At 47.1% G+C, this 257,095-nt stretch overlaps 9 protein-coding genes and 1 long non-coding RNA gene across 23 annotated transcripts; 7 read left to right on the top strand and 3 right to left on the bottom strand.

Moving 5' to 3' along the window:
• The first annotated feature begins 19,161 nt into the window (after positions 1–19,161).
• On the top strand, positions 19,162–21,563 carry LOC308575504 (mucosal pentraxin-like). The gene is made up of 2 exons (XM_081174263.1): positions 19,162–19,458; positions 20,546–21,563. Exons 1-2 carry the CDS (start codon positions 19,269–19,271, stop codon positions 21,148–21,150), a joined length of 795 nt encoding a protein of 264 aa, XP_081030389.1. The 5' UTR covers positions 19,162–19,268; the 3' UTR covers positions 21,151–21,563.
• A 6,042-nt stretch (positions 21,564–27,605) lies between these two features.
• LOC308575506 (C-reactive protein-like) lies at positions 27,606–31,810 on the top strand. Its single transcript, XM_081174265.1, has 2 exons — positions 27,606–27,821; positions 30,705–31,810. Exons 1-2 carry the CDS (start codon positions 27,758–27,760, stop codon positions 31,388–31,390), a joined length of 750 nt encoding a protein of 249 aa, XP_081030391.1. The 5' UTR covers positions 27,606–27,757; the 3' UTR covers positions 31,391–31,810.
• A 1,031-nt stretch (positions 31,811–32,841) lies between these two features.
• On the bottom strand, positions 32,842–36,836 carry LOC308575512 (mucosal pentraxin-like). The gene is made up of 2 exons (XM_081174273.1): positions 36,510–36,836; positions 32,842–34,378 (listed from the first exon to the last, which is right to left on the bottom strand). Exons 1-2 carry the CDS (start codon positions 36,571–36,573, stop codon positions 33,762–33,764), a joined length of 681 nt encoding a protein of 226 aa, XP_081030399.1. The 5' UTR covers positions 36,574–36,836; the 3' UTR covers positions 32,842–33,761.
• A 1,108-nt stretch (positions 36,837–37,944) lies between these two features.
• Positions 37,945–49,764, bottom strand: LOC308575580 (uncharacterized protein). Its single transcript, XM_081174331.1, has 4 exons — positions 49,568–49,764; positions 46,050–46,669; positions 40,627–40,810; positions 37,945–38,807 (listed from the first exon to the last, which is right to left on the bottom strand). The coding sequence occupies exons 1-4, from the start codon at positions 49,629–49,631 to the stop codon at positions 38,176–38,178; spliced, it is 1,500 nt and encodes a 499-aa protein (XP_081030457.1). The 5' UTR covers positions 49,632–49,764; the 3' UTR covers positions 37,945–38,175.
• Positions 41,691–63,833, top strand: DUSP23 (dual specificity phosphatase 23). 6 transcript variants are annotated; one of them, XM_081174283.1, is made up of 5 exons: positions 53,211–53,305; positions 57,726–57,816; positions 60,449–60,511; positions 61,223–61,497; positions 63,057–63,833. In XM_081174283.1, the coding sequence occupies exons 4-5, from the start codon at positions 61,228–61,230 to the stop codon at positions 63,240–63,242; spliced, it is 456 nt and encodes a 151-aa protein (XP_081030409.1). In that variant the 5' UTR covers positions 53,211–53,305; positions 57,726–57,816; positions 60,449–60,511; positions 61,223–61,227; the 3' UTR covers positions 63,243–63,833. The 6 variants fall into 6 exon arrangements, with proteins under 6 accessions (XP_081030410.1, XP_081030407.1, XP_081030408.1 ...); XM_081174284.1 differs by lacking the exons at positions 53,211–53,305; positions 57,726–57,816 and adding an exon at positions 41,691–41,763; XM_081174282.1 differs by lacking the exon at positions 57,726–57,816 and having other exon boundaries at positions 53,202–53,305.
• Positions 63,834–67,909: 4,076 nt separating this feature from the next.
• IGSF9 (immunoglobulin superfamily member 9) lies at positions 67,910–136,833 on the top strand. 5 transcript variants are annotated; one of them, XM_081174025.1, is made up of 21 exons: positions 67,910–68,539; positions 82,228–82,600; positions 86,065–86,259; positions 109,271–109,423; positions 112,938–113,089; positions 116,831–116,948; positions 118,189–118,330; positions 119,152–119,297; positions 120,057–120,199; positions 120,292–120,432; positions 120,579–120,695; positions 121,474–121,624; positions 122,444–122,567; positions 123,414–123,589; positions 123,688–123,938; positions 124,764–124,848; positions 125,144–125,314; positions 129,150–129,240; positions 130,915–132,372; positions 135,045–135,190; positions 136,306–136,833. In XM_081174025.1, exons 2-21 carry the CDS (start codon positions 82,543–82,545, stop codon positions 136,539–136,541), a joined length of 4,254 nt encoding a protein of 1,417 aa, XP_081030151.1. In that variant the 5' UTR covers positions 67,910–68,539; positions 82,228–82,542; the 3' UTR covers positions 136,542–136,833. The 5 variants fall into 5 exon arrangements, with proteins under 5 accessions (XP_081030151.1, XP_081030152.1, XP_081030149.1 ...); XM_081174026.1 differs by lacking the exon at positions 67,910–68,539 and adding an exon at positions 74,763–75,301 and having other exon boundaries at positions 86,068–86,259; XM_081174023.1 differs by lacking the exon at positions 67,910–68,539 and adding an exon at positions 74,763–75,301.
• Positions 87,154–104,835, bottom strand: LOC308575538. Its single transcript, XR_014002869.1, has 3 exons — positions 104,261–104,835; positions 103,180–103,249; positions 87,154–87,441 (listed from the first exon to the last, which is right to left on the bottom strand). It is a non-coding gene; the product is annotated as an uncharacterized lncRNA (long non-coding RNA).
• Positions 136,834–142,975: 6,142 nt separating the features above from the next.
• Positions 142,976–171,977, top strand: TAGLN2 (transgelin 2). The gene is made up of 5 exons (XM_081174274.1): positions 142,976–143,123; positions 165,617–165,856; positions 167,235–167,409; positions 168,681–168,783; positions 170,573–171,977. Exons 2-5 carry the CDS (start codon positions 165,677–165,679, stop codon positions 170,712–170,714), a joined length of 600 nt encoding a protein of 199 aa, XP_081030400.1. The 5' UTR covers positions 142,976–143,123; positions 165,617–165,676; the 3' UTR covers positions 170,715–171,977.
• A 10,078-nt stretch (positions 171,978–182,055) lies between these two features.
• CFAP45 (cilia and flagella associated protein 45) lies at positions 182,056–204,005 on the top strand. The gene is made up of 12 exons (XM_081174126.1): positions 182,056–182,160; positions 183,472–183,603; positions 185,188–185,321; positions 186,420–186,564; positions 188,568–188,738; positions 190,181–190,359; positions 197,721–197,850; positions 199,176–199,322; positions 199,593–199,706; positions 200,566–200,759; positions 202,087–202,311; positions 203,822–204,005. Exons 1-12 carry the CDS (start codon positions 182,158–182,160, stop codon positions 203,889–203,891), a joined length of 1,644 nt encoding a protein of 547 aa, XP_081030252.1. The 5' UTR covers positions 182,056–182,157; the 3' UTR covers positions 203,892–204,005.
• A 21,472-nt stretch (positions 204,006–225,477) lies between these two features.
• On the top strand, positions 225,478–247,378 carry LOC308575463 (V-set and immunoglobulin domain-containing protein 8-like). Of its 5 annotated transcripts, XM_081174165.1 has the most exons (8): positions 225,478–225,557; positions 229,060–229,299; positions 239,443–239,621; positions 240,783–240,984; positions 242,542–242,706; positions 243,089–243,211; positions 244,292–244,520; positions 246,884–247,378. In XM_081174165.1, exons 2-8 carry the CDS (start codon positions 229,251–229,253, stop codon positions 247,362–247,364), a joined length of 1,428 nt encoding a protein of 475 aa, XP_081030291.1. In that variant the 5' UTR covers positions 225,478–225,557; positions 229,060–229,250; the 3' UTR covers positions 247,365–247,378. The 5 variants fall into 5 exon arrangements, with proteins under 5 accessions (XP_081030291.1, XP_081030294.1, XP_081030292.1 ...); XM_081174168.1 differs by lacking the exon at positions 229,060–229,299 and having other exon boundaries at positions 225,529–225,557; XM_081174166.1 differs by lacking the exons at positions 225,478–225,557; positions 229,060–229,299 and adding an exon at positions 231,715–234,208.
• The last annotated feature ends 9,717 nt before the right edge of the window (positions 247,379–257,095 follow it).

The raw sequence follows: 257,095 nt of genomic DNA, 5'->3' as shown, positions 1-257,095 counted from the left end.
AAATCAAAACCCAAATATCAAGATTGCTCTGAATCTCCTGACTCTACCACCCCATCCCTTCCATGTGTCCAAATAATAATATTTACAAACTGCATATCAATACTTGTCCAAATTTTTGTCCTTCCAAACTTTCCATTACTTTTGCAAGTGTAATTAAAATCCTGCTAATACGATGGTCTCATAAATAAACCATAAACTTTTCCCATTCTTTTCTTTTTTTTAAGTTCTTGTCTTCTTGATTTGTGAGCTTCCCAGTTAATTTTGCCATTTCGGCATAGTCCATCAACTTGGTTTGCCATTCTTCTTTAGCCGGGGTCATTCCTTCCATCCATCTCTGGGCTAGCACCATTCTGTTTTCAGACAATGTGCCAATATATCGCTCAGCTCCAGTGCTGGCCCATCAGTTGAAGACCGGTGCTCTAGAGTGAATTCAACCGCCAAATAATAGGCAAATGAGGGAGAGATGAGGGAAGTGGCTTTGGGTAAGAAACCTGCCTAATAATAATAATAATAATTTATTATTTGTACCCCGCCCATCTGGCTGGGTTTCCCCAGCCACTCTAGGCGGCTTCCAACAAAGATTAAAAATACATTAAAATGCCACACATTAAAAACTTCCCTAAACAGGGCTGCCTTCAGATGTTTTCTAAATGTCAGGTAGTTATTTATCTCTTTGACATCTGATGGGAGGGCGTTCCACAGGGTGGGCGCCACTACCGAGAAGGCCCTCTGCCTGGTTCCCTGTAGCAGTTTTCCATAATGTCAAGTTAGGAAGGTTCCATAGAAGAAATATAGTTAGAGCAACAATGCAATCTGTTGCACAGGATCCAGCCATTCTGCAACCTGGTGGCCCCCAGCTCCCATCCTCCTTGGCCATATTGTAGGAAAACAGGGCCATGGTTCTTTGTGCTAGGAGTCTTCAAAGTTGACTCTCTCTCTCTCTTTGTTAGGGGTGGGCAGAAGTAAAAAGATAAGGAGAACCCGGCTGCGTCCCATCCAACCCATCTTCCAGTTCTCTTGCCTCTCCCTCTCGGACAGCCAGGTAGAATGGCTGCAAGTGGCTGTGTTTCGGGGAGGGGAAAAAGCATCGTGACTTTTGGCCTCCTCCAAGTCAGCCCATCAGAAGGGCCTATGATAGAGTTTTGCTTGCTGGTCCCAGTTTCCTCCCCCACCACCACCACCTTGGAGAGAAACTGTGATGGCCTGGGAATCTGATTCAGAGGCTGAACCGGAGGAATCCCAGCCTGCACCGGAGTCCCCACCTCCAGGGCCGGCTGAGCCGGGGCAAGGCCTTGAGTCTGAAGCGCCTGCACCTGTGCCGGATCCTCAGGAGCAGGCACCAGGTGATTCCACTCTGGCTCCAAAGGTGATTGAGGGCCCATTGCCTACAGGTGCACCTCTCCCAGCCCTGTCAGGTGAGGGTGAGCCTCCCCCTGGGTCCAGTAACCCTCCAGCCTCTCCTGAGCTGCAGAGGCTGAGGGCAGAGAGGCGGAGGGAACTGGGTTCTCTCAGGAGGAGTGCTCGCCTTAAGGCCAGGAGAGGCAGGTCACCTGTGGGCCGGGACCGCCCCTGGCCTCAGAGAAGATAAAGACCAGTCAGCCCGGTCCCAGGTTGCGGGAGCAACGTCTTTGGAAACCTGTTTCTGCCAGCACCCAGACCTGTTCTTCCAGAGTTCCCGACCTTGCCCGGCTCCTCGCTTTGGACCCCGCTTCACCCTTGGTCGACAGTCTCCAGACCCTCGACCCAGGACCGGACTCTGACCATGCCTCATGGTAACCTCCTCCCGGGACCAGCACAGAAACTCTGTGACTGTTCTGCCTGAGAATATGAATTTGCCTCACACCACATTGGACCATCTCATCTTAAGACACAGATTGCCTCTTCTTCCACAGGAGAATAAAGCCCTGGCTTCCTTCTCTCCTGGCGTCTCTCCCAGAATGCCTCTTGGGACCATCATTCTTCTTCCATCTCCGGGGATCGGTGCCAGCGCTGTGGGCAGAGAGAGGCTGCATGGAGGCAGCAAAAAACGGATCCTTCTTCCCTCCTTCTCCTCCCGCCTCCCCCATGAAGATGCAGTATGTTTTGCTGGAGAGATTCCGGCTGAAATGTGACTCCCCCCCCCCAACCTGCCAACGGGCCATTTGACTCAAGGCACGATAGGAGGGCACCCTGGGGCCTATTTCTGTTTACTAGCGGGTAGCAGAATTGCTCGCTCCATTAAGGCTGGCAGTAGGACTGCAAGGCAGGCAGACTCTCTTCCTGCTCCCAGGCCTTGGGACAGAAGATGTTCACCCAAATTTGTTGTGATGCTTGGACTGGAACTGCCTCACAGAGTCGAGGGGAGACACATCAGCGCAGCGTTGGAGCACTTGTCCCCAGTTCAATTTACAGCCTCTCTACAGCAACAGCAAACTCAATTTATGGAAGTTTTTCTCTGCCTCTCTCATAATACCATGCCCTCCAGCCGTGCTTTCTTTATTTAAAAAATGTTTAGGGGTACTCTCATTTTGACTAAAGAAAACCACCATTTTATAGTTCAAATCAGGAAAAATAAATACAGTAAATGGACAAAAGTACAAAGAACTAGCATTACCTCATGATGATGTAAAATAGTTAGTAATTTTCCTACTCATATTAAAATACTGCCCCTCAGTGAGGCGAGACTTTCATCAGTAAAACACCACACATACACATTCCACACTGCTTCACACATTAAACGCTCGCTTCTGTCCAAGACTCAGGAAACACTGGGAATGGAAATAAAGCTGCCATCAGAGGTGGTAACAATGAAACTGACCAATCACCGCGCTAGATTCCAACTCCTACTTCACACATTAAATGCTCGCTTCCTCCTGAGACTCAGGAAATGAGGCCACCATCAGGGGTAGCAACTGAACTGACGATTCACCGTGCTAGAGAAGAAACTAAAATAAAATTTAAAAAATAGTTTCTTCTCCCATTAGATTCACAAAATGTTTAGGGGTATGCGTACCCCTGTGTTACCCCAGAAAAAAAAGCTCTGCCTTCCAATATCTCGAGTCCCAAAACCAGGACCCATGACTGTACTCTGTGTGAGTCGTGTGACCCGCATGGAGTCCAAAATATGCACTTGGGGGGGGGATATGTGACGTTGTGGCCCCGAAAAAGTGCTTTCTTTGGGGGAAGCACTTTTGGGGGCAAGATCTTGGTGCAGAATCACACCAGATCAGAGCACCCAAAATGACTGCCGAGTTCTCACTCGAGAAAATGAGATGTCCTGTTTTATTCTGAGACGCTTCTGTGGTGTTTAATAGTAGAACTCAGAGCCATCCAACTGGGTTGGAAGCTCAAAGATTCTGCGCAGGCAAAATGAGAGCAGGATTCTCTGCCACAGGACATAGCGATGGTTACCGGCTTGGATAGCTTTAAAAGAGGGCATGGCAAACCCATGGAGGATGCGACTATCAATGGCTGCTAGCTGGGACTCACAAGGAGAGCTGCTGTTGTGTCCAGTTCCTGCTTGTGGTTTTCCCACTAAGGCATCTGCTTGACCAGACCACCACAGGGGCGAAGGTCTCTTCCCCCCTCCCTTAAAATATTTGAGGGAAACCCCTCCCCCAATGTTGATGAGCTTTGCCATTCAAATGGTGTTCATGTGCCACGTCTTGTGATCAATTGTGTCCACCTGTCCCCGCCGCCATATTTTATTCAAGTTGGGATCCCAGTTGTTCACTCTGGGAACATGATGCTCTATTAGGTGAGCCTCTGGCCTGACCCAGCCACTGGGCTCTTCTGATCACCTGACAACACACTCATGATTTTAAAGGTAAAGGTAAAGGGACCCCTGACCATTAGGTCCAGTCGTGACCGACTCTGGGGTTGCAGCGCTCATCTCGCTTTATTGGCCGAGGGAGCCGGCGTACAGCTTCCGGGTCATGTGGCCAGCATGACTAAGTCGCTTCTGGCGAACCAGAGCAGCGCACGGAAACGCCGTTTACCTTCCCGCTGGAGCAGTACCTATTTATCTACTTGCATGTTGACGTGCTTTTGAACTGCTAGGTTGGCAGGAGCAGGGACCGAGCAACGGGAGCTCACCCTGTTGAGGGGATTCAAACCACCAACCTTCTGATCAGCAAGTCCTAGGCTCTGTGGTTTAACCCACAGCGCCACCCGCGTCCCTTACTCATGATTTTACTCTTGTGCAATTTACACAAGGAGGGTGGTGCACCGGGGTGGTTCTTGCTTCCAACACAAGCCTGATCCCACACACCCAGTCGCTCAGCCGACCATCCCATGGCACAGTCTTCGGGCCAACCTTTCAAATTTTCAAACTTGTGCCGCAGTTCTAATGTACAGAAAGCAATAGGAGGAGTGGATCCTTTCCTCAGGGCCAAGACTCTCCCCCCTCCCCCCTCCCGGTCCCAAGTACCCTCTCGCCCCATGTGGCTTCTTCCCTGGCACAACAGTGCACTTAGTGAACCATTATTTGATCAGAGCTCTCAGCACATCACCTTTTAAACATGCACACATACACAACTGCTGTCCTCCTAAACCAAGGATTGATTTGCCCATCTGCAGAACATTTTACAAGGCTGCATATTAATCCCGCCGCACGCTCTCTAACCGGAATGCAAGCTCTAAAACATCCTGTACCCTTTGCTCCTTACATGCTTTCATTAACTATTGTTCATTGGGACTTAAATACACATCAAATTAAATGCACTTATCAAAACCGGGGGCAGTGGAACATGCTCTTCCCGAATGCCGGCATTCTTGGATTCAGACTGCCCTCTGCTGGCTGGGATGAGCGCTGCGGAACATATACCGAGATAGAGATAGGCTGACGTCTCCAGTCTTGCAGGGTGGGCATTTATTTACAGTGGTACCTCGGTTTAAGAACAGTCCTGTTTAAGTACGATTCGGTTTACAAACTCCGCAAAACCGGAAATAGTGTCCCGGTTTGCAAACTTTACCTCGGTCTAAGAACAGAAGCTGAACAGTGGAAGGGCACCGGTGGCGAGAGGCCTCATTAGGGAAAGCGCACCTCGGTTTAAGAACGGTTTCGGTTTAAGAACGGACTTCTGGAACTGATTAAGTTTGTAAACCGAGGTACCACTGTACTAGGATTCCGGATGCCCTGATATGTCTAAAATGGGCCAACCAAAACCAAAGGGCCAACACCAGAGTTGTTGAGCTTTTTTTAGGATTGAAGTTGTTGTTGAGGTTTTTTTTACATCAGGAAATAAGATGCCACAGGCCAGATTAAACCAACCAGTGGGCCGGATTAGGCCCCCAAAACAGACTTTGGACATGCCTGGCTTAGAAGGGAAAAGGCCAAAAGAGAAAAAAAAGAGGCTGTAAAGATGAAGACTCCCATCAGCCCCACCCAGAATGGACAGTGGACAGGAATGGAGTCCAGCTGGATCAGGCCAAAGGCCCCCGCTAGTCATAGTGGCCAACCACTTGTGTCTGCCTATGTGTGGCATCATCTACACTCAACACCTGTGCCGTCTCCAACTACCTGCGCACATGGGTGCAAAAAAGGGTACACGGCCCTGATTCACACTGAATGACAGTGGCTGCCCAGGGTTTCAGGCAGAGGTCTTTATGAGCCCTACCTAGTGTCAGGGATTGGCTAGAGGAGGAATGGTGGAGACTGCTCCCCAGCCTGACCCTTCCAGAGAAGGAGAAGAAGACAGTTCAGAATTACAGCAGAAGTTTGAGGGAGGTCACAGCTCAGAGGCAGATGAGGGGGAAAGCTGGGAAATAATGGGAGAGGAGGAGGAGGAGGAGGAGGGTGACAGATGATGCACTCAGTGTCTTTAGAAAGCATTCCCTTCCCCCAGAACCCAGAGAGCATTGAAAGTAGGAGAGCAAAGAGCTCAAAGGCAGAGGGCACCCATAGCGATGACGCATGAGGCAGTGGGAGAGACAGAGGGGGTGGACACTCACTCAGGACAGCACCATTATTCCAAGAGGCTGTGTTCCCAATCCTCTTTCTGTGAATATTGAATAAAAAGCAAATGGTAAGGACTTTTCCTTGTCTTGTCCATTCCTGGCAACCTGCCATGGGGGTTGGTTCCTCTGCCACCTGACACCTAGAGATGTTGGGGGTTGAACCGGGGACCTCCTGCTTGGCCGCTGGTTAGTGGATTCTTTTATTCCAAGGCTAATATGGAGTAACTCTCCATCTCTGAGTTCTCCCTGACAACTTCTCAAAGCGACTCTCCAAGACCTTGTGAAAAGCAGGGTCTTCCGCAGTCCAGTTTACCTGAGATTCCGAGGAACATAGCACAGGAACATTGAGAAACATGGAATCGTAGAGTTGGAAGGGATCCTGAGGGTCATCTAGCCCAACCTCCTGCAATGCAGGAATCTCAGTTGGAGCATCCATGGCAGACGGCCTTCCAACCTCCGCTTTAAAGCCTGCAATGAAGAAGAGTCCACCACCATCTGAGATAGTCCATTCCACAGCTGAACAATTCTTGCCACCAGAACCTTCTTCCTGATGCTTAGTCATAATCTCCTTTCTTGTAACAAAGCCATTGGCTTGGGTCCTGGCTTCTGGAGCAGGAGAAAACCATCTTGCTCCATCTTCCATGTGACAGCCCTTTAGATATTTGAAGGTGGCTTTCATATTGCTCTTCTCCGTCTCCTCTTTACTTGGCTAAACATACCCAATTCCCTCAACCGCTCCCCACAAGGCTTGGTTTCCAGACCCTTGATCATCCTGGTCACCCCCCCCCCCCCCTCTGCATATATTCCAGCTTGTCAATATGCTTCTTAAATTGTGATGCTCAGAACTGCGCACAGTACTCCAGGCGGGATCTAACAAAAGGCAGAACAGCATGGTTTTCATGTTTGTGAGAATCAATTCTAGAGATGTAACATGTTCAGAAATGGCCCAGGGGGGATGTTTATCACCATTTACTTCACACACACACACACACATATTGGAAACCTTTGGGAAAGATTGCAATACAGGCAATACTTACCTCCTTATCAAACTAACATTTAGTTTGCTGCTTTTAGAGCATACAGTGGTACCTTGGGTTAAGAACTTAATTCGTTCTGGAGGTCCGTTCTTAACCTGAAACTGTTCTTAACCTGAGGTACCACTTTAGCTAATGGGGCCTCCCACTGCCGTGTGATTTTTGTTCTCATCCTGAGGTAAAGTTCTTACCTTACCTTAGCGTAGTCTGTAACCTGAAGCATCTGTAACCCGAGGTACCACTGTAAAAGGCATCCCTTATAACTTAACATTATTATTATTATTATTATTATTATTATTATTATTATTATTATTATTTATACCCCACCCCCGGCCAAAACCGGGCTCAGAGCGGCTAACATCAAATGTATAATGTATACTGTATAACACATTAAAATAAACACACATTTGGCCATGGAGCTCACTGGGTGATCTTGGGTCAGTCACCAGCTCTCAGCCCAACCTGTCTCGCAGGATTTTTGTAGAGAGCCATATTCCTTAGAGGATAAAAATGTAATAATAAAAACTAAATAAGACCTGTGAGGGCTTTTTTCCCCCCAGCCGGAACTCACTGGAACTCAGTTCTGGCACCTCTCAGGTGGGCGCCATTGCCGGTATAAGAGAACAAGGGAGGTGTTCATGGTGAGTTCCAGCACCTCAGTTTTTCGGAAAATAGCACTGAGGCCTACTCTGTTTTGGAGAGCTTTCTCCCAGGCATAATGTGTCAGCTTTTGGGGAGAGAGGGGACAAGGTCAGCCACAAAGAGGAGCCAAGTGAGAAGGGCAGCAGGTTGAGGATACTTGATTCTAGTATCTCCAAACTAGAACTCAGGTCCATCATCACAAGAAAGCAACAGATTGTGGCATGGGTGAAATGGAATTTGCCACAATCATAGGTATCCTGAGAATTACTGTTGTTTGATGCATTTTCTGCTCAAAGCAGCCTCCACCCAATTTGGAAATGTTAAGTTGTGGTTAAGGAATAGGGGGAAAGCATGTTTCTTGGAGACTCTGCATACCGAATGGAGAATGTGCACATTGCCTGCAGAATGCACAGAATTGTATTTTTATGTTGTGAGCTTCCCTGTGGTCTTTGGCTGAAGGCTGGTATACAAATAAGGGTGGTAATAAATTAAATTAAATTAAATTAAATTTAAAAAATAAAATAATAAAATACAAAGGGGTGGTAATAAATAAATAAATAAATAAATAAATAAATAAATAAATAAATAAATAAAATGCACATTTCTCAAGACCTGTTGTGGATCATGCATAATAGCTGGGGAGTGTACAGAATCAGAATTCAGCCAAGAGATGCACAGTCCTCAAAGCTTGCTGGGGATTAGGCATACTGACTGGGAAATGTGCACAATTCCCCTCTTTGTATTGTGCACATTAACCACTCCTGATTGGTCACTGTAGGAAAGTGGAAGGCAGACTAGCTGGACCTTAGATCTGAACTAGGCAGGCTCTCTTCCTGCACTTATGGGCTCACATTAAAGGTTCCAATGGGTTCCTCTGACCAAGGATCTCATCCTTCGATGGCTTGCGTTTCATTTGGACAAAGTAGCTGTGCAAAAACAGTACCTGTCAGAAGTTTGCTTAACTGGATCACAACCCTCTCTATCTTACTTCCCCCCCCCCTCCTGGACTTGAAAGCAAGAACAGACTTTAAGGAACAGAGCCAACACTTTGTTCTCAATGCTCACATCATTATCTCTGAGGTTGAGCATTCCCTTATCAAGAATGAGAACTTGGGTTGCAAACAATTTCTTCTGTCGCCACCCAATTATATTCCCTTTTAGACATTCATTGAGTTGCTGTGGCTGGGTAGCTCAGTCAGTAGACCACAATACTCTTAGTGTAGTGGGTTCGAGTTCCACGTGGGACAGAAAGACTCCTGCAGGGGGTTGGACTTGAAGACCCTTGTGGTCCCTTCACACTCTATAATTCTATTATTTTCTCCCCATCACTTCTTGGCTTTATGCAAAAATCATAACAGGTAGCATTTTGGGAGACTCCAAAAGTGTTTCCCATGTACAACTATTATTTAAGGTAGGTCAGTTTTATCCCCATATTATAGATAAAGAACTGAGGTTGGAAGGAGCAGGAGTGAGAAAATTCAAAGAGAAGGAAGCTCATACCAAGTTCTTCATCAAGCTGCCTAAGTCATTCAAAATGACCCTGGCTCTAATCCAGGACTGGGGAATCTGTGACCCTTTAACTGTTGTGGGACTTCATCTCCCATCATTCCCAGCCGATCATGGCAAATTGTGATGGGTGATGGAGTCCAACAATGCCTGGAGGGTCACAGATTCCCCATCCCTGATTGAACTCTCCTAACTGCTGTCAGGCTTCAGGGAATCACACACACACACACACCCCGTGACAGTAGATAAGCAGGACAAAGGAAAAGGAGTCTTCTTACCAGTTAGAAACTTTAATAATTACAGTGAGAGAACAAAGAACCCATCTCCCAGAATGGCGGTGCTCCCAATTAAGGATTCCACCCACTTACGTCCCTATTGATCTACGTCACTTCTACGTCTTGTAATCTGAGCTTGTTCCCTCTGTTTTGTGTGCTTTCTGCTCTGCCACTTTCTGAGCATTTCTTGACCTTGGGGAGAGCAGAGGAATGCTTTCCAGAGACTGTGAATCTGTTAACCCTCTCTCTCCCACAGTTTCTTCGACTAGCTGTTCCCCATTCAGCATTTCCCAGCTTCTGCCTTCTGAACTATGTCCCTCTGCAAACCACTGTTCCAAATCCTGCTCCTGGGAAGATTCAGGATCTGGAGAGCAGAAGTGGGGGGGGGGCTCCCACAATTCCTCCTCTGTGCAGTCCTCCTCAGCACAGTCCCTGAAAACTGCCTTTGCACTCTCGACAATATGACAGAGATCCTTGCAATCAGTCGACTTCCTAGCCTTTCAAAGGTTGTGGAAATGTTTTCTGGCCAGTGTGAGTTGCTGGCATCATCCTTCTGCAGGGCTCCCCTCTCTTCCCCCAGGCTTCCGAGAAGTGAAAGCGTGGAAACGTATGGAATGGGGGCACCTGCCACACTGAGCAGATGCACGTTGATCCATGCGCGCACGTGAACAGCAAGGTGCAGTGCGGCGCATGGCCTCCCGCTTCCCATATTGCGACAGCTGAGAGGTATTTTGACAAGTTGATAATGCGATGTTCCAGTGCGTCCCTTGCATGACAGTGAGGCAGATGGCGGAGGAATGAAGCAAGGTGGGCTAGCCTCTGCAGCACTAAGGACAGCTCCTAGTGACCCACTGGCTGCAATAAAGGCTCAAGCTCAGGGCTATGCGCTGGTCACAAGACTCAGTTTGAACTTCCCTGTCTATGTGTTGGCTCTCTATGGCTTGGTGGGTGACAAGCTCAGCAACTAGGAAGATCTTTTGTTCCTTAATCATCATCATTCGAGTAGGACTCTCCCAATATACACATGTCAGAATGCCATTTTGCCCAATAAACACATTTGTGCAAAGCCGTTTCTCCTAAAATAATGCCATTTGTGGATGTTATTTTTTGCTAATGTCTGCATTCATATGCGCACTGTGTTCCTGAGGGAAGTGAGCTTAACATCTCTGGGAAGCTGAGTGATGGGGCTGTCAACATGTTAACTGCTGTCAGAATGGCCCAGCTCCCCTGCTTAGGCAGCAAGCCTCTCTCAGCTTGCATATTCAGGCTCGGAGAGAGAGAAGGCTGACCTCTCCTCTGCAGCGGACGAGAGAAGTTGGGTATCTCAAAGGAACATGCTGTGGCAGGAAAGACTGACATGACAGAAGCATACCTCCGTTTCCATCTGTGAAATGCTCCAGAAAGGATGGGCAGACTCAGCCCAGGATCTGAAGGCGGCCCCTCGGCCCTCTCTGTCTGGCCCTTGGGCGTCTCCATAGGCCACACCCCTTTTCTGCCACTAATTGTTACCCTCTGCGTTTTTGCTGGAATGTGTCCTCTGATAATACCTCTTGCTTGCCTGGGCGGAAGACATGAGAGAGAGAGAGGGAGAGGAAGAGAGAAAAAAAATTATCAGTAAAAAATTTACATTCATTAGCTGTGACACCTGCATTGCAGAGGGTTGAACTAAATGACCCTGTGGGGACCCTTCCAGCTGCACAGTTAATTTCCCCCCCCCCCAAAAAAATTATTGATTAAAGAAAATTTAATACGGTCTCTGCAAAACAAATAAATAAAGCATTGAATTTATAGCCTCATTTTACATAATCTCAAAGCATTAATGGTCCATATAGGCTGTCCACAGACATGTTTGTGAAATTGGTGGGAGAAATTTGCTATCTTACATATTAAAAGAATGGGGGGCGGGTTTCATCAAAGGTGTGTCTCTCTTTATAACACCTTTGGTAACCCTTCTAAGCCCAGTTACTCGCTCTGAAATAGTCAGGTCCCGGATATTGTTGAACCGTGCTTCGAGGTTGTACCTCAGCTATACTCCAGCTGTACATTTCTATGATTCACTTTCATCTCTGTCCCAGCCCACTTGTGGCCCCTGGAATGTTTCCCTGTAGGAAATGCGGCCCTCCGGCTGAAAAGGGCCCTCCTGACTGGCAGGTGAAGATGAGAGAATACTTGGAACTTGCGAAAATGACTGGGAGAACAAGAGGAAACTCAAACCAGAAAGTGTGTGAAGGACGGATAACATTTAAAGAATATCTAAAACAACATTGTGAAAATGCAAATCTCCTGACAGGTCTAGAAGGAACCTTGAATATTAATGAAAACTATAAATGTAGAAAAAAATTCTGGATATGTAACAGATATAACAAGAAATGTGTAACGGTTAAAAATATGTAGAAAGCACAATGAAGTGAATCAGAAGTCAAAAGTGTGTGTGATGTTAGACGATGTGTTGTTAGTTATGTTTAGTTGTCATTGAGATATTGTCTTTGTTTGTGTTGTTATATGTAAATTGTTTTGCAATAAAGTTAATAAAGAAAAAAGAAAAAGGCCTCCTCCTGCATTGATGATGTTGCTATATGTGTTATAGCTCTTTATCCTTAGTAATAATTTAAAAAACTCCTTCAAAATAAAGCTTGCCCAACTCTGGTCCAGATTACTTTGGAATCGTATTCTTTAAAGGAGGAATTGAGGTGGCCGCAGCGGGGAGTGAGTACCGCTCAGCCGTTTATCTCGGCAAATGAAGAGAAAGAGGAGAAGGGGGAGAGAAGATTCACTCTCTCGCTGAGGAGGGAAGATAAACGTCATGTCACAGGCTGAGCCGGCGGAGGATTATGGCCAATATCCCCCATGTGTCACTTCCTCTTCCCGGGGACTGAAGCTGCGTTTAATGACAGTTAACTGAAAAGGGCAGGCGACGAGGAAGCCCGAACTGGTGGATGACATGCCTTCCTCTTTTAATAACTTGTCAGCTGCCCTGTCGGCCGTGAAATAGCAAATGGTTATGAGATGTGCCAGCAATCAAACCGGGGAGCAGGGAGAGGAGGAGAAACTTCGGCAACAGAGAATCGGTGGGTTGGTGGGTGGCTGGTAGGGACAGAATTGTCAAAGCCAGGGAAGAGATTTGGCTGCACTGGATTTATTTCTCTATCCGCCTCATTGTTGCCATCCCATAATCACCAGGAACAGACAAATCAGTCAATTCCGGTTTCTCCCCAGCGACATTTACACAATAGATTTAAAGCACTGTGAAGACACTTTAAAAACCGCCATGGCTTCCCCACCCCCACCCCCCAAAAAAAGAATTCTGGGAAGTGTAGTTCGTTGAGGATGCTGAGAGTCATTACGAGGTCACTATTGCCCTCCCAGCACTTGGAATTGTAACTCGGGGGGGGGGGCAATAGGGGTCTCCCCTCGGCACTATTGACAAACTATAGCTCCCAGAATCCTTTGGGGAAAGCCATGAGTGTTATAAGTACAGTGGTACCTCAGGTTACAGACGCTTCAGGTTACAGACTCTGCTAACCCAGAAATAGTACCTCAGGTTAAGAACTTTGCTTCAGGATGAGAACAGAAATCGGGTGGCGGCGGCACGGCGGCAGCGGGAGGCCCCATTAGATAAAGTGGTGCTTCAGGTTAAGAACAGTTTCAGGTTAAGAACGGACCTCCGGAACACGGACCTCCGGAACGAATTAAGTTCTTAAGCTGAGGTACCACTGTAGTGTGCTGCTTTAAATGTCTGGTGTAAATGTGGTCCCGGTTTCTTATTTTGCCAATCTTCAGCTCGGTTCTCCACATTTCCAGATCAGCTTGACCCATAATAATAACAATCCATTATGAAAATTCAGCATTTTGGTGCTAATTTCTTCACATACGTGCAATTCTGTATGAAATTTTTCCTCATGCACACATTTTTCTGAGAGCAGCCTTCCTTAATATTGCTGCACGCTGTCCCAATCTCTGAGCGGTGTGAGATTCCAGGCTTTCCAGGCACTTGCTGAGGGTTCATTTGGAAATGAGGTTGTGGTATCTTTAGGATATATGGTGTTTTTACACATATATACAACCTGAGCCTACGATGGAGGGGCTCACAGCATTCAGCCCCCCAAGCAGTTCTCGCTTCTGCCATAGCCACAGCCCTGGATTCAAACAGGCACCAGCCATGGCACCCACTCTCTGCAGCTTGCTGACTTTCACAGCCTGCAACCATCCCCCCCCCCAGGCCACATCATCCCCAACTGCAGTCCTAACCCCCCCCCCTCTGCTTTGTTTCTGCTAACTATCTCAGAGCTCGGGGAGGTGCCCCACACCTCTGCTGCGTGAGTCTTGCATTTGTTAATGAGCTTCCCGTTGTTCTCCTTTAATGGCCCATCTCCCAGGCGATCGCCTAAGGAAGCTGGCCTGACTTATATCTTAATCCTTGCTGGATCCAGGGGTTCAGGAGGCTTGATTAAACCTTTACTAGATCCAGGATTTTAGGGGAGTCTCGCACCCCTCAACTTATAACAATATAATGACATGATCCAGAATGCTCACTTTCTGGTATTCCCTTACTTGCCTGGACAGAGAGGGTGTGTGTGTGTGTGTGTGTGTGTGTGTGTGTGTGTACCTCTGAATTATGTGCAGCTTGGATGCAGCACAGCGTACAAAAGCAAGACTCAGGTATGTTACTCCGCCCACTTTTTACCTCTGGCCACACACCCCACCAGCACATGGCCCCCAACTAGTTGCCCTTGCAGGAGGGTGCCTCTATCCTGGCTGAGAAAAGGCTTCTCTGCCCCTGCACTCTAATGGAAATGAACCTTCTCCGTTTTCCATGGGGTGGCAATGAACACTTCTCAGCCTATTCTTCCCCAGCTGATCTTTCTGCTGTGTTTACGATGGCCACGTAATTTGCAATTCATCTCCCAGAGAGGGTCTCGCGATGATGCAAGCCCTGCTCTTCTCTAACAAGCTCATGAGCTACTTGGAAAACGCAGCCACACAACCCGAGGGCATTTCTCCCCACAGCGGAGACCCTCACCCCCCATGCAAGCACATTCTACCAGTGAGCCCCATCCCTTCGCCAAGGGAACTCTCATTACAGCTCTCCAATCCATCCCCTCCTGTCACCGAGGCGATTAAAGCTCCCCAAGAGAGCATTGATGGGCAATGGGAGCCATACGCTCCCCCCCTGCTTCCAAATTACAGAGGAAAGTTAATAACTTTGGAGACGTTCCCCAGGCTATTAGTGGGGGAGGGGGGGTCAGAGGAAATGTAGAGCCTTAAATCAAGCAGCAGAGGGCTCTAAACAGCCCTCATTTATTCCGATTAGGAGGATGGCATCCCAGGCCTCGTCTGGAAGATGCACGCGTGCAGAGGGGCTTGGGGCGAAAATTGCTGTTGTTCTCTGGAAAAGGAAAGAGGAGTACAGTGGTACCTAAGTACTTAATTTGTTCCGGAGGTCCGTTCTTAACCTGAAACTGTTCTTAACCTGAAGCACCACTTTAGCTAATGGGGCTTCCCGCTGCAGCCGCGCTGCCAGAGCACGATTTCTGTTCTCATCCTGAAGCAAAGTTCTTAACCTGAGGTAATATTTCTGGGTTAGCAGAGTATGTAACCTGAAGCGTATGTAACCTGAAGCGTATGTAACCCGAGGTACCACTGTAATGAGAGGAGTTGAAACTGTGCATGAGCTCTGGCCAACTCATAGGTAGGCCAGGCCCCATCTGCACTGTACTTTTAAAACAGTATCAGAACACTTTAAACAGTCATGGCTCAGCCAATTGTTGCTCTGTGGGGGGAAATAGGCGCCTCCTCTTTGCACCAGGGCCGGCGCATCCATGAGGCAGACTGAGGCACCTGCCTCAGGCGGCAGAATCCAAAGGCCGCTTCCACAGGCGTACTCCCTGGGCACACACCCTGTCGTCAGAGAAGCAAGGAGAAGTGGCAGCTTCCAGTGAGGTCTCACACAAGAGCCCCACAAAATCACGTGGAGGCCTGCAGAGGCCTTGCACAATTGCACCAGAACCCAAGTGAGCCCAGTAAGCGAAGCTTAAATGGGGGGATGGGGAGCAGGGGGCAGGCAGCACTTATGCAGGTCAGCTACTTCCCATTTTGCCTCGAAACAGGGCCACCTCTGCCCTGCACCCTTAACAAACTACAACTCCCAGGATTCTTTCAGGGAAGCCATGATTGTTCAAAGTGGAACAATCATATACATATACAGTCGTACCTTGGTTGCTGAACGCCTTGGAACTCGTATGTTTCGAAACACAGAAGCGAGTTTTCCGGTTTTTGAACGATTTCCAGAAGCTGAACATCCAGCATGGCTTCCGCGGCTTCTGATTGGTTGTAGGATGCTCCTGCAGCCAATTGGAATCCATGTCTTGGTTTTCAAAAGTTCCGGAAGTTGAATGGATTCCCGGAATGCATTCTGTTCGAGAACCAAAGTACGACTGTAGTGCAGATGGGTCCCAGGGTGAGCTGCAGCCTTATTTAAAGCTCAGCCCATGATAACTGGTACAGAAGCAACAACCCAAACTTGCTCTAGTTTCAGATGGGTTTGCCTTTCAATGTGAACTGGGACAAATTCCACCCCACACCCTTCCATCCCTGGTCACAAGAAGGTGATAGTGTTTCTGTTTCCATCTGTGAAATGCTGGAGCAAATTCATTTAGCCATCTCATCCCCTTTGAGGAGGTGGAGAAATCTGAGATGGTCAGCTTTCTGGATCATCCCTTCCTCTTTTTGGCCGTGATGTGGGTGAATCACACACACCACCACTACCCCAAGACAGCAGGCAGGCTGCCTCAGCACAGCAGTGGTGTGTGTGACCCTGCAGCTCTTGCAAGAAAGAAGGAAGGCAAGCTGAATTCTGTGGTGTCCCATCCCCCCCCCCCGCCGCCGCCAACACACACACAAAACATCTCTGTGTCTGAGCAAAAATAGCTTCCTTGAACAGCTGGAGACATCCAAGAACATCAGATCAGCCCTTCTCGGTGGCCAGAACCCTGGGAAGTCCACAAATAGGACTGGATACAACAGCAACTCTCTCCACTTGTGATTCGCAGAGACTGGTATTCAAAGGCACATCTCTGCCTCTGACAGCGGAGTTAGAGCTTCCCTATCATGGCTAGTGGCCACTGATAACCTGAATCCATCACCTTCTAAAGCCATCTCATTGCCACGACAACATTGTTTCCTGACGATGCTCTCAGCTCTGTTGTTCTGTTGGGCCAGGGATGGGGGACCTCAGATGCAGGAGCTAAATACAGCCCTGTCAGGAGCGGGAGTCAGGAGCTGGTCAGCAATAAAACCAAAACAGTGCAGGCCTAGTGATCACAGCAGCCCTTCCCCGTAGGCCTTGCCCCAATGAGGCTGTTGCGAGGGTGGAAGGTCTCTGCCTTCCCACTGCTCTCTAAGGCTGCTCCTTCCCCACATCCTTCTCAAGCAACCTGAGAATTCTTCGCCTGGTCTATATCTGCTCCGCTTTCTTCATACCTCTATGGCAGACATGTTCAACCGGTCAACCACGATCAATCAGTAGATCCCTGGGTGCTCCTTGTAGATCACGGTCGATCGTGGGACCCTGTTGGGAATCTGAATACGTGCAGCTACTCACACAGAGTCAATTAAGGTTTGGCAGACAGCCAAAAGGTCATGTGAAGGAGTAAGTCTGCCTGGTGATACAGAGGCATGGAGACAGCTCCCTGCTTGGTCAAGCTCTCTCAAGGGAGTGATAAATGGCCTACTAACTGTTAGTTCAGTGGTTCAGTGTGTCAGTGTAGGAGTTGGAGGTTGAGAGAGTTGTGAGTCGTGTCAGAGAGAGCAAGTCAAAGATCCATGTTCTGTTCCTGTAAATAGTCCACTGTATATAATAAACACCTAACCACAAGTTCCTGGTTCCTGCTTCATCCATCCTGTCTGCAGCCAAGTTGCCAATTGCTTTTGTGAACTCTGCGTTTACTCTGCTAGGTCTGGCTATGGTCCTGCAACTAGTCAGGAAGTTGCGAAACACCAATAGGTTTTGCCAATAGACCCTTATCATTCATGGGGTTAAAATCACGGGGGAATGAATGTTTCTGACCCCCCTACCCCCTCTCTCTGTTCCTCCTTAAAGTGGTCGTGCATTTGGCATTTGTTGATGTCAGTTGTGGCATTTCGCCCAAAAAAGTTCAACAACTCTGATCAGTCCTCCCCCAAAAAAACCTCAACCACTCTGGCTCCTCCTCCCTCTAATGTCAATGGGTAGTCTGCTCCCTCTGACCACTCATCTTTGTCCCACCACCAACTCCCCAGCTCTGAGCCTTCTCCCCTTGGGTGTTCCCTAGCTGGTGCCTCCCGCTGGTTCTCTGTGCCCAGCCAGCCCATGACAGCATCGCTCTCTGGCTCTCTTGGGTGTTTCTGCCTGGCTGGACTTTGTCCTTGAACTCTTAGAACGCCACTTGCTGATCTGGAGGGAAAAATCTTTAGCCTATTGTACACAAAAAACCCCCACAAAATTTGCAATTGTTTCTCTGCCCACTTTTGCCTCGCCCATCAAGGACTTGCAGATTCCGAAAGGGGGGGGCAGAAAAGAAGGGATCCCCTGGGATGAAAAACATCTCCCAGCCCTTTGTGGCCCTGAAACAGTAGCTGCTGCCCTCAGCTCTCGAGTTCAGTTGGGCCTTTCAGGGCCCTAGCATGGTGGTTGTGGAACTAACTCTGTGCAGAGGATAAAGTGGCTGCCTTTTCCTTATTAACTTAATTCCTCACTTAATTTCTCCCTTTTCTACTTTACCTTGACAAGGTTCCCCAAAGCCAATTGCTGGGAGGGAGCAAGTTACAATCAAGGAGACCCATTAAAACATCCAATTAAAACCACTAATCAAAAGCCAATCAAAGCCAGGGAGAACAGGTTGATAGCATCAGCAATTAGCCAGCCCCTGCAAAAGCTTTGCAAAATTAATATCACCAGCCTCCTAAAAGCCTGGAAAGAGAAACAGCTTGGTGTGCTTCTGTGGGCTAGGTTTACTATAGCTAAGGGGACACTTCGCTCCCACTAGATCATAGACTGGGGTGTTTTCAAACTATCATAGAACTGTAGAGTGGGAAGGCAGACCCTCCAAGTGCCCCTATTTTCCAGGGACAGTCCTGGATTTACAGAAGCCGTCCTGGTTTCTTATTTGAGCCCGGAATGTCCCACTTTTCCTTAGGACATCCCTATCTTCACTGGAGAAATGTTGGAAGGTATGGAGTTATCCGACTTCTGAGCCAAGAACTATACAACCTTTAGAAGACATCTAAAGGCAGCCCTGTATGGGGAAGGTTTTTTTTTAATGTTTAAAGCTTTATTTTGTTTCTATATATGTTGGAAGCCACCCAGAGTGACTGGGGCAATTCAGTCAGATGGGTGGTGGAAGAAGAAGAAGAGGCCATCCCTATTTTCATAATGTTGGAGGGTATATACCATATTGGCCCAAATATTGGGTGGGGTGTAAATAATAAGATTGTTGTTGTTGTTGAATAGATCATCCCTATTATCATAGGAGGAATGCAACCTGGATATCCCAGTTGGTTAGAGTGTGGTGCTGATGATGCCAAGGTTGTAGGTTCGATCCCTGTATGGGCAGTTGCATATGCCTGCATTGCAGGGGGTTGGACTACTAGATGATCCCCAGGGTCCCTTCCAACTCTACAATTCAATGGTTTTATGAAACGTTGGAGGGTTATGCTAGATGGGTCACCTTTGGCCTGATCCAGCAGCTGAGCTCTTTCTTACCTCCTTAAGGAGTCAAGCAGCCGCCTGCCTCTCTTCTGCAGCTTCTGGAAGCTGAGAAGGGGTTGCTCAACTGCAGACTCAGCCTTTGGCGGGCTGTTTTCTTCCGCCTGTCTCAGTGCAGGGATAAATTTAGACATGGCCCTCAAAGTTTCTGTGATTTGCAGACGGTCACTGATGATTGCAGAGGCTGCAGCTTCTCCCTCCCGCGATCAGGTTCCGCTTGCACTTTTTCTAAAATCCCATTTTTGGATAGCCCTGAAGATGGACTCCCGCTGGGTCTGTCTCCTCATCCTTGCAGGTTTGTCAGAGGCTGCTGCCCAGGAAGGTTAGTAGCTTATTCAGCTTATCCTTTGTGGTCATCTTATGACATCTCCTTCTGACAATTAAAATTATGATGAAGATAGGCTTGTAGCCAACGTTAGTCCTACTCAGAGTAGACCCACTGAAATTAATGGACCAAAGCTAGTCATGTCCATGAATGGCTTTACTTTGAGTATGATGATGATGATGATGATGATGATAGTAGTAGTAGTAATGAAACCATTGCAATTGTGGCCATTTTCATGAATAATATTGTGATACTAATTATTATAATTGTGACAGCTTTATTATGTCTGTTTTTAAAATTTGCTTTTTATTGGTATTTTTCATATCCATTATATATATATTTGGTAAGTGGTATATAAATCTTGTTAAGCAAATGCCATGAATCAATGGGGGGAAGCGGCAGATACACACAATATGACTACAACAGACTCCAAAAACTGCTCAGATTTTTTGTTTATCTGTTCAGCTGAGAAAGGATTACCTGGTAAGGTTTTGGGCTCTCCTTCGTTGGAGGTGGGGTGATCACCTTTCAAGGGTTCTTTAGCTGTGGTTTCTGCATTGTAGGATGTTGAACTAGATCACCCTCAGGGTCCCTTCCAATTCTATGATTCTATGTTTGTTTGTGCCACATATCGGCCTGAACGCTTCACCTTAAATCACAGCTCATCAGGAGCCACAACTGGATTTGTAATCATGTGTGGAGAACCTGGTAAAATCTACGGAGGTCTTCTAGGTAGTGGGACCCTCCCTGTGGAACGCCCTCCCATCGGATGTCAAGCAGATAAACAACTATATGACATTCAGAAGACTTCTGAAGGCAGCCCTGTTTAGGGGAAATGTTTGATGTTTTACTGTGTTTTTATATTCTGTGGGAAGCTGCCTAGAGTGGCTGGGGCAAATCAGTCAGATGGATGGCATTATTATTATTATTATTATTATTATTATTATTATTATTTTACTTCCTTCATGCATTGGAACCCACCCCTTTCAATGATGCTGCTGGGGAAAGCTCAGGAGCCTTGTCAGAGAGGAAATGGTCCCAACCTTTCTTCCCTGTGTCTCTCTCTTTCCTTGTCTCCTCACAGATCTAACCAGAAAAGTCTTTCTCTTCCGCACGGAGCCTAGTGAGGCCTACATCATCCTCAAGCCTCTGCCCAAGGAGCCGTTGCAGAACCTCACCGTCTGCCTGAGGTCCTACACGGACTTGACTCGGCCCTATGGCCTCTTTTCCTACGCCACTGAGTCTGAGGACAACGAAATCCTGATCTTCAAGCCCAAGCGGGGAGAATACCGGGTGTACATCGGTGGAGAGTACCTGTCCTTCAAAGTCCCAGAGGACACCCTAGACTGGGAGCATGTCTGTTTTGGGTGGGAATCGGCCACCGGTATCGCCGAGTTCTGGATGAACGGCAAGCCTTGGCCACGCAAAGGCTTGAAGAAAGGCTACGTGGTTGGCTCCGGGGCCTTCATCCTGTTGGGCCAAGAGCAAGACCGCTTTGGGGGCACCTATGACTCCTACAACTCCTTCTCTGGAGAACTGACGGATGTCTACATGTGGGATTTCCTCCTGTCTCCTCACAAGATGCGGTCGGCCTACCAGGATCTGCAGCTGCCCCGATGCGCTCTGGGCTGGAAGAACCTGCACTATGAAATCAAGGGAGACGTGGTGGTGAAGGGCAGGCTGAGGTAAAGGAAATGAAGGAAATCCAGCCTCCCAAGCAGAGTAATCGGCCTTTTCTGTCCCAAATTCTAACTCACCTGGCCACCGAGCTGTTGCGTGGCACACTGAGCATTTTGGAAAACAAAAACAAAAAACAAGCTGTGAACTTCCCCCTCACCCACTTGGTTTATTGCAGCTTCCCCCTCCTGGTCACCTGGAAACACATCTCGCTCGCCAAAGGCGACCAGGCAAGCGTGTGTTTACAAATCTGCTCTCGGTGCCATCCACACGATGATTTGCCGGATGACGTTTTGTCGCTGAGGTGTTCTGCTGCCGCTTTGCTGGGTCTGTTCTGGATTTGGTGTGGTTCTAACTGAAATGTAATGTTCTCTCCCACCTCCTTTCCGAGACGTTTTCGTTTAATAAACCAATATAAAATGAGATTCCTTGTCTGGGTAGGGTCTCCTGAACAAACAAAAACGTATTTTTTTTAGCAGACATCGAAAACAGTGCAACCGAGGTGCCTGCCTGATATGGCATGGAGTGTTCCAGGGAAGTTTATTTATTTAAAATGTTTGTGGATTGCCATAAAATTAAATAAAATAATCCTAAAAGGCAGAAACACTATATAGACGGTGCCGCAAGAAAATTCTAATTGAAGAGGAGGGCTTTGCAAACCAATAAGACCTTAGAGTCAATTCAGAGGCCGGCAATGATTGGTCATTACGTGTTTGGGCAGCTAGGGACCTATAGCCCTCCAGGTTTTGCTGGACTTTAACTCCCATCAGCCCCAGCCAGCAGGACTAATGGTCAGAGGTGATGGGAGTTGAAGACCAGCAACATTTGGGAAGACTACAGGTGCCCCACCACTCTGATGCATTTTAAGCAGAAGGTCATTCCAAATGTGTGTTTGCCAGATACAGCTAGACTAACTCCCCCAAATCTAAAAACTAGCACTGAGACCTGAGTTGCATGAAAGGTAAGCCTGATGGGAGAAATAATTTCAGTTTGATTCGAACACAAATCTTTCCAATTTGCAATTTGTGAACCAGTATGCAAACAGAAACAGAGCTCTCCTTCAAGATTTACACTTCTCCATCAATTTCAATGTCGCAAATCCTCACAGTCAAAAATTGTGTGCCATAAATGTGTCCGTTGAGTAAAAATAATGTACAAACTTGTGCTATGTTGGGAGAAACTTCTTACAAAAACACACGTGTTAATTGCTGATGCAGAAATGGAGTGAAGGTAACCTAAAATGGGGGGAAAGGAGGAGAGAACCTATACAGTGGTACCTCAGGTTAAGAACTTAATTCGTTCCGGAGGTCCATTCTTAACCTGAAACTGTTCTTAACCTGAGGTACCACTTTAGCTAATGGGGCCTCCTGCTGCCACAACACTGCCAGTGCGTGATTTCTGTTCTCATCCTGAGGTAAAGTTCTTAACCCGAGGTACTATTTCTGGGTTAGCGAAGTCTGTAACCTGAAGCATCTGTACCTGAGGTACCACTTGTCAGTTTTGGCTGACTCCAATTTAGCAGCTCACCACTGCCATCCTCTGGTCAAAGGAGGGGAGTGCAAAGAGAGAAATTCCCTTAGCAGAAAGTGCTCAGAAGGGATCTTGTCTGTCCTCTGCATGAGAATTTCTCACTTGCCTGAACAAGAAGACGATTCTGCTGCTTTCTAAGATAGGCAGTGACCATTCCTGGGATCCTTTGAGGGAGCAGCCGTGGCAGTTACAGTGGTGGTAGTAGTGGTGGTGGTGGTGGTAGTAGTAGTAGTAGTAGTAGTAGTAGTAGTAATAATAATAATAATAATAATAATAATAATAATAATAATAATAAATAAATAAATAAATAAATAAATAAATAAATAATTTATTTGCCACTCTGGGCAGCTTTCAACATATATAAAAACATAATAAAACATTAAACATTAAAAAGCCTTCAGGCTGCCTTCAGATGTCTTCTAAAGGTTATAGAGTTACTTATCTCCTTGACAGTAATGTGCCCACCTTCAGTTTCTGCAGCTTGTTGGCTTATATTAGGGATGTATGTTCTGTATTATTTTACAAATACTACTACAGCTACAAGTTTGTCATGGCCTTTGGCTAGAACAATAAACTTATGACCTATGAATAGAAAAAGTTCCAGCAGCCAGCAGGAGGCCAGCTGAGCCAGGAGAGATTGGGGGGGGGGACCCCTCCGCCCAACCCTACACACACACACACACACACACACACAATCTAGCACAAAGGGGGTCCTTGGCCACTTGGTAGCGTCAGTCTAATATGGACAGGCAGCCTAACTTTCTGTGATGTGTGTACGAGACAACATATGGGACTACAATTCTGTTGGCTGCTACTGGTTAAATTTTCCCTCAGACAAGATGGTTGTGTCAGCTGGTTGACCCCAAAAAACCTTAGAGGTGAATGTCCTCTTTGTTTGGGTCACAGAAAGCAAATAAGGTCATGGCGTTCAATATATCACAAATCGTTCCAATGTGTGTTGTCAGCAGCAGCACTGAGATGTCTTTGGGCCAAGTTTGGGGCTTCTTAGTGTAGAGAAAAGGCAAACGAAAGACAGTGCAGAACAATGGAAACATGTAGAAGTTTATAAAATTATGCCTGGCATGGAGAAAGCGGGCCGTATGCCCTTGTCTCCACGTTCAGAGGTAGTGTGCGTCTTGTGGGAACTGGACTCTAGTTCCCATCTGTAGCGTACACAGAAGACAGTCCTGAGTCATTTGACCCTTGAATCATAGAATTGTAGAGTTGGGAGGGACCCCCAGAGGCCATCTAGTCCAACCCTCTGCAATGCAGGAATCTCAAATGAAGCATCCATGACAGATGGCCACCCAACCTCTGCTTAGAAACCTCCAAGGAAGGAGAGTCCACCACCTCTCGAGGGAGACCGTTCCACTGTCAAACAGCTCTTACTGTCAGAAAGTTATTCCTGATACAGGGCATAGCTTGCCAGAGGGGCCATGGCCCCCTATGCAGATTTCTATGGGAGGGCGCAAAGCAGGTGCCCCCATGCCAGTGCCTCCAGCGTGGCATGGGGCACCTCCTTTGTGCCTGCTGAGTGCTGCATCAGCTGGCCGGGCTCCCCCTGTGTGGCCACTCAGGGAGAGGGCAGTGTGAGGATGTGGCAAGCACTTGCCCTTTGATCCCAGACTTGTGCGTCCAAAGGCAAGCAGAGCAATACAGTTGGCACCAGCTTGGCTGTGGGAGTTGCCGAAAGGAGGTGTAGAAGGTGCCTCCAACCATCTTAGGGACTCCAGATTTGTGTAGGATTTGCTCCTTAGCCTTTTATTCTCCTGATTGTGGAGATAGTAGCGATTTTAGGATCAGTTTTCCTTCTCCTTCCACCTTTCCAGGTTGCTGAGCCCCATCTGCCCCTCGCTTTCCGAGCACAATTCAAAATGTTGGTGCTGACCTTTAAAGCCCTAAATGGCCCAGTATACATGAAGGAGCGTCTCCAGCCCTTTTGTTCAGCTGGGGGGTGATGATTCATCTCCGAGGGCCTTCTAGCGATTCCATCACTGCAAAAAGTGAGGTTATAAGGAACCAGGAAGAGGGCCTTCTCGGTGGTGGCGCCCACCCTGTGGAACGCCTCCCCATTAGATGTCAAGGAAATAAACAACTATGTATCTGACTTAGAAGACATCTGAAGGCAGCCCTGCATAGGGAAGTTTTTTAATGTTTGATGTTTTATTATTTTTTTATATACAGTGGTACCTCAGGTTAAGTACTTAATTTGTTCCGGAGGTCCGTTCTTAACCTGAAACTGTTCTTAACCTGAAGCACCACTTTAGCTAATGGGGCCTCCCGCTGCCACTGCGCCGCCGGAGCACGATTTCTGTTCTCATCCTGAAGCAAAGTTCTTAACCTGAAGCAAGCACTATTTCTGGGTTAGCGGAGTCTGTAACCTGAAGTGTATGTAACCTGAGGTACCACTGTATGTTGGAAGCTGCCCAGAGAGGCTGGGGCAACCCACTCCAAAGGACAGGGTATAAAATAACAACAACAACAACAACAACAACAACAACAACAACAACAACAACAACAACAACACTTCTACAGCAAATGCAGAAACCACCTTCTTGACTGTTGGACCCACTATTTGCCTCGTCCGCTCAATCTGCTAGAGCCTGTCTTCACATGCATGGGAAGTCCCTAACTCACACATTGTCTCCCTTCACCTGGTTTAGCTGGCCAGTCTAGGCCGTTTCACGGGATGTAGCCACTGTCGCATGCTGACAGCTTCTAGGAGCCACAGGTGAGAGATGAGTGCAGGGTGGAAAATTCCTGTGCACCTTAATTTTATTTATTGAACAAAATTGATATGCCACTTAAACAAAGGACTTCTAAGTGGCTTACAAAAGATTCTTCTTTCATGAAGGCAAGCCAACAAACTCAAAGGTCCCACTATTATAAGCCCTGCAATTCTGCCGCTTCTAAAGGTGAGCCTTCTTCAGCTAATAGCTTGGCACCCGTGAGATTCGTCATTTTCCTGGCCTTTGGGACGCTTGCGTTGTCCCTGGCAGGGAACGTTCTGTCATCTCAGCCCCGCATAGGTCACTCTGATCTCGGCTTGACCCTCGCAGATAACAGGCAAGGGTTGAACCCCTCCCAGTGGAAGCTGCGAAGTCTCCTCATTGCTCCACAACCACAAGACAAAACATCAGCAAAATGTAATTACTCAAAATTGTAAAGAAAAGAAAAGAAATGTCAAGTTGCTGCTGACAGCTTTTAAAATCAGCAGCTCCTTCCAATCTCTTAAACAGGCTGCCCCACTGCAAATGCCTCTTTCTTTCTTTCTTTCTTTCTTTCTTTCTTTCTTTCTTTCTCTCCTTCCTTTTTTGGGTGTGTTTTGTTGTGGCAATGGAGAGCTCTCTGTAATACGTAAATGTGTGTATTGGCAGGATGGGTGACAAGGCCCTCGCAGTGATCCAGACCCTCCAAGTGTCCCTATTTTCCAGGGATAGTCCTGGATTTACAAAAGCCATCCCGGTTTCTGATTTCATCCCGGAATGTCCCGCTTTTCCTTAGGATGAAGCCTTAGTTTAGGGAGGGATTCATTTGCCCGCTTGCCCAGGACCGAGGAGAGGACAAAAGCACCAAGGAAGCAACTTCCTCTTCAGAGAAAAGAGTTTACTGAGATCTGCGCAGAGGCTGCCAGTGGAATCACTTCCAAAGACTGGCTGCAATACATGGCATTTGGCAGGCATTCTTATACTGAAGGTACACCTTTCCCTTCACCAATCACCAATTGCCAACCAAGCATTTTACCTTAAGGGGATAATCACATTAAGCAAGTTCCTCACCTATCTCCTTGTCTTATTTGGTAAGCCTTTTCCTTGTGCCTACGTGGCTTCTCCTATTATCTACTTGACCAGTGTCACAAGCCAAACCTGTTTAAGCAATCTATATTGGAATCTATATTATGACAGGGCTAAACCCTCCCTTCCTTCAAGGACAGCCCTCTTTTCATTGGTGAAATGTTGAGGGTATGGAGCTATTCGACCCCCGAGCCAGGGAAATAAGTAACTATGCGCCCTTTAGAGGAAACATGAAGGCAGCCCTGCATAGGGAAGTTTTTAAAATATTTAATGATTTATTATGTTTTTGGATATGTTGGAAGCTGCCCAGAGTGGCTGGGGCAGCCCAGTCAGTTGGGTGGGGTATTATTATTATTATTATTATTATTATTATTATTATTATTATTATTATTATTTTATAGGACACCCCTATTTTCATCACAGAAATGTTGGAGGGTATGTGATCCAATCTAGGGTTGCCAGACATATCCGGAATGCTGCATCCTGAAGCAAAATGTATGACAGTGGCAGTGTCGTTTTTGCCATTCCCCCAATTTTTCTTTGTGATATTGCCAAAAAAGCTCAACAACTTTGGGAAGAAGAAGAAGAGCTGTTCCGCCTGGCCTTTGGTTTGGACTCAGTCTGATCCTTATGTTTCCCTCCCCTTATGGTCTTGATTTATTGGCTACTTTTAAAATGAGGTTGCTTTTTAAATTGCATTTTAACCTGTATTTTAAATTGTTTTGTTTTTGTTTTGTTTTTTCCCCCTATTATGTTTTCACCATGATTTTATTGGTGTTAGCCGCCCCGAGCCTGGCTCTGGCCGGGGAGGGCGGGGTAATAAATAAAATTTTATTATTATTATTATTATTATTATTATTATTATTATTAGTTCAACAACTTTTGTGTCCGGATATTCACTTTTTGAAATATGGCAACCCTAGGGATCCTTTGTGTGAAAATCAGACTGTGACCAATCATGATCCATAAAATGTGGGGGTCTATGCGTTCCTTGCCTAGCAAAATGATCTGGAGAGGTTCTTGGCACTCAGGGTTTGAAAGAGGCAGGTTCATTCTGGAAGGAATGGAAATTTAACCAACAGGCAGATAAGACCAGGGGAGGCGAATGGAAAGCATTTGTTGATTTTTAATCTCTGTCCTGAGAGTGGAGGTGCCCGCCCCTTCCAGCCCAGGGATAAGATCCAGAGAGGACTTCACAGCCAGGGCTTGGTTTCCTCCAGGACAGGCTGAGCAGATCCAGGCAGGTCCAGGATTCATTTCAACCACCTGCCAAGTTTATTCTGCAGACAGACGGCATGGGGTTCCTTCATATCTTCCTCCTCATCCTGGCCGGAGTATTGGGGTCTCTTGCCCAGGAAGGTGGGTGCTCTGATCAGATGCAACGAGTTATGTGGGTGTTGCTGTGTGCATGGACTGACTGGCCGCATTGTGAGGGCAGACATGGAGGTATCCCTGTTTCTGGTTGGGTTTGAATTAGAGCCAAAGGGAAGGGCTGTAGCTGAGTGGGTAGAGGAACTGCTTTGCATGAAGTCCCAGGTTCAAATCCCGGCATCTCCAGGTGGCTCTGGGAAGGACCCCTCTGTCTGAAACCTCTAAACAGCCGCTGCCAGTCAGTGTGGACAATACTGTTCCTAAACATAGCCCTGTTTAGGGATGGTTTTAATATTTGATGCTGTACTGTTTTTAACACTTGATTGGGAGCCGCCCAGAGTGGCTGGGGAAACTCAGCCAGATGGGCGGGGTATAAATAATAAATAAATTATTATTATTATTATTATTATTATTATTATTATTAGCCCTTTATTAAGAACAATGAGGACTGGAAGCTTACTTTATATTTAGGGAAAGGAGCACACGTTCTTTGTGTACAGCAGTTTCCCAGGCTCAATTCCCAGCATCTCCAGGTAGGACTGGGAAGGTCGCTTGCATGAAAGGTCCTGCACTGCAGGGGGTTGGACTAGATGACCCTTAGGGTCCCTTCCTACTCTACAATTCTATGACTCTGTAACACTACAGCGCTCCTGTCAGGAGACTGTACAGTGATACCTCGGGTTAAGGACTTAATTCGTTCCAGAGGTCCGTTCTTAACCTGAAATGGTTCTTAACCTGAGACACCACTTTAGCTAATGGGGCCTCCTGCTGCCGCTGCGCCGCTGGAGCGCGATTTCCATTCTTATCCTGGGGCAAAGTTCTTAACCTGAAGCAACCACTTCCTGGTTAGCGGAGTTTGTAACCCGAAGCGTCTGTAACCCGAGGTACCACTGTACTGAGCTAGCTGGACCTGTGGTCGGATCTGCATATCAGCTTCCTATGTGTGAAACGTGGAAAGGCAGGAATGGTGTCAAATACAACTCTCAAATGTCAGATCGACAGCAAAAAAAACAACAACCCCAAATTCTCAAATTGCATGTCAGAATTTCCATTCCCTCCCACTCTGGGCTTAAACAACAGAGTGTCGTTGGCTAGTAATGCCTGATTACTTACAGAGTCTGTGTGGCTGAACACACAACCCAGAATTAAGCGCTGCGGAGCCCTGTTGATTTGAACAAGAGACGTAACCACAGGCTTAAATACAGGAATAAAAGGGATCAACGAAATGCAAAAAGCTGCCTCGGAGCAGATCAGTCTGTTCCTCCAGCCAAACCAATATTGTCTCCACTCTGGGACCTTATGCTTGTGCAGCACACCGTGCGCTTAAAGCTGAGCTGTGCCCCGCCCCCTTGCCCCCGCCATATTTTAAAGCGAATAGGATGGAATCTTGGGACGCAGGTGGCGCTGTGGGTTAAACCACAGAGCCTAGGACTTGCAGATCAGAAGGTTGGCAGTTCGAATCCCCGCAACAGGGTGAGCTCCCGTTGCTCGGTCCCTGCTCCTGCCAACCTAGCAGTTCGAAAGCAACTCAAAGTGCAAGTAGATAAATAGGAACCGCTCCGGCAGGAAGGTAAACGGCGTTTCCGTGTGCTGCTCTGGTTCACCAGAAGCGGCTTAGTCATGCTGGCCACGTGACCCGGAAGCTGTACGCCGGCTCCCTCGGCCAATAAAGCGAGATGAGCGCCGCAACCCCAGAGTCGGTCACGACTGGACCTAATGGTCAGGGGTCCCTTTACCTTTAGGATGGAATCTGCTATAATCACACATGCATGCGCTATCTGAATCGGCCGCCAGGCAGCGCATGAACACCAAAGAACTGTTGCAGGTCCGTCTTATGGCACGGAGCTGCCATCTAGAAAAAGGGATAAGAGAATAGTTGGCAAATAGTGGGGGGCGGAGGGGGGGCTTGAGTGATTGAGGTGAGGGGATGGGGCAAGTGGAAGAGTTGCAAGCATGTTTTGCCCCCTCCCCCAGTAAACCCGAAGAAGCGCTAATCAGTCTTTCAGATGGCTGTAAGAGCATCTTCCTCAAAGACTAAGGGGGATCCATTAGGAACAAGATGCGGCCTTCCATGCTTATATTTCTGGCCCTTAGTACTCTCCCCAGGCCATGTGCCACAGCAACCTGCTTCACATCCTCCTTCCTCCTTGAGTGCTTTTGCCTGTCTGGGATTGGAAATAATAATAATAATAATAATAATAATAATAATAATAATAATAATTATTATTATTATTATTATTATTATTATTTATTTATTTATATCCCACCCATCTGGCTGAGTTTCCCCAGCCACTCTGGGTGGCACCCAACAGAATACAGTGGTACCTCAGGCTACAGACACTTCAGGTTACAGACGCTTCAGGTTACAGACTCCGCTAACCCAGAAATAGTACCTCGGGTTAAGAACTTTGCTTCAGGATGGGAACAGAAATCGTGCTCCGGTGGTGTGGCAGCAGCGGGAGGCCCCATTAGCTAAAGTGGTGCTTCAGGTTAAGAACAGTTTCAGGTTAAGAATGGACCTCTGGAACGAATTTAGTTCTTAACCTGAGGTACCACTGTATTAAAAACACAGTAAAACATCAAACATTAAAAACTTCCCTAACAGCCTTCAGATGTCTTCTAAAAGTCAGATAGTTGTTTGTTTCCTTGACATCTGATCGGAGGGCGTTCCACAAGGCGGGTGCCACAACCGAGAAGGCCCTCTGCCTGGTTCCCTGTAACCTCACTTCTCGCAGTGAGGGAACCGCCAGAAGGCCCTCGGCACTGGACCTCAGTGTCTGGGTTGAATGTTGGGGGTGGAGACGCTCCTTCAGGTATAGATGACTCTTGGGGGATTCCCTTTGCAACTCTACACTTCTTATGGTTCCGCAGATCTCCAGAGGAAGGTCTTCCTTTTCCCGCAACCAACCAACACAGCTCACGTGGTCGTGAAAGCCAGGCTGGAGCGGCCTTTGAGCAGCTTCACGGTTTGCATGAGGCTCTACACGGACCTCGCTCGGGCCCAGACCCTGTTCTCTTACGCCACCGAGGCCGAGCCCAACGACATCGCCGTCGACCGACTGAGCCACTCCCAGTACAGGCTGTACATTGGGGGTGATGCGGTAAAGCTGAACATCGCAGAGAGGGCGGCCCCACTGCCGGCGTGGGAGCACATCTGCCTGGCTTGGGACTCTGCCAGCGGGGTGGTGCAGTTTTGGCTGGATGGCAACCCTCTGCCCCGGAAGGCGGTGAAGCCAGGCTATGCCGTTGCCCCCCAGGCCTCCATCATCCTGGGGCAAGACCAGGATGCCATGGGGAGCGGCTTCGACTTGATGCAGTCCTTTGTAGGCGAGATCACCGACGTCTACATGTGGGAGCGGGTCTTGAGCCCCCAGGAAATGTGTCGCATGGGGGACAAGCGCATCCCAGCCAACTCCGTGATCAACTGGGGGTCCTTGGCTTACAAGATCAAGGGCAAGGTCTTTCTCATGCACACCCTCTTGCCGGTTAGCAGAGCGGCTTGCGGGTGCCCTTTGCAAGCCTTGCCCTGCTGCTGGAGAAGGGTGGCGGCACTCTGAGAGTCTCTTGCTGGCTCAGCAAGGAACTGCTCTGTTGAGCTCAACGCTTTCCAGCCTATTAAGATTTCTGTGAGATTTGTGGGGAAGGGGTGGCCCTCTGGATTTTGCTCAACTACAACTCCCAACAACGATGGGAGCTCTAGTTTCTGCAGCCTCTGGGTGGTCCAAAGGTTCCCCTCCCCCACCTGCCCTATGCTAATCTTCTTCCGATGAAGGAGGATGGATCTGTCAGTTTGGGTTACTCTCCATTTTTTACAGTCTTCCGTTCTCTACATTTCTGCTTCGGTTTGCAATTGCAATTTTTTTCTTAGTACTTGTGAAAGTTCGTCAGCATCTGAGGGTGAATATGGGTGCTTTGTACGCAGTTTTGTCTGATATACACACTTCTGCAAAATGGTTTCCCGAAAGTAATGCCTTCTTGCAAGTTACTGTAACTTTCTGTGTATAAGGCTAGGTTTTTTTAATTAAAAAATTATGTTCAGAATTGTGGGTCATCTTATACACGGATACAATCCGTTTTTCTCAATTTGGAGTCCTCCAAACTAGGGGGCATCATATACATGGGGGCGTGTTATACATGGGAAAATACTGCATTTTCATGAATCAATGCAGGCATCAGCTGAGCATATGTATTTTTGCACACATTACTTTGCTAGAAGTTCAACTTTCTTGTCTTGTCATGCCTTGTCTTGTCATGACATGGCATAACCTGTTGTGAAATAATCAGGCCTGTCATGAGACCAGCACATGATATTATGCAATTGTCTGAAAGTAACTTTTTTTTGTTTTGTTTTTTGTTTGTTTCGAAGCACATTCTGTAAGTAAAGCCTTTGAAACATATTTTGAGACTGGAAATTTTTTATTTCAAGAAGAGTCTGGTTTTATTCATCCATTTTGCTTCCAAATGTGCACCATTCATAACCACAATACACGAGACCATTGACAAAGGATCCCATAAATTTCCAGATTTCTGGAGAAATATCATCTCCCTTCCAGAGGTTATTCCCTTCCTTGCCTTATTTTCGAGAATGTGGGGTGGAGAACAGGGTTAAAACTGCCATTCTGCCATGAAGCTCACCATGTGACCTCAGGCCAACCACTCAGAGCCTGGCCTACCTCACAGAGTTGTTGTGGGGGATGGCCATATTCAGAGACCAAAGAAAAAGTGCGCCTCACACCTGCCCTGTTGCCTGTCTACAGAGCTGAGGGCACCTTCAAGAAAAACAATGGAGCATTGGCAGCTGTAATTTCTTTGTGGGAATGTTCAGGGAGGTGGGAGAGGATATATTGTTTATTAATATCCTTCCTAACTCGCGCTAGCAAGTTCCTTTATTTAGCAGAGTTTATATTCCCCGTTAAACACACAGCAGATTGCTGGTTGCAGGCTTGTTTAAGCCTCTCAATATTAGGTTCCTGGTAAGTCCCCTTAAAAGAATAAGCACACCACAATCTTGTGTAAAGTATGTCAAAGAAGTTTACTCACCATCAGTTCACAGTTGGATCCCTGAAGGCAGACTTAGTTACAAAGTATATGCATGTGGATCTACTCCATCTTGGGGGGGGGGGAGTAATCCCAGTGACTGCAGACTGGCAGTCCCTGCAGCTCACAAGATGAAAGCAAGATGGAGAAGAGAGGCGAAGAAGAGAGTGTGCTGCATGCCTTGCCCTTGTGTTACCTGGGCAGGTAAGGTCATGCCCACCTCTAGTCACATGCAAAAGGAAGTATGTCCCAGTCAGGAGGAAGTTTTCAACTAATTGGACCAAACATTCCCTCGCATGTCCACTCTAGGAAAACAAGGAATGTTGTACTTGACTGCTACTTATGTATCACATCTCACATTCTTTCCCCTACATCTTATTTATGAGGCGCCCAGCATGCTCAGGAGAAGTCCAGGGGCTGCAAAATCTCCACAATCTCCACAAAAGTGGTAATATAAGAGGTGCGAACCTCTTGTCAATTCTTCTTTCTCCAGAAAAGATTGCATCTGATTTTTATTACCTTTTTCTGTTTCAGTCAAGTTTCTTTTAGAAACGCCCCCAGCTGCCAATTGTTATGCAATCTTTCCCAGGAAAAGACCTCCCCAAAATCTCCTTCCACACCCTTCTTGTCCCAGGAGGATACTTCAGATGGAGTTTGAAATTTAGTTTGGTTTGTATTACCCTAACTGCACTTCACAGAACAATTCAGGAACCAAGAAGCAGGTATCATTTGAAATTCACATTTCATTGAATTTTGCAACACCCCCCCAAAAAAAAAAATTTCTGCAGCAAGCTTCAGAGATCGACACAGGAATCGCTAAGTAAAGAAAAGTCACACACAGAGAGAGACCTTTTCTTAGACCAGCATTTTGGATTTCAGGTAACCCCTGCCTCAGTAGGCCACGGGGTTAACAATAACATAACCCTTGATTTCATAATCGACTGTTTTCCAGTCAAACACGTAGTCGCCAGGAACGTCTTGGTTGAGGAAAGCAAGCTCCAGTTCCGGGTTGGTGAGGACCCGGTCCCACATTCTCACATCCTGGAGCTCCCCCACAAAGCAATCGTTTATGTCAAAGCCACCCCCCATCGTGTCTTGCTCTTGACCGAGCACGATCGACGGCTCCCCACTTATGGAGTACCCTTTCCTCAGGCCCTTGCGGGGCATGCGCTTCGAATTCACCCACAACTCTGCTAAACCAGTGGCAGAATCCCAAGTCGCACACAAGATCTCCCTGCCGAGCGATTTTTTTTCTGGATCCATGAAGGTCACCGCTTCATTCCCTACTGCAAATCCGTACACGTTGTTTTTTTCTTTGAGGAGGATGATCTCGTTGAAACTTCCCCGGGTGGCATAAGAGAAGAAGGTGTGTGGGCGGTTGAGGTCTGTGAAATGGGCCAGGCAGAGGGTGAAGCTGGTCAAGGGCCGCTTTGAGGCGGCCTTCAGAACTACGTGGGCAGAGTTTGATGCCTGTGGAAAAACGAGCTGCTTCCCAGCGAGGCCCAAACCTGAGGTGAGAGGAGGAGAATGAAGGGTGCCACATGTTAAATATAATTGTTTAATTGCACACTGAAATGGAGAATGCCTGTATGTATGTATGTTGCTAAGGGTTTCATGTTGAAAAATTCCTTTGAAGCATACAGTCGTATCTCGGAGGTCGAACAGAATTCCGTTCCAGAACTCCGTTCGACTTCCAAAATGTTTGAAAAACAAAGTCCAGCTTCTGATTGGAAGTCGCGGAAGCCCCGTCAAACGTTCAGCTTCCAAAATAATGTTAAAAAACCAGAACACTCACTTCCGGTTTTCGATCATGCGGGAGCTGAAATGTTCGACTCCCAAGGCGTTCAGGAGCTGAGGTACAACTGTACTGAAGCTCTCTCTGAGTGCTAACTTGTTGATAATTAACGTGTGTGTGTGTGTGTGTGTGTGTGTAAATTTTTATAATATGCAGAGTAGCTTACAGCTAGGAAGCTAAATAACTATTCTGAGTGATTGAAAACTTCTTTGTAAAGACAGTGCCCAGACTCTTTATATTCAAAAAGAACTTTCCTGCCATAAACATATAGCTGAGAAGAATATATTTACAATCTAGCCCCTGCACATGTTTATCCTTATTAACATTTAGGGATCTTCCTCTGTCTGTTTCACTTCAGATAGATCACACCAGCACACACACTACCCACAGCATTATCCTGAGTAGCGTCTGTCAGAGAGAGAGAGAAATAGAAAAACGGTTAAAAATGACAGTTACAGGCATAACAGTCACAACAGAATAGAATGCCTCTCTCATGTGACTCACAGTCAGCCAATCACATGAAAACCTCTGCCAGATTAAAAAAGCCCATATTAAAAAGACACAGTAACCTAACATAAGTAAACATTCCCATTTTAGGAAATTAAACCATTATCCTTCACATGAGTGTTTAACCTTAGATTAAAGTGTTCAATTGCAAATTTGCCATTTTGAAAGGAAGCCGCCTTTGCCTTTTGATCCCTGGTACAGTGAAAGAAGGATGTTATAAAAGGTCTTCCCCGGAGCTGCCTGGCCTTCGGCTGGATGCAGGCTATGGAAGAGGCAAAGCACTGATCATAATTAAGTTACATATTTAAGAAGAAGAACCTATGCTTGGATATACATGTGCCTTATACAACTTTCTAGAATGTGTTGTTGATAGTTTTGTGCCTGTTTTTGGAGAAGTTCTGCTTAGTAAAGCTTTGAATCTTAATTATGAGCCTGAGCAGTTTTTATTCCGAAAGGAGTCAGCTTTTATGCATCCAATTGCTTCATGCTGTGCAATATTAATATCTGCAATAATCCCAAACAGAGAGAGAAAAATGTCACAACTTTCTTGTCAAAACTTTCTGCCTTCCTTCGCATCAAAGGCAGCATGAGATACTCGCCTCTCTCTGCATCTCACCTGTTCTTGAGGCTGCCTTCCCTAAGAGTCCCCCCAAAACTGGCCGCCACCACCACCAGCCATGGCTCCTTTGCAGAAGTCTTCATCTCCTTTCCTTGTCTTCATCTCGGTGAGGAAGGTAGCTCCAAGCAGGGGCAGAGAAAGGGGGTGCAGTGGGTCACACACACCCCAGTGTCACCACTGAGGGGTGTGACAAAACGCCAGGCAGCACTCACCGTGGGGCCTGGGAGAGACGCAGTGGCTTGGGTTTGCACAGGCTCCACAATGCCCTAATGGTCCCCCTGCTGCCTCCCCCCTCCAGCTGAACAGCTGAGTGGGAGAGGAGGCAGGCAGACTCCAGAGGCCCTGCGGTGTGCCCTGCCCCTATGGGTGGCTTCCCCCCCCCCCGGATGCGCCCCCAGGCGCCTGAGCAGCTTCCTTCGCCCCTGGCCCCAAGACAGTTGAAGCAACAGAATTTTGCAGTGGAAGCATCAACTGCCACTGATTTCTTCCTTTTTTAAAAAAAACACAACTTCCTTTTCTAGATTCAACCCACCCCTTTAAATAAACAAAGAATGAAGATTTTGTGTCAGAAATCTAAAATCATTAAAAAGTGGGGGGGGGGGCTTTTATATGTGCAAGACTGTGCTACAGAAGTCACCCACCCACTTCTACACACACACACACACACACACACACACACACACACACACACAACAATGCCGCTGAGGTTGTCACCCACCTTGCCGGCCAAAAGACCCCAAGACCCTCACGAGGACAAGAAGGGAGAGGAAGGCCTTCTCCATCTTGCCTGACTGCAGAACGAAGAGAGGCGAGAGGGTGTCAAGATAACAGGCTCTTCAAGAGATCAGTTCTCAACTGAGAGCTTCAAACTCTGTCCCAAATATGCGCTTGAGGGGCATGAAGGGAAATGTTTTGGGAAACGCTCTTGGGGAAGGATTACCTCAGAACTGGCAACCAGTGTTTCCTTGCTTTCAATTTTTCACAAAGGAGTCCAAAGGGGGAAGTTTTTCACAAAGGAGTTCAAAAGCAAGAACATTTTCAGAAAGGCATTGATTTCAAACTTGAGACGACATGGTTTGTGTTTCTTATTTATGCCAGCAAGTCAGCTTCCTGAATAAAACCTTTGATGACGCATGAATCGCTACAGAGAGAATTTAGGTGTGTTATATATACCATGATGTATACTTGTAATTGCTTTATGCAAACGAGGAGACCGTACTCCTTTTCACTTGGTTTTTGTTTGCGGTGAAAGAGCAGATGAAATGTGTTTCTTGAAAATCAACAAAATACACTTTAAAAGAAAGGTGTGGTTGATTTAACATCCTTTTCTTGGGGGGGGGGAGGATGGGACGACAACCCTGCAGGCCCAGTTTTACAGTCTTTAGATTACTGTCCAAATATTTGTGAACAGATGGCAGGTGGTTTATGGTAGAGGTGTGTGGCCATTCTGTGCTGGGGCCAAATAAGATGAGTTGAGTTGTTGTTTCCCTTCCCCAAATCAAACTACAAGGGCAATGAAATGCCCCCAGTTTAATCAGCACCCCCACCATCACAGCCTCATGTCTCTAGAGATGGGTAAATCTGCCGGTGTATTGATTTCTCATATTTTCTCCTTTTTCCAATCTTAACTTCAGTTCTTCAAATGCTCATTTGCATTAATATTATTATTATTATGAAAAAGGTTTATCACCCAAATGTATCAGCATTTTAGTGCAAATTTCTCCTAATAGACACACTTTTCTAGGCAATTTTGCCTAATATGCACAATTTTGCAAAAATAATTTTCCCTAATAGAAATAATGCATTTTGTAAGCTGATTTTCACTAATATACACATTTGTATGTACACTTCACCCCAGTATCTGCATATGTTGGCTGTACACATGACATGACATGGCATTGCAAGATTCAGAGCAGTGTAGATTTTGGAGGATGGCTGTGTGACAGTTCATGCATTGTTTTGGAAAGTGTGAATCAGGTAAAATCAGCTTTAAAAGCAATTCCCTCCCCCCACCCCAGCCTCAGACTTTGGAAGAAACAAACTCAAGTCTCCCCACTGTTGTTGAAGGAAGACGCTGCTGAAGAATACAACAGACGTAAGAGTTAATCTTTTATTGGAGGAAGAGATGGAAACGACAGCTTGTGGGTTTCACAGAACTCCTCATTCCAGCAGAAAGAACTGAAATCAGTGCATCTAACAGTGTCTATTGCCATGCGAAAGTATAGATCTTTTAAGGACAACCACCACAATCCTAACTTTAAGCCCTGTTGGAGGCTTCAATCAAAGAAGCATAGAATCGTAGAGTTGGAAGGAACCCTAAGGATCATTTAGTCCACCCCCTTGTAATGTGTTTTTTTTAAAGACTCTCTGTCTGTTTGCAAAGCCTACTCAGCTCTACAGTTGGAAAACAGGTAGGGCTTAAGAACAGTGTAGCCTCTCATGACATAATTTAACGATCTCCAGTTAATTATTGGGTTGGAAGGAACATGGTTGTCCCAGACAAGGCACATTTCGTCCCCAGAGAGCACCCGGTCCCACATGTACACATCTGTGAGCTCCCCTACAAAGGACTGGTTGATATCAAAGCCACCCCCAAAGGAATCCTGATCTTGCCCCAGGACAATCGATGCCTCTGGACTTATAACATGACCTTTCATCATACCGTTTCGGGGAAAAGGTTGCCCATCAAGCCAGAACTCCACTAATCCTGTGTCTGATTCCCAACTCATACAGATCTGCTCCCAGCTAGGTTCTGAAACCAGCTTTTCTGGGAAGAAGAAAATCACATCTGCAGTCCCCACATAAAGGCTGTACTCGTTGGTTTTGGATTTGAAGACCACAATCTCATTGTCACTCGTCTTGGTTGCGTAAGAGAATAGGGTGTGAGCCCGGGTCATGTCCGTGTAGGATCTCAGGCAGATGGTGAAGCTGGTCAAAGGCTGCTGTGAGGTGGCCTTCAAAACCACGTGGCTGGTGTCTGATGATTCAGGGAATATGAAGACCTTCCTTTCAAGATCTGGGGGGTGGAGGAAGAGAACAGTTTAAAAGGAGCAGACATTTTTTTCCAAGGATCAGTATGGCACCACGACGGTGCCATTATTTATGTTAGGCTCTGTTTCTCCGTGTGCCTCATCTGAAGGAAGTCTGGATGTTGGCCACATCGTCTATCCAGTTCAGCATCATGTACTTGCAGTGGCCAACCAATGAAAAGCTCACACGCATGTCATGAGCTCAACGACACTCTCCGTACTTGTGATTCCCAACAACTGGCATTCAAAGGCAGGCTACCTCCTATTATTTATTAATTTATTTATTTATACATACCCTGCCCATCTGGCTGGGCTTCCCCAGCCACTCTGGGCAGCTTCCAACAAAATATTAAAATACAGTAATCCAGTGGAGATAGGACAAAGCCATCATGGTTTGGAACCATTGATAGCTGTCAAGGGTTCAGGGAATCCTATCTCTCTCACAGTGGGATGCCAAGAAGCAGAAAAACCAGAAGAGTTCTTACCGGGTAGTTTATTCAACATTCACAGAGAGAGACGAAAAGATGCGATCTCTCTTAGATAATGATGTTGCTCCAAGTAAAGTCCCACCTCCTCAGTCCCTCCTATTCTACGTCACTCCTGCGCCAGCTTATCTGTGCTTTCTGCCTCTGAGCTTTCTGTTCTACTACCCTCAAGGCACACCTGGTTCTGGGAGAGGGGGGATCGGGAATGCTTTCAAGAGACACTGAGTCTGTTAGCTGTCTCTCCCAATATTTCCCAGCTCCTCTCCTCTGCAGTCTCTGAACTATGACCTTCTGCAAACCACCATTCTAAATCTATACCTTCCTCCTCTTCTCGGTTCCCACCATTCCTCCTCAGGCTGTCTCCTGACAATAGCCATTCTCCATGAGTTCATCTACTTCACTTTTAAAGCCCTCCTGGAAACCCAGCCAGATGGGTGGGGTATAAATAATAAAACTGTTGCTGCTGCTGCTGCTGCTGCTGGAAGTCATCATTACTTCTCGTGGGAGCAAACTCCATAGTTTAATTAGGTTTATGATGACTTTTTTCGGTCATAAGAAGAAATAAAACAGTTAGTAGGTGGTGATTTTCTATTCTGGTGTGAATATCTCCAGTCGAGAGAATATCATAGAAAAGGGAGACAAACTGATTCCAATTACGAGACAGCACAAGTTTTGAAAACATCTATACAGTGGTACCTCGGGTTAAGAACTTAATTTGTTCTAGAGGTCTGTTCTTAACCTGAAACTGTTCTTAACCTGAAGCACCACTTTAGCTATTGGGGCCTCCCGCTGTCACTGCGCCGCCTCTGCACAACTTCTGTTCTCATCCTGAAGCAAAGTTCTTAACCCGAGGTAATATTTCTGGGTTAGCGGAGTCTGTAACCTGAAGCGTATGTAACCCGAGGTACCACTGTATTTCAAATTGTAGAAAGTATTGCCTGGAACGATTCCCTGCAAATTCCATCCGCTTCTGTCAAAAGAGGGGGGGAGTGATAGTTGCTTTTATATTCCCAGTAAAAGATTATGGGGAACACAACCTGAATCACAGATGGAAGCAGAACAGAACACAGAACAACTCAAAAACAGAAAAGCTTTCTTAAAAAAGGGACGGTGGAAAGGGTGGAAAGAAGGAGTTGGAACTGTGAAAAGCTGCACTCCTTGCTGCAATATTTTGTTTTCAGATGTCATGCCTAATAGCCCTTGATAGACCCATCCTACTCCATGAATTTGTCTTATCTCCTCTAAAGCTACTTTCACGAATGTGCCCCATCCTTCCAGCTCACACCCCTGGGTTGCTTTTACAGCTCAACGCGGCACCCACCTTCCTGGGCAAGAGATCCCAGCAGGACAGCAAGGATGAGGAGAAAGGGATGGAAGATCTCCATGCTGCTGGCTGCACGGTGGGAGGGGCCTGGAGGGAGGATGAAATGGATCTCCGAAATGGTCAGATCTGCCTTGGAGACTTCCTTCTTCCTTCCTGGTTGAAGCTGGTCACCGATTTGGAGCTACTGGAGAGTCTCTCTGGTATTTATAGGTGCACAGCGAGGGATTTGCAGGGGGATAATCCATGAAATAGATGGAAATATTTTTGCCATCCCAAATGTGGTATCAGTTGTCAGCTGGTTTTTTAAAAAGCAAAACCCTGCCAGTATGAAAACGATCCCTCTTAGCCCACACAGACGTCAGGAGGCTTTCCAGACAACCTTGTGGGATACAGAATTTACAGGTAGAAATGTGTTTTCTGTAAAATTCAAAATGTCTTTCTCACTGGAGAAATCACACTGAATGAAATAATGTATCTGAACTCTCAGAGTTTTGTGATTCAGTTCTTTGCTTGAAAAATGGGGGGGGGGACACTTTCCGCTTTTTAATGGCTACAAGGATGCATTTTTTATCATCAATGTGGTGTGATTGTTTGTGAATCTGTTTGTTGAATTGTTATATTATTCCCATATGTTGTGAGCTATTTGGCACAAAATGTTGAAATTTGTTTTCTTCAGCTTTTTACAGGTTTTGAGCCTTGAACCTGCCACCTTCTACAGCCTTCAGCTTGGGGTGTCCTTCGGACCTGTCGTGTGCATCTTGGTGAATCCTGGTCAATGGGTCTGGGTGAACATATTGGCTTCGCCTACCCAAGGTGCTCTGAGCAAGGAGGGAGAATTTTCCCATCGTTCTTGGCTGGTGAGCCATGGAACACAGCTTTTCATATGCCCAGGGGATTGAGGGATACTTCCCTCTTAGATGTTAGTTCAAACCCACCATAGTTACACGGTTAGGTGGGGGTTTTGGCAAATCTTCTATGTTTAATATGAGCACAAATGATATGTTTAATAGGACCATCACCACTTGTCTCTCGTGTCTCCTTCCAGGGTGTTTGTTGGCAACCTCCTTGGGACTCCATCTTCTTGGCTGTTGAGTTCTAGCTGGCACCTGTTCTTAAGAAGCACATGTAAAGAAGGTAGGTTGCCTATTATCCCATTCTGGTAAATGTTGCTTCTCAGGTGGCTTTTTATGCCTGCCAAGGCTGCTGAAAAGATTAGAGGCAAGTTTATTAAAGTGTATTTCCTATCCTAGGGATAATCTTACAGAACAATCAAGATTAGTGCCCCCTTAATCCACAGAGCCTAGGACTTGCTGATCAGAAGGTGGGCGGTTTGAATCCCCGCGACGGGGTGAGCTCCTGTTGCTCGGTCCCTGCTCCTGCCAACCTAGCAGTTTGAAAGCAGTTAAAAATGCAAGTAGATAAATAGGTACTGCTCCGCCGGGAAGGTAAACAGTGTTTCCATGCGCTGCTCTGGTTCGCCAGAAGCGGTTTAGTCATGCTGGCCACATGACCCGGAAGCTGTACGCCAGCTCCCTTGGCCAATAAAGTGAGATGAGCACCGCAACCCCAGAGTTGGTCACGACTGGACCTAATGCTCAGGGGTCCCTTTACCTTTACCTTTAATCCACAAGAGCACCTCTGGCATTTACTTCTATGCTTTTATATTGATGTTCTGCCCTTTGGAAGCTAGGGCAGGGGTGGGAAGTCTCAGGCCAGATGTGGCCCCCAGGCTGGCCCTTGGATTCTCCCCAGGCAAGTTTCTTAGTCTTCACCAGACCTTTGCTTGGTTTAACACCTTCCTTCTGAGCAAACCAGGTGGCTTTGCCTCTCTGGAAAACCTGAAATGTTCAGGAAGCTTCCAACACTGTGGGAGGCTCCCTACATTCACCCTCCAACTTAGCGAAGGGACAGAAATCCAATTCTGTTCACATTTAAGAACAAACATAATTAATTTCCGCTTTCCTAAACTATATGTGAACCCAAACCCAGACATCCTTTGAAATTTGTACTCTGAATTTTGCAATGCAGTTATCCTGCCACGTCCTGTGTGGCATGTACTAAGGTGGGGGGGGGGCTTTGCTGAACTACGGCTCCCATCATGCCTAGCCATTGGCCATACTTGCTAGGGATAATGGAAATTGTAGTTCAGAACCAAGTGAAAGGCCAAAGTTTCCCCACACCTGCTCTAGGGTAAAGTCTGCATGTAAATGCATTTATTAGTTAAAAATAAATAAATACAGGAATGTGTTATGTTAGGGGAAATTTCATTGCAAAAATACGTCATTCTTTGAGAAACAGAGATATCTGGTGCAGTTCTGCTTCATTTGATACTTTTGTGTGAATTATTTTAATCTTCTCACCATGCTTATCCTGGTCTCCCACCTGACTAGAATATATCCGTGATATATAATGATACCTCTTGCTTATCAGTGTGGAGGTGTTGGGGAGGGGCAAATCTGTCCATTTCCATTTCCCATCATTTATATAAGATTTTGGGTAACATACAATGTTCTGCACAGCATTTCTTTCCAAATATAATGCATTTTTGTATGTTATTTACTAATATACACATGTTTATGCCCACTCCTATCCAAGGAGTGTGCATTCTTGTACACATTACTTGGCCGTAGAATGGCACTGCAAAATTCAGAAACTGTGTTTCAGTTTACGTATTGCTTTGGAAAGCGCTGCATACATTGTTTTTGCCTTTAAAGGTGAATGAAATCAAATTTCTTCCACCATTCCTAGACTAAATTATCAGTTGTAGGTTGTTTGGTCTCCAGTTGTGTTGAAAACAAAACTCCATGTAAGGTTACCAGACATCCCCATTTCCTGGGGACAGTCCCCGGATTTACAAATCAGTCCCCATACAAAATCCATTGAAGTTGAAAAGTGTCCCCGGATTCATTGAAAAAAATCTGGTAACCTTACATTAAAGGACAAAAGCAGAGAGGAGGGAGTTCAAGTCCTCTCCTGATCTCAGAGCCATGATTTGGCGACGGGGAAACATGAGGTCTGAACAAGATTCCACGTTGTCAGAGCTCTCCTTGGCCAAAACAACGTCCCTTATTGGAAACAAAGGGTGCCTGTTACCTGAAACAAAGATGTGTTTCTTCTGTTTAAAGCCCTCTGAAAAACTGCTGAACGTCTGGAAATTTCCCCAGTGGCCACCACCTGAGCAGGGAGCTTGACTTATCACACTGTGCATTGTCTTCTTTGCTACTTCTTTGCTACTTCAAAAAAAAAAGGTCATCTGTAGGCTTAGCATGAGACGCGGAATATTCTGGAACAGGAGTGAAGCACTCTGAGGGTTGGTGGTCTGTTGCAAAGGGCTGAATCCCCATCCCTTTCAATTCTCTAGCAACGAGAGACATATACAGGAGGGCTGCAAAAACCACCCAAGTAGAGATGTGTACTAATCGGGTCTCGCCTGGGGAGAAAACAGTTCCAGACTTTAATGGAGTCTGTGTGGAGAGGAAGACTTTTGATTTCTGGTCTGTTTGGAGTTGCAATATGTTTTAAAGTAGCTGAACCTATGCTTGGACAAGCATTTAAATTATGCAACCACTTGGATGTCTCTTTATTGTTTTAAGTCTGTTTGAAGAAAGTTCGAGTAAAACTTTCGAATTATATTGATGGGTCTGGACCATTTTTATTCCGAGAGTTTTTATTCATCCTACTGCTTCAAGCTGCGCAATATTAATATCTGCAATACGCTCTGCACCCCCCTTGAGTGTCTTTGCTTGGCCAGAATGAGTCCTTGAAGTGTGATGATGTCTTTTACTTGCTTGGATGCCAAACAGGACGGCTTGTGAGTGTGTACAGAAAAACTAACCTACTGTCAATGTTGGCCTGGGAGGAGCCAGAAAAGTTCCCCACCACTGCTCTACTTAATTGTTTTCATTGTTAAACTGCTCTTACTGTCAAAATGTTCTGGCTGTGAAGTTCCCATTTGATACAGATCTATAAATTACTAAATATCCCCACCGAAGTAAAAGCAATTTTATGCATCTGTGGAAACAGTTACCGTATTTTTCGCTCTATAAGACGCACCAGACCATAAGACGCACCTAGTTTTTGGAGGAGGAAAACAAGAAGAAAAAAATTCTGAATCCCAGAAGCCAGAACAGCAAGAGGGATCGCTGTGCAGTGAAAGCAATGATCCCTCTTGCTGTTCTGGCTTCTGGGATAGCTGTACAGCCTGCATTCGCTCCATAAGACGCACACACATTTCTCCTTACTTTTTAGGAGGGAAAAGGTGTGTCTTATAGAGCGAAAAATACGGTATTTTATTTCCTTTCTCCAGTCCAGAAGGTAGCTGCACTGCTACCGCTGCTAATGGTGCAGCTGAGGCCAGCCCTGAGAAAACATTGGGAGATTTCTCCTACCCTTGGAGAAATTTTGTGAAAGCCCCCCCCCCCAAAAGCCCAAAGTGATCTGCTTCCGAAATAGGATGGAGGGTGCCAAGAGGCCATTTTGCACACAACTCTACTTCCCCATCTCCAAATTTTGGGAGAAGCAAAACAAAGACTTTCCTCCCAAAACCTGCCTGGACCATTCTGGTGTGGGATGTAACATAAGCAGTAAAGTACAACACTTCCTGTTTGCCCAGAGTGGACACACAGGGGGGTGTTACTCCAGCCAGGAAGACTTCCTGTCACACCTGGTCAGGAGCTTCTTCCCCCTGCGTGTGACCAGGTAGATGGGCGTGACCCTGGGAAACCCCATAAAAAGGGCTGGTCATTCTTTCTCTTTTGCTGTTCTTCTGCTGATACTGTTGTATTTTGCTGTCCGCTGGCACCTCAAATCCTCATGTGGAATGAACCCACATTCTTTTCTGTAACTCTAAGCTAAAGCCTGACTTCAGGGATCCAGCTGTGAACTGAATGCAAGTAAACTTCTTATAACTTATAAAGAAGGCTATTGTGTCTTTATTCTCTTTAGGAGGGATAAAGGGGACTTCCCAGGAACAAAACCCAATCTGGACAAAGCCAGATTGGATTGCTTAAGGAAAGGGATTCAAATGAATCTACCAACTAGATTCCTGATATATATTGGGGAATGCATTCTGCTGCTGCTGACTCACAAGCATGAGTGAGGAAGGATACTATTAAATCAATATACCCTCTCCTAGTATCCACAGCATTCCCACATCTGGTTGGACATCTGTCCCATTCTCTCCTCAGCAATACAAACATTTTTTAAAAAAGGAAAAGGAAATAAGATGCAATCTTTTTTTATTAGAAGGGCAATGGTATACAAGAAGTTGCATGTATGATTTCCCGGAACTTGTTCACAGGCTGAAAGAGTTGAGATCAACACCGTCACCACTGAAACACCCTGAAGAAAATCTGGATAATTTTAAGACAGCTCTATTTCTTTTTAGGCAAGGGCTTCATTTACGGCAGCTCCCTAGTTCAGTAGATGGTCATCAGGGAAGGTTTAACTACGACATACCCCTTAATTTGATAGCTCAGGGATCTCCAGTTCAAAATATATTTTGAAAGGGTGCCGCCATTGCGGACGAGAAGCACCTCATCTGGGGTCAGCACCCGGTCCCACATGTACACATCCGTGAGCTCTCCTAAAAAGGACTGGTTGATATCAAAGCCACCTCCAACAGAATCCTGATCTTGCGCCAGGAGAAGGGATCCCTTTGTGCCTATAGAGTAACCCTTCTTCATGCCCATTCGGGGGAGAGGCTGCCCGTCCAACCAGAACTCCACCAACCCCGTGGCAGACTCCCAGCTCATACAGATGTGCTCCCACTGAGGTCCAGAGGTCATTCTTTCTGGAACGCTGAAGGTCACCGATGTGCCACCCACATAAAAGTCGTATTGGTTGGGTTTGACCTTGAAGATCAGGAGCTCATTATCGCTTTTCTGTGTGGCGTAAGAGAAGAGGCCGTAGGCGCGGTTCAGCAATGTGTAGCTTCTCAGGCAGACGGTGACGCTGGTCAAAGGATCCTGGAACGAGGCATTCAAAACCACAGCAGCTGTGTTTGAACTCGCTGGGAATATGAATACCTTCGTTTGAAGGTCTGGAGGCAGGAAAAGAAGAGAGTAAGGGGTTTTTTTCCTCACACCTATAACTACATGCAGGTGTTACTTGAACGTTGTCTGAGAGATTGCTTTAATATCCTGTAGCCCACTGACTTTTGGTCCAACCCTAGAGACCTCCTGTTGTTGTTGTTGTTGTTGTTGTTGTTGTTGTTGTTGTTGTTGTTGTTGTTGTTGTTACAGACCCTCTCAGTGTCCCTATTTTCCAAGAACAGTCCTGGATTTACAGAAGCCATCCCGGTTTCTGATTTGATCCTGGAATGTCCCACTTTTCCACCAGTATTTTTCACCAGTATTGGAGTAAGATTAAGTCCAGTTGGCTTGTGTATGGACCTTGGGGAAGGGCACCATCTTGTCCTTTGCCTGAGGCAGCAAAATGTATTGAGCTGACCCTGTCTCATGTCCCACCCTGCAGCTTAGAAGCAGTTTTGGTGAGGGTGCATGTGACATTAAACCCTCTTTAGGAGTGAGACATTGCAGAGGGCACCATTTTCTGGCTCGCCTCAGGTGGCAAAATGCCTTGGTCGGTCCTGCTTCTCCACCTTTATCAACAAAGGGATAGAAAATCATGCCCTCTGTAGAAGACAGGTCTCACACTGGGCTGAACACTGGGCTGGGTGGGATCTCCACCGTTTTTAATTATAAGCTCAGAAAACCAACAGTCTTAGCCAACAGCTGAACTGTGATTCTGGCAGAATCACATGCAAAAGTTGTTTTGTGCTGGTATTGTTAAGGAATCACTTCGTTCATAAAACACCAATATGCCATTGTTAAGATAATCCACGGCAGGCTTCCTCAACCTCGGCCCTCCAGATGTTTTTGGCCTACAACTCCCATAATCCTTAGCTAGCAGGGCCAGTGGTCAGCAATGATGGGAATTGTAGTCTCAAAACATCTCGAGGGCCGAGGTTGAGGAAGCATGAGCCATGGGCAAAAGTCAGAAGAAAATCATTAATATACAATAAATTTGATGACAATACTTTTTTAAAAAAAGCAGCAGGATTAAATGGCATAAGCACATAAGATGCTATTTCGGGCCAGTGGGCCCACAAGTATCTTGTCCTCACATTTGCCAACTAGGTATCTAAGGGAAGCACACAAGAAGAACCTGAGGTGCAACAACAACAACAAACAAACAAACAAACAAGTAAACAAATACAAGAATGCATAGTTAAATATTTGAACCACAGCAGACAGTAAGGGTTTGAAAAAAATCTCAAGTAATTTGCCCAGAGGAACAAGAACATGTGTGCAAGGTGCAAGACCTTCATTTGCTCTGAAGAACCAATCTCTACTATTTTTTATTTTCCTTTACTAGATTTTATTTTATTATTTTTCTTTACTAAATCTTTGTTTCATTACTACTTAAAAATGAGCACCAGCACTTCGCATTGTTCTTAGCAATGAGTCAACGGACACTCCTGTTCTTTAAACAAAGGCAATCCAAGTTCACAACCCGCAGCCTATTCAAAATAGTAATCTCACAGCTGTGTTTGTTTTCACCACACCGGGAAACCCCAGCTCTTCCCCATCCAAATCTTCTCCTTCCTCCAAGTGCCTCTGAGTCACAAACAGCAGCACAGTGGCTATTTTCGAGTCTTGACTCGGTGGCCTCATGGTCTCCTCTCTAAAAAAAAAACCCTTTCACTCTAGATTTATGGTCAGGGGCAGTTCTTTAGATGGCAACGTGTGTTATTCCACTTCCTTCAAATGTGTTCAATAATCAGCCCTGCTGCATCCTGGACCACTCCTGCTCATTCATAGGATCACAGAACTGGAGAGTTGGAAGGGACTCTGAGGGTCAGGAATCTCAACGCTCCCCATCCAATTTGAAACCAATACAGACCCTGCTTAGCTTTGCAAATGCTGTTGGCATCCATCTGTCTCAAGCAGAAGTCGGCAAAGTTTTTGTGGCTTAGGCTGGTTCACAATCCTGCAGACGCCGCAGTGGGCTGGACTGCACACACACGCACACATGCACAAACACTATTTCTGGCGCAGCTTCCCATTGGGTGCAGGAGCTTCCTACAGCCAATGGGAAGCCGGCCAGCATCGCAGAAGGCGGTCCCTGCTCTGCTCCACACCGCGCCAGTTTAGTGCGGCGCACGGGAACTGACCGAGCAGGTAGCGGGGGTCCGTGGGCCAGTTAAACGACCCCCATGGGCTGCTTGTGGCCCATGGGCCATAGGTTGCCGACCCCTGGTCTTGAGAGACAATGGAGTATGCCTCCGGTGGGGGAAGTCAAACTGCTGCGTTAGCTGCACCAAAGTGAGGGGGGCAAGCCTAGGCAGTGTGCATGGAGGTCCTGGGCTGCCCAGATGACAAGACCCCCCCCCCTCAGCCTCACCAATATGGTCCAAGGGAAAGCAGAGCAATACACTTGGCACCAGCTTGGCAGCAGGAGTGGCTGGAAGAAGGCATACAAGGTGCCATCCAACCACCTAAGGGACTCCACTCTGGATATTATTATTATTATTATTATTATTATTATTATTATTAATAATAATAATAATAATACCCCGCCCATCTGGCTGGGTTTCCCCAGCCACTCTGGACGGCTTCCACCAAATATTAAAATACAATAATCTATTAAACATTAAAAGCCTCAAAAGAGGATATGCTTTTCTTCTCCCAAAGACATCCCACAAGGCAGTAGAGGTTTAGGATCAGTGTTTTCCTTGTCCTACATGGGCTCCCTTCCCAGGTTCCAGAGCCCTATCTGTCCCTCCAATGCGCTAGCAGTTCTATCGCTGCAATTGGAGCCCTCCAGGATTTCCCCCCCAGTCCTGCCCTGGTGGTTCCACAGCAGACGATCCAGCTGTTTAGCTCTGGTGCAGAGCTACAGGCATTTCAACTGTACAGCTCAACACGGCACTCACCTTCCTCTGCCAGAGACCCTAAAAGGCAGGCCAGGATGACGAGAGAGGAGTGAAGGATCTCCATTCTGGCTGGACACAGAACAAACTGGTCAAAGCGGCCCCAGAATCTGCTTTTGATTTCTGTTGGGAACTTCTGTTCTCAGCAAAGTCAATCTGCAATTGTGAAATTTTGCAGACTTTCTCGGCATTTATCTCTGAACTGAGTTCCGTGTTGCTTACTTCCTAGGGAGTTCCCCAACATATTGACAAAACTGTTCCTCTCCCCCCACTTTCAAAACTACCTCAACTAGCACTGGCTTCTCTTTTTAACTCCTTACAGCTCAAAACCATTCCTCACAAACCTTGGATTCCAAGAGCCTTTTTGGACAGTTTTCTTAGCCAGGTTTTGTGGAACGGTAAGGGCCATAGCTCAGGGGCAAGGCAACTTCCCTGGTGGACTTCAGGGTTTGTTTCTTAGTTTGTTTTCTGAGATCCAAAAGCCTTTTTCCAGCTTAGGAAATTCATTTACGCCTGAACACCACACCTAAAGAGACCTTTTTCGCATCAGATCTCTGTTGTGGACTTCCTTTAAACTCTTTGTGTGGTCCTTTTGTCTTAGAGGTGGAGATCTCCTTGGCAGGAGGATGACAAGAGACTTCGCTTTATCTCTTTTTCTCCCCACTTAGTCTTCTCTTGCAATTTAGCTTAGAGTTTAGAGTAAACTTAGAGTAAGCTACTAACATGAGTTTGACCAAACTGCGGGAGGCAGTGGAAGACAGCAGTGCCTGGCGTGCTCTGGTCCATGGGGTCACGAAGAGTCGGACACAACTAAACGACTAAACAACAACAACAAGCATTGTTGGGATATACAGTACTCACTCAGCCACTAACCTTGGGCAGTCACCATTATCTTTGCCTAACCTCCCTCACAGGGTTGTTGTGTGGATGAAATGGGGAGGAGAACCATGTACACCACCTTGATATCCTTGGAAGATAACGGTGGTATATAAATGTAATAAATAAATAATCAATAAATCTGCAGATCTTGCATTTTTAGGCACCAAATGTTTAATTTAAAAAAACGACCTTTCGCCTGCGACAGAGAGTCTGTTTGGTTTCTTCCTAACTCATGGTTCTACAAACACTTTCGAGACAATTTTGGAGAGGGAGGATATGCTCTGAGGAGCCTCTCACGCCCCCTTCCTTAACCAGTGTTTCCCAACCTTTTTTGGGCAAAGGCACACTTGTTTGATGAAAAAAATCTCGAGGCACACCACCATTACAGCCCCATGACGTCAGCGCGCAGCGTCACGCCGGGAGGGACGCACGAAAGTGTAAGTTTCAATTTTTTTCCCTCCCCCTTGCCGGGGAACCTCCAAGCTTTGGGGGTGGGGGAGGAGGAGGCAGCAAAGCGAGGCAGGAAGGAGAGCGCGGCTTGGCTGGGTGAGCTTTGGCAGGGGCAGGGAATGAGAGCCGCGAGGCGGGTGCTGCGGGCGGAGGCACTGCCCGCCGAGCTCGCAGGCAGCCAGGCAGGCAGACGGCGAGAGCCCCGCGCTGGGCGGCCTCTCCTCGCCGCCGCCGCCCCGCCTCTCGCCGCCCGACTCGCCCGCCTCCCTCCAGGCAACATCTCGCGGCACACCAGGCAACATCTCGCGGCACACTAGTGTGCCGCGGAACAGTGGTTGGGAAACACTGCCTTAAGCGATTTTGGAAGACGAGAGTCCAGCAACATCTAAACACCTGATCTCAACTACAGAATACCTATTTGCTTGTACCCAGCAAGCCATTCTTTGCTCGGCCCACACCTGCCTCTGACTTTGACCCCCAGGGGCACGTGCCCCCCATGGACCCCAGAAGGGCACACAAACTGGGGGAGGGGTTAAAGAGCTCCCCGCTTAATAGGCTCCGTGACCCAACCGTCTCTTGGGCATTCTGATCCTGGCGTGAAGGCCGCTTCCTGCAAGGCTCTTTCCACCTGGCCTAGGGGTGGGGCCCACACTCACCAGCCCTACTGAAGAGGCTCCTCATGAGGCCAGAGGAAGATCGCCCAGTTAATGTTTTATTGATTTAATATGCTGTAAACCACTTTGAGTTTTTTATTAAAAATATAAAGCGGTATAGAAATTTAAAAATACAAAAATACATACATTATTACATTAAGGACTCTTTCACACTTCAGTTTGTCCCGCCGCTTCCCCACCCCTCCAAACCTGCTCGGATATATCCCACATTTCCTCCTAGTGTTGTCTACACTGATTGGCAGCAGCTCTCCAGGATTGCAGGAAGGGGGTCCTTCCCACCTGGGACCTTCTGCATGCAAAGCAGGTGTTCTGCTGTGTGAGACAAAGTGACCGTTCCCCACGTGGGCATAGGCAGGATTGGGGGGGGGGCTTCATGTTAGGAGAGGCAGAACCTCAGTTAGTTAAGTATTTTTATTGATTTACTTGCTGGTGGGGCAGCTGACTCCCTGCCTCCCCCCCCCCATCTACGCCCAAGGTTCCTGCCAGCGGAGACCAGGCTCAGAAGACAGATGCAGGAAACACTCCCCTTGGCTCGGCAGGGCTGTGAGCTCCTCTCCAGTCCCAGCAAGTCCCAATATGAACCAATGTATTGACTGAGCCACTATTCCCCCACCCTGCTTGGATAACTACGGGGACTGAGCCCGGGACTTTCTTTTATATATATATATAATATTTTTTATTAATTTTTAGCATACAAAAAATTTAAAGACATACCACACAAATTATTATACATATGTCCTTGTTTGGACTTCCTTCAGCATCTCTGATAGCCTTCCGTCTTGATTATTTCTCCTGCAATTCTTAACTTAATATTGCCTTTACATTTTCTAACAAATCATTTCTCCCTTTCCATTTTTACAATATTTCTTAAATTACTCCTCACAGAACTTCTTGTAGTCCTACAAATGTAATCTGATCATCACAAATACTTTTCAGATACTCAGTAAATTTAGTCCAGTCTTCGGTAAACCTCTGGTCCCGCGGGTCTCGGATCCTTCCTGTTAGCTTGTCTAATTCTGCGTAGTCCAGAGCCCGGGACTTTCTGCAGGCCAAGCAGGGGCTCTGCCCCTGAGCCTTGGGCTGGCAGACAGAGCTACTTCGTTCCCCCACGGCTGCCCCCTTCTTGTCTGCGCCAGGACCGCCGAGAGACTGAGCACCCCGAGGGGCCAGAGGATGATGGTCTTCGCCATGGGGCGGGGCAGCAGCAGATCTCCCTTGAGGGATCCCCGGGGCACCAGATCGTCCGCCTCCCCTTTTCCTCCCTACGGGCCAGCTTCTGGAATCAGCTCCGCACAGCGACTCAGCAACTTCTCAGGAGGAAAAAACACGCGGGTGGGTGCGTGCAGCAAAACACGCAGAGGGAAGTGGCAAACAGGGCGCACCATAACAAACACCTGCGTAAAAGCAGGCAGGGCGCACTCTCCGGCTCCCGGGGATTGTTAATTAATCCTGACCCACTACGATCACCATGTGGGTCCACAGGAAGCAAGAATGGAGACCTCCCGACGCGGATTGGGAGTCCCACCCTGAACAGCTCCTTCTGCCCGGCTTGGTTCTTGCTGCAAGAGTTGGGAATTTGGAGAGGCTCCCTTGCACTCTTCTGCTCTCCAAAGGACGGGCATTTGCAGAGGTTCCCTTTCCGCTTGCACTGGGCGGGCAGGAAGTGCGCCCCTTGGCATCGGTATGACTTCCAAGCCGGCTCCTTTCTCCTGTTTTGCAACCCTGCTTTTCGTTTCAGGTACTGCGCGGGAAATCGGGTACCCAAAACAATGTCAGAAAAGGGGGGAAAGCGGCAGCAGATCAGGGGGCCTTGATTCCAGGGGCGCGCTGCCCATCCACATGCACGGATGCCGAGCCGTAGATGCCCCAAAGCTGGCAGCCACCCAGGAACTACTTTTAACCCAAACATGCATTTGGAGACCCGCTTCTTAAATTTCCCCCATCTATTTGCAGGGTGAGAGTGTTCCTCCTGCGACCCACCTTAGATCAGGTCCGCTTGCCCCGACCCACCAGTTGAAGACTTTACAGGATACTGGTGGGACCGGCTGTGTGATAGAACACCTGCTTGGCATGTAGAAGGTCCCAAGTTCACTGCCTGGCATCTTGCGGTAGCGCTGAGAATGTCCCCGCTTGAAATCCCTGGGAGCTGCTGCCAGCCAGTGTCGACAATACTGAACGAGATGGACCAATGATTTGACTCACTATAGGACTATATGGGGGGGAGGCGTTTGAGGGCAGCCTCAATGTCGTCCTGGGACAAGATTTCTTTGCCAAGGGTTATTTTTAGGCTGTCTAGCAAAGGGGGGCGAGGACTGACAAGCAGTCAGCTTGTATATGAAGTACGTGGTTTTAAATCTGCCCTAAGAGTGTTTTCTGTACATTTAAAAAGAGTAATGAGAAAACTGTATTGTTTGGAGGAGCATTTGGATATCTTACCTGCCCTTCCCCAAAGATTCCTGCACTGAGAGATGGTAGACTAGTCCTAAGTTCCTAAGTTTGTTGACAAACAAGGTTTTACGTATTTTATTCCTCTATTAAATTGTATACTGCCCGTCATCTGAAAATCACAGGGCAGTTCACAACATAGAAAATACAAAGCGAGAATGCAGACTAGAACAAAAACAAACCAAGAAACCACCCCACTCCCTTCCAAATCTACAGTTTTATGATTCTGGCTTGCAGCAATATAAAAATACAGTACAAGATTAAGATCAGCAGCAAGCAATAATGTTTGTGTCTCATGCACTCTGTCAAAGGGGCAAGTCCTGGGATGGGGAACCTCAGGCCCAGAGGCAAATGTGGCCCTTCAGGCCTCTCTGCCTGGCCCTCAGGACTTTCCCCATCCTCCAGAGCCACACCCCTTACTGGCCACACCCCCTTCAGTGCTTTTGCCAGGGTGGAGATAGATGCATGTGGAAACAGACACACCAGTAATGTTCTGCCCGCTTTAGCCTCTGGCTACACATATTTCTGGCATGTGGCCCCCAACAGGTTTCCCAGAATGGAGTGTGGCACCCGAGATTCAAACAGGCTCCCTACCCCTATCTACTGCTAGCTTCTGAAGGCTTTCAAAGAGGGGGAAATTAGACAAAAGAGAGAATCTTATCCATCTTGGCTGTGAGTCCTGGAATACCTTCTCCCTGCCTTGTGAGCCTTTTCCACCTGGCCTGGGAGGGCAGGGCCCTGACTGACTCCAACTACAAAAGTTGAGGCTGCTGAACAGAGCCTTGGCCTGAACTATTGTTTAGGGGGTTTTGTTGCAGGTGGGGTGGTTGTTGCTGATATTATTTTTTTGTATCTTTATTTTAGAGCTCATTATGTTGAAGTTTTTCTGTTTGGTTGTATACTTCTTGATGTTTTACTTATTGTTGTTGTTGTTGTTGATGATGATGATAATTATTATTATTATTATTATTATTATTATTATTATTATTATTATTATTATTTCATTATTATTCCTCACCCATCTGGCTGTGTTTCCCCAACCACTCTGGGCAGCTTACAGTATATATAAAACATAATAACAGCATCAAACATTAAAAACTTCCAGATACAAGGCTACCTTCAGATGTCTTCTAAAAGTTGAATACTTCTTGTATCTCCTTGACATCTGAAGGGAGGGCATTCCACAAAGAGTTTGTGACTACTTTTGTTATGTTGTACTTACGTATTCTTTCCATGGTGTAAGCTGCCTTACATAAAATTATGTATATATGTGTATCCTATAAAATGCTTTCGGGAAGAGGTTTGGGGATGACTGTCCCATGGAGGGATGCCAGAAAATATGAAGCAAATAATAATTACTATTTTCCATTTGTACTTCATTGAAAGAAGCCCACCTCTTAATATTGTGCTTGGATGGTATGTGACTTCCCAAAGGATGAACAGAGATATATAGAAGGCCTATGCTTGGGTGGGATGGTTTTGTTTTGTTTATTTTTTAATTATGTATTTTGTGTTGTTTATATTGCATGTTTATGTTGTGAACTGCCATTAGATCTATGGGAGAAGGACAGCATACAAATTTAATAAATAATAATAATGTTGGAAATGCACTACTTGGAAGCTGGCTTGGAGAGATGCAAGGGTCCTCAGATATGTAGTGTTGATGGGTGGAGGGGAGGAGGCAGGTCTCCTGGGGCTCAGGTTGTTGTTGTTATTATTGTATTTATTGATTAAATCTATATACCACCCTTCATCCGTAGACCTCAGGGTGGTTTACAGAATAAGAGTACAAGGCGAAATTCACAAAAGACGTAATATGAACAAGAAAAAGAACAAAACAAATACCTCTCACAGGCACATTTAAAAGAGCATAAGATGTTAATAATCCAAAGGCCTGCCTAAAGTGGAATGTTTTTGCCTGGCACCTAAAGGTGTATAATGAAGGCGCCAGGCGAGCCTCCCTGGGGAGAGCATCCCACAAACGGGGAGCCACTGCAGAGAAGGCCCGTTTTCGTGTTGCCACCTTCCGGACCTCCTGCGAGTGGGGCGCATGAAGAAGGGCCTCAGAGGATGATTGCAGAGTCTGCATAGGTTCATATGGAGAGAGGCGGTCCTTGAGACTTTATAGGTCACAACCAGCACTTTGAATTGAAACTACGTAATTGGCAGTCAGGCCAGGATCGGTGTACTATGCTCAAATCGTCTTGGCCCAGTGAGCACCTAAACTCGCCTTCACCACTAACCCTTTATTTTTATTTTTTTTTATAAATATTTTATTAAGTTTCCACAATAGACAAGCATACATAGACAAAGAAAATCACAAAAAACAATACAATACAAAAAAGAATACAAACATTAAACACATCAAGAAAAAAGAAAAAAGATAAAAACACATATGATAACAAAAAAACAAAAATTCCCTCTTTCTTAATTTCTCATTTTCAATTAGCTTATTTTCCCGACTTCCTCACGTCTCCCGTTCTTGTATCCCTTTTTTAAAAAATTAATTCAGCAAATTCATATCCTATTAATTTATCTGTAGTTAGTCCAATCTTACATTTTACTTTGTTGCTAAAGCCCCTGCTATTCATTTCAATGTCCTTAACATTCATAAATTTTACAGTGTTTCTGTAAATAAATTTTAAATTTCTTCCAATCTTCCTCCACCGTCTCCTCTCCCTGGTCTCGGATTCTGCCAGTCATTTCCGCCATCTCCATGTAGTCCATTAGTTGCATCTGCCAGTCTTCCAAGGTGGGTAGATCTTGTGTCTTCCAATGCTTTGCGATGAGAATTCTTGCTGCTGCTGTAGCATACATAAAAAAAGTTCTATCCTTCTTTAACACCGATTGGTCTACTATGCCCAGGAGGAAGGCCTCTGGTTTCTTCGGGAAAGTATATTTAAATACCTTTTTCAGTTCATTATATATCATTTCCCAGAAGGCCTTGATCCTTGGGCACGTCCACCAAAGGTGAAAGAATGTACCTTCAATCTCTTTGCATTTCCAACATTTGTTATCGGGCAAATGGTATATTTTTGCAAGCTTGACTGGGGTCATGTACCACCTATACATCATTTTCATTATATTTTCTCTTAAGGCATTACATGCCGTAAACTTAATCCCGGTGGTCCACAACTTCTCCCAGTCAGCAAACATGATATTATGACCTATGTCTTGTGCCACCACTAACCCTTTAACTACTAGGGAAATTTATCTTTCCTTGGCTTCAGAAGGTGGGGGCAGAGAGAAGTGCTGTGCTGTTGGATCAGGCTGGAGGGAGCCTGTATAGTCCAGCATCCTATGTTCACAATGGCCAACCAGAGGTCTAGTTGAGAAGCTCACAAGCAAGATTTCGGCTTCTCCTGTACAGAGCAATGGTGGCCACAAGAGGCTGCTGTAACACCAAAGGTTGCATTTTGGAGGGCATTATAAACTGCATCTGCAAACCTAGGCATGCTTACCTGGGAGTAAGCCCCACTGAACTCAGTGCATAGCTGTCAACCTTCCCCTTTTTTGCGGGAAATTCCCTTATTCCGGCACCATTTTCTGCTGCTTCCCACTGCTATCCTGGATTGTTAGATATAGACTGTAGACTGTCCCCTTATTTTCGAGGCTGCTGATCCCTTATTTTCAAATCTGAAAGTTGACAGCTATGACTCAGTGAACCTGTACATCTGCAGCCCTAAATATATTTATCCTTATTTCTTCCTTAGCGCAGTCCCCACCAGATCCTGCACAGCTCCGAAACGGATGCCACCAGGGATTGAAGCAGATTTTCTGCCAACATTTCTCCGGGGAAACTAGGGACGTCCTTTTCTATTATTATTATTATTATTATTATTATTATTATTATTATTATTATTATTATATTCCACCCATCTGAGTGGGTTGCCCCAGCCACTCTGAGCAGCTTCCAGCATATATAAAACATAATAAAACATTAAACATTTAAAAAAACTTCCCTATGCAGGGCTGCCTTCAGATGTCTTCTAAAGGTTTTATAGTTACTTATCTCCTGGGCTATGGGGTTACATAACTCCATACCCTCCAACATTTCTTTGATGAAAATAGGAAAGTTCCTAAGGGAAAGCAGGACATTCTGGCATCAAATCAGAAACCGGGACGGCTTCTGCAAATCCGGGACTGTCCCTGGAAAATAGGGACATCTGGAGGGCCTGCGAAGGCCCCTTCCCCTGGGAGGCCACCCAGGGAATATCTGCTTGGGCTGAGGGCCAACAAAGATGGCGGCACCCTGGGCCATTGGCTTCTGCTTTGCAAAGCTTCAGGTCTGGGTAGTTCCACCGGCAGAGAGATTACATGATCCCACCCGGAGAGCCTCCCTGCAGGTTTTCTCATTGACTCCGGTGACCTCAGAGGAGATAATCCCCCCTGCTTTTGTTATCTGTGGGAAGAGGCGCTGAGTCATCGCTCTTAAGCGCCAAGGGTGGGCCGCCGCCAGAGATTCCCATCATGCCTCTGTGCTTGACGGGCCTTGGAAGCTTGTCAGGAGCTCCTTGGTGAATCCTAGAACTGTAGAGTTGGGAAGGGCACAAGGGGCATCTAGTCCAAACCCCCGCCTCCCCCAAAAATGCAGGAATCTCAGCTCAAGAATCCCTGACAGGTGGCCAAGCCAATCTGCTCTCCCCCTCAGAAAGGTCTTCCTAAGTTTTGGTCACAATCTCCTTTCTTGTTATAGTTGATTGGACTAAGGGAATATTGTTTTTAAATAATGTTGATGATAACAACAACAATAATAACAACAACTTATTGTTTAAATCAGTGTTTCCCAAACGTTTTTGGGCAACGGCACACCTGTTTACCGGAAAAAAATCTCGCGGCACACCACCATTAAAGCCCCGCCCCGTGACGTCAGCGCGCAGCGTCACGCCGGGAGGGACGCACAAAAGTGAAAGTTTTTTCCCTCCCCCTTGCCGGGGTGGGAGGAGGCAGCAGAGCGAGGGACTGAGGGACGGCGGCAGCTGAGGCGGCGGCGGCTGTTGTGGTGGTGGCGGCGATAGCGGGCGGAGGAGGGGGCGGCGGCGGGAGTTGCTGCTGCTGCTGTTGCTGCTGCTGCCCGGACATGCCGGCCTCCTCCTCCTCCGCTGTCTCGCGCTCCTCCCTTTTGCGCGCGCTGCCCCGCCGCTCGGCACCACCACCGCGGAGCCGCCCCCGGCTCGACGCGGATCCTCGCCGCCGCCGCCTCTCGCCGCCCGACTCGCCCGCCTCCCTCCCACGGCACACCAGCCGATGTCTCACGGCACACTAGTGTGCCGCGGAACACCGGTTGGGAAACACTGGTTTAAATAATAATAATTTATTATTTATACCCTGCCCATCTGGCTGGGTTTCCTCAACCACTCTGGGCAGCTTCCAACCGAATATTAAAAACACAATACAGCACTAAACATTAACATAGCGGGCAGATGAAGAATCGGAAGTCCTTTAATTTCTGAATTTTACTTTCTATCATTCTCTTTTAACCTCTTTTCTACCCTCTCTTTTCTCTCTCTGTTTCTTTCTCTCTTCCTCCCCCACCCCTTTTTTATTGTAACTAGATAAAAGTATTGGTTTGGTTTTTTAAAAGGGGAAATATATTACGTTATCTTTTTCTCTATAAACCATAATTAATTATTATTATTATTTTTAAAAAGAATCTCCTTTTTTGTCCTTTGACAAGAACAAGCCGACTCTTCTGAGAAGGTTTAGAGACTCCAATCTGCAATGCTGTTTTGACCCTTTATGCAGGGGTGGAGTTGTTTTGGGGGCTTGAGGGCCACATTTCCTTCTGAGCAACCTTCTAGGGGCCACATGCCAATGGCCAGCGGGGCTAGAGGCAAAAGCAGGTGGAACAACTGATGTGAATATTATCTCTTTCTGGTAGCTTAGTTGGCAGTGCGGGAAGAACCAAGTCCTGATGGCTAATAGCCATTGAGAGCTTTATCCATCATGAATTGCTCTAATACTTTGCTCCATATAATCTTATGCCAGTTAGTCTTTATGTTAGGACACCTCCACTATTCCCCAGAAGAGATTCAAGCATATTTGAGAACTTTAAAATGGTGCAATTAAAGCTCCCTCTGGTGCAAGATATCAACTTATCTTTTTAAAATAAGGAAAGTAAAGAAAGTGATGGAGGAAGGCACCCAAAATCTTGAGTTAACCATCAACTGACAAAACGGTGTCTGTCCTCCCTGTGAACACATCAGGGCCAGTGCTTAGTAAAGCGTGGACATTGTATAACCTCCACACAAGCGTTCTACCAGCAAATCTGGATGAATGCTCAATAAACAGGTCAGCAGGAAGAGCGCAGGGTCTCCACAGTGCCACAAGACTGTTGTTTTTCCTCTGCAATAGGTTGCTGGAGTAAATTCGTCAGCACCGCCGAGAGGATCTAATTAAAACAAAAATCTCTTGTGTTTACTTCTTTCTCTTGCAGCGCTCCAGTTTTCTTTTGCCTCCTCTGCAAAAGGGGCTTCTCCTCACAACAATAACCCATGAGGTAAGTGAGGTGCAAAACGAGCAAATAACAGAATATTACTTGTTCATCCCAGCAATTTGCCCGTGGCCGGTCCTACCATTAGACAGAGGTAGGCAGTGACCTTGGTGGAAATTCTGCATCTGATCCCGGTCTACGCTGACATGTGGCCCTCAGAAGATTGCCCAGACAAGAGTGTGGCCCTGCCGAAACGAGGATGTGCAGACAGTAGCGCTTTCCTCTGTGTGTCTTCCAGCAGCTGGTACACAGAGAAAGGCTGCCTCTCTATGTGAATGTTTGCTTAATACCTTTTTGTTCCCTTTCCTGTGTTGTTCACTTTTAATACCTGCAAAGACAACAGCCGGAGCTCTCTCCGGCACCTCCCCACCCTTTTTCTGTTAGCACAGCGATCATCCTGTGTTTTGTTTTCTTTTCCAAATCGGGCAGCGGATTTCCACACACAAACCAGCTTTGGTTCTAAGAACGCTTAATCCCAACCCAATACCTTTGGCTGCGTTGAGGGCTAGGCGGTGGCGGCTCTGTTCCCAGAATCCTCCGGGGCTGCACTCAGGGCAGCTCCAGCCAGACCGCACCGAGGCGAAGTTTTCCGCAGAGGGTGGCACTGGGGAACCGCGCCCAATTTTCAGGCAGCCTTTTGAGAACACGGCAGGGAGAAGGGAGTTGCCTTTTGGTGAACTACCTCCGCTTTGGTTTTTCTCTCCCTCTCGCTCACAGGGTCCATGGCGTCCGACAAGCCACCCAATTTCTCCTGGGTAGCGCCAGGCCAGCTGGCGGGGCTGGCCATGCCCCGCCTGCCTGCACACTACCGGTACATGCATGAACATGGCATCCGACATCTGGTGTCACTCACGGAGCGCAGCCCGCCGTACCACGACACCTGCCCCGGCATCCAGCTCCACCGCCTGCGTATCACCGACTTCTGCCCGCCTTCGCCTGAGCAAATCCAGCACTTCCTGCAGATTGTGGACGATGCCAACGCCAAGGGGGAGGTCAGTTTTCATGCCGCCGTATCAAGGCAATTTCTCTAGCTAGTCTAGTGTTGTCTATGCCGGGGGTGGAGAACTGGACTTTGAGCAGTGGGCTGGATTCTTATCTCCTTGAGTTTCTTTTTCAACCTTAAGTCTCCACATTTCCACATCAGTTTGCGATTTTAAAAAACAATCCCCATGAAAATTTCAGTGTGAATTTATGAGCAACTTTGTCAAATACAACGTGTTTGCGTATGTTATTTTTAGTGTACAGTGGTACCTTGGGTTAAGTACTTAATTTGCTCTGGAGGTCCCTTCTTAAGCTGAAACTGTTCTTAACCTGAAGCACCACTTTAGCTAATGGGGCCTCCTGCTGCTGCCACGCCGCCACCGCACGATTTCTGTTCTCATCCTGAAACAAAGTTCTTAACCTGAGGTAATATTTCTGGGTTAGCAGAGTATGTAACCTGAAGCGTATGTAACCTGAAGCGTATGTAACCCGAGGTACCACTGTACTGTAATGTGCCATTTTTATACTTTCGTTTGTGCGTCTGTGTATTTGTACACATTGCTTGACTGGAAAACTACCTTGTAAAATTTGGAGAGGTACGGATTTTGATGGGTGGCTGTTTCCCCCCCATTTGCACATTGTTTCAGAAAGCGTGGAATAGGTCGGTTCAAGAAGCAGCTCAGCAGCTTCACTAGCTTCACTGCAAGTGGGTCGCTGTGGGAGGGTGGGGAGGTGGCAGAGATTCAGCCTGGTGCAAAAGCACCAGCAGAGCCAATCCAGCACCTCACCTCTCCCTTGCGGTAAGCAACAGCAACCCACCCAATGGAAACCCCACCTGGCAAACCGCTTCTGATGTCTTCCTATTCAAGTGCATTTCCCTGATGCGTCCCTAATTTGCAAAAAACCAACCAAAAACACCCCACATTTTTTTTACAAGCAGATTTCTTGCAAGAGAGACCTTAAAATTAATGGCACTGATTTGCAAGGCCCCATCCATACCTGAAGTTTAAATCACTATTATACCACTATAACAATCATGGCTAAGCATCCTTGGAATTACAGTTTTTTAAAGGATTCTGAGAGTTGTTAGGATACTCCTATTCCCTTCACAGAGCTGCAATTGCCAGAGTGATTTAACAATTCCCATTCCTAGGAAACCCTCCCTCAATTGGCTGGTAGTTAGAAAGATGAGAGGTGAGGGTTGAGCCTACAGTGATGTGATCTAGAAGCAAGAGAGAGGCAGAGCAATGCTTGATTTCTCTTTGAATCCAAGGCTGTGGCTATGAAGGAAATGCCAGTCTTGGGGTGTGAAGGCAGGCTCAGGTTGTATATACATGTAAATAAACCATATATCATAAATACACCACAGTCTCTGCTGTGCCTCATTCCAAAGGAAACACAAACCTTGGGTAAGTGCCTGGAACTCCTGGGATCTCGCACCACTCAGGGGTCAGGGTAGCATGCGACAGTAGAGTGCAGACGTGCCAGGAGCTCTTCAATTTCACAAATGTTAATTTCCTCACGGGCCAGAGGGGCCCTTTCACGCCGTGGCTTTCCCTCTCTTCACCAGGCTGTGGCAGTGCATTGCATGCTGGGATTTGGCAGAACCGGAACCATGTTGGCCTGTTACCTCGCCAAGACCCAGAAGATCACTGGTGTCGACGCCATCCACGAGATCCGCAAGCTGCGGCCAGGCTCCATCGAGACCCATGACCAGGAGAAGGCCGTTGTCCAGTTCCACCACCGTATCAAATAACCAGAGGAAGAGATGAGGAGGGGCACTAGGAACTCCTCTGCTGCTGAGTTGACTCCATGGGGGATTTTAACTTTACTGTAACCCCTGTTGCTGGCGGAGGATTATCTGGCTGCCAAATGGGGATTGTTGGTTGGTTGGTTTTCTTGTTTGAAGCAGGTGTAAGCAGTCTGCATCCCTCCAGTGTTGCTGAACTACAACTCCCATCACCCCTGGCTGTTGGCCCTGCTTGCCAAGGCTTATGGGAGTTGTAGTTCAGTGACATCTGGAGGGCCAATGTTTCCCTGCACATGCTTTAAAGGGATGCTTTGGATTCTTTAGTGGGGGCTTCTGGTTGGGGTACAAACTGATTTTTTTGTGGGAGTTTCAGATACTCAGGGAACAGAACCCCATTGCAAGGGTTGGCAGCAAGCAATGAGTTTTCCCTTTCACCCTGGAAGAAACAGCCAGCATGGGCAGTCAGGAGACATTTTACAAACTGGCTGTGCATTTAAGGAGTGTCATGGGGTGCTCTTTTCTGTCGCAAGCCAGCAGATTCTCCTGTCCTGACACTTCACTGCCCAGAAATAAAGGCGATCAAAGGTGACAACTGTACATATTCACTTTCAGTTCATTTTATTCTGTATTATTTATTCTTACATTCGCACCCCAGTGCTTCCTCTGAGGAGTTGTACACGGTTCCCCCCTTCTCCATTTTATCCCCACAGCAACCCTGTGAGGTAGGCCAGTTGAGAGATGGTGACTGGCCCAACGTCACCTGGTGAGCTTCACGGCTGAGTGGGAATTTGAAACCTGATCTCCCAGGTCCTAGTCTAGCACTCTGACCATTTCACCACAGGGCTAGGGAAGCATTTTTTCAGCTCAAGGGCCTTCTGGGGGCCACATGCCAGCAGGGGTGGAGAGGTGATTAAATGGAGGAGGGGGTTGTCACTTTAGTCTATAAAAAGTTCTAAAACAAATAATATAATCAATTGAATAAGAGTATTATTATTGTTTAACTGGGATGCGGGTGGCGCTGTGGGTAAAACCTCAGCGCCTAGGACTTGCCGATCACATGGTCGGCGGTTCCAATCCCCGCGGCGGGGTGCGCTCCCGTCATTCGGTCCCAGCGCCTGCCAACCTAGCAGTTCGAAAGCACCCCCAGGTGCAAGTAGATAAATAGGGACCGCTTACCAGCGGGAAGGTAAATGGCATTCCGTGTGCTGCGCTGGTTCGCCAGATGCAGCTTGTCACGCTGGCCACGTGACCCAGAAGTGTCTGCGGACAGCGCTGGCTCCTGGCCTCTAGAGTGAGATGAGCGCACAACCCTAGAGTTTGTCAAGACTGGCCCGTATGGGCAGGGGTACCTTTACCTATTATTATTATTGTTGTTGTTGTTGTTGTTGTTGTTGTTGTTGTTGTTGTTGTTATTATATAGCAATGAATAGAACCCAGTTAGCGTTTGTAAAATTCAGGGATACTAAAAACCAGTAGTCATGTGTGCCTCCATCCAGGGCACACCTTTGCATTTCATTTACAATAAGGAAAATCATATGACTGTTTAGCATCCTGTATCTCTAAAGGGAAAATAGCATACAAAGCAAAGTTACTCCACCCTGAAGTGCTTTGGCTAGAAGCTACCAGAAGGGGGAGCTTGTGTGTCGCCTTTTCTCTTTAGACAAAACATCGTCCCTAATTGGAACCTGTTTATTATTATTTTTAATAACTCCTGATTACTCTACCCATCTGCTTCACACATTCCTTACATAGGTGGGTGGAGGATAGGAGGAGGGGACACGGGAGAGGAAGGTTGGAGGGGCGGGTCAGGCTATCAAGGCCTACAAGTCACACTGGCTATATTCTCCCTCCATTTGCTGGGAATCACAAGTGAGGAAAGTTGCCCTCAGGTTCTGCTTGCGGGCTTCCAAAATCCAAAATTGATCACGTTGGGTGATGCAGGACAAAGATTGTACTTTGCACGGCGCATAGTTAGCAACTGTGGAACTCTCCTGCAGGAGGCAGCAATGGTCAGCAATGTGGATGTCTTTAAAAGAGGTTTAGGCAAATTCACGAGGAGGGATGAGCGTGGTCTAAACCACAGAGCCTAGGGCTTGCCGATCAGAAGGTCGGCGGCTCGAATCCCCGCGACAGGGTGAGCTCCCATTTCTCGGTCCCTGCTTCTGCCAACCTAGCAGTTCAAAAGCACGTCAAAGTGCAATTAGATAAATAGGTACCACTCTGGCAGGAAGGTAAACGGCGTTTCCGTGCGTTGCTCTGGTTCACCAGAAGCGGCTTAGTCATGCTGGCCACGTGACCCAGAAGCTGTACGCCGGCTCCCTCGGCCAATAAAGCGAGATGAGTATTGCAACCCCAAAGTCAGTCACAACTGGACCTAATGGTCAGGGGTCCCTTTACCTTTACCTTTAGGCAAATTCACAGAGAAGGCAGCTATCAATGGCCACAATGACTTGGGAAGGCAGCCTGTGGGGAGGAATAGCTCTGGGCCATTTCTCCTCTTCCTGCTGCAGCTTTCTTCCAGAACATTCTCTCTCAGGTTTTCTGTCCTTTTAAACCCACAGGGGGGGGGGGAGGCTGGGCTGAAATTTCAGATCCCATTCCAGAAAGCTCACGCTGTGAAGCAAGGAGCTCTTCTCTCGCAGAAAACTTTGTAGAACTCCCTCTGAGATGGTTACGCAACTGCTCCCGTGTTTTATAAGAGGTGCACCAGGCTGGCTTTTAACTTGGATTGCGGGGGAGGGGGGACGCATGGGCACGGGAAAGTGATCCCGTGGGAATTTTTAAGACATGCCGCCTGAGCGCTTCATGTTCGTTCTCAGCACGATAGCAGGACACAAACAGTTGAGGGCGTAATATGCCCAATGAGGCTGTGAAGCTGGAGCCTCTGGCACTGATTGGCTGAGCTCCTCTTATGTCACAGAAGGACAGAGCAGGCCTAAGTGTGTCTGGAGGCTATTGGCCCCACAGCTCTATTCCAAGAGAGGGGCGGTGACAGAGAAGGGCCTGGAGCATTAATGCAGGGAGCATTAGCAAATTCAGGGCTTTTTTCCAGCCGAAACTCAGTTCCGGCAGCTCTCAGATGGGCCACCGTTGGCATTATAAGGGGACAAGTCCATCGTGAGTTCTAGCACCTCTTTTTCTAGAAAAAAATAGCACCGAGCAAACTTGAGAATAACCATGGGAGGAGAAAGAAGAAATAGCAATAGGGAGGGATCTGAGAGCATAAAGAGAAGGAGACAGTGCAGAGGAACATAGAAGGGCCAAAATGGGGACTGAGTTTCTGAGGCTTGTGGAGTCCAGTCCTCCTTCCCCACAATATTCCAATTTGCCTCTTTCCTGAAATTTCATTTTTTTGCTTTTAAAAGTGTCCAGTCCTTTTTAAAAAATGCAACAAAACAAAAAGGGTGCAGGCTGTTTGTATTAGGTTGCTCACTAACTTCATTTTTTTTTTTTTTACTTCATAAAATTAATATACCGCTTCATTATTCAAAACCTCGGCGCAGTTTGATTTTTTTTACTGTGTTTGATGTTTTAATTGGTTGGAAGCTGCCCAGAGTGGCTGGGGCAACCCAGTCAGATGGGTGGCATCTTATTATTATTATTAATATTATTATTATTATTTATTAACTTGCCCCCATCTTCCGGTATTCCAGCCTTTGAGGACAAATTCACAGAGCTAACTGACAAGACCTAAGCCTTTACCTGTAAATGATTCCTGAACCTATTAAGCTACCTATTACGGTATATCTGTTTGCTTCCCCTGCCTCCATAGGCTCACTCAATGAACAATTTCCAGCTATAGACATCTCAGGGGAGGTTGGGAAAACCGGGGTTGACTGGTTTCAAATACCTAGTCAATTTGTGGGGCTTTCAAGAACTCAGGAAACTGCCTTATACTAAGGCAGACCAGTGGTCCATATAGCTCAGCATTTCCTACTCGGACTGGCAGCAGTGGCTCTCCAAGGTACCAGGCAGGAGTCTTCTCCACCCAGAGATGCCGGTGATTCATGTGAGGACCTTCTTGACGCAAGGGAGATTCTCATGAGACGAAGACCAGGTTTATCTAAAGTTGACAAGCTTTATCTAAAGTTGGGTGCCATTTTGAATCAACATGGCAGACTGGGCCTTCCGCACTGCCCTGATTTTACCCACTGCTTTCAGAACTGCAATAGTTTTCTTTTGCTGGGCATGAGGCTGCTAGTTTTTTAATTAAAAAAATACTTCTTAAACAAGTAAAGAAGAAACTAAATGAATATAAGATAACTGTGGGACTTTCAGGAGGGTTTCTCCAAATGATCTGGCTGGCTTTACAAATGGTTTCAGCAGCAACTGAGAATACCAGCAAGTCTGGAATCAGGTTCCTCTAACCACAGATGGTATCCCAGCGTGACTTGGCTAAAGTGCTGCTCCACCTGCGCTGCCCCAGGGTCTCGGGCGTTGGGCTCGCTGGCTTGTCAAAGCGATCAACCAGCTGTCATCACTGTACACCTCTCGCTTTCAGTGAGCTAACGCAAACAGACAGGTAACTCTTGCCCACTAAAGAAACCTTCACAGAACTGGAAAGCTTTGCGTTGCCTCCTTTTCCCTTCTCTCCTGCCTCGCCTCGAGGCCCTGGGGGCCAGTTTTGCAAAAGTAGGCAAGTGTCTTTGAGACCTGAGTTCCAATTCCGGAAGCCATGGGAGCGGGAGGCGGCCTTGTGAATTCTGTGCCAACAAAAATAACTGTTGGGGGTCCACACGGTTGCCCACTCTACAGATAGTGGTGACAGTTGCAGATTTGGGAGCTAAGGTAAAGTTCTGTTCAGCTGTTAAACTCACCTGATGCCCCACAAGTAAATCATTACCTCGCAGCCTAATCACTTGCAGGGTTGTTGTGTACTGAAGCGGCTTGGAGGAAAGGGAATCTTTGCATGCATAGAGGTTAAGTATGAACCAGAGCAAAACTCTGGGGCCCGTTTTGAGTGCTAGGTAGGGTTGCCAACCGTGATTTCTACATTACTGGTTCCTGGATCGTACTGGGGCCATAGAAGCCATACTGGGCAAAGCCCGGATGCAATCTCATAGGACAAGGGCAGAGACAGAATGGAAACTGAAGACTCAGGAGAGAAGCAGGGCAGGTATGGGATGAGGGTGGAGCTTGATAGCTGGGGGGGGGGGGGAGCCAGAAAAGAATTTTGCAGAAGGAAGGTGGAGTTGGAGTGGAACTTGATGACTATGGGGTAGAGCCAAAATGGAGTAGGATGAAACAGGGTTTGTGCCAGGATTGGAGCCTGATGTGTTATGAGAGCCACCTACGAGGATGAGGTAGGCCATAGGTGGAACATAATCATTTTTGGAAGTTTTCACACTCCCAAACTACTTATCTCACAAAACATGGTTTATTTATGTATACAGTGTTTATATACATGCAGAGATAAAGGTAAACAAAAAATGAGGTGCCAGTGTCATGATTAAAATTCATCTTGTACTTTTAAACATTTTTTTTTAGTAAGTTGGCAGCCATAATCAGCAGAAGGACTGACACCAACTTGTCTATTTGGCAATCTAGTAAGTTAATGTTTACTGGAGACATTTATGCTAATAATATAGTCATAGTATAATGCTAAAACTGCCGTGGGTGCCGGCACAAAATGGCTGCCATGGGGAGCAAAAAAAGAGAGAGAAGAGATGCCAGTATTCTGCACTAGTGAGTCCTGTCACAAACAAATCATATACAGTGGTACCTCGGGTTACATACGCATCAGGTTACAGACTCTGCTAACCTAGAAATAGTGCTTCAGGTTAAGAACTTTGCTTCAGGATGAGAACAGAAATCGTGCTCCGGCAGTGCGGCAGCAGCAGGAGGCCCCATTAGCTAAAGTGGTACCTCAGGTTAAGAACAGTTTCAGGTTAAGTACGGACTTCCGGAACGAATTAAGTACTTAACCCAAGGTACCACTGTATTTACATGCACACACATAAGCTCCATACTGTAATGCATTTTTGTTCTTTCTTACTAGCATATGCATTCATGTACACCTTTCCTTAGCCCTGTTTATGCATTTCTGTGTACATTACTTGCCTGGAGAACTGAGTCGCAAAATCTGGAGAATTGCAAATTTCGAAGGATGGCTGTTTTTCGGTTCATTTATTGTTTCAGGACGTGTCTTTAAATGCGAACTGGATTGAATTACTTCCCCATCCCTATTTGGGGGCAGAGCCAAGGCAAAAAAAAAGCCAGCAGGTTTACGGGCAGAGAGCCTGTCAGAACCCGGCAGACGGTGACCATCTGATTTGCTATGTTTTCAGAGGCTAATTACCGGCTACCTGCCATTTTGACAGCTCAGGCTTATAAAAAATGCCTGCTCTAGGAGCAACACACAGAAGGACCCAGAGAGAGAAAGAGACTTATTGCAAATGGGGCCGCTGTGGGGAGAGGAAGAGAGGCCTGCTCCACTCCGAACCACAAGATTCTTCTGCCAAACTGCAAGGGATTGATTGAGGCTGTTGTGGGAGATACATGAAAGCAGCTTAGCTGCAATATTATTTACTCTTAAACTCCTCTTACCTTTAGCCGTGTCCTCAGCAAGCTCACAGCTAAGAGGGTGCCTGGCAGAGGCTGCGTGACGTAGGCTTTTCCGCCCACTGCCAAAAGTTGGAGGGGCGCTGACTGCCCAAAGGCTGGCCTTGAAACAGGGTCACTGTGGTTCTGTGGTTTATATTATCAAAGGGCTTTGATAATATAGCCCCCTAGATCTCAGTCCAGTAATGAACCTGAGGGTATAAAAACACAGTGCTTACGCTGAGACCCACTGATTTGAAAGGGAACCTACAGCAAAGAAACACTGCAGCCTTGGTCTGATTTTCTTGTTATTTAAATGTATTTATTTTTATTTATTTAACAAAATCCAGTGTGTTTTTCTGGGGGTACTTAAGGGTGCGCAGTATGGCATCTTTCCCCCCACCCCCCAAAAATGTTAAAAGTGACACTAACTGTAACTTTATATTGAGTACTACCACCTTTTTTCTTTAAAAAACAAGCACTGACAAAATCTATATAGCGCTGGATCATAAGAGGAGCTCGATAAGTGGTTTGCAAAAATGCAAAAGGTTAAAATTATCAATAAAAAGCAGTTAAAGACAGGCGTTTAAAAACAGTTAAAATATTATTAAAATCATCAGAAGCTAGAAAGAGATGATGGTGTTGATATTTCTATGCCGCACATCTAACTGGGTTGCACCTACGTTTCTGAACAGGCTTGCCTTAACAAAAATGTACTCCGATAAGAGTACAGTGATTGTTCCTGCCTTCTGTCACTAGGCAGGGAGTTCCAAAGTGTAGATGCTGATTGATTTCTTACAAGCGCAGAAGGGGTATTATGGGGCCTCTGTAACAGGGCCAGTTCTGCCGATCAAAGCTGTCAAGTGGGTACATACGGGGCAAAGCAATCCCGCAAGTAAACTGATCCCAGGCTGTGACAGGCTTTATATGCTAATAGTAACTCCTTGAACTTGGCCTGGTAGCAAATCGCAAGCAGTACAGATCAGGGAGCAGGGACGTTATATGCCTAATGAGCACAGCAGTTCATCCCCGGTAGGTCTTACCTCATAAATCAGTTGCTGAGCCCCTGCCTCCCCACAGCCATTGAAGTCCCCTCCTCTCCAGGGCTCTTCCCAAGCAATCAGAGACTGCGCCTGTGTGAAGCCTGTCACTGCTCTGCCCCTTTCAGCCCTCTTCTGGTTCTGGAAGACAGGAGGGAGGGGTGCTTGTCATAGCAGGAGGCGAAGACACCCTCCTGACGTATCTTTGCCTCTTGGCCTCCCTCCTCCCTGGCTTCTGTTTTTGCCTTTGATTCTGGTCTTCTTTCTGCCAGAGACTCCCCTGTCACTAAGCTCTGTTACCACTTCAGCTTCTGACACCTCTTCCTCTCCTCTCTATAACCACGAATCATTGTCCCACCACCCCTCCCCAGGCTCTGAGCCTCTTCCCTTGGTGGCTCCCCAGGTGGTTCCTCCTACCTTTCCTCTGTATCCAACTAGTCCCATTATATCCCATTAGTTATGTCTTACCTCCATGGCCTGAGGCAGGGTGCCACTTGAATTCCAGTTGCTGGTGAACCCCAGTGGGGTTGTCCCCGTACCCTACTTGTGGGCTCCCCAAGAGGCATCTGGTTGGACAGGGGAGGACACAGGATGCTGGACTAGGACTAGGTAGTCACCCAGCAGAGCTCGCCTGGGCAGAATGGCTTCCCTGTTCAGCCATGAAGCTTGTTGGGTTCCCATAAACCAGTAACATTCTCTGTCTCTCTGGACTAGATTGGTAAAGGAAAAGCATTTTAGATGTGTTGTATGTGCTATACAGGACGCGGGTGGCGCAGTGGGTTAAACCACAGAGCCTAGGACTTGCTGATCAGAAGGTTGGCGGTTCGAATCCCTGCAATGGGGTGAACTCCCGTTGCTCAGTCCCTGCTCCTGCCAACCTAGCCGTTCGAAAGCACATGAAAGTGCAAGTAGATAAATAGGTACCGCTCCAGCGGGAAGGTAAATGGTGTTTCCATGCGCTGCTCTGGTTCACCAGAAGCGGCTTAGTCATGCTGGCCACATGACCCAGAAGCTGTACGCCGGCTCCCTCGGCCAATAAAGCGAGATGAGCGCTGCAACCCCAGAGTCGGCCACAACTGGACCTAATGGTCAGGGGTCCCATTACCTTTATATGCTATACAACACTGTGACACCAGATGGCACTGTGGAACCCTGTCTTGCCCCACCGGATTTCCCTGTACTGTATGAGTTTACAACGCGTTTAACTGAATTGCTTATTTGAGGTGCCTGGATCCAGCCTTCCTCTCTCTTTCTGCCAGCCCCTCCTCCCTTGCAGCATTGTTGTTGTCATGAGGACGAAGCCGCTAATCCTTGGAGGAAAGGCAGAGTAAAGCTATACAGTAGTACAAAAATATGGCTAAATATACACCGATATTCATGGTTATAAGAGAGGTAGAGCATCTGCGTCGCATGTAGAATGTCACTGGTTTAGTCCCCTGCACCTATCAATGGGACTGGAAAAGGCCCTGTCTGAAATCCTGGAGAGCCACTCCCGGTCTTTGTAGACCAGGGGTTTCCAAACTGTAGCCTGCAGACCACCAGGAGTTTGGGAATTTAATGGAGCTGGCCCATGGCATGTCTGTGGGTTTGTGGCTAAAAGCAGGAAATGGCATGTGCCTCCTGTTGAATTTTAATTGTATGCTTATTGCTTATTTCATTTCCTATATTGCATTCTATTGTATCACAATTTGAATTCATAGAATCATAGAACTGCAGAGTTGGAAGGGATCCTGGGGGTCATCTAGTCCAACCCCCTGCAACGCAGGAACCTTTTGCCCAATGTGGGGCTCAAACCCACGACCCTGAGATGAAGAGTCTCATGCTTCTGCTGACTGAGCTATCCCTATGCAATTTGAATCCTATACAATAAAATACAGTATATAACAAATAAAAGAAGCCCCAGCACAACACAGCACACTGCAATTCTTTGCGGAGGATTTTGGTGGATCACTCAGTTATTATTATTTTTGCTTTCTGCACAGAAAGCAAATAATGATAATATTTGAGTGATCCACCAAAATCCTCAGCAACTTTCAAGTGACCCTACAGGTGTGTAAAAAAAATAAAGGTTGGGAACCTCTGGTGTTCAATGATATTGAGAGAGATGCACCCTGGTCTGATTTGGTAAAATGCAGATTCCTAGAGCAGCTCCTGCTTGGGAAGGCTTAGAGGGGCTGGGTGAATGGAATTTGAGCCTTGTTCCAACGCATTCCTTGGCCGGGAAATATATTTTAAAACTGACAAAATAAAGGGGAGGGGGAGGCCTGGATGGATTTGAGCCCAGACAGGTATTTCCAGCTCAGCCGCCGCAGCGAGAGATCAGATGTCTCCTTGCGCCCAGACCAGGATTAGATTAACGGGAACTTCAAACAATATCTCTTGTTTCAGCCCCTCTGAGGTAGTGATTAGAGAGAGGAAAATAATCCCTCCGTCACACACCTGCTGCCTTGCCTGGCTCTGATGTGCGTGCAGTCAGAGTAGTGTGTGCTTTGTGCCCAGGGGGGACATGGAGAATGGAAGGGGAGTTTGGGTTTGAGTGGCAATTTAGAAGCCGCAGCGAGAGACTGGGCTCCCCACTGCGGCGTGTTGAGTCACATTTGATCATGCACCTGTGCATCTCAGAGCCTGTCCAAAAAGCATCGGGAAAGTAGAATGTGTCTTGGATTTACTTGGAGGGGCTCCTGCTCTTCTGAACTCACTGGAAGTCTCCGTAATGCCCTTTTTATTGTGCATTCATGATTATTTGTGCTCATGACGTTATCAGGGCAGTTTCACTATTTGCGTCTGCAAATGTTTCATGGGGGGCATGCTTCTCCATTTCCACTCAGTGCATGCCTTGCAACTCCCTGCTGAAATCCTGTAACATTTCATACCACAACTGTTCAGGTTTAAGTTTTTATTATGCTGTGCCCCTCCGGACGGCAATAACAGAGAAGCACTGCTGAGCAGCTAATAACATGGAATGATGAGTGGACAGTCCAGTCGAAATCCGCCACCAATACGCTATTATCGTGTCAATGGCAGGTTGCAGAATACACATGAATGCAGAATGAAAAGGACACCTGGAGGGTTTGGGATTGGACTTTGCATAGCCAAAGTTCATTCAGGGAGTTCATTCATTTTAAAACATTTATACACTGCTCAGTAAAAATCTTTAAGTGGTGTTCAAAAAATGAAACATTCAAACTTCTGTTGTCTATATGCTCCGGTAGGTAGCTTCTAGGTTAGATTACTGCAATGCATTATGTGTGCGACTGCCTTTAAAGGTGACTTGGTGCAGAATTCAGTGGCCAAGTTGCTGACAGCCCACTGGTTTTCAGGTCCAATTCAAAGTGCTGGTTTGACCTATAAAGCCTTAAATGGCTCAGGACCCTAATACCTCATGGTCTGCCTCTCCCCATCTGAAACGACCTGGACCCTGTAATCATCATCTGACTCCAGGCAAAAATATTTCTTTTTCACCAGGTCTTTGGCTCTTAATTACCCATGGATAGAATGTTTTAATCCTTCCTTTGAAAAAAATAGGATTTTATTCATTTTTCCTTTTCAATGTATGTGTTTCTTTGTTTGTGTGTCATGTTGAGTTACCTTGGTTAAAAAGCAACCACTAAATGTAATAAATATATAATAAAACAGAATGGAGAGACAATATAAAAACCAGTAAAACAGCATTATTAAAATAGATTTAGAAAGACAGCCAAAGACACCCTTTGGCTCTGAGGGTGGGGGGCAATCATTTGTAAAATGGGGAGGGAAGAGAGATCACCATCGTTTGCAACCTGCTCATCAGCCCATTCCACTAGGAGGCACTCCGCATCCCCCACGGGGGATGAACTACATCTCCCACAAGCCTTTGCAAACGAAACGGACATTGATGGCTATAAATCCACACATAGCCTCGCCCGCCCCCTCTTTTAAAAGCTCTCAAGTCCTGCCTTTCCGCTTTTCTGATTAGTGAGTTTGGAAGGCGCAAGAGGCGTTTCTGGGCGCGGGATTGGCTGTTCCTGTGGCAACAAAGCGGCTTGGGGAAGGGAGGGGGCCAGGGGACCCGCCCCTCCATTGTGCTGCGAGTTTTTCTTGCCAAAAGCTTGACTGGGGGAGTTAAAGAGAAGCGAGTTGAGATCGGAGCGCTTATATCTCAGCGCAGGCGGATTGCGCGCGCGCCTTTTTTTGCGCTTGAGGGGAATCCGGTGTCTTGCAAGGCGGGTGGAGGGATGCGAGAACACTGAAAGGGGGAAATACTTAAAATTTTGATCGCAGGAAAAAAGAGGGTATTCCGAAAATTAAAGGGGCGCGCGCACATCCCCTCTCCAAGCGCCGATCCTGCGCGCAATGTTTGCGCCCAAGCGGTGAGAGCTGCCTGGGAGCGCCGCGGCTTGCTGGCTGGGGACTTGTTGATGGAGCCGGCTGCCGCAGCTCAGAGGCTGGCCGGGACGGAAAAGCCCTTCCTGGGAGGGGGCACAGCAAAGCGGCGCCAGTGCGCAGGTAAAAAAAACAAACCCTCTGTGCATCGGAGACAGGAGGGCTATGGGGTCCCTCGCCTTGAGCCCGGATCTAATAATAATGCGTGCGCTTTTCCCCTAGTCTCGAGGGGCTGCGGAATTGGTAGGAGCTGAAGCTTTTGTGGCGAATGAGCCCCCAACTGTTCAGGAGAGAGTTTCGGGGTTTGGTGGGTCGGCGATCCTCCTCTTGCTTCCCCCTCCCAACTCCAGCGGGGCCGGGCAGGGGGCTGGGGAGGCGGATCCGGGAGAGCCAGGACGCCTGGGTTGTCTCCCCAGAGGGAGGGGAGTCTGGAACAGCAGTTGGGACCTGCACCTCTGACGCCGCCGCGCGCATAGGGGGAGAAGTCTGCCCATCCACAGAATCGCGGTTTTCCATGTCCAGCTTTGAAGCGAGAGGGAAGAGAAGTCTAGTGGTTTGCGGTGGAGAGTCGGAAACAGCCTCTGCTCAGAGGAGACGCTTGTCGCTAGGAAGTAAGAGCCTCCTCTTCCATCTCCGGGAGAAGAACTGGGTGGTCTTGGAGAGTCGAGAGTCTGTTCTAGAGCAGGGGGGAGGAATCCGTTTCAGCCCAAGGGCCACATTCCCTTCGAGACACTCTTCCCTGGGCTACATGCATATATGTGATCGGCCTCCAAGTGGGCAGGAACAGTGAATGCACGGTTTCCTTTTGTGCAGAAGGTTTGGAGTTCAGGGGCAAATTCCACCCAGGTGGCAACAGAGCAGAACCGGGATGAGATGTTGCCCTGGGAGAGTCTCAAGGGTCAGACAGGTCTGGAGGGACATATTTGGCCCCTGGGTTTGATACTCACCATCTCTGGCCTTGAAGGATTCTCAGGGTGCCTGGGTTCCCCTCCCAGCTCTAAGAGGTGGGGGTTGAGCAGGCAGGACTCCTGGGTTTTTCACACTCAGGAAGAGGGCAGTGTGGAAGTCTTGGGTCTTTCAGCTGGAAACTCCTGGGGTGGGGGATCAAAGTGTGCAGAGCCAAATATGGAGGTTTTCTAACTTGTGAGACTGTGACCGACTGCAGGTTCCAGGCTTCAACATAAAGACTGTTCGTTTCAACAACACCCCCTCCCCTTTGTTTAAAATATCCAGCCTGGTGGACAGTTTTTGGAGTGCTTTGAAAGCTTTGGAAGTGAATCCGAAAGGTGGCGCCTGGCTGTGGATTCAAATTAATACAAAATATCCCAAGGCGCTTTATTGCGTTTACACTGGGTCATCGTGAGCATATATCCCAGATGCAGCACTGGCTGTTCGTTCCATCGCTTCCCCCAGAAATTTATTGGGGGTGGAAATGGAAGCTGATCTCCCTTTGCGATTGGGGGCTCAGGCTGGAGGAAGGCTGTACGAACAATTCAGCAAGAGAGGGGGATTTGGCAAATGGGAGCCTGGCCCACATAATATCACAATCGATACCAGTTATCATCCGTAATAACAATTTTAGCGCTTTTCCTCACGCAAAAGCACAGTGTCCTTCCTCTCCCTGTCTGTTTTCCTTACGGAGCTGAGAGGAGTTCTTATTTTACTTTGAAAAGTGGAAATCTATTCATTAGAAAGCATCAAGGCTGCAGGTGTGTTTGGTTGCTTGGCAGTGGTGCCCAGAGGAAGCAGAGCACGGTGGTGATATTTTGTATAGAGGGGTCTTCCAAAGTGGAGGTGTGATGGGTTAGATTTTCTCACCTGGAATTGGGGTGCAATCTGTAGGAGATTTTGCTACTCTTGGTTTGCTATTCTCATAAATAACGGGAGCCAGAAACTTTTCCCTAGAAGACAGAGTAACTGAGCAACTCTAATTTTGTCATAAGTGTATTAGCAGGCTCCTCTTTCCAGAAAATTGCTTCTTCCTCTCTCTAATTCCCCTGCTTTTAAATGTAGGTTGGCCATTTGTCAGAACAGAATCCTGAACTAGATGGGCCTTTTGGCCTGATCCAGCCACCATGCATAAAAGCTTTCTGAGATTGCCTTTCCATGCATCCCTGTCCAGTCCTGATTATTTGCTAGAGGAGGGGGGAAATTGCACTGTGTTCCTTTTTGTGTTCATTTAAAACATTTGTACCCCAGCTTCCCTTAAAGTCAAAGTAGCTAACGAAACAATATAAAATGCACTCCAAAAAAAAATCAGCCGAAAGCTCTGGAGCGGGCGAGCGGCTTTCAGCACACCAGGGTGGTGAACTGCAGCTCTTTCTAATAGCGAACTCTGTGGTGGGCGGCAGGATAGTAACCAAAGCAGTGTCACCAAGAAACAAGATGGAGGAACAGCAGGATAAGGGAGAAACTAGGGTTGCCATATTTCAAACAGAAAAGTTGTTGAGCTCTTCTTTTTTTGCCAAAGTTGTTGGGCTAGATCGCTGAAAATATGCCATTTTTGAAAGAAAGGAAAAAAACCTGCAAAAAGGGCACCTCCAACATGGGCTGCCATACGCTCGGATTTTCCCTGACATTGGCCCGATTTCCGCCCAGATATGTCCGGGAAAATCCAGGTGTATGGCAGCCCAGGAGAAACCAAAATTTTGTAGACCAGCACCGACAACAAAATCAGGGTGTGGAGAATAAGGGGTAGAACTCCTACCCCCAACCAGTCCAGTCTTTGTGGGAGTGGTTGTTATGGCTGCATGGTTAGGTTGCTTAATTAATTGGCTTTAAAAAAATTGCTCAGCTGTAATAATGCCCTCAGTTAGTTGGACAGCCAATTATTATTTTTGCATGCTGGTGTGGTTGGAGTGACAGTCAAGGATGAGAATAGCTTGTCGTCACTGAGGCAGAAATCGTACTCAACTTTGGCCAAAAAGCTGCAGAAACTTCACCACACACAGTGAAGCCTATCTTTAATATCCTGAATGTCTGGAGAGGCATTGGCCTGTCAGGTAGTTAAGAGTCTCTAAGGGGGACCTAAGTTCTGATCCTCCAATTGGCCATGAAGCTTATGTGGTGACCCTGGGCTATTCACTTTGTCCCAGCTTGTCCTACCCTACAGGGGTATTGTGAAGATGAAGTGTGGTACCTTGAACTCTGCTGCTTGAGTTTTGCTTGAAGGTTTCCCACAGGCATCTAGGTGACCACTATGAGAACAAAATGCTGGACTAGATGAGCCATTGGCCTGATCCAGAAGGCTCTTCTCATGTTCATTGGAGGAAATGTTAAATATTTTTAAAAGAAATATACTTACTAAAACTGCAGACAGCAGGAACCATCTTAGAAGACGTATTCTTTCCTGTTTGAGAGCAAGAATACCAGATGCCTCTTTTAAGACCTGCTGCAACATAGGTGCACATTGTTTTTAGAAAATGTATGCCTCCCCCAACCCAAGATGGATTTTTCTTGTATAAAAGTGTGTGCAGGTTCGGTAAATTGACAGACTCGAAAGTGAAATTGCACGAACAGTAGCCTCGCATGTCTTCTGTGGTGCAGTCATGTACAGGCTCTTGCCTCGAGGCGCTTACAGTCTAAACTTCATCAGTGTGGTGAGAAGGAATGTGCAGGAGAAAAGAGGAATTCTGCAACCTGTGTAAATCATGAAAATTGGCACACATCCCATTAGTTCGCATAAATTCATTTCTGCTTCAGTAATCATGGGGAACGGCAGTGAGCTACAGGCACAGAAGTGCCAACCCTGGTCATTGATCGTCTGCTTAGAAAGCGAGAAACAAAACAAATTGATGCCTCGATAACTTTATGTGTATATATTTCACACGGCCTCTTTTAAAGACCACAAAGGCAGTGCCCTTGTATCCTGGTGCCCTGCTTTAGGCAGAGTAGAAAGAGAATCGTCACCCCTACCTGAGAATTTACAATGTATTGCCTACATACTTTGAAGCCAATTTTCAGCCCATGAGAACTAGAAACTTGCTTTTGTTTTAAAGAGAGTGGGGCAGGGTGCACTAAGATTTGCAGGATGGTGAACTGGGTGGAATCATGTTGTAAACTCTTCCAAAGGTGAATATAGACACACTTGATGAGGAACTGTAACCTTTCTGGGATGCTAGGATAAAGACCCTAACTCCCTAATATTGAGCAAGGATTGGCAAGCTTTTGGTGTGGGTTAAAGGGAAGAGGAGCTGAGCTTTGCTATACAGCACCTGTTCTGCCTGCGAAACTAGTCCTCAGTAGCAGCAAGGGACCATGCTGCCTGTGTAACAGCTGAATGCCAGGGCAAAGAGCGGATATCCCAAAGCATAATTTTGGTTTGTCTGTATTTAATAATGCGTGTTTATATTCCACTTTTCCAGTTCAGTTCCTCTATGATGTGTGTTCAGCCAGTGTTTGAAATTTGCCAGGTGCATTTTGGGACGGGGTGGCGCTGTGGGTTAAACCACAGAGCCTAGGACTTGCTGATCAGAAGATCAGCGGTTTGAATCCCCGTGACTGGGTGAGCTCTCATTGCTCGGTCCCTGCTCCTGCCAACCTAGCAGTTCGAAAGCACCTCAAAGTGCAAGTAGATAAATAGGTACCACTCCGGCGGGAAGGTAAACAGCGTTTCCGTGCGCTGCTCTGGTTTGCCAGAAGTGGCGTAGTCATGCTGGCCACATGACCCGGAAGCTGCGCTAATACCCCATCCTGTAGAATTCTATCTGTTATATTTTATTTGCACAATCAGGATGAATTTCAGGAACCAAAGATTCATACTGGAAAATAGGACTTTTGAGCTGCCTGGCCAAAAAACGGGCAACTAGGCATTTTGGTGAATAAAACCCTGGTTTAAGGAGCCATTTGGCACCTAGCTTATATATCTGAGTTTTCAACACAGTGTGCAGCCATGAACACAGCTTAAGAAAACATTCAGTTCACACGAAAAGGGCAGGGCATAGCGTATGGCCAGTGAGGGGTGTGGCCTGGGGGTCCCAAGGGCTGAGCAGAGAGGCCTGGAGGGCCACATTTGGCTTTTGAGGTTGCTCTACCCTGATATAGGAAAAGGCACCTCTTGTTTTGCCCCCACAACATGAGGGAAGCCATGGCTGTTAAAGTGATATAATAGAGCTTTAAACGTGTTGGTGTGAATGCGGCCTAGTTTTCTGGAACTGTCCCAGCCATGGCATTCTTAAACCCAACCACCAACAAAAATAAACCGATCTCCAAGACACTTTGTGCAGCAAAATAAATATCTTTTTTTTTGGGGGGGGGGGAATTCTGCCTCCTTTGTGAGCTGGCATTTGTACACTTCCAGGGCCCCATTCTTCAAATTTAACCTGAATTGGCCTGCATGCCTTCAGTTTCGAGCCAATGCTTTTTAAAATAAAAATCAAATCATAGCCTTCCCCAGAGCCCATCCATCAGCGAGTTTTGCACAGATCGTATCAGAAAGCGCGAAGTGGGCCAAACAACTCTTGAGCCTGTGTGAGCCGGAGTCTGCCTGGAGTTACTTGCTGGCCAAGACGTGTGTGTTTTTAATTTAGAAGAGTTGTGAAGATTTGAAATGACAAGAGGAGGAGAGAGAATATTAGGGAGAGCGGGGAATGAAAGGGATGCCCATCCCCCCCCCCCTTTTCCCAGGGTGTTTTAAATGCAGAAATGGATATGGGTGGACTTCGGACAGAATCTATAAAATTCTGTCTGCTGGGAAGGTGGAAAGCAGGGGTTCCTTATGAACAAGGTTGGGGAAGGCAAATTACCTCTAGACCTCACTCCCCCCCCCCCTAAAGGCAGAAGAGAGAGATGAGGCTAAGGAGATGGAGAGAGGAAAGGTAATGAGGGCTGAGGAGGGGAAGGAGGCAGAATAGGAGATTTTTGCAGAGTTCAGAGTTGAATCTGTCAGTCCATCAGCTTTCTTGCTTCTGTAAAAGGGAACAGGAAACTCTTTCTATGCCCAAGGACCATGTTACCTTCTGGGCAACCTTCAAAAGTCCCTGCGACTGGTGAGCAGGGAAATTACCTGTGAATTTTACCTTTGCACACAGTAGGCTAGTTTCTATATACAGTGACACACCCTTCTGTATTCCCCTTTACAATCTAAGGTATTTCAAGGGCTCGGGGAACGAGAGTCATTCATTTTTAAAAATAATAATAATTATTAAATTTTCTGTTTTACAATTTCAAATGCTCATATTGCATCCTTAAGATATCAATGCCTTCCCTTCTTCTCTTTCCATGGTTCATTTTACAGTTCTTAAATCCCTGCATATTTTGCAAAAACTATACCAGTCAGTATTCCATTATTGCATCCATCCAAACTTATTTACACTGTCAAATTTATCTTAATGCTGCCAGCGTTTTCAGCTGTACACAATTATTTACCATATATTCAATAAATGTTTTCCAGTCTTCTTTAACATTCTATACGTTAAGTCTGCAAGTTGTGCATATTCTGTCAACTTAAGTTGCCATTCTTTGGTTGGGACATTGCTCGTTTTCCATTTTGGGGCTAACAAAACACGGGCCGCAGTAGAGACAGGCTTGTTCTCTGTTGCTGGTATTGGAGCCCATGAACTGGAATTGCAGAAGAGTAGATTTTGGTTAGGCATAATATCTGGTCCGTAAGAGCAGATTCACAAGAACGAGTAAGAACAAGATTGAGGAGCCTGTGGCCCTCCAGATGTGGTTGGGAGACCCTCATTTTTTGATTTCCAGGTATCTCTTGAAGACATTTATTATTTTTATGTTTCTTCCACTCCTTATTTTAATCCCCACAGTGACCCTGTGAGGTAGGTTAGGCTGAGAGGCCATGACTGGCCCAAGGTGAGTTTCACGGCCGAGTGGGGATTTGATGGAATAAAATGAAACCCCTTTTATTTTATTTTTTATCAGCCAGTCACAACTTTTTGTACCACTTTGTGGCATTTTATATGCTATTGTATGTATCGATGTGCACTGCAGTACTGTATTGCATGAATACCTCAGCTAAATAACCTTTTATTATGTATGGATAAACGAAGATAAATCTGAATTAATTTCCCCTTTCTGGATCTTTTGTCCCACAGGGTTTGGTCTATGCTGAGGTGCAGATTTCGACAGAAAGCTCTGAAGTCTTGAGACTTCCTCGCTAGAGTGGCAGAAACCGGTGCTGCTCCAAAGGGCATTGTGGGGATGAGAAACGGCGTACGGGCTGCAAGGCTCCATCACCAGGTTCCCCAGGGATCGTCCGATGGTGTCTCCTGAGCTGCAAGGGGCAGCCTGACCCTCTGTTCTCCCACCTCCTTCCTCAAACGTGTAGCTGGTCAGCTTGCCGGCTCGGTGTTTCGGCAAGTGGGCGGTTTTGGCGGTGCTGCAAGGTGTCTGGTGGGGGCATCTGTGCTATGAATTGGCGTTTATGGATGGTCCGCCTTGCCCTGGTCTGCAGCAGCTTCGCTGAAGGTGGGCAAAGGTTTTTCGTTCGTCTCTCTTTTGGAGGACGATGCTGACAGTGCACTTAGTCTTTCCAGTAGGGTATGAAGGGCCGCTGACCCTAGGGAAATGTCATGGGGGGGGGGGCTGCAGCTGGTGGTGGGCGGAGCCAAAGCCCAAAGTGGGCGGAGCCAGTGACTGAAGACTGTATTGCCCAGAGGCAATTGCACCTCTGGCCCACGGCCCTCTAGATCTCTCTGTCTGGCCCTTGGAAATCTCTCCAGGCTGCTTTTATCCCCTAGGCCTGAGGTTCCCCATTCCTTAAATAAATCTTTTGGGGGGGTTGTTTTGTTTTGGTGTTTTTTGTTTATTTCCTTGGAGACCACCAAAAATACATTATGAAAACATGTTCCCTTACTTGCACCACAACTTACAACAGTATAAGGTATATAAAACCTTCTTTTTAAGTGAGGTGCAAGTTAATATAGCCCTATGGAACCGGTCTTTGTAAGCCTAGGGACTAGAAACTTGGTTTTCATTATTCGTTTCATTATTCGGAGTCATAGCACACAGACATCTTTGAATCATCCATTGTTTGCTTATAATGGGAACTTTAGGAGCCGAAAGAATTGGCAACCAGGCTGCATTTGTCAGTTTGAAGGAGTCTACGAATGTAACTTTCTTGCAGACTCAAGTCTACATAGCCAGCCAAGTGTGTGGCACTCCTGTTTTCCCTGGGATTTCTGTAACTTAACTTTCCGCCTGTTGATTTCCCTCTGCTCAATTAAGAAGCTGCCTTTTTGCTTCCGGATGCCTTTCCGTGCGGCAGTAATTCACAAATTAGTGTGGCCAACTTGCTTCCCAGCCCCGTGATAGGTTGGCTTTTAGCAGGTGAAGCTTTACTGCATTTGCGTGCTGAGAAAAAATACACCGTATTTCTGCCTGTCCTGCTGCTATTTGGAAAGGCACAGGAACGCTATTAGGGAGGGGGAAAGTGGCACTTTTGATCTGGGGTGTGGCTCAAGAGTGCCACTTTTTTGGCAATAGAGCATGTTGAGTGAATGAGGGAAAGCGCAAAGAGCATAGCATTAGGGGCTGCAGTTGGAGCCCATCATGCAGAAAATCCAGCATTGCCTGCAAGTTGAAGGGACCAGAAAGACCACAACATCCCTGCTTAGTGGGACTGTGACCTCCAGTACAGTTTATACAGTGGTACCGTATTTTTCGCCCCATAGGACACACCGGCCCATAGGACGCATCAAGTTTTTTGGGGGGAAATAAAGGGGGAAAAAATTATTTCCCCCCCAGGCGCTTGTGGGGCAGGCAGCGGGGAGAAGCGCTCTTCTCCCCCCCGCCCTCCTGGAGATCAGGTCCGGGGACAGCAGGGAGACGCGCTTCGTCTCCCTGCTGTCCCCGGAGTGGTGGGGCAGGCAGCGGGGAGAAGCGCTCTTCTCCCCCCCGCCCTCCTGGAGATCAGGTCCGGGGACAGCAGGGAGACGCGCTTCGTCTCCCTGCTGTCCCCGGAGTGGTGGGGCAGGCAGCGGGGAGAAGCGCTCTTCTCCCCGCCGTCAGCCTCCAAACCACTTCGGGAGACAGCGGGATGGCGGCGTTCCGCCTCCCTCTGTCCCCCGACCTTGTGGGGCTGGCGCTGGGGCTCTCCTGAAGCCTGGAGAGCGAGAGGGGTCGGTGCGCACCAACCCCTCTCGCTCTCCAGGCTTCAGTGAAAGCCTGCATTCGCCCCATAAGACGCACCCACATTTCCCCTTCATTTTTGGAGGGGAAAAGGTGCGTCTTATAGGGCGAAAAATACGGTACTTGGGTTACATACGCTTCTGGTTAAAGACTCCGCTAACCCAGAAATAGTGCTTCAGGTTAAGAACTTTGCTTCAGGATGAGAACAGAAATCGTGCTCTGGTGGCGTGGCAGCAGCAGGAGGCCCCATTAGCTAAAGTGGTGCTTCAGGTTAAGAACAGTTTCAGGTTAAGTATGGACCTCCGGAACGAATTAAGTACTTAACCCGAGGTACCACTGTATAAGCCTTGACTAAAGATGTCACCAATGAAGGCAGGGTTGCAGATGCAACACAGTCCAAACAAGGCAAGTTCAAGTGTGGAGAATCAGTCTTGGTCCCACCGTGAGCCAGAACCAAAACCAGGCAGAAGTCCTTAATCTCAGGCAAATTATAGCACAAAAATTAGAATCCAGAGCTGAGAGCCAGAGACTTTTCTTGTTCACAGCAACTAGATGACTCGAGGGAGGTCTTAAACCACAGAACTTTAGAATTTGAAGGAACCTAATCCAACCCCTCAACTAAAGCATCCATGACAGATGGCCATCCAACCTCTGCTTAAAAACTTCCAAGGAAGGAGAGTCCACAGCCTACCAAGGGAGTTGGTTGAACAGCTCTTCCTGTCAGAAAGTTCTTCCCGATGCTTAGTCAGAATCTCCTTTCTTGTCATTTGAATCCATTGGATCAAGTCCTACCCTTCAGAGCAGGAGAAAATAAGTGTGCTCCATCTTCCATGCGACAGCCCTTTAGAGATTTGATGATAGCTGTTATATCTTCTCTCAGTCTCTCCCTCAACCGTTCCTCATAGGGTTGGTTTCCATATTCTTGCCTCCTAAACCATACTCTAACCACAGCTGCTAGCTGTGATGGAGTAGTGGGGATTGCTTACTCACAGATAAGCCTCTTACTCACAAGTAGACCAATGACTGTCAGTCTGTGGGTGCATAGTGTGCTGTCACACTTTTGCCTGGACTTAGACCTGTTGCTCTTGAGGACTGGGGGGGCTGCCCCATCTCTTCCTCCTCCTCATGACAGTTCCAGGTATCAAGCCAGAGGGCCCCTCAAGGGGGATCTTCAGCATTGGATTCAGGGGTCCCCGCTTGTTGCTTGAGGTCCTCGGCCTTGGGGGTGTCAGGGCTAGGTGGGACAATATTCTTTCAAAACTGCACAATGCGTGAGAGGCGGTTTGGTGTTCTTGTTCAGTTCTTTTTCACGCTGCTTCAGCCTCACCTACATTGAACATGTAAGCATTTAATTGAATACTAGAATTGGACTCCCGGCCCCATCCAAACAGAGGAAAGGTGCAAAGAGCTTCTCTTTAACCAAGTGTGGTGTTGGCTGATATAGGTGATTTCTCCCCTATTGGGGAGGCAGAGGGATCCTGGGTGTCATTGTGTGTTCCTGCCTCTCTTTTTTCCTTTTCGATGTGGCAGCCATTTTGTGTGTGCGAAACCCCTTATGGCAGCCATTTTGTGGCAGCAGTTACTCAAAAATCCAGGTGTGGGCCCCCAAAGGGATGCCGGCCTCTGGACTAGAACTTTTAAAAATTTGGGAAGCCTTTTTTTCAAGGCTGCACGGAAAGCCTTTGTTTGCCTTTTTTGTAAACCACTTTAAGGGTTCCCCCCCCCTACAATCAAGTGGTGTATAAATTCCATGGAATAAATAGAAAAAATAAAATAAAATGTGCTTTTGACTTTACCACCAGCAGGTACCCGTGAAGCAGAGCCCCGTGCTGTGATTGGCCGGACGGGAGAGAGCGCCATTTTGGGCTGCGACCTACTGAAGCCAGACGAAGCGACTCCCCCCCTCTATGTTATTGAGTGGGTGCGTTTTGGCTTCCTCCTCCCCATCTTTATCAAATTCGGCCTCTATTCCCCACGTGTGGATCCGGAGTACGTAGGTGAGTCAGCTTCGCTGCCTACCCTTCCTTTTATTATTATTGATTATTAACTTTATATGCCACTTACATGACAAAATGGCTTATACGGGGTTTACAAGTGAAAAAATCAATTATACAATTTGTACATTAATTGAAATATGAATTTATTTATTGCATTTTCTGCCAAGGTGCCCAAGTTTAAAATACTAAAAGAAATCATATGGAATGTAACATTGTGTATTCTTTAATATACGTTAAAATAATTTCTACAAAGCATTGAAAACACCTACAATGAAAATATGCAATAAAAAAGCCAGATTAAAAGTGTAAAAATTAAAACAGTTAAAAACGATTACATCTGTAGCTTCAAGTTCAGAGGAATGCTTGCCTAAACAGGTGGGTCTCCAAGGGTTGGCAGCCTGCCAGTACTACTGATGGGGCCTCTCATCTTTCAGTAGGGTGGGCATTCCACAGCACTGGTACCACCAGTTTAAAAGCCTGCTTCCATATTATCACAATCTGATAATAACCAGGCCATGGCAGAACTAACTAGGTTCTGTTTCCTCCCCCTCCTCTCCAAAAAAGGAATAAAGTAGGGATGCAGAACTTCTGGTTCTCCAGATGTTGCTGAACTACAGCTCCCATCATCCCTGATCTCTGGCCATGCTGGATGTGGCTGATGGGAGTTGGAGTCCAACAACATCTGCAGGGCCACAGACTCCCTACTCACAATGTACTGGACTTTTAAAAAAATCATTATTATTTATTAATTTATGACTTTGTTTTCACGTACGTCAGAGTTTGTCCTGAAGAGCTTTAGTAGGGTTTTATATTTTGATTGATAGAAGAAGCCAAAGGGGAACAGAAGGAGGCAGGACCAGTCAGGGGATCAAATCTAGACACTTGTTGGTTTTTCATCTTGTTTTTGTGCACATCAAACCAAATTGTGACACACTCTCAGCCAGAGCTGCAAACTTGAACAAATAAGAAATGTGATCTGGTTAAAACAAAACAAAACAACCCATACATTTTTGTTAACTAATAAAATATTTTGTCAAATGCTTAATAAAAAGGTAAAGGACCCCTGGGTGGTTAAGTCCAGTCAAAGGCGACTATGGGGTGCGGCACTTTTCTTGCTTCAGGCCGAGGGAGCGGGCGCTTGTCCGCAATGCTCACGCTCCCATTGGTCCAGGTGGGAATTACCTGTAAGAAAATGAGGACATAAGGAGAGGCTGGCCAGTGGCCTATCTAATCCAGCACCCTGCTCTCACAATGACCAGCTTAGAGGCCTTTGGGGAAACCAAAAGCAGGAACTGCTGAATGCAGCAGCTACTCTCCCAACCTGTTGTTTCCAGCATGGAGGGAGGACAAGCCATTGTAGCCAGTAGTCATTCCTCCCCACCACCCCCATGCTGTTGTTTAATCCTGCTTTAAAGACGTCCAGGTTGGTGGCTGTCACAGCCTCCACTGGAAGCAAAAACCTGTAGTTTTACTATGTGCCGTGTGAAGAAGTTCTGTCTTTTGTCTGTCCTGGAATCTTGCAACATTCAGCTTCATCGGATGTTCCCAGTGTTAGAGGAAAGTTTTTCACCCTTTCTTTCCTATCAACTTCTTCCGCACCATGCATAATTCGGTGGCGTGGAGCTAGTATGCGTCTAACGCAAGGTACTCAGGAGGGACGCTTGGCTGGCCACGCAGAGTGACAGGTGGGGTTCCCTTGTCATGAGTTACCCACCCTACACTGTCTGATTTGATCAGAGACGGCGTGCAGATCCAACCAGCCCCCATCACCCTGGGCTGCAGAGAGGTCTGTGCTACTGAGCCTGCAGTGGGGCGGGCAGGAATGCTGGCTCCCCAAGGGAAAGGGGCTTTGCATGCATCAATGGGTGCCTGCTGAAGCAAGGCAGGAAATGCCCCAAGCACAGTCTGCCCACCACCCACCCCTTTATTGACGGGCTGGTGGTGGTGGTGGTGGTGGTGAGTTGGGGGATGAGGAGATGAAGGGCTGGGCACACTTTTGCTTCGCACCCCCTGGGCTTGGGAGCAGGCACCGCTTCAATCCCTGTGTGCGAGAGAGACAGAGAAACTAGGAAGAGCTATTCGTATTGAAAATGCTTGCAATTTCTGTGATTTGTTTCAGTGCATTTGCTTGGGTCTTTTTGGGTAAGGCATTGGCCTGGACAAATGGTTTTTGGGGGGGACATTAGGTGTTTGTTCTGGAGTATATACTGGCTGAGGAACAAACTAGGCATGATGAGGCATTTAAAGATACAGAATTGCCCCCCCCGGGGGGGGGGGGAGAGAGAGAGAGAAAAGAAAAGAAAAGAAAAGAAAGTTGCCGGACTACAAGTCCCATCATCTCCAGACTACTGGCTAGGGCTTATGGGAGTTGGGATGCCTTACAAAAAAACAAAAAACAACTCAACAATTTTCTAAATAAAAAGTCAACAATTTGTTTGAAATATGGCAGCCCTAGAGTGAGGGGCCTAGCAGGCTATGGAGTCTTGCAGAACAGATATAACGTAACTACAGGTAGCCTAATGTGTTTATAATCATTTAATTGTATTACAACTTACTGAGCTGTACTACTTAACTGTACAATAACGCTGGACATATTTTCATTGCACCTGCGAGTAAGAGAACTAGAGGCTTACTTTTTAATCGAAAACAAGAATATTCAGGGAAGGAGCCTGGACTATCCTGAAGGGGGCCAGATGGGAAGGAATTGTATTTCATCTATCACAGCTTTCCCCAACCTGGTGCCCTTTTGAGCTACAACTCCCATAAGCCCTGACCTGTTGTAATCCAAAACCTCTGGAGGGCACCAGGTTCGGAAAGGTTACCTGTCACTTTCACATGAAAGAGCAGCCCAAGAATTAAGCCTGGTGATTAGTTCACTGTTTAAAGCACTCTTATACCTCTTTTAAGAGTCATGGCCACTCTCAAAGAATCCTGGGAACTGTAGTTTGTTGCAGAACTATAAATCCCATCACCCTTAACAAACATGAAACATTTGGGCTGTCCCTCAGGAGAGACTGGAAATGGTGATGCAGCTGGGCTAGTGAGGGACCCTCTTCAGTTCCTGAGGTCCTCAGTCCAGGGCCTGGCCTGACCTTACTGACCACTGCCACCATGCCTGGCACAACAGCTCAGCTGCAGAACGCCTGCTTTGCATTCAGAAGGTCCCAGGTTCAATCCTCGGCCTCTCCACTTAAAAAAGGAGATGAGAAGTCTTTCCTCTGTCAGAGAGCCATTAAGACAGGTGTAGGGAACCTCTGGGCCTTCAGATCTTCTCATGGAATCATAGAATTGTAGAGTTGGAAGGGACATCTAGTCCAACCCTCTGCAATGCAGGAATCTTTTGCCCAATGTGAGACTCGAACCCACTACCCTGAGATCAAGAGTCTCATGCTCTGTCTTGCTGAACTGCAGCTCCCATCAGCCATGGCAAGCATGGCCTATGGCCAGGGGTGATGGGAGTCACAGTTGAGTAACATCTGGATCATCACAGGTTCCGTGCACTAGCCAAACAGACGCAACTGTTTGTTTTATTTAAGGTACGGTACTTGTACCCTGCCATTTGTGGCAAAGCCCTCCCAAGGCAACTTACAAAAGACTAGCCTGACCTTCTATCAAAGCAGCTTCCGAACTCCCCCTAACCCCACAGGCGGCGATTATATGAGCAACCGGTGCCCTGTGATGCTCCCGCGAGGGGCTGCAGAGCAAGAGGATGCGAGCAAGGAGACGGAAGGAGCGGCTCTGTTGATGGGCTGGGAAAGAGAAGGGGCTGGGGCCTGGGCCTGCACAAAGGCCCTTTTCTTGGTGGGGGCACAAAGGTCAGATGGATGCTGCTTGCAGGCCCCTTTGTTTCTTTCTAATCTCCTAATCCTGCCTCGAAGCCTTGGCTGCTTGGCAGCTCCTGCTGGGTGGGGAAGCGGGGATGGAGGGAGAGATGGAGCAGGGGGTTGGGGGTCTCTCTGGGAATGGTGGGTGGGGATGGTGTGTTTGTGCGCTTGTTTGTACACATGCATGCATTCTGACTACCCATAAGCATCTCTGCCCAACCACACCAGTGTTGTTTTGGGAGCTTTCCTACCTAGACAGATCTTCTGTTAAGGCGCACAGAGGTTTTTGGAAGGAGACCTTTGGTTTGCGTGTTTGGCCTTTCCTGTGAGGTGGCAAGTGGCACCACAGAGCAACGTAGAAAGTACACAGGCAGCTGCTTTAGGTAGAATCAGTCATCCTGTCTCACAATCTAGCTTAGCATTTTTGGTCTGGCAACAGCTCTCGTCTCTGTCTGGAGATGTCAGGGATTGAACCTGGTACTTCCTGTATGGCATGGCTCTCCTTTTAAAAATAACAACTCCAGTCCTTATGGATCTGAATCAAGGGCTGATTTTTGTTAACCAGACTATTGGTCTATCTCGCTCAGTTTTGTCTACACTGACATGGCTGCAGCCCTCGGGTCTCTTTCAACCTTGAACCTGGAATCTTTTATGCACAAAGCATGAGCTCTACCACTGATTGGTGGCCCTTCCCTGATGTGTGTCGTCTGCACAATGTGAGCTGTGCACTGTGATTTGCACACAGAAGGTGCCAAGTGCAATCTCTGGAGAGAATGTCTTTCCCACCACCCTGCTATGTGATCCTTTTAAATGAAGGTTCCAGGGATTGAACCTGTGAACTTCTGCATGGAAAGCAATGTGCTCTAAGACTGCACTGTGGCCCTTCGGATCTCAGCTGCTATGTTCATACTGAAGCAGCTTTTGTGCACCACCTGCTTCCTTCCAAAGGCTCTGAAAAGCTCTGCTTTCAAAAGAGCAAGGTGCTAGTCTTCAAGATACTTTTAAAAATGAATTAAAAACCCACTGTATCTTGCAGGCTTCATTATTTGTCCAGCCAAAATAAGCCTTGATATTAGTCAGTGTGTGTGTGTGTGTGTGTGTGTGTGTGTGTGTGTGTGTGGAATAGCAACTATGGATTTACTGAACTGTGTTTGTGTATTATCTGAACAATGCTACTTCTTGGGACTCTAAGCGTCACCCTGCTTCAGTCCAAAACTGGGGAAAAAAACCTATTGCTTTAAGTTTCTAGTCCTCAATTTACTTTGAAAAACTCATATATATATTTTGGTATGCTGTGGGCTAACAACCCCCATCCCCCCGCTTAAGCATAGTTTTTTTAGTTGATAGGTTCCAAAGGGTCATTGGAGCACAGGGCCTGGGTAATTGTGTGTGTGTGTGTGCAAAAGTGTGTTCTGCCTTTTGCATGCTGTAATGTTCAGCCTCCGTGCTGGTGGGTCATTCCAAGGTTGTTCTCTGGGAGGGGATTTTCAGCCTAGCTATTAATTGGCGGCACTGGGGATTTGGAGATGGGGCTGCAGCAGCAGCAGCCGTGGCGTAGGAGGGGGATGTTCTCCTATTGGGTATTTAAAGTGGGCCACTGGCAGATTCCCCTGGGAAGCCCGTCAGCCTTAATAAAAGTGGCTGCGTGGGCCACAGGATCTCCTGCTCTTTAATTAGAAGAAGGGAGCGATGTCTCGTGCTGGCTGGCTGGGTGTTATAATTATTACATATCAATAAGGTTTCTTACCTCACCTTCACCGTAAGGTGTCAAAGTAGGTGACAACAATAATATACAAGAAAAACAAGTAAGATGGAACAGAATGGTGTAAATTCAGCAGAAGAGCTGGGTCCCTAAAAACAAAATCCCTTTAACTGTCAAAGGCCGGGGGGAGAAGTGCGTCTTCAGCATAGATGCTGGATGCTCTTCGGTTAGGAGGGAGTTCCGCAATTTAGGGGCTGCCACAGAAGAAGCCCATATTATCATAGAATCATACAGTTGGAAGGAACCCTGAGAATCATCTTGCCCAACCGCATGCAATTGAGTTGCTTATGGGGATCGAACCTGCGACCTTGGTGTTATCAGCACCACACTCTCTAACCAGCTGAGCTATCCAGCCTCTAATCCTCTCCAGGCCCTCCATCCCCTGCACTTCTGAAGGTGGCAGATCTTCCAGCTCCAAAGGCCTTCTGGGGGTTCCCTCACTGTAAGATGGGAAGCTACAGGAAACCAGGCAGAGGGTCTTCTCGGCAGTGGCGCCTGCCCTGTGGAACCCCCTCCTATCAGATGTCGAGGAGATAAACGATTATATGACTTCCTGTAGACACCTGAAAACAGCCCTGTTAGAGAAGTTTTTAACGGTTGATTTTTCATTGCGCTTTTAACACTTTGTTGGGAGCTGCCCAGAGTGGCTGAGGCAACCCAGTCAGGTGGGCAGCATATAAATAACAATGTTGTTGTTGTTGTTGTTGTGATGGATGGATGGATGGATGGATGGATGGATTAACACAAGTGGTGGCTGGTGCCTATTGAGGCAGGCAGGGCTGGAGCCCCACAGTAGTTGGAGCCAGAGCCAATGGCAAGCAGAGCCAACTGGTCCTAGTTTTCCCCCTTACGGAGTCCTGTAGTGGCAACCCTGAGACTGAGGAGGAAGAAGCTGGCAGGCAGTGCCAAGCCCTGGACCTCGATGCAAAGGCAGGCAGGTGGACACTGCCTAGGAGCACAATGAGGTCAATGGGGCAGATTCCCATATGGGAACTAATGGACCTATCCACTGATCAACATGTGATTTAGCACTTTTGAACACCAATAAGTGAGCACCTTGGATTGCATATGTAAAGACTCCTGGTGGGGAGTGAAGTGAGGAGAATTCTTGTGTGTTCCTGTCATTCTTGTCCCCCAAAATACCTTCATTATCAACATCATAAAATTATTACTTATACCCCACCCATCTGACTGGAGACTGATAGGGATAAGGCTGCCAGTGGCTACTAGCCACAAGGGCTGTGTTCTACTCCAGTGTTGGAGACAGTATGTCCCTGAATGCCAGTTGCTGGGAATCGAAAAAAAGGAGTTTGTTCTTAGGTTCCATTTGTGGGCTTCCCAGAGACATATTATTGGCCACTAAGAACAGGATGCCGGACTAGACGGGTCACTGGCCTGAGGCAGCAGGGCTGCTTTCACACCCTTAACCTCTTTCCACCATTCCAAGATGGCCTTGTGGGCCTGGCACAGCTATAGCATCCATCGGAATCTCCATGCCTTCCTTTCTGCAATGCCAGGGGGTTCGTAAAGCCCTGCTCTATTGGTCAAAAGACACGTAAAACTGTTGACATGCAGACATGCCCGCACCCAACTTGAGAAATGCTGCTTTAATTCTCCAGAGCAGGGAGGCCAACCAAGCCCTGGCACCTCACGTGGGATCGGGGTAGCCAACCTGTCGCCCTCCTGATGTTGCCCTGCAACTCCCAGCATTGGCCAGTGCCGGCTGTGGCCAATGGGAGTAGGGAAGCCAAAAGCATCTCGGAGGGTTCACCCTGTGTGTGGAGTGGGCGGGGGGATCCTTCAATCTCTCCCAAACGCCCTTCTTCCAAAAGCTGGCAGGGCCTGTGGTGTGGGAAGCTCAGGGGGCGGGATGGTGTTCTGGACGGTTCCCATGGCAGCGGGCTGTCCGTCTTCAGCACTCCCTCGTGGTTTGGGGTGGGTGGGTGGGCTTGGAGGTGAAGGAGAGGCCCACGGCTGGGGCCTGCGAGAGTGAAAGAGGTGGGTGGGTCTGCTGAGTGGAACAGCAGCCCCTTTATCTCTCTCTCTCTCTCTGTTTTCTTTTTCCTTTTGAACTGTCAAGGTCAGCCGAAAGGATTTCAAACTGTGTTGCCATGGTTCCCAGGTGGCCCTTTGCAAAAGCCTGAGGAGTCTGTTGGCAAGAGAGGCCTTAGGAGGCCTTGAGCCAGCATTGAACATGAGTGGCTGCCGCATTTTATAAAAAGTTTATTATTGTTTATAAGTGTGCATGTGGGGTGTGTGTGTGTGTGTATCTCATATACATTCACAGAGGGAAAGAGCCCTCATAAAATATCAATGTGGTGTACAGCAGTGTTGAAAGAAAGCAATCATTAAAACAGTGGTGAAGTGAGATGAAGAATGTGGATAATTTTTCCTCTGCCCTCTCTCATAACACTAGAACTTGCAGTGGCCACAGTAAAGTTGATTGGTAACAAATGCAGAACGCCGGGGGGGGGGGGGGAGAGAGAGAGAGACAGTTCCATAAGTTTAACTTACGGAACTCTAGGCCGCAAGATGGGGTGATGGCTGCTGGCTTAGATGGCTTTATAAGTCGAATAGGCAAATGGCAGGAGGAGTTGGAGATGGTGGTGGGCTCTCCTTCATTGGAGGTTTTTAAAAAGAAGTTTCTTGAGCTGTGATTCCTGCATTGCAGGCGGTTGGACCAGATGACCCTTGTGGGTCCCTTCCAACTCCACAAAACTCCCAGTCTCCTAGGGCAGACATGTCCAACCGGTCGACAGTGATCTCCCCAGGGTGATCCTGGTAGATTGTGGGTGATTGTGGTCGATCATGGGGTGAAATAAAGTGGGCAAGGAATGTCTCGCCGCCCCCTGTCCCCTGGCGCTAGGTCCCTCCACTGCCGCAGCAGCAGCAAGGGAAGCTTGGCCAGGCAGCAATTGCAAGTAAGCGTGACGCGTGCGAGCGGCAGCGTAAGACAGGCTGGTGATCAATGTTTGGCATCCCCCCCCCCAAAAAAAAACTTAAGAACCCTGCCCCCCCAACAAAGCTCAACAACTATGGGCAACCCTTTACAAGAAAAGCTCAACAACTCTGGTCAATCTCCCCCCCGCTTCCACCCACTCACCCACCCCACTCACACTCCTCCTCCTTCCAATGACAATGGGTAGATCACTGCCAGTTTTTTTTTACCTCTTGGGAGTTGGACGTGCTTATCCTAGGGGATACCCTGGACTGGATTCAAGTAAATAGCTGTGCTAGTGGGAGGAGTCACAATGAGTCGAGCTAACGCAATGAGGGCTTCCCACCCTCTTGTGCCATCCCCCAATTTGGCTCTGGGGGTGGTAGAAGAACCCCCAGAACGGAGTGGTTGAGGGGAGAGAAGATCATTCTGCCTGGCAAGCAGAAATCTTTGTTTCCTTAGCTCAGCGTTGAGTTCCACTCTCTGATTTCCATTCCAGGAATGTGTTTGCTATTGCTTGGGCACTTGACTTGGGATTGGCCCTACCCCAGATTGTAAAACTCATTTAATAAGTTCATTTGAAGGGCAGGAAATTAGCTTCGGTTGGGATGGGCTGCAATTCTGAACACAGCAAACTGTTCACAAGCTCACATCCTGGTTTGGAACAGCCAACCCCCCCACCCCAGTGGCAGACACTCGCAGTGGTAGAATAGTCTGTTGTCATTCTGAACCACAGGTGTGAGGAATCTCACTCCCCTGGTTAAAAGACGTCCCTGCAGGTAGAAAACGAGCATAGCAAGGAGCAGGCAAGGCTAGAATATTGGGAATATTTGTGAACATCAGTTGCCTACCTGTAGTGAGAAGCAGTACAGCCCACTCTGTTGCCTTTGACTCCAAGTTGATTCAATCCAGGGTGTAATTCACCCTGACTGGAATGCAAGAGCATAAGAAAAGGAGCCCTGCTGGATCAGGCCAAGGACCTATCTTGTCTAGCATCTTTTCTTCAAAGCGCCCAAACTAGATGTCTGTGGGAAGCCCACATGCAAGACCTGAGTGCAGTGGCATGCTGCCTCCAACAGTGGAAGGAGAACATAGCCACTGTGGCTAAAGGCCTCGTCCTCCATGAATTTGTCTAAAGCTTTCCGAGTTGGTGACTGTCAATGCATCTTGCGAGTTTGCTAAGTGCCATGTGAAGAAGTACCTCCTGTTGTCTGTCCTGAATCTTCCAGCTTCATACAGGCCTTTTCCACAGTCCTAGGAGCACCGTTTAACATAGACACATGCACACACATGCAAATAGCGCAGTCAAGGTTACTCCTGGTCTGCATTTCTTTCACACTGTGTTTATTTTCAGAGAGCAAATGGAGAGCTTTTGAAAACCAGACTTTCTCTCTGTTTACTTTCTTCCTGTTGGAGGTTGTAATTATGGGTGGGGTTGGGTCCATGGTCTTCTTTTTACGGGTGGTAATATTGACAGTCGTGGCTTTATGGCAGTGAGGCTGGCCAGCCTATTTGTTTATGCCATGTGAAGCAACCTAGAGATCTCTTGACTCCATCCCCCACCCTCTTCCCTGCAGGCTCCAGGTTTTGGGAGAGTCTTGGGTAAGGGGCTCCCAGCGGGTGCACCTGGCTGCTGACATTAGAGACAGCCAAGGCATTGGCCATGCAAAGATCTGAGCTTCTCTCTGCCTTTTCTCAGACTGCTTTATTGAGAACTTCAGTCTGCCCCTGCTGCTCAGTAGGGACAATGGAAAAATTTGATTCAGTTCTCATCGAAAGGCATACTTAACCTACTTCGCAGTTCCCAAAACTATTGTGAACCAAAACATAGCCATCCTTTTGATATTCCCTTCTCTGAACTTTGCAATGCAATTCTCCAGCCAAGTAACAGGTGGGAAAATGCATACGCTAGGGTGAACTGTCTGGGAAAATGCATATGTTAGTAAAAATGGCATGCAAAGGTGCATTATATAAGAGGAAGCAGCTTAGCAAAAATGTGCACATTAATATACACAAAGTTGTGCATATGAGGAGACAGCCACACTATAAATGCTGCTGGATTTTCATGAGGACTTAAAAACAATCACAAACTGGTGTGTAAATGTGAAAACAGAACTTAGGATGAAAAATAAAAGCTAGAGAGGGACTGCTATTGACAGGTTTGCCCATCCAAATATCACTAAATTTGTCCATGGCAAGTCTACGTTTGTACACAACTTGTTCATGTGATGCCAGATTCTACATATCTTTTATCCATTTGTTAAAAGGAGCCCCATTTTTGTTCTTCCAGTTCATCAATACCAGTCTCTTTGCTATAGTTAAGGGCATGGGGATTCCCTTCATATTGTTCCTTTGTTAGGTGTATAATTCAGAAGGATATTTTCCTCTGCAAATTTAAGATTTCCCCCCATACAGTTGTGTTGATCCCTCTACTAAAAATTTGCCCATATAGGACATTGTAAGAACATATGTTTTTAAGATGCATTGTCCCTATTACGTCTCCAGCAGCTAGATGTCTTAGATAGCCCTTTCAGAAACATGCATAAAGGTAAAGGGACCCCTGACCATTAGGTCCAGTCGTGACCGACTCTGGGGTTGCGGCACTCATCTCGCTTTATTGGCCGAGGGAGCTGGCGTACAGCTTCCAGGTCATGTGGCCAGCATGACTAAGCTGCTTCTGGCAAACCAGAGCAGCACATGGAAATGCCGTTTACCTTCCTGCTGGAGCGGTACCTATTTATCTACTTGCACTTTCACGTGCTTTCAAACTGCTAGTTTGGCAGGAGCAGGGACTGAGCAATGGGAGCTCACCCCGTCGCAGGGATTCAAACCGCCGACCTTCTGATCGGCAAGTCCTAGGCTCTGTGGTTTAACCCAGAGCGCCACCCACGTCGCTCATAAACATGCATAATGCTTGTTAAAAGAAAAGGAAAGATGCAGAGATACGAAGCCACCTTTACACTGAGGCAAATCATTCATCCATAGAGGGTAGCAGCTCTCCAAATTCTTAAGGAGAGAAGGATCTTCCCCAACCCTGCCGACTTACTAACTGGAGTTTCAGTCTGGGTCCTTCTGCATGCAGAGCGTGTGTTCAACCCCTGAACTTTATTGCCTTCCCTCAAAGGGGATGGGAGTTCTCAATGCTATACCAAACCCACCACATTCAAATCATCATTCCCAAGAACAGTTCAACATGCTTTCTAGCTGGAACTGAAATAAACTTGGGGGTTGACTTCTTCATTGTCAGAACTGACTTCTTAATTGGGCAGTATTTAATCTCCTTAAAAGCAAGAAAACCTAGGCAACTGTCTTAATACCAAGGTCAGAATATTTGTCCGTCTAGCTCATTACTGTCTGCTTTGACTGACAGCAGTTCTCCAGGGCCTCTGGCAGCAACATGTCTTTCCCATCACAGCAATGGGAACAGCAATGACCTGTGAACGTCAGTTGAGCAGGTAAAGATGCTATTGAGCCAAAAAGTGGTTTGCAGCTTCTTATAACATTCGTGTAATTTGGAGATGATTCAGGGTGTTGAATGAGGCCTTGGGACATGGGTGCTCCTCCAGACAACCTGGTTTGCTTGCACAAAGCTTATGCTGTGGTTAGGCTATATCCTGCCTTTATTGAGCATTCACTCTGATCTGTTTGCAGGGAGGTTATATGCCAATGAGCATTATCCTGCATTCACCCATATGTCTTCCAGTTAGTTGTTAGTCATCCTACACTTTTCACTGCATTTCCCCATCACTTTCCAAAGTGCAGAAAGTCAGCACTGGTTGTCAATTTGCTGGTGGGTGAAGTTCGGGGTTATTGTGTTAATTTTCAAAGCCTTAAAACAACTTGGCCCCAAAATGCCTGATTCCTTATGGACCGACCATCTCCGTTGCCGAGGTCTTTGGATGGGGTACTTTTTGTGGTCCAACACACCCCTGAATTTCAGGTGTTATTTACCAGGGGATGAGCCTTTAGTGTGGCAGACACCCATCCCCACCCCCTGTGGAAAACCTTGGCAGTAGTGGTTCAGCAGGAATCATCCTTGTTTGCTTTTAGATATCTTAGGCAGAACCTGAGATCCTTTGCCAACCAGCATTGCTCTCTTAATTATTTTTACTGCGCTTTTCTGTTCTGTTCTGTACTGTATTGTGATATTTGATATCTACATAAATGCAAGTAAATAAAAAAGTCAGTTTCTTTGTTGAAAGTGGATTTGTTGCACCAAGGCAACAGAAGGCTTCGATCCACTTTAATTGCACAAAGCTACATTTCTCAGTGTGCACTCAAATCCTTTCCACAAAATGCTGGCAGTCTAGAGGCACCTGAACTCTGGACTTGGCTGTGATGGGGTCAGAGCTGTCCTGATCTGAGCTCAGCGACGCTGTGTGGTATGAATGTGGAGCTGATGGGAGAAGCTTGCTTTGCAGTCTGAGGCCTGAGCTGAACCTCTTGTGGGTGGTTACTGTGACAAATATCTGCCTGTCTCTTTCCCCTTTTCTTCCTCCTTCTCTTTCTTCCTTTTTTCCGGGTCACCGGCTTTTAAGAGAGGCTTCTCAGCCCGACTGTCTGGCCATCCTTTTGATCCCCTCCTTGTTTAACAGCCACTTGTGGGAATCTGACTAGTTTGTCTGAGCCAAGGAGCTTGCTGGAATGTGCTATACATTCTTCTGCTGAGGCAGTTTAGCTGATTCTTTTCTTCGTTTGATTGGTATTATTTGTTTGTTTGTTCTCCTGTCCCAAGTTCGAAATGAAGGCGTGGGTGCATTGCTTGGAGAGGGGTGTGTGTGTCCCCCTTGAGCCAATGTTGACCCTAGAGACTCCTGTGTTCAAAGCACTTTTTGTTGGGATCAACTGATTCCTCCCCTGTCTTTTCCGGACAGGGAAATCTTCTCTTTTGATGCCGTGTCACTGCAAAAATCAGCTGATCAGTGGGGCACCTAGGCATTTAGTTGTAGCGACTGAAACCCAGGTTTAAGATGGCATTTAGCTCCTAGCTTTTCTATCTCAGTTTCTAAAACTGTTTAAAAGGTGCTCCTTCAACACCTCCCTACAAGGTGATGGTCAACCGCATCCCTGTCAACATGGATTGTTGGAGTATACAAAATCTGGTACAGGTAACTTTGATCTTACACTTATTTAGCATACGTGTTCACAGCTTTACACGTTGCCAGAAAATAATATAAAAATAAATAAATGAAATTGTGCACACTGCGGGGGGGGGCATGAAAATGGTACGTGTGGAGGAAAATTGGGCAGGATTGGTGGGGGAAACATCTTGCAATCTTTGTGAGCAGAAGTGGTGATTGGAGAGCATGGTCAGAGGAGGCCACAGAGGCTTGTGGAAAGGTTTGGGGAGACAATGGAGGGTTTTGGAGTGCAGAGGAGGTGGTTTAGATTTCATAACAGCCCCCAAACGCAAGGCATCGTCGTCCTCAGCTGCTGAGAAACTGAAGAGGATGAGTTTGGTTCCCACGCTGGAAGAGGTTAGCAGTTCCAGACTGCTTGGGGGATGGCTTGTCTGCATGTGCTGTGGCGCGCAAGTTCGTCCAGAATGAGTCCAACATCTGTGCTATTGGTTTGCACGAGGAGATTTGCGGGGCTATGGCAGCAAGCGTACCACTGACTGCAAAGATGACCAGTCAGGTGTGGGGTAAGGCTTTGGTGAAGATGGAGAAGGCACTAAACTTGTGACTGGAAGGATACTGACCAGAAACGTGTTCCTGTGGATGGCAGCAGCTTGCACCAAAAGCCCCTATGACCACTTCAGACCTTCCACCACAAATGGGGACCAACCTACCAAGAAATTTAAAGCTGCCCCAGGTTGGCTTAACAGCTTTAAGATCCGCTTCCACCTGAAGAATGTCTGATGAGCAGGGGAGGCTGTATCTGCAAACAAAGAGGCTGTAAAAAATGCATGACTAAAGTGGCTGTTGGACGACGAAGTATAGCTTCCAGAGCAAGTCTACATTGCAGGTGAGGCTTTTCTGGAGAAAATATCCAAACAGACTTACATTGCCGGAGCTGAAAAGCCAAGCCCTTGGCTTCAATGACGCAAAGGTTTAAGTGACTGTGCTGCTCTGTAGCATTGCGGCTGGACACTTAATAAAGCCTGGCTTGTTGTACAGGTCCCAATACACCTGTGCCCTAAAAGGCAAGAAAAAGAATCTGCTGGGTGACTTCTTCATAATATCCGGAATGGTTCTACAACTACTTCATTCCAGAGGTGAGGCGTGACCTTGAGGAGAAACAGCTGCAGTTGGTTTTTCAGGTTTTTCATTGGTTTTTCAAAAAATTTTATAAAAAAAAAAAAAGTTTTATAAAAATTTTATAAAAAAAAAAAAAAGAAACAGCTGCAGTTGGCTTCTGCGCACAATGTCCAACCTCCATGTAAGATGCAAGTTACCTGTACTGCGTATGGAAATGGGCATAGCCCTACGAGTCAGGAAAATAGGAAGCTGCCTTATACCAAGTCAGACCCTTGTTCCATCTGGCGCAGTGCTCTCTGCACTGACAGGCAGCAGCTTTCCAGGGATACTGCCAGGGATTGAACCCTGGGACCTTCCGTACACAAAGCAGGAGCCATGCCACTGCGTGGGTATCTGAACTGGATTTGAATTGATTTTATGTATGCGCTGTTGTCGTTTTAAACTGTTTTGGCATGCATATAATTGTTTTGTTTTATATACGCAATTGTTTTATATTTTTTTACTATATTGTTATTGTAAATTGTTTCAGGATGCCTCATGGGAAATGATTCATAAATGAAATATGATGATGATAGTGTTAAAAATAAATAAATAGCCACTGCTGGAATAGGAGAGCTTTTAGCTGGGCACTCTTCCAGCTCTACAATTCTATGATTCTAACTGACTACAGTGAAAAATATAGGCCCATAGACTCCGCTATTCAGTGGAAGTGTTTCCTGCCCCCTGCGCCTGCAGGTTTGGGTGCAACCTGCAAATGCCAAATATTTCCCCAGCTACTCAGTTAGGCACAGTGATTAGTTGATTTGAGAAATGCTCCCATGGCCCCACCATTGCTGAAGAGCACCTGTTACCTTGCAGGTGCAGTCTTTCCCAAAACTTCTCCCCAACCACTCATTTCTCTGCCCCCCACCCCTAAGCACTACCCTTCTTCCCAGCGCCTTCCACACCTCCTGTGCAACCCGGCAGTGGCTAAACATAGTGGGGTGGAGGGCAGGCCATTCTACCTTTGTATGCCTTTTGAAAGGGCCGTTGCTAAGCAATGGGAGGTTGCCGGTTGCTAAGGCCACTTGATGGGTTTTCGTTAACTGCCAAAGACCCTCTGGTGATTGAAGGGAGGGGAGGGGAGGGGAGCTGGGCAAGGCAGGCAGCCTGGCTGGCTGGCTGGCTTCAGAGAGAGGGGCGGAGGGGGCCGGGACTGCGCCCTCCTAATTAAACTCCATCAACTAGGCTTAATCTATTGTTCCAAAGGCATCTTTGTTCAGAGGGGAGAAGGCCATTCCCTTGGGTGGAGTAGGATCTGGATCTGGGAATCCAAGCAGTGAGAACCTAAAGGAAGTCCTCCTGGATCAGGCCAACATCCCGTTCTCACAGGGGATAGGCAAAAACCTATGGGAAGCCTGGAAGCAAGACACTTCCTCGGGCATCCTTCCACCTAGGTCTTCCCCATTTCCAGGCATTGGGAAGCTTGGAGCAGCTGCCTTTTAACTAATGCCTTAACCTGTGCAAAGTCAACCATGTGGAAACTGGTATTGCTTCCAGGAAGGAATTAAAAAATAAGGATTTCCATTCTGGATCAGAGCTGAGATCCATCAGCAGTTAGTCAGCCAGTCTCTGTCCCAACCACCACCACCCATTTTGGTGTTTTCTACACTTTGAACACTTGGGTGCCCTGTTTTTTTCTGAATTGGAATTGAGACACACTACACTCTAGGAGAGAGTCAGGCCCAGCATCTTCTCACAGTCCCCTTGGACAGATCCTGGTACCCCAGAAGTGCCCACCTAGCTCTGATGCCTGCCTCCGGTCTCCTGTAGAAGAGTTAGAGCCCCTCCAGATTGTGTATTCATAACAATTTGTGCTCGTTGTGGTATATGCAATCCCACTTTCAGTGTTGCTTGCGCCTGCAAAATCTCTGAGGCAGAGATACGGCTTTGTTTCCAATTTGCAAGCCCTGTAACTTCCTGCTAAAATCCTGCAATGCAAATGTTCTGGGTTTGTTGGGGAAGCGTTACCGAACAACTTAGAAGGCAGAATGATGTCCAGTACAAAACTCATCTATGGAAAAATCTACCAGCCTGGAAGGGCCCTTAGGCTAAGGTTACCAGATGTCCCCAGATTTACAAATCAGTCCCCATACAAAATCCATTGAAGTTGAAAAGTGTCCCCGGATTCATTGAAAAAAAATCTGGTAACCTTACCTTAGGCTCTAGCCATTGCCATAACGGCTGCCATTTTGTTTTTACCTGTATGTCGTGCAGGTCTGGAGCACTGTGGGAAAAGAAGGTGGCAGCTGCCAATTAGGACTGCTGTTTCTTCACGCACGTACATACACAATGCCCTGAATTGGAATGGTGTCGAAAATCAGGGGGGCTGTGATTGGCCTGGTATGCTTTAATAAGAGGACATGGGATGATGTCCTTGGAATGATTTCTTTCAGCATTTGGGTGTTCATCTGTTGTAGACCCTTTACATCCAGGTTATCAAGTCTGTGGCAGGGGGTCAGGCTGGCCAACTCTTGGGGGCTCCTAGGGGCATAGTGCATGATGCCTGCACTGTCATTGTGTGTGTTGGGTCTGTGCCAAATGCCTGCAGGGTTGCTGAGCCGATTACAGGTCTGATAATAGCCCTGGGGCAGGATTAGGCCGGTTGTGGTCACTGCTTCCTTAAGTTTCTTATCCTCCCCGCTCCATCGTCAAAAACAAGCTATGCCCGGTTCTTAGCCAGGAAACCCCTCTTGCCCTGTCCCTTGTGGCTGTACCACTTACTGGTGGAATAGGGAGGTCAAATTGCAATTCCTACGAAGTTCCCAAATGCCCAGTCATGTTCCATCATCTACTTTAGACTGTCTCCTTAGCCAACTTTCCCCTGCAAAGTTTGTCATCCAGAACCACTGCTGATATACAAGGGTGGCCTGGTGAGCTACTACTGCCAAACCCATTTGGGGGAACAGCAGGGGTGATTTTCTCCTCATTACTCATATCTGCAAGTTTCTGATTAGTTTAGATTTGAAAGCATCTCTGTCTCTTTTTCAGGCCAAGCGGCTTACAATGATCCAAAGCACAACAACAGTCTGCAGCTGCTTTTCTTTTTCCTAATCCTGAAAATAAGTCAACGTATATTAAATATTACTGGGGGGGGGGGGGTAGGTCTTTATAAAACCACAAATTGCAGAAGGCCATGACAGAAAAAATATAAGAAGCCAAAGATTTAAAACATGTTTTAAAAATTGTTGACGGTTCCCTCAAAGGCTCTGCCTTCCACTCTTTTCTAAAGGCCTACCTTTTATCCCTCCTTGAGGTCTGCTTTTTCTTTCTTTCTGGCCTTTGACTCCAGAGCCCTTAATCCTGTACTTGACAGTAACTACCTAAACTATGTGGTTTTTTTCTCCCTCAGCTCCAGCAATCATTTTTCAGGGTGTCTCAGAGTAGGCACCCCTCTGAGTAGAATAAGGCCCCCCAAAGGCATTAGACTGGATCGCTTACCGCAATTTGAAGCTAGTGAAGTAATACACTTTACCTTCTAAAGGCTGCAATGTAAAACTAACCTTCCACCCCCCCCAATAATTTGTGCGTCTCCCTAAGTTTACTTTGTATCTTGAATAGTACAGTCCTTGGGGTAGGGACCCGTCTCTTTTGTTAATGCCATTCTACAAGGTGCCATGGATGTGATGAAATTATGATTATGGTAATTGCATTATTATCTAAACTAATTTATTGCAGCTGCTGATTAAGTGCATCGAAAGGCAGATTTTGTTTTTCATGTTCAGGAATAGCAAGCACTAGGACAATATTTACCTTCATATCTGCTTTTGCTTTATTGTATTAAAAATAAAACACTGGGGTTTGTTTGTTTGTTTGTTTGTTTGTTGCCTTTTTTCTCGGGGGGGGGTGTTGTAAAAGGAACAAGTTCCTAGCCGCTGAGGTACAGGGAGATGCTGAGATCTCAGAAGTGAGATGTGTTACTGATAGGGTTGCTACCTTTGGTCAGGAAAAATAAAGAACAGGTTGGGAGGGGGGAGAATTGGGGGGCTGGAAATTTCTTTATTCACCATCACCTTTTCAAGGAAGGACTTTTGGGGGCAAATGCCCTCACATTTTAGCTGCTACGCTGCACTCTGATTTCTTTTCCTTCCAATCAGGGTTTGTATGTGTGCAGAATTAAAAATTAGCATCACTGGTTCAGAACAAGCATCAAACTAAAAGCCCAGTGGCTCTTGACTCTCTGCTGATCAGCATCCCCCTCACTGTTCCACAGGCCTCCCTGTGGCCAGCCCTGCAGTGGAAGGCATTGGCTGTATCCATTGTTAGTCCTACACAGTACAGACCCATTGAAAACAATGGACATGCCTAATTTAGGTCCATTAATTTCTGTGGCTCTAATCTAAGTATAATTTAGTTGGTCGCAACGCATTGTTGCAAAAACAAACTCTCTGGGTGAGTGGCTTTGATATGTTTTGCTTTGCATTGGCTTCTCTGCCCTCTCCCGATTTCAGTACGTTAATTGATTTTTTTTCTTAATTGAAGGCCAGTTTCCTAGTGGCAAAATTAGCTCTTTAAAACTTACTCTGTCTCATTGTAAATCAGTATGGTTGGAACCATCCAGTTCCAGCTGGTCTTGGCTGCAATGGGCACTGAACTGGCCGCATAGATATTCCCACCATTCCTCCAAGGAGCTCAAGGCACAGTGCATGGTTCTCCCTCCCCTGTATTATCTGCACAACAACCCTGTGGGGTAGGTTAGGCTGAGAGCTTAATGGCCGAGTGGAGATTTCAACCCTAGTCTCCCAGGTCCTAGTCCAACTCTCTAACCACTCCACCACACTGCCTCATAGGTGATCTGCTGCTCTAGCACCCCTGACGTGTGCCCCTCCAATTTCTTCCTGAAAACTTCTAATAACGGGGAGTTCACCTGTTTCAATGCCTAGCATCTCATAGCATCAGGAAGTTTTCCTCTGAGCAGACAACACATTCAGTTGCATCCAACTAAGTCTACTCAGAGCTGACTCTTTGAAATTAATGAGCCTATGTCCATTCTTTTGCAATGGATCTACTTGGACTAACGTTGGATGCAACCCGTTGAAATTAATAAGCCTAAATTAGTTGTCCTTTAATTCCAATGGATCTGTTCTGAGGATGACTGATGTTTCGTACAGCCTATCATTGCCTCTTTGAGGCTCGAAGGAGGGAAGCAGTTTGGAGGAGACGGGGCAGCGGCATGGAAAAAAAGAGACCCACTTGGTTTCTCCTTAAGGACAAAGCCCTTTTGAAGTGTGGGGGTGGGGGGAAGAGTCTGTGGGGCACATATCCAACCCCCTCCCCTCAGCATGGCACTCTCGCTGGCCTCCTTTTTCCAGCTCTCCATCCCTCCTGCCCGTTGGGGGGGGGGGAGACACTGTGTAACACTTAATGTCTGTTGAATTGACCCCTGACCCAGCGTCGCTGCCCGGGCCTGGACTCCAGCTTTTGTTTTCCATGGCGGTTCCCACAAAAGCAAACGGTTCCTTCCCAGCGTCATGGTCCCAGCTGGGCAGGGAGAGAGAGAGGGGAAGGGGGAATCAGCAAGGGTGGTCTTCTCAGGACTCCCTGAGAGAGCGGGAAGTAGGCTCTCAAGCCCGTGCTGGCCCAAGACATTTTGCTGCCTGAGGAAAGGATGTGAAGGGCCACATGCGGAAGCTGACTGGACCGGTTGCTGGATCGGCCTAGTCATAGTCCAGCATTCTGTCTTCAGAGAGGCCAACCAGATGACTATAGGAAGCCCCACAAGCAGGACCTGGGTTCAAGAGCCCACTTGCGATTCCTACCAACTGTGGTATTCAGGGGCCTACAGACTTCCAACAGTGGAGGGAGAACATAGCCACTGTGGCTTGTAGCCATTGTCAGCCCAGCAACTTTTACCTTTCTGAATTTGTCTAATCCTATAAGAAAATAAGGGGACGCGGGTGGCACTGTGGGTTAAACCACAGAGCCTAGGGCTTGCCGATCAGAAGGTTGGCTGTTTGAATCCCCGCGACGGGGTGAGCTCCCGTTGCTCAGTCCCTGCTCCTGCCAACCTAGCAGTTCGAAAGCACGTCAAAGTGCAAGTAGATAAATAGGTGCCGCTCCAGTGGGAAGGTAAACGGCGTTTCCATGCGCTGCTCTGGTTTGCCAGAAGCAGCTTAGTCATGCTGGCCACATGACCCGGAAGCTGTACGCCAGCTCCCTCGGCCAATAAAGAGAGATGAGCGCCGCAACCCCAGAGTCGTCCACGACTGGACCTAATGGTCAGGGGTCCCCTTTACCCTTTATTAGAAAATAAGAATAGCTCAATGTGGCCCATCTAGTCCAGTATACAATTCTCTGCACTTGTGATTCCCAGCAACTGGTATTCCCACTGCACTCCCTCCCTGGAAGCTGTAACTGGGGGGGGGGTGTTTCCTCAGGAAAACAGCATGGATAAAAGAGGTTAGCGTCACCGCTGGCTACTCCCCATGGCTGCTTTTGACTTGTGTCTGCGAGTGGATGTCAAAAGCACATTTAAAGTAACTTAGAAGCAGGGAACGGATTCAGAACGTTGGTGCATCTAACTCAGTGTCTCCTACTCTGGCAGCAGCTCTGCGGGATTTCAGGCAGCTTTTCCCAGCCTTACCAGGGAACCCATGCATGAGGCAAATGCTCAACCACTGAGCTATGGTGGTTCTTCTAAAATAAAGTAGGGTTCCAGTCCTCATGGTTGTAAATAAAGGACTGCTTTAGGTAGGAACGTAAGGCAGTATGTACTGAAACAATACAAGGCAGCAGAGTCGGGTCATTGGTCTATCTAGTTCAGTATTGTCAACACTGACTGGTAGCAGCCTCTACAGGTTTTCAGACAGTGAGTCTCACTCTGTCTTGCCTAGAGATGCCAAGAATCAAACCTGGGACCTTCTACATGCAAAGCAGATGCTCTTAGCTGCAGCTCTTTTATCTTAGGAAGTTGCCTTATACAGTCCATTGGTCCATCTAGTTCAATATTGTCTATACTGATTGGCAGTGGCTCTCCATGGTTTCATACAAGGAGTCTTTCCCAGCCCTGCCTAAAGATGTCAGGGATTGAACGTGGGACCTTCTAAATGCAAAACAAACCCAAAGTTGTTGTTGTGGGTTTAAAAAGAAACAAACCCTTCCATATTTTTACGTGCTTCTGAATTGCTCTTGTTGCAGCCAGTGGGTATGCTGCCACATCTGCTTTATTTCTATTTGGTGAGCACTCTGTTCCTTTACCGGTTCTTGGGACTTCCAAATGCAAGTTGGACCTTTAACAAAACCTTTCAGCACGAAGTGCTCCTGTTCAGAGTTCAAGGCAGAGAGCCCATGCCCTTTTCCAGGACACTCCATTCCCCCTCCATAGTCATTCAGCATTCTGCACCTGCTGAGCATGCCCAGTCCTCAGTGGCCTGTACTTTGGGGTTGAGGGGGTTCCCCCACTTAGTCCCCCCAAATTTTTTTTTATACTCCTGCCACCTCCCTTTTTGGGGATGCTTGTTGATGCTTCCTTCTTGTTTTTGCACAATGCCATTTTTGTCTCCATGCAATATTCTGATCATGAGTTCTCAACTATTTTATTTCATCAATTTACTGCAATTCCCCCTTTTACCAATAGGATACCTGGGCAGGACATAAGACAAGTGTATTGGTTCCATTTCAGGGAAAGAAAATTTGGTGGCCTGGGTTGAAGTGTTAGAATCATTTACAGTGGTACCTCGGGTTACAGACGCTTCAGGTTACAGACACTTCAGGTTACAGACTCTGCTAACCCATAAATAGTACCTCGGGTTAAGAACTTTGCTTCAGGATGAGAACAGAAATCACGCTGCGGCCCCATTAGCTAAAGTGGTACCTCAGGTTAAGAACAGTTTGAGGTTAAGAACGGACCTCCTGAACGAATTAAGTTCTTAACCCGAGGTATCACTGTACAGTGGACACTCGGGTTGCGAACGTGATCCATGCAGGAGGTGCGTTTGCAAGCCGCAGTGCTGTGTTTGCACACCCGTGTGCGCGCGTCGCGATTTGGTGCTTCTGCGCATGCAAAAAGCACTGAAACTCGGAAATAGGCCGTTCCGGTACTTCCGGGTTCAGCATGGTGCACAACCCAAAAACGTGCAACCTGAAGCGCTGTAACCCAAGGTATGACTGTAATCATAGGGTTAGAAAGTACCCCCAAGGGTCATCCAGTTTGACCCCCTGCAATGCAGGAATCACAGCTTCCTGTGATGGTGTTGTTGCTTCTGTAACCCCCTGCATGTGCTTCTGTGCTTTCATTTATGCGATGCAGGTCGTGTGCGGATCCAAGAGGGCGCCTCTCTCTGGATTGAGCAGCTGCGTGCTGAGGACCAGGGCTGGTACGAGTGCCGGGTGCTCTTTCTCGACCGACCCAACAGTGACGACGAGTTCCAAAATGGCACCTGGATCCACCTCACTGTCAATTGTATGCTCTGGGTGTTTATTTTTTTAATTTACTTTGTTGTTGTTGTTGTTTAATCATTTTTTCGATACAAACATCAACTGCAAAAGACACATACATCAAAAACCTTAATAACAATAACAACACAATTTGACAATTCAGATTTGAATACACTGATATACCTATGACTACACCTTTTGCTTCTAATATAGCACGGTTGTTTTTTTGCTTCTAATATAGCAAAACACATCCTTTTTTTTTTTGACCCCTTGAAATCTCCCACGTTTCTGGAATATAATTTAGAATTCAATTTAGTTCCCCTAAGTAACAATTTCTTTTTATTACTCTTGCTATAAATATCCTCACCTCGCACCAAAATGATCTTATCAACGGGCAGTTAATCAACATATATACTAAGTTCGCATTTTTGCTCCCACATCTCCAGCTTTTTTAATTTACTTCAGGGTTGGTCAATGAGGTTCCTTCTACATATTTGGGACTACAACTCCCATCAGCCCCAACCAATGGCTATAGAATCAAGGAATCAAAGAATCGCAGAGTTGGAAGGGACCCAAACAGTCATTTAATCCAACCCCCTCCCAGCAATGGTGGGTGTTGGATTCAACAAGATCTGAAGGGCTCCACATTAGATTGATTGATTGATTTCAATTTCTATCTTTTCTCTTTCCATAGAGCAAAAACTTTTTTTGTTTTTTTTTTAAGGATTCAGGAACCTGGGATAAAAGAGGCTTATACAGTTATTAACGGTGCATGATGGAGGAAAAGAACGATATTTCCCCCCTTGCTTATAACAGCAATTGAGGTGACATAGGGATGGGCAACTCTGGCAGTTTTGGTTTCTCTTTGTTTATCATTTTTCCAACCTTAAACTCAGGTCTCCATATTTCCACATCAGTGTGCAATTTATTTTATTTATTTTTTTGAAAAAGTCTTCATGAAAATTAATCAGTGACTAGTGTGGATTTCTCCTAATGTGCACACCTTTGCAGAGAAATTTCCCATACTATGAAGCATTTTTGTATATTGCTGTCACTAATATACACATTTTTATGCATGCTTTACCTCAGAATGTGCTTTTTCCCAAACATTTCTTGGCTGGAGAACTGCTTTGCAAGCTCAGGAAACTGCCAATTTCAAAGGATGTTTGCATTTTGTTTGGAAATGCACTGAAGTGTGGAATGGGGAACCCTGTGGCACAACAGATATGGCTGGACTCTCATCTGCCCCAGCCAGTGTGGATGGTGGAAATTGGGTACCCCTTGGTACAGGAGCCTGTCCACTTGTATTTTTTAAAGCAGTATGCACAATGATATAAGGAGGGTTGCATACCGTGCATTTAAAGCACTCCAATGCCGGTTTAACAGTCATGGCTTCCTCCAAAGAATCCTGGGAACTGTAGTTTGTTAAGGGTGCTGAGAGCTGTTAGGGGACCCTTCCCATCAGCCTTAACAGACTACACTTCCCAGGATGCATGGTGTGGATGTGACCTAAATGTCCTCGTTTGGGCCTATCCCTTATCCTTCGCATCCTGGTTTTCTCGGCATCAGACCCCCTTTTGTCTCCCATCTGCTTAGCTCTTCTTCCAGACCCTCATCCCAGTCTGTAATCCTGCCCTCTCCCAGCTTCTGTCTCCCCAGCTACTCATCCCTGCTCTGCTGCCTAATCAATTGCTATTATCCTTGAACAGATGACCAGCCCCTACTTGCAGCTGAGACATTAAAAAGGGAGGGGGTGGGCATTTGTTAAGGGGATAAGACCTGGGGTACCAGGGGAGGATAGGCATGGGGGAGGAATTTGATTCATCTGACATTTAAAGGCAAAGCTATATAATTTGCACTTCCAGAACCAATATGCAAACAGAAATGCATTTTCGAATTTGCAATTTTCCAGGGTGGTTTGCCAGCCACGTAACGTGTACAAATGTGCATTAAAAAGTGCATAAATATGCATATAATCTTGAAAATAAAATTCAAAAATATATTACATTTGGGGAAATTGCTTGCAAGAATGTGTATGTTAGGCAAAATTCCACACAAAAGTGCATATATTGGGAGAATTTTGCACGAAAATGCTGATTAATTTTCACAAAGATTTATAAAACATCCCTCTTCTCCCAGGTCTTTGGCCAATTAAACAATTTATTGCATTTTAAATTGTTGGGGCTGGTAGAGGTATTGTTTTGTTTGTCATTACGTTACATATTTTTGTGTTTTTATATTATAAACTGCCCTGTAATCCTTGGCTGGAGGACATCCTTAGAATCGTAGAGTTGGAAGGGAGATCACAAGAGTCATCTAGTCCAGGCCCCTGCAATGCGGGATTCTTTTGCACTATGTGGGGCTCGAACCCACAACTCTGAAATTAAGAGCCTCATGCTGTAGCAGCTGAGCTATCCCCAATTCACACTTACCCAAATTCTAAAATGCAGGTTTCCAACCAAGCAATGTGCACCAAAATGCAATATTAGGTGAGAGTTCTTTGCAAAAAAAATCTGTGTGTTAGACAAAATTGTGTAAAAAAGAAAAGTGTATATTAGGAGAAAATCACACTAGAATGCTGATAAAATGTCTCTTTAAAAAAATCTCAAACTGTTGTGGAAATGTGGAGAACTGAAATTATGACCGGAAAAGTGAGAAACAGAGAAACCAGAATTGACTTGTTTTGCCCATCCCTAAGTGAGGATATATATTTCTTTTTAAAATGTGCTAGCAAGTGTTTTTTTATACCAAAATCTGCACCTTTTAAACATATTTTGACATTTGATCTTTCATCCAGAGAGGTCAAAGTGGTGTACATGGTTCTTTCATTTAATCCGCACAACAGTAGGTTGCTAGGAGTCACAGGTGGGGCAAGTGCTGTTGTACTCAGGTGCTGCTTGTGGGGATCTGATAGGCCAGAGGTTTTCAACCTTTTTGGGTCCACAGCTCCCTTGACCAACTACATTCCTTCTGCAGCACCCCTGTGGGGCTCAGGAGCCCAGTTACATCACCCTTTGCCTGCAGAGCCAACAGCCCCTCACCTCATTTCAAACACCCTCCCTTGTGGAGTGTTCCCTCAACCTCCTCTTCTCCCCTCTCCTTGAGAGTTTCTGGGCTGCCGCCCCTGGTCTCTGAACTGCTCCCCCTGCCCCAAAGAGAGGCGCCTCCTCCCACTGCCCCACAGGGGCCTGAGAAGTACCCCCTGGCCAGCCCCAAAGGTACCATTCCCCTGGGGAACTTGTAGCCAGGACTGCTGCAACAAACAGCCGTGCAAGCCAATGGGAGGCAGAGATGCGAGAGGGCATCAGGGGAAGGGAGGGAAGGAAAGAGGGACGGGGGGCAGTGTTGCCCTGACCATCATTCAGGGTGCCACAGCACACTGGTTGAAAACCACTGCCATCGGCATTTGGTCAGCTACAGTGAGAACAGGATGCTGGACTAGATAGGCCTCCAGCCTGATCTAGCCAGGACTCATCTGGTGTTCTCATAATAACATTTCTGATGATTCGGGTGCTCTTCTCATAAGGTCTGTCTTGCAGTTCCCCCCACCTTCCAGGAGACCCCGCCAGCTTTCATAGAAGTGCAAGACCAAAAGTCTCTCACGCTGACCTGCTCTGCAGCGGGAAACCCCCAGCCAGTCGTCACTTGGAAGAGAGACAACCAAGCCATAGAAAGTGGAGACAAGGTTCAGGTAAGGCGTGTGCATGTAGCCCAGGAACCAAGGGTCTAGACCAGGCATCCCCAACCTTCGGCCCTTCAGATGTTTTGGACTACAGTTCCCATCATCCCTGACCACTGGTCCCTTTAGCTAGAGATCATGGGAGTTTTAGGCCAAAACATCTGGATGGCCGCAGGTTGGGGGGGGTGCCTGGTCTAGACTACAATTCCCACAACCCCCAGCCTGGTTGAACCATTGGTTAGCGATGATGTAAGTTGTAAGCCAACAACTGGAGACCCAAAGTTGAAGAACTCTGGTCAAGAAAAGGAGTGGGGTGCCTGTGGTCCCTCCAAAAGTTGTTGGCCTGGAAGAGTCCCAGCTGGCATGGCCCAATGGTCAGGGAGAATGAGAGTGACCATCAAACAACATCTGGAGGACCATAAGTCTCCAACCCCTAGTGTAGAAATGCTTGTAGACACAATCATCTTACAAGCTGGGAGCCTGGCCTTTGAACTGGGAATTGTGTGATTGTTTTATTTTTAAAGGGGGCATGAGTATGTTTCTAGACCTCATGGTAATCAAGCATATTCTGGAAGTGCCCCATTCCTGACTCCTGTTTTAAATGACTTTCAATTCTCTCTTTCCTTCCCTGTTTGCCTGGAACATACTTTTAGATGCCCTGCATAGTGCCTTCTCCCTTCCTTCACACCTGGCTCTTCAGGTGTTGTTGGGCTTCCACTCCCATCATCCTAAGCCATTTTAGCCAATACTCTGCTTTAAAACCCTCCTCAAAATGTGCAGATTACAAATCTCAAATGAGAATATGCTGTTTTCATTTTCGTTTTATGGTTGTTTAATAGTGTATTCATTCTCAGTTAGCCGCCTTGGAAATGCCATTGACATTGAAGGGCAGGATATAACATGTCAGCAATAAATGAATGCGTTCACATTTATTGGATTTGGTGAGATTTCCCCCTGCTCCATATGCACAAAATTAAAAAGGTGTTTAAATAAATGCATTTTCAGAATACCTCCAGTGTTTTCTGGTCTTACAGAGAGCTGAAAATGGTGGCAGATTCTCTCCCCTACATGAGCAGTTTCTGTGGTTCACAACTTAGGGTTTTAACAAATCCAGGTATTTAAGAGAACATTTTTGTCAGGAGCCAGAGTCAGGAGTAGGTCAACAATTTTTAAAAAACACCGGTGTCAGTGATGTTAACACTTTATTCCAGAAACCCAGCACAGGCCTGGTGAGCACAGCAACTCTTCCCAGCAGTGCTTGAACCAATGAGGGCGTTTCAGGGACTGAAGTCCCCCACCTTCCCACTTCTCTCCAGGGACCCGCCCTCTTCATTTCTCTGTGCATTCTGGGAGACCAGGAGGAAGGGGAGCTGGTTGCAGGAGGGGGAGATTCCCTGGCTTCTTCAGCAGCCTGCCTCTGCTCTGCTTCTTGACCTCCCCTCTGCTTCTGCCTCTGAATCAGGACTGCCCTCTGCCGCAGCCTCTTCCTGCTCACTAAACCCTGTTGCCTCTTCAGTTGCTGACACCTTCTCCTCCCAGTCTGCTCCCTCTGACCACTCAGCATTGTCCCACCACCCCCTGGCTCTGAGCCTTCTTACCCGGGAGGTTCCTGTGGGGGCTCCCCAGCTAGTACCTCCCGCCATTCCTCTGCATCCAGCCAGTCCATGACAATTACAGGGGTACCTTGGTTTACAACCATAATCCGTTCTGGAGGTCCATTTGTAACCCAAAACAGGTTGTAACTCAAGGCGCGCTTTCGTCAATGGGGCCTCCCCAAAAAAAAATTGTTCATAATCCCCCCCAAAGGGTTCTAATCCAAGTTTGCAAATTGGGACACACACTTCTGGGTTTGACGTGTTTGTAATCCAAAACATATGGTTTGCAAACCAAGGTACCACTGTACTAGTATACGTGTTACTGCCATCCATAAAGCATCCTCCTCTGTGAGTCCCATGTGTCTCCTGAAACCCAGCATCTCCCTTACATCAGGGGTGCCTGGTGAAGCTTTCAGAGCCTGCCTCTAGAGCAGGTGTGAAGAACCTTTGAACTGCAACTCCCATCATCTCTGGGTCTTGGCCTGCTGGGACTGATGGCAACTGTAGGTCAGCAACACCCGGAGGGAGCAAGCTTCCCCACGCTTGTGCTAGAGGTTCTTTTTCATCATGGGACACCTTTGCTATTATATTTCTTTGCTTACTTAGTTTATGGTCCACCACTGGTGTAATTAACACCCAAGTTTATTCCCCTGCCTTTGTTTGCTCCTTCTCATTGAGGAAGTGCAGGCCAGTTAAACCTGTTTGCCAACCCCCTTTAATCTGTCCCCTCCTGAAAATGGTTGAGCTACCCCACCCCAGCTTTTACTGCCTAGGAATGGGAAGCTGTTTCATGTGATTTGTTTAGGGGCAACTAGTGAGCCTTTTTGGCTGGTTGAGGACTTCCCTGTAGTACTGTTTATTCTGAAGAGGAATTTCATGCCTTCCCCACCCAGAGAAATAAAAAACCAATAATTAGTTTCAGAAACCCTAAGAGATGGATTTCCTAGTGGGCGCATAGGCACTGAATTAATTGTCAAGCTCATTTTAGGACCGTTCTCTAACAAACATACCTAAGGTCTGGCTGACCCCTGCTGGCCACTCAAAGGAAACAAGCATTTGTCTTGCTCTCTTCAAGAAAGCCTTGCAGTGTGGTATGCTACTGTTTGGAGTGCTAGCGAGCCCTGACCTTTTCCAATATATCCCAGTGGTTTTTGGGGGGTGGGGTGGGAAAGCCCACTTAGACTAACCCATGCCCCCCACTGACATGCAGCCCTGGAGGATTAGCCAAATGGGAATTGGACCTTCATGCAAAAGAGAAGACATTTTGCACCCCTGTGTAAAACCCGTATTTCAGGTGAGAACGCTGAGGCCAAGGGGATGGTGTTTTTTCCTAGAGTCACACTGTGAACTCAAGTGAGATCTGAACAAGCTCACATACTTAGTCCTTGCTGTTCTTAAGTTAATAAGAGGGATGGGGAGAAATTTGATTTGTTCTCAATGAAAGACATACCTGCTTTAAGTCACACTTTCTGAAGCACAGCCGTCCTTTGAATTTTGCCCTTATTAACTTTAGCAATCCAGTTCTCCAGCCAAGTATTGTGTAAAAAAACAATACTTATACTTGAGTAAAGTATGTGTGGAAATTCATATATCTGTGAAGATAACATACAAAACTGCATTATATTGAGGAAATATAAATGTTAGGGAAAATAAGCTTTGCAAAACGTGTATATTAGGTAAAATTGTGTATATGAATGCGTATGCCGAAGACATCGCTCTTTATCTTGGCCTTTGAGACCTACGGTATATATTTTCAGGGCATACCCTATTTCTGTGAGTGCAGTTTGCTTTAAACTGTTTTCAGTATTGAAGTTAAAATTGCTGTAACCTGCTGTGGGTATGAAATCAAATTAATAATGATGGTGATATATTTAGAGAAATTCATGCTGAAATGGTGATGAATTTTTATGAGGACTTTCTTAAAAAATCATGAACTATACTGGAAATCTAGAGAACTGAAGACTGGAAAACAGAGAGAAGACATTTGCCCATCCCTAGTTGAGGGAATTGACAGAAACTGTCTCCAGCTCATTGAGGAATTGATTTTCCTGGTCTTCTTGACCACCTCGTTGGCCGTACAATTTCTTGGTGAGGAGATGCTGGAGGGGTTTTTTCTTGCTTGCTCCAAGCCTTTCCTAAATGATGTGCTTCCCACCAGGTGAAGAATGGGAGCCTTGTCTTTGCTGGTGTGGAGCGGGCCAGCGCCGGGGCCTACACCTGCCATGCCACCAGTGAAGAGGGCGCCATCACCCACACAACCCGCCTGCTGGTGCAAGGTAAACAGGAGAAGGGGCAGCATCTTTCCCAAACTGGGTTAAGCAGCATTTTAACACAGGATGCTGTTGTACAAGCTTATCTGTCCATAGAGCCCATGGGGGGTGGGGGGTGGAACCTCAGTCCTGGGAGCCAAATGCGGCCCTCCGGAGACTCTTCCCAAGCTCCTCCCATTCCCAGGCCACACCCCTGGCAGGTCCCCCTCTGCAGCCTCCTCCAGTGATCTTTACCTGGCTAGAGTGTATGCATGGTACTTGCTTGCCAGGATGGAGATGGGGTGTATGCCTGGCCTCTGGAAGGTTACTCATAAGTGAATGGAAAAATGATTTCCCACCCCTGACCTAGCCCAAAATTGTCCTGCTCTCGCTGGCAGCAACTCCCTAGCGTGCCATGCAGAAAAAGAATTTTTCCCATCACCTTCAACTGTATCCTTTAAATTGGAGGTGCCAGGGATGAAACCTGAAACCTTCTCTGCATGTGCACAGTCCTGCACTCTGCCAATGAGCTGGGTTCTCCCTCCCTGGAGCACAGGAAGTTTGTGGCTTGCCAAAATTTGCTGCACTAGCCCAGGACTGCTGTCTCCCCACCCCTCCACATTTTAAAGATTCTGGCAGAAGCCTTTCCCACAACCCTGCTATCTGATCCTTCATTTAACTGGATATGCCAGGGATTGAACCAAAAACTTTGCGTGTGCTAAACATGTGCTTTACGATCACTCCCCCAGTTTACCATCCAGACTTCCTGGCGGGTACAAGTGCACAGCTATGGGAGTCAAGCATGTCTCTGATTTCCAAAGGGAATCTTGGCATAACTTCGGAGTCAATAGTTCCACATTTTATAATTGGCAGGGTTTGGGGGAGAAGAGTGCCTTTCTGTCCTTAGATCTGGGGAAACTCAGACTCGGGGAGAGGGGCTCAATGTGGCTCCCTTGGCCTCTCTTTCTGGCCCTTGGCACTTTCTCCAGCCACATTCCCTCACCAGCCTTGGATGTTTTTGAATGTTTGGGATGTGTCCTTGAACCACTGGTGTGTGGTTTTTGTGTGTGTGTTTGGTGTAGAAACTAGCCTACTGTACAAAGGCAAAATGTAAATTTGATTACCTCTCCATGCTTACCTCTGGTGGTACCCACAACTGGCATGTGTCTCCCCCCGCCGCCCCCCCAGCAAGGTTTTGCAGAAGGAAATGGAAAAGGTTCCTTGCCCCTGCCTTAGCTACTCATTCCAGGCACTTTCTTCCTCCCAGGGCCTCCGGTAATTGTGGTGCCCCCACAGAACGTCACTGTCAACATCACCCAAGATGCCTTCTTGGCCTGCCAAGCCGAGGCCTACCCTGCCAACCTCACGTATAGCTGGTTCCAGGGGGACACAAATGTTTTTCACCTCAGGTAGGAAACTCCAGATGTGAGTGTTTTGCGTGAGCGGGCATCAGAATGGCTCTCTGGGCTCTTCCACAAATGATGGTCTATTCTTTCCTTTATTTATGTAATATTTCCCTCCCCAAGGGTGCTCCAGGCAGCAAAGTGAAAGGGAGCACAACATAGGGCTTAAATTAAAGCTTGTCCTCTTTGGGAGCAAGTAGAGATGAACGCCACCCCGGGAGACAGAGTGGTCTTGCGTTGCAAGTTATGTTTGTTATATGATGGATAAAATGCTGGTTTTGTTTGAAAATCCCTAATTATTTGTTTGACAGTTGGCAGTACGCCTAGTTATTTCACAAGGATGTTTCATCAGTTACTTCAGAGAACTGGTACAAAAAAAAGCATTGTTTATGGCAATTTGTGAGAAACTCACTCATCATTTATGCACCTAAAAAGAACAAGCAGAACCCAGAAGACTAGGCAGCAGCATGGTGGAAAGTTTCATTACATGTGAATCGACATTTTCAGACTCATTTATATTCTCTCAATGTGAATTTGTTTGGAGAAATATGTAATAATTGCTGCAGTTACATTTGTTTGTACACTTGATTAGAATTGGTCTTCTTCTTTGAACTCAGATAGTATGTATTTGGCTCCATTCTCTCTCATTCATAGATATAGATATAGATAAAGATAATAGTTAATAGATATAGAAATATCCTTATCTATATATAAGATACATAGAACTCCCAGTTGCCCATGTTAGCCAGGCAAGTGCTTAAATACAATGCTGTTGCACTTTTTTTGTTCCTGCTCTCTTCAAGTTCTCTTTCCTTCCCCTCCTTCAGCCATCTCCAGTCCCGGATTCGCGTCTTGGTGGACGGGAGCCTCTTGGTACAGAAAACTGTCCCAGAGGATTCAGGACAATATACCTGTGTTCCTAGCAATGGGCTAAGGAGACCACCTTCTGCCTCAGCGTTTCTCACAGTTCTGTGTAAGCATGGCACCTTCCCATCATTCCAGACCTCCAACTGGTAGAAACAGTCTAAGGGTGGTGGAAAAAGACAGTATGAAGACAGGCACCTTTGGTGCTCAACCTGCTGGGTGGGGCTCAGACAGGGATGGGGCAGAAATGCAATTCTGATGGCATTTAAAGGCAAACCTACTGACCTTGCACTTTCTGAAACAATATGTGGATTGAAGTGCAGCCATCCTTCAAAATCTGCACTCCCTCAAATTTTGCAGCGCGGTTCTCCAGCCAAGTAATGCGTATAGAAATGCATGTTAAGTGTGCATAAATGCATACATTGGTGAAATCAACATACAAGCATGCATTATATTTGGGGAAATTGCTTTGGTGAAAGTGTGTGTGAAAGGCAAAAGTGCATATGTCAGGGGGGAAATGTGCACTAAAATTTTGACGATTTAAAAAATAATAATCATGCTCTGATATGGAAATGTGGAGAACCGATCATAAGATCGGAAAAATGAGAAACCGAAAGAAACCAGAATTGTCAGCTCCGCCTGCCCCTCGGCTCGGATCAGCCTCCATAGAAAGAATCGTCTTGCAGCATTATCCACATCCTGTTATTTTGCAGGGCTGCTGGTGCAAGGTGCAGGTTGCTGTCCTAGTGGGACATCCCAGCAGTTGATTGGAGAGGCAACCCAGCCTTGGCTGTGCCCCATCTCTCCTCTAGCTTTCCCCCACTAGCCATCCCACCGTCTGAAGCCATGTCCTCCCTGCCTTTTGCAGATCCAGCACAAGTCATCGACATGCCCCCTGAGACTCTCCTGCCAATAGGGATGCAAGGCACCATCAGGTGCCCCAACAAGGCCAATCCTCCACTGCTCTTCATCAACTGGACCAAAGACGGGCAGCCGCTGGAGTTAGGCAAGGTACTTGGCAGAAGCGTCCATCACACCTTCTTGGGCTCATAGGTCTTTTGGGATAACTCTCTTCTGAACAGAACTCTCTCTCCCTCTCCTAGCTCCCAGGTTGGTCCACGACTCCCGATGGTGCCATTGTCATTGCCACAAGCAACGACAATGCCGTGGGTGTTTACACCTGCACCCCATACAACAGCTACGGCAGTGCTGGCTCCTCGGCACCTACGCGCGTCCTCCTGAAGGTGAGTAGAAAGACGGCTGTGTGTGTGTGTGTTAGAGCATAAGAAGAGATTTGACTGCTGGGTCATCAAGTCAAGCGTCCTGTGTTCACTGTGGCCGACCCTTGCCTGTTTCGGATGTCAAATGTGTGTTGTGTTTTACGGCCTAGGACCCTCCCGTGTTCAGCCTGCGCCCCAAGGAGGAGTATTTTCAGGAGGTGGGGCGGGAACTACTCATCCCCTGCGCTGCCAGAGGTGACCCCCTACCCATCATCTCTTGGACAAAGGTGAGGCAGCTCTCTGCATAAACAAGGTAGATCCTAGTTAGGCTGTCCAGCAGGTGGTGGCTGCTGCCCATTGGGACCGGCCAGGTGTGAGGCCAGTAGGAGGCAGAGCCAGAGCCAGTGAGAGGCGGAGACAACTTTATTCTAGTTTTGTCCCCATCCTCCTCCCCCTCCTCCTCTCTGCTGAGGTAACACTGAGACTGAAGGAGCCGACAGGCAGGCTGAGAGGCTTCCCTGTTAAGTCTGGCTGGTTTACTCAGAGCTCCACCTTTTAGCTAGGCTCAAATTCCTTCTCAGTTTATACCAGGGGTAGGCAACCTAAGGCCTGGGGGCCGGGTGCAGCCCAATTGCCTTCTCAATCCGGCCCGTGGGCGGTCCAGGAATCAGAGTGTTTTTACATGAGTTAGAATGTGTCCTTTTGTTTAAAATGCATCTCTGGGTTATTTGTGGGGCATAGGAATTTGTTCATTCCCCCCCCCCCCAAATAGTTTGGCCCACCACATGGTCTGGGGAATGGTGGATCGGCCCCCTGCTGAAAAAGGTTGCTGACCCCTGGTTTATACCTACTAATATGTAGAATCATAGAGTTGTAAGGGGACCCAAAGGATCTTCTAGTCCAATCCCTTGCAATATATTTGAGAACTTGAAGGAAATTTAAAAGTAACTGGCAACATTTCAATTTAAACTGGCTTCAGCCATAGTATAGTTAGCAGGGCCCCTATTTCCCCTGGGGTCTTGAAGAGCTTGCTAACATCTCTCTGGTGTCCTGTCCCCACCACAGATGGGCAGCAAGGGCTTAGCCAGTGCCCAGGTAGACAAGAACAACAGCTTGGTCCTGCGCCCACTGACCAAGGAGCAGCATGGCTTATGGGAATGCGCCGCCAACAACGGTGTGGCCCGCATCAGCACTGCAACCACTGTCTACGTACTGGGTGAGTACTTCATTCAGAGCACAACAGAATTAAGCAAACTGTACAGAAATGCATTGAAGAACTATTTTGAGTGAAAAGGGATGCGTGCTGCAACTTTCATGGGAGGGCAGTGTGTATGCATACACATATTGGCCTGGTTTGCCTGCTGGCACTAAGGTTTGTATGGCTTAACCATGGTTTCTTTGACCAGCAGCTTAACCGTGGTTTGTTCCAACAAACAATGGTCATAACCCATAGTTTGTTTTTCCCTTACAAACCTTGGCTTGTTCTAACTATGGTTTGCTCGGCAAGCATCTGGAGCAGGGTGGGAAAACTGCCATAACTCTGTGGTAGATCACAAGCCAATCCTCAGTTAAATTTGTGGCAGATTGGGTAGCAGGCAATGAGTAAAGATGTCTGCTCAAGACCTTTGAGAGCTTCGGCCACTCGGAGCAGCTAGTACTCGGCAAGATGTAGTGTAATCGGCAGCTTCCTTTACTGGAGGGACTATAACTTAGTAGTAGAGCATGTAGAAGAGTCCAGATTCAATCCTGGACATCTCCAGTTAAAAAGGGATTGGGTCAGAAGTGATAGGAAAAACTCTTCCCCACCTGCTAGAACAGACACTACCAGGCTTGATGGATGGAGTACCATAAGGAAGCTTTCCATGCACTTGGTTTAATCCTCAAAAACAAATGTTGGAGGGGCTGGGGGGGGCACTAGTTGATAAAACTGCTGCTGCTGCTGTGGGTTTTACCACCCACAAACCCCCGTTGAGCCTTATCCTAATCCTGTCAAGCTAATTCAGTTCTGCTTTTCGTTCCCTCTCGTGAACTCTAGGCACCAGCCCCCACACAGTGGCCAACGTCTCGGTGCTGCCTCTCCAACAGGCTGTCAACATCACCTGGGAGCCAGGCTTTGACGGAGGCTACTTCCAGAGGTTCAGCATCTGGTATACGCCGCTGTGAGTCCTCGGTTAGGATTTTGGAATGGAGGCTGTGGGCGCTAGGCCCCAAATGGCTGCTGTGCCCAAAAGTGCTGGGGGGGGGGGGAGAGAGAGGATGGGGGCAAGGATGCCCCCTCTCCATCAGCTGCTTTCTCAGTGGGGGGAAAGGCACCTATATCAATCACACTTCCTCACAAATATATGCTCTTTCCACCTCCTCTCTGTTCAGAGCCGAAAGGAGGGCATCTTGTCCTGGCACCCAAAGAAATGTGAGCAAGTTTAGTTTGTTTATGTTCAGCGTAGGAGAGGCTAAGCCAGTGCAGGAACAGGAACAGCAAACTGCCTCTCATATACTATGTAGTTTTTCAGGGAATTTTTACTGAAACCTTCCATGGTTACCATAGGAGGTCATTCCAGGCACACTGACAGTATTGGACAGTGATCCCTGTTCAAATGTCTTTTGCGTACCAAAGACTTTTAAACAAAAACAAGCCTTTTAAGTTACATTTATGATGTGGAATTAATATAGTTGTTATAGCTCCACGAAACATTTATTTACTCTCTTCCAACAGATCAGTTTTGTCAATGCCATGATGGTTGTCTCAATTGCTGCTTTCCCATTTTCTTTTATTGCAATGGGTTTCTAGGTTGCTTTTGCTTTTATACATTGCCCAGACAACTCTTGTAATCTATTGGGTGCCTGATAAACTGGGTGAATAGATTAATTAAATATAAACATTACTGGAATGCTTCTTCCAGGAGCTCACAAGTTCCTTCTGCTCGAAACCACAGGGGCTTTTCTGTCTCTGGTTTGGATTCTTCTCAATGACTGCAGCCTCTCCTCCATTTCCGTGCCCCACACAGGTTGAAACGCTTCAATCGCCCTCACCATGACTGGGTTTCACTGCCTGTGCCTGTTGGGGCCTCCCACATCCTGGTGGAGAATCTGCAGCCAGATACCGGCTACCAGTTCAGCGTTTTGGCCCAGAACAAGCTGGGTAGCGGTCCCTTCAGTGAGATCGTCACCACCGTGCCACTAGGTGAGAGGCACAGGACTCTTTTCCTTCTGATCAGCGATTCCCTTAAAGGAACAATGCACAGTTTCAACACCCGTTCTCTTTCTTCTCCTCCTTCTCAGGTTTCCCAACAAACACCATGCCGCCCAACCCCTCATCTACGACCTCACAGATTTTTCTATCCCCACCTCAATCCCTGATGGCCAACGAGACCACGCGGGGTGTCCTCCTCCTGTGGGAGCCCCCATTCCAATTCTCTGTGGCTCTAACAGGCTACACCCTGGAGCTGCGACAAGACCAGGGGGGCTGGGAGGTTCTCGACGGATCCATTTCCAGCTCTGAGACTCAGCTCCTGGTGCCTGGGCTAATCAAGGTGGGTTCAGAAGGGTGTCAGAAATACAGTTTTGAAAGGTTAGTGCATGGATGCAGCGGGTGGCGCTGTGGGTTGAACCACAGAGTCTAGGACCTGCTGATCAGAAGGTTGGCGGTTCGAATCCCTGGAACAGGGTGATCTCCCGTTGCTCGGTCCCTGCTCCTGCCAACCCAGCAGTTTGAAAGCACGTCAAAGTGCAAGTAGATAAATAGGTACCGCTCCAGCGGGAAGGCAAACAGTGTTTCCATGTGCTGCTCTGTTTCGCCAGAAGCGGTTTAGTCATGCTGGCCACATGACTTGGAAGCTGTAGGCCAGCTCCCTTTGCCAATAAAGCGAGATGAGCACCACAACCCCAGAGTCGTCCGCGACTGGACCTAATGGTCAGGGGTCCCTTTACCTTTAAGCAAACTAAGGCTCGGGGGCCGGATCCAGCCCAATGGCCTTCTAAATCCGGCCCGCAGACGGTCCGGGAATCTGCGTGTTTTTACATGAGTAGAATGTGTCCTTTTGTTTAAAATGCATCTCTGGGCTATTTGTGGGGCCTGCCTGGTGTTTTTACATGCGTAGAACGTGTGCTGCTTGAAAGTGTGTCAAAATACCAAAAGTTGGGATCAGGTTGGGCGGGATTTCCATTGACTTCAGGGCACTGCATAGCTCCCTGCCTTTCCTTGGGACTGTCAAAAAGTGGAACTATTTAAGCAAATTGAAGCCCCTTCGGATGCTGTTAAGTGGGAGAAGGGTTTACAGTATGACCACAGTGACCATAAGAGGGTTTTCACAGTGTGCCCCTGCTTTCTCTCCTACCCACCCCCTGCCACATTGTAGGACGCCTTCTATGAGTTCCGCCTGGTGGCCTTTGCTGGCAGCTACATCAGTGACCCCAGCAACACGGTCAATGTCTCCACAATAGGTAAGGGCCAGAAAGGGGGCAGCAAAACCTGCAGCAGCCTCAGGATTAGCTCACTTTGCGGGAGGCCACTGGAGCTGTTCAAAGCTCCTTTAAAATGTCACTCTTATTAATAGAAGGGATGAGTGAATCTCTCGGTTTCTCATTTTCCCAGCATTTCCATGTCAATTTGCAATTAAAAAAGAAAAGTGCTTATGTTCTGATGCAACAGGGCTCCTACAGTGATTCTTCCTCCATGTCGAGGTTTCTTCCTACCCTTGCCGTTGTGATAGTGTGACATTCCCCGTCTTCCCACCAGGCATGGAGGTGTATCCCTCCCGCACCCAGCTCCCTGAGCTCCTGCCCCAGCCAGTGTTGGCAGGAGTGATTGGCGGGGTCTGCTTTCTCAGCACGGCTGTCATCTTCAGCACAATGGCGGCTTGCATCATGAACCAGAGGCGAGCTGCCCGTCTCCGCAAACGCAGGCAAGGTAAGGAGCTGTTGCGCAGAAAGTTTTGAGCAGACATGTTCTCCTCTTGCCCCAGAGGGCAAGACCAGACCTAATAACAGAGATAAGGAACTTCCAGCCTGCAAGCCACACTTGGTCTGCCGCACCATTTGCAGCAAGTTACATCCGCCCATTTTGCACCTGATGTCAGAGGAACAATTGGGAGCTTAAAGTGAGCTTTGATCATTTCTGTGCTGGTCCCATTGAAACCACTTCTCCCACCCAGTGCTGCTCCTTGAACCTTTGAAAACCTGTTTTCTGAAGTTTTAAAGGGCAATGTGGGGCTGTTTGCAAAAGCTCCACACTGCGCTTTGAAGTCCTGATAATCGGGGCTTCAAAGCACATCTGCTGTCATAGCAATGCTAAGTGATTGGCAGGTCAGCTGCATCTCTGCAGGGGTGGGGAGGTAAGGATTGGGCCCACTGGCCAGAAAAGATTCCCCACCCCTGAGCTTGTGGGTAGAAATTGCAGGGCACAGATTTTAACTGGACATTACAATAAAACTCGATGGTGGGCCAGGCTGCCTCAGGTGGTGGCAGCAGGCCAAGCAGCCATTTGTCAGGGATGCTGTCATTGCATCCTGCTCTGCAGATTCTGCAGTGAGCTGGACAAGGTTGGTCTACACAACCTCCACTGTCCCAACTCCATAGGCTGCATTCAACTAAGTTCTACTCAAAGTAGACCACTGAAATGAACAGGCCTAAGTTAGTCATGGCCATTAGCTTCATGGGTCTACTCTGAGTAGGACTAGCATTGAATACCACCCGATGATTTTGTGAGGCAAACAGTCAAGACCCTGTGGTTGCAGAAAATGGTGTCTGGTGCAGAATCCAGCCTTCTGAGGATCCCACCATTGCATTTATAGGATACACTTTTAATATGCAGAATAAGAAAGTGTGCACAGATTCGCACAATCCATTCAGGCAACAGCATCTGGCTTAATTTTTTTTAAGAGCTGCTATGTTTTGGTACATTTGAGTTTGCTTCTAGCAGTTTTCATTGTGGATACCCTGGTTTGCTATCTACCAGGAATTTTCTTTTTTAAAAAAATATTATTTATTTAAAGTGTGGCATAAAATAATATCTCTTCGTTTATTTATTTTAAAGCCTGGAAAGCAACTCATAGGATAGAGGTTGCCACCCTTTTTTTTAACTTTGTGGGCACATTTGGATTTTTGAGTGCATGCCCTTCCATTCACTTCTCTCCCCCTTCCCCAGATTGGCACCCCCTTGAGAGACAGAAAAATTGAAGGCACATTCAGGCAGGTTGTGCTTTTCCAAATAAAAGTGCATAGAGCTGAAGTAGCAAGTGGGGCAGAGCACCACTTTTCCAACTTCCTTCTGCAGCTGTCTGCAATTTTTCCCAGATCAGCTCCCAAAACAGAAAGAGACAAAGCATACTTTTCAAAGTGGGGGGAACCCTAGCACCCTCATCACTTCATGACCAAGGTTGTCAGTGAGCAGGAGGGGTTCAGAAGCTGTGGAGGCAGCTGGGAAAGACCTCAAGGGCACCACTGCACCCATGGGTGCCATGTTGGCAGCCCTTGTTACAAGACGTAGCAGCAAAAGCAGACTAAGCAAGATCCCAAACAGAATCAATTCAAGCTCTCCTTTCTGTCCCACCTGACAGCAGTTGCTGAGGTCCTCCTTCAGCTTCTTTTTTCATTACCTTGGAGATGGAATTCACCTGATCTAGCTTTTAAACATTTATTTATCAAAATATTTTTTTTCTTCTCTCCCAACTTTTTATGTTTGCACATGGGACCCCCAAAGCAGTTAGCAATCATTAGCAATATGGGGTTTTTTTATATAAAAATACACACAACCAATAAGAAAAAAAAATACAATGGATTTATTTATTTTTAAGCTGCAAATGGAAACAACAACAGCAATGGTCCACCAAAAGCTTACTATATGCTAAGAGTCATATCCCAGGTCAAAAGTGCATGAGGGGAACTTGAAGCTAACACCTGAAGGCAGAGAGGTGGCCAGAAGGACCTCCAGGGGCAAAAAGTTCCAAAGCCGGGGTGCCACCACCAAAAAGGCCCCGTCTTGTGTGCTCAGTTGCTGCAGCTTAGAGGGTGATAAGATATTCTACAGGGCCACCACTGAGGACCTGTGCATAGGTAGCTTTCCATGGGAGGTGATAGCCTGCATCCAAAAACCTTTTGAGGCACAGCTGAGCAATCTCTGTCCCTTCCAACTGTACTCCAACTCCCATCAGCCCCAGCCAGCACTGCCAATTGTCAGGGATCATGGGAGTTGTAGTCTACAACGTCTGGAGGGCCATAGGTTCCCACCATCAGACTGCAAAGGCCAAACACAGCATTTCTAATTGGGCTTGGACACAAACTGGTTGCCGATGAGAAAGGCACAAGATTGGAGTGAAGTGATCGAAGGAAGCAGGCCCAGGTCTGAGCTACACCAGTTGCATTCTGCACCTCCCCAAATCAGCTGGAAGCGTCCTGGAAGTTCCCAAGTGGGACGTGGCTGCAAAAGCACTCCCCAGTTGTTCGCCCCCAGTGTCTGATATTTGTCATCTTCTTACCTCCAAACATGGAGGGTCCATGTACACTTCACATCTGAAAGCCATCGAAAGACCTCTTCCTCTTCCATGAATGAATCTAAAATTCTTTCTTCAAAGTTTTCTGCCTCAGGGCAATGAGTTGCGGAGGTTAATTCCGCTTTTCATACAGACACACTTTGTCATTGAATAATATCCAGAACCTGCCGCCAGCCAGTTTTCACTGTGCTGCCCTTAGGAGTTCTGAGACAAGGTGGTGCGTTTTTCTCAGCCTGTTGCATGAGTCCACTTACTTATTTCTCTCCACATGGGCCTGTCCCAGAGGTGAGGAACCTTCTTCAGCCTGATGGCTCCAATCCATTCCGGACAACCAACCACCACATGCTGGGGGGTGGGGCGGCAGGGACACCATCAGATGCAAAAAATGGACAAAGCCACAAATGTCAATTTTACCTTTGGGCAGAAGGCTAGTTTCTACATGTGCTTGCTTGCTCCTCTCTCCTCTGTCCAGACTTTATCGGGGTAAAGGACACACTCCAGCCAGACAAAAACTCAAGGAAGCAAGGTGAATGCAGGGGCAGAGAGGCTGCAGGAGAGTTTGCAAGATGGTCTACATTTCTGTTCTAACCTTTTAGCTAGGACATAATACCCTGGCCAGGGTGGGGGCAAAATTTGCCACCAAGGTCACTTAAATTCTAAAAGAGGAGGTAGATTCTCCGCTCTATTCTCTATTAAGCAAATTGCCTTCGTTGGCTTTCTTTCCTAGGTAATTCAGTCTGCTGTTTTTCCAAGGGGGACAGTGGGGAGAGGAGTAACACACGCAACATCTAAACCCACTCCTGGCCACATTAAATCCCTTCTCAGTACCTGAGGGGGGGTGCCACACATACACACACCCTTTCAGTCTTTGCATCCTTAAAGACTAGAAACTTGGTGTCTTAAGTAATAGCTGGGATCCTCAAGAGGGTTGAATTCTATGCCCGATGCTGATGTCTGTGACCACAGAAGATGTGCAGTTCTCCCCTCTCACAATTTGTGCCGCTGCATGACTAGAGTTGCTTGCAAGCTGCAAGGGACTGCATTTTTTAAAAAAGGAGGAGGAGGAAAAAGAAAATCCTGCTTGTTTTCTGAGCTGGAGAGGGAGGTGGTCCTTGGAACCAAAGCTGGAAGGGAGTGGGGGTCAGGGCAAGTTTGAGGCTGACACGGGCATGTGTGTGCATGCATCTGTCTGTTGGCCGTGACGTGGCAGTCGTCCCGTCCCCTTTCATTGTCACTTCTTTTTTGTTTTTTGAGTTGCTCTCCGTGTGATTTCCCCTTTATGTTCTCGTGACCTTCCAGATCCACCAACCGTCTTCTCCCCCAACAAGAAGCTTCTGCCTTCACAGTAAGTCACGCCATCGCATGACATCACTTCCTGTTCCCACTCATGCCAATCCTGCAGCTCCTTCCCCTGTTGCTTCTGCTCAGCCCGCCCTGTGTTTTGCAGGCCACAGCCAGGGGGAGAGGGATGAAGCTTCTAGTGGGGTGGGAAAGGGAAATGCTGCAGCAGGGCTCCGCAGGACGGCAAAAACAGAGTCCCACAACAGGCAAGGCTTATAGCTCAGCGGTGGAGCCATCTGCCTTGCAGGTACAAAGTCCCAGGTTCAATCCCTGACATCTCCAGGTAGGGCTGGGAGAAACTCTCCATCTGAAAACCTGGAGAGCCACTACCAGTCCATGTAGACAAGAGTGATTCTGATGGCCAATATTCTGACTCAACATAAAGCAGCTTTCAACATGAGGCAAGCCGGACGTGAATGCCATAGCCCTCTCCCACTGTTGTTTCCAGTGACTGGTATTCAGGTTGAAACAGAACTGATAACAAACCAATCAAAATAATAAAAACAAATAATTAAGAGTCCACTTGCATCAGTTAAATTTTTTGTCCATATTCCAAAGACACCAGATGAGCTGCAGTATGTCTGATCATTAGTATTATCTAGTCCCGGCACTGTAATCTGAACTGTGAAAGCGCATGCTGCAGCTGCCTTTGGTGGGAATCTTCTTAACCACAATCCTAGTCATATACACACTGTGTGTATGTTCTGTGAATCCCAACACTCACAAATGCAAAAGCACAGAAGTTCTGTGACCTTCAAAGCCGAATCCTGTGGCCTGTAGGAACTGGATAAGTACGCATTTTGCAAAATTCTGTCATTAAAAAAAAATCTGCATGATTTGGACTTATTTGCTGGTCATAGCGAGGTTGCTGTGCAAAGCACAAAATGGCAGTCTGGGTTCCAAAATTTTGCCAGGCATTTCCCCACACACAGAATTAGCAATGCTACGGACTTGAAACCCGTCTTAAAAATAATAATAATTGAGAACACCGATTCTCAGTAAGCTGAATGTTGCACCTGGTACCACATGAGCATAGGCCTAAATGCTTTTTTGGCTTATAGAATCATCTGCAGCACTAGCATTTTGTCCATGTCTGATGCCAAGTGTAGAGTCCCTCACTCACCCCATGAGTTATCACCAGAGGTTTCTCAAGCTCCCTTTCAAATTCTGTCCAATTGCCATATTTGGGATCAAGAAAGACATTTTTATCCAGGTGAAATTGATGAAAGGCCCTTAGAAGTTTGTATGTTCACATGCATTTGGGGAGCTGGTATAAACAATCACTTATTGAAATACACTTTCTGCTTTTTTTATTTTTAAAAAAGTCATACCTGCCTTGTCAGGGAGAAGTTATAGAGCCTCATCTTCCTTTAGCATGCTAGTTTTCTCAGTGCAGCTACAAAAAGCGGTACAGCGGACCACATGGTGATCCTGAGTTTGTGTTTTGGCTCTCACCTTGAGCACCTTTTTGGCCACAAGTCCTGTTGCTTGCCGCAGCGTGCCTTCCACCTTGCGCAGCTCGATCTCTGCAAGGCTGGCCGTCCTCCCTCTTGGGCAGGGTGGTGTCTGTTCTTGACAGCTTTTAGGGAATCCTGGGGCTGGGGTTGGTGGGAAACTGGGCCTAATCTCTTGCCATCTGACCAATATAAATATATTTTGGGGCTTCTCCCCACTCCAGAAATTCTACAGGCACTGCTAGCCCAGACAGCGTTGTGAAGATGAAATTCCAGGCCTCCCCGTATCAGAGCCTTCGCCGCTCCCTGCTGTGGGGGGAGAAAGCCAGCACCAGCTTAGGCCTCAACATCACCAGCGGCAATGCGAGGAACAACTCCAGATACGCCCTCTACGAGAGCCACATTGGGGAGCCGCTACCCCTGGAGCGCATCTGCCGCGGGCCCGACGGCCGCTTTGTGGTGCAGAGCGAAGCGCCGCCTCGTGAACGCTTGGCGGCCATGCTGGAACGCTATTCCCTGTCCCTGGCTTCTTCAGAAAGCAGCCTGGGGCAGCTGGAGCCTTACCTACAGGTCTACTCCCCCCCTAGGCCTGAAGAGCCTGTCTGGCAGAAAAGCGTCCCCCTGAGGCCCAAGAGCGCCAGCCGGTCCCGCCGTGAAGCCAAGGCCTCCGGCTACCGCCAGGGACGCTACTTTGACTACAGCAGCAGCAGCCCAACGGAGGAGGCCGAGCCCTTGTGCATTGTCAACATCAGCCCAGTGGCGACCATGCCGTATGGGGCTACCAAGCAGCGCGCCCAGACCACCACCCAGAGCCCCGAGGGGCACGTGGACGGGCCCGCCACTGCCGCCTCCTCGTCTTCCTCGCCACCCCCTTCCTCGCCAACCTGCTGTAAGCCCCCGATCAGCCAAGCCCATGCAAATACCTCAGCCCAAAGTGGGATTCTGCAGTACTTGAGTCTCCCCTTTTTCAAGGAGATGAATGTGGATGGTGACTGGCCTCCAGAGGAAGAGGAGGAGGAAGAAGAAGAGGAAGCGGAGCAACCTTCCAAACCAGCCCTCCATGAGGCTCTGGGCAGCACTGAACTCACTGGGTTGGGGGATGAGGACAAAACCGTGTGTCCAGCCTACATGGACACGCAAGCCAATCTAGACCCTGCTCAGGTACAGGCCTTGGCCAAATCTCTCCTCAGGCTCCCTCACGCCAACACGGGCCCAGCTAAGGCTGCCTTTCCCGGGACCTCGGTTTCCCCAAGTTACCTCAGTTCCTTTTCGGAAACGCCCTCACCCAAGGAACCAGGGCCTTGGTTGGAGGTGCTGTCGCCCCCTCAGCCCCCCATGGACAGCAGGCAGGCAGAGCTTGCCTACACAGCCATCGCCTCAGAGCCTCACTGGCTTGACGCAGCGGAGGAGCTCCCAGAGTCTTTGCCCCCTGAGAGACACAAGTCGCCTGTCGCCGTTGCCCTGGCAGGGCCACTCGCCGAGAAACTGCCGAGGGGCAGTCTGACCAGCCAGAGCAGCGGCCGAGGCAGCGTGTCCTTCCTGAGACCTCCCTCACTGGCGCCGTCGCTGGCGGGTAGCTACCTCAGTTCCCCCTTTGCAGAAATGACCGGCTGGCAAAGCAGCTCCGCGGGAGAAGAATGCAGACTCAAAAAGGACCCTTCGGTGGTTGCCATCAGTAAAAGGTGAGACAAGAGGGCAGGCAAGGGAGCGGAGGTGAACTAGGCCTGCAGTTTTCCCGGGAGGCTCTGGTGGGTTGGAAGAGTGCTTGGGGGCCTCAAGTAAGCACCTCGCAAAGGATGAGCCAGGGTGAAACACGTCTAGCAAATAAAAAGTTTCTAGCTGTTATGACTGTGCATTGAGACCTGGAAGCACAGAGACAATGCCAGATGAAGTTACAAAAGTGAGGAATAAACGGGATTTCAAGAGGTTATAACCAGTAAAACTAATGCAATAAACCCCACGTGAGAATGCAGTCGTGGTAGGAATTTTCCCTTCCTTTCCACACTTAGAGCCCTCTCAGGGTCTTAATTCTGCAACCCTAAGCGGACACAGAGACTGTAGAAGAAATCAAAACAGGAGCCCAATGCAAACAAAATTCTGTCGCCAGTGAAAAAAGCTACTGTAAGGAAAGGTTGCTGCTAACTGGTAGGGCATCTGCTTTGCATGCAGAAGGCTCCAGATTCAATCCCTGGTTTCTGCAGGTAGAGCTGGGGACCAGCTCCTGTCTCCAACCCCAGAGTGCTGCTGCCAATCAGTGTAGACAATACTGAGCTAGATGGACTGCTGGTCTGACTTGGTAAAGGGCAGCTTCCTATCTTCTTAGGCTCTCCAACTTCAGCAGGCAAGCAGAACAGGATGTGAGGAGGCAGGACACACACCTGCCATACTCTCAGCGTCCACAGGATGGAGCCTCCCTTCTGAACATCCTTTCCATGTTAATTTTGTTATTCTTAAAGCTTCCAAAGTCTTCACCAGATTATGCATTCTTTTAAATTTAACTTTTCGAAATTGAGCCCAAGCATTTGAAACCTGGAGGTTGGTCAGGGTGCAAGACTTCTCCACGCAGGGACACATTGTACCACCCAAAGGTCCTTTGCAATACAGGAGGGCGGAGGGACCATGCCTTGGTGGTGGAGCATCTATACTCTGCAGGCAGAAGGCCCCAAGTTCAATCCCTGCTGTATCTGATTACAGAGGTTCAAGGAGCAGCAGGTAAGGGGAGAAACAGCCAGTCAGAGTAAACAATACTGGGTTACAGGAGCAAAGAATCTGAGCTTGACCGAGACACCTTCCTGTATTCTAAGGGAGAACATAGCTCAGTGGTGGAGCACCTGCTTGGCATGCAGAAGGCAACAGGTTAAAAAAATCAGCAGATCAGAGTCTTTCCCATCACCTGTGCCTGAGACCCTGGAGAGCAGCTGCCATTCCAGGGCCATCTGGAGATTAGACTCACCTGGTGTTACAGGATGGGGAACCTGTTTCAGTCCAAGAGTCGCATTTCCTTCTAAGCACCTGGGTTTTCTACATACCTGGGTTGGGTGAAGCCAGAGGGGAAGGGGAACGGAGCAACAGGTGTAGAATTTACATTTGTAGCCAGTTTCTTTTTGATTACCTTTCTGCACATGCTTGCACGCTCGTCTTTGCCCTGCATCCAAACCAGCAAGAGGCATTATTGGAGTTCAAGGACAACCCTTCCAGGCAAAAGCACCCAAGGAGGATGCAAAGCAGAGCCGGTGAAGGAAGCGGCATGGGGAGAGTTCTGAGGGCCAGATGGAGAGGCCTGGAGGGCCACATTTTGCACCAAGGCCTGGGGTTCCCCAACCCTGTGCCTGCTCTCCTGTCATAATGGGGGCTGCTCTGTGCACTGTCTGAGTCCACCTGTATTCCATGGATCTTTGCAATATATAAGCCTACCCCCATATCTCTGCCATTCTGTCCGTGAAGTGGGGTGGGAGGAGATGCTCCTTTAAACAGACACTGGTAAACTGTGGAAGCAGAAAAAGATCCAACAAACTAGAACAGCAAGACGTGAAATAGGAGCAACAGCATTAATCATTAAAATAAATACGTCAAAATGGATATATTGAATGTCACACGTGAAATATGAATCATTTAAGAGTAAATCTGGAAACCATGGAAGTGGCAGATGGTAAGTCGATGAATAAAATGATTTATGGTCTATGTTAAAATCTGTAAAGGTTTTTTTTTGGGGGGGGGGAATCAATAAATAAAATGTAAAAGAAAAAAAAGACCCAAACAGGAGTGGAGGGGGATCGATTTGGAAGCATTGCTTATGGATACTTTTAACTTGTCCTATTGGTAAGCTGTATGTTTACGTAAATGTTTGTGTATGTTAAATGAACTGTTAATTGTTGATTACTTCTTATTAGTGTTACGTTGCAGTAATGTTACATGTCTTACAATGTATTGTGACTGTACTGCTACTATTTTTGCGTGCACTGCTTGGAGTGCAGATTTACTTGCAGAAAACACAATATATGAGTGAATTTATAGAATGGGGCAGGCACTGCCCTACCGACCTCACTCTGCCCTCCACCATCTGCCTGCCTCTTTTTTACTTTTAGCAGTCTGTCCAGTGGCTGTCACTGCCATCCTCAGTGTTCTTTATAGAATTCAACAGACAAGAAGGGTAGGATGGAACTAGACTTGAGCTGGTTCTGCCTGCCATTGGCTCTGTCTTCTTCCTATTGGGCTCCCTGCTTTCCACCCCACCAGTCAGCACTGCAAACAGCCTGGTGGAGAGGATCTCACGCTCTCTGTCTTAGCCTTTTCGGCCTCCATGTTTCCTCACACACACACACCCCGTATCTAACTCCCCTTTTATCGCTTCCAGGAGGAACACATCTGTGGACGAGAACTATGAATGGGACTCTGAGTTCGCCCTGGAGTCTGACCTGCTGGATGCACTGCAGCTTTATAGGAGTGGGAACCCCAAAAGGCCGGTCTCCACCATCGCGGCACAGGAGTTGGAGAAGCAGAGTAAGCATTGGGGGGGAGTTGTGGGGAAGGAGGCCACCGATGAGCAGAAGCAGATATATATAGAGATATACATGCGCACAACGTTAAGTAGATGCGTGCAGAACAGGCGTGCAGAACGGCAGAACAGGCTTTTGAATTTAGCTCATCTTGGTTCAGAATTTTAATGTGGGGCAGGTTGTAATGGGCTGGAATCTTAATATCAGCCTCCCTCTGCCGCCACAGACACCAAGCCATAGGAAAGGTGTCCTTGTTTCATGGTGGCTCATCGGAGCCCACAGGAAGGCTTATGCTAAGTATGCAGAGGTGTACAACATGCATTACCAGGCCTCCTCAGCACCCCAACCTTCATTAAAGCACAGCCAGGTTACTAGCTCTCATAGTGTCCAGAAGGAGAGATTTATGTCCAGAGCGAGTGATTTGTGGACAGCTGCCCCATGTGGCAAACCACTGAACTGCAGGTGGCAGCTTCTCTGTGATGTTCCTTTGGCTCTGGACTGACCATTGGATCCTCTTGGACGGGAAAGGAGTATTATCCACACACCATACATTTAAAGCACACATCTTCCCCAATAGAATCCTGTCCACTGGGGGGGGGGGTTTCAGCATGGTGGAAATTGCAGCTCAGTGAGGGGTAAACTACAATTCCCAGAATTCTTTGTAGGAAGCCAGGTGCTTTACATATTGTCAGCAAAGACTGGCCCCATCTTTGCAGGGTTTCAGGGGGTGGGCATTCCCAGCCCTACCTGGAGATCCTTCTGCATGCAAAGCCGGCGCTCTGCCACTGAGCTACAGCCCTTCTCCATTAACAGAGTAGGAACATAGGAAGCTGCCTTCTGCTGAGTCAAACCCATCTAGCTCAGCACTGGCAACACTAACTGGCAGAACCTGTCCAAAATCTCAGCCCAGGGTGGGAGGTCTTACCTGGAGATGTCATGGATTGAACCAGAGGCCTTCTGCACACACAGATCCTCTACGACTCAGCATCTGTGTTGGTGACTTGGGGTGTGCTTACATTGCTTAAGGTTCATTCCCCTGCCATATATCCGTCCCGCTTGGAGAGAGCTTGTTCTTGCCTTGCACCCTCTGACCACTCTCCCACCCCCTCCTTTCCACAGGCTCAAAGACCTCCAGCGAAAGCAGCGGCTCGCCCTCAAACTCCCAGTCAGTGGGTGCCTTAGATGGGTCCAGCTCCCCGGTGCCCTTGCCCAGCCCTGAGGAGCGCTGTGCCGCCCTGCGCGAAGAATTTCTGGCTTACCGCCGGCGCCGGGAGGCCACTCAGCAACGCCGCCAGAAGCTGGGCTCTGGCCGGAAGCCGGGGGACGAGCGGTTCGAGCAGGCCACCTTGTTGTGAGGGGCCCCCAACAGCCTAAGCTGGCCATGTTGCCCCCCCAACGTACATGCCGTGAGGGGGACGGTGTCTCCATTTTGACCATGCTCCTGTCAAGACAGTGCCCTCTAGAGCTAACCAAGGGAACTGCGTCCTGCGCGGAACAGCTACTGGCTCCAAAGACATGAAGGGGAAGCCTTGAGGCTGACATAGGGAGGGGAGGACTCTGGACCTTCGTAACCCTGCTGGGAGACGATATATTAAAACTACTGGTGTTTTGATTTATGCTGGGGTGGGGTGGGGTGGAATTTGGGGGGTGTGCTGTTTTGTAAAACGGGACTTTGAAAAGAAAAAACGAAATTGAACTGAGTCTGGTGTCGTGTCAGTTGTAGAAACTGGAACTGCGAAAAATGCTAGGGCATAAGATAAGCTTGATGAACCACATGGAGACAGTTTGAGCCGAGGCAGGGGAAAATGGTGACTCAAGAGTTTATGGGCACCTTCAGAAAAGGCCCAAAGTGATGGGGGGCTTTTTAGCTTAGAGAAGAAGATCCCTGACCGATCAGGTCAAAGGTCCCATATCCTGTTCTCTCAGAGGCCAGCCATATGACTATGGGAAGCCTGAAAGCAGGGCCCTGAGCAGAACAGCAACACTTTCCCTACGTTAACGTGGAGAAGAGGGAAGAGCTGCCTTTGCCATCCCGGTGCCCTCTGGACATTTGGGCTACAGCTCCCATTGGTCCCAGAAAGGTAGAATAGAGGTTTATAAAATTTTGAGGCATGTGGGGCGGGGTGTTACCTGTTATCGATTCGACTGGCAGCAGGTTCAGGGCAGACACCTCCCCACACAGACCCATGCAATTAGCACTTAGTCCAAGGGATAGTTAAGCTGTGGAACTCGCTGCCACATTGTATTGTCACTGGTTTGGTTGGCTTTTTAAAAGCATTCTACAAGTTGAAAGGTGCCCTGCCAACGCAGGCAAAATCCGTGCCTCGAGTTACAGGTCATCAGCCTCATTGCTCCTTCTGTTTCCAGTGCCGAGAGGCGAGTGTCGAACCGTTATGTAGCCAAGACTGCACCATCCAAGCACAGGAGGGTAACCTTAAAGGAGCCCCAAGGTTGGCAGAAGTACAAGAAAAATAGGGGGGGGGATCCCCAAGGAGGTTGGGCTGGAAGTCACCAAAAATAGCCCAACGAGGACTGAGGCTGCTCAATTGCCATGGAATGCTGTTATGGGAAGGAATGGAAAACCAGGATGTAGAGGAAGAATGGAATGGAATAGCTTGAAAAAAAGGCATGGCTGCCTGCCTGGACCAATAAACTGCAACACTTCATGCTGCAACAATTCGTTGCGAGACCCAGAAGCCCTCTCCCTCCCCCCCACTCCATTACACTGCATGTGAGGGTGCCCAATTTAAGCTGGAGAGAAAAAAAAAATTCCTCGACAATTCAATATGTGTATTGCAAGAGCCTGTAAAACAAATAGCCACAGAAAGGGATGTCCACCATGTTGTTCTTATCTCTCCATTGCCCCATATCTGCTTTAACCTTGGATAGGACAGGAGCCGTCAATGTTCCCTATGCAAAGCAGCAGCAGGATGACCCGTCCTCTAAGGAGAGGCTGCCTGGTCTCTGCACAACTCACAGCTCCTTTCATTCAGAGAGGGACACCTAGAATAGCAAAGTGCATGGAAGTGCAACAGGTAGGCCAGGTCGTTCTGAACCTTAGGTGTTCTAAAGGGGAAACTTTATTGACGTCAGCAGCATTGCATTCAAGCAGCAGTTCAATACTTTGTTCATCAGGGTCAATTTGGGCGGCGTGTTGGGAGGAACCAGGGCTTTAAAATAACCTCAAAGGGAGATCCCAGTGGTACTCAGTTGTCCAAAAACCACGAAAAAAAGAAACCTGGAGCTAGTCCTGCGCATTACCGTCTAGAAGCGCCTCTGTAGCCTAACCTTACCATAATAGCCTTTGGGCAAACGGATCCGGATGCATGCTCACTGACCAGGTCTTCAGGAAGCGACTTTGAATGTTGACGCCTGTCTCCAAAGCAGAGAACTGTGATGCGCTGCCTAGGGTCGAGTTACATCCGGTTTCGCGAAGCTACTTGGAGTGTTGAACAAGCAAGGAAGAAAAGCAAGAAACAAAAAAAACCACTAGGAGGTCTTTCAGAAGAATGAACTAGTTGGGCAGTCCAGATCGCTTCGGAGATTGCTCATGGGCTGGATGCAACACACACAACACGCCCCAAGCACAGAGTGCCAAAAGGGCCGTCCTTCCTGGTGGGCCCTACCCCAATCAGATCCCGCATCCCAGTTCCCTGCAATTACAGTTGTTGAGCTTCTGTTCAGAGTGGCTTCCCCACAGACCATCCAGGGTTAAAAAGGAGGTTGATGACCCTGCGCTGAAAAAATCCTCCCGAGCTTCCCTTTTTCCCAAATTTGGCCTTTCTCTTGCAAGTCACATGGCCCCAAGGGGCTGAATTCTAGGGAAGAGTCCCTGCAGGAACGCAGTTGGAGGGAAGGGCAGCAGCAGGCACAGTAATGCAAGCAGGAAGGAGCAGGGAGACAGACGATTGCGTGCGCAGGGCGGCGTTCTGCTTAAACAAGTGAGCAAGCCGGCGAATTATTCTAAGGCAGCTAGGGATGGGCAAATCTCTCCCATTCTGGTTTCCTTTCCATTTCTTCTTACATTGTTCATTCCAGCCCTCCACGTTTCTACATCAGTTTGCAAATTCTTTTTTAAGTCCCCATGAAAATTTGTCAGCATTGTGAGAATCTCTAAAATGCACATTTTGCGTGCAGTATACACATTTTAGCAAGCGATCCTTGTGCATTCACTCTTTTTTTGCACATTTCAACTAGTACATGCATTTTTGCACCCATTACTTGGTTGGAAAACAGCACTGCAGAATTCAGAGAAGTGTGACTTTCGAAGGATGACCGTGTTTCAGTTTGCATGTTGTTTCAGGAAGCGGATAGTGGGTAGATTTGCCTTTAAACTCAAACAGAATCAAATCTCTCTCCTATCCCAACTTCTAGGCAGCCTGCTTTTTGGGGGCATTCAGCCTGATTTGCTTGTGGGAGGTCAGACAACAGCTGCATTAAGTCATCATCACCCCGCACTTTGTCACTATCCTTATTGCAAAAAGTCTGATTTCAAGAGGGAACATGGTTTGTTGTGCAAGAGTGCAAAAGGATTTTTAATTGTGCAACCTGAATTTGCTGGTATGGTTGAATTTCATGTGAAAATGGTGACAGCCTAGAAAGCCCCTAGCACTAGTGTTGCTGCCCAGTAAGGGAAACCTTAAGTTGATAAATCATATTGCAATTGATTGCTCAGATCTGCATTAGTTAGCATCACCTTAGGCAATGTGGCACCCTGCAGATGTTATTACAGTGAAAGCTCGGGTTGCAAACGTAATCCATGCGGGATGCACGTTTGCAACCCGCAGCGTTCACAACCCACGTCTGCGCACGCACGGTATGTATGACTGTAGACTCCAACTCCCATCAGCCCTATGCAGGACAGCCAATCATTTTGTTTTGTTTCCAGTCAGTTCACAGAATATTGCAGCCCTGTTGAACACCATTTATTTGTTTGTTTGTTGCATTTATATCCCAACACTTTCTCCAAGGAGCTGAAGATAGTGTACATGAGATCCTCGTTTAATCCCTGCAACAGCCCCGTGAGGTTGGTTAAGTTGAGAGAGAAGTTCACCCCGTGAGCTTCACAGCCCAATGGGGATTTGAACCCTGGTCTCTTGGGTCCTAGCCTGACACTCTAACCACTACACCACGCTGGCTCTGTTCCTCAACTGTTCTGTTAACTGTTCTTTCATACTGTAATAACCAGCAGCTTGCCTGGGCCAGATGCGAACAACAAGGCAACTTTGTCCAGGCTCTGAGAGGTTCCCCAAATTACTTCTATCAAGGTAGGATTTAAAAAACACTGCGAACATAGGAAGGAGCATAGCTCAGTGGCAGAGAATCCGCTTTAGATGTGGAAGGTCCTAGGTCAATCCCTGGCATCTCCAGGTAGGACTGGGAAGGCGCTGCTGCCAGTCAGTGTGCATAATGGACCAATGTTCTGACTCCAGTATACGGCTCCTTTGTTCACCTTCTGTTGGGGTTTAGGCTCTAGCTCAGGGATAGGGAACCTGCGGCCCTCCCAATGTTGTTGGATTTGAACTCCCATCCTCCCTCCCCACTCGCCGTGCTGGCTGAGGCTGATGGGCATTGGAGTCCAGCAATATCTGGAGGGCATCAGGTTCCGTAGCTATCTGGGAGCTGCAGAAGGACCGTGGTGGAAAGCCGACAAACCTGGGAGTCCTCAGTTCAACTCTCACCTCTGCCTCCGACTCGCTAAACAGCCACAGGCAAGTCGCTTTCTTCCAGCTTCCCACTGCCATTGTATGGGCAGGGAGAGCTTGCAGGTGCATTTAACCTTTCTAATCCCCCCCCCCCATCATGCACGCACCACCCTCCTGTTAAAAAGCAACAACAGACTACTTTCCCTTGACTACAAAAACAGCTTTTGTTTTCCAAAATGGGAATGCACAACCCAAGATTCAGAAATTCCCTTACTGAGAAATGCTGGGTTCTAAAGCTGGTTGACTACCTATAGATAATTTGAACCTGCCTTATGCTCAGTCGCATTGCTGGTCCATAAAGCCCAGACTGGTAACAGGAGGCCTCAGGCAGGGAAAGCGTTTTCCCACCATCTGCTAGCTACCTGATCCTTCTAACCAGGCTGGGACATTCTGCATGCCAAGCACCTGCTTTGCCACAGAGCCACGACTTGCCCTTCCTTGGAGGGCAACGGGGGGGGGGGGCGTAGCCCAGGATAAGAACCCAGGGTTTTTAATTGTTTTAAATAGGTTTTTCATAGAATCATCGAATTGTAGTTACCCCAACCCTCTTGAAATGCAGGAAATCTTTTGCCCCATGTGGGGCTTGAACCCACAACCCCGAGATTAAGAGTCTCATGCTCTATCAACTAAGCAGCTATCCCGTACATCTGCTTTGAGTGCAGAAGGCCCCAAGTTCAATCCCCAAGGGCATCTCTAGTTATAGCGGGGGAAAGAACCCTGCCTGAAACTTGGAGAGGTGCTGCCAGTCAGTGCTGGCAATGGTAAGTTAGATGGACCAAGGGTTGGAGTCTGCATAAGGCCGTTTCCCATATTTCTACAAATATGTCCCCACTTCCCCCCTGATGTCTGAGACCTCTTGCCACCAAAGGGGGGGGGGATAGACCAAGAAGCCATTCCTTCTCAGCACCCCAACCATCTCTTTGGAGACTTGGGGGGGGGGCGTCTGTCTGTGCAGCCTTGAGGACTAGCAACGTGATGTTTTGTTTAAATGAGCTGGCGTGTGCATTTCAGGATGCCAAATTCTGCAAGTGCCGAGAAGGGATGGGGGAACAAGCATGTCCCTGCCCATAGCAGCAACTGCACACACACACACACACACACACACACACACACACACACACACACTTTTCTCTCTCCCCTTCATCCAGCCAAGCAATATTAAGAGTTCAAGGATCCATTCCCAGATAGGCAAATGCACAAGGTGTGAAACAAGGGCCAGTGAGGAGTGCGGTCTGGGGGGAGTTCCCAGGGCCAGTTGGGACAGATAAAAAACCCAATCTAGCCTCGTTATCTAATTCGGGGCCCTAGTAGCTTTCACCCAAAAGTAAGTACCGACTGAGCGCAATAAAGTTCGCTAAGTGCGCTTACTTGAGAGTAAGCGCCACTGAAATTAAGCTATATATAGGAGCTAGTCCTCATGGAACTGATTCTGGTTAAGTTCCAGTAGCCTGAACTTGCGCAGCCGGGAAAAGGCCCCACTTCATGGCATTTGCTCAGGAGTAAGCATGCATGGGAACGCAACCGTCCAGAGACAGGGCTGGCTGCCTCCGCAAATTTTCCTTGGATCGGAATCAGCTCCATTGAACGCACCCGAGAACTTGTCTAGGATCCAGCCCTGCCGCTGCAAAACCCCACCCGCATTCACCGCAGCCTACTCGCGAGCAAGCACGCGTGTGCGAGGTGCAGATCTCAGGAAGTCCACGGGGTATGTAATGAGCGTGTGATTCTGTGCGTGGTGCACGTTTACTCGGGAATAAGCCCCGTTTGGACTTCGGGTTGTTATTTTCACTCCGGACTTAAGGCGGGCTTGCAACGGGGAGGGGAGCACGCTGCAAGCAGAACACCACTTACTCGCGAATAAACCGGCAGCCTCCCCGGGACTGTCCCACCGCGAGCGAATTACTTGCAAGCAAGTCTTCCCAAACTGCAATCAAGTAGCGCTTCACTCCCCAAAGCGGGGGTCCTTAGGGCGCCAGTGGATCCCCCTCGAGGCTTGCTCCCGAGGAAACCCTTTGCCCGGCTCCCAGTGGCCGCCCTGCGCCTTTAAGACCTCTCCCCGTCTTCCCCCCTCCGCTTTCCCTCCGCCGGGGGTGGCACCGCCTCCCCGCCCCTCATTAGCGCTGACATCAGCCTTAAAAGTCCCAGCTTTGGGCGTGGAGGCGCAACGCAAGACGCGGCTTGATCGACCCGGTGTCTCGCTCGCAACAGCGCCTGCGACGCCCCGGTGGGAAGGTAAGGAGACGCTGCGGCGGAGAGGGGCCGGGGCTCAGCCTTAATAAGCTGCGCTCGCTCCGTCGGGGAGCTGTGGTCCGAGCCGCCGCGCTCTGCACATGTGCTGGTGAACTCTTTTCTCTCTCTCAGCGTGGTCTGTTCCGTGCCTGAGTTTCCAAGAGAGGCCTCGGTCCTGGTTTAAGAGGACAGAGCCAGAGGACTGGAGGGGGATATATGCTATGCGGTGCAGATAATTGTGGTTCATAAACCGCGACACCCAAATAGTTCCCACCCCAGTTTAAGGCGTGGGACGGGTCAGGGGTGGGTGCTTTGGGAGAAGCAAAAAAAAAGGGGGGGAATTGGAGCCCCCTTTTCGTGTGGGGAGAAAGAGGGTTGATGTCGAGCTATTTTCCCTAATTATGTGCGGTCTTTTCAAATCGATCGCCACCCTTTCTGCTACAGGGGAGGTCTGGTCTGAAAGTAAAGAGTCTGGGTGCGTTTTCCGAAGTTTTAGAGTAAACGGCGCTCCGGTTTAAGGGGATCCTGTGTAAACGATGTATTTTTTCCCCTCCCCGCCCAGGCGCCCTGTTCTGTTTGGGGAACGGCCAAAGCTCCGTGGCTGAATATTTGCTTTGCTTTCAGAAAGTTCTATTTCCCCGATAAGAGTGACTCCTGCCTCTAGTCCTAGAGCGCTGCTGCCAGTCAGTGTAGACAATATTGAGCTAGATGGACAGCATCTAAGGCATCTTTCAAGGCCCTTTGATTTGCCTTGCCCTGCATCTAAACGCCGGCCTGTGCGAACATGTGAACATGTGCGTTGCGGGATGATGTCACCTCCGCTAGGCTCCTTTGCTTCATCAACCGGATTATAGGTATTCACTGCCATAACACCAGAAACTAGGTGGCTGTGACCCTTAGTCTACTTGCTTGAAAGTGATGTCATAGAATTGTAGAGTTGGAAGGAACCCCGTGGGTCATCTAGTCCAGCCCCCCTGCAATGCAAATATTTTGCCCAAAGCAGTACTCGAACCCAGAACCCTGAGATTGAGAGCCTCGTGCTCTACCGACTGAACTACTACAGCTGTATGCATCTTTCCCTTACTCCTACACACGTGTGTGTGTGTGTGTGTGTGTACACTTGACAAAATTTAATCCAAAGGAAATATGTTTAGGACAAGAGCGTTTATCCAGACTAAGCTACACTTAAATCCTAGGCACACTTAAACTGCAGCCTTAACTCTTCTTTCCTGGGAGCAAGCCCATTTGAGTTCAGTGGGACTTAACTTGTGAGTAGGCATGGCTGGGATCGGTGCCTGCCACTGAAAGCAACAGGGCTTGCTACTGACTGTATTAAGGACTGTGTGTACAATTTTATTTTGGAGTTTTAACTTGTTGGATAAAGTTTCTCCTGAGCGTACTTTCACCCCTCTTTGGCGCTTCTTTGCAACTGCCGCCCCCCCCCCCCGCCAGCCCAATTTGCTACATCTCCCTTCCAATTTTGGGTATCTCTCTCTACTGGGTTTTTCAGTGGGGCCTGCCTCACCCCGCGCCAAAATCTGTTATCAATGGGATAGAGCAGGCGGAGGGGGAATGTGGTTTCCTAACTCTGTGCAACTGCTTTTGAGTAATGAGGTCTGAATGAGTAATTGTCTCTATTTATGCAGGGGAAAAAGGAGGAGGGGGGGGAGAGAGGAATTTGAACCGCATCACTGAGCAGACCCCTCTCCTGGAAATGAGACAATTTGGCAATGTATCCTTGCAGACTGTCTTTTGCTTCTTTCAACTGAGGCACGTCCTCGACTGATCTCTGACGGAGGTCGGAATGTAGGGATGACGAAACTGGTGTGGCCGGGGGGGGGGGGGCAGAGAAGTTTTCTTCTGAGCCCGCTTCCAGTCTACGCAAGAAGGGACTGAGTTGCCCTGATGATGACTCCTTAAGGAATGATTTCAGCTGCCCCAGGGCTGTGGTCACAAAACGGAAGTCTAGTTACTTTTCTAGTGGGAGATAACAAGGTGGGCAGAAAGGCATGTGTGGGTTCCGTTGTTACCTTGTGGAACTCCTTGCCACAGGAGGAAGCGGCGGCAGTGGTAGCTGCTCAGTTATGGCATTGGTATAGCACTGTGGCTGAGGATGAGCTTGAGATCAGGGGACCTTGCCTTTTCAAAACTCTCTCTCTCTCTTTGTCTCATGCTCACTAGGTGGTTTTAGGTGTGCCTCATGTCCACATACTGAGATGATATTTGCCTAGGCCACAAGGCACTTGTAAGGGTTTCAGTTTTATACAGGAGAGTGAAGTATCTTTCATACGATTTAAGCCCAGCCTTGTCCATGAATATTGTTTTCATGGGTTTTGACCCACGATAGAGCCTCCATAGCAAGGCCCAGTGTATCCTGGATTTCTAGGTACTGGCATAGGCCCTAACTCATGTGCTTCTCATATCATGGGGAGGCTGTGCCCCTCTGGAAGTTGTTTAATTCCAACTCTCATCAGCCCCAGCTAGCAGGACCAATGGTCAGGGCTAAGAGGAACCACAGAGTCCAGTAATGGTTACATGTTGGCTACTGTCATGGATGCTTTAGGTGAGATTCCTGCATTGCAGGGGGTTGGACTAGATGACCCTAGGGGTCCCTCCCAACTCTGTGATTCTGTGACCCTCCCAAATACAGGGTAAGCAGGATGGGGGTGTAGCCCAAAGGTGGCTCTCCTGTTTTGCATGCGGATGACCCCAGTTTTAAATTCTGACATGTCCTTTTCACAGATCAGCAGCAGATAATAAGGGAGAAGAAGTCGTTTGGCCCTGTGGCCTTGGAGAGTGACTGCTGTGTAGCCAGCAGTGAGTTAGGTGGAACCTTGATCTGATTAACAACATTTCAAAAAGTGTTCAGGGCTTGCCTCTGCCTTAAAAACTTGCAAGGCCCTTGGCACACTTTCAGATGTTGAAAGGCAAAAGTAATGTGTGGATGCAGCAGACCTGTGTAGAACTCCCCCGGTATATTTTCATTTGGGAACAGCTACAGCTCTGTGTCTCACCTGGGAAGCAAACCTGGTTTTGTTTCTGTAATGTGGATACTGCTGACAACCTGATAAGACAGGTCAGAATTGCTTTGGGTGCTGCAAGAGAGTTATAAAATTCCAGATGCATATTGAATGTTCTAGGTGCCCTGACTTTTGTAGTCTTTGATATGCTGACATTGAGGCTGAAGTGGGCTCCTTGTTTTGTGCAGCCCAAATAAGGAACTGGAGTTGGCACACCCCTGCACCCCAAAATAAGCTCTGGGCTAACTTATACCATAAACCTCCATGACCTGGAAGCTGCCTGCTTTCAGCTACACCCCCATTGTCTCCCAAAGCTATGCAAGCAATTGGCACACATATAGAGCTGGTAATTGATGCTGCATTGTTTGAAATGGGTGTGGAACACCCTGATAATAAGGGATAGGACCCGTTTTAATTTTAAGCAAAAGGAAACCGCCCTCTTTCTTGCCTGCCTTCTCTCCTCCAGTACACACACAGCTTCCTTTGTTAGACTTGGGTCAATTCTGCAATGGGAGCCTTGGGCCCAGGAAGTCCTAAACCAGGGGTGGGGAGCCTTGGGCCAAGGGGCCAATGGTGGCCCTTGAAGCCTCTCTATCCAGCCCTTGACATTCACCCCTGGCCATGCCCCTCACAAGGATATTTTTGCTGGCTGGAATGTGCCTGATGATGCTTCTTTCTTCAAGGCTGGGTTGCGGCTTTCCTTCAGGTGTTTTCCTTCAGGTTCTGGAGCCTGAGCTTCATCTAAAATCACTTGCAGTCATGCAGATCAAGGCTGGCTTTGGGTCTGAAGAGGCCTTTGGCAAAGCGTCTCAGGTAGGCAGAGGGCTCTTTCCTAGGTGGGCTTCCCTGTTATGGGTCTTGGTGGCTGGCAGTGAGCTTGGATACCCACAATGCCCTGCTAGGGAGCAGTGCTATTCCCAGGGCATTGTGGGGAATCTTGAAATGGCAGGTGACACTCAAGCCCAGCTGTCCAGTGATCCGTACAGGTGACCATGAGGATGGAAACGGATGATTGACACAGCTGGGTGCGTGTGTGATTTATTAACTTGCCTTTTAACATGGGTGCGTATGTCTGTGTCTTGCACATTGGCCTATGTTGCTGTGGTTAGCAGTTGCCTGGTTGAGGTTTGTGTTTTGGGGGGCGGGTGTTGAACACAGCTTAAATAAGCACAGCCCTTGACAGGGTAAGTTGCTGCTGTTGTTGATGGCATAAATCAAGCGGGAAATCTCAGCCTGGGCTGTACCACCTGCAGCCGCATTGCAGCCTTCACACATGGTGGCAGCACTTCCTGTGTGGTGGAGAGGCTGTGTGGCTGAACTTTATCTCTGGTGTTAGATTTCTACATAGCAGGCAACTCTCCGTTTACATGGGGGCTGATTTCCAAGGAAGTGCATGTTTTTAATGAAATCACATATATTGGGAACACTATTGGAAAAGCCTGCAAACACCCTCTAAACCTCTGGAAACCCTCAAAAAACAATTTAAAAACAAAAAATCTACCAAACCCCACCACGGTCGCTCCCTCCAAGTCCCCTTGCTCAAACTCCCAACTCTCCACAGGACTCAAAGGTTGGTGCAAAGGCTTCTGGGATTGCAAGGTGCAATTTTTGCCATTTCATGCTATTTTTAAGGCCGTTTTTGCCCCCTTTTGTGCCATTTCTTGGTTTCTCAGTGATATGTGCATGTGCTTGTCTGTACACAGGGACTACTTCTCCCTAACACCATCACCTGCGGAATGATGGGGCAGTGAAGCATTTAATACTGCCGCCATACTGCCTGGTATACCAGAGCCAGCAAATGTGGGGGGGGGCATGCATGTGGTGGGTGGGCAACAGGTGTGAGCTTTACTTTGCCTGCATTCCAGGTGCATGAAAATTGGAGGCTTGAGGTTTCCTTGCCTCTGCCTTGGAATGTACAACCTGAGCCTCTGCTTATCGCTTCTGGAGAGTGAGGAAGGGAATTAGCTAACTTGATTGCTACTTCCTGGAATTGGTGGAGTGGCTGAGTCCACCTCCAGAAATGGAGACGGGAGGGGTGGCTGAGAGCAGGCCTTGCGAGGCCTTGTTGTGAAATGGCAGAGGCCTGAACTCCTGGATCCCATGTTTATTAGGCACCTCTCCTTATTACCTTCAATGCAAATGGGGAAGCTCCCTTTCCCATGTCACTAGCAGGTCAGCATTTTTTTTTAATTCTACTAAATTAAAATATGACTAGAGCTTGATTAAAATAATTAAAGTTGGCTGCAGCAGAGGAAGCCAGGAGCCGCAAGCTCTGCGTGTGTTACCTGTCCTCTTTCCAGGATCAGCGGTTTGGTTTGGTTTGTTTTGGAAAAAGGTGTGGCTGAGACACAAATCCTGGCTTTCTTTTCTTAAATAAACGTTTAACTGACTTTGCTGCCTTGGGGGGGGGGGTGTAGGTCCTAGAGAATCTCAATTCCACCCCACCCCCACCCCCGTCCGCACTCCATTATTGTTGCCAAGGTGGGGTTTTAATCTGGTGCCTTTTAGATTTTAACAGCGACCAAACAGGTGGAAATGACCTCTGCAGAGCCCTTACTCGAGGTGTTGGCAAGTGGAACAAATTCCCTGCCTCCTAGGCACACGTGTGTGCAAAGTATGGGCAAAGTAAACTTTTCTAAACCCAGGCAGTGCTCCTGAGCATGTGCAAAGAACTGGGTTGCTTCCAGGTGACCTGTTTGCTGAGCATTCCTTCTGATTTGTTTGCGCAAATTTTGTGGGGAGGTTAGTAAATATCGGCTATATATTGAGCATTCATTATGGTTTGTCTTGGCGAGATTTCAATTGTGTCAATTTGCTCGTTCGTGTCCCATTTTCCAGTGCGTTTCCCTGTCTCCTTTATTGAAAAAAAGCCTGTTGTTTTTAAAAGTTGGGTTAAGCAGTTTTGTTGTGCCAAATCAATTACTTGCCACAACCTGAATTTGCTGGTGTGTGATTTGAACCTCGCCTGAAAATAGAGACAGTCTGGAAGCACCCTGGATCTCTAGTGTGAAGAACATGCTTGCACATCTACCCAGCACATGCTCCGGACGATTTTGTGCATACTGAACTTGGGGGGCTTGCAGCGACTCAAGACAGACCTGCAGATGGCTGTGCTGCTATGGGGTTTGAATTTTGAGTTGCTGCTAAGAGGCGTCTGTCACAAAATAGTTGGCGATGGTGGCGGGGAGGGGGAGCATGAAATAGCGCAGGTTAAAAGAGAGAGCTGCTTCTGACAGCCTTGTGCTTTTACCACGGGGTGCAAGCTGTGTCCTGCTGGTCCTGACTGTGGAGAACTCACAGTATTGATTGTACAGACATGCACACACAACAGCCAGCATCCTCGTTACCAGGAAAAACATATACAAGATACCACATTTTTTGCTCTATAGGACGCACTTTTTCCCCTCCAAAAATTAAGGGGAAATGTGTGTGCGTCCTGTGGAGCAAGTGCAGGCTCCTTGGCTTCAGCGATAGCAACGCGAAGCCTCCAAAGCGCAGAGGGAGCGCTCCCTCCGCGCTCTGGAGGCTTCGCGTTGCTTTCGCTGAAGCCTGGAGAGCAAGAGGGGTCGGTGCGCACCAGCCCCTCTCACTCTCTAGGCTTCAGGGATAGCCGCCTGAAGCCTTCGGAGCGCAGCATGAGTTCCCACTGCGCTCCGCAGGCTTCGGGTTCCTTTCGCTGAAGCCTGAAGAGCAAGACTCTCCTGGCTTCAGCAGAGAGGGAGAGCTGAGCAGCCCCCCCTCAGCCAAGCTGGAGGAGAAATGGAAGGGGCTCTATTTTTCCTGCCGCTTTGCTGAAGGGGCGCTGAGCAGAGAGGGGGAGAATTTTTTTTCTGGTTCTCCCCCTCTAAAACAAGGTGCGTCCTATAGAGCGAAAAATACGGTACTTGTACCACTCTCTCTCATTTCAGAAACCGCTTGGAAAGTACCTGAACATTTTACCCCATGACTTCCTTTCTAGGAGGGTTAAGGACGATTTGTAAAAAAAGAAAACGAAAGCTTGAAATCTACAGCACCAGTGGAAGCCTTCCGTGTGTCGCAGATCCCCGATCAAGGGGATCGCAAGGCTGGATTTGCATGATGATCCCAGGTGGATCAAACTAAGGAGCATTCTTGGTAGCTATCTCATCAATAGCTAATCTGTGTCCCCTCTGGATAGATGTTCCTCCACTACAACTCCCATCAACCCATTTAGCAATTAGCTTACCTATCTGAGTTTCTGACACTGCAACCCTGACTGCTGCCCATGATGGCTAGAATTGGAGTTCAACATCTGGGGGGTGGGGGCAGGTTAAGATGCCCCTGATTAGACCTGTCGGCAGCTGAGCCTCTGTATTCAGGAGCAGTCTACCCCTGAATGCCAGGGAGCAGCTGCAGGGGAAAGCCACTGCTTTCTTGCTGCCCTGCTTGTGAACTTCCCACAGACACCTGGCTGGTTGCCTGAGGCCTGGCAGGGGTCGTTGGGGGGGGTGGCACGAAGACGCTGGCGGAACAGGCCTGTATGAGTCTGGCTGAGCCTGTCTGTGGCCTCTTCCACCCAAATTAGGCCTTATGGGACCAAGAGTGCAAGGAAAAGTTTGTATAAATATGAGGAAAGTGTTTGGTTTTTTTCACACACACACACCCGGGACCCCATAAGCTGCAGCTCCTGCCTTTGGCCATCTTCCACTGCCCTCCCTGCTTTTGCAGAGAAAAAAAATGTGCCTTTTTTTGGCAAGGGCTACTGTGGCTTCAGAAAAAAGCTGTACTGGAAGAGGAGGCAAGAGATGGGATGAGCTGGGGTGTTGGCTGCGGTGCTTAATCACGCTTTTGAGAACTGCCACTTCCCTCGCCTCTTGCACATAAAAGGGAAAAGTAGCTGTTACTTGGAATGCGGGCGAAAAGAGATCTTCTTACTCCTCCGGCATCTGGGGCTAGGCCAGGTTCATGAAGGGGGAAAAGAAAGAGAAGGAAACACAGGCTAATAAAATGTTCAAATACCCCTGACTCCCTAGGCTATCTCCTCTCTTCATCCTTCGGGAAGCTTGCGCTGTTAAGCGGCAATGGAGGAATGAAACACAATCCTGCACCTTAAAAAATAATAATTGCAGAATTTTATTTATCATTCTTATATGTGCTGGAAGCTGCCCAGAGTGGCTGGGGTGTAAAAATAATAATTAATGCAGTTACACCATGCCTTTTTCTACAAGGACCTCAAGGTGGCATACATCATTCTTCCCCTTCCTCAGTGAAATTGGTCCAAGGTCACCCAGTGAGTTTCATGGCAGCTTGGGAATTCGAACCCTAGTCTCCCAGGTCCTAGTCTGGCGCTCTAACCACTACACCACCCTGGCTCTGTGATTCTCCAATGTGCCCTTGCCTGACGACTCCCCATGGGTTTTCTCCACCCTGCATTCCTTAGAATGCCTAGGCGCCATTTATTTTGTTCCAGTGAGATTTGCTATTATTTTAATTCTTCATTTCATTTCTATACTGCTTTATATGTTAAAGAAATAAAATCACAAAAGTGGAGACGTCAGTCACCAGCCTGGTATCCAGAGATCTCTACATGGTCGCAGATTAGACCTGTACCAGTAGCAAAATGCACCTGGCTAATTTCTGACACTGCTTCCGAGGGCCGCATGACAGTCGTGAGCAGGGCCAGAGGCAAAAGCAGGTGGGACGCTGAATGCAGATTTTACATTTCCTCAGTAGGCCTCTTCTGAGCCTTTCACACACGTTTGTGTCTCTTTCCTCAGCTCAAGCCAGCAAGAGGCATTGTCAGAGTTCAGGGACAGATTTCCAACCAGGCCCAAAACTTTGAGGAATGTATTTAGGTGGGGCAGGGAGGGGTCTGTCCTGGGGAAACCCCATGTGAGCTGGGGAGAGCCTCAGGGGCCAGATGGAGAGGCATGGAGGGCCACATAGGGCCCTCGGGCCCTCGGCTCCCCACCCCTGCCTTAGCCTCTCAGGTGGCGTAACCAGGGGCAACCATGGCCTCTACATCCTTTTAAGGACCCATGAAATGGGTTTTGTGTCAGCAGCCTTGCAGGATGTTTGAGAGCCTTTGAGTACGTAATGAGGCGTGGGCGTGGCTGGAAGAAGATGCTCTCTTCTTACCTCGGTGAGAAAAACCCAAACTGGCAGAGTCGGGAACGTGAGACAGTGTGCCAGGAGACATTTGTGGATGGAAAAGGAATGTGCAGATTAAAATTAAGGCTGTCATTCTCAGAAACCTGTCTGCTGCGTTGGTGTGATAAATTGTGCTGGCTTTAGGAACATGGGGATCTGCCTGGCACTGAGTCAGGCCAAGGACTGACATTGCCCACACGGACTGGCATCGTCTCTTCAGGGTCTCCTGCAGGACGTCTTTCCCAACCCAAAGTGGAGATGCCAAGGATTGAACCCAAGGCCTTCTGCAAGCAAAGGCAGATGTTCCGACGCTGAACCCTTCCTCCTGGGTAACCCAGAGGATGGGTAAAATAACTTTTTCCACTCTCTGCTCTAAACACATGCCAAGCTTCTTCTGGTTTTATAAGATATTTTAATTCAGAGAAAGTCTCTCCCATCAGATGTTTAACTGTCCTGGCTGGGAAGTATCCATATTGGAAAGGAAAAGTTATTATAGACTTCCATCAAATCCTCTTTTTCTTTCAGAAGCCTGTTATTCAGTGACTTCAGTTTAAAAGTGGGACGTTTGTTTTGAAAGCACATCATGGCAGGATTGGCCGGCATCACCTGCCTTAGTTAGAGTTCCTTTGCGGTGTCTCTACTCTGTCAGTTAAACTGGCCCCAGTTTTTCACCCATTTTACAGCTGAGAAAACAGAGGCTGGCAAATGCCTTGTCAAAGGGTTCACACCTTTTGGGTACAGGCACACTCAGAAGTCAACAGTTGCCTAATATAGGACTCTGTAAGCTGGACCTGACCAGAGCACAACAGGAAATCTCCCCCACCTTGCTGTTCACAGGGCTGTGTTTACCTTAAAAATAAGCTGCTTTTCAGTGTAACTTGAAGCCCTTAGGGTGGCTATATATTAACCAAAGGTGTTTTTTTTAACCCCTCGCCAGTTCATTGGTTAAAAACCTGGACTAGTGTCACCACAAAGAATCCCGCCACAGTTGTGAGTCTCAGTTGGGAGCCTTAAATGACTCTTGCACTTATTTCCCTGTTGCCACAATCTCCCTTACCTGGCACAATCCGCCCACAAAACCCACCTCCTTTCCCTTCAGAGCTGGCGCTGCCAGATAATAAGGAACAATCTGTGAGACTAGGAGGCCCCTGGCATCATCCAGATTTAGCATGTCCAGGCTTGCTTGGTGTCTGTCGGGCTGACGGGTAAAGGACGGCTTAGTGTGGTCAGCAAATTCCAAGCAAGGCTGAAGGCCCGTTGCTTGGTGTTGCTAGCCTGTGCTTGGTGCTCAGAAGGTTCCAGGTTCAAGTCCCAACATCTTGGAGTGGGCTGAGAAAGAAGGAATAAACAGCTGGGGCGGAGACTGGCTGTTGGCTTCAAAACCTGAAATGGAGTGGTGATTTGCCAGGGTGTTTACAGTGGGCTCTTTCACCTGGAAGAGGCGCTGCCTGCATGATGCATCCATCCCTGCCTCTCTCATGTGTCACCGTATCAGGGCAGGGAAAGCTGGGGTTGCAATATTATACTACAGTTGCAGGGGGGGGGCAGCTTGTGGCTGCTGCAGGACACCCCATCTGGAGCCAGAGCAGGAACAAACCTTTCCTTCCTCAGCTGCTTCTGGGGTATATATATATATATATATATATATATATATATATATATATATATATATATATATATCTTGGACTGTTCCTCTGAAATGGAGCAGGCTTGAACCAAACTGTAGCTTTACTGGCTTGGAACATCTATTTGAAAAGGAAGGAAGGCCTTGCAGCAACCTATTTACGAGCCATAATGACAGGCAGAGATCGGAGGCTGGGAGAGTTTTATAGGCAGCCGCAATTGAGACTGAATGGTGGATCTACATAAGTGTAACTGCCCAATAAAACGTCAGCAGCTGCAGCCTTTGTGCTTCATCCAGATGCCCCAAAGGATTTGAGGAGGAGGTTCTCTCTCTCTCTCTCTCTCTCTCTCTCTCTCTCTCTCTCTCTCGTAATAGACTCTTCTTGGCTGACCTACCCTGGATTAGACTTTTCAACATCTAAATCCATGCATTTGAACATGAACCTGGCAGGGGATTCTGATAGCTTGCTTTTTTCTACTTATATTCCATGTTTCCTCCAAGGAGCTCAAGTTGGTCCAGCACACCGTTCTCCCCTCACAACAACCCTGCGAGGTAGCTTAGGCTGAGAGACCGTGAGGGGCACAAAGTCACCCAGCGAGTTTCCGGGTCATGTAGGGATTTGAAACCTAGACCTGCCTGGTCCTTGTTTGGCGCTCTAAGCACTAGACTAGCTCTTTAACTATTACCAGCATACAGTTAACCCCCTGTATTTCAGAAAATGAGAGGTGTGTTCCAAATGAGCCAGTGCAGGACAGTGTGGCCTGGCAGGAGAGTGGGGGGGGGGGGTAAAGAGGCGGGTAGTCTGGAGAAAGTCCCAAGAGATAGAGAGATACCTGGGGGCTGCATTTGGCCCCTAGAATCAAGATCACCCGCCCTCTGCTCTAGAGCAAAACTCTTCCCCTTGGCTCACTGTTGTTGGTATCCATCTGTCTCAAGAGACAATGGAGTGTGCCTCTAGGGGTGAAGTCAAACCGCTGGAGAATCGCGGCACCTGCTGTGGCTGCAGAGACTGGTAACTTGTAACGGCTGCCTCCTGCATTGTTTTTGCTGCCTTGGCAGCACCAAAGTGACCTTTCCAGGCGCAAGGCTGGGCAGTGTCGTGGGCTGGCATCTACAGAGGTTGGCTGGTGGGGTGGAAGGCAGGAGGGAGACCAAGGATAGGAGAATCCAGAGCCAATGACAGACAGAGGCAGCTCCTGATTGGTTGTAAGATAGAAGGCAGACCAGTTGGTGGGTCAGCACATTGTTTGCCCTTGTGGACCAGCCTCCATGGGGCAGCTGCCTTCATGGCTTGCAGGCTGCCTGCAGAAGCAAACAGTAGCTTTATAGCAGGTTTGTGGATGAGTCCCTGAAAGTACTGGCGCATGCAACTCCTTGCACAGCCTGGTTGGTCACTCAAGTGGTCCAGATATCTACAGCGTTTCTCTAGCACCATCATCTCATTAACAAAGAACAGGAATAAATTAAAACCAGTGCTTTTTTTTCTTTAAAAAATGTTTGTTATGGCTGAAGAAAATCACTTTATAGTTCAAATTGAGAAAAATAAATACAGTAAATGGACAAAAGGCCGCCATCATGGGTATGCGTTCCCCTGCATCCCCTCAGAAAAAAGCACTGACTAAAACCTTTAAAGTACTGTACAGTGGTACCTCGGGTTAAGAACTTAATCCGTTCTGGAGGTCCGTTCTTAACCTGAAACTGTTCTTAACCTGAAGCACTACTTTAGCTAATGGGGCCTCCTGCTGCCGCCGCACTGCCAGAGCACGATTTCTGTTCTCATCCTGAAGCAAAGTTCTTAACCTGAAGCACTATTTCTGGGTTAGCGAAGTCTGTAACCTGAAGCGTATGTAACCAGAAGCGTATGTAACCTGAGGTACCACTGTATGGTGATGTTAAACCAGCAATAGAAAGTGGTAGCAATTTTTTATTTTAAGCCTGGGCAACTAAAGCATTTTCACCTTTTGCAAAAGCGCTGGAGCACAGGCCGTGAAATGTGACCTTCCAAGGGCTAGACAGAGTGGCCTGGGGGGCTGCATTGGACCCCCGGCCTGAGGTTCCCCACCTCTGAATTAGGCACCTAGGCTTTTTTAAAAAAATAAAAATCTACAATTCCGTGGGGAACCTCTGGCCCTACACATGTTGCTGAACTACAATTCCCATTGGCCATGCTCACTAGGGCTGATGGGAGTTATAGTACAGCAGCATTTGGGAGCCACAGGTTCTGCACTCCTGAGCTATGGGCAGTATAATGGCTAGAGCAACACAGCCTGCTTGGCATACAGACCTGTCCCCAGGTGACCCCCCCCCCTTTCCTCCTTTCCCCTTCTTAATGGCTGGGATGGGGAAAGGGTTTCCTGTTTCTTTCCTAAACGTTGTTCTTGCTAGCACACTTGATCTGGCTCCAGAGTGGTCTCTGCTGGAGGTTAACTGCAGGAAAAGCCTTGAGAGTCCCCTCTCCCTCCCCGCAAAGCCTTGCCGGTTCTAGGAATTGTCCCTATCTGAAACCTCCTTTGCTTCCTGATTGCTAACTTGGCCCTGTGCCTGCCTCTTCTAGGGTGGCTTCCGCTCTGAAATCCGGTGGGGCCTCTCTGCGCTCTCTAGATGATTGAGTCTGATCTTTGAGCATTCTGGCACTCTTTTTCCTCCGCTGCATGACCCCGCATTGCCCTCTGCTTGGCAAATGGTTGCTGCAAAAGGGCAGGCAAACCTGGCACTTGGTAAAGGTAAAGGGACCCCTGACCATTAGGTCCAGTCGCAGACAACTCTGGGGTTGCAGCACTCATCTCGCTTTATTGGCCGAGGGAGCTTCCAGGAAGCTGTACCTGGAAGTTGTACCTGGAAGTACAGCTTCCAGGTCATGTGGCCAGCATGACTAAGCCGCTTCTGGCGAACCAGAGCAGCGCACGGAAATGCCGTTTACCTTCCCGCCGGAGCGATACCTATTTATCTACTTGAACTTTTGTGCTTTCGAACTGCTAGGCTGGCAGGAGCAGGGACCGAGCAATGGGAGCTCACCCCGTTGTGGGGATTCGAACCGCTGACCTTCTGATCGGCAAGCCCTAGGCTCTGTGGTGTAACCCACAGCGCCACCCGGACCCTTTTTTCCTGATCGCTTGGGGTGAACGGAAATTGCCTGCAGGTGATGATCAGATGGGGAGCTCTCTCTCTCTCTCTCTCTCTCTCTCTCTCTCTCTCTCTCTCTCTCTCTCTCTCTTGCACAGCTTTGTTTCCCTTGCCTTCTAGGCTGGGAACTTCTTCAGTGGAAAGCCTCCATGGGCTGCCTTAATAGAAGCACCAAACAGACACACATCACATGCCCTGAACACAGATGCACACCAAGGACTGAGATGAGCTTTAGACAATGTATGCCGGGTAATGAAAGTTGAGCTGGGCTGCAGCGTACATGGAATCTTTCTGTGAAGAGGGCCTTGGACCAGTGTGCATTTCTTAACTGCCTCTTGCACACTCCAACATTATGCATCTACTCTTTTTGGCAATGCAAATTGCAGGCGTAGGCTGGGGGGGGGGGCTACAGGGCTGCAGTGGAGGGCAAAGGGTTAAGCCCCCTTCTAATGGGCTCGCAGGGTCCAATTGCCTATTGAAACCCCTTTAAGTAGGCAGCAAGCAGCATTTAACCTAGTGAATTTTGGTTAGAGGGTAGACTTGTTGCAACGATGCACAGAGATGCTGTTGTTTGTGGTAGGATCTGCATTAGTTGGATAGAAAAAAGGTTTCTAGTACTAGTCTGGAGAAGAACAGGGCAGCCATGCTTATTCTCTCATAGTTAAGGATAACCTCTGATTTTGAGGTCCAGGATAGAAGTTGGAGGAGGAGGAGGTTGTAAAAAGAAAAAAGGATGCAACCTGAGCGTATCAGTCTAAACCACGACAGGTCAGCTGAAGTTAAAGATTTGAGGACAGCCTGGGAGTCTTTAACTCTGTCTAACACCATGCAAAGCCCTCTTCTGCAAGCTGAGTTGCACCCCTCTATCCTCTCCATTCCAGGGACTGCATGGTGTGAAGGGTGGGCAACAAATCGAAGAATAATCCAGACTCTGTCCACAACACCTGTGATTTGCCGCTTTCTCCCTCCCTCTTGACTTCAACATAAAGCCTTATTTGGCTATGGACCACCTCTCTCTATATGTGCCTCTTCTGAAGGAGGTTCACAGGGTGGCAACACGAGAACGGGCCTTTTCTGTGGTGGCTCCCTGTTTGTGGAATTCTCTCCCCAGGGAAGCTTCCCTGGCACCTTCACTACGTATCCTTTAGGAGCCAGGCAAAAAGGTTTCTATATAACCTTTGGCTGCTGAACATTCTATGGCGGGGTGCCCAAACTTTTTTCAAAAAAGGCCAGATTTAATGAAGTGAACATGCGTGAGGGCCGACCAAAGTTGTTGAGCTTTTTTACAATTTTACCCTAAAGTCCTTGAGCTTTTTTTAGGGTTTTATTCCAGGACATATACTGCCACGGAGGACAGATTAAATCGTGGGCCGGATTAGGTCCCTGAAACGGACTTTGGACGTGCCTGTTCTGTGGCCTTTAAAATGTTGGAAGGGGGTTTATTGGTTTGTTCTTGTTTTTATTTTATTATGTGTTTTGTGTTCTCATTTTAGAATTTTTATGTTGTGAGCCGCCCTGTTATCTTCGGATGAAGGGCGGTGTGTTGTGATGACACACTTTGCGGGCCCAGTCACCTAATGTGGTGGGCATAATGTTGGGCAAAATGAATTTGAACACCTGAATTCAGATTTGATCTGAACAAAGCAGTGTGTACTTATTTAATTGGTTTGAACAGACTTCAAGGGGTTGTTGATGAGGCCCCAGTGTGCCTGATTGTAGCACTAGTGAAAAGGCTCAAAGAATAAACGGAGAGGTTTATTCTCTATCCCTGAATCTTTAAGTGCAGTCCACCAACACACACATCTAATATGGGATGACAAGAATACCGGTCTACCTTGCAAGGGTGTTGTACCTGTCCCACTTTGATCCTTCACGTCATACCTAACTCTCAGTGCATCTATCCATGGTGCAAAACCCTGATGGATTATGGGTAAATTCTAGCAGAGTCTTAATTCCAGGAATGGGGGAGCCTCAGCCCGGGGGCCAAAGGTGGCCTGTGTAGCTGGCCCTCAGGACTCCTCCCAAACTTCACACCTCACCAGCCCTGCTTTGCACCTCTTTTGAGTGTTTCTGCCTGGCTGGAATATGTCTTTGCAAGCTGATAATGCCTCTTCCTTTTCAGAAGAAAGGATAGAGAGGGCTGTGTGAATGTATTCAGAATCTGGCCTGTCGTGCAAAGGCAAATTATATATTTTTCTCTGCCCTTTGCTTTTGCCTCTGAGAAAATGAGAGAATCCAGTGATTTAAGATGTTGCCCATAACTCAACCTCTCCCTGTTTTCCTTTCCCTTTTTTACAAAAAACAACCCTCCTGTTTATATAACTGTTTTTAAAAGTAGAAATCAGTTCAGGTCTCAGACTTCCCCAACAAGCGTTCAAAAGTGGGGGAGTGAGGTGGGGGAGAGCTGTTTTATTTCCTAGAAGACTTTGGGGGGCCATTAGAAGGTGCCAGAAACAGAGATTCACATCAGTATGGAAAGCCTGGCTTCAGTCTTGAGTAGAGGAGGAATCTGTGACCTTTCGGTTTAATCCTGTTTCATAACTCTCCCCCCCTTTTTTCTGAATTGATGGGTCCCTGAACGCTGCCTCCTGGTGGAGTTTGGGGGCTCGAGGCAAATTTGCTTAAAACTTCCTTAATATTATTGTGCTTCTGGAAGCAAGTCTGGCTGAGTGTGTTGAGGCTTCCTCCTACGTAAGTATGCATAGAATTGCAGCCTGCTCTGTGTTTTTTTCATTGTGGAACCGCATTGTTGGAAGGGCACCCCCAAAGGTCCTCTAGTCCAACCCCCTGCAGTGCAGGAGTCACAACTAAAGAATCCCTGACAGACAGCCACCCGACCTCTATTTAAAACTCTCCACTGTCTCCAACTCCCACCACTTCAGGCTTTCTGTGAAACGGGTTTGGGGGAACCGTATTTTGTTGCAGTAGCCTATAGCCATTAGCTTCACCTGGCTTCACCTGCCTGCTGTTCCATGAGAGTCTTACCTCTTTGCAGAGTAGACTAGGACTGTAGACTCAGGCTCCTGTCCACTCTCCATTTACTGCATTCCTAGTGCTGAGGTGTTAATCCCGCCTTCACACAACCGTTATCTGAAATGCATGTGTACTCTGTGTAAAATGCTACTTTTTAAGATGCTGTTTTTCAAACCATCTTCCCTCCAGTTCGAGTCCTTAAGCCATTTCTAGTTCAACTCTAGCTCAGGTGTGGACACCTCTGCATATAGGGGTAAATGCGCCCCAGTGCTTGCTGGTGTGGACACGAGCAGAAGCGAATCTGACACTGCTGAAGCTATGCTGATCTGAACAGCTTGGGCTGGGGAGGGGAAGCCCTGTGAAACACACTAAGAAAACAGCTTCACAGCACTCTTAAGGCAGTGATGTGAACATGCCCATGGATCCCACCCCACAGAAATCAAGAGGAATCTGCACACAGGGAACACATGCTTCTCGATTCTCCAATCCGGCAAGCAAGAGGCCCTATCACAGTTCCAAAGACAAAGCACTCAAAGGCTGCATTACATGGGGGTTGGAATAGATAGACCCTTCGTGCACCCTTCCAACCCGACAATTCTGAGAGGCCTGGCTTTGGGAGCAGGTCTGTCTGGGTCAGATAGAGAAGCCCTGGAGATCATGTCCCATCCTTGGGCCTGAGGCAGACCATGGCAAGCAGGATGGCCTGACTTGGTGTTCAGACTGCCTCCAATACAAAAACATGTATGCATTGTAGAGGGTTGGGCTAGATGACCCTGTCCAACTCCACAATTCTGAGCATCTCAGAACCACAGTAGCAAAGTGGTTTGAGTTGGGGGTTGGAGCTTGATCCCTTCCTCACAGGGCTGTTGCAAGGATGAAATGCAACGGGGTGATAGCATGGGATTATCCATATACAGTGGTACCTCGGGTTACATACGCTTCAGGTTACAGACTCTGCTAACCCAGAAATAGTGCTTCAGGTTAAGAACTTTGCTTCAGGATGAGAAATCGTGCTCCGGTGGCGCTGCAGCAGCAGGAGGCCCCATTAGCTAAAGTGGCGCTTCAGGTTAATAAAAGGTTCAGGTTAAGTACGGACCTCCAGAACGAATTAAGTACTTAACCAGAGGTACCACTGTGCAGCGGTACCTTGGTTTTCGAATGTCTCAGAAGTTGAACCTTTTGGTTTTCAAATGCCAAAAACCCAGAAGTAAATCCTTTTGTTTTTGAAGGCTCCTCAGAAGTTGAACGGCTTCCACTGAGTGTTTCTCAATTTTCTCAATTAAATTTGCAGACTGCCCTTTGCACCTCCGTTTTCGAACGTTTCGGAAGTCTAACGGTCTTTTGGAACGGATTATGTTCAAAAACCGAGGTGCCACTTCTATATGCTCTTATTTTGAGGGAGGATGCTTTTTTAAAAATAAAAAAAATCAGCACTGAGAGTGACCTTGCCACTCCTTTTTTAAAAATGAGGGTTTGGGGGGAGGCACACTGCACATGCTCAGAGGCCTGAGGTTCCACGTGTTTAAAAACTTGGCAGCCCCAAAGATGTACTGTCAGCCCAGTGTGGTTTGAGAAGGCCCCAGGCCTGAGGCCAGCTTGTGGCTGGCTCCAAATTTCAGGCCTCCTGCGGAGCAGCTGGGGGGGGGGACCTTCTCTTCCTTTCTCTCCTCCCCCACCCCAGTTTCCCAGACTGTGGCGGGTGGGGGCCACGGAGGCTCTGGAGAGAGCAAGAGACAATGGCTGGCAGTGTTGTCTGGAGAGCGTCGGACAATGGGCTACGGTGGGTGGGTTCTGTAAGCTTTTGAGAATTGCTGGGGGATTTGAGGCAGGGAGGCCTGTGAGAATCTGCTGGAGTGTAAAACTGGCTCCTTGGCAGAACAGCCGTTCCCATTTTCAGGGCGCTGTTCCTGGATGGAGGCTTCTGTTCTGACTACCACCTCCCCAGTCGGTCTTAGGTTTTCCTGCAAAATGAAGCTTCTGGCCCGGAGTTCTTTTCAAAGTGTCCTTGCTCTTTCCTGAATCGAGAGTTGCAGGCTCAGTTACCATATACTCAAAAAGGCCTGCACTCGCTCTCTCTTTTTAAAAAAATTGTTGGGATAGCTGACTGCAGAATGAACGAGAATCCGCCGCCTCTCAAGGGAGTCCGTTCCACAGTCAAGCAGCTCTTACTTTCAGAAAGTTCTTGCTGATATTTCCCGTACAGTGATACCTCTAGATGCGAATGGGATCCGTTCCAAAGCCCCGTTCGCATCCTGAAGTGAACGCAACCCGCCTCTGCGGGTCGCGATTCGCCGCTTCTGTGCATGCGCGTGATGTCATTTTGAGCATCTGCGCATGCACGAGTGGCGAAACCTGGAAGTAATGCATTCTGTTACTTCTGGGTCGCCGTGGAGCGCAACCCAAAAATGCTTATCCCGAAGCTACTTCAACCCGAGGTATGACTATAATTGGAATCTCCTTTCTTGTAACCTGAATCGTTGGTTTGGGTCCTCCCCTCTGGAGCAGCAGAAAACAAGCTTGCTCCCATCATCCGTGTGGCAGCACTTCAGATCACTTGAATATGGGGAAGAAGATGCTGTAGCTCAGGGACAGAGTGTTTGCTTTGCATGCAGAAGGTTCTGGGTTCGATCCCCACTGCTAGTCACTGCAGACCATAATACACTAGGATTGACCAATAGCTTGACTCTCTCTCAGACCGTTTCCCTTGTTCCTAGTTTGGATAGTGCATGTAAAAAAACGGTGAGACATGGGAATTTGTGACCCAATAGGAGGCAGGGGGAGTTGCAGGTTGGGGTTTTGGTGTGTGTTTTCTTTTAATATGTTCTCTCCGATCACTTGAAAGCAACTTCTGATCACCCCAGGCGAGTTGTCTGTTTACAAGCCTGATCTAACCACTCAGGCCTTGCCCTTGCTTTGCATCTTGGCACAGATCCTGCCCTGCAGGCAAAGGCAAACTGGGGTGTGCCTGGCCTCTGAGCAAGCAGAGATTCCCCACCTACTTGTAAAACAGCATCCCTTGAAAGGGAACTCTTCCCTCCGAAGCCCCAGGAGAAGGGATTTAATTGCCCCCGCCCCCACACAACTGCCATTCTCCCCCTCCTCTTGCAAAACAATATAGCCTTTGGGCTGGGTGCTGTAATGGTTTATAAAGGGTCTGTGTGTGCTCTCCAGGGATTTATTGAGGTATGCAGTAGCTGGCATTGCTAATCCGCAATGGTGGGCCATAGAGTATCTGCCATGCATATCAAAAGTCCCAGGTTCAGCTGGGAGAGACTCATGTCTGAAATCCTGGAGAGCTGCTGCCAATCAGTGTGGACAATACTGAACTAGATGAACCAATGATCTGGCTTGGCATCGGTGTTCAAAATTTGCCAGGCACATTTTGCACCAGGCTATCGACCAAGTGAAGATGCCTGGGTGCCAGGGTGGTGCCTGACGTCTCCACCATCTGGAGGTGCATGCCTGAGGATCCTTGGATCGGGACTGTTTTCACACACTAACAGCACATCCTGTAGAATTCTACCAGTTATACTTCTATCTGCACAATCAGAATGAATGTTGGGAACCAAAATGCTTCGCCTGAGCAGTCGCCATTAAGAAAAAGAGGTCGGATTAGGCCAATTTATATGTGGACTGGTCCTGGATCAATGGACTCTTATTCTTTAAGTTATCTTAACCTAGGCTCATGGCTGTCATCTGAACTAGCCAGATGTTTAACTGAGAAACCCATCATTTGAAAAAGAAGACTTTAGAAAAACGGCAACTAGACATTCCGCTTTGGCAACCGCAACCTTTGTCCAAGGAGCCTAACACTGCTTGGTTTAAAATAGACTCCTGTGTTCCTATTTAAAGCCGGCCTTTATTTAAAGCCATGAGGACTAGAATCTTTAGCTCAGCCGTAGAGTGCCTGCTTTGCATGCATAAGGTTCCATCTCTGGCGTCCACAGGTAGGGCTAAGGACATCCTCTGTCTGAAATCCTGGGAGGCTGCTGCAAATCTCAGTGGGCATTTCTGAACTCAATAGGCCCAGGGTTATAAGGCAGGTTCCTTTGCCCTTCCTATGGAAACGCTTCTCCGTTCTGCAGTTACTTGGGTCATCCGCCGCCTCCTTCCTTCCTGCCGGTGCCAGTTTGCTTGCTGAGCTTCCTGTTTTGAGCATGATGGCTCTGTGCTCTGCCTGCACAGTCGCAATGCTTCTGAATGCTCCTTGCTGGAAACCGCAAGAGGCGAGAGAGGGCTCTTGGGCTCAGAGGTCCTGCTTTTGGGTCCGTCCGTCCCCCCGTCCCCCGGGCATCTGGTGGGCCACTGCGAGAACAGGATGCTGGACTCGATGGGCCACATGTCTGATCCAGCAGGCAGCTCTTTGTGTCATTATGTTTTGTGGGTGGTTTTCATGGTCTGGCATACTTAAAAGCTTTTCTAGCAACCCAGCTACCTATGGTTGTCAGGGCTGTTGCAGTCTTCTGTCCCACGCCTGCAATCCCTTGTAAAGCCACATTCTTCTTGTGTGTTTTTTTTTTTTTAAAAACCAACCTACCTGATTTGCCTTACCAGAATGATAAGAGTCAACCAGGGTGGTAGAAGACTTAGCTGGCTTGTGTCAGTGTTAAAAAACTCTGCTGGAACAGGAGCTGCGCTAGGATGCATTTGGGAAGGGCCACCACTCTTTTGTCTCCACCTAACCATATCTTGGCCAAGGAACATGGCCTGAAAATTCCCGTGTAGTTTGCTAAAGGCTCATCGCCGCCTGCCCTGCTTGTTCTGCAGCAGCCCATCCTACTTGCTCCTCAGCTGGTGCAGCGTGTTCCTGGGAAGGGCGATTTCTAAAAACCACCTATAATGGGTAATTAGCACAGGCCGTACACCACAGAGTGTGTCCAGGGTTCATTGCAGGCAAGCATTTACATGCAAGCGTTCTGGAAGTGAAAAGCAGCACACACACACACACACACACTCCAATTTATTGCGTGGGGCTGCAGCTCAGATACAGATATGAGATCACGGTCTTCTCCAACTGAAAGCAGGTCCTTGGCTGAGACATTAGAGGGTTAATGCCAGTTTCATAAGAGAAAGATTCTCCCCTGACTTCTTGTCTGTTGGGTTTATATTATTTCAGAAATAATAATATTATTTTTCTGGTTATGATAGGATTATATTGCCTTGACGTTTAATAAAATAGTTTTGATTTTTTTCTTTTTTCTTTTTAAAGAAACAATTTTTATTTCGAGCTTTCACTTTTGTCTTTATAATTTTTTTCTAAAAACCTCTTAAAGTCTAGAAAAATAATGAGTACTATAAGTTGTACCGTGGTGTTAATCTTACTCAGAGTAAACCCACTGAAATTAATCAACGTGACCAACCTGGGCTCATTAATTTCAGTGGGTCTACTCTTAAGTAGAACTTAGCTGTCTGCCAAAAAAAGCACTTCAAACAAACCGAGCTATTTGTAAGAACATTCAGCATATGCATTTCTCTGTAACGTTAAAATTCCCACAAAAAAGGAGGTGGCAACATGGAACCCGTGGTATTTTGGGGAGTTCAAATTTTGCATGTGCTCCTGAGGTTTCCTGGAGAGCCAGGCTGATGTTCCTCCCTCGTGTTCCCTTCTAGCACTACAGATCTGTGATTCTATCATTCTCTTTCTTTAGGTCTGTGTGTCTTTGCTCTATCTAGCCTTCCGAGGTACACAAAACCCCCACACAGCCGCCATGGCAAACAGAGGCCCCGCTTACGGACTCAGCAGGGAGGTTCAGAACAAGATCGACAAGCAGTATGACGACGAACTGGAGCAGATTTTAATCCAGTGGATCGTTGCCCAGTGTGGGCCGGAAGTCGGGCAGCCCCAGCCAGGCAAGAAGAACTTCCAAGAGTGGCTGAAAGATGGAACGGTAAGGAGTTCGGTGTGGCTTCGTTCAGCCTAGAAGGTTTGGGGTCCCTCTGTCGTTACAAAAAGGCAATCTAAGTCGTGCAGTGCCTTTAAGGAGTGGGTACAGGTATTCATTAGTGTGAGCTCCCGTGGGCTAGATCAGGCAAGCTTCAGGTTTGCCTGATCTATTCCATTTCGTACAAAAACAACCAAGGTCTACTAACTGCAGCCTAGTGCTGCCGCTCAGAGCAGTGTTCGAAATTCACCAGGCGCATTTTGCATCTAACTATTGGCCACTTGCGGCCAAGTGGTGCCAGGATGGCATCTGACGGCTCCACCATCTGGAGATGCATGCCTGGGGATCCTTGGATCTTGACTGTTTTCATGACACTCGCAACACCTCCTTTTATATTTTATCTGCACACAATCGGAAGGAATTTCAGGAACCAAAAGGTCGTATTGAAAAATACAACTTCCGAGCTTCCTGGCCCCAAAACGACAGCTGAACATTTCGTTTTGGCATCAGTAACCCTGGTTTAAGGAACCATTTGGTGCCTAGCTTATTTATCCGAGTTTCTAACACTGACTCAGAGTGCTAGACCTTTGAAGCCCTAAACAGCCTCGGCCCAGTATACCTGAAGGAGTGTCTCCACCCTCATTGTTCAGCCCAAACACTGAGGTCCAGCTCCGGGGGCCTTCTGGTGGTTCCCTCACTGCGAGAAGTGAGGTTACAGGGAACCAGGCAGAGGGCCTTCTCGGTGGTGGCGCCTGCCCTGTAGAATGCCCTCCCATCAGATGTCAAGGAAATAAACTACGATCTGACTTTTAGAAGACATCTGAAGGCAGCCCTGTTTAGGGAAGTTTTAAATGTTTGATGTTTTTTTTTATAAGATATTTATTAAGATTTTCAAAATATTACAAAATAAAAAAAGAAAAATACAAAATAAAAATAATTAAAAACAACTCAATCTTTCCATTACTTATTTTTCATTAGCTTGTTTCCCGGACCTCCTCACGCCTCCCTTTTTTGTATTCCAATTCAGTTTGTTGGTTCAGCAAATCCTTCCCTTCTTTGTTTATCCTAATCTTTAATCTTAAAATATTGTAACATTAAATCTTTACCTATTCGTAATCCATTTTTCATATTCCCTTATAGTATTGCAGCTAAAAACCACTTAGTTTCTATCCAACATCATTCTAACATTCATTAATTAAATGTTTGATGTTTGATCGTGTTTCTAATATTCTGTTGGGAGCTGCCCAGAGTGGCTGGGGAAACCCAGCCAGATGGGCAGGGTATAAATAAATTATTATTATTATTATTATTATTATTATTATTATTATTATTATTATTATTATTATTACAACAGACTCCATTTTTTCCCCTGGCCCCTGACTAGGTGTTATGCCACCTCATCAACAGCCTTTGCCCCAAGGGGCAGAAGCTGGTGGCAAAGATCCAGAGTTCTAGTATGGCTTTCAAGCAGATGGAGCAGATTTCTCAGTTCCTGCGTGCAGCTGAGCAGTATGGCATCCAGGCCACAGACATATTCCAGACGGTGGACCTCTGGGAAGGTACAAAGTATTTGCGGCGGAGGGCGGGGAGAAGGAAGGAGGGCAGAGGGAGCATCTCTGAGGGGAAACCACGTGTGATCTAAGGCAGGTGTGGGGAGCCCATAGGCCCCCTCACCTGGCTCCCAGCCTCCCCAAGCCTAGCCTTGCCCAACTCCTCCCCGACTGCAGTTAGGGTTGAAGGCTGTCCCTCAAAGCCTGCCTGCTATGGGGCGGCAGTCTTCCAAAAGAGCACATCAGGGCTCTGCAGTGTTAATGTTCCCTCCCTCAGCTGCAGTCTCCAGAAAAGTCTCCCCATTCCCTCTTGGCAATTAGGGATGGAAAGGAAAAGAAACCTAGATTGCTTTTTTCAGCAAGTAAAGGGCAGGCATGAAGTCGCCTCACCACTTTGACTTGGGGCTGGCATTCTGCTTGGAAATGACATTTCTGATTTGAGCGGGTATCTGGATCACTGAATTCTCCATTTCTAAAGGGTCGAGGGCAGAAAAACAGGAGCGAGGCCAAGGAAGTGTCTCTTTTGGCACAACTTTTTAAAACAATGCAGATCTCAGCCAAATCGGTCCACTTTACAAAATAAGCTCCTGGCCGTTTGGAGAAGTTAAGATCAGAGCTTCCATTTTTGCCTAACCTGCAGTGTGGGATGAGGGTGGATTCTTAATGGCCTGTATAGTTGTTTGGTAGAGTGCTTTTACTTAGTAAAATGTCTATCTCACCTTTCCTCCAAGGAGCTCAAGGTTGTGTAGATTGCCCCCCCTCCATTTTATCCTCACAATAACCCTGTGAGGTAGGCTGTGAGACTAAGAGGTCTCCCAGTGAACTTCTTTGTTAAATGGAGATTTGAACCCAGATCTACCTAGTCCAAAATTCTAACCACTACACTACACTGCCTCTTGCTTTACCCAGGATTAATTCCCAGCCATCTCCAATTAAAAGGGTCTTGGGTAGAAAGTAATGTGATAAAACTCCCCCTGCCCTAGAGAGCTGCTGCCAGTCTGTGCTGAGCAGACTGCCCTGGACTCGGTGGTTTCACCCTTTTTGCAAAGCAGCTTTTTGTGTAACTGTTGCTGCTTCCTGGTGATGGTGAGCCGAAACAGGAAAAAAATATGGGGAAACGATGCAAGATCACCTTGCCTAACTTGTAAAAGGGAGTGGCCTTTTGCAGTCCTTGGCTTCAGCACTTTGGGGTCTCTGCCAGACTGTAAAAGAGCACAGTGCTCCGGCTTGATCTAGTGGTGCATATATTTGATCGACTTCTGAATTCTTCCAATCCACAGCTAAACACATGGCCAGCGTGCAGAGAACCTTGATGAACCTGGGAGGCTTGGCGGTCTCTAAAGGAGACGGCCTCTTCGTTGGGGACCCCAACTGGTTTCCTAAGTAAGTGCTGTGGCAAGAGGGGGTGTGGGTGTGGGTGTGGGTGTGGACTAACTCCATATTGGGCTCAAATTTGTAAGGTATGGAATAAGGGAATAAAATCACTGTTCACTGTAGGGTTCTTCTGTAGCCATTTCAATCCCAGTAGTAGTTGCATTATATTGCTTCCAAAAAGCACTCTGTAACATTCCAGTGGTACCTTGGTTGTCAAAGTTAATCCATTCCGGGAGTCCGTTTGACTCCCGAAATGGTTCGAAAACCAAGGCATGGCCTCCGATTGGCTGCAGGAGCTTCCTGCACTCAATCAGAAGCCGTATCTGACGTTCAGCTTCCGAAAAACGTTCACAAACCAGAACACTCACTTCCAGGTTTGGGAGCCAATTTGTTTGGGAGCCAAGCTGTTCGACAACCAAGGTACCAGTGTATTCAGACATCACTGGGACAACCTTGTTGGGTAAGCCAGTATTATCCCCAATTAGCTACTGTGGTAAGAGGAAGGTTGAGTGACAATGGCAGGAGATGAGAGGCTGCTGCTGCGCATTAAAAACATTTTAAAACTTCCCAATACATAGCTGCATAACATCATTTATCCATTGCGCTTCAGCTGGTGGCTCGGAGTCTGCTGCTGCACAGGTGATGAACTTGTGGTCCTCGTCTAGACCACAGCGTATCTGGCCCTGTGCCTTCCAGATTTAACTCCTAGTTTCCAGCCTCTGTGGCAAATGATTGGGTATGATGGGATTTGTAGTCCCCAACATGCAGAGAGCACCACATTGGCCATCCCTGCTCTGGATATTGATGGACTCAGCCAGCATGGCCAGTGGTAGGGGATGCTGGGAGGTACAGACCAGAAACATCGGGGGGGGGGGCGGTCTGGCAGGTCAGATTTTCCCCCTCCCCAGGCACACACTGCAATGCTGGATCACAACCGAACTTGGAGGACAGGGGATTACAGGGGTGTGTTTTAACTATTATCAATTTTCATATGCTATTGAATAACCATAAAACACCTGATAGCCAAGAATGAAATTGCTCCATAATGAAAGTCTCAGGCAAACCACTATTTTACAAGAAAATTAGGTCCTATGATACAGCCTTTTGTCTTCCTTGAGGACCTAGTGAGGAGAGGAATGTAGACATTACTGTAATATGGCATTTTCAGTTTCCGTAAGCTTGGCTTACAGAAAAATTACAAATAAACAATTCAGGGTAAAAGCAGCATAAAAAAAAAGTTGGAATGGACTTTCCAAATGGTCATAAAACTGTGTTAAGTTTCTTCAGTGGAAAGCTTTGGAGAAAAGCATGTTTTTGAAATCTGCTGCCCAAAAAATTGTTGCTGGAAGAAAGCCCACTGGGGTTCAGTCCTCAGGATCTGCAGGGAGGGAGAGTTGAGAGAGACTCCTGTATCCAACTCCAGAGAGACTAATGGTCTGATTCAGCGTAAAGCAGGTTCATATGTGATCCAGTGGTGCTTTAGCTATCTAGATCCTCTAAGCCACGGTTTCCCAAACTTGGGTTTCCTACTGTTTCTGGACTACAATTCCCATCAATCCATGAACACTTGTCCTACTAACTAGGAATGATGGGAGTTGTAGTCCCAAAGCGGCTGGAGACCCAAATTTGGGAAACCCTGTTCTAAGCTGAATGAAGACAAGCAATACGAATGGACCGAGTTATAATCTTTTAGAATATCCTTTTTAAAACAAACCTCCTAGGCTATGTCCTCTGCAATGATGTGTGTGCTTGTTTCTACCCCTCACTTCCTGCCTTCCCCCTTCCCCCCCCCCGACAGGAAGTCCCAGGAGAACCGCCGTGCCTTCCCGGAGGACAAGCTCAAGGAAGGGCAGAGCGTCATCGGGCTGCAGATGGGCACCAACCGGGGAGCCTCACAAGCGGGGATGACGGGCTACGGCATGCCACGCCAGATCCTTTGAGCCGGGCTGCCCCACCAAGCGATGGCTGCTTGCTTCCCAACACCTAATATCCCCAAGAATATCTCTCTCTCTGTCTCTCTCCAAATTGTGCTACCACGAGAAGCCTTAAAGGCAGACCAGGAGGAGATGGGCCTTCTGGTGCCCACTTTCCCCCTGTGCCAGCCCTGGTCGGTAACCACCTCTCTTTTTTACTGCCCCCCTTTTTTACCCATATTTTTCCTCTTAAGCACACACGACTGGAGTGAGTACACTTTATTTCCTTCTCCCTGCCTACTCTTGATCTCATTTCTCAAGAGCGCTTTAACCCCCACTGGGGGGGGGTCCTCCATACAACACTCCCCCCCCCAAATATAATGCTGGGGCCAACCAACCACTCATCTGAAGAATACAGGGACCAAAAAAAAAAAGGTGTGTGTCTCCTTTTTCTCCCCACCACCCTTCATAATGCCAATGTGGTTTTACTAGTGGCCAAATGCCCTTTCTACTGCAACATTTTATTATTATTATTATTATTATTGAACTCACTATTCACATTCCAGAATCTGGCCCCTTAAACCCTGCTTTCCTTTTACACTTATCTGGACCAAAACAAAAGTAAATAAATGCCCGTTTCTTTTTTGGACACTGTTTTTGGCAGTCTTAACTCAGCAACTTGCCAGCAAAGCAGTCCTGGATAATATCTAGAATCTCAGCACTCTGCACTGCAATGTCTTCTTTTTGGGGGGCGCGTGTGTGAGGGGAGCAGGGCAGCTAACCTCTTCCTGTGGTGTCTACCTGGCAACACTCACACCCACAGGGTAGGAGGATCTCTTTGGCTGGCACAACCTCCAGAGATCACAAGGTGATCCTTCCTGGTGCTGGGTTCAGATTCTCTACAACTACATTCCTGGGTAGCTGTTTCATTTGGGGTGCTTTTAAGGGGGCAAAGGGGGGATTTTTAACTTTTCAGCCAGTCTCTCCCCACCCTGGAAATCCTCTGATTTTTGTCTTGCAGTGGAAAACCTCATTCTCTGCTGCTAATTCCTACCCATTTGGGTTCTCCTGCTTGCCTGCCAGGCTTTGTTTCTTTATTTTTTTTTTACTTCGGGTGGGGGGGGCCTGGTCACAGCTGTCTTGCCATTCCAAATTTGCCTCTTCTCCAGGGCAAGAAGGCACAGGGCTGAGTCTGAACTCTTAAAACTGTGTGGCATACTTAACTGTGGAATGTACTCTGCCTCAAGATCACTGATAAGGAATAAACATTGCTCAGTCCTTTGTTTATAACCCCTGTGTATTTCTTATCTGGGTTGGGATGGGTGGAAAAGGGCTGGGCGTTTTGTTTTGTTTCTTGAGGGGGTAGAGCTTTTTAGCAAGCACAACTGGATCAGGAAGACCCAGCTGCCACAAAGCCTCTCTACCTGCACTGCAGCCCGACAGCTGTTTGCCGGGGCTTTGAAGCGCCACACACACTTCTCTGCAAGCCCCAATGACCCCATGATGTGCTAGGTCTTGCAAAAGAGCTGCACATGGACCTTTGCAGCTGTCCATTTCCAGGTTCTGCTGATGGGCCACTGAAAACTTGTTTTGTAGCCCAGCCGTGTCTCCACCTTCCCCACACCTAAGTTCTTGTACACAGGTGAGCAGGTGGCTGCTTGACCAAAGCAGTCTCAGGGGTCAAAATGGGGATGCCTAGGAGGACTGATTAGGCTTGTGGGGCCACAGGCTCCCCACAGCTGCTTTTGTCCATCTCTAGGGACTTTTGTCCTGTTCCCCACCTGGTTATAAAACGGGAGCAGAACATGAAAAGCGCTGCAGGGAAGATCTTCAGGTTCAAAGACATGATGTGGTTTTGGAGGGGCTGTGGTACCAGGTTGGACAATGCCATTGATTTTTAAACTAGGCTGTGTAGAAAAGAAGTATTCATAGTCTGCACCTCCCCACTCCTGCCCACCCCCAGCGGATCTTGAGAAATTCTGCCCGAGTGGACTCAAGCAGCAGCCAGGGCAGGATTCCAGCTTCTGGGCTGTTCCAAGAAACTCTGTCCTCCTCAAGCAGGAACCAGAGGTTAATTTCTGTTAGCATAACTCCGGCCGCTGTTTCCTTGGCAACAGAGATCTTTTGTTGTCAAGCGGGCTCTCCTCTCTGCCAAAAGTCCAAGGAGAAATCGCTGCTTGTTTCATGCCAAACTTTTTGCCCACAGGGCAAACCTTTTCCACCCAAGTGTGTCTTTATCATGGAAACTTGCCTGCCCCACCAAAGAGGGTTCTGGGTAATGTTCTGAGGTGCACACCTCTGGTTCTCGTGAAGCCCAAACTGGGACCGTTTTGCCAGTCATCCAGGGAGTGTACACCGCAAGGGCGCACAGAGGTTTCCTACATTACGTGGGAATCCTGTTTCTTCCCAAGGAAGCTTATCTGCCACTTATTAGCCTTATCGTTGAGAAAGCGACGCCTAGGGTGCCTCGCTAAAGTTAGAAGCGGGACCTGCCGCAGCGTTGCGAGGTGTAGCCTTCCTGTTTACTGTCTGAGTCAGCCATGCGTTTCTCCATAACAGCCCACGCCGACTCCTTCCTAATTTTCCATTCTCCCCACCCAAAAGCCAGCCAGCATTTTGTTGCCTCCACGGTGTATACTCAGCCCTCGTTAAATGCAGGTAACATTAAGTTCAGGTAACAAGTCAACAGCTTTTGTCCCAGACACAGGAGCCAACTCCTAAACTGAGGTCTATTTGCCACCTGCCCAATAAAATATTTGAGGGCAGCAGGGGATCCCCAAAGTCGATCGGCATTGCTATTCAAATGGTGTGCTTCGAGGGTGGGGCTTACCTGTCCCCCGTCCCCCATATTTTATTCAAGTTGGCACCCCTGGTCCCTGAAGATCAGGTTGAAAATGCCTTTTTTGTGGGAGTTCACACAATGTAAGTCTACTTTTGAGTATAACTTGCTTGGATGCAACCGAGAGTGGTTTTAGCAGTCAGTCTCTCTTACCAGGGAATTCTGGGAATTGTAGCTTGGTGCTGAGAATAGGGGGTCTCCTAACCTCACTCGGCGCCTTTACAAACCACAGTTCCCAGGCTTCTTTGCGGAGAAGCCATGACTAAGTGACACGATACTGCTTTAAATGCAAGGTGCTTATCCGGCCAAAAAATTGGCTGCCACTATGTCTTCTCTGGGACGCGGGTGGCGCTGTGGGTTAAACCACAGAGCCTAGGACTTGCTGATCAGAAGGTCGGCGGTTTGAATCCCCATGTCGGAGTGAGCTCCCATTGCTCAGTCCCTGCTCCTGCCAACCTAGCAGTTTGAAAGCACGTCAAAGTGCAAGTAGATACATAGGTACCACTCCAGCGGGAAGGTAAACGGCGTTTCCGTGCACTGCTCTGGTTCGCCGGAAGCGGCTTAGTCATGCTGGCCACATGACCCAGAAGCTGTACGCCGGCTCCCTCGGCCAATAAAGCGAGATGAGCGCCGCAACCCCAGTGTCAGCCACGACTGGATCTAATGGTTAGGGGTCCCTTTACCTTTACCTTTATGCCTTCTCTACATGAAATGGGGGGGCACCACCTTGTCCTTTGCCAAATTGTTTAGAGCCAGTCCTGAAGGGGAGAAAAAGAAATAACTGTTTTGAGGGGGGTGGAAGCAGCTCCTAGCAATTCCAAGTGGAGCGTTACGCTTACGCCCACCTGACACTTGTGCTACTTCCACGTTGTCGTGTGTGTGTGTGTGTGTCCCCGAAGGGTGTGTCGGTATTTGCTCTTAGTCTGTGTATATGTGTGTGTGTGTCAGCTGGGCTGGGCCTCTGTACTTGCAGCGAGACCCATGCTCCCTATGTTTAAATGTGGGGCGTACACCCTTATTTCTGTCGTCTTCCATGCATTCCAAAGAGACTGTTGCATCCTGGGCCCTAGTCCTCAGCCAAAGTTTCAGCTGTTGAACCAATGGCACAGTCAGGTAATTTTTAGGCTTGGGGACTGGAGGTGGAGGAAAAATTCGAGTCCGTCTGCATTTAAAGAGCCAATGGCACATGGTGTGGTGGTTAGTGTGTCAGACAAGGACACGGGAGACAAGGGTTCAAATCCCCACTGGGCCATGAAACACTGGGCCAGTGCCCTCTCAGCCTAACCTAACTCTCAGGGTTTTTGAGGAGGGGAAGAACAACGTACATCACCTTATGTTCCTCGGATAAAAAGGTGGAATATAAATGCCATTAAGAAGAAATAATAATAATTAATAATAATAATAACAAACTTAATTAATTAATGTGTTCCAAAACAATAAGCGAACCAAAGCACAGCTATGCTTCAAAATTTGCACTTTTCTGAATTTTGCAATGCAGTTCTCCAAGAGCTGTGCACAAAAATGTATCTGCTGTGTTAAGTTGTGCATATAAATACAAAGATAAATGAAAACAATGGGCAAAATACATTCAGTTAGGCAAAATTGCATACATTAAGCCTGAAACTTACATGGGAGTTACATTCCAGTGATTGATCCTAAAGCCAAAACTGCATATAAGTCAAAACATTTATGGTATATACCAAGCATGTAAAGCTGAATGTGCACAAGTTTAATGCACATGTAAATTGTGGGATTGCTGTATATGCATATTAGGAGAAATTATTATAATTCCGTTTATTACCCTCTCTTCACCAGCAGGTCCCAGGGCAGGTTATAGCAATTCAAGTATTAAAACCAGATAAAATAAAGTTGCAGTCACAGGAATAGGGTGGGTCCTGGAAATTAACACCGAGGGCCATATTTCCTTCTGGGCCACATTCCAGTGGCAGGCAGGGCCAGAGGCAAAAGTGGGCAAAAGAAAACGAATTAAATTTTACAAGCGAACTTGAAAGCCTTGTTATTGCCTCATCCGCTTGCTGGAGCAAAGGCGAGGTCTGTCATTTCTTCTGCTGCCCTGGCACATGACGTCATTGTTCCTGCCCTGGGGCAGGGGAGTGCTGTACTCATACTCCTCTTCCGTTGCCCCAAGGTGTTGGGTAGCTGAAGAAAAACCTTTCGCATAATCTGATACTTCTAGCTCATGGTTAGAGAACATCTGGGCCTCTAGATCAGGGTTTCCCAAACTCAGGTCTCCAGCTGTTTTAGGACTACAACTCCCATCATCCCTGGCTAGCAGGACAAGTGGTCAGGGATAATGGGAATTGTAGTCCCCCCCCAAAAAAAAAAATATCAACAGCTGGTTTGGGAAACCCTACTCTAGATGTTGCTGGATCAGTGGCGTAGCGGGGGTGCAGGGGGGCCCGGCCGCACCAGGCGCAACATCTGGGGAGGGCGCACTCGCACTCGCAGCTCTCTGCCCCCTGCTAAAATCCACAGGTTAGGGAGCGCAAATTACTTGCCTTGCCCCGGGTGTTGACAACCCACGCTACGCCACTGTGCTGGATTTCTTCTGCCTCCTATCAGCCCCAGCCAGCATGCCAAATGGTCAGTGGGGATGATAGGAGTTGTAGTCCAACAACTATAACTGAAGGGTCACACATCCCTTGTTCCTAACCTAGGAGTACAGGAGTTGTAATGTGCCAGGTGTATCTATTTTGACTGACTTGATCTCTCCAGGGTGTCATGCAGGAAAAGGTTCTTTCATACAACCTGCTTCCTGATCCTTTTAACTGGAGATGCCAGGGATTGAAGCTGGAACCTTCCGCTCTCCCACTGAGCTGTAGTCTCTGCCCAGCTTCTCATTCCTGCAGCGCTTGGCACCGAAGGCAGTTGTTAAGAGTTTGTGGGTGCTTTGACTCTCCTGAATTCCCGGGTCTGGTGAGTGTTGGAGTTAAATCAGTCCTTGGAGTATTGGAATAGGGCTGCCAAACGCTGGATTTAGCAAAGTGCTGAAATACAGGCCAGACCAGTTCTTCTTTGATCAGGAAATCATCTGGGAGAAGACCATTAAAAGAGGAGAAAAGCCATTAAGGAGGTATAGGCTGTGCCAAACAGCAAGCAGGTGGCGCCCCTCCTTCCACTGAGAGATAGTTAGCAAAGAAAAATCAGTTTTGAGTTTAGGATTGCAATGGGGATGATATGACCTGGGGGGAAAGAGGTTGCAGTTTGTTAAATGCGGCAAGCTGGCGAGGGGGCGTCAGAGCACAATGTGGGCTGACAGTTGGAATCAGAGTCTGCAGGTATGGGATAAACGGAACCCTCTTGGAGCGTAATGCTGGGAGCCCATCCATCGTAAGCTGAGGTTGTACATAAGCCTAAAGAAATCATATGTCATAATGACACCACAGTCTCCGCTGTGCCTCAATGTCCAAAGATAAATACAAGCCCTGGATAAGTGCCTGGAACTTCCTGGAATCTCACAATCTGCTTTTGGGGTGTAAGCTGCCTTACACTGAGTCCGACTGCCGTTCTTCCGTCTTGCTCTGTACTGCTTGTACACCAGGTTTGCTCAAACCTGTTGACCCCAATTCAAATTCTTAGGAATGCAAATGAAATATGAATATATCATCAACATTTGATCCATTATTAGGAAGCATAAAATATATATATAAAAATAAGGAAGGATTACAAGTGAAAATAATTATATCATGCAGAGGTTCTGCAGTGGCAAGGGAGGTGCACTCTGTACATGCCCATGCTCTTTATTTTTGAGGATCATAGTTCCAAATAAAAATTTTCACACTATACCTCATAAATCTATTTTCCACCCCTAGGCCCTTTTTGACCCCCAGGTTTTTATTCAGCCCCACCCCCAGTCCCACTGACACCAGGGGGTTGATATAAACCACTTCCTCCATTCAGCCGGGGACCATCTAATTCAGTACTGTCTACACAGGCTGGCAGTGGCTCTCCAGGCTGAGGCTTTTTTCCAGCCCTATTTAGGGACGTTGCTAGGGATTGAGCCCGGAACCTTCTGCATACAAAGCAGATGCTTTGTTGTTGAGCCAAAGGAAGGGTGAGAGTACCACTGAGCATGTGGGGTGAGCTTTTTCCTCACCTCACCCCACACTCCTGGCATTCAGTGAGGGCGGGGGGGGGCAGTGTTGTCATCCTGCCGGAGGATGTTGCTTTAGCCTCTGTGTTTTCCCCTCTCTCTGTCAAGTACATCAAAGGAAACGCTCGTTAGCTTAATGGAGAATCCAGCAGCCCAGTGGCTCGAGGCCAAGATGGCTGTCACACACCACCAGAAAAGGAGATTGGCAGGGGAGCCAGTGCAGAGCCTCTAAATGAGTCACTTCCCGCCATTTGTATAGTGGAAAATCACAAGGCGGCGGGGAGGGGGGGATATCATGGGGGGTGGGATGAGAAAGGGGGGCTGCTTTGCTGAGAAAATGCTGCATTGCTGGAAAAGTGTGAGAAATTGGACATGCTGGCTAAAATTCACTTGCTTGTGGCATTCTCCGGGCAAGTGGAAGGAAGGGGGAATATGAGGTGAACTTTTTAGAAATTGCCCAGTCAGAACCTCAGAGCATTTTCTTCCCAGTTTCTCACTAGGCTAGAACCCAGTCTGGATTTCTTAGAAGTCTTGATTTAACCCAAGTTTTGTTTTGTTTTTAGAAGAGAGGTTATGAAAAGTTTTGTTGGTTTTTTTGGGTGGGGAAACCCAAGGGCCACATTCCTTTCTGAGTGATCTTCTGGGAGCCACATGGTAGGCGGGGCCAGAGGCTAAAATGGGTGGAGCAATGGATGCAGATTTTATACTTGTGCATAGACAAATTTCTACAGACACTCAAGCACCCCTCTCTACCATCCAACTTAGCAAGCACAACACATTAATCAGCATTCAAGTCCACATTCAGGACAGGCAAAAAAAATTAAGGTGCAAAACAGGGCTGAAGGGGCGGTCTGGGGAGAGTTTTGAGGGCCAAAATTGGACTGGAGGTTCCATATTCGGCCCCCAGGCCTGAGGTTCCCTACCTCTGGTTTGTATGTCTTAACTGTACTGCAATCTCATACTTCCTCAAGTGGCAGGAGGTTCCAGTGGCAAGATACAGAGCAGTTTCCTTTGAAAGGAGAGTCTGTCCACTGGTTCCTTGTGATTTGGTTTCTTCTTGCAAAACCTGCCTCTTTGTTTTAGGCCTGCTGACCAGTTCAAAGGGTGTGCTTGTTCACACAGCTGATCACCTGTGTTTGGAGCATTTGACTGGCAGCTCCTTCTTATCCCTGTTGACCTGGCAACTTTCCCTTTTCTGTTCCAGTGCCAAAAGAACGCCCTTCAGCCCAGAAAGAAAACAAGAAGCTGAGCTTTCAGCCACCCTTGAAGCAGGCAATTGAGCTGGGCTTGGCTTGCTGTCCCAAGCAGCTGTAAAATATCTGGCAAAACTGTGACAAGTTGACATGAAAGTTGTTTTTCCACTTCTTATTTGGGATCTCCATTGCGGATATGAAAGAGCAAATTTAACCCACCCAAGTGTTCAGTTGCTAAAGCAGCCTAAATCCTGGTGCCCTCCGGATGTTCAGGACTAAAACTCCCATCAGCCCCAGCCAGCATGATGGGAGTTGTAGTCTGAAACGGTTAGTGAAGGCTGTGCCAACGAGAAAGAACTGGCACTTCACCTTTCTAGATAACTCCCTCTGATGCAATGACGTGTCCCTCTTAAGGCTAGGACTGCAAAAGGATTGCAACGACTTGGTGACAAAAAGCAGTCTGCACATGTTCTATGATGCTCTTTTGTCTTGTGGGTGCATGCTCCCACAGACTGAGCCTTGGAACTCTGGACAAAGATTCTAGGGTTCAAGTTAATCCACCCCCCCAAAAAAAACCCCACCCCCTGCATGACTTTTATTCTCTCTCATCCCCCACCCCCAAGGAGGAAATGGTTTCCTTGGTGGGGAGGAATTTGCCGCGGATGCCTCCTTCAGCTCCTGGGGAACGGCAGCTGTGAGCCACTGCTGTGAGAACCCAAGAGGAATGTGGCAGGCAGCTGTGCCAGACAAGGCTGCTATGGTTTCATAATCTCTCAACTATCCTTTGCGCTCAGTTGTGTTGTTGCCGTAGCTAGAGAGTTGCACCCCCCCCCCCCACTTCTGATTTCTTTTCTAACCGCTCCTTGCAGCTTCACAATGGAGAGGCCTGACCCTAGGAGGGCGGGAAGCAGGGAAGCGGGTGATGGCATAACTGATTTGTTTGGCAGGGCTCCCAAAAACAGTGTTCAGTAGTAGCAGGCCAGGGGGGCTACCTCTGTCTAGCTTTTGTGGCGGATTCGGCCGGCCGCCTCTCCCTCTCCTGGCTAGCTGGGCACTGTGCCACGTGCATAGCAATGGTCAGGACTGTGGCAAGAACAAGCTGGGCTGTACGTTTTTAAAAAAATGATGTAAAAAATAAACTTTCTGTGACCTCATTGAACTCTCAATTGAAGTCGCTTAAGAAACAAATAGCCCTGCTTTCTTTTTCAGCTTTCAGGCCTACCCTGCAGTTTTCTAACCAGTTCGGTGTTGCTGTTCTCGTCGTTCCGATTCCATTTCAGCTGCCAGGGTTTGCCAACCCGCCACCCATGGGCGCCAGGGGGCTCTCCAGCTACCCACACTGCCTTCAGAAACTGCTGAACATGTCAGGAAAGGGTCCAGACTGTTGCAGTGGGGATGGAGGATATTACCATTGCTCCTCACCCCCCAGCAGCTGTTCACCAAACCCTCATCCAGCAGTTTCATGCATTCCAACTTCCTGGCAATGGACACGCTAAGGAAAACTTAGTAAGGCTACCTCGGTGATTTGACAGCGCTAGTCTACATGGTGAGCGGGGGGTTGGAATATTTTGACAGGTAGAGGAAGAGTTTGACCAAACTGCGGGAGGCAGTGGAAGACAGAAGTGCCTGGCGTGCTCTGGTCCATGGGGTCACGAAGAGTCGGACATGACTAAACGACTAAACAACAACAGAGGAAGAATAATATCCTTCATACACAAACCTTTTCCCCTCCCCAAAAGTTTTCAGTATGTGCTCTTCATTAAAAAGTACTGCACAGTGGTACCTCGGGTTAAGCACTTAATTCGTTCCAGAGGTCTGTTCTTAACCTGAAACTGTTCTTAACCTGAAGCACCACTTTAGCTAATGGGGCCTCCTGCTGCTGCCGCGCCGCCGGAGCACGATTTCTGTTCTCATCCTGAAGCAAAGTGCTTAACCTGAAGCACTATTTCTGGGTTAGCGGAGTCTGTAACCTGAAGCGTATGTAACCTGAGGTACCACTGTACTGCAAAGATATTTGTGTCAGGTTGTGGTGTCCATGTGCCACCTTGTGGCCACTGCATATGGGAGCAGGAGAATAATAATTGGTATAGCGTTTTTAGAGTTCGAAAGCCCGTCACATGCATTGACTAGTTATCCTGTAAGGTAGGGAAACCTTTTTGGGGCTGGGGGCCATGTTACCCTGGTGGAAAGCTGTCAGAGGCCACATTCCGTATGTGAATGAGGCCACACGCACAGACTGAAAACACAGAGACTTAGCGTAGCCTGCATACACACCATGCATTTAAAGCACTACCACCCCAGCAAGAATAAGGGGAAACGTAATTTACCCCTCAAACAGACTGTATTATTAATGGATTACTATTTTAATTTTCTGTTATTTTATTTTATTTATTGAATTTATAAACCACCCTGTACCCGGTATTATTAGCACAATAAGTAAGCATTCGGCATTGTCAGTGTATTTTTATTATTTCATATTTCATATTTATTTCCTGTATAGGTATAGACAGTGTTTTTTTTCTGGGGGGTACACAGGGGTACGCATACCCCTAAACATTTTGTGAATCTAAGTTTGGCCTCATTGAGAGGCAGTATTTCAATGTGAGTAGGAAAATGAGAGTACCCCTAAACATTTTTTTTTAGAAAAGTACTGAGTATTGTTATAGATATCATGCCTTCCCAAAGGCTCTGCACAACACACAAGGCCCACTACATATGGCATGGGCATCTCTAACTGGCCTCTAGGCGTCGCTGGTCTCCCATCACATCTGGCAAATGGCCTTGCTGGCTTGGGGCTGATGGGAATTGGAGTCCCGCAATTCCCTTCCTACTCCACAGCATATTTCTGCTGACTCTTCTTTAGGAAAAGCCGAAGCTCAAGCACACCACCGGCAGGTAGCGTCCGCAAGCGCCACCTCCGCAATGCCTTAGGGCCTGGGCCCGCTTTGCAGGCAGAAGGTCCCGGGTTCAAATCCCCGATGGGGCAGCTCCGGGCAGGACAGGGAATGTGAGCCTGCAGAGCAGCTGCCAGTCCGTGCGGACAATGCTGAGCTAAGTGATGGGTCTGATTCAGGGGTAAGTTGTTTTCCTGCGTTCCTCGTGAAGTAGGTACATTGCATTAAGTAAAACGACCCCTGGGAAAAGCCCCCCCCCCCCGCTCAGCCGGGGCTGACTTCTGAGCAGGAACCCCGCGCTCCTCCCTTGACTACGTTCCCGTTGCCAAGGTGAGACGTGGCGGGCAGGGGAAGGAGGAGGGTTCGGCTGTTTCCATGGCGACGGGTAAACAGGAGGCGGAGCTTCCCGGAGCCGGCAGCGGAGGGCGAGATGGTGAGCGCGGGGCTGAATCTGACCCAAAAAGGGTGCCGGGGCACACGGAAGCCCTGAAGCCCCCTAAGGTTATGTCAGCGTGGCCACTTCATCGGGAGGCGGAGGGGGGAGATGCCTGTTGCTCTAGAGAGACCTCGTTGGAGGGGTTTTTAAAATACTTTTATTAAAACTAGTTTAGTCACACAGCAAATGATGCAACAGCAGTGTCCTGGCTGATTAAGCAAGTTTAACTGGGTTTTTTAAAAAAGAAAAACCCCCAGTTGAAATGGTTTTTATGAATATAGAAATATATCTCACGTTTAAGCAAACGAATATAATTTGTTTAGGTGTCTGCAGAGGGTATATCCTTTTACTGTTTTTCCAAGACATTTGCTTTTATTTTCCATGCTGTTTTTAACTGGTTTGATTGTGTTGTGTACATCACCTTGAGACACATAGGTGGAAGGCAATACAATAATCATCATGATCATCAAGTAATAAATAAATAAATTTAAAAATATAAGTGGCTAGCCAGACGGGCTGTGGCTCTGCCCTCCACAGTTGGAGGCAATTATTATTATCATCATCATTAGTAGTAGTAGTAGTATACTGCCCTTCATCAAAAGATCAGAGAGCAGTTCACAACATAAAAAATATAAAATGAGAAGACAAAATCAAGTACATGATAAAAACAAAAACAAACAAAAAAAATTCCCCCCTTCCACAACACATTTAAAAGGGCATCGGATGTCCATCAGCCAGAGGCCTGGTTGAAGAGTGCCTAAAAGTATGTTATGAAGGTGCCAGGCGAGCCTCCCTGGGAGAGAGCATTCCACAAATGGGAGCCACCACAGAAAAGGCCCGTTCTTGTGTTGCCGCCCTCTGGATCTCTTGTGGAAGAGGCGCATGAAAAAAGGGCCTCAGATTATGTCTGTGGGCCTGGGTCGATTCATATGGGGAGAGTCGATCCTTGAGGCATTGTGGTCCTGAGCTGTTTAAGGTCAAAACCAGCACTTTGAATTGGGCTCAGAAACTAACTGGCCGCCAATGCAGTCAGGCCAGGCTCAGTGTAATATGCTTAAACCATCTTACCCCCGTGAGTAACCCGGCTGCCGAATTCTGCACCAGCTGAAGTTTCCGAACCATCTGCAGAGGCAGCCCTACGTTTTTGGCCAGCTAAATTCAGTTTAGGATCTCGCAGCTTGTTTCTTAAGAATGATCTTTCTGAATGGGAGAGGCCTGCAAATCATCACACACAAATCCCTTGCATCTTTCCTTTCAGCTCCCCATCACGTATAACTCCAAAATTCTGCCTCTCTTTCCTTCCTGCAGCCGGGCAGTGTATGCTCCTTGGGTGCTACCTCCACCAGCTCCTCGGGCCGGTCCCGCTCGCGCTCCCACGCCCGCTACAGAACCAAGGCTGCCAGCTCAGAAGTGGATGAGAGCCTCTTTGGGCTTGCCAAGGTGAGGATGGAGGGGAGCAGTGGCTGCTTTGGGCTAAGAGCATCGGCCTGGCATGCAGAAGGTCCCAGACCTTCAATCCCTGACACCTCCATTTAGGGCTGGGAATACCCCAGCCTGAAACACTGGAAAGCTGCTGCCACTATACTGAACTAATGGTCTGACTCCGTAGAAGGCAGATTCCGATGTTCCTCTTTAAATCAGACCTGTGTTTAGAACCAGAAGGACTGAAATAACACTTTATTTTTAGAGGAAAACAATAAAGCACCTGTTTAGCCTAGGTTTAATCTCCAGAATCTCTGGAGCTGCTTCCAATCTGTGTAGACCAGGTGTTATGTACTGAGTTGAATAAGATCCAAAATGCAGCAGTCTGATTGGTCCTAGAATAATAGGATTCAGAATGCAGCAGTCTGATTGGTCCTAGGACAATGCAGCAGTATGATTGGTCTGCAGGAGCCACCCAATCCAGCTCCAGATAGAAGTGAATCCACAACCTGATTGGCCTACAGGAGAATTCCGGAATTAGCCAATCATGTGCAGCCCATTGTGTAAATAATGTATATAAAGCAGATACTTTGAGGGGACTTCCATTCCTCCTCACCACTATGAGCTGAATAAAGAGCATGAAATCCACTCTCGACTCTGAGTATATTTCACCAGGGATAGCCAATGTGTTGCTCCTCAGAGGTTGCTGGACAGCAGCTTCCATCATCCCTCACTACTGGCCATGTTGGCTGGGGCTGGTGGGAATTGTAGGCCAAGACGTACAGAAGGCACCGTGTTGTTTACTGCTGATGTAGATAATTCTGAGCTAGATAGACCAATGGTCTGACTTGTTAAAAGGAAGCTTCTTTTTTCTCTGCAAAATCTCTCCTTTTTAAAATCCCGAATGATGCTCTTCTTGCTCTGAAATCTTCCCTAGCAGCTTAAGCAAAACAACCTTGTATAAAACAGTAGCAATCAGCCATAGAAAAGGGAGCAGTGCCAACACAAAATGGGAACAGTAGCATACAAAACATCGCAATGGTTCATATCCAGTGTTGGCACTACTCAGAGTAGCATTGAAATTAATGGGCAACACTAGCTTAGTACCATCAATTTCAGTAGGTCTACTCTGAGTGGAACGAACAATGAGTTGTATTCAACTGAATCCTACTCAAAGTAGACCCACTGAAATTAATGAACCTAAGTTAGATATGTCCCTTAACTCCAGCAAGTCTATTCTGAGGAGGACAAACACTTGAATGTACCTGTATCCAATATTTACTGGAGGATTTTGAGAAATATGATCTAGCTATTGGGGTTTCCTGTATTTTCATGTGTGGAATCTGCCTTGTGGTTACCCTGAAGGTGGCTTATAAATATTTTAAATAAAATCAAATAAAGGAAGACTTGATGGTTGGTTTGCTCACGATGGAAGGAACTCAGTGGCTGCTAAAAGGTTCATCCATATCTCGGCTTTTAAGATGGATTACGATTGTCCAAGCACCGCCAGAAGAGGGAAGCCAAAGCGGGAGGGAGAGGGAGGCTGGTAGCATTCCTGCCAAGCATCCGTGAACATTTCTGATGCCACCTTCCTTCTTGCAGAATGTTAACCTGTCCCGCACTGGCAGCCCCATCGTGGTGCTTCGAGATGTGGACTCGGCCAGGAAGTCCCTGGGCTGGGGCCACAAGCCGGAGACGATCCGTCTCATCACTCGGGACCTCATCCGGGACCTCATGTAAGCTCTCTAGAACTAGGGCTAGGCACTCCCCTCCACAGTTGAAGGCACTGCCCCTCTGAATGGCGGTTGCCGGGAATTCACTAAATATCACATGGGGTGCAATCTCTACTGTCTTTCCAGTACCTGCTGAAGACCTTCCTCTTCCAATAAGCCTTTGATGTTGAGTTCTTCCCCAGCCTGCATCTGTATTGGAATCATTTTAACAATCTTTTTTTGAAAGACGTTTTATCACCTGTTCTTTGCTGCCCTGGGATCCTTTGGGAGGAAGGGTGGGATATACCTTGTATAAACAAATACACTGGAAGGGTGGAAGGCAGGGAGATCAGCAGCGGGTGGAGCCAGAGTTAATAATAGGCAGAGCCGCTCCCTGATTGGTTGTAGGTCAGACAGGTAGGGACCGGCTGAGAGCAGATAGGTTGGTGGGGCAGTGCCCTTTGGCCCTAACGGACCAGCCTTCAGCGGCACAAAGCAGGGCCCGTGAGGGATGTGTCACAGAGGGTGGCTCTTCTCTGTCCCCCGGGACCTGAGGTTCTTTGTTAGGAAATGTCTGGGAAGGTTTCCAGGCGTACCTGAAGGAGTGTCTCCACCCCCATCGTTCAGCCTGGACACTGAGGTCCAGCTCCGAGGGCCTTCTGGCAGTTCCCTCACTGCGAGAAGTGAAGTTACAGGGAACCGGGCAGAGGGCCTTCTCGGTGGTGGCACCCTCCTGAGGAACACCCATCAGATGTCAAGGAAATAAAGAATTATCTGATCTTCAGTAGAGATCTGAAGGCACTCCTGTATCAGGAAGTTTTTAACGTCTGATGTTCTATTGTGTCTTTGTATATTCTGTTGGAATCTGCCCGGAGTGGCTGGGGCAGCCCAGTAAGATGGGCAGGGTACAAATATTATTGTTGTTGTTGTTGACCAAAGGGTGCTTGGGGTGAGGCTAAGAGCTCTCCCCCTTTTCCTTTTTTAAAATGAAAGATGAAATTATTCTCCCGGCATCAGATTTGGCGATTCTGTGGAATCCTGGCCTAGTCCAGCTTGCGATCACCCTTCCAAACGGAGAGATGAAATCACCATCTTCTTCCTTTCTCTCTCTCACATGCCCAGTGTGCCCAAACTCGACCCTTCTGGAGAGTCCCTGATCATAAGCCCCGAGGACTTCCAGCGCATCAAAGACTCGTCCCGTGTCTTCACCAAGGAGGAGCGTGAAGCTCAGAAAGCAGCCCTCAAGGCAGAGCGAGAAGCCACCATCGTACGTAAGGCTGTCCTAGTCATGGCAGAGAATGTTGTTGTTTTTAAATTGCATTTATCTCCTGCCTTTCTTCTAGGGAGCTCAGGACAGTACACGTTAAGCTCCCCGTTTTATTCTCACAACACTGCTTAGAGGTTTCGTTGCAATCAAGCGGTATATAAATTTTGTTAAATAAATAAATTGAAAGTCCTGCAAAGCAGATAAGGCTATGTGTGTTAGAGAGCGACTGACCCAAGTGCACTCCGTAAAGCTTCCCGGCTGAGTTAAGATTTGAACCTGGATCTCCTCAGCGCTTTGAACCATTTCACCACGCTGCTTCTGCCCCCAGAGCAAACACATCTGCCCCCTTAACGCAGCTGTTCCAGTCCTGGCCTCAGATAATCATCTGACAGTCTTCTGTAACAAATCAGCAGCGGCATTCTATGCTCCCTCAAGGTTCTGAACAGTCTTTGGGGGGCAGTCCCACAAAGGTTTGCTGCAGTAGGAAGTCACCGGTGCACGGGGGTCACTGGCCAGGTCTCTTGGTTGTCTCCACTGTTGGTCCTACTTAGAGTAGGCCCACTGAAATTCATCAGCAGGAGTACCTTGGGTCCATCAATATCAATGGATCCACTCTTAAGTGGAATGTAGGTAGATACTGCAGATGTAACTGAGATACCAGCCCAAGTAGATTTGACTTATTTGTTAATTAAAAACATTCATCGCTTTTTACAAAAGGGACTCAGAGCACCTTACAAAGGTTTAAAATACAAAAATGTCATGCATATAAACAGAGGAGGTCTACATCACAGGAAAAGCCTTTTCCCAGCCGGAAATCTCAGGTAGGCACCATTGTCATTATAAGAGAACAAGGGAGGCATTCATGGTGAGTTCTGGCACCTCTTTTTCTTGGAAAAACAGCATCGCTAAAAGTCTTCATCCACTGAAAACATAGCAAAGAAATACACATATCCTTCCCCCACCATACTAAAGGATGGATACCGGGATAGGAAAATAAATAAATAAATAAATAAATAAATAAATAAATAATCTCTATTTAAAAACCAAAAGCCCGGAAGAGCAAAAAAATGTCTTGGTCCGGTATTGAAGAGCTAAAACGTTGCTGATTCCTCTTTTTATTTGTGGCATAAAACAAAGACATGAGAAATGACTATGTTTGCGATTACTTTGGAAACCCTGGAAAGGTTACTTTGGAAACCCTGGAAAGATTTTATTGACAGGCAGTATATAAATCTTTAAGCCATGTGGGTGGAACCTCCAGGCTGTGGTCCAGTCTTGGCCTTGCAGGGGGTCCAGTTTGGCCCGCAAGGCTGTTTCTCTCAAACCATGCCCATCTGTCGATCACCTGACATCACTGGTGATGTCAGTTGATTGACAGGTGGGCCTGGGGGTTCAGTACTTCCAGGCGCTGTCTTGCTAGCACATTCCCTGTGGAACCATGATGATAGCAGAGGATTGGTGAGTGGGTGGCCCCTCCCACCTGTCAAAGTTGGGTGGGAGGAGATAAAGTCCTGGCCCACGCAGCCACACCCCCCCGTGTTAACCTAAGTAAGTAAGTAAATAAATAAAGAGAGAACCATTTACAGTGGTGCCTCGCAAGACGAAATTAATTCGTTCCGCGAGTTTTTTCGTCTAGCGAATTTTTCGTCTTGCGAAGCACGGTGTCGGAAAAGTTTTGGAAAAGCTTCAAAAATCACCAAAAACCTCAAAAAAGGCTACCACACCGCGTTCTATGAGTTGCTCCTCGAAGTCAAGTCGCAACTGTATTAACGGTGTTAAGAAAAAGGAAACAAACTTGCAAAAAACGCAAGACGTTTTCGTCTTGCGAAGCAAGCCCATAGGGAAATTCGTCTTGCGAAGCAGCTCAAAAACCGCAAAACCCTTTCGTCTAGCGAGTTTTTCGTCTTGCGAGGCACCACTGTACAGTCCCAGAGTGGCCTGCCCAACCCTGGGTGGCAAGATGCACCCCGTCTGCTTCTCCCTCTCATCTTCCCTTCCCCCAGGTTGCCGTGAACGAGCGGAAGAAATCCATGAAGCTAAAGGAGATCTTGCGGAAGAAGAATGAAAAGCTGAACGACCTGGAAGAGGAGGCCAGGGAGAGGGCCCAGTACCTGCTGCAGCGAGCCGCCAACATGCGCATGGAGCAGGAAGATGAGATCAAATCTCTGGGCGAGGTGAGGGAGCGAGAAGTGGCGGTTCCCCTTAGGGCAGCCTCATATTTATTTTGTTTTATTTTTAAATTTTTATTTATACTTTTCAGGTTTATACATTTCATTAATTTACAATCATTTTAACATTTCAAAGCTTGACTACCTTCCCCCTCTTTCTGCGGTTCCTTAAATTTATTTTCAAATATCTTCTGCATATCCAAATTCATTCAATTTGCTCATTTAATTATCTACTTTAAAAATATACTCTTATCAAACTGCAGGTTGTTACAATAATCCTGCCAATGTTTTTATCCGTTTGCAATTTAGCTGTAAATATTCAATAAACCATTTCCATTCTTTTATAAAAAAGTTTGTTATCTTGATTTCTTAGGCTTTTCCAGTAAGTTTTGCCATTTCTGCATATTCCATAAGTATTTGTATCCATTCTTCCTTTGCTGGGACTTCTGCTTCTTTCCATTTTGGGGGCGAGTAGCATTCTTGCTGCTGCTGCTGCTGTAGTAAGGTAAAGGTAAAGGGACCCCGGACAATTAGGTCCAACCGTGGCCGACTCTGCGGTTGCGGCGCTCATCTCGCTTTATTGGCCGAGGGAGCCGGCGTACAGCTTCCGGGTCAGGTGGCCAGTATGACTAAGCTGCTTCTGGCGAACCAGAGCAGCGCACGGAAACGCTGTATACCTTCCCGCTGAAGTGATACCTATTTATCTACTTGCACTTTTGAGGTGCTTTCGAACTGCTAGGTTGGCAGGAGCAGGGACCGAGCAACGGGCGCTCACCCTGTCGCGGGGATTCAAACCACTGACCTTCTGATCAGCAAGTCCTAGGCTCTGTGGTTTAACCTACAGCGCCACCCACGTCCCTGCTGCTGTAGTAGCATACATAAATGAATTTCTATACAATTTAGGTAGCTTTGTCCCTATAATTCCCAAAAGAAAAGCAGCCTCCTATTTCACATCTCTCCCTGTTGGCACAGGGGGACAGGAATTCCATGTAGGGGAGTGAAGCAGAGGCATTTGGGGCCCCTCTGCCCCTCCTTCATGGAAGAAAGGGCTGCCAGTGTCTAGCAGCCATGATGACTATGTTCTACTTCCCACAGGAAGTAGTTCTTTTCTGCCACCGGGTGCAGTGATGGCCACCAACTAGGATGGCTTCAACTTGGATGGAGGACTGGGCAAATTCATGGAGGCTGTTGACAGCTACTAGCCAGAACAGCTCTATTCTGCCTCTGCTGCCTGCAGCTGCATATTGGTTGCTGATAATTGCAGGTGGAGAGAATACTGTTGCGCTCAGGTTCTCTTCCAAGAGTGGATTTATTTAACCGCTGGCTTCTGCACCTTCCAAGGTGGAACTGCTGGGATCTGGGCAAAAAGAGGGCTGGAGCTCAGCTCCAGATGAAGCCCCGCATGTTCATTTCGGCCCACGGCAGCAGCTCCCTTCCGCTCTTTGCAGATCATCCTAGAGGCCAAATGCCACGCCATCCGCGATGCCCAGATCCTGGAGAAGAGGCAGATTGAGAAGGAGATGAACGAGGAGGAGATGCGGCTGGCCAAGATGATGGAGGCGGAGAGGCAAAAGGTCGGCATGATGCAGGATGAGCTGGAACGGAAGAGGAAGGAGGAGAAGTACAGGTGAGAGCTCAGACTTCTGTGCGGCTTCTGGCCAAGGGGTTTCGTTGTAGCTCAGTGGTGGAGCATCATTGCAGCGTTGTCTTCCCTGCACCGCAGGTACAATATGCAGCAGCATGAGTTAAAAGGGGCACACCCCTGGAGAATCAGAGCCTCCCTCTCAAACTGCATAAGAGGCCACTGAGCTGTGAGTCGGGAAGTCCCTGGTTTGGGTCTCCCCTCTGCTGTGAAGTTGCTACGTGGCCTTAGGCACAAGCGACGCTGACACAAAACCCCACACATACATTAAGTAAAATAGAAACATTGCCACCCGACCCCCACCCCCAACTCATGATTTCTCCCTCCACTTCTTTCCCCCTTTTTCTTCCTAATGTAAGACTAATGTCTCAACAAATGAAACTGATCCGTAGAAAATGTAACTTGAAAAAAGAGACATTGCACATACTTTTGCAAACCAAGAAATCTTTAATAAAAATAATAAGTAAATAAATAAAGGAGACCTTCTTCTCTAAAGACACTGGTCTGAAAGTTGTCTGCAGTGTCACCATATATGGAAGAAGGTTCCTTTAAGCCTGCAATCTAACAATTAGAATCAGAGTCAATTGAGCTGTGGGGCAATCTCACTGGCATGAAATGCCACCTAAGAAGAAATTTAGTGAGGTCTCTCTTACCCTGGCAGAGACAGATTTCAAAGGTTTCTTTGTGCACAAACAGTTCCATTGCAGGTTGATAATGTCATATCCAAGACTTCCGGAGGCGGCGCGTTCGGTAATGGCTGCCTGCTCCTTGTAAGGAGAGGGGAGCTCCGCTGAAAACGGGTCGTCCGCTACGGCGAAGCGGAGACCCACTCAGGAAAACCACAGGGGGTAGTAGCCTGTGGTCCCGAGGCCCGGCGGGTGCCAGAAGCAGCTCCTGAAACGTTGAAGGGACCCCGTAACGGGGCTCCGGATCGCGGAGGGGGTAGCGGCACTGAGGGTCGTTTCGCAGTCAGCGGAGTGAAGCCGCGCTGCTGTTGCCGTTCAGCGCTGACCTTTCTTCCTGAAACCTTCAATTTCGGAAACCCACAATCCGTGAGTAATTGGGACTTTACAATTTTAAGATTCTTAAGATCTTCAAGATTTTGAATTTGGCTGAAAGCGGAGTGACGAGAAACAGGAAGTCCGTCTTCCGGCAAAGCTTACAGATCAAAGGCAAAGGATCTGACAGGCTGGATGCAGTGAAAAAGGATTTTAAAGTGGAAGCATTATGCGTCTGACAGTGCTAAGGCTTTGAAATGAAAGGCAAGTTTTTTCTTCAATTTACCCTACAGTGTGGAAGCAATTTGGGAACCTTCTCCTTTGGTGATCTTTAAAGTTTAAGACCCAGCCTCGGGGTGGCAGGGGAAAAGACTGTCTTTTGCTGATACAACTTATAAAATTGAAACAAATACATAGAGGCAACTTTGGACTATATAACTAGTAACTGTATCCTGCACCTTGAGAGGTGATACTTGTGGCAATCTTGGAAGGGCTCTGCCAGTGGAAAAAGTTTTAAGGACTATTGGAAAGTTATTTAGCTGCAGGAACCTTAATGGCGACTATAACTTTTTTCCTTCCTTCCTGAACTCCAACTTTACTCCCTCCAACTGTACTCCCTCTAGCGGAGATTGGGATTTACAATTCCTTGGGAACTAACTTTGTTTTGTCTCTCCGCTGTTGTTATCTATACTGAGGTCTGTCCTTCCCATGGAACTTTTGACAGTTTGACCTTGACTCATAGACAGGTGGGGAATGAGTGGCCAACCGAAAACAAGATCTGCAAAAGCGAAAGCAACAAAAGGCCAGCTTGTGCAAACAACTCTGACTTCTCAGTCACGTAGATCATCAGTTCCCGCTATACTGAAGGGAATTGAACTTCCAACAGTAGCTGAATTGAAGGGAACCGAACCTTCAACAACAGCTGAACTTAAGGAAGCTGAACAACCAGCAATAGAGGATATGGCTGCAGGTGGATCGGATACACTTCTGAAGGAGATGCTACAACAATTTGCAATTTTAAATAAGAAGGTTGATGACCAAACAGCAAAAATTGATTTAGCCACATCCTCTATTACAAAGCTATCTGAACAAGTGGCACAGCACTCACAAGAAATTGGGAATCTAAAAGACGCTACTTCTGAGAACCGGAAATTGGCCGAAGCTGCGAACGAAAAAGCTGACCGAGCAATTCAAAAAGTGGATGAATTGAAAGGAGAGGTAAGGCCACTACACAAGCACATCAGTGACCAGCAGGCCTACCTGTCTATGGTGGAGTTGAGAAACAGGGAAAATAATTTAAGATTACGCTCTATCCCAGAGATTGAAAAAGAAGATTTGATTGGTTTTTTGACAGCAGAATTCTCCAAATTTTGGGGAATAAAGGAAGACGAAGACTTTAAAATAACATCGGCATTTAGACTGGGAAGTGTTACCAGAAAGGACAGACCTAGAGACTGCCTGATCATCTTAAGGACTAAACAGGAGAGAGACAAAATACTTGATCTTCATTTTAATAAATCACTTGAGATCCAGGATAGAAGAGCGGAAATTTATAAGGACATACCAAAACAACTACTGGATCTCAGAGCCATCTATACTGACCTAGCAAGACTCCTGAGAGGCAACGGAATACCTTACAGGTGGGAGTTCCCACAAGGTCTATCATTTAAATACAAAGGAAAGAAGGTTAGAATTAAGTCTAAAGAGGACAACCAGAAGTTCCTGCACGACAACGGAGAAGATCTTCAGAAGGGAATAGCAGCCCCTTGGCCTCCGCCACAGCCTGGACCGGAACCAACATCATCTCCCTCGGACTTGGACAAAAAGGAGGACACCCCATAAAGAGCAACAACAGATTGATACAGGATGTCTCTGCAGCTGTATAGTTGGAACATTAATGGCGCAAATTCCCCGGAAAAACGAAAAAGGATCTTTCATGTTTTGAAAAAGGAAAATTTGGATATAATTTGCTTGCAAGAAACACACGTGACTAGGCTCCATAGGAAAGTACTAATCAACAAAAGACTAGGCCAAGAATTTATTTCATCAGACAAAGTAAAAAAGAGGGGCCTGGTGATCTACGCTAAGGAGAACCTAGCACCGAAATTTTTGTTTAAAGATGAGCAAGGGAGAATTTTGGCAATTGAAGTACAATCTCAAGGAGAAAAAGTTTTGATATTAGGAATTTATGCACCAAATGAGGGGAAAGCAGAATTTTACAAGAAGCTACATGAGACACTACTGGACTATCTGGACTATTCAAACATCATCATGATGGGAGACATGAATGGGGTGGTCTCCACCTTGATGGATAAGTCACAAAACCAAATAACTAAGGATGGCAGACTACCGAAAACCTTCTTTGAACTGACAGACAATATGGACTTGACTGACATTTGGCGGGCAAGGAACCCCCTAGGTAGAGAGGGAACTTTCTTTTCTGAGGCCCACTCATCATGGACGAGAATCGACCAAATTTGGACAACTAGAGGGCTGGCATCGAAGACTACAAGAGTGGAAATCTGCCCAAAGACTTGCTCCGACCACAACGCCCTGAAAATGGAATTGAGACTTACTCCAGCCGGTTCCTTTAGATGGAAAATGAATGACACCCTCTTTAGAGATCAAGAGATCGTAAAGAAGGCCCAAAAAACTTTAAAGGACTATTTTGAAATCAACTTGAACACTTCAGTGGAAAAAAGAACAATCTGGGACGCCAGTAAAGCTGTAATGAGGGGGTTTCTGATACAACAAAATACAATCAAGAAGAAACTCTGGAATGGGAAAAAGGATAAAATATTAGAGAAGATAAGTGAGGGAGAGAAAAGGTTGAGATCTAAACCAAAATCTAAAGAGATCTTGCGAGAAATTAAATTCCATCAGGCACAATATTTGAAATTGATAAATCAAGAAGTGGAATGGAAAATTAAACAAATGAGACAAAGATCCTTTGAGTCGGCAAACAAATGTGGGAAACTGCTGGCATGGCAGTTGAAGAAAAGACAGAAATTAAATTATGTTACCAATCTAGAGGTGGAAGGGAAAAATATCCAGAAACCAGGTGAAATTAGAAAGTGTTTCCAGAAATATTTCAAAAAGTTGTATACACAAGGGCCTGAGGAAGTGTCTGAGATTGAACGATTTTTGAAGCTTAATGGCTTACCAGAATTGTCTCAGGAGAAGAGATCAATCTTGGACTGTAAAATAACACAACAGGAAATTGAGGATGCCATTCAAAATATGCAGCTGGGCAAATCTCCAGGCCCAGATGGGCTTACCTCCAAATACTATAAGATATTAAAAGACTATTTGACTTTACCACTAATGGAGGTTTGCAACCAGATTATGGGGGGAGGAAGGGCACCGGAAACGTGGAAAGAAGCTTTCATCACATTGATACCCAAAGTGGAATCTGAAAAGACTCAACTTAGGAACTATCGTCCCATCTCACTCCTAAATGTGGATTACAAAATATTTGCAGACATTTTGGCAAGTAGATTGAAAAAGGTTTTAAATGAAGTAATTCATAAGGACCAAGCAGGCTTTCTCCCTGGCAGGCATTTGTGTGATAATACTCGGAATATTATCGATATTCTGGAACTTTTACAAACAAATATTAACACTAAAGCAGTGTTAATCTTTATCGATGCTGAGAAGGCCTTTGACAATATTTCTTGGAAATTTATGAAGAAAAACTTGGAAGGGATGGGAGTGGGACGAGGGTTTGAAAATGGTATAGAAGCAATTTACTCAGAACAAAAAGCTAAGTTGATAGTGAACAATGTGGTGACAGAGGAGTTCCATATTGAAAAAGGAACACGCCAGGGGTGCCCCCTATCCCCCCTACTATTTATATCAGTCCTGGAGGTTTTGCTGAACATGATTAGGAGGGACAGGCAAATACAGGGGATCACGGTCGGAGTGAAACAATATAAACTGAAAGCATTTGCAGATGACTTAGTAATAACATTACAGGAGCCAGAATCTAGTACAAAAAGAGTTCTGGAACTGATACAAGAATTTGGTCGGGTGGCAGGATTTAAGTTGAACAAACAAAAGACTAAAGTTTTGGGGAAAAACTTGACGCCTTTAGAAATAGAGGGGTTTCAGAAGGAAACAGAGTTAGTTGTGGTTAAGAAGGTGAAATACCTGGGGGTAAACTTGACGCCTAAAAATTTGAACTTGTTCAAGGATAACTATGAGAAATGTTGGTCAGAAGTTAAGAAAGATTTGGAAATATGGTCGAGACTGAAGCTTTCCTTGCTGGGCCGAATTGCTGCTGTCAAGATGAATGTTTTGCCAAAAATGTTGTTTCTATTTCAAACCTTGCAGGTCGTGGACAGAGTGGAATGTTTCGGAAAGTGGCAGAGGGATATCTCAAAGTTTGTCTGGCAGGGCAAAAAGCCCCGAATAAAGTTTAAAATACTAACTGATGCAAAAGAAAGAGGGGGGTTTGCCCTGCCAGACTTAAGGTTATACTATGAGGCGGCAGCCTTCTGCTGGTTGAACGATTGGATTTTATTAGAGAATACAGATGTCCTAGACCTGGAAGGTTTTAACAATTCGTTAGGATGGCATGCTTATCTGTGGTACGGCAAGGCAAAAACACATGGAATGTTCAAAAACCATATTGTCAGGAAAGCAATTTTCATGGTCTGGCTGAAATACAAAGACTTACTTGAAAGTAAGACTCCGAGGTGGTTATCACCAGTGGAGGCTAAGGCGTGGAAAAAACCCAATATGGAGACCGGCTGGCCGAAATATTGGGAATTAATAGAAAAAGTTGGAGACAATTGGAGGATGCGGAGCTTTGAAAATTTAAAGGATAAGGTGCAAGATTGGTTCCATTATGCCCAAATTAACGAGGTTGTTAAGTTGGATAAAAAAATAGGATTCCAGGTGGAAAAATCGAAACTTGAGACAGAGTTGTTAGAACCAAAGACCAAGGTTTTATCGAGAATGTATAACTTGCTGCTTAAGTGGAATACACAGGATGAGACAGTTAAATCAGCCATGATAAAGTGGGCTCAAGACATTGGTCACAATATTATGTCTGAAGACTGGGAAAGGTTATGGACCACCGGTATGAAATTTACGGCATGTAATGCCTTGAAAGAAAACATTATGAAAATGGTATACAGGTGGTACATGACCCCAGTCAAGCTCGCTAAGATATACCATTTGTCTGATAATAAATGTTGGAAGTGCAAGGAGGCTGAAGGAACATTCTTTCACCTTTGGTGGACCTGCCCAAGAGTGAAGGCCTTTTGGGAAATGATCTACAACGAGTTAAAAAAGGTGTTTAAGTACACCTTCCCGAAAAAACCGGAGGCCTTCCTCTTGGGTATGGTCGGCCAAAGGGTTTCAAAGAAAGATAGAACGTTTTTTATGTATGCTACCACTGCAGCAAGAATTCTGATCGCCAAACATTGGAAGATTCAAGATTTACCCACGCTGGAAGAGTGGCAAACGCAACTGATTGACTACATGGAGTTGGCCGAAATGACTGCCAGAATCCGAGACCTGGGAGAAGAAGCAATGGAGGAGGACTGGAAAAAATTTAAGAACTATTTGCAAAAATTTTATAAGTTATATGAACTATAAAGTGACGCATAATTTGAAATGCTAGCCCCAGCAATGAGAGTGCAATATTTATGAAATTGGATAATAATATTGAAGGGATCAAAGTTTAAATGTTAAAAAGGATAATACATTCTGTTTCTAGAGTAAATGGACAATAAGGATTTTAAACTTAAATTGCAATCGAAAGTGCCAAAGAAACATATGAAACAAGGTTACAATTTGCTGATAAATTTATTGTTGGGAATGCTTTGGGCGGGAGATGTGGGGAGGTCCGATGGAAAGTTGGAATAAGCTGTTGAAGGGGTATGATTCTCTTTATTTTCTTTCTTCACATTTTTCTTTTTTCCTTTTTTTTCTTGTTGCTCTCTGTTTGTATCTGAAAAAATGCAATAAAAACTATAAAAAAAAAGATAATGTCATATCCAAGGTCAGAGGGTCTTACCACTCAAAATATTGCCACCCTCAGCTTCTATCCGTGACCTACACAATAAGGAAACAAAATTGAAGGAACAAAATAAGGAAACAATTGAAAGAACTTTAACAAAGGTTCCTTCAGTTGTGGCCAAATTTTTGCATACCTGGGAAATCGTATCTGGCTTCAACAAGAAATACGTCAACAGATTAACGTGATACCACAACTACCTAAGATTGGGAACCTTGGCCACAATTGGTTCCCTGCACAGAGGAATACCATTCATTAGGCCTCTCTGTGCCGTCAGAACCCATTTGCTCCAAAGGAAAATTCCTCCTTCACCTGATTCTCAGGGGGAAGCGTCACCTCCTCGAGCAGATACAGAAGAACGAAGAGATGCGTTCTGTGAAGTCCGAGCAGCGAGACCAAGAGGCACAGGAGATGTTGGAGTACCTGGAGAGACTGCAGTTTGAAGACGAGAGGGTAAGGGGGCAGGGCTGTAGCTGAGGGGCAGAGCACCTGCACCGAATGCAGAAGACCCGCACTTCGGTCCCCAGCAGCACCTCCAGTTTACCAAAAGGATCAGTCAGCACAGAAGCATGAGATTATTTCTGCCTGAGATCCTGGAAAGCTGCTGCGAGTCTGAGCAGACAAAGTTGAGCTGGTTGGACAAAGAGCTTGGGACGGGGCAGCAGTCCTTCTGGTAAGAATTGGGGAGTTACACATTTGGAGGAGGCCATAGGTCAGTGGTAGAGCACCTGCTTTGCATGCAGAAGGTCCCAGCTCTCCAGGTAGGGATGGGAATGCCCTCTGCCCCAAACCCTGGAGAACAGAAGTGCCAGCTTCTCCATACGATTGAGGGGGCCCCACATGCACAATGTTTCCCAGTAGGTTTCCTAGCACAATTCAAAGTGTTGGTGCTGACCATTAGAGCCCTAAACGGCCTCAGCCCAGTATACCTGAAGGAGCATCTCAACCCCCATCATTCTGCCCGGATACTGAGGTCCAGCGGCAAGGGCTTTCTGGTGGTTTCATCACTGCGAGATGTGAGGCTACAGGGAACCAGGCAGAGGGCCTTCTCGGCAGTGGTGCCGGCCCTGTGGAATGCCCTCCCATCAGATGTCAAGGAAATAAAAAATGACTTTTAGAAGACATCTGAAGGTAGCCCTGTTCAGGGAAGTTGTTAATGGTTGATGTTTTATTATTCTGTTGGGAGCCACCCAGAGTGGGTGGGGAAACCCAGCCAGATGGGTGAGGTATAAATAAATTATTATTATTATTATTATTATTATTATTATTATTATTATTATTATTATTAATTTATTATTATTATTATTATTATTATTATTATTATTATTATTATTATCCTGACATTGTGCGCTGGGCCCTCTGAATATTGAGGGCCTATATTGCCTCAGCCCCCAGGAGCAGGTGCCTTTGCAGAAGAGCAACAGTGTAGACCAGTCTTTCTCTACCTTGGGTCCCCAGATATTCTTGAACTACAACTCCCATCATCCCTGGCCACCCTGGTTAGGAATGATGGGAGTTGTAGTCCAACGGCATCTCAGAACCCAAGGCTGAGAAAGGCAGACCTCAGAAGCATGGGGAAACCACCAAAAGTGCCTCAGTCAGAAGATCTCTGTGACTGAGGGGACCAGAAGGAACCGGCGGTATTTCAGGCCCACGTTTTGTCCAACATTAGTCTTGCTCCAAGTAGACCCCTCAGGAATCACGGACGTGGCCTGACATAGCTGGACCCAACCCACAGTTAACAAGGATGCTTAGCGACTCTTCCGGCTCTCCTCCAGGAAATGGAGCGCAGGAGGAGGGAGCAGCTGCGCTTGCAGGCCGAGATCAGGCGCGTCAACGACGAGAACGAGAAGCGCAAACAGGAAATGTTGGAGCAGGAGAAGATGGCCGACCGGCGGGTGCTGGAGTACCAGAGGAAGAAGATGGTATGTGGTGGTGGCAGGGCATGTGGGCAGGGAGAGGGCACCGCTGGGGAAGAAAAAGCGCCTGGGCAAATTTCAGGTACAGCGGAAAACCTTCCCAGAGCCAACTCCCTCCTGCCTCGGCCTCCTCTTGGCTAGGGATGGGCTAGTCAGGCTGGGTCAGTTTCGCGTGTGTTCATAAGTCTGCTTGCACCAACCTGTGACTTTGTTTAAATATATATTCTTAAAACTTTGTGAAAATTTACATATTTTATTTTTTTTGTACCCCGCCAGGAACGGGAGGCCGAGTTTGAGGCTGAGCAGGAGAAAATCCGCCGGGAAAAGGAGATGGAGACTGCCCGGCTAAGGGCGCTGCAGGAGAAAGCCCAGGACCACCAAGCAGAGCAGGTGTGGCTCAGGGGTGCATTCTTAAAGCACGAAACGGGGCCAGGAGTGCAGGTCATAGAATTGTAGCGTTAGAAGGGACCCCCAAGGGTCATCCAATCTAACCCTCTGCGATGCAGAAATCTCAGCTTAAGCATCCGTGACAGATGGCCACCCAACCTCTGCTTAAAAACCTCCAAGGAAGGAGAGTCCACAACCGAGGGAGTCTTTCCCACTGTTAAACAGCTCTTCCTGTCAGAAAGGTTTTCCGTATGTTTAGTCGGAATCTCCTTTGTTGTAACTTGAAGCCACTAGTTCGAGTCCTACCTTCCAGAGTAGGAGAAAACAAACTTGCTTCCACTTCCACGTGACAGCACTTTAGAGATTTAAAGACGGCTATCGTATCTCCTCTCAGTCTCCTCCTCTCCAGGCTAAACTTCCCTAGCTCTTTCGACCAGTGAATGGATAAAGTGGACAGCCCACAGTTAGACAATGCTGTTCATTTATTCACCTGTTTGTTCTGAAGTATCGATACCAGTGGCAGCATGGTGGTTAGAGCAGAGGAGGGAATTCCGTTTGGCTGTTTGACAGCGGACTGCCTTGGAAGGTGGCAAACTCTCCTTCGCTGGAGCTTTTCAAACAGAGGTTGGATGGCCAGTTGTCAGGGATTCTTTAGCTGTGATTCCTGCATTGCAGGGGGTTGGAATGGATGACCCTTGATTCTAACGATAACAATAATAAATAGTAATGTATTACCAGGGAAGCACAGTGCTCCTATCCCTGTCTCTCTTCTGAAATATGATAAGAGTCTCTCCCAGGCATTGCCACACACAGCACCTCACGGCCCAACCAACTCCCCCTGCTTCCCTTCCATTCCCTCCAGGACGCCCTGAGGGCCAAGCGTAACCAGGAGGCCACCGAGCGGGAGTGGCGCCGGAAGGAGAAGGACGCGGCGCACAAGAAGGCCCAGACGGAAGCCATGCTGAAACAGAGCCGCTTGGAGCAGGTGGCCCACAAGGAGCACACCTTGGCTGTCCAGGTGCAGCGAGACCGGGCCGAGTTTGAGAGGATCGTCAGGTAGGGAAGCGGGCTGCTTGGCAATGCGTGGAGGGGCCGTGGCGCAGGGGTAGAGGCCCTGCTGTGATAGGATGCATACAAAACAGGTGCCTTTTGGAATAATAATTTTCCAAACCCATGAATACAATTCAAAGCTTTACTAACCAGAACTTCTTCAAAACAGGTGCAAGACAATCAATGATACACCCAGAAAGTTGTATAAAGCATATGCATATCCAAGCATGGGTTTATTCTTCTTCAAAATAGAACATAATTGCAATCAGAACAAAAACCAAAGCTCTGTTTCCCTCATAGCTTGCATTAGCCTGTATCCAGCTTAAGGCTATTTGGTCCTGGAGAGGCATCATTATCACATCCTTTGTTCTCTGTGGCTTCCAGAGAATAACTAACAGGCAACAAACACCCATCAAGATGGAGATTTTCAACTAAATACCTTACTCACATGATCTAAGGTAAAACACTCGCGTGAAAGAGCAGAGAACGCCAGCAGCTAATTATCAACCTGTTAGAGCTCAGAGAGCTTCAGTATGCTTCAATGGAATTTTTCAATATTAAACTCTTGGCAATATACATACAGGTATTTCTCTTTTTCAGTGTGCAATTAAACAATTATACTTTACAGGGTCTTTCTTGCTATAAGGCAGCTTCCTATATTCCTATTTGCAAGATTATCTTGTATAGTCATTGTGGACTGCCACAAGGCAGTGCTTGCATCACAAGCTTCCCCATCCCTGCTCTGGCCTTCTGCAGATGGTTGCACTGCAACACAGCCGGGGTCAGGATAGCAGCTCCCTCTTCCCGCAAGGTGCCTGAATCCTGCTGCCAGAATTCCCAGTTTTAAGACAGAGCTGGGGAATAGGATCCAGCCAGCAGGCAGGATCCTGACTTCCCTGCCCTCCTGAGGGCCATTTTGGCAGGTGGATGCAGCCTCCCACCTGCCAGTCACCTGACATCACAATGATGTCAGGTGAGCCAAAACGCAACAAAATTTACTGGTGGGCATGGTGGGGTACAAATAATAAAACTATCGCTATTATTATGGCTCACACTGAACCTACAAAGAAACATCCTTTGCGCTGCCTCCTTCAATTCAGGCTTAAGATGGCAGGTATTGGACCGTAGCAATATCTGATTTTAAGATAAAATCACACACACTCAACACACATTCTCGAAATTTGCCCACCTCTGGAAATCAATGCAATCTTTTTCTCTCTTTTTTTGATGGGGGTGTTTGCCACATACTAACCCCTGCAATTGGCCGGGTTAAATGCTTCCAGACTTAGTCAAGCACACTCACTAACTCATGTTGTTGCCTCCCCTGCCCCAGAATCCAACAGGAGCAGATTGAGAAGGAGCGGAAAGAGCACGAGAAGCGTGTGGCTCTTCAGCAGACCCACGCGGACGAGATCCGGCGCCAGGTGCGCGAGCACCAGCAGAAGCAGGTCCAGGAGCGCATCGCCATCTTCGAGGAGGGCAAGAGGCTCAAGGAAGAAGCCCGCCGGCGCAGCGAGCGCCTCAACGAGATCAAGCGCAAGAAGCTCGACGAGCTCCGGTGAGGCTGCGCGACGACCCCTGACTCCCCCGTGACCCATTGTCCACGTTTGCCAGGGACCTGAATCCGTTGCACTTTGCAAAGTCTGGTTTCCTCAGCTCACCCTCCCCACCCCTGCTATGATTGCATCATGCACAAGGTGCAATTTCAACCGTACGTGGTTGCAGGCAGGCTGGTTGAAATTGCTCAAGTTAAATCCTCAGCAAAGTGGAGGGCTTAAAAGCTCTTTTTGCACCTGGTCTGCCTGTTCCAAATAGCTTTTAAACCATGGGTAGGCAAACTAAGGGATGCGGGTGGTGCTGTGGGTTAAACCACAGAACCTAGGACTTGCTGATCAGAAGGTCGGCGGTTCGAATCCCCATGATGGGGTGAGCTCCTGTTGTTCAGTCCCAGCTCCTGCCAACCTAGCAGTTCGAAAGCCCGTCAAAGTGCAAGTAGATAAATAGGTACCACTCTGGCAGAAAGGTAAACGGCGTTTCCATGTGCTGCTCTGATTCGCCAGAAGTGGCTTAGTCATGCTGGCCACATAACCCGGAAGCTGTCTGCGGGCAAACGCCGGCTCCCTCAGTCTATAGAGCGAGATGAGTGTGCAACCTCAGAGTCAGTCACGACTGGACCTAATGGTCAGGGGACCCTTTACCTTTACCTAGGCAAACTAAGGCCCGGGGGCCGGATGCGGCCCAATCGCCTTCTCAATCCAGCCCGTGGACGGTCCAGGAATCAGCATGTTTTTACATGAGTAGAATGTGTCCTGTTATTTAAAATGCATCTCTGGGTTATTTGTGGGGGATAGGAATTTGTTCATTTATTTATTTTTTTCAAAATATAGTCCGGCCTCCCACAAGGTGTGAGGGACAGTGGACCAGCCTCCTGCTGAAAAAGTTTGCTGACCACTGTTAAACTATGTGCTTTGCTTGGTGGTCAGCTCCTGGGCTCTGGGAGTACAGGGACATCTCTGTCTCTCTCTCTGTCTCTCTGTCTCTCTAAAAAAATTCCTTCCAGTAGCACCTTAAAGACCAACTAAGTTAGTTCTTGGTATGAGCTTTCGTGTGCATGCACACTTCTTCAGATACACAGTAGCACCTTAAAGACCAACTACCGGTAAGTTAGTTCTTGGTATGAGCTTTCGTGTGCATGCACACTTCTTCAGATACATGCACACGAAAGCTCATACCAAGAACTAACTTAGTTGGTCTTTAAGGTGCTACTGGAAGGAATTTTTTTATTTTGACTATGGCAGACCAACACGGCTACCTATCTGTCTCTGTCTCTCTATTTCTCTCCCCCCCCCCCGCCAAGCACATGAGCGGACCCACGGGTTTGGGTATACACGATTTTCATGTATACATGGAACACTTGGAACTGAACCTCCACGTAAGATTCAAATGTGCTACACAGGCAGCGACCGATTTACACTCGTCTGGTTGGCGTTCTTGCACAGCACTGACGCGAGGATGGACTGCATGCCCTCTAGTGACCAGCGTTTCCTTCTTCTCTTTCTTCTTTGCAGTGCTGCTGGCCTCCCTGAGAAGTACTGTGCCCAGGTGGAGCGCAAGGCCTATGTCCAGTCAGTGCACTGAGTGGGGGAAGAACCTCCATCACCCACAACACCTTGTAGACTGTCTACGTGTAGCCTAGATTTTCTATTTTCTTACTTTCCAAGAATATTTTATGAATAGACCTATTTCTGGATACATCTGTGTGTATTGTCAGTTTCTAATCCCCCCACCCCAACCATGTAAGCGTATTTCTCCACATTTCCACCTCCGTTTGTGATTTATTTATTTTGTAGGGTGTTATCCAACTGAACCTAAGTTAGTCATGTTTATTAACTGCAATGGTTCTACTCTTAGTAGGACTAACATTGGATACAGCCCAGGAAGTCCTTGTGAAAATTCATTGGCATTTTAATGCACTTTTCTCTTTTTGCATGCAATTTTGCCAAATACAGTGGTACCTCGGGTTAAGTACTTAATTCGTTCCGGAGGTCCGTTCTTAACCTGAAACTGTTCTTAACCTGAAGCACCACTTTAGCTAATGGGGCCTCCTGCTGCCGTCAGGCCGCCGGAGCACGATTTCTGTTCTCATCCTGAAGCAATGTTCTTAACCCGAGGTACTATTTCTAGGCTAGCGAAGTCTGTAACCTGAAGCGTATGTAACCCGAGGTACCACTGTAAACACATTTTTTTGCAAAGTGATTTCCCCATATATAATGCATTTCTGCATATTATTTTTGCTAATATATGCACACTTTACCCTGGTATGTACATTTATCTGACATTATTCGGCTGGAGACGTGTGAGAAGTGTGAATTCTGAAAGTATTTCAGTTTCTGTATTGTAAATCTGGTTGGCTTTCCTTTAAATGCAAACTGCATCTGATTTCTCCCTCATTGCCATTCTTTATCCAGAGCTTGAATAAGAAACCCATAAAAGTTTATCACCCTTGCCCCAAAATTCCAGCCGCCTCCTCTGCAGCCTGCATAGAAACACTGGATAAGAGCATTTTAGCAGGTTGTTTAAAAATAGGTTCTACTAAGTAGGGAGCCTTTGTGGGATGACTTCCCTTCCTCTGTGCCAGGCACAGAAGCCTAGTGTGTTGGCTGAAGCAGAGAATGGATGGAGAGATCCACCCTCCTCACTCACCTCTTTACTTTGGCTTCCAAGCAACCATTGGAATCGGGGTTGGGGGGGATTTTCTCACCTGAGAACCACATTTCCTCTTAGGGAACTTTCTAGGGGCCACATTTCTGGAGGGTGGGTCCGGAAGAAAAAATGGGTGGAGCATCATCTGTGACTAGCAGACAGTTGCATTTTTACACAGAAGTAAACCTACTGGCACCCCCCCAACTACAAGTTTTCTGCTCGCATGTGGCTTTATATATGTGTTGTGCTGGGTAATTAATTCGATTCATACCCAGAAATGGCAGGAGAGAGCTTGAGAGTTCTTGTGGCTCACAAGGAGACCCTCCCCTGAGCCCAAAAATGACGTCAGGCCAGAGGAAGCCCCGAAAAGACCAGAGGGCTTTGTTTAAGCTGCTCCGCCTCCCCGCCTAACAGCTGGTTTGCGGGGTAGCGCATCCTCCTGCCTCCTGCCAGCCCCAGAGCATCAATTCTAGTTGTGGATATTTTTGGATACAGTATTTTTGGTATGGATCAAAGAGGGCATTTAGAGGGTGCTCCCCACTTTTCACAATGTCAAGTGTGCAGGGCTCCGGATCGTAACCCAAGCATAAGTAAGGAGTGCCTGTAATGCATCTCTCTATCCCGTCGAGAGGGAGAGCAAAAGACAGCTTTTACAACCTCTAACCGACTTCTCACTGCCGTCATAACAATGGGTATTTTACTAGCTGGGGATAAATGCCAGGAAAAATATTTGCAAATATTTGACAAATAAGGCAGCTGGTTTTAAGGACTTGAGATGATGGATTGGGTTGTGTTGCAGCTGACTTTTTCCTTCTTCTTCTTGTTGTTGCTTTAATTGTTTTTATATGTGGTAACATGCGCTGAGCCCTTCTAGTGAAGGGCGGGTCAGAAACACAATAAATAATAATTAGACAATAACGATGATCTCGGCTGGTGCCGAAAAGCCTTGGCTTCAAACCAGGAAGTCCCCACTTAACATTCCAGCTCAGCCACGAACTCGCTGGTCAACCCAAAAGCCAAACCAGATATTATGCAGCTGATGTCTCCCAAGGCTTCCCCGCGTACAAAAATATGAAAAGCAGCCACAGAGGCCATGAGTTTCAAGGGAGGAATGGCAGAGCCAAGGGGAAATATCAGGCACCTCAATCGTCCTCTCCCTTGTCAGTGGGAAACAGTGGGAAACAGCACAGGAAGTTGCCTTATACAGAATCAGACAATTAGTCCATCTAGCTCAGTATTGTTTACACGGACAGGCAGCGACTTGCCAGGGTTTGAGGCAGCAGTGGGTAGAGAGGGGAGCCTATGGCTATGGATGGTTTTATTTTATTTACCTCTGTATAAGCTGCACTCTTATACGCAGGTGGCGCTGTGGGTTAAACCACAGAGCCTAGGACTTGCCAATCAGGTGAATCCCCATGACGGGGTGAGCTCCCGTTGCTCGGTCCCTGCTCCTGCCAACCTAGCAGTTCAAAAGCACGTCAAAGTGCAAGTAGATAAATAGGTACCGCTCCGGTGGGAAGGTAAATGGCGTTTCCGTGCGCTGCTCTGGTTCACCAGAAGAGGCTTAGTCATGCTGGCCACTTGACCCGGAAGCTGTATGCCGGCTCCCTCAGCCAGTAAAGCGAGATGAGCGGCCGCAACCCCAGAGTCGGTCACAACTGGACTTAATGGTCAGGGGTCCCTTTACCTTTACTTAAGCTGCACTCTCACCGGAAATATAACAAGGAATGTAGCTCGGGGAAATATGCAATATTGAAAACTTCAGTAATGCACCAGTAAAAACCGGCAGGCAAAGCAAAATTCATATGCCAAAGGACTGCCTGAAAAATAGTTTTAAAAGATGTCTGAAAGAAGCCAGACACAGCGGCTGCCAGGTTCTGGTAGCAAGGAGTTCCACAGGGCTGGGCCTGCTACACTCTGATAAAGGCCTGCCAGATCTCGGGGGATGGAGGGAACAGCATCCGACGATCTGGATAGTAAGGAATTAGGCAACCCATAAAGTCCCCTGGTCCCAAGTTGTTTTGGGCTTTGTGAATTAGCACCCGAATTTTGTTGTTGTATCTGGTGCTAGTCCTACTCAGATGAGACCTGTTGAAGTTTACACACACGATTTATGCAGGGGGTAGAGAAACTGGATAGAGAGAAATGCTTTCCCCTGTTTAGTAATATTAGTCCTTAGTGCTGCCCGCTGGAATTGATGGACAGTCAGTTCAGGATAGAAAAGCGAGAGGGCTTCACATGATGCACAGTTAATGTATGGAACTCACTGCCACAGGATGCCTTTGAACCAATGGATTCACATTACACGGAAGGAGATTCTGACTAAAAACTAGGAGGAGTTTTCAGATGGTAAGAGGTGTTCAGCCGTGGGACGGACTGCCTCAGAAGGCGGTGGGCTCTCCTTTGTTGGAAGTTTCTAAATGGAGCTTGGATGGCTGGGATTCCTGCATTACAGGGGGGTGGACTAGATGGCCCTTGATGTCCCTTCCAGCCCTATGATTCTATGAAATCCGTAGTTTATATAGATGCATGGAAGTAGGGTTGTGAAGGAATGGGTTTCCCAAACTCAAAAACTGACTGTGCAGTCAGTCTGAAACGGGCCCCCCAAATCCCCATTTTTCCTCCTCCAAGGGAGCATTTCTAAAATGCATTAACTTGAGCTTTTCAAGCTCAGGAAGCTTGAGCTTGAGTCAATGTATAAACAGAAAGCCAGCTGTATAAACAAGTGCTCAAAGCCCTCTCCTTTATCAGTCCGTGACGGCAATGGATGGTCTTGTCCATTCCAAAAAAAAGAGCAGGGATGGCACGCCTGGGTCTTATCTTACATCCTGACCACACTGACGTACAGACCTTGTCAGCCACCCAGGAACGGCACCAGGAGAGCTCTTAGAGTTGGTGACCTCTTGCTCCAAGATAATAGTAGGAATAGGAACAGGAACAGGAACAACCTTTTATGGTCATGGATGTCAACTTACGTGTATAAGCTGACGTGGTTAGATTCCGGGGGAAGGGGGGAGAGGGTGCCTGGAGGATATATAAACTGCATGAAATTTCTCTTTTCTTTGGACTTGCTGTGGACTGACCACGCAAGTGCCTTCTGCTATCCGGAGAGCAGAATAAACTCTTTCTCTGAACCAAACCTCGGTGTCATTTGACTTCCTTTCTCCCTCCTGGGAGCAACACAGACCCCACCAGACGGTATAGTCTAATAAGGCTACAGTTGACATATTTCCAAAAAGTAAAAACCAGGTTGTTGAGCTCTTTTTTTTTTTTTTTTTTTGAAGAACCCAAAATTGTTGAGAAATTGTTGAAAAATAATGGATAAATTTGTTGCCTTTAGGTTGCATATAGTGGGTAGTCCTTCTCAGAGTAATAATAATAATATTTTTTAATTTATACCCCGCCCTTCCCAGTTCAGAAAACCGGGCTCAGGGCAGCTAACAACAAATTTTAAACACAATTGTAAAAGCAGCATAAAATACAGTATAAAAACATGAATAACCATAAAATTCAAAGTTCAGAAATCAATTTAGAGGAAATCCATCTAATAAGCATTAGATAATCACCAGGGCTAGCTGGTTGAATTAGTCCTACTTGGGCCAGCGAGGAGGCCAGGGGAGAATTAGCTGTGGGGTCTCAGAGTGGGTAATCTTCATAAAAGGGGAGGTGGAGGGAAAAGAAGGGAAATAGAAGATCAGGCTGAATTCAAATTAAAGGCCAGGTGGAATAGCTCTGTCTTACAGGCCCAACGGAAGGAGGTTAAATCCTAAAGGGCCCTAGTCTCATGGGACAGAGCATTCCACCAGGTCAGAGCCATCACTGAAAAGGCCCTGGCCCTGGTGGAGGATAGTCTGACTTCCTTAGGGCCCGGGACCTCTAAACTATGGTTATTCATGGACCTTAAGGTCCTCTGTGGGGCATACCAGGAGAGGCAGTCCCATAAATACGAGTAGACCTATTGAAATAAACAGGTTCATGACTTTCATTGGGTTTACTCTAAGTAGGACGTAGTTGGCTACAGCCGTTGGAATGTGATCTAAGCACAAGTCAGCCTCCAGTGCAGCTCTCCCTCTCACCCAGCTGGAAGTGATTCAGATGGACTCACCTGGCAAAGGTATCAATCACTCTGCTGCATGGGAATCTCTTCAAAGCTTGCCGAAAGGACTACTATTATAAGTTACCAAAATCAGCATGATGCCACAGAGGGCAAGGCATGTTTTTCTATTAAAAGAGCTGGGAGTAGCTGGACAGAGAGGAAGAGGAATACGAGGCACACGTGCAGCAGCTTGTGGTTTCTAGTTAAGACATCAGGTGAATGTTTTGAAGCGTCAAGAGTGGTATCCAACTAGGTTCTACACAGAGTAGACACTTTGAAATCACTGAATCCACATTAGTCATGTCTACTTTGAGAAGGATGTATGCAACCCTCGGTTTGGGGAGCTTGGCAAATCTTAAATATCATGAGATACAAACACTGAAACTTGATGGGTGAACACGAGAGGGGTCAGGTTGTGACAAGACAAGGGATCTGGTGTGCGGAGGTGCTTTGGTGATAACAGAATGCTTGGCATTAACAGACATAGCAGGGGTGGGCAACCTCTAGCCCACGGGCCAAGATTGGACAGTAGGCCCATTTTCTTCAAACCATCAGTGATGTCAGTCGATGGCTGGCATGGCAGGGTTTAACCCTGCATTGGCTGCTTGCCTTCTTCCCAACAGGGTACGTGATTGTGCAGCCGGGGCAGCAGGGTGTAATCCCCACTCTTTGGCTGCTGAGTGGGGGTTAAAGCGCTTTGCAAAAGCACTCTCAGAAGCAGCTCTACGTGTCTTCTTTAAAGGGGTAAGGTTGTGGGCAGCTCACTTAAAAAGTTCTGGGCTGCTTCAAATATCACTTTTGCAAAGGGCTTTAAGACAGCCCCCATGCTCCTGTCTGAGCCTCCAAAGCCTCAAATGGGAGTGCAGAGGGTGTTTTGAAGCCCTTTGCAAAAGCGCTCTTTGATGAAGTTGTCCCCTTTCTCTTTAAACACCACAGAGAGCAGGCAGTAGGCAGTGGGGGAGAGGTGAGATGAGCATCATCCTCCCCTTTCCGCCTTTGGCTTTGGCCACAGAAAGGAGAAGCATAGGGAAGCCCATGCAAAGGATTTTGAAATGGGCGTGACAACCCACCTATCTACCTCTGATGCCATAATAATGCTGTGTGATTGACAAGCGCCTGCCCATTTATCAAAGTTATCCCACAGGTTGGGGCCTGATATAGATCCGGTTCCTGGAGCCATAAAAATTCCCCACATGATGCATGAATGATAGCTTTGGGGTCTGAAAGTGACTAAAAGGAGGAATCTGAGCTTCTCTCTCCAATCATTGCTGACTGGGAACAGGCACTTTGACGTGACACTCAGCTGAAATCACATTCTTTGTTTATACTGTTATTCTTGAATTGCAACAGGATTACTTTTCAGCTTTCATAATGTATTGTTACAAAAGTCATGCGCCAACCCCACTCTCTGCTGAGCAGTGGCAAGAGCCCATGGGGTTCCAAGCACTCACCCAGGGTCTGTGTTCCTTGGGAGAATTGAGATACGGCGGAGACTGTTGTAGCTTTAAGAAATATGGTTTGTTCACCTATTTGCACCTTCAGTCTGCATGGAGGGAGTCCAGATCTTAAAGCATGGTCATTTCCAGAGAGGCTTGTCCCCCACAGCAGTGCAGCCCTGGAGTCCAAGGCATCTCTCCCTGCCAGCCTTCAGCCATCCTGCCCAAGATGGATCCCAGTCTTTCTTCTCTCCCCTTCTTCTTCCCAGCGCACCTTGCTAAAACCTCTCCTTTCCTGTCACCTCACTTCCAGTTACTCTAGCAACCTTCCAAGCCCCCAGTCTCTGTTCACAACCTCAGCGCAAGGGGTGGGGAGGATAGGGTTGCCATATTTTGAAGAGCAAAAAAAGAGGACGCTGTGACGACTCTCATTTTAAATACCTCTACTCCATGTAGGCTATAGAAGCTGTGATATATTGCTGAGGGGGGCAGGAGAAGAGGAAGGCAAGTCTTCAACCATCAGTTATGTCTATGTCTCATCCAGAAAGTATAGCCAGAGACATTTTGGCAAATATTAAAAATCCACACGGAGAGAAAATCTACTCCTGAAAAAAAGGACACGTCCTGGAAAACAGACACATGGCAACCCTAGGGGAGGACAGTTCTCTTGTACTGCCAAAGGATCTCTATAGCCCTGTATTGTTTCTCAGTGGTCCTAGCTTAGCCAGGTCATTTGGCATAAACTAGCCCAGGAATTCCACTGCAGCTTGTATTCTCCCTTCATATCCCAAATAAAATCCTACCATTTATTAATTTCTAGGGTTTAGGCAGTGTCTGCCCCCCCCCCATCTATATCCCCACAAACCTTGTTGGCACTATTCATACTGGAATGGTCAATTCCATCTCCCTACCTATCTAGACTAAATGCTTGGTGGGTCGAGGGAACCACCATTGTAGGATCAATCTGACCCAATCAGCCACACTGAGTAAAAATGACAGGAGGCCCTGAATTATTTTCTTCCTAAAGAGAGTAACATATGGCCAGCAACTTGCTCCTATGAGCACCGTGGCTGCTGTCTTCTGCACCAGCTGAAGTTCTCAGACCACCGACAAGGGCAGCCCCACACAACACATTTTTCCTGTAGGCTAGAGGTCCCAGCTTCAGTCTTAGGGATGGGAAAGATGCCTTTGTGAAAACCCTGCTGCTGCCAGTCAGTGTAGACAATACTGAGCTGGGTGGTCCCTTTCGCTCTAAGGCACTTGCTTTGGAGAGGCCCATTTTGGCTGGGAAAACAGATGAGAATAGGTTAGGCCTTCTCCTCCTCCACATAGTGCCTTAACAGCAGGCTGTCAACAGATTCCTCTCATTAAAAACAAGATGGCGAAACTCTCTGCTGTGATGATTGCAAAATGCCAAGATCAGCCCTGAGGACACCACTATCTAGCCACTTGCCGTATTGGAATAAGGCTGCCATGACATCCCTACAATTTATCAATTTGTCAAAAGGATTAGCTGGGATTAGTTGGGATTACGTCCAAAAGGCTTTGAGTGTTTAAGGCAAGGATGGGGAACCTTAGGCAAAGGGGCAAATGTGGCCCTCCAAACTGCTATAAGTGGCCCCTGGGGCTCTCTGGATGCCCCCTGCCCCCCCATCCGACCCTTCTTTGCACCCTCTTTGAGGCTCCATTTCTCCCGGCTGGAGTGCCTCCTGGAGCTCTGCTAACAATGCTTCTTTCTTGTCTGGGTGGGAAAATGGAGAAAGGTAACATTTGCATCTGTTGCTCTACCCGCTTTTACCTCTGGCCTACCCTGTGGCCCCTGGAAGGTTGACTAGAAGGGAATGTGGCCCTCAGGAAGAAAAAGCTTCCCCATCTCTGAACTGAGGAATCATACCCTCCAACATTTCTCCGATGAAAATAGGGACGTCCCATTCCATAATGAAAATTTTACTATGTATATCACACACATCTTATTGGGTTACCCCCACCACTCTGAGTGGCTTCCAACATATATAAAAACATAATACAGCAGTGGCGTAGCGTGGGTTGTCAGCACCCGGGGCAAGGCAAGTAATTTGCGCCCCCTAACCCGTGGATTTGCGCCCCCTAACCATAACCCCCAGATGTTGCGCCTGGTGCGGCCGGCTCCCCCTGCACCCCCCACGCTACGCCACTGTAATACAGTCGTACCTTAGTTTTCAAATTTAATCTGTTCCAGGAGTCTGTTCAACTCCCAGAACAGTTTGAAAACCAAGGAACGGCTTCTGATTGGCTGCAAGAGCATCTGATTGGCTGCAGGAGTGCTGGACGTTCGGCTTCCGAAAATCATTCAAAAACCAAAACAATCACTTCCAGTTTTCGATTGTTCGGAAGCCGAAACATTCGAGTTCAAAAGTGTTCAGCTTCCGAGGTTCCACTGTAAAACATTAAACGTTTTTTAAACAATACATTATTATTATTTTTTTTTAAATCCCTATACAGAATTGCCTTCTGGAGAGCCAGTGTGGTATAGTGGTTAAGAGCAGTGGACTTGTAATCTGGGGAACCAGGTTCGAGTCTCCGCTCCTCCACATGCAGCTGCTGGGTGACCTTGGGCTAGTCACACTTCTCTGAAGTCTCTCAGCCCCACTCACCTCACTGAGTGTTTGTTGTGGGGGAGGAAGGGAAAGGAGTATGTTAGCCACTTTGAGACTCCTTCGGGTAGTGGTAAAGCAGGATATCAAATCCAAACTCTTTTTCTTCTTCTTCAGATGGCTCAGGGGTCGGATAACTCCATACCTTCCAACATTTCTCCATTGGAAATAAAGGTAAAGGTACCCCTGCCCGTATGGGCCAGTCTTGACAGACTCTAGGGTTGTGCGCTCATCTCACTCTAGAGGCTGGGAGCCAGCGCTGTCCGCAGACACTTCCAGGTCACGTGGCCAGCGTGACAAGCTGCATCTGGCGAGCCAGAGCAGCACACGGAACGCCGTTTACCTTCCTGCTGGTAAGCGGTCCCTATTTATCTACTTGCACCCAGGGGTGCTTTTGAACTGCTAGGTTGGCAGGCGCTGGGACCGAACGACGGAAGCGCACCCCGCCGTGGGGATTCGAACCGCCGACCATGCGATCAGCAAGTCCTAGGCGCTGAGGTTTTACCCACAGCACCACCCGCGTCCCGCCATTGGAAATAGGGACATCCTAAAGAAAAGTGGGACATTCCGGAATCAAATCAGAAACCGGGACAGCTTCTGTAAATGAGGGATGTCCCTGGAAAATAGGGGCACTTGGAGGGTGTGAGGGATGTGTACAGAAGATTCTGGAAGCCCAGAATGTCCCTATTGAAATCCTGGTGTTTGTCTGAGCAGCTAAGGAAAGGGGAACTGCCCAGTGACCAAAGTTGTGTGGAAAGGAGGAAGGAAAAGGGAAGTGTTGAGACTCACGGGCGATTAAGAGAGCTGTCACGGGGAGGAAGGGCCACGCCTTGAGCATGAGGCACAGACTTTCATGACTGAGGAGAAGGGTGTGAGTGATGAGGAGAGTAGGAGGGAAAGGAAGAAGCTGGAAGTGCTTGGATGAGGCACAATTGATCAAATGGTATAACTTGAAAAATCGGTTGAGCAGAGAATGTGGAGCCACTTTGAGGAGAGGCCTGGGCTGCTGTTTCTGTTTGCTCAGCATCCCTCCTGATTTGCTTGCACAAAGCTTAGAGACAGAGGCAGGGATGGGAGGGCCTGCCAATTTCAACCCTCTCCGTTTCTTTTTTTAATTTGATTTCTTTTGTTTTTCTTTAAGTACAAAAAGTAAACAGAGAATTAAAACTGTCAGCCGTGAAGCGTCACAGCCTAGTAGGAGAAAAGTTCAAAGACACGGTGCAGAGGGATAATAATATGTTAACTCATACAAAGATTCGCTTTACAGCTAATAAAAAAGATGTGTAAAAAGAAAAGCATTCTCTACCTGCGAGTTCCATCTTTATGGAGAATAAGGGTTCTGGAGAGTCTTAGATGAGCTGGACATTTGCGCAGACCGTGTGCCAATATTTGTATTAGAAATAAAATCAAGCCCTATAACCACCAAGGAGGGATGCGGGTGGCGCTGTGGGTTAAATCACAGAGCCTAGGACTTGCCGATCAGAAGGTCGGCAGTTCAAATCACCGTGACGGGGTGAGCTCCCGTTGCTCGGTCCCTGCTCCTGCTAACCTAGCAGTTCAAAAGCACGTCAAAATGAAGTAGATAAATAGGTACCACTCCGGCGGGAAGGTAAATGGCGTTTCCGTGCGCTGCTCTGGTTTCCCTGAAGCGGCTTAGTCATGCTGGCCACGTGACCCGGAAGCTGTACGCCGGCTCCCTCGGCCAATAAAGTGAGATGAGCGCCACAACCCCAGAGTCGGTCACGACTGGACCTAATGGTCAGGGGTCCCTTTATCTTTATATAACCACCAAATATTGTCATTTGTACCCTTGAGGTACAGTACTTTTAGTTTATGAGAGATCTTTACAAGAAGGGCAATTTGCCAAACCCTGGAGTATCAGCAATCAGGTGCTGAAGGTTTTCAAGGATTTGGCAACATTGCCCCAAGCTGCTGATAAGAGGTGAGAGATAAGCTCTTTGCTTTTCAAGTCCTGTTCTGCTTCCATTTACAGGAAGAATTGCATCAGACAATTCAGGAAGGTGCGTAATTCAAACAGTGGCTCTGTTTTGGTTCTCACATTGTTTTGGAATGTGCAGATTTAATCAATCCGTTTTTCAATGCAAACTGAATCGAATTCCTCCCTCATTCTTATGCGGAGGCAAATCTGGTCTATTTTTTATATATATCATGAGCACTCATCGTGCATTGATACTGATTTGCTCTCAGGCTATACGTCTTCCAGTAAATCATTGGTTCACCTCCACAGTTTTCCAGCGCATTTCCCCATCACCTTTCTGAGACTTGTGGAGCTATGGTGCTTTTATCCACTCTAATTGCCCGAAGCTACATTTTGCCAGGGGCAGAGAAGGGGTGTGTGGTGGGTGCAGTCCGCCCTGGGTGTCACCACTGGGGGGGTGACAAAATGCCAGGCGGTACTCACCACGGGGCCTGCAGCGTGCCCAAGCCACGCGTCTCTCCTAGGAGAGACATGGTGGCTTGGATGCACATAGGTTCTGTGTTCCCCAAATGGTCCGCCTGCTGCCTCCCCTGAGCTGTAGGGCGGCTGAGTGGGAGGAGGCAGGCAGGCAGTCTGTAGGCTCCCTGAATCGTGATATTGCCAGTGACATTTTGGTTGTCTCATCGTGCAGACCCAGGTCCTGGAGCCTGAGTTTCCACAGCCGCCACCTGCTATGAACCACTATGGGCAGGATTGGCAGATACGTTCTACACTCAAGATAATGTTTTGTTCTCTTGTTAATTATGCTCTTTTAAATGTCCATTTTATATCTGAATTCCTTTAGTGATGCTTTCTTTTGAAATGTTTAAGATACCTTTTTTGGTTAACTTTGCTGCGTTAAATATGCATTCTGAAGTTGACCTCCTTTGTAAGGCTTTAGTTTGAAATCTTTTAAGGTAACATTTTAGTTTCCTGTTAACCATGTTGCATTGAATGTATACTTCATATCTGACTTTCTTCAGTGATGTTTCATTCTGGATTGTTTTATTTGATGTTTTAATGTAGGTCGCAAACTGCTTTGAGGTGTTTTCTCTGAAATATAAAGCAGTATAGAAATGAAAATCGTCATCATCAGTGCTTTTTTTATTTACTTAGGTAAAAGGGTGCTGGTACTCGCCATGAATTGTTACATTAAGTGCTGCACTTTTAACATTTTGGTGCGAAGATGCTGGTATTGTGTACCCTTGAATACCCTAAGGAAAAAACCACTTGTATAACAACAACACCGTGACAGATTCTTGCTGTTGCTTATTTCAAAAATGATATTGTAGATTTGGAATTGGGTGTCCAGAATGCTCAAGCGACTGCTTGACTCCTTGGCAAGAAACAATTGCAACATGTGGGGTTTTTAATTTAAGGGGGGAAAGCATGACTGCAGGAGAGGTTTGTGAAATGGTGCATGCTGTGAGCATCGCGTGGACACCCGGACATTGCTCACCTGACTCTCAGAACTCCAAGTCATCCCAATTAATTGATATGGCATTAGGTTCAGGAATGATGAAAGGAAGTGCCTTACTGAAGCAATGCATCACTAATACGCTGGGAATTATCTTACCCAAGGTGGATTACAGTCAATTGGCTTAGATCAGGGATGGGGAACCTTTTTTTCCTATTGAGGGCCGCATTCCCTGTGGGGCAACCTTTTGGGGGCCACATGTCAGCGCCAGGCAAGGCTGAAAGCCAAAGTAGGCGGAGCAGCAAATGTACATCTTCTTCTTCTTCTTCTCCTCCAGCAGGCCAGTTTCTGCACACACCCATTTCCGTCCTCCAGCCAGTGAAGCAAGAGGCATTGCTATAGAGTCATAGAGTCGCTGAGCTGGAAGAGACCCCAAAGGCCATCTAGCTCAACCCTCCACAATGCAGGAATCGCAGCTAGGAGTTCAAGGGCAAATGCCAGCCAGGCAGAAACCCTCAGGGTATGCTGCAGGGCCAGTGAGGGGTGTAGCCTGTGGAGGGAGTGCATTGCTGGGGCAGGGGGGAGTCCCACATGCCATTGAGGTCTGGAGGGGCACGTTTGAGCCTTGGGTTCAAGTCTCTCCACCCCTGTTCTCAGGGAAACTGGGAGCCAGGATGCCCCAGTTCAAGCTCTTGATTGCTCAGTAAAGGCTCCAGGTCCAGGGTCAGTCAACTTCCGCATTGTGGCCAACTTCTGCTGTTGTGCTTGCAGGAGGCATGCATGCACGCGCCCGGCAGGCTGCTGTTTGCAATACTGTACATCAATGAAACTTGGCCGGATCCAGCAAGGCCTTAATTAAGTTCTTATGACCTCAGTGTACCAAGCGGAGTTACCAATTCCTGCCACCCATTTGTGGATGCCACTCCCAGGGAAATACAAAACCCACAAGACGAGGCATGTTGATTTTCTTGGAGAGTTTTTTTTTTAATATTTTAAAAAACCCTGCTGAGTTGTTTTGACTTGTGATTAATGCACTCTTAGGCTCCTGGGCTAATGTTAAATGTCTCTCTCTCTCTCTCTCCTCTCCTCTCCTCTCCTTCCTTTCCAAGATTGACAACACAGAACCCTCTTTCCACAAATAGTGTCTCCCTGTTGCTTCACTGCCAAAATGCTGGATTCTTTCCTGGGAAGTGAGATCAGTTAGCCACTTGACTAGCTTTCCGACCGGCTTGCTTCCAGTCCCTAATTAGAGCTAGAGTTAATTAAAAGTAACCAAATTGCATTACAACCAGCGCCACAATTGGCCGGGGCCAGCCCCACCCAGAGACACTGGAATGTTGACTTCAAGGAATGCCGACTGCAAAGCAGAGCAGTTCAGTTGCACCAGATTATCTGCTGGAGTTTTAATGTCTTGCGTCCAACAGCCCCGGAATTGGGCAATTCCAATTCCTCCATCCAAAATTAAGAGCTGTGCTTGCCAGAGGGTGAGGGAAGTACATAGCAGAGGAAGCTGTGTTGATGCCAGCAGCGGCTCAAGCAGCAGCTCAGAATGTCTTGTTTTGATCCTTAAGATGGAGAACCAAGGTGGTTAATAGATCAGAATCATACAGTTGTAGAGTTGGAAGGGTCCAGCCCCCTGCAATTTAGGAATCAAAGCTAACATAAAAGTCAACTTTATGGGGATGAGGGCAACTGAGTCTGCCCCCCCCAAGTATGTGGGGATGGGGCTGAGCCCCCCAATCTTGAGTGTCCAAGCCTCGCTGGGCCTGCCTGTGGTGGTGGAGGGCCTCACCGGGCCTTGCAGACAGAAAGGGGTGTGATGTCATGCACATGTGACGAGCCCCCCCTAATGTCAGGTGGAACTTAGTACCTCTAACAGCCAAATGCCTATATAATTAGTGGCAATCACATGTAAAAATGCATTATTGTGGGGAAAATTCATTGCAAAAATGTGCATCTTTGGCAAAATTGAACACACGAAAATGTCTAGCAGAAGAAATGCATATCAAAATTCTGAAAAATTTCCATGAGGCCTTTTTGTTTTAAAATTATTATTACTATTATGGACAACAAAAATGTTTCAGATTGACTGCAATTGACCTATATGAAAGACTCTACAATTTGAAAATAGAGACACTGAATGTACTTTTGTTACTTATGGAAAATCTTAATTAAAAACATATTTTTAAAACTATTGTATTGTTATTATTATTTATTAGTCATTTTATTCATAAAACGGGCTTGAAACAAGTTATGAACACAATAGCAATACAGTGGTACCTTGGTTCCCGAACGGCTTAGTTGACGAACAAATTGGCTCACGAACACTGCAAACCTGGAAGTAAGTGTTCTGGTTTGTGAACGTTTTTCGGAAGCCGAACATCTGTTTCAACTGTCGGTATTGTTTCCAGGGCCAATCAGCCAATCAGAAGCCGTGCCTTGGTTTTTGAACATTTCGGAAGTCGAACAGACTTCCAGAATGGATTGAGTTAGAGAACCAAGGTACTACTGTACTAAAATTAATTACAATAAACACAAATCAAAGAACAGAGAAACACACCTGCACAAATAAAAGGCAGGCCTAGCAGGTCCTCACCTCAGGAGGCCACAAATATTTAAGAACCCTTCAGATTAAGGGACAAAAACCCAGATAAAAAGGAAAGTTTTTGCCCGCTGCCTAAAACTAGACAGAGACAAAACCACAAACTGGTGAGGAAATGTAGCAAACTGAATTTAAGACTGAGAAAATTAAGAGAAAACAAAATGGACAGGTGAACATTCCCCACTGTGTGAGCTCAAGGGCACCAGCTGGATTCCGCTCATAATAAACCGTGGTTAAATCCAGAAAGGAATTTCCTCCCAAAGCAAATTATTTGCTTGTTTATTGCTTGATTCCGTTTATGAATAACTTCCCATAAAATAGAATCAATCAGCAATCAGTAAGAAAAACAGCAAGAGAAACAATTAAAAACAATTCCGTAGAAGAAACAATGAAAAACAATTATATATGTAAAAACAAATCCAGCCATGGGTTCATACTGACTGTTAGCACCCAGAGGGGAATTCCTTGCAAGGCCAATACTGACATCAAAGAAGGATTTTTAAAAAAGAATTATTGCTCCACCTCACCAACTGATGCAATTTGCGTTTAGAAACCTGCGTGTTTATGGCGGTGACACATCTAGTTTGGCCCTGAGTAAAAGGGAGTTGAATAAATCCATGTTCATCAACAGCTATTAGCCACAATAGTTACAGAGAACTTCCATGGACAGAGGCAGTATACCTTTACATACCAAACGTTATTGCCTTCTAGCTCTGCTTGTGGGTTTCCCATCAGGGCCACCTGGGCTGGTACCTGATGAAAACAGGATGTTGGGCTTAGATGGGCCTCTGGCCTGATCCAGCGCAGCTCACATGCTCTTACATTTCCATCCACGCTCTAGAGACACTTGACTATCAACCTTGAGAAGTGTTGTCACAGCTCCACATAGCAGAAAAATCGGCATGAATTTATTTTAATGCTCAAATTTCTAGTCCTTTTAAAGGAACATTTTTTCCTCCCTCTCTCATAGCCCAGGGTCGTCCAACGAAGCTGAATGTTGGAAGATTCAGGGCAGACAAAATGAAGTATTTTTTCCATGCAGTTAAACTATGGAATTTGATTACCCCATGTGATGGAGTAATGGTTGCCAACTTGGACAACTTTAAATGGGGGTTAGACAAATTCAAGGAGGGTGAAATAAATCTATCGATGGCTACTAGTCAAGATAGTCATGAAGGAGAATCTGCCACCAAGAGGATAGCTTACTGGACTAGACAAGCCTCTGATCTGAACCAGTGGGACTCTTACTGTGCTCAGAAACTATAAGTCTGACCAGTGCTTGGGGGGCAGGATGTGGTTCATCTTATATTGATAAAAGTGCTGTGGGTGACAGCACAAAATGGCTGCCATGGGTCTGACCTGTGAGGATGCTCACAAAGCAAGCTCGGGGCATCAAATTTCAGAGGGGCAACTATGTGAGCCTGTTGCCACAAGAGCAAAATCCTGCCACCTTAGAGATCAACAGATGTATTGTGGCATCATCAGCCTTCGTAGACTAGAGTAGAGCTTTCCAAACTGTGTGTTGCGACACACTAGTGTGTCGGCTGCAGTGTGCAGTTGTGTCATGCAAATGCTCTCCACACACCTCCCAGGGCTGGAAAAGGGGCTAGTTTAACCTCCGGTTCGCTAGGAAAACTGAATGACTATGTCACGAAATGATACACGTCTAAAAAGTGTGTCACCAATTTGAAAAGTATGGAAAGCTGGACTCTCTCATAACCTGCAAGTGTCCTGGAAAAAAATGGGACATCGTGTTTGCTTGCTTGAGAGCATGGCGGCCATTTTGGATGCCATGATCTCGCGTGATTTGAACACCCCCCTAAAAAAAATTATTATTTTTTAACCATGATTTCACACAGCTCTCCAAAACACGCATTTGAAGGTGCTGTGCAAGCACGGCTCCAAAAAAAGCGCATATTTTGGGCTCTGTAATCTCATGTGGGTTGGAGGGTGCGCCTCTGATTAAGTGGATTCTGCATAATGTCTCAGGCCCCAAATAACAGAAAGACCACCTCTTCCCCTACAAAACCATTTCGGATGTTGAGATCAGCACCTGGATAGTTCCTCTATCCTCAGAGGCTCAAAGGGGTGGCAGCTCAGGAGAGGGCCTTCTCTAGTGATGGCCCCAAAGCTGTGAAAGCCCCTCCCCACAAAGGTGCTTCTGGCCCCTTAGTTATGCGGTTTCTGGAAAATGTGGAAGACATACTTTTACCCTGGTTTTTGACACTTGAGCTGCATATTTTTAGGACCCACCTTATTTTTATACTTGCAAGTTGTTTTAAACTGCTTTTAATATTGCGTTTTAGTGTTGCAAACAAACAAAGAGCCAAATAAAGATATATATGCCTAATGATACCACCAGCACACTCAACTCCTCTGACCTGTGGAAATGGCACTGTTGTAGGTCATTCTGCAGTTGTAAGAAATCAGGAACTGCCCCTTGGAACTCCCTGCCTATTGACATGAGGAAGGCGCCTTTGCTATACCCTTTTCAGAGTCTGATTAAAAACATGCCTGTTTAGTCAAGAGTGTGCATGCCTATAGAAGTTTCATGTGTTTTATTTCTTTTCAGCTACTGATGGTTTTAAACATCTTCTGAATATTTTTAAAGAGCAGTTTTTAACTGTTTTTCTTGATAATTCTTTTTTTTAAAATGATATTTTATTAAAGTTTCCAAATTATAACAAAACAAATGAAAAAAGAAAAAAAACACCATAGAAAATAGAAACAGTTAAAAACACATTAATTTTCGTAACATATCTTCATACACTTATTTCCCCAGACCTCCTCATCCCTCCCTTTTTTGTATTCCAGTTCAATTTTAGTTCAGCAAATCCTTACCATCAAGTTTTTACCCTATTCTAATCTTTCATTACATTACCTTACTCTATTCTCCTCATTGTCTTATAAAAAACCTTAACCTAAATTTTATTTTTGATAACTTCTCTTAACCGTTATATTCTTTTCTAATCCCTTAAACTTTTATACCAGAGCCAAGCAATTTCATTTCATGCATCCTTCTAATATTCATCAATTATATAAAATTGTCCTAATAACAAAAGATAAAAGTCTTCATCCAACGTCCCTTCCCCCAGGTCCCGGGTTTGTCAGTCCATTTATCCCATTAAGCTGGCACATTAACCTGGTGATCTTATATCCGAGGCTCTTAAATCCCTTCCATGTCCCTTCCACTGTTTTTCTTCATGTTTTCTTTTCACACGTGTGGTCTCCAATTTAATAATGCTTTTACCTCCTTCCAACCAAAAGGTCCCTTTTCCACAGTCCAAACTGAGCTCCATGTAGTACTTAAATGCATGTTTCAAAGTCCCTCCAAACTTTGGGATCCCCATATCTCCAAGCCTCTCACAATCCACTACCACACTCGGAAAGTCCATATGTCCCTGTTCAGGGGGGGTCAATCCAACCCCCCATTTCCAGTCCAGTCGAAACTTCATCTTTCCGAGTCTGATTTTTACGAAAGTCAATTGCCAATTCCAAAGGTTCATGTTCCTGCAGGGCCACAACCTCCATCTGTGGCTCCATTTCTGACTCCCAAAGTTCAGCAGAATCTTCTTCTTTCCTCTGTTCTGACAAGGCACAGTCCTGGTATAATTCCTGGGTAAACTCCATACTTTTTTCTACTGCCTGTCCAAGATTTCCCACATTCTGCTTAAGATTTCCTTTTTTTATTATTATTAAATATTTATTAAGAATTTTCCATTTTAAAAAGCCAAAAAGAAAAAAGAAAAATTAAAATTAAAAACATGTACAGTTTGCAATCCTTATTTTCTATAACATATTTCCCTGACTTCCCCACACCTCCCCTTCTTATATTCCAATTCAAATTATAAATTCAACAAGTTCTTATCCCCAGTTTTTAACCTTTTTATACTTAATTCATTTTAAAAAACCAATTTTACCAAATCAGTGATCAAATTCATTCCCTCATGAATTTCTTCCAGTAAAGCATTTGTTTTGAGAAAAGCGCACAACAACGTTTCTGAGCACATTGTCCTTCAAGGTCACCACTCAATTCCCACGGGTTATACTGTAGCGGCTGGAAATTCCCTAGTTACAGTTTCACTATCCCCCCCAGAGGGAAAACTTCTGTTGCAAATTACAAATCCAGCCCCAAAGTTTCTTTTACTTTTAGATACTTTGTCTATCGTTGTTATTTTTAAGTTGCCAAAAAAAAAAAAAAAAAGCCAGTGGAATTCCAGTTTTCCCCCTTCTTTTAGCTATCTGTCAAACAGCTTCTGTCCTGGTCAATGAGCTTCAAACGTCAATCCTGACACCCCGCTCCCTGGGTCAGGACGGTGGAAAATTACTTTATTTTAAACTTACTTCTTCAGGTTAAAACAGTTCAAAGAAAGCACCCCCTTCTCCTCCTGCTGCCGAAGGGGGGGTTCAGCTATTTTAGGCGATGAAATCCGCTCCTTTAAAATGATTTTTCAAGACTCCAGTTTACTTTGTCTTTGCTTTGTTCCGACTACAGAAAAACGGAAGGTTGACTTCCTGTTAGACCTTCCGTTTCAGTGCCAAATTGTAATGAATTTTGAGCCCGATTCCTTTCTTTCCCAATTCCTTAAATTGTGAATCGATTTTCCAACGTTTAGGTACTCACGATGGTTGTTTTTTTAGAATCCAAATTGTCCAGGAAAAAGGCAGAGCTCCCCGGCAGCGGCTGTGCGGCTTCGCTCCACGGAAATAGCGGTAGACTCTCAGCACCGCGCCACTTCCCCCTCTTCGCTTCGGAGCCCGTTATTGGGTTCCTTTGCGGGTTGGGGGGGCGCTAAGGGTGCCCGCCGAGTCCCAAGGTCACAGGCTTCATCCGCCTGTGATTTCTAAAGGATCCCCGCTTCGCCGTAGCGGGAAAGACCCGTTTCTCGCGGAGCTTGTCCCTCCGTTTCAGAGGGAGTCCGCCATTGCCGGTGGCGCCACCCCGGAAGTTGTTTTTCTTGATAATTCTAATGTTTTATGTTATATTTTTAAAAATCACATAGAGGTGGTTTTCTTGGTGTCTGCTTAGAAAAGTTTTGTTCCGGTAAGCCTTTCTAGACACGTAGATGCTACTGTGTTTTAATCTCTTTTTTTTGCAATTGATTTTAATCAACAGGGGTTTTTTTGATGATTTTTTAAATTTCTTGTAACGTGCTTAGAGGTTTTACTACAATCAAGCAGTGTATCTTGGGACTCATTCAGGTGTCCTACATGCCAGGCAGTGGCATAGCGTGGGTTGTCAGCAGCCGGGGCAAGGCAAGTAATTTGCGCCCCCTAACCCGTGGATTTGCGCCCCCTAACCCTAACCCCCAGGTGTTGCACCCGGTGCGGACGGCTCCCCCTGCACCCCCCGCGCTACGCCACTGATACCAGGAAAGGGAATTCCTGCTGATCTGTTGTCCAAAGTTGTTGACAGCGAACAACTTCAGGCGTATGTACAGCAGTTGCAGTTAGGCTGAAATACTGCAGCAGCGGGTTACATGAAATGGGGGAGGATGTTGAGAATTCCATTCCTCCTGAGCTGCAGTTGTGTGGGATTGTCACATGTCTATTTACATTCCAGCCCTGATTGTTGGAGTCTAGTAAGGGGAAATGGAGATACGCTGTTCCATTTTTGCTTTTGCTGCTCTCTCTCTGAGGAAGAAAGACAGAGAGAGAAGCCATGTTTTCTTTGTTCTGTTACGTTTGATTTAATTTGCAATAAATTAGGCTTAGATGTTACTCCTCAAGGCTGAGCTTCTGTTTTGAACTCTGCTAATCGTGTGCTCATGTCCCTTGATACGGGCCACATCAGCGTGCTGGGAGACTGGAGTGATGAATCCCGGGCGACGCTGCTTTGGAGGGCAGGCACCAGGCCTTGGCATTATCACCCAACAATATATACACATTGTAAATTAATTAATTAACTGTAAAAAGCCCAGGGGGGGTTGTGCAAACTCCACGTGCAATCTGCTCTGGCCTATCTTTCTGAGGTGTTGTGAGGAGCACTGAGACCCAAGACCTTATGATGACATACGCCGAAGCACAATATACATGTGAATAGTGATTAGTACGAGTCCTTTCCCCACGAAAACTTTTGAAACCAAGGGAGGCATCTGAACCTCGTAAACTTTATAGACACATTCGCCACACGCTCGCCAGATCTGGTTTTGCCATTTGGTGAAAATGAGGGATGTCCCACAAAATGCCTAGTGCCTTAGCAAGGCACCCTGCCCTGCGATGAATCCAAACATTTGTTTCCTTTGCTTGCTCTCATAAATTACATCTGAGTTTAGTTTGGAGGACGAGTCACCGCCAATTAGCTCCGGGCTGTCAAACTCTAATTGAAAGGTGCAGGGCGTTGTCTGTGCCCAGGTTGTCTTCCTTCCCTTCCTGATGCAGGATGATAGAAAGCGGAGAGGCAGGGCCCGGATGCACGGTCGGAGAGGCGTGGAGCAAGGTACCGTTTGGGAGGGAGCCTGATCTGGCCTGGGCTGGGCTGGCATGTGGGCGCTAGAGACCTTCCAGGTATCTTGGAAATCTGACTCCCATCAGCCCCAACCAGCACTGCCCAATAGTGAGGGAGGATGGGAGTCAGCAACATCTGCAGCTGTGGTTCTCAAAGTGGTTGGTACCGCTCCTTGTTCTGGGATGCAGGTGGCTCTGTGGTCTAAACCACTGAGCCTTTGGGTTTGTCAATCAGAAGGTCGGTGGTTCGAATCCCCGCGACGGGGGTGAGCTCCCGTTGCTCAGTTCCAGCTCCTGCCAACCTAGCAGTTCGAAAGCACGTCAAAGTGCAAGTAGATAAAAATAGGTACCACTCCGGCGGGAAGGAAAACAATGTTTTCATGCACTGCTCTGGTGTCAGTGTTCTGTTGCGCCAGAAGCAGCTTAGTCATGCTGGCCACATGACCTGGACAAACTGTCTGCGGAGCAGACAAACGCTGGCTCCCTCAGCCTGTAAAGTGAGATGAGCCTACAACCCCAGAGTCGTTTGCGACTGGACTTAACTGTCAGGGGTCCCTTTACCTTTACCACCCCTTGTAGAGGGACTGAGAGTACCTAGAGGGGCAGTAAGAAGCAAGGAGGCGGCAGTGGGGTGCTGGAGTTGGGCCCCTCCCAGAATGTTTATTCCTTGTTTACGATGGACCAGGCTAGAGCCTAAAGCAGTGTTTCCCAAACCTGGGTCTCCAGCTGTTGTTGGACTGCAGCTCCCATCATCCCTGACCACAGGTCCTGCTAGCTAGGGATGATGGGAGTTGTAGTCCAGCCAGAGACCCAAGTTTAGGAAACCCTGGCCCAGAGAGAAACACCTTCCTCACCTCTTATTTAAGGCTTTATTGCTCTTAACGCTTTCAAAGCTATTTCCTTTGGTCACGTTTGTATGTATTTACAACTCTGAGTTGCCACTAATCACAATTATCGGGAATAGCTATTGGTTTTCTTAGTAGTTACCGCACGTCTGTGGTAGGTGAAGGGTTGTGCATGTTTGGGAAGCCACTCATGTATAAAGATTACATGCTGTCAATTTCCTTCACCCTCGCATCTTAATTCGTGGGAGTGCTGAATTTTACTGTGTTGTTATCTTCTTTAGCTGGTCATGCAAACCACTGTTCTGCACAATGCCTTTTATAGGGCAGAGTAGTGGGCAATGTGGGTGGAATCAAGGGGGCAGAGGTTCGAAAACATTTGGAAACCACTGACCTGGAGGCTGACAGGCTCCCCAGCCTTGTGCAAGCAGATGGATACTAAGAGTCTGGGACAACCTGTATTGCAGCTTCAGATTGCAGATTGCTCTTTCATTCCACCACCAAATAATTCACTGGACACCGTACCTTCAGTAACACACTTTATTGCACAGCCTTCGCCCTTTTGTTAGCTCTCCACCAGCAAGGATTTTGGCCCCATCCTGTTCTATACATTTAAAGCATTATCATGCCACATTCAACAGCCAAGGCTCCCCACAAAGAATCCTGGGAGTTGTAGTTTGTTGAGGATGCAAATGTGCCAGGCAAAATACAGCCATCCTTCAAAATCTGCGCTTCTCTGAATTTTGCAATGCAGTTCTCCAGGCAGATAATGTGTTCAAAAAGGCATATATTTGGGTAATGGTTGCATGTAACAGTATACATTCATAAAATTAACACACAAACTTTCTGTACATCCCCTGCACAGACAACACTGCGACACACATCCAGTGGAGCTGTGTGCACACTTAGCAGAGTTCTGCAAGTAGCTAAAACGCTGGTGAATTTCATGAATGTACCACCTCAGTGAGTTCCTATGTCTAGCTCTAAACAGTTTCGGGTGGTGATACTTTGGTTTTTCTAATAACAGGCAGTGGTGGGTGGTTTAGATTTAAGGCAGCCTGATCCTATCTCTTTGCCGCCTCAGAGGTTTGTCCCAACTGGGTTGTAGCTTTCCTCGCTTAATTATTCTGCGGCCTGATCTTATTCAATGATACAAGGTGTTAAGGGCGTGACGGTTTTCTTCTTGCATCTATATCGGTTTCAGTGTGTTGCTGTCACAACGAACCAAAAACGTTAAAAAGGTGGCCAGCCATATCATAGAATCATCGTTGGGAGGGACCCTGAGGGTCATCTAGTCCAACCCCCTGCAATGCAGGGATCCTACCCACAACTGTCCCTGGGTGGGCTCAAACCATCAACCTTCTGGTTAACAAGCCAGTGGACTGACCCACTGACTGGGCCTTCTTCTCCAGTACTAAAAAATTGCTGATGAACCCATCAGTTTAAAAAGTAGGGTTGATTAATATTTGGGTGATTAATCACTTAGCTTAATTTACTCAAGCCAGGCCCCACCTGCCTTACACTGGACGCCATATATGACATTGTGTGGGGGGTAGGCAAAGACTTGCCTGGACCATGGCAGGGGACTGCAGAGTCCTCTGCCCAGTGCTCTTGTAAGCATCAACCATCAACTGGATCCCTGAGGCTTGCAAAAGAGCTGTGCATGGCAGCCCCAACGACCAGCACAATGCCATGCAATGAAATAACAAGCCTTATTCCTGCACTGCCAGGGGTTCGACTGGATGAGCCTTGGTGGTCCCTTCCAACTCTACAATTCTATGATACCCACCTGTCAAGCTGGACCTGTGGGGGGGGGTGGAGGTTTAATTGTTGTTGTTTAAATGTGCGCTGCCCCTTTGGTGAAAGTGTCAGCGAAACTGTTTGGGGTAGCTGCCACCTAGCAGCCACCGTTCTGGAGGACTCCCTGGTCCTGAATGGGATAACTGTGCCCCTGAAGGACCAGGTGCGCAGCCTGGGAGTCATTTTGGACCAGAGATGCTTGAATGGACATTTTGTAAGCAAATTGACTTTATTTTCACTTCCTGGACTACTTCACAGGTCAAAATACAATCCTCTTCTCCGAATGTTGCCGTTTATGCAGCTCAAAAACATACTAAAATGTGTCTTTTAGATTAAAAACGTGCTCATCTCTTAGGTAAAAATGTGTGAAGAAAAATTTGGAATTCCGTGCTTAAAAAATAATAATCAAACAAATTGCAGAATGGAGGGGAAATGTTCTACAAGCGTGCTTGGATCACAGGGCAGCAAGCTCATTGCATATTAATTGCACAATACATCAAAATAAAGGAAAAGCTCCCTTCCTCAAGTGCTCTATGCCACATCCTGGATCCAAAGCCCAGCAGCAAATAGCTCTGTGGTTTTCTTTGCAACGTATTATTTTAGGATAATTTCAAAAATAAATAAATAAAAGACCTGAGAAAACTGAACGGACTTGCCCTAAAGTTTAGGCGTGTGGATCCCAGCAAGGGGCCTGACTTGCACACATCTTTGGTTTTGTGTGTGTGTGTGTGTATGTGTGTGTGTGTGTGTGTGTGTTTGGCAACCTCTCAGATGAAAGTGTGACCTAATTGTTAAGTGTGCATTGCAATTACTTCAAAGGAAACTGGGATGGGTCACTGGCTCCTTTTACAGAGTTTAGAGGCCCTCAGTCACCTGCTGCAAGTCAACCCAAAGGAATCCTGACAGCGCAGACTAAGTGAGCCCAGGAGAAGATTTGACACACGTCTCCAGATCATCAGTTGACAGACTCTGCCTGCCTTGGAGCCTGCAACAAGCCTCTTCAGCACCCGCTCTTCACAGAAGTCCAGCTTCATTTTTTTGCAATGCCAGGGAACAAGGATTTTCGAACCCTCGTCTTCTGCGTGATGCTAGGTAAGGCTACCTTTCTTTCTTTCTTTCTTTCTTTCTTTCTTTCTTTCTTTCTGCATGCATTTAATTTCTGTGTTGTAAAAGCGACAAAGAAGAGGTGAGCACAAACTAAAGGGCAATAGCCCACGAGAGAACCCAATATTTTATATTGTTTTACAATGAAGAAAAAGAGTGTTGCCTTCGATGAGAGGCAGTGTGGTGTAGTGGCTGGGGTGTCAGTGGCTAGAGGATCCAAATCCCCATTCTGGTGGCCTAGCCTAACCTACCCCACAGGGCTGTTGTGAGGATAAATGTACACTACCAGGAGAATCTTTAAGCTGAGAGGGGAGGGAATATTTTTTTAAAAGCACAATTTAGTATACACGCATGCCGTCATTAATTTTTTTACAATGCCATCATTTTTAATTGAAAGGATTGTATTCAATTTATTCTGTTTTAGCATCATAATAAAAATGCAGGCAAGCAGATTTAAATAAATTTAAATAAATAAATGCAGAGAAAAGCAGCAATACTAATCATTAAAAGCCTTGGAGAAGAAAAAGCGCCAAAGGACATCTGTAATGTGGTCATCTAGAGTAGCCTGGCAACCACATCCTGGGACAGCGGTGCCGCCACTGAAAAGTAGGGTGGTTCATAAAAAACTTTTTTTAAAAAATGCCTGCTCCAAAGGTCTTATCTTACTACACTAGGGATTATATAGCTATATCTGAAATTTCATGCATATCAGTTAATATATTGACCCTCCTCCACGAAAATAGCTCTTTACTTGGCTGTTTTCCTATGTCGTGAAGGCTGAAATTTCAATTCAGTGGAGCAGGGTCAAGATATTAACTGATATGCATGAAATTTCATATATAGCTATATAATCCCTAGTGTAGTAAGATAAGACCTTTGGAGCAGGCATTTTAAAAAAAAGTTTTTTATGAACCGCCCTACTGAAAAGTCCCTGCCTGTCCCAGTCCCCATTCAGCTAACTAATAATGGCTGTGCCAACAATAGGGGCAAAGGTTGCTCTTGAAAAAGTGTGGGGCTTTGCACAGATAAAAAGCCCCCTGCCTGCAAGCTAAATTTTAATATCAATTCAGTTTATAAAAATAAATCGTGGTCCTTTCCAACTCTACATTTTTATGATTCTATGACTTTGGGGGACTTTTAAAAAGAGAGGAAGCAATGAGATCCTGAATGCCCCAGCCTCGTTTTATGTGGCTCCTGAGGCTGCCCCATTCTTCCATCCTGCCAGAGTTTCTCCCTTCTTGTTCATTTTCTCCTTATTTACCTGGTTTTTGCAAGCATTTCCCCCTCTTGCCACGTGAAAGTGTTAGAACGGGCAGCGTTTTATTTGATGATAAGTTGTACCTAAGTTCTACTCAGAGTAGACCTGTTGAAAGTCATGAACCTGTTAGTTGTGCTCATTAACTTCAGTGGGTTTACTCTGAGTAGGACCAGCATTGACGACAACCTAATAGCAATGTTACATTAATAATAATAATAATTAGTAATTGTTGTTGTTATGTTCCTCCGGTTGCATGGCTAGTGGGTGGGAAAATATCCCAACCAGCTGTCTGAAAACAAACTGGTAGACTTCTATATTGTTTGTGTGTGCTATGGTCAGAAGGGACTTACTTTGTTTTCCAGAACAGCAGCTGTGTTGTAATAAACTATTATTATTAACTTTATATTCTACCCTTCCCCACAAAGGAGCCCTGGTGGGTAGGTGGTATCCATGATATCCCTGTTTGAAAGCAAACCCAATGAGACTTCCTGCAGAGCAGCTCTGCATAAGATTGGGAACTCCCCTTCTGAGATTGTCTTCCTTCATTTTTCATCATGGCATTCCAGATTAGTTGAACAAGAACATCTGTCCCTGGCTCTGCCCATTATTGGCTTTGCTCTTGCCATCCTCAATTTCCCTGCAAAATGCCCCGCACCCCAATTTGCCTCCTCTTCTAAGCAAATGGAATTGTATATCCTCTAATGTTTCTTGCAGCTGGGTACTAAGCAGTAAGTGGTTTAAGCCATGGGGAAAATGTGAGTTTCTTGAGGAAGGAAAGCAGGAGAAAGAGGTGTTTGGGGAAGATTGGCAAGGATGCTGCCTGCTTGAGATTGACCCCAATTTCGCACCCCTTAATTTGGTCAAACAAGTGGAGGATGTCCACGACTTGCTGCTAATTATAATAGTGTTGCAGGCCACCCCAATCTCAAAGTGGCGTGAGATTCCAGGGCTTCCAGGCACTTACCAAGGGTTCGTGTCTCCTTTTGGAATGACGCACAGCGGAGACTGTGGTGTCTTTATGATATATGGTTTATTTACACATATAGACAACCTGAGCCTACAATGGAGGGCTTCATAGCATTAATATCTCAAAAGGGTCTTGTTTCTCCCATAGCCGCAACCTTGGATTCAAACAAGGGGTCCCCCCCCCATTTGCTATCTCACACCGAGCCCCTTAATCCCTCTTAACGGCTCTTCACCAGGAGGCTAGTTTATCTAGTCCAAGATTTAGAAGCCTTGATTAAGTTCTATCACTTTCTGGATCCAGGGATTAGAGGGATCAGTTTAACGCTCCTAACTCATAACACTACCCCCTCCCCAAGAACATCTGTTCCTAGATGTACAAACAAACAGCAAAGTACAGCTTCCCTGAGGAAAAATAACAGGCAAGTTAGCAACACACATCATCAAAAACTAATAATATAACACAATTACACTATTAATCCAACACTAGGAGAGTAACAGTTTATTTCTTTCATGCAAGTTCCAGTGCATCAGGATCTCTTAAGGCCTTCCTCTTTCTCCTTGGTGCACACTCCCAGTCAATTCTGCATCCCAAAGCAGCTTACCCAGTCTCCCACATTTGGCAGCCCTAAAATAATGGGTTTCCAACATGTTTAAGACAGGATGCAAGCCTTAGTACTAGAGCTTCGTTACCCTTGCTCATCCTTATCCTGGTGCTACTACAATTTCTAAAAAACATTAAATAGTTTCCAGCATGCAAAAATAACAGCATTTAAAAAATAATAATAATAAATGCTAAAATTTGCAGGAAGAATCCATGCAGCGAATAAGCAGTCCCAATACACACCATGCAGTTGCCTACATTACTCTTTTCCTTGGGATTTCACAAAGGTCCCAGTAGATCAACAGCTACTTCGAGGCTCAAATCACAGCACCAGACTTCAGTTTCACTTTGGCTCACATCAGATTGTGGATCAGGGGCTCCAGACTCACACTTGAGTCCCAAAACAGTTTCTGTAGATGCAAGCAGGGCTGCAAGACCCAACTCTAGGAGCACATCTGCTTCCTCACAGGCACACTGGGAGTCTCCTTCTCTTTCTTCCTCTGACTGCCCCTGGGCCCATCCACTTCAACCCCTGCCCCAAAGTGCAAATCCAAGTCCTGGCACAAGTCCTTATACTCAAGATCAGGTGGCTCAGTCCACCCAAAATGGCAGCCAGGAATCCCACCACCTCTGCTTACTTAAATGCTTCACGGGCCCAAACAAAGGAAAATAACCCTCACAGTGACTCTTGCCCCCCAAACTCATGGGACCCTGGATGACTCTGGCTGCCCAGACTACTTAAGGGCTGCACCCAATATAGGGACTGGTTCCCACCCCACAATGCCATATTGGGGCACCCAAGGGCCAAAATCATTGAGGGGTTTATCTCTCCCAATTCAGCAGGAGCCAGCTGCATGCACATAGGCCTCGAGCTTTTCCTCCACCAAAGAAAACACCATCATTTCCTCAGGTGCTGGCTGCTCCTCCTGCACGTTCACACTCACCTCCAATTCCTCCTGCGCCCCGTTCCCCACAGCGTGCTCTCAAGGAACGGAGAAATCAAGCAGCAGCAGCTCCTCAGCTCTAGCCTGCTCACCTTTCTCTGAGGCACCATCTTCCCTCTTGCCTTCAGCTACTGACTGCATCTGTTTGCTGCCCAAGCCCTTCAGCTGCCCACCCACACTCTGGAAACTCCACTTCTGACACCACAGTGTTGCACACCAACCCAAACTCTGAGTGGTGTGAGATTCCAGGGGTTCCAGGCACTTACCCAGGGTTCATGTTTCCCACAGAGGAGACTGTGGTGTCTTTGGCATATACGGTTTATGCATATGTGCAACCTGAGCCTGCGGTGGAGGGGTTCACAGCATTAATACCCCAAAAGGGGTCTTGTTTCTCCCATAGCTACAGCTTTGGATTCAAACAGAAATCAAACACTAGTCTCAATTGTTGCTTTGACTCTCTCTCCAGCTTGCTGCTTTACCTCTAGGTCACATCACTGCTACCTCTGCTCCAAACTCTGGGTTTTTCCATTGAGGGAGGGGCCCCCACCCATTTGCCGTCTCGCACTGAACCCCTGAATTCCCCTTAATGGCTCATCACCCAGGCGATCGCCTCAGCAGGCGGCTAGCCTGGCTATTCCAAGCCTTAGAAATCTGTATTAAATTCTAACACTTGCTAGATTAGGGGGGTCTGGCACCCATCTTAAAACCCAAACTCTTAACAATAGTTAGAAGCAAAGGCTCCTGGTGCAGAACGGAGTCTGAGTCATAAGGGGCAGAGAAAGTGCAGAGCCATTTCCCGCTCGTCCTTGCAGAGATCTCACTGATCTCTACCAGCAAAGGAGTTTTAAAATGGCTGCAATATTACCCACTGGCGGGATGTGCTGTAGCCACTGACGCCACCAGCTCAGTGACCTTTGCTGTCGCTTCCTCATACTTCAGTAGGAACGGAGGAAGCTACATCCTACTGAGTCAGTCCACGCTAGGCTACCTACTCCGGTATTCTCCACACTGATGGGCAGAGGCCTGTCCAGGATTTCTCTCCCCGGCCCAACCTGCCACGTATTCACCTTCTGCATTCAATGTAGATGCTCGGCCACAGAGCTATGTCAGCGCAAGCACAGGGAGAGGGTGGGGATGGTGGACCAGCCGGAGGGTGACTGAGCCAAACCGTGGCTGAGCAGTTGGTCTGGTTGAAGGATACCAGTCTGCTGCTCTTTGTAAACTGCCCCCTGAGGCAAGAGATTCAACCCGTCTAATGGGAGGGCCGGCCCAGCCCAGCCCACAAGGCTAGCCCTCTGCATGGATTTCACCCCCACCAGCTGTATGTGAGGGCCACGAACATGAAGAGGTTTAAAAGAGGATTGGACAAATTCATGGGAGATCAGGCTATCAGACCCCACAATGCCTGCGTTCACTGTCAGAGGCAATATACCGTACCCTCTGAATACTAGTAGTTGGGAGCTGCATGTGGGGAGAGGGCTGTTGTGGTTATTATGCCCCACTTGTGGGCTTCTCAGAGACATCTCATTGACCACTATGGCCAACAGGATGCTAGATTAGATTGGCCTTTTGGCCTGATCTAGCAGTGCTGATCTTGTGTACTTGAACCTCCCTCCCACCAATGGTTTATCATTATAATGATCATTTTAGGTGTTGACAATGCTTTTGAGTGGAGCTCCTCATGCAGAGCTCCGATTCCTAAACTGGATTCCCATTTGGGGAAACGCACAAGCTTACGCCCTTTTCTTTACTCAATTCCTCAATCTACGGGATCCGTGATTTCCTGGAGACAAGGGCGAGAAAATCAGGGTTGTTCCAAGTAAACAAGGACTGTTGGAGGGTATCCCATAATTTTAATTAGATAGAGTTGGGGAACAGGTTTCTGAATGTTTCTAAACTATTATCATACCCGTTTATTATCTTAATCCTAGACAACGATCTCAGTTTTCACAGCAGGTATGACTAAGCACAACAAGCACCAGAGACTTGCTGTGTTTTTAACGAAAGGGTAGGAAATAATCCTAATATCAGGTTAGGGCCATACTGGACTGACAAGGACTGTTCCACAGCCGTTGAAATTGCCTGTTTTGTTTCAGCTATGTTTTGAGCGGTGATTATGATTATGATTATTGTTTTGTATGTGGGAAAACTGCTTTGTTTCCCTTCAGAATGCCCTTTTCTGAGGTGCTTGTTGAACTCTGGATAATTCAAAATGGCTGCCACTTACTGGGTGCTACAGTGGGCAGCAGATGATATATAAACGGGCACCCACACTTTTTTTCCTGAGGAGGAATATTGTTACTGCAGCAGCTGTGTTGACTGCCTCTCTAAAGAAAGGGCAGGAACTGAAGGAAGCTTGCTAATAAATTAAATCCCAGTGCACCATTCTATGCAACCTCATTTTTAAACCTGAGTGAGGAGAAAGATTATGACTCCCAGTTTGGATAGCGTTCTCAGTATGGGTCAGTATGGCTCGAAAAGGACCCAAGAAGAGCAAAGGGGCTTACTGTGTCGTGCGAACCAGGGCAAGGTGGCTTAGGGAAATCGAAAAACACAATAAAAGCAGCCATGCATTAAAAGGAAGAAACAGCAGTAAAAGCCAGCAGTAAAACAGTTTAAAAGCAGCTGCATTGAGAAGCATAATAAAACATCATAATAATCAGTGTGGAAAAGCAAAGTAAAAAATAATTATGGTAGGCAAGTAATAAAAATCCAGTCTCTAAAACAGGGGGTGGGAAACTTGTTGTTGGACTAAAGCGCTCATCATCCCTGACCCCAGTAAATGTGTTTTAGACCACCTGAGGTTTCTGAGGGCTGCCCTTGACGTTCCAAGGGTAGCCCCACAAATTGTTGTTTGTACTTTGTGGTATTTTAATTGTATGGTGCTTTGGTGAGGTTTCTCTCCCCCCCCCCCCCGGCTGCCCCACTTTAAAGGTGGCACAAGCATATTTTTAAATTTTATTTATAATTTAATTTAATATATTATTAATTGCAGCCCACTGTAAGTCGCCTTGAGGATCATTCAGTTGAAAAGCAGAATATAGATCAAATATAAATGAATATAGCAGAAGGCAGGTCCATCAGATATCCTGATGCTAAATCGTGCATGGCTTGGAATATCTTAAGGAGTACCTTGAATTGGACTGAGGAAACAAAGAGGGAGTCGGTGGTGCAGTTCAGAACATAAGGAACTTTGCTGCTGTTGTGGTGGGGGTGGTTCCTAAATTTATTACCCACCGTTCACCAGCAGATTCCCAAGGAAAGTTAAAACTCTTTAAAACCATATGTTGAAAACTTGTCGGCATCCATCTCTGGAGACAATGGAAGGCTGTGCCTTCGGGGGCAATGTCAACGCGTTGGTGAGTTACACCTTTATGGACTGATACGGGAGAAACATGTTTTACTGCAGGTGGGGCAGATGAAAGTTAAAACCAATTACAGTCACGGGACATTACTATTATTATTATTATTAGAAGAGCGCTGCTGGATCAGGCCAAAGACCCACCCAAGTCCAGCATCCTGTTCTCAGGGTGGCCAGCCAGTTGCTTCTGGGGAAAAACCCCAAGCATGGCATGAGCAATACAGCTCTCTTCCATCTTATGGTTTCCAGCAACTGGTTCTCAGATGTATATAGGCGTCCATTCCCCCCCACTTGGGTGGGGGTTAAGTTCCAGGCCCCCACACTCATAAGCGAAAATCACGTAAGTGGAGCACACCCTCTAAAAAGCCTCTAAATGCCCGTTTTCCCCTGCTCTCCAGCTCTTTTTCCTGCTTGCTCGCCACACAACTCTCTCTTCAACTAGAGCTGAAGCTCTGGGGTTGGCTGGAGGCCGGATGATGCGTAGAAAAGCGGCTGTGGCAGTGGCTGCGCTACCAAGGACCTCAGCTGCTAGGCAAGGAGGCTGAGCAGTGTAAACAAAGCCCCACTTCACCTCCAGTCTCTTTGGGGCTTCCTTCGCCCTCAACGGCATCCTCTTTGGGCTGCAGGGAGGGTCTCCTGGTGAGCCATGGGGGCTCTCCAGCTCTCTCCCACCATTTCCTGGTTTGAATCTCTTTATTTATATCCCGGAGCCGTGCATATACACAGACGTGCGTAAGTTTATCACACATAAGTGTGGGAATGTCTGTATTGCCTCTGAAGGAGGGCAGTAGCCTTATTCTCTGTGATCCGTCTAATGGGGCAGGTGGTTGCTGAACAACTCCAGGCACGCCTGGAAGAAGCGGACCATTTGGATCCCTTCCCATTGGGATTCAGACCTCATCATAGGACTGAAACTGCCTTGGTTGCACTGGTTGATGATCTCTGGTGGGCTAGGGACAAAAGTGAGAGCTGTTTCCCGGTTCTGCTGGATCTCTCAGTGGCCTTTGACACCATCAACCATAACAACCTTCTGGACTGTCTAGAGGAGCTGGGAGCTGGGAGCTGGGGGCACTGTTATACAGTTGTTCCGCTCCTTCCTCCTGGGCCGTGTCCAGAAAGGGGGGGGATGAGTGTTCACACCCCTGGGCCCTCACTTGTGGGGAGCCTCAGGGTTCTGTCCTCTCCCCCATGCTTTTTAACATATGCGTGAAGCCACTGAGAGAGATCATCAGGGGATTTGGGCTGGGTGTCCATCAATATGCGGATGATACCCAGCTCTACCTCTCTTTTAAATTGGAACCAGCAAAGGCAGTGAAGGTCCTGTGTGAGTGCCTGGAGGCGGTTGGAGGATGGATGGTGGCTAATGGATTGAGGCTGAATCCTGACAAGATAGAAGTACTGTTCTTGGGGGACAGGGGGCGGGCTGGTGTGGAGGACTCCATGGTCCTGAATGGGGTAACTGTGCCCCTGAAGGACCAGGTGTGCAGCCTGGGAGTCATTTTGGACTCACAGCTGTCCATGGAGGCGCAGGTCAGTTCTGTATCCAGGGCAGCTGTCTACCAGCTCCATCTGGTACACAGGCTGAGACCCTACCTGCCTGTGGACTGTCTTGCCAGGTTGGTGCATGCTCTAGTTATCTCCCGCTTGGACTACTGCAATGTGCTCTACGTGGTGCTACCTTTGAAGGTGACTTGAAACTACAACTAATCCAGAATGCGGCAGCTAGACTAGTGACTGGGAGCAATCACCGAGACCACATAACACCGGTCCTGAAAGACCTACATTGGCTCCCAGTATGTTTCTGAGCACAATTCAAAGTGTTGGTGCTGACCTTTAAAGCCCTAAACGGCCTTGGCCCAGTATACCTGAAGGAGCATCTCCACCCCCATCGTTCTGCCCAGACACTGAGGTCCAACACCAAAGGCCTTCTGGCAGTTTTTTCACTGTGAGAAGCAGAGCTGCAGGGAACCAGGCAGAGGGCCTTCTTGGTAGTGGTGCCTGCCTTGTGGAACGCCCTCCCATGAGATGTCAAAGAGATAAACAACTACCTGACATTTAGAAGACATCTGAAGGCAGCCCTGTTTAGGGAAGTTTTTAATGTGTGACATTTTAATGTATTTTTAATCTTTGTTGGAAGCCGCCCAGAGTGGCTGGGGAAACCCAGCCAGATGGTGGGGTACAAATAATTATTATTATTATTATTATTATTATTATTATTATTATTATTATTATTCTCCTTTTGTAAAGCTGTTCAAGCTAGTGGCCATCGTCAGCGCCTCTTTCTGCAGTGTTTCACTGGCATGCACTTTGCCTTGATCCAGCAGGGCTCTTGTGTTCTTAATAGCCATCTTCATAGCATTCTGCTGCTTCAGAGAGGTCAGAAACCAGTGGGTTCAAATTGCAAGGAAGTGGATTTTGACAAACGTTGGGAAGAACTTCCCGACAATACCTTCAGCAGTGGAACAGAGTCTTGCTCAGAGGTTGGTGGGTCTTCATTACAGGTTCTTTAGCACAGACTGGATGGCCTGTCAGGAATTCTGTGGTAGTGGACTTCTGCCGCATTCTTATGAAAGGCACCACACTTTGCAAAACCTTTTCTGGTAGAAAAAAACCTGGTTTTAGTCTGGGAGAATATTATCTGGGATACAGCAAGGTCTCACTAGACACAGGAGGGCAATTAAAAGCCTAATGAATAGAGACACCTTCCAAGAAACGGGACCCCTTCTTTGACTATGTTAATGACCAAAATTTAAAATCTTCTTACACCAGCTGCTCAATATTCTCAGCGGAGAGCGTATGTTAAGTAATATGTTTGAATGTTGAATGTGTAAGTGTTATGTCTAGAAACAATGGATAAAACAAACACTATTAGTTGTACTGTACTGCTGGATAAGTGTTTAATGGTTATTGTATTTGCTTAAAAACCAATAAAAATTGTTTGTTTGTTTGTTTAATTTAAAAAAGACCTGGTTTAATGTGCTATGTGGCTCTTTGTTTTCAGTTTCCTGTTTTGCTGTGAGGATCAAGGAAAAGGGGCAGGATGTCATCTACCTTCCCAAAGGGGAGTCGGTCAAGCTGGGGTGCCCATTTGCATCAGACCCAGAAGATGACACTCCGGACAATGGCTGGGACATTGAATGGAAGCAAGTGAAGCCAGGTCCACATCCCCAGGATTACCCGGTGAGTTTGTGGTTTTCAAACCCTGTGTCCCCGTCTCCCTGGCAGAGACGGGCATCTAGTGATTGCTGAGACTGCTGGTAGGGTGATCGTGGGTTCTGCTTCAGGGAGGACAGCCCTTTTATTGGAAGGCATCTGCTACTTCAGGGGTCACCAATTTTTTGGGGGGGGACTGTCGGCACACTTAGAATCCCCATCCAGAGTGTCTGGGGCAACTCGGTCAGATGGGTGGAGTATAATAATAATAATAATTATAATTATTATTTTGAGGAAGTGTTGTGGGTGTCAGTCACAAAATGGCTGACTGAGCAGGAAGAGCACTGTGGATTTTTGAGGGGATATTTATTCAGCCTTTTCATGAGTGCCATGTTGGAGTCTCCTGCTCTTCTTGAAGAGTTGCCTGGTCCAAGCCCAGTATAAACATAAAAAAGGGAGAACAGGGGTACTGAAGATGCTTATTGACAGTGAGCATCTGGGCGGCAGACTGAGCAGACAAACCATTCACCTGGTCACAGTCTTCCCCGCTGGTGTGAGATGGATTGTGTTTCTGTTTACAGTTTAGTAATTTAGTTGCATCTGTAAGTCGCTGGGTTTAGTCTCCCAGCTCGAGAAAGAGAGGAACGCCTTAGCGTTGAGATCCCTGCATTGCTAGGAGAGTGTTGCAGGCCAAGCCAACATGGCAAGTCAGAAGTAAACCCCACAGAGTTCCATGAGTCCTGCACCCAAGAAATGTGCACACAAGTAGAACCTGAGACTGGTTTGGTTGTCTCCAAAGAGCTGTTTTCTGCGATTCAGGGAGTAGAAGAGAGCCTCTGCCCCCAGTTAAATAACAATAATACTAAATAATTAACCAAAATCCTGTGTCCCTAAGGAATTGTTCTCTCCCACCTGCACAAAATATGCAAATAATGGACATTTGCATGACTTACTTTAGTTTGCCATTTTTACTAGTTTGAATAAAAGATTCTGGTTGAGCTAGGCTACGTCAGCTGCTAAAACTATTACTCAGCACATTCCTCTGGCTTCAGAGATTTCTGTGGGCACTGCTGATGTCAAAACATAACTTTTCCGTCATAAGGACTAGCATCATAAAATGCACAAAGCTCCACTCTCCTCTGTCCAATGTGTTTTCCATCAACCTCTCCTTGTCTGATTCCTCACAAGCTCCTGAGTTACCATGATAACCGTATCATCTACCCTGGACCTCCTGATCTCCAGCAGAGGGTGGGTTTCATCTCTCCAGATCCCAGCCTGTATGATGCCTCCATGCAACTACGTGACGTGCAGATCACTGACTCAGCCACATACGAATGCACGGTGAAGAAGACCACAGAAGCCAGCCACAAAGTGACCATCACTGTACAAGGTGGACCTCATCTCTTGTGCCATTCTTGGGGTGATGGTGGTGCTGCCTAACAGGAGGGGTTAAGACTGTAGCCTTAAGCATGTTTCAGAGGGCAGATCCTCATCTTTTAATGCAGGGGTGGGAAAAGGCCTGAGGGTGACATTCCTTCCAGGACAGCCTTCCAAGGGCCACTACCAGTGGTGTGGGGGACCAGAGGCAATAGTGGGTGGAGCAATGCATGCAATTTTTATCTAGCTTCCAAACACACACCTCTTTCTCCTCAGCCCAGGCAGGCATTGGCTTGTATCCAATGCTAGTCTTGCTCAGAAAAGACCCACTGAAATCAATGGACCCAAGTTGAATGCCTGCATAGTTCAGTTGGTTGCAGCATGGTGCTGATAACGTCAAGGTTTCAGGTTCGATCCCCATACGTGACAGCTTTGTGTTGGGTCCCTTCCAACTCTACAATTCTATTATTCTAAATGGGTCATGTTTATTGATTTCAGTGTGTCTACTCTGAGTAGGACTAGCACGGGATGCAACCCTAAATCAGAGTTCAAGAACACATTCCTGCTCTGCAAAAGCCCTTGGTGTGCAAAGTAGGGCCAGGGAGGGAGAAAGCTGAGAGTGAGCTAGAAAGCCTGAGAGGCCACAGTTGGCCCCTGGATTTGAGGTTCCCCTTCTTTGAATGAATAGGTAGCATCCAACCAGGTGTGGAGTGCAAATTATATGCAGGAGGGATGGGGGGAGAGAAGTGACTAGAAAGGGTGGTACCCACAGCACTCATCAAAAAATCCATATATGCCCACTGTTACAGAAAAATGGGGGGGTGATTTTGCTGCCCAACTCTCCAAGGGACTGATTCTCCAAGTCGGTCAGAGATGAATGGATGGAGGCAGGATGCAGTGAAAGCAAGGCAAAACTTTATTTTTCTGTTGCAACAGAGTTCCCTCACCTCCTTGTAAGGAGGTAAGAGAGACCAGTGTGCAGGAACCTTTAAAGACCTTTGAAATTGCCCAACCCCTTAGCCAAAGACCACCCTGAAAGCATCATACATACATCACAGGAGGTGGTCTACAACATAAATCCTGTCTGCCAAGGTCCTGATAATGGTCACTGATGGCATTTCCTGGGGAGCCTGACCATTCCATTGAGATTGTAAATACTTTAGTTCCTGAATCTCTTATTTACAAACTTACACCTATTGACAGTTTGCTCAGTTTAACAGAAACTTGGATTTGTGGCAAGTGGGTAAGCCCCCTAGATTCCAGGCAGTTTTGTTGATGGGATTTGCAAGCGAAAAGACAATTGGAAAGCTTTCCCCCATTTTCTTCCTTCTACAGCAGAGGAATATTTGAGGTCATTTCGGGAGAGTCAAAATGGCTTTTGGGGATTGTTCTGTTTGCCAAAATGTGAGGTTTTTCTCAAGGAATATTTCCTAATATTTTGAAGGGTGAGAGATGGGTTTCCGTGGAGTGTATTTTGTCTACTATGTGTGTTTATGACGCTCGCTGATCTAGAAAGGTTGGTGGCTCCCTGCAGTAGTAGGAAACTGACATCTTCTCTCTGCCAATCTAGAAAGACCCCTACTCCCGCAATGCTCGATAATCGGTGAAATAGCCTATGGGGCGGATGTCACGCTGCGCTGCTTCACTTCCACGGGCTCACCGCCCCTCACCTACCAGTGGTCCATGACGCATGGACATCAGTTCAGGGACTGGATGCCTCCCGGAGGATCAATGGGTGAGTGACAACAACAGTGGGGCCAGGGGGAGGAAAACTATAGGGCAGGCATGTCCAAAGTTCGTTTCAGGGGCCTAATCCAAGCCGCCGGTCGGTTTAATCTGGCCCCTGTGGCAGTTTATTTCCTGGGGTAAAATCCTTAATAAAAACCTCAACAACTTCAATCCTAAAAGAAGCTCAAAAACTTCAATCCTAAAAAAGGTCAATAACTTTGGTTGGCCCCCACAGCCCTTCACTTCATCAAATCGGGCCCTCTTTGAAAAAAGTTTGGACACCACTCCTATAGGGGCATCCTCGGACGAGGATTGGGAGAGGATCAGGCTCTCTGGACTTTCTCAGAAGCATTCCAATTAACCAGCCCTTCACACTCTTGTTTCTGCAGGCTCTGTCCCTGGAGACCTCCACATCAGGGATTTGTGCGAAGACCATGTGGGTACCTACCAGTGCAGTGTGCGGAATAACGTTGGCGTGGCCTATTGCTCCGTGGACATCTACTTTGGCGGAGGTAAGCGAGGGCGGGGTTTGTCACTAAGGCAACTTACCCAGACCAAACTGGCACAGGTATGTGGGAGAGTGAATGCGGGGGAGGGGGTTATTTTTGTTCAGCACTACTTTCCCTGTTTTTTGGGGGGAGTGTCCATTTAAAAACAGGACTGCACGCGCCCCATCCCACATCCCACCAGCTTCATAGCTGCCCAAACATGTTGTTTTATTACATTTTTATTGCAATTTATTAAAATTTATTACATGTTTTGTTTTTAAAGTTGGGCTTTTGGGGTGTTTGTTTTAATGAACATTTATGTAAACCATTTCGAGGGGTGTTTGTTTGTTTGTTTGTTTGTTTGTTTGTTTGTTTAGCAGTATATAAATCCTGCTAAATAAATAATAAACATGAAAGGGGTCCCAGGAGAGGCGGCAGATATTTTATTTACTTTTGTAGAATATTGATTCATGGGAATGTTAGGTGATGATAAGATAGCCTCCCAGAGGAGCTGTCCAAAATCTCACAAGATCTCTTTTGAGATCTCAGAGGGCCTCACAATATGTTGTAGGAGCCCCACAGAGTTCTTTGCGCAACCGTCCCAGAGCGGGAAGCAAGGCGGATGGCTTATAGCCTCTTTCTGCAGCAACAAAACCTGGGAAGGTCATGCAAGATCTCGTAGGGTCTTCGTGAGATCTCGGACAACACCTTTCAACTGTTTCCTCTCCCCTTTGCTCTTCATTCATTTCCCCACCACCACAAAAAACTGTAATCACGCAAGTAAATCAGGCTTAAATAGCGCATCTACTGTAATACAGTGGTACCTTGGTTCTCGAACTTAATCCATTCCAGAAGCCCGTTCGACTCCCGAAACTGTTCAAAAACCAAGGTGCGGCTTCCGATTGGCTGCAGGGGCTTCCTGCACTCAAGCAGAAGTCGCATTGGACGTTTGGCTTCTGAAAAGCTTTCGCAGACTGGAACACTCGCTTCTGGGTTTGCAGCGTTCGGGAGTTGACCTGTTCGGCAACTAAGCTGTCCGAGAACCAAGGTACCACTGTATTAGGGAGCGAGAGAAAGAGTAACTGAAGAGCCCTTTCATTGCAGGTTACCAAAGAGGTTTGATCATTGCGGGATCCATCATCATCCCCCTCCTGGCCCTGGCCCTGATCATTGGGGGGATCATCTGGTGCTGTTCATGCTGCTGCGGGAAAAGCTGGTGTAGCGGTTGCCCAGGTTGCTACTGCGGGAAGGATTATTGCTGGGACTGCTGCTGTTCCGGCTGCACTCAGGAGCCGAAGCAGGAATACCAGGAGACCAAAGCCAGCGAGATCTGGTGAGTATTGTAGCCCAAGGCAGGGGCGAGACTAGGCTTTATTTCACCCGGGTCAAAGACCCCATTTGGCAACCCCCCCCATGCACATTTGCATACATACGCACAGGCTGAGAGCCTCAAGGGCACCTCCCAGAGGCTTCTCCCGGGGCAAAAAACCTGGCTAGCTCCCCCCACCCGCCCCCGTAGTTAGGGCTCTGCAAACTCCAGAGAATTGCAGACATCACAGGATGGCTGTGATTTGGTTCATGAATTGTTTTGGGAAGTGCAAAGTGGGCCAGTTCACTCTTTAAAGGCAAACAGAATCAAATTTCGTCTCCATTCTCACATCTCAAAAGGAAGGGTTGGAATAAGTGGAGGCGTTGGAGAAGAATTACACACTATAATTTCTAAAAGCAAGCCAGGGGAGTAAAAAAAAGGGGGAGGGACTTCCAAGGTTAATCAGAGCAAAAGAATGAATAGGAAACACCCCCCAAAAAAACCAAGCAGGGAATTCAGCAGTAAACAAATGAATTTTATGAGTAATTGTTAATGGACTGCTCTGAGCATGGGAAGAGCAGGCTAGTGTAATGGTTTTGTGCTCCTCCCTTCTCCAAGCAGTTAGAGGAAACAATTAAGAAGCTCAATTTCCTTGTGCGGAGAGAGAAATGGGCACTTGTAATGGCTTCATAATGCACGGATATTACAGATTATTCACAAATATACAGGTCCGGTAGGCAGGTCCCTTCCCAGGACAGGCAGTGCTGGTATTCAAAGCAACACCAGCCCCTAGGACTCATATTCAGGGTAGCAAAACAATAACCTAGTTAACTTATAAAACTCCCTGCCACAAGATGTGGTTTGCAGAAGTGTGTGTTAGAGGCAAGGAGCGGAGCCTCAATGGTAGAGCATCTGCTCTGCATACAGAAGGTGCCTGCTCAATCCCCAGCATCTATAAGTAAGGCTGGGAATGCCCCCTGCCTGAAACCCCAGACAGCTACTGCCAGTCAGTGTAGACAATATTGCACTAGATGGGCCAATGGTCTCGTTCAGTATATATTTATTAATACAATATTTATTACTATTGATTTCACAACATTATATACTGCTTGATTGTAAGAAGCACATTACATAAAGAGCAAAATATTCAAATTACTGCAAAGAAACAGGCATTTAAATAAATTTTATTAAATTTCCACAAATTTCACATAAACCTTTCTTTTTTAAAAAAATAATATTTATTAATTTTCCAACAAGTTCAACACAACACTACAAAAAACCATAAAGAAAAAAAAACATACAATACAATACAATACAAAATAAAAGAAACAAAGCAAAACAAAACAAAACAAAAACCATTTAAAACACAATCCAATTTCAACATCTTGTCTTTCTTTCCCTTATTTCCTCGACCTCCTCACGCCTCCCTTTTTGTATTCCACTTCCATTAATTGTTTCAGCAATTCCTTCCCATCTTTCTCTGTTTTCTATCCTATAATTGTCTTAACACATTCTAACCATATTCTTCCCTTTAAAGCTCTATTAATCTATTTATAAAATTTCACATAAACCTTTCAATGCATAATAATTTTCCTTTTGTTTTATCGGGTTCCCATCCCATTTTCTGTGGTGTTTTTTATTCCACCCCTTTGCTGCACTCTGTTGTTGCTCTTGTATACCAGAACCTTAATTACAATAACCTCCAGTTCTTTCTGTTGCTCACGGTTCAAATCCTGCTCGCAAACTCATCATGTTACAGTATTTCTTTAAGTAATCCGAAAAAGGCTTCCATTTTTCCATAAGACAGCCGTCGTTAAGTTCTCTTATTTTTAGCTGTTAAATTTGCTGATTCAGCATAGTCCATCGCTTTACTGTGAGGCAAGTGTTTAAAACATTCAGAAGGAAGAACTGAGATAAATGATAAGCTAAAACAGGGGTAGGCAACCTAAGACCCGGGGGCCGGATGTGGCCCAATCGCCTTCTCAATCCGGCCCACAGACGGTCCAGGAATCAGCGTGTTTTTACAAGAGTAGAATGTGTGCTTTTATTTAAAATGCATCTCTGGGGTATTTGTGGGGCATAGGAATTTGTTAATTCCCCCCCCCCAAAAAAAAATATAGTCCAGCCCACCACATGGTCTGAGGGATGGTGGACTGGTCCACAGCTGAAAAAGGTTGCTGACCCCTGAGGTAAAACCAGATTCTTTAAAGCAGCTTCCTTTGTGCCCACGCTCATGAAATGAAACATTGCTGGCTGATTGGAACGCTTGTCAGGATGAAAGCCTCTGTGCTGCAACATTTTGTTGCAGGAGACGCACGTTTCACCTAACCCTGAGCTGATTTGTGGTTTCCCCCTGCCTTTCCCGCCCCCTGCCCTGTTTCTTGCAGTGTGGATGCCGATGCTCCTCCAAGCAGACCATGCAGCCAGGCGTTCAGTCGCGCAAGCAGCCTCCATTCCCTGCTTGGCGGGTACCAGACACGGACTGGCCAGTACACACAGTGCCGCAAGTACGCCTCCCCCATCGTTCAGGTGAAGATGACGTCTCCCCCCGACAGCGACGTGAGCGTCGTCCTGGCCCCCGAAATCCCGTCTCCCCCCAGCTCGGAGCAAGGAGATGTTTCTGAGCACTACTACCCCGCTAAAGGGAAGGATGCTTATCCCGCAGCAATCGACTCCGTTCCTGGATACGTCAAGGGGGAGAACTACAAAGGCTCCAGTCCGAGGCATCAGATCTACTCCGAGCCGCAGAAGTTCTCCACGCCCGCCTCGGATCCCGGCTGCATCCGCTGGCAGGATGGAAACACCAGGCCCTACAAGGGCACCGTAGTCATGATGCGATCTGCAAGCAAAGAAGGGCTTTTGATATGAGGCGAATGCCGGGCGGAGGGGAGGGGGTGGGACAGGGAATGTTGACGCACCACGGGTGCTGGGGATAGATGTTGCCGACTTCTCATTCAGAGCTGGAGATCAAACTCATCAGCCGGCCTCCCATCTTCATGTATGTCTACAAGTACCAGCCGCTGTTGGGATCTGTCTGTGTGCCGCCGTCCCGTGTGGTGAATCACAGAACTGCAGGTCGTGGGGTTCCCCATCAAGAACCTTCTGGTACTGCTCTGACTCTGCCCACCCAGGCTAGCTATTGGATCCTTCGGGGCAGGAAGCAGTGCAAAGATGCTTCCTGTCCCAGCTAAGCCTTGAACAATGAGGGCCTCCTGAGCATCCTTGGCTATTCTTTGGTCTTGATGTCTGACTTCCTCCTCCATTCCCTGATTTGACCTTTGGCCCTGACCTCTGGCTTTCTCCTTGACCCCCATCTCCTGATTCGACCTTTGGTCCTCACCTCTGGTCTTCTCCTTGACCTCTTCTCCTGATATGACCTTTGGCCCTGAAGTTTGGCTTGCTCCTTGACCCCCGTCTCCTGATTTGACCTTTGGCCTTGACCTTTGGCTTGCTGCTTGTCCCCGTTTCCTCATTTCCCCTTCTTTGGTCTTGATTACTGGCTTGTCCTATGACTTCTGGTCCCTGGCTCACCTTAGACACTTGACTACAGGCCAGCCCTGACAATGTATGGACCTCCATTCTGGCTGAATAGGAATGGGAAGGAGTATTGGCTCCCCATGAGAATAAACCTTCTCTCACTGTTAGAGTGAGAGGGAGGCCAATGCACTTTTTTTTAAAGCCTTCAAAGTTTGCCCCTCTGCCTCAGCCCCATTATTGGCACCATTGGAATTACCCTAATATATTGGCCTCCTTTCCATAGGAAGGTATGCATCCTGAAGTTCAACCCAAAAAGGGTTTTGCCTCCATCATTGTCACCTTCCCCCCCCCCCCCCGACACAACCCCAAACCAAATTTGGGAGCAGGGAAGGCCGTGGCAGAGGGTTCCCCACAGCTCCACCAGAGCGTTTTCTCTTGGAGGTTTTTTTTTCTTGTTGGAAATGATGCAAATAGCCCCATTTTCTTGCTGGGGGTGATGGGCATGTGAATGGCAGAGGTGGGGAATCTCTGACCCACAAGGCCATTTCCTCCCCCCACAAACTACACCAACATACCCACTCCCGACATCACTTTGAAATCTGTCTGCAAGCATTTTGTATTAAAGTCCCCTGTGAAGGGATTTCAAAGCGATGTCTCTTGGTGCCCATCAGCTGATAAGCACTGAAAGGTCTCACTTTCTGAAGTCCAGTTCCAAGTTGTTTTAATCCAGTGCAAATGGACTCCAAAGGTGAGCCTTTTTCAAATTGTCAGCCGGCATCATCATTATTTCAGGTGATTGGCAGGTGGCCAGCCCTTCCTAACTGTCAAAGTTGGCCCGCAAGGGTAGGGGAAGGGAAGATCTGGCCTGCGGGCCACATCTGGTACTCTTTCCCTGTTCTGGTACTGATACTAGTCTCCTCACCCCAAACTAAGTCTCTGGACCTCTGGGGCAAGGGCAGGTTGGAGGCAACCCTGCTTGCCTGAGTTCCAGTAGCGAGTCTTCAAATGAGGGCGCTCGCTTTTGCAAGCACCCCCAATTTAAGCGCTCAAAACATTATTACAGTGGATGCACGGGTTGCAAACGTGATCCGTACGGGATGCACCTTCACAACCTGCAACGTTCGCAACCTATGTCTGCGCATTTGTGCACGCTTCTGTGCATACGCGACCGCCTAAACCCGGAAGTAACCCGTTCCGGTACTTCCAGGTTTCGGCGGTCCACATCCCGAAAAAACGCAACCTGAAGCGTCTGTAACCCGAGGTATGACTGTAGTTGTAAGTATTATGACAAGACGATGTATGAGGAATGCTTTCATCCTGCAAAAGCGCCATACAAATGCTGAGTATTATTAGAGTTAGGCTTGTTATTTTAGCAGCTTTTTTGTTTTTGTTTTTGTTTTTATGAATGAATGCTTCTCAGAAAACAAGAGCACAATATGAAATGAAAACAGTATTAGTTAAATGACAGAATGGCATTTGTAACAGTCCTGTTTTCCTAAGCACACTTTCTACAGCAGTGGAATACAAACGCTTCGAATAGCCTGATCCTTTTGCAAATTTACTCAAAAGCAAGTCCCACTCAATTCAGCGGAGCTCGCTTTTGGGTAAATGTTCATAGAACAGTATCCCAGCTGTGCATATGCCATTCTAAATCAGGGGCAAGGAATCAATTTTTCAGTCTAAGGGCCGCATTTCCTCCCAGACAACCTTCCGAGGGCCGTGTGACCATGGTGGGTGGAGCCAGAGGCAACTGTGGGGGTTTGGGAGGGGGTAGGGACAAATGTAAAACAGTAGGCTACTTTTTACACACACACACACACTAAGCTCACTCACTTCTCCCTCCATGCAAGTAAGAGGTATTATCAGGGTTCAAAGTCACATTCCGCCCTGGCAAAATCACTCAGGGAATGGTGTGACCTGGGGAGAGTTTTGAGGGCTAGGCAGAGAGGCCTTTGAGGGCCACATCTGACCTCTGGGTCTGTGGTTTCCCATCCCTTCTTTTCCAAAGAATGGGGGTGGTTTCGCACGCAGAAATAGAGAGGGTCAATTACAGCGGCAGGTGAAAAATAATAAATAGCTCCATGGTTAAATGTTGCTCTTAAATTTACTGCTGCAGCTGTCTTTTTTTGTCTTTGGAGTTCCATTCACCAGGAACCGGTGACCTTCATCCATAGGTCCACTTGCAGTCCTCAGTCTAATTTTATGTGACATCAGTCTAATTTCAAAAGTCCTATGCAAGGAATAGCTTGAGACTTCTGGTCAGGAACAATGTCTCATCCCCTGATGGCCTGGGGAGGGGATAGGGGAGAGAGAGAGAGAGAGAGAGAGAGAGAGAGAGAGAGAGAGAGAGAGAGAGAGAGAGAGAGAGAAGGGGATGTCAAAGGGAGAGAAAAAATGGAGAGGGGAGAGAGGAGTTGATCCTGCCCACTGTTGGCTTTGGCTGCACCCACAGGAAAAAAACAGCCCCATTAAATTACTCGCAAGGGAATGTGGTTCTTGACAAAAAAGTGTTGTCCTCTCTTGCCATACAAGGATTCCAAAGAGATCACACCCTGTGCTTCGCAAGACAGAGCAGATGAACAAATGTTTCTGTTTGTAAATTGTCATGTTTGGAAACCATTTCGCCATTTTAAAATGCTTTTGAGAATGAATGTTCTTTTTTATTTTAAGAAGCCCTTTTCAATTCAAGATGCAGGATTTTTGTAACTGTATACTTGAGTATCATCATTATCCTTCTGTGTGTATGTGTGTGCGTGTTTTTAAAAATGTGTATATGGTTAGTTCCCTTCAATTAAATGTAATAAGGATTGTTAATTGCTTCTGAGATATTTCCCCGAAGGAGGGCTGTATAGCCTAAAAAATGCACTAGGCTCTTGAATATTTTTGTGGTTCAATAAATCATCTGCCTTTAATTATCACTTCAATAGTAGCCATGTTGTTGTGTTGCGCCGAAACCAAGGTTTCATTCATACACAAGTTTGCTGTGGATTTGCTGTTACCTAAGCATGCAAGTGTCACTTCATCAAAATCACAGAACTGTAGAGTTGGAAAGGACCCCCAAAAGTAATCTAGTCCAATCCCTTGCAATGAAGAAAAACTCCAACCTATGCATTCCCGCTCCATTTAATCCACATTTCCCCATTCTTTGGATAATCAGATATGAAAAGTAAATCAAGTTTCAATGTGTGTGTTGTGGGGCGGGGTTATACAAAGTGTTCTATTCAATTTAAGTGCTACTCAGAGGAGCCCCAGTGACATTAAATGAACATGACTAGCATATGATAGGTCTTCTCTGAGTAGAGCTTAAGTAGATACAACTCAAAGTACATATTGTTCGTTGCAACCCAGTCTCTGAGCAGTAAGAGCTGTCAGGGATGTTTGCCCCTCTCTAGAGTTTGGTTTCCTTGGGATAAAGATCAATGGCTGTGGCGCCTTCAGGAATTACACAAATATACTACCTAAGCAGGGACGTGGGTGGCGCTGTGGGTTAAACCACAGAGCCTAGGACTTGCCGATCAGAAGGTTGGTGGTTCGAATCCCTGCGATGGGATGAGCTCCCGTTGCTTGGTCCCTGCTCCTGCCAACCTAGCAGTTCGAAAGCACGTCAAAGTGCAAGTAGATAAATAGGTACTGCTCCGGCGGGAAGGTAAACAGTGTTTCCATGCGCTGCTCTGGTTCGCCAGAAGCGGCTTAGTCATGCTGGCCACATGACCCGGAAGCTGTACGCCGGCTCCCTCGGCCAGTAAAGCGAGATGAGCGCCGCAACCCCAGAGCCACGACTGAACCTAATGGTCAGGGGTCCCTTTACCTTTTTACTACTGTCCTAAGCAAAGGATGGAGGGTCTCACAGAATTAATACGCCAACAGATATTACCTTCCCATTAGGTTCCCAGGGAGATCCTTAAGCCAAAGCTTTGGGTGCGGCCCAGAACATGACCAGCCTTTGTGTATCCAGCTTCCAGCACAGCCCCTTTGCCTATTGTTCTCTGTCCCTACAAAGTGATGCTGCTTACAGCTAGGTGGGGAGGGGGAGGATTAATCTCATTTGTCTCTTTGGCAACAGAGCAACCTTTTTGGACATGTAAATGGTGATACTTAGCTAGGAAGCTACGGCCATTCTCTTATAAAAAAACTGGCCTGGCCAGTTCAGTAGCCTCTTCTACTAGATTCTAAGCCTCCTTGGTAGAGAATCAGAGGCCTGGAAAGGACCCACAGATATAATCGAGACCAAGACATACACTGCAAACCTATAACACTGTTAGGGAAAAGTGTGTACAATGTAAACACAATTTTTGCATGCACTTTGTGGGGGGCGGGGCGGATCCACAGACAAGAAGAGGATGGAGTGGGCTTCTGACCGACAAAACTGATTGTGAAACTGAAAACACACATTCACCTGTGACCTGTGCTGCAACAGGCAAATAATAATACTGCCCTCTCAACAAGCGGATTGGTGGTGCTTTTTTCTTCACACACCTAACGCTATGCTTCAAAACCTAAGGTGGCAATTGCCAGGACATTTCTGAAAGGAAAAGAAAAAGAATGTCAGGTGAAGCATTGTGTTGAGTCTGACCTTTTAAATGACTGCCTTAGTGTTTGAAACATAGTATTAAAACAACACTAACAGTTTGTTTTAAGCAAGTAAAGTCACATCCTGCTAACCTGTTTGTGGGGCACAAATCCTGATGTGTTTGCACAGCGTTTGCAAGGAGGCCCAGCGATCTCAGCTCTTTATCGAGCATTCATTCATTCTGGTTTTGTTGGCCTGGAGAACATCCTACACAGTCCAGTGTATCTCCCAGTGGCGTAGCGTGGGGGGTGCAGGGGGGGCCGGCTGCACCAGGCGCAACATCTGGGGGTTAGGGTTAGGGGGCGCAAATCCACGGGTTAGGGGGCGCAAATCCACGGGTTAGGGGGCGCAAATCCACGGGTTAGGGGGCGCAAATCCACGGGTTAGGGGGCGCAAATCCACGGGTTAGGGGGCGCAAATCCACGGGTTAGGGGGTGCAAATTACTTGCCTTGCCCCGGGTGCTGACAACCCACGCTACGCCACTGGTATCTCCTAATCATTTTGCAGATTGCAAGGAAGTCCAGTTTGTGGGGGCGTGGATTTAGAATGCAAGGCCTCCAAATCAAGTTTGATTGTGCTGCCTGAATTTGTCAATATGCGATTGAACTGAACCGCACCCCACAGTGGCGGCAGTCTGGAAGCGCCCCAAGAGTCTGGTGACACTTGATAGATTATCAGATCTGAAGATGCAAAGGATATGCAAAGGATATCCACTTGCTGGAGCTCAGTGGATCTGAATCAGGTCACAACTAGGGATGGGACTGTTTGGGTTTCTCTCAGTTTCTCATTTTTCTCTAGGGTTTCAGACAGGGAATCTTTCCCAGCCCCACCGAGAGATGCTGGAAACTGAACCTGGGACTTCTTGTATGCAAGGAAGGAGCTCTACCACTGAGCTACACTCCTTCCCTAATATTATAGCCCTGCATTGTCATTCCTGCAGTCAGAATAAATGACCTCCAGGAGCATTCCTGCTCTAAAATTCTATGTTTCCAAGAAAGGATTTAGTTATACTAGATCTAGGTTTCAAACGGAAGTGATTGAAGGGAAAGTGAAACTACTGAAAGCCGCATACAGCATACTATTAGAATGGGAGACGAAAGATGAAGAGGTAAAATCATTTATGATTAAATGGGCACAAGATGTAGGTCACAACATTATGATGGAAGATTGGGTTAAATTATGGAAAACTGACTTAAAATTTACAGATTGTTCCCTATTGAAGGAGAATTACATGAAGATGACGTACAGATAGTACACAACACCAGTGCAGCTAGGGAAACATTCACAAACTTTTTATTGATAATAATCAGCTAAATAGTTTGAGGATCTATACAACTTTGTAACATGCAGAAAACAGCATTCTTAGAGAAACCAAAGACTGGAACTGAGGGAAGTCGGGGGGTGGGGTGGGGGTGGGTGGGTTTTGTGGGGGGGAGGGAGGAAAAATGGGGGGGGACAAGGATGATATGTTTTTGGATAATATGTCTTGTTATAATTTTGAATAAAAAAATTTTTTAAAAAAAATTCTATGTTTCTATTGCATCCCTGAGCAACAGGGAAGCATCTCACCTTAATCTTAGCCCGATCCTCAAGCAAGATTTAAAGGGGCTCCTGTGACTGTTATTCAGTTTTAAACACATACGCACATGCCCATATGGAGTGCATGTAGAAGATAAATGCGCCCCACACCAAGCTCATAATACTCTCACAGCCAGAAAACTATACAGAGCAAAAAACGAGGCCACGTTTAGCCCTTAGCTGACCTCAGCAACCCCTCTTGTCACATTACAGGAAATTCTTCCTGAGCCTCCCCTCTGTGGAACTGGTTTAACAAGTGTCAGTAAATATCCAAGCAGACGCCAAAATGGTATCTTATGTACGTGAATGGGGACAGGTCTGTGTCAATGGATTCTGGAGTCAAGGTATTCATCATTTCAAAAGGAAGTCTCAGACAGGAAGGGCAATTAATATCAGGTATTTGACAGGCGTCTTGATGGATGGACTTGCAAATGTGTTGGAGAAACATGACAGTCTGAGCATGATCTAATTCACATGCACAAGCACAACCCATTTTGTGATGTATCTGAGACATTTTTGGGGTGGTCCTTCTGTCAAGGGGCAGGTGGATAATTTCTGAGGTTTAAAAAGATGTCACACACCTTTGTTTGGGGCACCTCCTTGCAAGGGAGCAAGGAGACTTTGTTGCAACAGACCAATAAAGATCAACAGCTTGCCTTGCTAAGGTAGACTCCATTTGTATCTCTGACTTGATGGGGACTTGGGCTGTAAAAACCAACCGTGTGTGTGTGTGTGTGTGTGTGTGTGTGTGTGCAGAACTGTGACCACAGCTGTTGCCTCAGACATGGCATAAGTGAGCAGCAGAAGTGAGAGTCCCCACAGGCCATAGTTGCCATCCCTTGGCCTAGCTCCCCACATACACATGTGGTAAGTGGGTCAGGATGTCTGTGCATTTAGGCTTACACAAACATCCACCCACATGTGCAAACAAATGAGGATCTTGCAGAAAAGGAAGAGTAGCCACTGTTTGCTTTGCAAAAGAGTAAGCTGGTAATAATATATGGGCCAATCCCAGAGGGTGGCAACACTCTGGTTTGGAAGGAGCAACATATGAATCAGGCAAATAATAAACAAAGGTTGCTTGCCAAGATCTGGCGGGGTTTCACCGTTGACAGAGATTCTGATGTTAAACTAAGAGGCATAAACTGACTCACTGCCAGCCCTAAGAATAGACATGATATATATTTTTAATGTTTGATTATTTATTGTGTTTTTAATATTCTGTTGGGAGCCGCCCAGAGCGGCTGGGGAAACCCAGTCAGATGGGCAACATATACCAAAATATTTTTTTTGGGGGGGGGAACTGACTTTGCCTTCTCAGTAGTGGCGCCCACCCTGTGGAACACCCTCCCTTCAGATGTGAAGGAAATAAGCAGCTATCCTATCTTTAAAAGACATCTGAAGGCAGCCCTGTTCAGGGAAGTTTTTAATATTTAATGCTGTACTGTTTTTAACATTTGATTGGGAGCCGCCCAGAGTGGCTGGGGAAACTCAGCCAGATGGGCGGGGTATAAATATATTATTATTATTATTATTATTATTATTATTATTATTATTATTATTATTATTATTACATTTGCCAATTGCTTCCTCAAGGCTGCCAAAAAAAAGAGAGGTTATGATTTGGTGAATATATTGGCAGTAAAACCATTCAACATTAAACCAGATCCACACACCTTTGATAGAAGGAGTCTGCCTTGATATGAGGCAGACCATTGGTAGAAGAAGAAGAAGAAGAAGAAGAAGAAGAAGAAGAAGAAGAAGAAGAAGAAGAAGAAGAAGAAGAAGAAGAAGAAGAAGAGGAGGAGGAGGAGTAGGAGTAGTAGTAGTTTGGATTTGATATCCCGCTTTATCACTACCCGAAGGAGTACATTCTCCTTTCCCTTCCTCCCCCACAACAAACACTCTGTGAGGTGAGTGGGGCTAAGAGTGTGTGACTAGCCCAAGGTCACCCAGCAGCTGCATGTGAAGGAGCAGAGACGCGAACCCGGTGCCCCAGATTACGAATCTACCGCTCTTAACCACTACACCACACTGGCTCTCATTGGTTCAGCATAAATGCTGTTTCTGGCCACACCAATCTTTGGATGGCAAGAAACTTCAAGGCTTCCAGTGCTTGCACAGGCCTCAGTTTCCTTGGAATGAAGATTAACGGAGACTGTGGCATCTTTAGGAGATATGGTTTTATTTACACATAAATATAACCAGAGCGTAGGATGGAGGGGCTCAGAGAATTAACACCTCCAAAGAGCTTGATTCTTCAGCAGCCTCTTGACCCAGCTTCAGCCTCAGAGTCTGAACTGCTCCCTGTCACAGGCTCTTCCTGCTCACTAAACCCTGTTGCCCCTTCAGCATCCCTCCTCCCTATATCCTTCCTCTGGCCTCTCCTCTGTGTCCCACCATGAATCCCTGGCTCCGAGTCTTCCTCCTCTGGGGTTTCCCTGGCTGTTGCCTCCCACTACCACACCTCATCCAGCCGGTCCCTGACACATGGAAACATTAAGCAATTCTGTCGATGCATTAATGCATTGGTTTGCTGCTCGCTGCTTCTCACCGTTCTCACCTGTCGATTGGAAAAGAAGCTCCTTGGTCATTTCTTTTAATCATTTATTTGTTAAATTAAGGGAAGCCCTCGTTTCTTCCAAACGTGGGCTGCAGCAAATAATTACATTCAGTCACATTTAAATACATAAAAGCATACAATGTACAATCAGTCCAAATAATCTGGAGCAGAAACAACGTCAAAGGTTGCAACCAGCCTGTTGCAAATGTATGGTAGAATGAAAAGGTCTTTCGTGATTTTTCAAAAATTCAGAGAGGGTTTTAACTTGATGAACTTCTGTGAGCATCGAACCACTTGGAGGGCTTGTCTGGCCCAGGTCTTTGAGGACAGCAATGGGGAATGGCAGAAGTAGGGCAGAAGTTATAACTTCCTTCCCAACAGTGGCGTAGCGTGGGTTGTCAGCACCCGGG

This window comes from Podarcis bocagei, assembly GCF_964188305.1.
Source record: "Podarcis bocagei genome assembly, chromosome: 16".
Classification (NCBI taxonomy): Eukaryota; Metazoa; Chordata; class Lepidosauria; order Squamata; family Lacertidae; genus Podarcis; species Podarcis bocagei.
This window is presented reverse-complemented; position numbering and strand designations above follow the sequence as displayed.

Excerpts from the sequence above, each read along its gene's own strand:
- LOC308575580 (XM_081174331.1), bottom strand. The coding sequence starts at position 49,631 with ATGGAGATCCTTCACTCCTCTCTCGTCATCCTGGCCTGCCTTTTAGGG. Across the intron at positions 46,670-49,567 it reads AGGGTCTCTGGCAGAGGAAG|ACCTTCAAACGAAGGTATTC; the intron begins GTGAGTGCCGTG and ends TCCTGCCTCCAG. Across the intron at positions 40,811-46,049 it reads CTTCCCTGATGACCATCTAC|CTCCAAATCGGTGACCAGCT; the intron begins TGAACTAGGGAG and ends ACTCTCCAGTAG.
- LOC308575463 (XM_081174165.1), top strand. The coding sequence starts at position 229,251 with ATGCCAGGGAACAAGGATTTTCGAACCCTCGTCTTCTGCGTGATGCTA. Across the intron at positions 240,985-242,541 it reads AGTGACCATCACTGTACAAG|AAAGACCCCTACTCCCGCAA; the intron begins GTGGACCTCATC and ends CTGCCAATCTAG. Across the intron at positions 244,521-246,883 it reads ACCAAAGCCAGCGAGATCTG|TGTGGATGCCGATGCTCCTC; the intron begins GTGAGTATTGTA and ends TGTTTCTTGCAG.
- IGSF9 (XM_081174025.1), top strand. The coding sequence starts at position 82,543 with ATGAATTGGCGTTTATGGATGGTCCGCCTTGCCCTGGTCTGCAGCAGC. Across the intron at positions 113,090-116,830 it reads AAAGTGGAGACAAGGTTCAG|GTGAAGAATGGGAGCCTTGT; the intron begins GTAAGGCGTGTG and ends GCTTCCCACCAG. Across the intron at positions 123,939-124,763 it reads TGGTGCCTGGGCTAATCAAG|GACGCCTTCTATGAGTTCCG; the intron begins GTGGGTTCAGAA and ends GCCACATTGTAG.
- LOC308575512 (XM_081174273.1), bottom strand. The coding sequence starts at position 36,573 with ATGGAGAAGGCCTTCCTCTCCCTTCTTGTCCTCGTGAGGGTCTTGGGG. Across the intron at positions 34,379-36,509 it reads GGGGTCTTTTGGCCGGCAAG|GTTTGGGCCTCGCTGGGAAG; the intron begins GTGGGTGACAAC and ends CTCTCACCTCAG.
- LOC308575506 (XM_081174265.1), top strand. The coding sequence starts at position 27,758 with ATGGGGTTCCTTCATATCTTCCTCCTCATCCTGGCCGGAGTATTGGGG. Across the intron at positions 27,822-30,704 it reads GGGGTCTCTTGCCCAGGAAG|ATCTCCAGAGGAAGGTCTTC; the intron begins GTGGGTGCTCTG and ends ATGGTTCCGCAG.
- LOC308575504 (XM_081174263.1), top strand. The coding sequence starts at position 19,269 with ATGGCCCTCAAAGTTTCTGTGATTTGCAGACGGTCACTGATGATTGCA. Across the intron at positions 19,459-20,545 it reads AGAGGCTGCTGCCCAGGAAG|ATCTAACCAGAAAAGTCTTT; the intron begins GTTAGTAGCTTA and ends GTCTCCTCACAG.
- CFAP45 (XM_081174126.1), top strand. Across the intron at positions 197,851-199,175 it reads TGCAGTTTGAAGACGAGAGG|GAAATGGAGCGCAGGAGGAG; the intron begins GTAAGGGGGCAG and ends GCTCTCCTCCAG. Across the intron at positions 199,323-199,592 it reads AGTACCAGAGGAAGAAGATG|GAACGGGAGGCCGAGTTTGA; the intron begins GTATGTGGTGGT and ends GTACCCCGCCAG.
- TAGLN2 (XM_081174274.1), top strand. The coding sequence starts at position 165,677 with ATGGCAAACAGAGGCCCCGCTTACGGACTCAGCAGGGAGGTTCAGAAC. Across the intron at positions 165,857-167,234 it reads AGTGGCTGAAAGATGGAACG|GTGTTATGCCACCTCATCAA; the intron begins GTAAGGAGTTCG and ends GCCCCTGACTAG. Across the intron at positions 168,784-170,572 it reads GACCCCAACTGGTTTCCTAA|GAAGTCCCAGGAGAACCGCC; the intron begins GTAAGTGCTGTG and ends CCCCCCCGACAG.
- DUSP23 (XM_081174281.1), top strand. The coding sequence starts at position 53,251 with ATGACTTCCAAGCCGGCTCCTTTCTCCTGTTTTGCAACCCTGCTTTTC. Across the intron at positions 53,306-61,222 it reads AACCCTGCTTTTCGTTTCAG|GGTCCATGGCGTCCGACAAG; the intron begins GTACTGCGCGGG and ends TCTCGCTCACAG. Across the intron at positions 61,498-63,056 it reads ATGCCAACGCCAAGGGGGAG|GCTGTGGCAGTGCATTGCAT; the intron begins GTCAGTTTTCAT and ends TCTCTTCACCAG.